Below are 288358 nucleotides of genomic sequence, written 5' to 3'. Positions count from 1 at the left end.
ACTGTATCACGTTCGGGGATACGGGAGCCATAGAGATACAAAGGATGATCGGAGATAACAGAGCGTCTAGTGAAAGTAATTTGGTGAGTTTTGGTACTTGAAAATTTAAACCCATGTGTGGTGGCCCAAGTGGAAACACGGTCGACCGCATGCTGGAGAGAAACTGCAATAAGGTGACAGTCAGCGCCTGCACAAGCAATAGCGAAGTCATCAACATAGAGTGATGACCAAATATTGGGTGGAAGAACAGAGGCCAAATCATTTATAGCAAGGAGAAAAAGTGTTGTGCTTAGAACACATCCCTGAGGGACACCTTCAGCTTGGACGAAGTCCGGGGAAAGAACATTATTGACTCGAACACGGAAATGTCTGTCAGTTAAAAAGTTCTTAAGGAAGGATGGTAGATTGCCTCGGAGGCCTAAGGAATGGGCCTGGGCCAAAATATTATACCTCCAAGTTGTGTCATATGCCTTCTCAAGGTCAAAAAATATGGCAATAACTGAGTGATTATTCGCAAAGGCATTACGAACATACGTATCCAAGCGTAGTAAGGGGTCTATGGTAGAACGACCCTTACGAAAGCCATATTGACTAGCGGAGAGACTGTTGTGAGTCTCTAAATACCACATTAAACGTCGATTTACGAGGCGTTCCATCACTTTGCAAACTGCACTTGTAAGAGCGATGGGGCGATAGTGGGAGGCATCATGTCCTGTAGTACCCGGTTTGTGGAAAGGGAGAACAATGGCAGATTTCCACAGCTGGGGAAGAACTCCTTGTGCCCAAATAAGATTGAAGAGGTGTAAGAGGACTACAAGGGCTGACCGATGTAAATGTTGTAACATACGAATATGAATGTCATCAGGCCCAGCTGCCGATGATCGGCAAGCTGAGAGCGTTGCCTCCAGTTCTTGAAGTGTAAAAGGCACATTATACTGTTCTTCTCCGAGAGAAGAAAAGTCCAAGGGTACTAACTCTCTGGCAGACTTTGAGGAAAGAAACGAGGGGCATAGATGGAGCCCTCGGGAAATACGGACCAGATGTGTGCCAAGTTCAATGGCAACGTCGAGAGGGTTTGCTATATCAACACCAGTGACCCGTAGAACAGGAGCCGGGTCAGGAGAGTATTTACCACTCAATTTCCTCACTTTTTTCCAGACTGCACTCATAGAAGAAGCAGAGGTGATGGTGGAAACATAGTCTCGCCAACAAGTGCGTTTAGCTTCACGGATGACACGGCGAGCGATCGCACGCTTCTGCTTAAAATCAACAAGTCTCTCAGCGGTTCTATTGTACCGGTACCTGCCCCATGCAGCACGTTTCAAACGTACTGCACGAGCACAAGCAGGAGACCACCAAGGCACGCACTTCTGAGAATGCCTGCCTGAGGTTTGGGGTATAGAATGAGAAGCTGCGGTATAAACTGATGTCGAGAAGATGTGTAGGAGCTCATCAATGGAGGATGAAGAAGGAACCTCACTAAAAGCAGTGAGGTGTGAGTAAAGATCCCAATTTGCCCGATCAAATTGCCAGCGAGGGCTACGGAAAGGTGGTGAATAGGAAGGAGAAGTAAGAATGATCGGAAAATGATCGCTGTCATGTAAGTCTGGTAGAACAGACCAGGTGAAGTCTAGTGCAGTGGAGGAAGAGCAGACTGATAGATCGATGCAAGAGAGAGTATGAGTACGAGGATCAAAATGGGTGGGAGTACCCGTATTTAAAACATGGAGGGGGTGAGAGGCAAGAAAAGCCTCCAACTGAATGCCACGTGAGTCACAATGAGACCCCCCCCAGAGGAAATGGTGGGCATTAAAATCACCAAGTAACAGAAGAGGTGGTGGTAAGGATGAAACAAGAAAGGCAAAGTCTGGGATAGAAAATGCTCGAGAAGGAGAGAGATATAAAGAACATATTGTAAACCACTTATTCAAGTGGATACGGGCTGCAGTGTAATGCAGCGAGGTATGGACAAATAGTTGACAGTACGGAATATCATTGCGTAGAAGAAGGGCACTTTCATTAAAGGTCCCATCTGAGAAAGGATCCAAAGAATACAATAAATTATAGCCTGAGATAGGTTGGAAAACAGCCGAGTGTAATTTTGGTTCTTGTAAGCAAGCACCAACAGGGGAAAACCTGGAAAGCAACATCTGAAGCTCACCCCGATTACCCCTGAGGCCGCGGATATTCCACTGTAAATAGGCCATGATTGGCGATGAAGAAAATTTCAGGAATCTGTAGGTAAAGGCACCTACGGACTAGAGGGGTTAGAAAAGTCAACGTGTGGTGGCATTGGAAGATGTTCAAGTAGCGAAGGAACGGAGCGTTGCGAAGAATGGGGTTGTGAAGATGGAGGAGAGGGAAGAGAAGGAACAGGAAGTGAATCAGTGTCCATTGAAGGTTTAGTCTCTGCAATATATTCTGAAATGGCTTCAAGTGTTTCTGAATTCAAAGATGTATGGGAGACCATATTGGAGATAGGAGGAGGAGGGTGAGTAAAGATTGGGACAGTAATGGACTGTACCAAAGTAGAGGGGGAGGGAAAAGTGTAAGGGACTGGAGATGAAGTGTGGGGGGGGACAGAAGAGGCAGAAACCTGGGAGGTGACAGAAGAGGGAGAAACTTGGGAGGGGACGGGGGTGGAAGGCATAGTACGAGGAGGAGGGTGAATCTCCACACTTGTAATAGAGCCAGAGAGAGGGGAAGAACTAGGTACAGAGACTGGAAAGGTAAAGTGTGGAGGCGGAAGAAGGGAAGGAAGGGGCAAAGAAGATTTGAGCAATGTGGATTTTTTGGACTTCTGAGTAGAGGGGCGATTGGTATTAGGTGTCGTACGAGGTCTTGTCGATACTGGGGCTTGTGAGGAAGGACGCGAAGATGTGAGAACAGACTGAGTTGTAGTCGGGACGTCAGAGCCAAGGACAGCAAAAGGATTAGATGCCGTAGTGGCTATGGGAGGGGTAACAACAGAGGAGGCTGCAGAAGATGGGACCCCAGAAGTGGGGGGACGTTTGGAAACACGAGAATAAGAAACACGGGGTAGTCTCCCTTGGAGGCGGAGATGAGTAACTGCCATAGCATAAGGGAGACCTTCTGCCTCTTTGAGGCAACGGATTTCACGTTCATTTAAGTAGACCTGGCAACGGCGGGAGTACGAAGGGTGAGCTTCATTACAATTAAGGCAAGATGGAGGTTGACTGCAAGATGTATTAGAATGGTCGTCGGCACCACAGACTGGGCATTCGGCCATAGATCTGCAATATTTCGCTGGGTGACCAAAACGCCAGCAATTTCTACATTGTTGCGGTGTAGGTATCACCTTTCGAACTTGTAACCGATGTCCCGTGACATATACAGAGGACGGGAGTTCTCGGCTGTCAAAAGTTAAACGAGCCACATTGCAAGGGTAACGTCTCCGCCCCCGGGCAGGAAGGACATAAGTGTCTACTTTGAGGATTGGGAGATCCTGGAGTTCCAGCTGTTCAAAAATGTCATTGCCACATGACTGGAAATTCTGTTGGACTATGGTATGGGGCAGAATGACAGTACCACTACAAGAATTGAGAGAAAGATGTTTTTCAATAGTGATAGGAGTAGTATCGATATTCGAAAGGAGAGAAAGATCATGAGCTTGGGTAGCATTCTGGACAGTGACGATGCGCGTACCGCTCTTGAGAGCGTGAAATGAAATATCTCTGCCAACATGACGCAGGAGCGCTTTGGCAATACTATGGTCAGAAAGGTAGGCAGAAGAAGAAGTTGGTCTTAAAGTAAAGAATTTAGTCCATTGTGTGGTCCGAAACTGAGCGTGGAGAGGGAGTGCTTGACGTGTCGGTCGTTTCCGAGTAGAATGGGAAGGTAACGACGGAGCATCATCAGGAGATTGACGTTGGCGTTTAGGAGTAGGACCGGAGTTGGTCCGGCATGAAATGGGTGGGCGATTCGAAAATTGCCGTACCGTAGAGGGAGAAGCCGGAAGCATAGTCAAAGGAGAGCGGAGTTCAGACAAATCGAAGGAGTCAGTCGAAGCCCCGGTACCTGAAGCGGGTGAGGAAACAGCACCAGCAAGAGGTACAGGGGCATCAGGAGTGTCCGAAGAGTGGTCTAAACACAAGGCAGGGTCAGAATGGGGTGCGGTATCAAGAAGGGGCCCGGGGGTAGTGGTTTCATGGACTAGGGCTGCCATGGTTAGGTTACTCCTTTGCTTTTTGTTTTTAAGAAAAAAAAAAGAAAGAAGAAAAGAAAATAAAAATAAAAAAAAGAATAAAAAAAGGGGGGAGCGGGGAGGAATAGTTCCCAGGAGGAATGAAAGGGCCGGAAATCTCCCTCCGCGCCCAAGAAGACTCGACACCGCTAGTAGCGCAGATGCAGCATGGAACCCGTGCCATACCCTACCCTTCATGCCAGTAAACCAGCAATCCGGGATAGCAACCTCACATCTGCCGAGCTACCTCGGTGGACAAAAGAGAGGGCGGCCGGATATCCGCCACAAAGCATACCTCCTTCAGCCACCACCCCCGGAATCCGAAAGGTGGCTTCCAGAGATACACCCGTCGCCCAAAAGACACCCAAAGCTACTCCGGGATACCGGAGAGGGATCGGGACATCCCTAGGCAATCCAGATTCCACGGCAAACTACGCCACCGCCAAGAAACCTCAACGGAATGGGATGGACCCCGGTGTCCTTTCCCCTACCTAGGAACTAGCGCGCCTGTGGGAGAAATCACGAAGGCTAAAAAGAGGAAGGGCAAAAGGGAGGGGTGAGGAGGAGGAGGAGGAATGGAAAAAGGGGAGGATGGGGAGGATGGGATAGGGGAGGGGAGAATGGGGGGTAATTAGGTTCGGTCTGAGGAAGAAGACCGACAGGGCTAATTCCTCAGACCAAGAGCCTCTTCACCACGCCAAGGAGCCCCCCTTGAAGAGGAGTTCCACCAAGAGACCTTGTCTATTAAATGGATTGGTCAGATGGGCCTAAACACTCTAGCTAAGGGGTATGTAGCAATTTTTAATTGACACAATATGACTGGTAAAAGAATCACTCTCATCAGCAGTGAAATGCCTCTGGTCAGTGATTTTCAACCTCAAGGATAATGGAGGTAAACACATTTTCCTTTGTTCTGTAATTAATTTTTAACAAACTATTATAAATATATGGGTGTACCATTCCTTCTTGCTTTTGACATTCTTAATGGTCAGTCCTCTAAACACAGGAAAATTTGTTCCCTATAAAGAGGTTCCTCCCTATACAGTATTAAGGTTCTTTGATGCTGGTAAGGGGCTCTTGATCCAAGGACTTGAGTTTGTCCTTCCTGGGATCAACTAATTATTTCCCATTCCCAGGTTTAGTGCTTTCCCTAAATATAAATGTAACATAGAACATGGATCATCATGGTACTGGCCAAAGCCCTCCACCGTTCAAAATTTTTTTACAAGGAAATTTTTAAATAAAAGTACTGGGAGAGTTACACTTTTATTTTTCATAAAAAAACTCAATATTCCCTTACAAACTTTATAAGATAAATAAGCCATTACACGTCTAACTGAGGCTTAACATAGTTCAAATACAAGAAATGTACAAGAATGAGGTATATACAAGGTCAAGCTTTCATATGCTCAAATTTATACTTGAAAAATATAGAAATTAAAAGCAAAATAAATTTATTATTACAGAGGGAAAAACCAACATTAATAAGACTTCATGGGTAGTTTCAAGACTCAATAATGTGAATCAATAAATGAAATGTAGGCGAGGTTCAGAAGTTAGCGTATAGAGGTGTGTGAGATGAGAAAACAAGGTGGAATGTAAAGGTTTACAATAATTTTAGCAATGCATAAACTCACTTAGGTCACAAGCACTTTGAAAAAGTGGAGATGCAGTTATTAAACAAACATCAATGTATAGTAAGGAAAAATAGGAAAGTCATACAAGAACAAACACACAATGAAATATAAGTACAAATATGAATTTTTTTATTTCTTATACAAGTAACATCATTTCTGAAAATAAAATCTGGATTTGTAACAGCAGACTAGTATGACTAATGACAATATTTTAAAGGGATTTTCTTTTAAGTGATTATAAAGATACAGTACATGATCCAAGAAAAATAAATTAGCAAATCAAGAGACATACTGTTAACAAGGAACAAATATAAAGCCTGAGTACAATTGGTATAAAGATTACATGACAAATGCTCAGTAAGTGAAATCATCATAAAGATCAGTGCTAAAAAAGTGATGTGAATAAATAGACTGAGAAAATATATACATTATGTATGAGGAGTGTCAACCAAAAATGTTCTGCACTTGAAAATGTCCTGGAGATGCAACCCCAATATACACTGAACGAAGACTAACAAGATACAGGCAAAAATTCTGACATATGTGCATAAATAAGTTTTACCAAAAAGTTCATGCTTATATACCATTAGTTCCAAATGAAAACAACATTAACCAAATAATAAATTTTTATATACTGTACAGTAAATTATGTTCCAAGAACGGGTCATATAAATATACTTTCTTCACACATACAAGATAGAACTATTTGAAATAATATTGAAGAACATTAGGCTAGCACCCACAGTTATTGCAATAATATAAACGTGAAATAAAAAATCACCTATTAAAATATACTAAATTATATATATAAAAAAATCTACCAAAACACTAATAAAAAGATTTGTTTACATATCCATGTACCTTCTTTCATTTTCTCTTTCTTATAGAGAAAAATTCTTGCAATATTAACTGCGAAGACTTATACCATTGTGGTCTCTCATTTTCTTTGGTGTTATGAATTTCTGGCAAGACAGAGTTTTAAAATTTAATAAGAGGACTTTTAGTAACAGTCCAGAAATTTCTACAATCCTTGACTACATATGTATACAAAACAACAATGCTAACTTAAATTTTTTATTAAAAATTTACCATATGTAGCATGGTTACTAAATCTTTCAAATAAATAATACTAATACAATATGTACTAGTAAAGATACAGTCGATCAAAGTTATTCCACATAAATTAATTTTAAGAAAAACAAAAGGTCATTTTCATGCGACATTTCAAACTGGTTGGTCAATATATTTTTTAGAGATGTTGACATGCAGTGATTCGCTTTCTGTTGTCTCACTCCAATGTCAAGCACTGGTTAATCCATGCACACTGCTCCCTTGCTTGAGGACCCACCTTGTTTTATGATTGTCCTAAGAGTAAACCTGCAACTTTGGATTTTGCACTAATGTTGAATTGCAATTCATCAACAAAATGTTTTTATCAAGATTATAATCCTACATTTGTTATGCATGTTGGTGACTGATCAGAAAAAGAATACATCTGTAAAAAAAAATAAAAAATAAAAATAAAGCCAGCTTTTTTTTTTTTAACCTAGCAAAACCCAATGAAAGGTAATTAAGATTTTTTTTCTCCAATGGGAGACAATAACTTGTATATTTACCTAGCCAATGTTGCACTGAAATAACATCATCCCTGCTCAAGTTAGGTTGAGCTTAACTTATTCAAACTTAAAAAACTGGATGTCGAGACAGAAATGAATGGTTTTACTGACAATTTATCAGTTGATGAGACTAATATCCATACTGCAGCTACAGAACAGTAATGCACTATCTTTTCAACCTTTGCAGTCACCAAATATTAATGACAATGTATTAATCTATACAATGCACAGTAAATAAATTTGGTAAAGTCAATGGAAGGTATTCATGCCACAAGGCAATGGTAGTTTTTTTTATATTTGGGCCATCACAGGTTGCAGCTGTGCTACTCAGGGGCTGCAGGTTTTGCAACCCTGCTACAGTATACACTTTCTCACCATTTCCTCTACTACTTCATCCCTGGGTGATTTTTGAATGTTCTATAATATTTACAATATACATAATATATGTAAGTAAAATTTAGAAGAGGATAAATACACTACAGTGAAGGAAAAGTACACTTGCTAAATATTGTTTAATATGTACTCTTGGTGTTTGTACCAGAATTTAGGTAGTGTGGGAAAGTTTCAGGCCCTGATTGTTTGGAATAAGAATGACTGACTGTAATATCTTTTAAATGCTAAATGGTTTTGAATAAGCCCCATTTCACAGCCAGACTAGCATTTTTAATATACATACACAAAGAGTAACAACTCTTACTGTTTTCATTCAGCTTCTCACTGCCTGTTTCATATGCATTAACTAGTGTAGTACAAACATTTTAGAGCAATATAAGCACTTTATGACAATTTGTTTTTGCAATAGTCACCCAACAATGTGTCATGCTCTCAATCTGAATTTGCCTTTCAAGATATTAAAAATGTTCTTCAACTATACTACCATAGCATGTTGTAGATACCTATCAAACCTTATTGCTTTAATTTACAGAATTTTATTACAAGAAATTTATGTGTGTAAAACAGTCTTTGTAAAAGGACACAACAGTGATATTTTGATGTTAACTTTAGTAATACCTCAAACACTGAAACCAATGATAGAAAAAATATACCATACCCCCGGCCGGGATTGAACCCGCAGGTTCAATCCCGGCCGGGGGTATGGTTTGTTTGCAATCGTGTCATTACGATTTCTTGAGTCATAGACAAAATATCCTTACATTTCTTTAGCAAATACAATGTGCAACATTGGTCAAAAGCATTACTGTATAATGCATTTACTGAAACTAACATGGTGATGAATGTGGAAATCACAGGCAAGCATATTATCAAGCTGCATATGAGAGAGAAACACCTTTACTGTCTCAACACTTACAAGATTAGTGTCTGAATTACATAACATTTACACTCAATAAACCAGATTATTTATCTTTATGACTCATGATTCCCTTTTATGTTCTGAACATGTATAAAATTAAAGAAAACAAAAGGGTCCCACAACCATTAGGAAATGCTCACGTGCAGAACAGGAATACACCAGGATTCTACGTCTGAAAAAGAGGAGAAATATCTTGGGTGATGATGCAAGAATTTATCCAGACTACATTTAACAAGAATAACTACAGGTAAAGTCACATTTGTAATAAAGTCATAAATTCAAAGGCTAGAAACTGGTTCAATACAAATAAGAAAAATTCTGAAACTTCAGTTATACACAGAATGTTCTGCTACGCACAGCTTGATTACTGCATTCTCAAGAATGATTATGTTTAAGATAAGCTGATTATATTTAAGAAATTGGCATCTATTTATAGCAAATTTCAATCCTTTACACTTCATGAAGTCTATGAATATACTACTGTACTAAGAATGGCTGGGTAAATTACCATGCATACTATTAATAACCCTGCCTCGGTGGGAGACGGCCGACTTGTTGAAAAAAAAAAAAAAAAAAAAAAAAAAACTATTAATAAAATATTATACAATACTTAATTTAAACACTAAATGAAATGATTCATTGCAAAAAAAGAGAACTAATACAGTGTATAGTAATGTGTATATTTCCAGATAATCAGAATCAATGGATGTTTTGTGTGCCAAAGTTGGAATACAGTGAATTACTTAACACATGCAATAGGAAAGTTTTTATAAAAAGAAAGAAGAAAAGAAGATACGATTTTACCCTTTCCCTCAATCCAGATTAACAGGCAGTAATTATCCAGTGAGGTACTATTTTCTTGCCATGTGAGTGAATAATGAAATCCTTTTTAACATTTTGTACTCTTAGTAGGATTGCTAGTCTTTGGTCTCATAAATATTTAAGATGGCAAGTTATACACTATTGTTTATCTCTCTCTGTTTCTTACTACAGTGGCCACTTGATTAACTAATGTATACTTAATCATATGTTGTGCTCAAACACCAGGTAAAAAATATCATTCAGATACTGTACAGTACCAAAAATGAAAAAAATACAAAACCATCAACTACTGCACTAGGTCTGAGGATTGAAATGCATGATAAAACAAAAACAAAATAAAAAAAAAAAAAATTATCTTAACATAACACTGCCCAAAATATGTGGATTAAACAAGTATGATGAGCACTCATCTACCATATACCTCCAGGAGTTCTGTACTAACATTAAGGATCATGTAAAAAATATAGAAAAATATTGCCCTCAATTAAAATAACATAACATACTGTATAGTATTAGAAATAAATTATTTGCTATAAAAAATAATCTAAATGCCCAGTGTCTGTACCCTTGCATACAAGTAGTTGAGGCAATCCAAATGGGATGATTGTTTTTTTGGGTGATTTCTCTCCACATTCTCTGTAGAAGACATTAGCAGTATGGATACATAAATAAGTGGCAAAAAATAGCAGAACTGTTCTAACACTGAGCAAAAGAGGCATATTATACATAGTCAGCATAGGTATAATATCATCAGGCTAGCACAAATTTTTGGGGTCAGGCAAAGCATATTAGCTGAAGAAGAAAACTCAAGATTGTTAGATTTTTGGCTATACAAGCCAAAGAAGCTAGAGGGGTGTTTTGGATGGAAAGGACAGAGGTCAACAAAATATTGGAACTTCAGACATTATATAGGTGGTTTATGCTGCACTATTTGGCTAGCATATATGTACATACAAACTGAGAAGCTTAAGGGTGCAACAGAGAAATAAGCTTCAACATTCACCTTCCACCAATTGGCTACCCACCAATCAGGCTGGAATTTGTTAGTAATTTCTCTTCCTTGCATTAACTTATAAAAAATAATTGCAGATATAACAAAATGTAGTCACAACTGCTAAAAAAAAATGTGATAAAGCAACTCTTATTGGTCAAGATTCTGGGATTTGAGAGAGGGAGACAGATGCTTGTGTTTGAATGTTACTACTGTCACTTACTTCAACCCCAATGTACACATGAAACCTAGAAATATTAATCTCCTCCAAATACTAATTAAATAGTTGTACTTTTAGTAAATGTTAATAATAATAATAAAGACTTCCACACACACACATTAATTCTGTCTAACTTGCATTTATTATGATGGCTAAAGTGGTTTAGTGAGGGGGGAGAAATGGTGTGAGCAAGAGAACCCTACCACTCACTACATGTCATCATTGCTGGTGCCCTCACACACCTACCACTCACTACATCTGTCACCACTGCTGGTGCCCCTCACACACCTACCACTACCACTCACTAAATCTGTTACCATCACTACCACCACTGTCATTTCTCTTACACACCCACCACTCACTACATCCACATTTATTTTTCTTGATTTTTGCTTTAGCAGACATATATATTTGTGACATGCTCATCATTTGGCATAGGTTGAGTGGATTCCTATTTGTTAGGTACAATTTAGCAAAGATTTTTTTTATATTGCACTTACTCAAAAGAACTGTTCAATTATTTATTCTATTTTCTCTTAGACTGTTAAAATACACCGACGTCAGATATGAAAATATTCACAATGACACATTTTATTAAAGTTGCAGCATGTGTATTCACACCCCATTTATTGATGAGTTGCCCACCGACATGAGATTGCTAGAAGAATGCAAAACTGGTCATTAAAGCAGGGAATTTCGGAAACTTTTTGGGTGTTATGCACAATTACATTCATTAACCCTTTCACTGTGTGTCACGCAGAACTACATCATTGAGGCCAGGGACCCTCATGTAGTTCTACGTCATGAGCTCAGGTCACTTAGATGAGCTGTGAGCAGTAAATTTTGACCTACATATGAGAGAATGGGTTTGTGCAGTGAGAGCACAGTAAAAAAAAATCCTGCCCCTTGCAGAGCAAGATGACAAAAACAAAACTGTGACCATGTGTATGTTTAAAATAGTGACTGAGGTGTTTTCTCACATGGTTTTTGTTATTACTGGCTGTTTCTTGGTGTCATTTGATAGAACTGAAGACAAACTACTGAAATATAAATGATTTTGATTGGTTTCAGGACTAGAAGTGCTTAAAATTGAGCCCAAATTAGTAGAAATATTAGATTTTTGCCAATATTACAGAGGACAGGTAAGGCCTCTTCTCCTACACCCCCCAGTCTGTCTTATGGGTTTTTAATAGGTCTGATTCAATTATTGGGACACTATAAACCATGATCAAACTTTCCTGGTTATATTTTACCTGAGAAATAGAGTAAATCTTCTATTTTTGTATGAATAAAAATTCAAAATGGAAGGTAACTGTAATATAGAAGAGGGCTGGGGATGTGACTAATAAACAGAGATGGTTGTTGTTTTAATACCTGGAATATCTTCATTGTTTATATGGACTCTTATCTTGTGAGTGTAATTTTTTTAATGATGTACAAATGGCCAATTTACCATCTTCTGTGCACTTTTTTAGGGTAGTTGAAATAATTGTATGGGTGGTTTATGTGCCCAATCGATAGAACAGAAGGCACGCTGGCAAAATAACTAAGAATTTTGTAAAGTGGAATTGGCTTAAAATAGGACTCAAAGTAGGTGAAATTGTCGCTTTGTAAATTACGCAGAGACTAACTTTATGCCTCCATAACTCTGTAACTTTTCCATCAAATTTTGTACTTTTGCTGTCATTACCTTCAGAGAATGATTCTCTACCATTTCAGAAAAAAAAAAAAAAAACATGGACACCGAGAGCAATGTCTTGACAGGGAAACTGAAACGGTTAAGAAGGGATTGTTTGTATACTATAATCAATCAAGTCACCAGATATTAATGACTGAAAAATAAGCTCTGCAGTGTACAATTTTTTAAAGCCAATGGAAAGTATTTACTGTTACAAGTCAGTGGCAGTTGGATTTTTTTTTAACAAAAGGCATAAAGGCCGGAATTGTACTGCAGCTTGTGCACTAATGCACTAGACAAGACAGTACAATAACTAGCAGCAGAAATATGGTCCTTAATTTAACCCTTTCACTGTCCAGATCCCCAATATGAAACTTGTCCACAGTGTCCAAGAAGTGTCAAATTTTTTTTTTTTTTCTAATGAAATGGTAGAGAATCTTTTTCTGAAGGTAATAAAACAAAAAATTCAAACTTTGATCAAAAAATGGCGAAATTACACTATTGTGAATTTTGCTGTATCAACGATATTTACTCATAGGCGATTTTGCCAACCTTGAGTCCTATTTTATACTTTAGGCTAATTACATTGTTCCAGTCAACCAAGTTCTTAGATATTTCACTAGTGTGTGTTCCATTTTATCGAGTGAGCACAAGAAATCGCCCAATCAACTATATCAACTACCCAATAAAGTGATCAGAATTTGGTAATTTGGCCAATTTCACACAAATTTCAAAATAGGATCCAGAATAAACATTGCAAGCATTCCTGGCACTAAAATAACATTTCCTCTCTTCATTATGTTTCCAGGCTTTACACACAAATTGCACATTAATTTATATTCACACAATGAATTTTTATTCACCCCCCTCTCCAAAAAAAAAAATAGATTTACTACTAAGCAATATTGTAATAATTGTATAAATAATATCAGCGCATTCGTGAACACATATTAGACCCACCAACTGATGTGTACTGGACGTGTGACGTGATTTGTTTACTCTTAAACATTGGCAAAAATAGAACATTTCCGCTACTTTGAGCTCAATTTCAAGCTAATTTCAGACCTATCAAAATTATCTCCATTACTGTAATATATCTTCTATTCCATCAAGAAACTGAGAATGTATTTTTATTAACTCATCGGCCATTTCCCACCTAGGCAGGGTGGCCCGAAAAAGAAAAACTTTCATCATCGTTTACTCCATCACTGTCTTGCCAGTACAGTGCCTGCACTCTGAAGGAGTGCAGGCACTGTACTTACCATCTCCAGGACTCAAGTCCAGCCTGCCAGTTTCCCTGAACCCCTTCATAAATGTTACCTTGCTCACACTCCAACAGCATGTCAAGCCCTAAAAACTATTTGTCTCCATTTGCTCCTATCTAACATGATTACGCATGCTTGCTCGAAGTCCAAGCCCCTTGCACACAAAACCTCCTTTATCCCCTCCCTCCAACCTTACCTAGGCTGACCCCTACCCCGCATTCCTTCCACTACAGATTTATACACTCTAGTGTATAAATCTGTAGTGGAGAGAATGCAGCCATAAAAACCATACAAAAATACACCGCAAAGTTGCTGTTTTAAACGAAAAACACAGTCGCAGTTTTTCTCACTATGCACTGCATGCTGCAATATATATGGTGCACACCACATCGACCCATTCTCTCATACGTAGACCCAAATTTACTGCTCGCAGCTTATCTGAGTGAGCTGAGCTCATAATGTAGTACTACAGCATGACCAGTGAACTCAAAGGCGTAGTACTACAGCACAGTCAGTGAAAGGATTAAGCAATCATTCATGACAATTAACAGTTACTAACTGAAAACCTCTATAAACATTAATGTAAGTCATGTTTGGATTATAAAAGAAACAGATAGAGATGCAATACAAACACAATTCAAAGGTGTTTCCTTTCAATTTACTGAAAAAATGACATTGTAACTGAAACAATTTTAACTATGCCTTGATTTGAGTGACAAATTTAGTAAGAAAGTAAGTGTCTGGGATTTCATAGGAACTTGAACCATGTTAATAATTTGACTGCTTACAGACTAATTGTAACACAGGAGTACAAGAGAACTATACACTCAGGTAGCATCTCCGTTTCATAATTATCTGGCCAAGGATTGGCCTCCATCACTCTGTAACAAATGAGCCCCAGGGTTCAGTACTGTACAAATTATATCAGCAAAAGCCTAATCTAGAATTCTGATATAAATTCATAGATTCCTCATGATTTCTGAGTTTTGCTCCTAAAGAAAGGTGTGGATATAGTGCTGTTTATTTCCAATTTATACAATACATTTGTAGTGATTTATTGAGACATTACTCTGTATAAAAATTAAAACATCAATGCTATTAGAAAAGAAACATTAAAGACAGAGAACCAGTAACAAACCATCACTTATCTGCCATGCTTAATTAGAAATTATGAGATTATTAGGAATAAAACATAACAAATTATATAATAATCTTAATATACTATTCATTAAGATTAGCATCAGCATTTTGAACTAGGGAGACAGAATATATGTTTACCAAACACTGAAAAAGATTCTAAAATTTTACTGAATTCTGATGTATTATTAAGTTTTTTAATTGTTGAAATTAATAAAATATTTTTTTTATAGACTGCAAGCACTTCAGAACAGTACAAGGTTTCCTTCTTGAACATATAATTCTCTCTCAAGATTATTACATAATGTACATAAATACCCCAAGTAACACATACATTTACAAATGCACACATACATGCAAAAAAAAACATACACACACACACACATGTACAGTACATATATACACAAAGCAAACACTCACACACATGCATAAAAAAATACATACAGCACTGTCCATAAGCTGCATTACAGATGTTGGTAAGTTTCTTGAAGTTAATCTCAGCTAAGAAAAAATTAAGACTGAAGGAAACAGTTTATGTGAAGAGGATCAAAAGCCTTGTGGTACAGAGATGCTCCATTGAATGTGTGCCAAATTTATTGTTCTTACCGCATTGTCACAGTCTTCACAAAACCATGAATACCCACGACGTTTTGGAGACTTCTTAAGTGGTGGCTCAAGACAATTAAAATGATACGCTTTATTGCACTCATCACACCTGTAAGAAAAGGCAAGAAACCTGTACAGAAGCTAAGTTATAGAGCCCTGCATTATTTTATGAAATAATACTACGAACATTTCATGTGAATATTTAGTCTTAAGTAAAATATTATTGATGATCTTTGCATAAAGCTGAAGTAGGGACAACAAAAATTGGCTCATACTGCATTAGAGTATATACAGTTGGCCCTTGAACAATGTGGGGGTCAGGGGTGCTGATCCCCCATGTAGTCAAAAATCCACATATACCTTTTGACTCCCAAAAATCTTAACTACTAATGGCCTACTGTTGACAAGAAGCCTTACCGATAACAAACAGTTGATTAACATATATTTTGTATATGTATTATATATTGTATTCTTACAATAAAGTAAGCTATAGAAAAGAAAATGTAATTAAGAAAATCATAAGGATGAGAAACTACAGTTACAGTACTGTACTGTATTTATCGATAATGTAAGTTCATGCCTTCTGTTTACAAGATGAGTTGTCTGTCTGTCAGTACAGCAAGGCCCCACTTACATGGTGGGTTAGGTTCCAGGATACTGCCATAAAGCAAATCACACTTTTTTCACTTATAAATGCATATAAATGCTTCATAAGTTAGCAATAGAACTAGATATTAAGAAACAATAAAAAAGTCAGATACACATACAGTACACTCATAACTTACCTTAAAATATTTGTAGTTTTAATGTACGGTGAGAGGTGAGTAGTATTTATTGTAGGAAGTCAGGTGGTAGGTATGGTAGCTCACCCAGCAACCACACCTACACAAAATATAAAACTTCAATTTAAAGCGTCCCAGAGCGATTATTATTACTATTATTATTAATATTACCATCTACATACCTTGTTCACTGAGTTTAATCATGTCTAACAGCTACCCTTAGATGCCATTGTAAATGAGAGAACGAGTAAACAAGAAAGATGCCGAGAATGTGAACAAACAGACAAACGAGTATTAATTTCTTTATGCTTACGGTTCATACACATTCATTTTGCATACGTTTGTGAAACTTTTACCACAATACAGACTTTGGAGAACACACCAGCTAATCCCTCTACAATGAATTTCTTTTGTACTTTTTCCATTCTTTCCTCTTCCAACTCCAACTCTATCTTGTACTATGGGGTGCACAATAAAGTACAAATTTATAGACAAAATATGTAGTCTCGGAGACTGCGAATGCTAGTGTACTGAATATTATGTCATTACAAGGACCCTAATGGAAATAAGTCACTTTGTCTGACTTTTTTGGGATATCCTAGGTAATCTACACATATGCTGTTATGTATGATAATTTATGTAACTGTATTTTATGTGTACCTGTACCTGAATAAACTTACTTAATACCAACCGACTGTAGGTGTCCCATAGTTCAATTGCTAGTGCACTCAGCTCACACACACTGAGGTCTGGGGATCGAATCCCCAGTATAGCTGGAAAACATTAGGATGTGCTTTCATAAGACAGCTGCTGTCCATGTTTACCCATCAGTGAAATGGGTGCCTGGGTGTTAGTCAACTGGTGTGGGTCGCATCCCGGGACAAAACTGATCTAATTTACCGAAAATGCTCTGCATAACAACGGGCTTTCCATATAGTAGCATGTCAGTGATGACAGCTACGCCTGTATACCTTGTAAATGTACTTGTAGAAATAAAGATATTATAATTATTATTATTATTACTGCAAAAACGAGTCTGAGATGAGGTGCTTGACGCTGAGATGCCACGCTGCCGTTTCCACAACCAAAGTTCTCACACGGCGTACAACATCGACTGGTCGGAGAGATGCTCTTAAGTCCACATAGTCATTAAACAGGTGGGTCGTTAAGTGAGGAGTGTCTGTATTACCCAAAAAAAAATTTGTGTACAGCAAAATTACCCACTAGACTTGAAAGTCCACAGAATCCGGAAAACACAAGGAGTATTCAAATTCAAAACAGTTAATTGAATCCATCTGTATGGAGAATACAGTCATACAAGCTGAAGAGTATGTATTATACGTGATAAAGCAACATAATTTGCCTTGATTATTAATTTAAACATTTTTGTGCAATTTTATTTACATGTTTTTTGAGCCTTCATTACCCCAGCTGAGATTTTCATGTTTACACCATTTGGGGTAATTTATCTATGCTGGTTCCCCAATCTTTGGTTTAGGTGCATGTATTTGTTTTTATTCTTTTCTTTTTACTGCTTTGGTCTTTTAACACTATTTACAAGGTATACTTATATTACAATTGTTTCAAAAAATGGAAGTAAGTTCCATTGTTTGACTACACTGGGTTATCCTAGGTTAATTATTATATTATATATTTAAGTATTTAGATAAAGGTAGGGAAGTTTTCATTGCAATTATGGAATTAGAAAAGGCATATGATAGAATGGATAGGGGAGCAATGTGGCAGATGTTGCAAGTATATGAAATAGGTAGTAAGTTAGTAAATGCTGTACAGTTTTTATGAGGACAGTGAGGCTCAGGTAGGGGGCGCAGAAGAGAGGGAGACTACTTCCTGGTAAAGGTAGGTCTTAGAAAGGGATGTGTAATGCCACTATGGTTGTTTAATATATTTACAGATGGGGTTGCAAAAGAAGTAAATGCTAGGGTGTTTGGGAGAGGGATGGGATTAAATTATGGGGAATCAAATCCAAAATGGGAATTGACACAGTTACCTTTTGATGATGATACTGTGCTTATGGGAGATTCTAAATATTATTAGAATCAAAAAGAAGGGAAGATTCTAAAGAAAAGTTGCAAAGGTTAGTGGATGAGTTTGGGAGTGTGTGTAAAGGCAGAAAGTTGAAAGTGAACATAGAAAAGAGTAAGGTGATGAGGGTATCAAATGATTTAGATAAAGAAAAATTGGATATCAAATTGGAGAGAAGGAGTATGGAAGAAGTGAATGTTTTCATATATTTGGGAGTTGACGTGTCAGCAGATGGATTTATGAAGGATGAAGTTAACCAAAGAATTGATGAAGGAAAAGAGGTGAGTGGTGCATTGAATTATATGTGGAGACAAAAAATGCTATCTATGGAGGCAAAGAAGGAAATGTTGGAGTGTCAGCAGAGTAATATTAAGTGAAGGGATTCAGGGAAACCGGTTATTTTTATATAGCCGGACTTGAGTACTGGAAATGGGAAGTACAATGCCTGCATTTTAAAGGAGGGGTCTGGGATATTGGCAGTTTGAGGGGATATGTTGTATATCTTTATACGTATATGCTTCTAAACTGTTGTATTCTGGGCACCTCTGCAAAAACAGTGATTATGTATGAGTCAGGCAAAAGTGTTGAATGATGATGAAAGTATTTTCTTTTTGGGGATTTTCTTTCTTTCTGGGTCACCCTGCCTCGGTGGGAGACGGCCGACTTGTTGAAAAAAAAAAATATACAGTGGACCCTCAACCAGCGATATTAATCCATTCCTGAGAGCTAATCGTTAGTCAAAATTATCGTTAGTCAAGTTAATTTTCCCCATAAGAAATAATGGAAATCAAATTAATCCGTGCAAGACACCCAAAAGTATTGAAAAAAAAATTTTTTTACCACATGAAATATTAATTTTAATACACACAAACTGAAGATTACATGCACAGTTACATGACACTTACCTTTATTGAAGATCTGGTGATGATTGATGGGATGGGAGGAGGGGAGAGGTGTTAGTGTTTAGAAGGGGAATCCCCCTTCCATTAGCACTTGAGGCAGCAAGTCTTTTTCTGGGGTTACTTCCCTTGTTCTTTTAATGCCACTAGGACCAGCTTCAGAGTCACTGGACTTCTGTCGCACAACATATCTGTCCATAGATACCTGTACCTCTCGTTCCTTTATGACTTTCCTAAAGTGGTTCACAACATTGTCAGTGTACAGGTTGCCAACACGGCTTGCAGTAGCTGTGTCAGTGTGATTTTCATCAAAAAAGGTTTGCACTTCAAGCCACTTTGCACACATTTCCTTTATCTTAGAAGTAGGCAACTTCTTCAATTTCTCTCTCCCCTCCTCCAAAGCAGTTTCCTCAGGTCTGCCCTCTTGCTGTTCAAGATGATCTAGCAGCTCATCAGTGGTTAGTTCTTCACTGTCCTCCACCACCAACTCTTCCACATCCTCCCCACTAACCTCCAACCCCAAGGACTTCCCCAATGCCACAATGGATTCCTCAACTGGCATAGGATTCTCAGGGTTAGCCTCAAACACTTCAAAATCCCTTTAGTCTACACATTCTAGCCACAGTTTTTTCCAAGCAGAGTTCAATGTCCTCTTAGTCACTTCCTCCCAAGCCTTACCTATAATGTTTACACAATTGAGGATGGTAAAATGATCTTTCCAAAACTCTCTTAGAGTCAGTTGAGTTTCTGAGGTCACTACAAAGCACCTTTCAAACATAGCTTTTGCATACAGTTTCTTGAAGTTGGAAATAACCTGCTGGTCCATGGGCTGCAGGAGAGGAGTGGTATTAGGAGGCAAAAACTTCACCTTAATGAAGCTCATGTCCCTAGAAAGTCACTCTGCCAAGTCTGAAGGATGACCAGGAGCACTGTCTAATACCAGGAGGCACTTAAGGTCTAATTTCTTTTCAATTAGGTAATTTTTCACATTGGGGGCAAATGCATGGTGTAACCAGTCATAGAAAAAGTCCCTAGTGACCCATGCCTTACTGTTTGCCCTCCACAGCACACACAAATTAGCCTTGAGGACATTGTATTTCCTGAACACTCTGGGAGTTTCAGAGTGATACACCAATAAAGGCTTCACTTTGCAATCACCACTAGCATTGGCACACATCAACAGAGTAAGCCTGTCTTTCATAGGCTTATGTCCTGGGAGTGCCTTTTCCTCCTGAGTAATGTACGTCCTGCTTGGCATTTTCTTCCAAAACAGGCCTGTTTCGTCACAATTAAACACCTGTTCAGGTTTCAGTCCTTCACTGTCTATGTACTCCTTGAATTCCTGCACATATTTTTCAGCCACTTTGTGGTCCGAACTGGCAGCCTCACCATGCCTTATCACACTATGAATGCCACTACGCTTCTTAAATCTCTCAAACCAACCTTTGCTGGCCTTAAATTCACTCACATCACTAGTTGCTGGCATTTTTTTAATTAAATCGTCATGCAACTTCCTAGCCTTTTCACATATGATCGCTTGAGAGATGCTGTCTCCTGCTATCTGTTTCTCGTTTATCTACACCAATAACAGTCTTTCAACATCTTCTATCACTTGCGATCTCAGTTTCGAAAACATAGTTGCACCTTTGGCAAGAACAGCTTCCTTGATTGCCGTTTTCTTGCCCACAATAGTAGCGATGGTTGATTGGGGTTTATTATACAACCTGACCAGCTCAGAGACATGCACTCCACTTTCATACTTAGCAATGATCTCTTTCTTCATTTCCATAGTAATTCTCACCCTTTTTGCTGTAGGGTTGGCACTAGAAGCTTTCTTGGGGCCCATGGTGACTTATTTTGCAGGTGCAATCACTACAAAGGCAGTGATAATATGAAATGTTCCAGTTGTTGTATGTTTGGAAGCGACCGCGGTGGCTGGCTGGCTTGTAAACACTGGCACCCAAGGGACAAGTGAGGTGCGCTCAGGCCAAAGTGGACACGTATGGTACGGAACGAATAGCGCTGGTCGGGTTTTTAAGCGCTAGTTGAGGCAAAATTTTGCAAAATTTTTGCTAGTATGAATTATCGTTAATCGATGCCATCGCTGGTCGCGGGTCCACTGTATTTAAGTTCTTTTCTGTCTCAACCACACACGAGATACCAGGTATATCTCATTACTTCTACTTACACTTAGGTCTATCTCCATGGGAGGGTGGAAAAAAAATCCTCCTCTGTAAGCCAAGCGTGACATAACAGGCGACTAAAATGCCAGGAGCAAGGGGCTAGTAACCCCTTCTGTATAAATTAATAAATTAAAAAAACTTTTGCTTTTCTTTTTAGGTCCCCCTGCCTCGGTGGGATACGGCCAGTGTGTTGAAAAAAATATACAAGTTCAAGGGAATATCTTGAGTTTTATATACAGTGGATCCCCAGTTAACGATATTTTTTCACTCCAGAAGTATGTTCAGGTGCCAGTACTGACCGAATTTTTTCCCATAAGGAATATTGTGAAGTAGTTTAGTCCATTTCAGACCCCCAAACATACACGTACAAACGCACTTACATAAATACACTTACATAATTGGTCGCATTCGGAGGTAATCGTTATGCGGGGGTCCACTGTATATGCAATTTCTGTATCTATAAAACTTGTATGCATATTTACAAGGAAATCTTATATTATAATTTTTCAAGGTGTAATACTCAATGAAACACAGAAATAAGCCACAATGTTTGATTCTATTAGGTTATTTTATGTTAATTTACATGTGCTTTTTTTTTTTTTTTTGGGGGGGGGGGTTAAATTTCACTGTTAGTATCATAATTTTTTTTTTAATAATCTGGAATGAATAAGGAATCCTCCTGGGAGTTGCACACCTTGTTTGCTGGTAGTGATGCTGTTGGTGGTGAAACAACACCTACTGAGTTCATTTATTACTTATGCTAGTGTGACAGTATTAACCATAATGCACTGCATAGACCCAACCAGGCACAGTTTTTTTCAAAGGCATCAAAAGGTTGCAAGAGACCCAGACAGCTGTAGTGAGGCCTAGCATATTGGCAGGTTGGAGATCTGAAGGCAAGAAAAATTGTGTACCATTATGTTGGACACACTTATCACCTGCATACTAGTAAGATGGACACAGTTATCACCTGCATACTAGTAAGATGGACGTAGTTATCACCTGCATATTAGTATGATGGACACAGTTAAAGGGTTAAGTGACCATGGCCACAATCATGTAACTATGTGACTGACACTAAAAGGGTTAAGGAAGATACATAAGTGTTATCAAGTTATAACATGAAAACTGTAACTAAAGGAAAAAAGAAAACTGGAAACCATATAGCTTTCTGCCTAGGTGGACATAACCAATTAATATAAACATATCTGTAATAACATGCCTTGGATGAAACATGTTTAACACAAAACCTTGTCCTAGGATACAGAATGTAAACCAAATAAAGTAGAACGATCTGTGTGTCAAAGAAACAAAATAATGAAGACAACAAAGATTAACTGTAAAAACAAGAAAGATTAATATTTAACAACTCGAACACTAATATTTTTTGACTCTGCAAAATAGTTTTAAAACTTACGAAACAGTATTTGTAACTCCACCCGTCTCGCCGCACACGTCACATTTACTAAACTGCTGTGGATCACTAGGGTCTGATCTTCTCCGATTACTTGCACCAGGAGAGTGTTGAGTACTTCCACTAGTTGTGTAGGTATTAATATGACTCTGAAAAACAAATACAGGTCCGCCATCACAAATCCGGCAATCAGTTATTCGGTTCCTTCAGTTATTCGGCACTAATTTTGGCTAGCATAATTTCAAATTTCCAGGGTCGCCACACCAACCTGCTGGTACTGTTTGGTGGCGCTACTTACTGCATAAGTCATTCCAATTTCTTTTTCTCCATTTATTGTTTTAACCTGCTTACTTTTAGCCCTAGCCATGGTTCCAATGAATAAAAGAAATGCTTCTCATAATGTAAAGCACCTGCACAGTACATTATCCATTAAAGATAAGGTGGCTTTTAAGCCACTGTCGGTTGTCATGAGCTCAGTATCATGAAGCAGAATATGCTTTATTATTACGCTAATATCAACACTACAGCTTATTTGCCTATCACAATTGATCTAATATGACATAAGAAACAATATTAATAACATAAAACATGTTAAATACTCCAGAATGAACAATATCTGGCATAATACCGAGCAGTTCGACGGAGGTATGAAGAGGATATGGTATACCAGTGAATATAAAAGAAACACTCTGTTTATAAATTCAAGTCTCTTCTCAAAAGTCACTTACTCACCTACAACTAAATAAATACTGAATAACTGTATCTCATAAATGTTTCTCATTATTGTATCTCATAAATGTCTAACCTGTGACCCAATCAAACTTTGTTATTTTTTAATTACATTACCTAACAGAATACTCCACTCTACTGAATGCACAGCAACACAGTAAATGACCATATGACCTGTCTTTGTAATACTCATTTGTGCTAAATTGTTATCTGTTTACAATAATGTTTTTACCACTGAATATATCATTGCTTAGTTAATCTTAAGTTAATTTTAAGCCTGCCCATAATGCTCTGCATACAAGGGGCTTTGACATGTTGCACTTTAATAACTGTATTCCTTTGCACTTCTCTGTATCATGTTCAAATTAATAAATAAATAAATAAAAACAAATACCATTCTCCTATCCATGTCTTGGGGCTTATATTAGAGAAAACGGAGTGCAGCACAGGGCTAACTGTGATATGCACTCGTACTGCACCATAAACCTGAAACCAAAACATTATTTTCTCTATATAGATTATCACACATAGCAGCATATGTGTAGAGAACCTAGGCTTATTTCTAGTACCTGGCTTGGGTTAGCCATATATGATTTTTGGTAAATATTCGATTCCCAGCCAGGGTAGAAACATTAGGCATGTTTCTTTACACCTGTTGTCTATGTTTACCCATCAGTAAATGGGTACCTGGGTGTTAGCTGACTAGTTTGGGTGTTATCCTGGGACACTGACCTAATTTTCTTGAAATACTCTGCATAACAGCTAGGTCTGTATACCTTGTACATGTACGTGTAGTAAATAAAGATATTATTATTAATATTATTATTATTATTATTATGAGCGTGTTCGATAGGAGTGAATGGAGACGAATGGTATTTGGGACCTGACGATCTGTTGGAGTGTGAGCAGGGTAATATTTAGTGAAGGGATTCAGGGAAACCGGTTTTTATAGAGCTGGACTTGAGTCCTGGAAATGGGAATTACAATGCCTGCACTCTAAAGGAGGGGTTTTGGGATATTAGCAGTTTGGAGGGATATGTTGTGTATCTTTATACGTATATGCTTCTAAACTGTTGTGTTCTGAGCACCTCTGCAAAAACAGTGATTATGTGTGAGTGATGATGAAAGTATTTTCTTTTTGGGGATTTTCTTTCTTTTTGGGTCACCCTGCCTTGGTGGGAGACGGCCGACTTGTTGAAAAAAAAAAATTATTATTATTATTATATTATTTTCTCAGTTGTTTGTTGGGTTATCTTATTCAAACTTGGGCAATGTATGATGGAAAGATACTTCTTAACGTACACCAAAAATGAAAGAAATCAGACCATAAATAGCGGAGTTCACTTCTAAACCATTAGCGGACACTTAGCGGTATATTTTTGTATGTTTTTTATGGTTATATTCTCGTTTTTTCAGTCTCATTTGATAGAATGAAAGATATATTACAGAAATAGATATGATTTTGATTGCTTTCATGACGAAAAGTACCTTGAAACTGTGCTCACAGTAGCGAAAATGTTCTATTCTTTAGCGAAGCTCAAGAGTAAACAAATGACGTCACCGTTCAATACCTGTCCACCTGCCAGTCCAAATTCCAATACGGCGTCAAGAATGGGTTGACATTATTTATACAGTTATTACAATAATGCAGCAGTCTGCATAACAGTAAATCTTGTATTTTTTGTGAATAAAAATTCCAAATGAAAAGCAAGAGTAATGTAAGAGGGGCCTGTAGCTGTGACTAATGAACAGAGAAAATGTTATTTTAGTGCCAGGAATGTCTGCATTGTTTATTCTGGATCCTATTTTGAAATTGGCATCTGTTGAAATTTGTGTGAAATCGGTCAAATTGCCAAATTGCCAATTTCTGACCACTTTTTTGGGTAGTTGAAATAAGTGAATGGGCAGTTTCTTGTACTCAGTTGACAGACTAGAAGTAAATAAGTTTATTCAGGTATACACAAATACAGTTATACAGATTATCATACATGGCAGTGTATGTATAGAGAACCTAGGATAACAAAGAAAAGTGAGACAAAGTGACTTATTTCCAGTACCTGGCTTGGGCTTGCCATATATGATTTTTGGTTTATATTTTTTTTTTCTCGGTTGTTTGTTGGGCTATCTCATTGAAACTTGGGCAATGTATGATGGAAAGATGCTTCTTAACGTACAACAAAAATAAAAAAGACGGACGATAAATAAGGGAGTTCACTTCTCAGCCATTAGCCGCCTCTTTGCAGCATATTTTCGTATGGTTTTTATGGTTGTATTCTTATTTTTTTGGATTCATTTGATAGAATGGAAGATATATTACAGAAATAGACATGATTTTGATTGCTTTCATGACGAAAAGTACCTTGAAATTGAGCTCAAAGTAACGGAAATGTTCGATTTTTGCAGATGTTCAATGAACTGTGTAAGTCAAGTTGGTTAATTTTATTAAGTGTATTCTAAACTAACCACTCAGTAATCCAGCACACTACAGGTCCCAATGATGCCGGATTTGTGATGGAGGACCTGTACTGTATTACCAGAAATAACCTTATACTATATAAGTTGCACACTGAAAAACTGATCATTCTATTTGAATGCACATTTCATTCTTCCAACTCCTTTTCTGACCTCTAATATTCATGTCATGTTGCAAAGATGCCTAGGTGCTTCTACTGCTACAACACTAATTATGAACCACAATGCAAAATAATGTATTAACCCTTTCACTGTCCAAACTGCCAGAATAAAACTTACTCTCAATGTGCAAAAAAAAAAGAAATCTTGTGAAATGGTAGAGAACATTTTTCTGAAGGTAATGACACCAAAAGTATGAAATTTGATGGAAAACTCATGTAATCATACAAGTGCAAATTTAGCGGTCTTGACACAATTTACACACTGGTGATTTTGCTGACTTTGAGTCCTATTTTAAGCCAATTTCATTGTTCTGGTCTACCAAATTCTTAGGTATTTTGATAGTACACCTTCCATTCTACTGAGCACAAGAAATTACCCATTCAGCTACAGGTCCACATCCCTTTATCCAAAAATCTGAAATTCGAAAAGTTCCGAAAACCAAAGTTTTTTCGTGGAGTGTGGAACGTCAGTCACTGACAACCAGAGTGGCAGGCTCAGTTGTCTCTCAGCACTTGTAATGTTCACACGTGCGCCTGTTGTTCACTGATATTTTGTTTCTGCTTTTTATTTTGTGACTGTGTTTAATTTCACTGTGAAAATGTCAAAAAGAGTTGCAGATATAATAATTGATGATTTGGCATCATATGAGAGTGGGTGGAGCTAATACGTAGACTTGCGGCCATTCAGGAATGGTCTGGGAACATTAGATTACGTCAGCAGAATTCCAGCTCTCGGGAGGCAGGAGAAAATACATACAATATAACACTAATATCAACTCTATGGCTTATTTATCTATCACAATTGATCTAATTTGACATTACCTCCTTCCTATAATGTGGTCTTTGGCCTTGAGTAAGAGAAAACGGAGTTTTGGAAAGGCTAACTGCACTAGATCACAAGTTTCATAAGGAAAACATTGAAACAAGAGAGACTTTCAAGGAAATTTTTTTTTCCCAAGACGGGAGGCCGGCTGGCTTTCCAGGAGATTATCTCGGAAGTAAGTTATTGACTTATTTCATGAAGCCCAGCCTTTATTATTGAAGTATTATTTGGGATTTGTGTGGGAGTAAAGGGCAGATATTTTGCAACATGTCAAAAACTTAGCAACTTCATTTTTTTGTAGAATAAATATAGGATATTTAGGGGGTCTCCCAATGTCCAAAATTCGCATTAGCATTATTTCATGAGTAGCAAGTCCCAAAACAACTTTTTGAAGTGCCATTTAGCCTGGGGACCTTGCCAAATGAAATTTTCAGTAAATATTTTTTCTCGCTTTTTTTTTATTATCATACTGAAACTTACAGAAAATAAGGAGAGTGAACACTTCTTCTTGTACACCAAAAATGAAAGAAATCAGACAAGAGAAGAAAAATGAAGTCCAAATATATGATTATGGTGTGCTGCCCTAGACCCCACCTTCATTCTGAAATTCAAAACACTACTGGCTCCAAGGGTTTTGGATAAAGGGATGTGGACCTGTATTTCAATTACTCTCCAATATGATCAGAATTCAGTTTATTGGCCAATTTCACACAAAATTAAAAGGATATCAATTTAAAAATAGAGTCCATAATAGACAATGTAGACATTCCTGGCACCAAAACAACATTTCCTCTGTTCATTGGTTACGTCCCCAGGCCTCTTCTATATTACACTTACCTTACATTCTGAATTATTATTCACACAAAAATAGAAGATTTACTCTTTCTCAAATAATAAAATTTAACCAGGCAAGATTGGTCATGGTTTACAGTATCCCAATTATTGAATCAGACCTATTAAAAACCCATAAAACAGACTGGGGCCATACTCATCCTCTGGAATATCGACAAAAATCAAATATTTCCACTACTTTGAGTACAATTTCAAGCTACTACCAATCAAAATCATCTCTATTTTAGTAATACATGTATATCTTCAGTCTTATCAACTGGTACCAAGATACAGCCAATAAAACCATAAAAACCATCCGAGAAAACACAGCAGTCACTATTTTAAACCATACTCACTGTCAGTTTTGTTTTTCCCATCATGCACCATGTGGCACAGGATTTTTTTTTATATAGTGCACATTTATTGCAAAGACCTAAGCCAAAATTTATCACTCACAGCTTATCTAAATCAGCTCATGATGTAGAAGTACATCAAGGACCCTGGCCTCAATGATGTAGTTGTGTGTGTCAGATAGCAAAAAGGTTAAATGGTGATATTAAACAGTATTTATCTTTTATTTTATAAAATACAAGTTGAACAACAACAGTGGTAGAATAATGGGATGGTTTAGTAGATAGGTAGTAAGAGGTACAATCACTGGAAATATTTTATGAGATTAAACATCAAAGAAGGAACACCACAAGCTTGGCTATGCTCTTACAGCACAAATATATAATCACAATTGCAGAGTAAAGAGGCAAAGGCTTAACCTTTCCTGTGTCAGTTCCATTATATTACAGCTTGGAAGCCAGTGTTGGTCCCATAGTACTACGCCACGATCTCAGCTCACTCAGAAAAGCTGTGAGCGGTAAATTCAGGCCTAGATATGAGAGAATGGGTCTATGTGGTAAGTGTGCACCATATAAAAAAAATCCTGCAGCACGTAATGCATAACAAGAAAATGCAACTGTGTTTTTGGTTTAAAACAGCAACTTTGGATGTATTTCTGTATTGTTTTTGTAGTTGTATTCTTGGTCTTATTTGATAAAATGGAAGACATATTACAGAAATATAAATGATTTTGACTGGTCTCAGGATTGAAAGTAGCTTGAAAGTAGCTTCAAAGTAGTGGAAATGTTTGATTTTTGCAAATATTCCAGAGTACACAAATGTTCAATACGTGTTCAACTGGTCAGTCTAATACACTTTAGGAATGAAATGACATAATTTATACAATTATTACAATAATGCAGTAGTATGCATAAAGGTAAATCTTCTATTTTTTTGTGAATAAAAATTCAAAATGAAAAGCAAGCATAATATAAGAGGGACCTAGAGACATGACTAATGAACAGAGGAAATGTTTTTCTTGTGCCAGGACTATGCTGTTTATTCTGAATCCTATTTTTAAATTGGCAATTTTTTAGTTTTGTCTGAAATTGGCCAAATTACCGATTTCTGACCACTTTATTGGGTAGTTGAAATAGGTTTCTTGTACTTAACTGATAGAATAGAAGGCATACTAGTGAAATAGCTATGAGTTTGGTCAACTGGAACAATGGAATTGGCCAAAAATAGAGCACAAAGTGGGCGAAACTGCCGTTGCATAAATATCACCAAGACCTCTAACTTTGTGAGAGTTTGATTCTGTAAGTTTTCCATCAAATTTCGTACTTTTGATTTCACTACCTTCAGAAAAAGATTCTTTATCATTTCATGATTTTTTTTTTTTGAAAACTCTGCGATCCCGAGAGCAAGTTTGAGAGCAGGGGTCATGACCCTGAAAGGGTTAACAGAGCACTTAGAACATTATTAGGGCTACTAGAGGTAAGTCTTAGGTGCATAACAGGAGTGAATTATTTCATTTGTTATCCCAATGTTCCACAGCAAAAACAAAATGTTTGATACAAGTCAAACCAAGGAACAAACTATGACAAGAACAAAGGAGTTATTTCCTAATTATAAATTCTATCCGTGGCAATGTCTCTGAGAGCTACAGCCTAAACTGGTTATGACTAATGGCATATATAAAGACTGGTTCCATTGCATCAATAAGCAGGATAGTGAGAATTATGGAGAGGTTGCCATTTATAGAGTAAAAGGGAGAATTCCACAAATACCACAATGTACACAACTACTTTAATTACTACAGTAACTCCTTTAATTACTACAGTAACTCCTTTAATTACTTAACAACTGTTTAAAATAAATATAAAACAGTGACCAAAAAAAAAGTTTTTTAATATGTACTGTACTCTACAAAGAATTAGATGCTTATTCATCCTCTGTATTAATTTCTGAATTTAAAAGGAAAAACTTCTGTTTTTCTTTTTAGGTCACCTGCCTCGGTGGGATATGGCCGGTGTGTTTAAAAAGAAAATTCATCTTGATAATACAGAAATAACCCACACACAGGAGACTGAGACTTATGACATTTTGGTCCAACTTGTGCCATTAACCCGTAAACGGTCCAAATGTATATAGTATATGTTCACTACCCCAGTGCCCCAAATATTTTGAAAAATAATTTTTTTTTTTAATGAAAATAAAGAGCACATTTTTCTAAATGTTATAGGATAAAAAATTAAAATTAGGGCCAGTTCTTACAGAGATATGAGGCCGAGAAGTTGGCACTGGATGCTCACGTGACAGCAACATGGAGTCCTGCTGCTTGCAGAAGTGTTGCTGATATACCTTTTTTTCTATTTTCATATTATTTTATATAATTTTTATGTTCTGATAATTACAATCTATAGAAGTTCTTGTCATTTTATAACCAATCTTTGTTCTGACACTAGTACAGTGGACCCCCGCTTTACGATCAGCTCCCAATGTGACCAATTATGTAAGTGTATTTATGTAAGTGCGTTTGTACGTGTATGTTTGGGGGTCTGAAATGGACTAATCTAATTCACAATATTCTTTATGGGAACAAATTCGTTCAGTAATGGCACCTGAACATACTTCTGGAATGAAATAATATCATAAGCCAGGGGTCCACTGTATTAGGTACTGAAATTGTACTCAAACTGTCACAAAAACACTGACAGGTGGACATTTACACCTGCCTTGGTAATTCACTATTGTCTTGGAATATATACAAAGTATTTATAGATCCCAGCAATGTTTTGGATATGTGGAAGTAGATGATGATGATGATTGATGATGATGATGATGACTGATGATGATTGATGATGATGATTGATGAACCATACCCCCGGCCGGGATTGAACCCGCGGTCATAGAGTCTCAAAACTCCAGCCCGTCGCGTTAGCCACTAGACCAGCTAGCCACAATAAGATTCATCCAACTAGGTATATTTCTACACCATAGGAAAGTTAGCACAGGCACCTCTGTGATTGATGATGATGACTGATGATGATTGATGATGATGATTGATGATGGCCAGCCAAGGTTATAAGACATTCTGAAAGGGTGTTGCACAAATGTTGCACATGGGTTATTATTGAGATTTTTTGGCCACATCCACCTCAAAGCCACTAAACTTGGGGTCAAAATCACTTTCCTCTTAAAATGGGAGAGTTCATACTGCGCACACTGAGTGTTAGGACCCATTCTATGCTAACAAGGCCTCTCAGGCCAATTGTGCCAAATTTGAAGGCAGGAAAAATAAAATGTATATACACGTTTGGGCACTAGCGGTAAAAACGTATATATACGTTTGGACCGTTTACGGGTTAACTAGTTAATGGTACATGTCAGACTGAAATATTGTCATAAGTTTCAGTCTTCTACATGCAGGATATTTCTGCATTGTTCCAGCTACAATATTATGCTCTTATATTCTTTATTCATCTTGATAAATAAAATTAGTAATACTACAAGAAAAGCTCAAAACAATATTAGAGTATCTCACTGTGGGAGCTTGAGAAGTGGTGGAAGCTGAAAGATGTGTGGCAGTGGCATGACTTGGGGCTGATGTAGGCACTACTGAGGAAGAGGGTGGTGCCATTGGTTGTGTTAGAGTGTAGCCAGGGGGTAGAGGTGGGTATCCTGCAGGTGGTGTCATTGTCTGATAGTTTGGACGAAGGAGTGAAACATTCACGGTGGCAGTGGAGATGGAAGGAGTAGAAACATGACTTGATACAGGCGCTGGATTTAATGGTGTTGGAAGAGTCACCAAATTAGGTCCACTCCCATTTTCCTCCATTGGACGTGGTGGAAGAGGTTTGATCTGTTGAATAAGAGGGATATTAGAAAATACAGAAGAGCACCAGAAATCTGAGATGCTTGGAACTAAGCCACAGCCAGATTTGTAATAATTTAAAACACATTATCAGCAGCACAAAGATGACCAGGGAGACAATATAGAAAAAAAACTTTGCAAGCATGTATTATACAAATAGTCATAATGCTAGAAACAAATGGGTTAAGCTAAACTATATGTGCAGGAAATGTCAATATTATTCCAGTAATTGAGACATGGTTTAATTTGAAGTTAGGACATGCCTCTTAATGTAACATTCAAGGGTTTAAACTATTCCTCACTGACAAAAGAAAAAAGGGTGAGGTGGCACTAAATATTAGGCAACACTTGAATCACTGCAAAAATACAGATATAAATGCTGAAGGAACAGACACATGTTATACAATGTATCTAGGGGGAATATATAAAACAAGAAAGGCTGATTATAGGCATCTTATGCTGAAATCATTAAGGTTTGAAGACACAAAAATGTAAGAGACTTAATCACTTTGCTGTCTGTGCTATAGTGCTACAGGTTTGAAGCCTGTGTCAGTGCCACAAAACCATGTGGTGAGCTCAGCTCACTCAGATAAGCAGTCAGCAGTAAAGTTGGGCCTAGATATGAGAGAATGGGTCAATGTAGTAAGTGTGCACCATAGAAAAAGTATCCTGCAGCACGCAATGCATGATTTGAAAAAGAAACTTGATAGTGTTATTGGTTTAAAACAGCGACTTTGCGGTGTATTTTCGGATGGCTTTTATGGTAGTATTCTCAGTTTCTTGGTATCATTTAACAGAGTGGAAGATATATTACAGAAATCGATATGATTTTGATTGGTTTCAGGATGAAAGTAGCTTGAAATTGAACTCAAAGTAGCAGAAATGTTTGATCTTTGCTGATATTCCAGAGTAAACAAATCACATCACTCATTCAATATGCATCTAGCTGGTCAGTCTAATGTGCATTCACAAATGTACTGACATTATTTATAAAATTATTACAATATTACTTAACAGTAAATTTTTTATTTTTGTGGGAATAAAAATTCAAAATGAAATTCATGTGTAAAGCCCAGGTATATAAATAATAAACAAGAGGAAATTTTAGTGCCAGGAATGCCTGCACTGTTTATTCTGGATCCTATTTTGAAATTGGCATATTTTAAAATTTGTGAGAAATTGACCAAATTACCAATTTCTGATCACTGTATTGGGTAGTTGATTGTGCAGTTTTGTGTGTTCAATTGATAAAATGGAAGCCATGCTCGAGAAATAGCTAAGAATTTAGTGACTGTACCTTCAGAAAAAGATCTCTACCATTTCATAAGAAAAAAAATAATTTTTTTTTTTAAATTCTTGGACCCTGTGGACACTTTTCAGATCAAGGGTCTGGACACTTAATAAGAGAGTTTAATTTAAGCCAAAGTGAATAGAACCCTTTGACTTGAAATTTAAGAGTTCAGCATCTTACTAGAGGGTGTCTAGGATTGTTTAATTTTAAATCAGTCTGTGACAGAAGCAGCTTGAGGCAATAACCTGCCTGACCGGGATATGGTAAATGAAGAGACCCTTGTAAATAATTTAGAAGAGCTTAGTACGTTATCACAAATCTATAAGTTTTAATACATGAAACATGGGAATAAGAAAAAAAAGTAACCGATCCAGATTTTCACTTGGCATAATTACACTGGAGTCAGAGTTCTCTGACTCCAGTGTAATTATGTAGAAAGGGATATGAACAGTGTAATTATGTGTAGAAAACAGAGGACCACAATTTAAATAAGCTTTTTTCTTGTAAGTACAAGTTGATGAATTGGTACCTCACCTCTAACTTCTTGTATGATAATGGTTTCATGGATGACTGGCTGAAACTATGAAATACGTTATATTGAGTAATAAACAAAAGCTACGAAAAGGAAGTACAAAATTAATAGATAAAATTACCAACCTTGATTCTCACAGGTGTGACCATTTCAGATGCCATTTCTCCTAAGCCATGCTTATCACGGTGATGATGTTTCTTCCTCTTTCTCCCACCATCCAACTCTTTATCCTTGTCTTTCTTCTTTTTCTTGCTACCATCACGATGTCTTTTCTCCTTTCGGGGAGAGGTAGGATCATCTTCTGCACTATGGAATGATTCAGAGGTGGGAGAGTGTAAAGAGGCAACAGAAGGAAGAGATTCTACACTTGTATCCAGATGAACACTAGAGCTTATTCTTTTATGAGAGTAAGTTTCTGAATTATCTGAAGCTGCAACAGGAGGATTACCACAACTAGACTCTGCTTCTAAATCTATCAGTATAGGAGGGTGAGGCTGTGTATCAGTGGAATTAACAGGCAGGTCAGTCAAGTTCCTTCGACTGCGGGCAGGAGAGGACAGCTGTGGACGAGGAGGAGTCTCACCAGATTCAGATGGCTGTCGTCGCGGACGAGATGGTGAGGAAGTAACCTGAGGCACTAAAGTTGGAGGGGATGATTCTGCTTGAGCTCGGCGAGTCTTACTCGGAGAGGCAAGCTCGGGGATTTGTGATGTTGATGTTGTGGATGCTGTAGATGACACTGTTACTGCTGCAGATGTAACTGAAATTGTTGATGTTAAGGAAGTTGCTGTGGATGTTGCCATGGTAACTGCTGTAGATGTTGCCATAGAAACTGCCGTAGATGATGCCACAGAAACTGGTGTAGATGTTGCCATAGAAACTGTTGTGGATGTTGTCATAGAACAACCTGTGGATGCAGTTGTTGAAGATGCTGTTGTCACAGATGGCTCTAAAGAAATTTTTTTCCCTCGAGCTGAGCGAGTTTCAAGTGATACAACTTGAAGTATCTCTGGCTCTGTACCTTCAACAGGACCCTTCTTTCCACGGGAAGTGGTAGGAGACATCTTACTTGCAGGACTGGATTCAGCTGACTTATTTCCTGTGACAGAATCTCCCGAAGAATTTTCTCCTTCACCAAGTGATTTTCTTCTTTTATTTGTCACTTTTTTTACATCATTATTTTTTCTCTTTTTTCCTGCCACACCAGAAGAATCTACTGATTCCTCAAGAACCACAGACATTGAAGAAGCTACTCCAGGATGGTAGAGATGAACTGGAGGTTTGTCAGCTTGAGATTGGATCATACTTGAAAGAGGGCAGTTGCTTGCTATACCTCCAATGGTATGAGTTTTTTCTCCACTTTCACTGCACTGTAATGATAAGAAAATTAACTCTTTACTTGTATATTACTCTATGCTATATCCAATTACTGAGAAACTGTGCTCTTCACAAAGTGCTTACTTGCATGCAATGACTATGAATATAATAAACAAACATTGCATGTCTTTCATGGGTCCCTGTAAACAAGGATACAAAAGGCAACCAGTGACTCCATGAGTAATAATAAGTTGTGTCTGAGGACAATATATGGTGTGAGAGAATTTTAGTTTAGAGATTAGAAGGAGATTCAGGGTTACTAAAAGTATTATCCAGAGGGCTGAGGAGGTGTTGTTGAGATGGTTTGGACATTTAGAGAGGATGGAGAAAAAACAGTGTAGGGGATGTCCTAGGACAGAGTGGAGAGAGGGGGTAAAGAAGGATTGTATGGGAGGGGTTGGACATCAAACAGGCTTGTGTGAGCACGTTACACAGGTCTGAGTGGAGGCAAGTGGTTTTTATGACTTGATGTGCTATTGGAGCATGAGAAAGGTAACATTTATGAAGGGTTTCAGTGAAACTAGTTAACTAGACTTGAGTCCTGGAGGTTAGAAGTACAGTGCCTGCACTCTGAAGGAGGGTTGGGGATATTGCAGTTTGGAGGGGCATCTGAGCTGTAATGTCAGTATGCCTCTGGCAAAACAAGTGATGAAGCCAGTAATGATGAGTATGCTTCTTCTTTTTCAAGTCACCCTACCTCAGTTACAGACAGCCGGTGTTAAAAAACAACAACAAATAATAATACATAATAATAAATAATAATACATAGGTAGTAGGCTGGTAGTCAGCAACTGCCCAGGGAGGTACTACCGTCCTGCCAAGTGAGTGTAAAATGAAAGCCTGTAATTGTTTTACATGATGGTAGGATTGCTGGCGTAATTTTTTTTGTTTCATAAACATGCAAGATTTCAGGTACGTCTTGCTACTTCTACTTACACTTAGGTCACAGTACACATACATGTACAAGCATATATATACATACCCTTCTGAGTTTTCTTCTATTTTCTTTCTAGTTCTTGTTCTTGTCTATTTCCTCTTGTCTCCATGGGGAAGTGAAACAGAATTCTTCCTCTGTAAGCCATGCATGTTGTAAGAGGCGACTAAAATGCCAGGAGCAAGGGGCTAGTAACCCCTTCTCCTGTATATATTACTAAATGTAAAAGGAGAAACTTTCGTTTTTCCTTTTGGGCCACCCCGCCTTGGTGGGATACAGCCAGTGTGTTGAAAGAAGAAAGAAGTAAAAGGAGAAACTTTCGTTTTTCCTTTTGGGCCACCCCGCCTTGGTGGGATACGGCTGGTGTGTTAAAAGAAAAAAAGAATGCAAGAAAAAGGTACCAAAGGATTGGCAAGGAGCATGCATAGCTCCTTTGTATAAGGAAAAAGAGATCAAGAGAGTGAGTGCAAGAATTATATGGAAATAAGCCTGCTTTTTCTTTGGGTCACCCTGCCTGTTAGGGGTAAGCCAGAAAATAGGAGTGTAGAGGAACAATGAGTTAGGAGGGTAGGGGATGTATAGACCAAGTATTTACATTGAAGCATATAAGTGAACAATGTCTAGATATAAGTAAAAAACTGTTTGTTGCATTTATGAATTTAGAAAAGACACATGATATGGAGGATAGGAAAGCAATGTGGCAGATGTTGCAAATGTATGGAAACAGTAATAAGTTCCTAAAAGCAATAGAAAGTGTTTATGTGAAGAGTGAGGAAAGTATGGGGGGAGGGGGGATTTTCCAGTAAAAGTAGGCCTCAGACAGTGATGTCTTTTTTTTTTTAAACCCTTTGGCCATTTCCCACTGAGTGACCTGACAAAGAGGAAAATACTTTCACTGTCACTCATTCAATCCAAACTGAAACATTCCCACTCCCACTTCAGAGTGCAAGCACTATACTTCCCACCTCTACAACTCAAATCAAGTTAACTGGTTTCCCTGAATCCCTTCATAAGTGTTACCGTGCTCACACTCCAACAGCACATTAATCATAAAAACACTTACCTCCTCTCACTCCTATCTAATATGTTCACACAAACCTCCTGCTGGATGTCCAAGCCACTAGCACTCAAAACCTTTTACCCCCCTCCTTCCATCATTACCTAGGACAACCCCTGCCCCCTCCTTCCCTCCATTCCTTGGTGAAGTGGGTAAGAATTTTCCTTTGTAAGCAAAGTGTGTCATAAACAGCAACTAAAATGCTGGGAACAAGAGGCTAGTAACTACCTCTCCTGTATAAATTACTAAAAGTTCAAAGAGTGAGTCATATTACCAAGAATGTTTAACAAATTTATAGATATAGTTGTTAAAGAAGTGCTAGGATATAGGGGAGAGATGTGGGATTAAATGATAATAAATCTGATATAAAGTGGTAGCTGTCACAGTTGCTCTTTGCCAATGACATGGTTCTTTTGGGGGATTCTGAAGATAAGTTTCAAAGGACGGTCGGTGAATTTGTGGGTATGTAAAAGAAGGAAATTAAAAGTGAACACAGACAAAAAAGCAAGGTGATAAGGGTAACAAAAAAACTAGGTAATGAAAGACTGGATATCAGATTACAGAGAGAATATTGGGAGACTGGAGAGGGTAGTATAGGAAGAGCAAATGTATTTCAATATTTTGGAGTGAATATGGCAGCAATGGGTCTATGAAAGATGAGATAAACAAAGAATAGATGAGTCCAAAAGGTATGTGAGGTGTTGAGGAATCTGTGAAAGGAAAGAAGTTTTTCTAGGAATAAGGGTATAAGGCATGGGCTTTAAACTTTGCGGCAAAGAGGCAGCTGGAGGTAGTGGAAATATCATGTTTAAGAGGAATGCGTTGTATGAATTTTATGCAGAGAAGTCAGTATAAGTTAGAAGATGGTGTGCAGTTACCAAAGAATTCTTCAGAGGGCTGAGAAGAGGTTGTTTGGACATTTAGGAAAATGGAGCATAATGGAATGACCATGAGAATAAATCTGGGATGCAAGAAAGAAGGGGTAAGGGTTGTCCCAAGAAGGGTTGGAGGTAGGGGATAAAGGTTTTAAGTGCTATTTATTGGCTTGAGCATCCAGCAAAACTGTGCAAGCATATTAGGTCAGAGTGGAGACAAGTGGATTCTACAGCTTGATATGCTGGTGGAGTGTAAGTAGGGTAACATTTATGAAGGGATTCAAGAAACATGTTAGCTGAACTTGATTCCCAGTACAGTGCCAACACTCTGAAGGCATTGTGTTGATGTTGCAGTTCAAAGGGTCAGTGGAACTGTCATGTCTGTGCTCATGTCTAAAGCTCCCGCTTCACACACGGAGGGCCCGGGTTCGATTCCCGGCGGGTGGAAACATTCGACACGTTTCCTTACACCTGTTGTCCTGTTCACCTAGCAGCAAATAGGTACCTGGGTGTTAGTCGACTGGTGTGGGTCGCATCCTGGGGGACAAGATTAAGGACCCCAATGGAAATAAGTTAGACAGTCCTCGATGACGCACTGACTTTCTTGGGTTATCCTGGGTGGCTAACCCTCCGGGGTTAAAAGTCCGAACGAAATCTTATCTTATCTTATCTTATCAGTGATGGTGAAAGTCACTATCTTGGTAGATGACTGGTGTGAAAAAACTAATCTTTAAAATTACAGGACTTAAATGCTGTTTACCTGATAAGAAAGAGATATACTACATGTACTCTAGTATCCTACAGACTACAGGATGATCTGCCAGGTTTCTTTCGTGTCCTGAGAAGCATTTTGGTAATACAATAAATATTCATTATGAGTTGCTCAAATGAATCAAACATCAGGGATGTCAAATGTTTTCAAAAGTTCAAAATCATTTTATTTTCCCTGAGGACATCTCAGTTATTTCAAGATGCATGGTTACCATGCAAACCTAACCTAATATAAAATGAAATAAATAAGATTTAAGAAAAAATAGAAAGCATCCAGTAATAAGAATATAAGAAAGAAGGAACACTGCAGCAGGCCTACTGCCCTATGCGAGGCAGGTCCAATTCTCCTACTGGCTAAAGCCAATGCCCTAACCTATTCAGGTCAGGTCACATTTACTTAAGGAAGGAGCACAGCATCTGACCTAGTAGCACAAGCTAGTCAGGTCCAACTCGCACCCACCCACACCCACTTATGTATTATCTAACCTATTTTTAAAACTACACAACGTCTTAGCTGCTATGACGGTGCTCGGGAGTTTGTTCCGAGCACCGTCATGGAACGTTGAGCACCATGTCTAAAAATCACCACAATAAAATGAGAATGAGTTGGTTTCTAACACTGCAAAATTCAAGACCAAAACCACCTCTAGTATTAGAACCTTTCTTAAGGGCCACAGAACTTATATTAATGATAGCAAAGGAATGAATAAGTTACATTAGACACATGGCAGGATCCATATATAGCTTTAAGAAGAGGTATGATAAAGCTTATGGAGCAGGAAGAGTGACCTAGTAGCAGCCAGTGAAGAGGCAGGGCCAGGAGCTGTGATGCGACCCCTGCACCCATGACTAGTTGAGTACAACTAGGTGAGTACAGACTCACTACTCAGTGAGCTGACACACCAGAAAAAATCATGACTTGTAAACACTGATCCTCTAAAATTCCTTAATCAATTTTTATATAATTTGAATTTATTTTTGTACCTTTGGTTCCGAAGCTATTGAGGGAGAAAATTTTGCAGGCTCTTTAATATTTCTACGCAGTCTGCGGGGTGCTGCTGTATCAACTTCTGGGGCTTTATCAGAGTCTGAAGATTTACAACAATCAGAACACTGCCTGCAATACACAAAAATCATTAACATAAAAAAAGAGAAGCTGGTTGTACATGTATCCACCTCTCACTTACTTTTCAAAACAATAACTTAAGGGGCACATAAGTTTCCCCGTCTTCTAATAACATGTTCATTTTTCCACTATAATCTACCTTGTCCATAATTACTATTGCATTTGCTTTGTCTGTTTTGTAAGGTAAGTCTAGGGTCTTTCCTTAATTCATGGTATAACTTAATAAATGTTTGATGATGATTGTGTTGTAAAGCTCATTGCACACTAAAAGTATACTCATTTGCAGGCTTTCTTTCCTGCTCACATACTGTTATACTGTAAGACTTTTTCATGGAAATCAAGAGTGTATGTTTCTTTACTTCCTCCTGAATCCAGTCATTCAGCATTTTTTTTCAGTTTTACTTAGCTGTAGTGACAAATTTCCCATTTTTTAATGGGTCGCAGTTTGAGTTACTCATCACACAAGTTCTTTTCTTCTCCTTATTGTCTTGAACGAATTGTTGATTCTTGCAGCCTACAGTCCTTGACTACATCAATCACACATGCACCACCTTTAAGCATATGTATTGGAGGAATAATTTCATGATTAAACTTCTTAGCACTAGACTTTCTTTTTGATGACATGATCAATATCCAGACATAACATGGGGCGATAAAAAAAATCAGAAACGGAGTGATAACAAAGGAGAGAGTAATCATATGATACACGTCCAGGAAGCAACTGGTGATAGCGTAGAAGAGGATTTCTGTCCACTTTTCGTATTGTCTATGGCTGTTTACTTTTTCTATTTATGATTATTATAATATTTTAAGAATAGTATATGCACAGTGCTTATCAGTGGCTCAATCAGTCTAGGAGGGTTCTGGAGTTGGCCAAAAACTTTATCAAGCCAGAGGTAAAAGGTGCAATCACACAAGCAAGATACTTGAGTTCATTAAACTTAACAGCCTTAACCCTTTCAGGGTCCGTCCCGTAGATCTACGGCTTTATGTTCAGGGTCCAAACCGTAGATCTACGCCATGAGCTCAGCTCACTCTGATAAACTGTGAGTGGTACATTTGGGCCTAGATATGAGAGAATACATCTATGTGGTATGTGTGCACCACATAAAACACATCCTGCAGCACACTGTGTATAATGAGAGAAAAAAAATTAAATCATGATTTTTCGATTAAAACAGCAACTTTGCAGTGTTTTTTCGTATGTTTTTTTATAGTTGTATTTGCGATTTCTTGGTCTCATTTGATAGAATGGAAGACATATTACAGAAATAGAGATGATTTTGATTGGTTTTAGCACTGGAAATGGCTTGAAACTGAGCTCAAAGTAGCAGAAATGTTAAATTTTTGCCGATATTCAAGAGTAAACAAACGACCTCACACGTCTAATACACGTCAGCTGGTGGGTCTAATATACATTCACAAATATGGTGATGATATTTATACAATTATTACAGTATTGCATAACAGTAAATCTTCTATTTTTTGGTGTGAATAAAAATTCATTATGTGAATAAAAAATCAAAATGGAATTTATTTGTAAAGCCTCAAAACATAACTAATGAACAGAGGAAATGTTAGTTACTTAAATGTTAATAAACAGAGTTTAAATTTAATTCTTGCCCTGACAGGGAATCAATGCAATTCATACAGGTAGTGGTAACCCCAGATGGAAGTGAAAATGCCAGTCTAGCTGCATGATTCAGTATAGACTGAAGTCTTTTTAGCAAGTTGTTAGACAAACCTACAAAATAAAGAACTGCAAAAAGCAATTTGATGGAAAAAATGCATAGATAAGGACCAAGATATTCTGTTTATCAAGATATTACCTGATTGTATAAAGACTATGAATATAAAAATTGCAAGATTTAACAATTTGGTGATGTATCCAACAAATGACATTAAAGAATCCAGGTAGATATCCAGATGTACATAAATGATATACAATACTGACAAGATGAAGAATTAGACACATGTGCAACATCTGGGTAACTTTATTTGTAAATGTTTTGCCAACCAGTGGCTTTATCAATACAATGCAATACAGCAATCCTGCTGTTATTCTTAACCTCTGAAAAAAAACAAATGCTAAGGACATAGCCTCTCTAGTGCGTTCGGTCAGTTCTGGATTCTTTACTAAGCCAAAATCAACTCTCAAAAGTTATTACTCATTCAGGCTCAAGACAACACACAGCCTCTTATTCAACAGTTTAAATATGCTTAATGTAGACAATAGTCACACTCTGAACTGTGCACAGTACAGTATGTCTTCAAGACACTTGATGCAAACATTAACTCAGCATAAATTCTATCTGGAGAGCGAGACAAATTCTTCAATTGCAACCTGTCTCATTGCACTTACTATTGCAACGAATTACCCAAGCTATACTGACTTAAACTGCATTCTAGGTCTAGACACAGGAGGGCCCCACATACACAGCAACCATTTTTCGATGTTCCACATTTTTGTTGGCTTTCAGCTGAGCCATTGTTCATTATGGTCAGTGCTTTTACTGCTTTTCCACCCTTATTGCAATTTTTGTACAACAGTTGTGGCATCATATTTCAAGGTAAGCATTATATGTAATGTGTATTTATTTTACTTCTTTATGTTTTTGTTACACCTAGCTGCATTGAGCACTTAATATCTGATAGCATCAACACATTATCAGGCATTTTAGACGCATTCAATAATGAAAAAACTGCTCTTTTCCACAGCCAACAATTTTCGTTTAGTGTTTGGGGCAGCAAGCCTTAGGAGGCGTACGAAAGGGGCCATTTGTATCAGTAATAAGTCTTATGATTAGTTTACTCAAATTTTTTTTTTTTTCAACAAGTCGGCCGTCTCCCACCGAGGCAGGGTGACCCAAAAAAGAAAGAAAATCCCCAAAAAGAAAATACAGTGGACCCCCGCATAACGATTACCTCCGAATGTGACCAATTATGTAAGTGTATTTATGTAAGTGCGTTTGTATGTGTATGTTTGGGGGTCTGAAATAGACTAATCTACTTCACAATATTTCTTATGGGAACAAATTCGGTCAGTACTGGCACCTGAACATACTTCTGGAGTGAAAAAATATTGTTAACCGGGGGTCCACTGTACTTTCATCATCATTCAACACTTTCACCACACTCACACATTATCACTGTTTTTGCAGAGGTGCTCAGAATACAACAGTTTAGAAGCATATACGTATAAAGATACACAACATATCCCTCCAAACTGCCAATATCCCAAACCCCTCCTTTAAAGTGCAGGCATTGTACTTCCCATTTCCAGGACTCAAATCCGACTATTTGAAAATAACCGGTTTCCCTGAATCCCTTCACTAAATATTACCCTGCTCACACTCCAACAGATCGTCAGGTCCCAAGTATCATTCGTCTCCATTCACTCCTATCTAACACGCTCATGCACGCTTGCTGGAAGTCCAAGCCCCTCACCCACAAAACCTCCTTTACCCCCTCTCTCCAACCCTTTTGAGGACGACCCCTACCCCTCCTTCCTTCCCCTATAGATTTATATGCTTTCCATGTCATTCTACTTTGATCCATTCTCTCTCAATGACCAAACCACCTCAACAACCCCTCTTCTGCCCTCTGACTAATGCTTTTATTAACTCCACACCTTCTCCTAATTTCCACACTCCGAATTTTCTGCATAATATTTACACCACACATTGCCCTTAGACAGGATATCTCCACTGCCTCCAACAGTCTCCTCGCTGCTGCATTTACCACCCAAGCTTCACATCCACATAAGAGTGTTGGTACTACTATACTTTCATACATTCCCTTCTTTGCCTCCATAGATAACGTTTTTTGACTCCACATTTACCTCAACGCACCACTCAGATTTTTTCCCTCATCAATTCTATGATTAACCTCATCCTTCATAAATCCATCCACCGACACGTCAACTCCCAAGTATCTGAAAACATTCACTTCTTCCATACTCCTCCTCCCCAATTTGATATCCAATTTTTCTTTATCTAAATCATTTGATACCCTCATCACCTTACTCTTTTCTATGTTCACTTTCAACTTTCTACCTTTACACACATTCCCAAACTCATCCACTAACCTTTGCAATTTTTCTTTAGAATCTCCCATAAGCACAGTATCATCAGCAAAAAGTAACTGTGTCAATTCCCATTTTGAATTTGATTCCCCATAATTTAATCCCACCCCTCTCCCGAACACCCTAGCATTTACTTCTTTTACAACCCCATCTATAAATATATTAAACAACCATGGTGACATTACACATCCCTGTCTAAGACCTACTTTTACCGAGAAGTATTCTCCCTCTCTTCTACACACCCTAACCTGAGCCTCACTATCCTCATAAAAACTCTTAACAGCATTTAGTAACTTACCACCTATTCCATATACTTGCAACATCTGCCACATTGCTCCTCTATCCACTCTATCATATGCCTTTTCTAAATTCATAAATGCAATAAAAACTTCCCTACCTTTATCTAAATACTGTTCACATATATGCTTCAATGTAAACACTTGATCTACACATCCCCTACCCACTCTGAAGCCTCCCTGCTCATCTGCAATCCTACATTCTGTCTTACCTCTAATTCTTTCAATTATAACCCTACCGTATACTTTTCCTGGTATACTCAGTAAACTTATTCCTCTATAATTTTTACAATCTCTTTTGTCCCATTTCCCTTTATATAAAGGGACTATACATGCTCTCCGCCAATCCTTAGGTACCTTTCCCTCTTTCATACATTAATTAAACATAAGTACCAACCACTCCAACACTATATCCCCCCCTGCTTTTAACATTTCTGTCATGATCCCATCAGTTCCATTTGCTTTAACCCCTTTCATTCTATGTAATGCCTCACATACCTCCACCACTCTTACATTCTGCTCTTCTTCACTCCTAAAAGATGGTATACCTCCCTGGCCAGTGCATGAAATTACCGCCTCCCTTTCTTCCTCAACATTTAAAAGTTCCTCAAAATATTCTCGCCATCTACCTAATACCTCCCTCTCCCCATCTACTAACTCCCCTACTCTGTTTTTAACTGACAAATCCATACTTTCTCTAGGCTTTCTTAACTTGTTTAACTCACTCCAAAATTTTTTCTTATTTTCATTAAAATTTCTTGACAGTGCCTCTCCCACTCTATCATCTGCTCTCCTTTTGCACTCTCTCACCACTCTCTTCACCTTTCTTTTACTCTCCATATACTCTGCTCTTCTTATAACACTTCTGCTTTGTAAAAACCTCTCATAAGCTACCTTTTTCTCTTTTATCACACCCTTTACTTCATCATTCCACCAATCACTCCTCTTTCCTCCTGCCCCCACCCTCCTATAACCACAAACTTCTGCCCCATATTCTAATACTGCATTTTTAAAATTATTCCAACCATCTTCAACCCCCCACCCCCCACTACTCATCTTTGCACTAGCCCACCTTTCTGCCAATAGTCGCTTATATCTCACCCGAACTTCCTCCTCCCTTAGTTTATACACTTTCACCTCCCTCTTACTTGTTGTTGCCACCTTCCTCTTTTCCCATCTACCTCTTACTCTAACTGTAGCTACAACTAAATAATGATCCGATATATCAGTTGCCCCTCTATAAACATATACATCCTGGAGCCTACCCATCAACCTTTTATCCACCAATACATAATCTAATAAACTACTTTCATTATGTGCTACATCATACCTTGTATATTTATTTATCCTCTTTTTCATAAAATATGTATTACTTATTACCAAATTTCTTTCTACACATAGCTCAATTAAAGGCTCCCCATTTACATTTACCCCTGGCACCCCAAATTTACCTGCTACTCCCTCCATAACATTTTACCCACTTTAGCATTGAAATCCCCAACCACCATTACTCTCACACTTGATTCAAAACTCCCCACGCATTCACTCAACATTTCCCAAAATCTCTCTCTCTCCTCTACACTTCTCTCTTCTCCAGGTGCATACACGCTTACTATAACCCACTTTTCACATCCAATCTTTATTTTACTCCACATAATCCTTGAATTAATACATTTGTAGTACCTCTTTTCCTGCCATAGCTTATCCTTCAACATTATTGCTACTCCTTCTTTAGCTCTAACTCTATTTGAAACCCCTGACCTAATCCCATTTATTCCTCTCCATTGAAACTCTCCCACCCTCTTCAGCTTTGTTTCACTTAAAGCCAGGACATCCAGTTTCTTCTCATTCATAATATCCACAATCATCTCTTTCTTATCATTTGCACAACATCCACGCACATTCAGACTTCCCACTTGACAATTTTCTTCTTCTTATTCTTTTTAGTAATCTTTACAGGAAAAGGGGTTACTAGCCCATTGTTCCCGGCATTTTAGTTGACTTTTACAACACGCATGGCTTACGGAGGAAAGATTCTTATTCCACTTCCCCATGGATATAAAAGGAAAAGTAATAAGACCAAGAACTATTAAGATAAAATCAAAGAAAACTCAGATGAGTGTGTATAAATAAATGTGTATATGTATGTGTAGAGTGACCTAAGTGTAAGTAGAAGTAGCAAGACATGCCTGTAATCTTGCATATTTATGAGACAGACAAAAAGACACCAGCAATCCTACCATCATGTAAAATAATTACAGGCTTTCGTTTTACACTCACTTGGCAGGACGGTAGTACCTCCCTGGGTGGTTGTTGTCTACCAACCTACTACCCAAAATGCATTTGTGTAATTAGTGGCTCTCACTCAAGCCTTGTGCTGTATCAAATTACATCTGTATTATACTAAAATTAAACTCAAAAAGGTAATCATTTTGTATGATTAACTACTGTATTTGTACATTTCTTAAGAAATAAATAATTTAAGTTTTAAGAATACCAGAAGCAATGTCATCATCTAAACAAGAAGGGAAAAGATCAGACATACGATCAACAAACATTTATACAGAACATGATTTACCTGTGAGTTATTCAAATACCAAACTTAAATTTAATTCTGAGAATATCCAAAAACGTAATGAACTTAAAATCTCAGAAAATGTGCTCAAATAAAGGTTGGTATAGTCTGCTACTAAACAATGAACAGTTTGACAAAGTTTGACATATTTTTGTTATAAGTTTATTCCGTGGCAGATGTATCACACACTGAAAGAAAACTGGTTTAAAATATAGCCACTAGGGTTTATATTGTCAAACCTCACCAGGAAACTTTTATAACAATATTCAGTTTTAACTTTTCAAGCCAATGTGAAGAGCCACTCTCCGTTACTGGCCACAAACCCTGGGGCCAGGGGTATACAATTATTAAATTAATAATAATAATAATACAATACTTCAACAATAATATCATGAAGTACTACTTGTAATGAAGCATAGTAACAAAATTCTTGCTTTACAATAATAAAAATAAAGAGCTGTCACATAAAATCAAAATCAATAATTTATATTATAAAGATTACATTATTAAAAGCACAAGCAAACATGCATATAATTCTAAACGAATAAGCTTAAAGGATTAACACTAACACATCGAAATTCAAAATCTGTCTCATGTTTCAACTATTGTTTAAACTTCTGTTTATTAAGTTTCTAAAAATTTGCAATAAAAGGTAAAATTTTGTTAGACTAAGTACAACTAAAGTCTTAAGAAAGATTAATGCATTCAAATATCTACATTTAAATAAAAAGATTTTAAAATATCTGAGTAGTAATGAAGATAATTTTATTCCACTGTTACTAAACCATTGCAAATGAAGAAAAATGCAAGATTATGTCTGTATTACATTCAGTTTATTAACAAGTAAAAGTCGTAATAAAGTTCCTACCATCCCATCTGCTTGGTTTTCTTGGGCATGCGTGTGAGAGGTGGGTCCAGACATGACAGATGATAATAATGTCCACAGGTATCACATTCAATCAGCAAATGTTGCTCTTTTGTCAACTGGCAGACACGACATCTATTTATTGTCAAAGAGCTTGCTACAGTCTCTGCAAAATGAAATAGCACATTATCAATTAAATACAGACTGACAGCAAAATATAATTAAGAGAAGTATCCCAGTCTGCCACACCAGTGCGTCCCAGTACAGTATACTCGTGGTAGGAAAATCGTCTTCAATAATTCTTCTCCCTTAAAAATAAAAATTTGAAACTGACACGAGGTGAGTACATACTTGTCAAGTAATAGTGTTGTAAGCTGTCACTGTCACTGCCTATGTTTGTCTAGTCAAACTAACTTTCATTTGCAATATATAAATAATGTAACATGAAACATTCAGGCCCTAAATTATGCAGCAATTTTTATAATAAAAAATCATATAAATTGTTGAAGTTTTCATTGCACAATAAATTTATTATCTAAAGAAGGTATAAGAAAAAAAAAGAGTATACAAAAGAAGAAAATCACTACAATAAAATAATGTAGAGCATATCCGTAATATTAAGACAATACCAAGGACTATGAATATTTGTACAGAATGAAAAGAATTTATTTTCTAACATACTGTCTCATTCCAGAAAATATGGCAAAAACAACTTTCACCATCATTATATAAATACATATGAACATTGAACACACTCATGCAAGCACGCATGTACATACCACACACAAGACACTCACACACACATACATGGGGTCAGGAGCTGTGACTCAACCCCTGCATCCACAACTGAGCACACACACACACATACATGGGACGTTAAGAAGTATTTCTTCAGTCATAGAGTTGTCAGGAAATGGAACAGTCTGGAAGGTGATGTAGTGGAGGCAGGAACCATACATAGCTTTAAGAAGAGGAATGATAAGGCTCATGAAGCAGGGAGAGAGTGGACCTACTAGCAACCAGTGAAGAGGTGGAGCCAGGAGCTATGACTTGACCCCTGCAACCACAATTAGGTGAGTATGTATGTATGCACACACACACAGTAGTGTGTGTGTGTGTGTGTGTGTGTGTGTGTGTGTGTGTGTGTGTGTGTGTGTGTGTGTGTGTGTGTGTGTGTGTGTGTGTGTGTGTGTGATAACAACATACAAAATACTGCGTGGAATAGACAAGGTGGACAGAGACAGGATATTCCAGAGAGGGAACACAGAAACAAGGTGTCACAATTGGAAGTTGAAGACCCAGATGAGTCAAAGGGATGTTAGGAAGCATTTCTTCAGTCATAGAGTAGTCAGGAAGTGGAATAGCCTAGCAAGTGAGGTAGTGGAGGCAGGAATCATACATAGCTTTAAGATGAGGTATGATAAAGCTCATGGAGCAGGGAGAGAGGACCTAGTAGCACTCAGTGAAGAGGCAGGGCCAGGAGCTGAGTCTTGACCCCTGCAACCACAATCAGGTGAGTACAATTAGGTGAGTACACACACACATGCAACACACACAACACACACAACACACACACACACACACACACACACACACACACACACACACACACACACACACACACACATGTTAGGAAGTATTTCTTCAGCCACAGAGTAGTCAGTAAGTGGAATAGTTTGGGAAGCGATGTAGTGGAGGCAGGCTCCATACATAGCTTTAAGCAGAGGTATGATAAAGCTCACGGCTCAGGGAGAGTGACCTAGTAGCGATCAGTGAAGAGGCGGGGGCCAGGAGCTCGGACTCGACCCCCACAACCTCAACTAGGTGAGTACATACACACACACAAAACACACACACACACACACACACACACACACACACACACACACACACACACACACACACACACACACACACACACACAAAGAAAAGAAAAGAAAAGGAATCGGCCTCTCAAAGTAATTTTCAAGGCAGAATCAACCCGAACCATGATCCTGCAGGAGAAAGCACGGCTGAGAGGCAAGCAGGAGTTCCGGAGTGTGTACCTCGACCGAGACAGAACACAGGACGAAAGGAAGACAATGAAAGAGAGAGTTCAGAAACGAAAGGAGAAATGGGAGGAAATGAAAAAGGAGAGCAGAATAACCCAGGATCAAATGGAAGGACAAGCGCACCCCCCAGAAACACCTGCAGAAGGACTCCAGCCACGACACCCCCAAGGCAACTGAACAATCCAAACCAACTATCACACACCAATCCCTCTGTTTCCACCCCCCGCACCACAGTTACAGTATTAGAACAGAAGTTGAAGGTTTGGTACACAAATGCAGATGGATTAACGAATAAACATGAGGAATGGCAAGAAAGAATCAATGAGAAGTCCCCAGACATCATAGCAGTTACAGAAACAAAACTCATGGAGACAATAACAGATGCAATCTTCCCACCAGGATACCAGATCATGAGGAAAGATAGAAGGGGCAGGGGGGGAGGTGGGGTTGCTCTGCTCGTAAAAAACAGATGGAAATTCGAGAAAATGGAAGGAATAGATGAGACGGGAGAAAGAGACTACATAGCAGGTACACTTCAGTCGGGGGAACACAAAGTGGTCATTGCAGTGATGTATAATCCACCACAGAACTGCAGGAGGCCAAGAGAGGAATATGAAGAGAGCAACAGAGCAATGGTGGACACACTTGCTGAGGTGGCAAGAAGAGCTCACTCCAGCAGAGCAAAGTTGCTGGTTATGGGGGATTTCAACCACAGGGAGATTGACTGGGAAAACCTGGAGCCACATGGGGGTCCCGAAACATGGAGAGCCAGGATGTTGGACGTGGTGCTGGAAAACCTCATGCACCAACATGTTAAGGACACTACCAGAGTGAGAGGGGAGGATGAACCAGCAAGATTGGACCTTGTGTTCACCCTGGGCAGCTCAGACATTGAGGACATCAAGTATGAGAGTCCCCTAGGAGCTAGCGACCACGTGGTTCTGTGCTTTGAATACATAGTAGAGCTGCAAGTGGAGAGAATAACAGGAGTAGAATGGGAAAAACCTGACTATAAAAGAGGGGACTACATAGGGTTGAAGAACTTCCTGCGGGAGGTCCAGTGGGACAGAGAACTGGCAGGAAAGCCAGTAAATGAAATGATGGAATATGTAGCAACAAAATGCAAGGAGGCAGTGGAAAGGTTCATTCCCAAGGGCAACAGTAACAACGGGAAGACCAGAACAAGCCCCTGGTTCACCCGACGGTGTAAGGAGGCAAAAACAAAGTGCAATAGAGAATGGAAAAAGTACAGAAGGCAGAGAACACACGAAAATAGGGAGATCAGTCGCAGAGCCAGGAATGAGTACGCACAGGTAAGGAGGGAGGCCCAGCGACAGTATGAAAATGACATAGCATCGAGAATCAAGACTGACCCGAAACTGTTGTATAGCCACATCAGGAGGAAGACAACAGTCAAAGACCAGGTGATCAGATTAAGGACAGAAGGTGGAGAACTCACAAGAAATGATCAGGAGGTATGTGAGGAGCTGAACAGGAGATTTAAGGAAGTTTTTACAGTAGAGACAGGAAGGGCTGTGGGAAGACAGAACAGAAGGGAACATCAAGAGGGAATATACCAACAAGTGTTGGATGACATACGAACAACTGAGGAGGAGGTGAAGAAGCTCTTAAGTGACCTTGACACCTCAAAGGCGATGGGACCGGACAACATCTCCCCATGGGTCCTTAGAGAAGGAGCAGAGATGCTGTGTGTGCCTCTAACCACAATCTTCAACACATCCCTTGAAACTGGGCAACTACCTGAGAAATGGAAGACAGCTAATGTAGTCCCCATATTTAAGAAAGGAAACAGAAACGAGGCACTAAACTACAGACCTGTGTCTCTGACATGTATCGTGTGCAAAGTCATGGAGAAGATTATCAGGAGGAGAGTGGTCGAACACCTGGAAAGGAACAAGATTATAAATGAAAACCAGCATGGGTTCATGGAAGGCAAATCTTGTATCACAAACCTCCTGGAGTTTTATGACAAGGTAACAGAAGTAAGACACGAGAGAGAGGGTTGGGTAGATTGCGTTTTCCTAGACTGCAAGAAGGCCTTTGACACAGTTCCCCACAAGAGATTAGTGCAGAAGCTGGAGGATCAGGCACACGTAAAAGGAAGGGCACTGCAATGGATAAGGGAATACCTGACAGGGAGGCAGCAACGAGTCATGGTACGTGAAGAGGTATCACAGTGGGCGCCTGTTACGAGCGGGGTCCCACAGGGGTCAGTTCTAGGACCAGTGCTATTTTTGATATATGTGAACGACATGATGGAAGGAATAGACTCTGAAGTGTCTCTGTTCGCAGATGACGTGAAGTTGATGAGAAGAATTAAATCGGACGAGGATGAGGCAGGACTGCAAAGAGACCTGGAGAGGCTGGACATGTGGTCCAGTAACTGGCTTCTTGAATTCAATCCAGCCAAATGCAAAGTCATGAAGATTGGGGAGGGGCAAAGAAGACCGCAGACAGAGTATAGGCTAGGTGGATAAAGACTACAGACCTCACTCAGGGAGAAAGACCTTGGGGTGACCATAACACCGAGCACATCACCGGAGGCACACATCAACCAAATAACCGCTGCAGCATACGGGCGCCTGGCAAACCTGAGAATAGCGTTCCGATACCTTAATAAGGAATCGTTCAAGACACTGTACACTGTGTATGTTAGGCCCATACTGGAGTATGCAGCACCAGTCTGGAACCCACACCTGGTCAAGCACGTCAAGAAGTTAGAGAAAGTACAAAGGTTTGCAACAAGGCTAGTCCCAGAGCTCAAGGAAATGTCGTACGAGGAAAGGTTAAGGGAAATCGGACTGACGACACTGGAGGACAGAAGGGTCAGGGGAGACATGATAACGACATACAAGATACTGCGGGGAATAGACAAGGTGGACAGAGATAGGATGTTCCAGAGAGGGGACACAGGGACAAGGGGTCACAACTGGAAGCTGAAGACTCAGACGAGTCACAGGGATGTTAGGAAGTATTTCTTCAGTCATAGAGTTGTCAGCAAGTGGAATAGCCTAGCAAGTGAAGTAGTGGAGGCAGGAACCATACATAGTTTTAAGAAGAGGTATGACAAAGCTCAGGAAGCAGAGAGAGAGAGAGGATCCAGTAGCGATCAGTGAAGAGGCGGGGCCAGGAGCTGAGTCTCGACCCCTGCAACCACAATTAGGTGAGTACAATTAGGTGAGTACACACACACACACACACAAACCTCAGAACAGCATTCCGACATCTTAATAAGGAATCATTCAGGACCCTGTACACCGTGTACGTTAGGCCCATATTGGAGTATGCGGCACCAGTTTGGAACCCACACCTAGCCAAGCACGTGAAGAAACTAGAGAAAGTGCAAAGGTTTGCAACAAGACTAGTCCCAGAGCTAAGAGGTATGTCCTACGAGGAGAGGTTAAGGGAAATCAAGCTGATGACACTGGAGGACAGGAGAGATAGGGGGGACATGATAACGACATACAAAATACTGAGAGGAATTGACAAGGTGGACAAAGACAGGATGTTCCAGAGATTGGACACAGTAACAAGGGGACACAGTTGGAAGCTGAAGACACAGATGAATCACAGGGATGTTAGGAAGTATTTCTTCAGCCACAGAGTAGTCAGTAAGTGGAATAGTTTGGGAAGCGATGTAGTGGAGGCAGGATCCATACATAGCTTTAAGCAGAGGTATGATAAAGCTCACGGCTCAGGGAGAGTGACCTAGTAGCGATCAGTGAAGAGGCGGGGCCAGGAGCTCGGACTCGACCCCCGCAACCTCACCTAGGTGAGTACAACTAGGTGAGTACACACACACACACACACATACTAGGTGAGTACACACACACACACACACACACACAAAACATACACACAAAACACACACACACACACACACACACACACACACACACACACACACACACACACACACACACACACACACACACACACACACACACAAAACACACACACAAAACACACACACACAAAACACACACACATCATCTGTGAACAGGGACACTCCTGAGTCTATCCTTTCCATCGTGTCATTCACATATACCAGTGCTACTTTTGGTATATGTGAATGACATGATGGAAGGGATAGACTCAGAAGTATCCCTGTTTGCAGATGATGTGAAGTTAATGAGGAGAATCAAATCAGATGAGAATCAGGCAGGACTACAAAAAGACCTGGACAAGCTGGAAGCATGGTTCAGTAACTGGCTCCTCGAATTTAACCCCGCCAAATGCAAAGTCATGAAGATCGGAGAAGGGCAAAGAAGACTGCAGACAGAGTATAGGCTAGGCAGCCAAAGACTGCAAAACTCACTCAAGGAGAAAGATCTTGGGGTGAGTATAATACCGAGCATGTCTCCAGAAGCACACATCATCCAGATAACTGCTGCAGTATATGGGTGCCTGGCAAACCTGAGAATAGCATTCTGATACCTCAGTAAGGAATCATTCAAGACACTGTACACCATGTACAGAAGACCCATACTGGAGTATGCAGCACCAGTTTGGAACCCTCACCTGGTCAAGCACGTCAAGAAATTAAAGAAAGTGCAAAAGTTTGCAACAAGGCTAGTTGCAGAGCTAAGGGGAATGTTCTACGAAGAAAGGTTACAGGAAATCAGCCTGATGACACTGGAGGACAGGAGGGTTAGGTGAGACATGATAACGACATACAAAATACTGTGAGGAATAGATAAGGTGGACCTAGACAGGATGTTCCAGAGAGGGAACAAAGACACAAGGGGTTACAATTGGAAGTTGAAGACTCAGACGAGTCAAAGGGATGTTAGGAAGTGTATTTCTTCAGTCATAGAGTTGTCAGGAAGTGGAATAGTCTGGCAAGTGATGTAGTGGAGGCAGGAACCATTCATAGTTTTAAGACAAGGTATGATAAAGCTCATGGAGCAGGGAGAGAGAACCTAGTAGTGACCAGTGGAGAGGCAGGGCCAGGAGCTGAGTCTTGGCCCCTGCAACCACAATTAGGTGAGTACACACACACACACTTATGATTCAACTAAAATATAATATTGAAAACATATGATAATAGCTATATCTAATTCATTAAAATGTGTCAAATATAATATTGGTAGTTATTATATACAATAGTGTAATATGGCAGTTGTTATATACAGTAGTGTAATAGTGCCAGGAGGCTGTAATTTTCAGTTTCATTTTTTAATTTATCATCCTATTTCATTCATTTTTTACTCTCCGAATAAGAGTGCATAAAACACGGTCATATAAAGTTTAATTAACATCTGTCAAAAAACAAATGAATAACAAAAATAGCAGTCAGTCAGTCCAGCAGCAGTGGCAGCAGCAGATTGTTTTATTTTAATTTAATGTTGATAATGTCATACTGTGTATAATTTATCAATTAAACTTTATGATAGGCATGTATGTAAATGAAAAACAACTTGTACATAGGGTTCACTACTGTCTGTGGTATCAGACATCTGCGGTAGGTCTCGGAATGTATCACCCACAGATACGGGGTACTACTGTACATTATACTGTACACTACATAACACATTTTTACATCTGTTACCAATGTGTCAACCATTTTTTCCAGTTATCTGAGAAAGGAATGGAAGAAGAAATGCAGACACACTACCCAATTACACTGTACTTCCCTAGTTGTTAGCTAGTAGCAACTTGCTAATTTGTGACTCAAGTGAATACCTTAAATATCTGCAGAGCTTTGAGGTGGTGGTAGACCACTGATGCATCAGAGGTAAACAATAGTAAAGTGGAAATTTGCAAATATCATCAACAAAGGCATGAGCATAGCTCATAGGTAAGTTCTTCCTCAGTACTTATAATGATGATGCTAAAGATGTATACCACTTTTAAAGTATTCCTTCAGTTCACTATTAATCCACAGTTATTGAAACAAAACTTCAGATAACATTTTTGCCCTTCCTAGACCATTATTTATTTTATTATTCTGTGAAATGAATGACTGGATGATCAAAACATAATCCTATATGGAGATGAGGATTGATTGTAACCTTAATCAGAGCATAAATTTGCACTTGCATTATCCAGATGATAAACATTTAGCAGAAACCTTATAAATAACCCAAGAGCACTCACCACTTAAATAATGCAAGTACCAGGTGTTATTAATAAATGTTATGTCTCATTCACTAAGATGTTGCTAGTGATAGAACCAACAACTGCACACTTGAACTGTGTGTGCAGCTAGGCTAGCTGGCTTTAACCATGAACAGTAATAATGCTTATAACTATTATTACCTCAAGCCCAGACATTTTAGGGTTAAAAGTATTATGCTTTGATTTATCAGATAAAGGTTCATGGTTACCCATTTTAAATGATGCATCTAACATAGTTCTACATTCAACAACTACTGTATACCTAAAATTATTTCCTAAAGAGTATGTTCAAATCTAAACATGAACAGTATCATAAAATGTATAACAAACAAGTATTTCCAAATGCTTTCAGTGTGCAGCTCATTCTGCACAAGAATGCATTAAATTTATAACACAAAATTCTTTCTGTACAAGTATTGGTACTGCACATCCAATCTCAGGAAGTGTAAAATTAATTTTCTGAAATGCATACAAGTGTAAGTATGTGTAAGTACCTACAAGACTTAGAGATTTAAAGTTTGTTCAATATGAGAACTTTCAAGACCTACAGATTTAAAATTCATTTTTCTTAAGAACAGCACACTGAAAACATATTTGGCTACAGTTTTTTCAACACTATAATGCCTTTTAATTTAACTGATGGAGATTCATGAGCCATACAGTAGGGCCCCGCTTTATGGCTCATTGCTTTATGGTAATTCACTAATATGGACATTTCAAATTATGACCAAAAATTCATTTATACAGCTCCTTGATTCACTATTAAGACATCCACATGGCGCTCTGTTTACAACCTCCACGTCTCTTGATTATGTCTGGAAACTTTCCAAAATTTCAAGTGTTTTAACATTACTGCATATTTTATTTAAATTTATTTATATATATATATATACATGTATAGTTAGTGTGAGTGTGAGTGTGTGTGTGTGTGTGTGTGTGTGTGTGTGTGTGTGTATGTGTGTGTGTGTGTGTGTGTGTGTGTGTATGTGTACACATATATATGTGTGTGTGTGTATATATATATATATATATATATATATATATATATATATATATATATATATATATATATATATATATTTATATAATATATATATATATATATATATATATATATATGTATATATGACAATTTTCTTCTTCTTATTCTTTTTAGTAATCTTTACAGGAAAAGGGGTTACTAGCCCATTGTTCCCGGCATTTTAGTTGACTTTTACAACACGCATGGCTTACGGAGGAAAGATTCTTATTCCACTTCCCCATGGATATAAAAGGAAAAGTAATAAGACCAAGAACTATTAAGATAAAATCAAAGAAAACTCAGATGAGTGTGTATAAATAAACGTGTACATGTATGTGTAGTGTGACCTAAGTGTAAGTAGAAGTAGCAAGACGTACCTGTAATCTTGCATATTTATGAGACAGACAAAAGACACCAGCAATCCTACCATCATGTAAAACAATTACAGGCTTTCATTTTACACTCACATGGCAGGACGGTAGTACCTCCCTGGGTGGTTGCTGTCTACCACCCTAGGGTGTTCGGGAGAGGGGTGGGATTAAATTATGGGGAATCAAATTCAAAATGGGAATTGACACAGTTACTTTTTGCTGATGATACTGTGCTTATGGGAGATTCTAAAGAAAAATTGCAAAGGTTAGTGGATGAGTTTGAGAATGTGTGTAAAGGTAGAAAGTTGAAAGTGAACATAGAAAAGAGTAAGGTGATGAGGGTATCAAATGATTTAGATAAAGAAAAATTGGATATCAAATTGGGGAGGAGGAGTATGGAAGAAGTGAATGTTTTCAGATACTTGGGAGTTGACATGTCGGCGGATGGATTTATGAAGGATGAGGTTAATCATAGAATTGATGAGGGAAAAAAGGTGAATGGTGCGTTGAGGTATATGTGGAGTCAAAAAACGTTATCTATGGAGGCAAAGAAGGGAATGTATGAAAGTATAGTAGTACCAACACTCTTATATGGATGTGAAGCTTGGGTGGTAAATGCAGCAGCGAGGAGACGGTTGGAGGCAGTGGAGATGTCCTGTCTAAGGGCAATGTGGCCAGAATGTGTAGACAAAAGGGATTTTGAAGGATTTGAGGCTAACCCTGAGAAGCCTATGCCAGTTGAGGAATCTACTGTGGCATTGGGGAAGTCCTTGGGGTTGGAGGTTAGTGTGGAGGATGTGGAAGAGTTGGTGGAGGAGGACAATGAAGAACTAACCACTGATGAGCTGCTAGATCATCTTCAACAGCAAGAGACCAGACCTGAGGAAACTGCTTCGGAGGAGGGGATAGAGAAATTGAAGAAGTTGCCTACTTCAAAGATTAAGGAAATGTGTGCAATGTGGCTTAAAGTGCAAACCTTTTTTGATGACAATCACCCTAACACAGCTATTGCAAGCCGTGCTGGTGACTATTACACTGACAATGTTATGAAACACTTTAGGAATGTCATAAAGGAACAGGAGGTACAGGCCACTATGGACAGATATGTTGTGTGACAGAAGTCCAGTGACTCTCAAGCTGGTCCTAGTAGCATTAAAAGAAGAAGGGAAGTAACCCCGGAAAAGGACTTGCTACCTCAAGTCCTAATGGAAGGGGATTCCCCTTCTAAACACTAACACCTCTCCCCTCCTCCCATCCCATCAACATCACCAGATCTTCGTTAAAGGTAAGTGTCAACTATTCTATTGTTATTGTTGTTATTGTGATTATTCTATTGCATTAAACTTAATATTTCATGTGGTAATTTTTTTTTTTTCATACTTTTGGGTGTCTTGCACGGATTAATTTGATTTCCATTATTTCTTAAGAGGAAAATTGATTCGCTTTTCGATATTTTCGGTATTCGATGAGCTCTCAGGAACAGATTAATATCGAATACCGGGGGTCCACTGTATTATGTTGTTATAGACATTTTTATTAATCCATCTATAACATTTTTTCAAAATTATATAATAAATATGCTACATATCATATAAACAAAATATATACAATCATAGTAAAACAAATAAACATAATTTTGAAGTGTGGTAGGCAGGTGGGTTACCACACCTGACTTCCTACAATAGATACTTTAGGGTAATTTTTTTAAGGTAAGTAATGAGTGTACTGCATGTGCATTTTACTTCATTTTTTTTTTTTGATGCCTAGTTCTACTGCTAATTTAATTTACGATAGTGTAAAGATGTTATGAGGCATTCATATGCATTTAAAAGTAAAAAAATAAAAGTGATTCACTGTACAGTAATTTCCGCTTTACGGCAGTAGCCTGGAACCTAACCTGCCATATAAGCGGGGCTCTCCTGTATTCTTTTAAGAAGTAAAATGATACCAAAAGGTGTCAGATTTTATTAGTGTGATTTTTAAAATATGCTTTTCATTGTTTAAATAACAAATTTTACATTAAATATTATGTACACCCAACACATGGATTTTTTAAACACACTGACAAAGGCAGGGTGACCAAAATACATTCTCTAGTTGTTCCATAAGTACATGGACATCACAATTCCAATTATTCTCATAACACGCTCGCCCATCCTTCAAAATAATGAAGGCATTGTGCTTTCCACCTCTAGAACTCAATTCCATTACTGTAAACAGTTTTCTTGAATTCCCTCACAAATATTACCTTGCTCACGAGCCAACAGCACGTCAAATCCCAAAAACCACTTGTCTCCACCTGCAAGTATTAAACTGATACATTACTGAAAAGGAACATACAAAACTTACATTTAGAATTCTGCATAAATACATCATATGAATATATAACACCATGGTATAAATACATCATATGATTACGTATATGATATCATGGCATAAATCTATTAAAGTTGAAGCAATTTAATAAGTGTACTAATGAAATACCAAAACCAAAAACCCCAAACATGATTTTTAGACATACCGTAAACTGCGGCGTACTAGTAGACCTGGCATTTAAAACAATCTTCTTTTCCTGCTAAAAATATTGATTTGGGTCTCCACCTGCCACAAAAAATGATTCCCCACCTTATCTGTCCTCTAAAGGATCAGCAAAAATCTAATATTTCCACAAATTTGAACTGAATTTAGAGCCACTTACAGTCCTTAAACCAATCAAAGTCATTTTTAGTTTAGTAATATGTCTTCCATTCTATCAAATGATGCCAAGAAACAACCAATAAAATCATAAAAATTATCCAAGAAAACACTTCAAATTTGCTATTTTAAACTATAGACATGGCCAATTTTGTTTTTCCCATCATGCACCACGTGGGAACAGAATTTATTTTTCATACTGTGCACACTCATTGCACAGACCCATTTTCTCATATCTAGGCTAAAATTTACTACTCACAGCTTATCTAAGTAAGCTGAACTCATGACGTAGAACAACATGAGGGACTCTGACCTCAATGATGTACAATTGTGTGCGATGGACAATGAAAGGGGTTAAGGGGCATTCCTCCCAAAATAAACATGACCATATGGTATTTGCATACAGTGCAGGTATTTTCCATTACTATATGGAAGAACACATTAAAATACTGAAAATGCCTAGCTGAAATCTCCACAAAATAAAAAAATAAAAAGAACAAGTCTGTTAATGTAAACAAACAAAACATAAAGAACAGTTTTGCTCGCCATCAATGTTGTCCACTAGTTTGGAGGCTATTACTCTATCCTAGATTGTTTCCCCTCAGTCTTCCAATCTCAGCCTACATACATTTTCTTTATGATTATTACTTTTACTGTGGGGTTCTGGTGGCTCACTAGGAACACAACCACTACATAGTCATATTTCCACTCCTCTCTTTCTGGGCACTTTCCCACTCAGATTAGTATTGCTCACCTGTTTCACCCATCCACGTTCACTAGTTGTGCCCAGAGGCTTCCAGCTGCCAACTCCACTGCTATCTCTCCAGTTAACAACCACATGTGATTTGTTAATAACCTTTAGTATTCCACTCTACACAATGGATGACTCATCCAGCCAGCACCTCATCTGCCCAGTCCCTAGACAAGCCTGAAACTTTGGGTAAGATTTACTAGAGAGCAATCTGCTCTTCAAGGAATCCTGACAGTGACAGCCTTTGAGTTTGCTTGTACTCACCTAATTGTACTCACCTAATTGTGGTTGCAGGGGTCGAGACTCAGCTCCTGGCCCCGCCTCTTCACTGATCGCTACTGGATCCTCTCTCTCTCTGCTTCCTGAGCTTTGTCATACCTCTTCTTAAAACTATGTATGGTTCCTGCCTCCACTACTTCACTTGCTAGGCTATTCCACTTGCTGACAACTCTATGACTGAAGAAATACTTCCTAACGTCCCTGTGACTCGTCTGAGTCTTCAGCTTCCAGTTGTGACCCCTTGTCCCTGTGTCCCCTCTCTGGAACATCCTATCTCTGTCCACCTTGTCTATTCCCCGCAGTATCTTGTATGTCGTTATCATGTCTCCCCTGACCCTTCTGTCCTCCAGTGTCGTCAGTCCGATTTCCCTTAACCTTTCCTCGTACAACATTCCCTTGAGCTCTGGGACTAGCCTTGTTGCAAACCTTTGTACTTCCTCTAACTTCTTGATGTGCTTGACCAGGTGTGGGTTCCAGACTGGTGCTGCATACTCCAGTATGGGCCTAACATACACAGTGTACAGTGTCTTGAACGATTCCTTATTAAGGTATCGGAACGCTATTCTCAGGTTTGCCAGGCGCCCATATGCTGCAGCGGTTATTTGGTTGATGTGTGCCTCCGGTGATGTGCTCGGTGTTATGGTCACCCCAAGGTCTTTCTCCCTGAGTGAGGTCTGTAGTCTTTGTCCACCTAGCCTATACTCTGTCTGCGGTCTTCTTTGCCCCTCCCCAATCTTCATGACTGTCATATTGGCTCTGTGACAGTTGAGCAACCTGACTCAAGTGTTCCCTGACAGGCTGGAGCCCATTTCATACAGAGATTCCCACGAGCACTTCACGTGGGAAGGATCCTCCACCACACGTCATCTGGGGATAATCTTCCTTAGGTTGAAGGTTTGAAATACACCCCCCCCCCTCTACTCAGTCTATTACTGATACTTAACAAGAAACCAGGGATTACATCTGCTTACTTCCCTGATGAGCCTCAATGCCATTCAAAATCCACTGGAAATCCAATATGTTTGACTGGGTCTAGGACCCTGGCTTCAGAGGCCCTCACCTGTGACATCACACAGTGAACAGGTATCAGGCATCTCGACTACCAAACAATTAGCCAGAAACCAAGTTGGTCTTGTATCATTAGTCGACTACCAAACAACTGGCCAGAAACTAAGCAAGTCTTGTATCATCATTCAAAGCTATGCCTGAAGTCGACATCCTCCCACTGCATGACTGTGCTGAACATCGTGTTCTCGAGCCCCTCTCCTTATGAATCACAGAAGACTGCCTTCTAGCTATTCTGTAGGTAAGCAGTATGCATGCATTTTTACAAGCCAAGTGAATATAACACATGCAGTTCTGGGAGGATGAGACAAACAGCATTCTCACATCCCTGCTTGGACATCCTGCCAAAAATGGAAATCCAAAACTAACTATCAGTAGACATTATAATCTGAGGTTTGGCTGGGGGCTCAGCCAGTGAATTAACTCTTTAACTGTGATTAACATATTTGAAGCTTGTGTTCTGCATGATATTTATAAACACAGATTTTAGCTGGCCTCAAATTTGCTGACAGCTGATATTTTATGCCTCAGCTCAATTGTTCGTGTGTCCTGCTACCTTGTCATTCATAGCAAAAAATGTAGGGCTAGGTAGGACATATAAACAAGGTGTTTGACATGCCACTCTATATGAATGTTAGTACAGTGGTAACAGTACTAACAATGATAACATTTAATTATGACTACATACCTTTCATACTTTTTTTTACAATGGTTTTAAAGGAAGACACGTTATGGGCGCGCGCGCGCGCACACAAAAAAAAAAAATTACAACATACACCTATTTTTAACCTAGGATAACCTAAAAAAGTCAAACACTGTAATTTATTTCCATATACTGAGAGGTAACACTCCATTAATTAATTGCAATATTGTATGATGTTTTGTACATTGTGTTTTAAAGGCTCACAAATTATGAGCACATAAAAAGTACATAATGGTGCATGTACTGTATTTTCTGGTACATGTGGAGAATGGCAGTACAGGTAAACTAACTAACAACTCCCCCTCCCTCTCACTCTTGTGTATAACACTGTTTCCCAGATTAAAGTAATTAGTAACTATTATAAATTATTATTTACATGTTGCCAGTACATAATAGGCAAAACCACTTGTATTGTAAATAATTGTAAAGTAGCAGTTTGTAAACCACAGGTAGTCATGTTAGTTTTTGTGATTGGTGGCTGTGGAGGAGATGACAAACTGCACAAGGTAGCAGCTCTTTCAGTTACACTGTGCTATCATTTTCAAGTGCTGCATTTTTTTATTTTTCCCAGAACAGCCTGCCAAACTGAGGTGCTCATCGTGAATACCTTAAATTTGCCACTCTCACATTTGCTGCAGTGAGTATTCGGTTGGCATGCGCCTCAGGCAAAATGCTTTGGACTACAATCACCTGACAGTCCTTCTCTTTCATGGGGGGGGTTTGCTGCCCTTTGTCCCTACAGCCCAGCTTCCATTGGGAAGCCATCATTTACCAGACACAAACACAGACAGACAGACACAGACAGACACAGAGACAGAGACACAGAGACAGACAGACAGACAGACAGACAGACAGAGAGACAGAGAGACAGACACACACACACACACACACACACACACACACACACACACACACACCCATCATCACAAACCCCACCTACACCACAGCCCCCCACCAAGGCTCCCACTCCCCCAACCCCAATATTCTTGCAGGACCACAGTGATAGAAAAGGAGCTGAAAGTTTGGTACACAAACGTGGACGAAATAACGAATAAACACGAGGAGTGGCACGAAAGAATCAGTGAAAAATCCCCAGACATCATAGCAGTCACAGAAACAAAACTCGCTGAGACAATAACAGACGCAATCTTCCCACCGGGATATCAGATCCTGAGAAAAGATAGGAGTAGAGGGGGAGGAGGAGTTGCACTGCTCATAAAAAACCGATGGGGACTTGAGGAAATGGAAGGCATGGACGTGACTGGAGAAAGATACTACATAGTAGGTACAATTCAGTCTGGAGAACATAAAGTAGTCATTGGAGTGATGTATAACCCACCACAGAACTCCAGGAGGCCAAGAGAGGAGTACGAAGAAAACAACAGGGCGATGGTGGACACACTGGCTGAGGTGGCAAGAAGAGCTCACTCGAGCAGAGCAAAGTTACTGGTAACGGGCGATTTCAACCACAGGGAAATTGACTGGGAAAACCTGGAGCCACATGGGGGTCCCGAAACATGGAGAGCCAAGATGATGGATGTGGTACTTGAAAACCTCATGCATCAACATGTCAGGGACACTACCAGAGAGAGAGGGGAGGATGAGCCAGCAAGACTGGATCTTGTGTTCACCCTGAGCAGTTCAGACATTGAGGACATCACTTACGAGAGGCCCCTTGGAGCTAGCGATCATGTGGTTCTGAGTTTTGATTATATAGTAAAGTTACAAGTGGAGAAGGTAACAGGAACTGAATGGGAAAAGCCAAACTACAAAAGGGGGGACTACACAGGTATGAGGAACTTCCTGCAGGAGGTTCAGTGGGACAGAGACCTGGTAGGAAAATCAGTAAACGAGATGATGGAATATGTAGCAACAAAGTGTAAGGAGGCAGAGGAAAGGTTTGTTCCCAAGGGAAACAGAAATAATAGGAAGACCAAAGCGAGTCCTTGGTTTACCCGAAGGTGTAGGGAGGCAAAAACTAAGTGCACCAGAGAATGGAAAAGGTACAGGAGGCAAAGGGCCCAGGAAAATAAGGGATTAGTAGAAGAGCCAGAAACGAGTATGCACAGATAAGGAGGGAGGCCCAGCGACAGTACGAAAACGACATAGCATCTAAAGTCAAGTCTGACCCGAAACTGCTGTATAGCCACATTAGGAGGAAGACAACAGTCAAAGACCAGGTGATAAGGCTGAGGAAAGAGGGTGGAGAACTCACAAGAAACGATCAAGAGGTATGTGAGGAGCTCAACATGAGATTTAAGGAAGTATTTACAGTGGAGACAGGAAGGCCTCTCGGGGGACAGGCCAGATGGGGACACCAGCAAGGAATATACCAACAAGTGTTGGATGACATGCATACAGATGAGGAGGAGGTGAAGAAACTGCTAAGGGACATCGATACCTCAAAGGCAATGGGACCAGACAACATCTCCCTGTAGGTCCTTAGAGAGGGAGCGGATATGTTGTGTGTGCCACTTACCACAATCTTCAACATGTCCCTGGAAACTGGGCAACTACCTGAGGTATGGAAGACGGCAAATGTAGTTCCCATTTTTAAAAAAGGAGACAGAAAAGAGGCACTAAACTATAGACCTGTGTCACTGACGTGTATAGTAAGCAAAGTTATGGAGAAGATTATCAGGAGGAGAGTGGTAGAGCACCTGGAACGGAACAAGAGTATAAACGCCAACCAGCACAGATTTATGGAAGGCAAATCCTGTGTCACAAACCTTCAGGAGTTTTATGATAAAGTAACAGAAGTAAGACATGAGAGAGAGGGGTGGGTTGATTACATCTTCTTGGACTGCAAGAAGGCCTTTGACACAGGTCCTCACAAGGGATTAGTGCAGAAGCTAGAGGATCAGGCACATATAACAGGAAGGGCACTGCAATGGATCAGAGAATACCTGAGAGGGAGGCAACAATGAGTCATGGTACGGGATGAGGTATCACAGTGGGCACCTGTGACGAGCAGGGTCCCACAGGGGTCGGTCCTAGGACCAGTGCTATTTTTGGTATATGTGAATGACATGATCTCCATGGGGAAGTGGAACAGAATTCTTCCTCCGTAAGCCATGCGTGTTGTAAGAGGCGACTAAAATGCCAGGAGCAAGGGGCTAGTAACCTCTTCTCCTGTATATATTACTAAATGTAAAAGGAGAAACTTTCGTTTTTCCTTTTGGGCCACCCCGCCTCGGTGGGATACGGCCGGTGTGTTGAAAGAAAGAAGTGAATGACATGATGGAAGGGCTAGATTCAGAAGTGTCCCTGTTTGCAGATGATGTGAAGTTAATGAGGAGATTTAAATCAGATGATGATCAGGCAGGACTTCAAAGAGACCTGGACAGGTTGGACACCTGATCCAGCAACTGGCTTCTTGAATATACCCCGCCAAATGCAAAGTCATGAAGATAGGGGAGGGGCACAGAAGACCGCAGACAGAGTATAGGCTAGGTGGCCAAAGACTGCAAACCTCGCTCAAGGAGAAAGATCTTGGGATGAGTATAACACTGAGCACGTCTCCGGAAGCACACATCAACCAGATAACTGCTGCAGCATAGGGGCACCTGGCAAACCTGAGAACAGCGTTCCTATACCATAGTAAGGAATCGTTCAAGACACTGTACACCGTGTATGTCAGGCCCATACTGGAGTATGTAGCACCTGTTTGGAACCCACACTCGATCAAACACGTCAAGAAATTAGAGAAAGTGCAAAGGTTTGTGACAAGGTTAGTTCCAGAGCTAAGGGGAATGTCCTATGAAGAAAGGTAGAGGGAAATTGGCCTGACGACACTGAAGGACAGGAGGGTTATGGGAGACATGATAACGACATACAAAACACTGCGTGGAATAGACAAGGTGGACAGAGACAGGATGTTCCAGAGAGGGGACACAGAAACAAGGGGTCATAATTGGAAGTTGAAGACCCAGATGAGTCAAAGGGATGTTAGGAAATATTTCTTCAGTCAAAGTCAGGAAGTGGAATAGCCTAGCAAGTGAGGTAGTGGAGGCAGGAGCTATACATAGCTTTAAGATGAGGTATGATAAAGCTCATGGAGCAAGGAGAGACAGGACCTAGTAGCACTCGGTGAACAGGCGGGGCCAAGAGCTGAGTCTCAACCCCTGTAACCACAATTAGGTGAGTGCAAATAGGTGAATGCAATTAGGTGGGTACGCACACACACACACTTTACACTGTGTATGTCAGGCCCATACTGGAGTATGCAGCACCAGTTTGGAACCTGCACCGGGTCAAGCACGTCAAGAAATTAGAGAAAGTGCAAAGGTTTGTGACAAGGTTAGTTCCAGAGCTAAGGGGAATGTCCTACGAAGAAAGGTTACGGGAAATTGGCCTGACGACACTGGAGGACAGAAGGGTTAGGGGATACATAATGACATACAAAATACTGTGTGGAATAGACAAGTTGGACAGAGACAGGATGTTCCAGAGAGGGGACACAGAAACAAGGGGTCACACTTGGAAGTTGAAGAATCAGATGAGTCAAAGGGATGTTAGGAAGGATTTCTTCAGCCATAGAGTAGTCAAGAAGTGGAACAGTCTGGCGAGTGATGTAGTGGAGGCAGGAACCATACACAGCTTTAAGACGAGGTATGATAAAGCTCATGGAGCAGGGAGAGAGGGGACCTGGTAGCATTCGGTGAAGAGGTGGGGCCAGGAGCTGAGTCTCGACCCCTACAACCACAATTAGGTGTGTGCACGAGCACGTGCACACATTTCGGTCCGTCTTACGACAACATTTCAGTCCGTCTTGGACCGTTTACAAAGTCAGACCAAAATGTCGTCGTAAGCTCCTCTCTCCTATGTGTGGGTTATCTGTGTATGTCTGCATAATAAATTTTGTTTTAGATTTGGGCTAATTTTTTTCAAGAGACCATTTTGAGTAAGATATCACTCTAATTTAATCAATATTGACATTCATAAAAGTGAATGACCAGAACCAAGAGAGAAGAGATTTATGAGAGAGCCATTCAGCACAGTTTGAAGGAAATTTTATGGCTAGTTTTTAGTAAAAGGGTCACATGCCAAGCATGAAAATAGTGGAAACTGCCAGAAAACAGTTGAATAATTAAACCTATATGCAGGTTGCCCATCAGTAAAAATAATGAATAATTGAAATTTTCAAATAAGGAGTCCCATGAATTTGCAAGGTTGACTATTAAAAAAAAAAAAAAAGGTAAATGCTCAATAGTACAGTAACAACAATAAATCTTATATGTAGATACCATAGCAGTGTTTATGAGTGTTGAAAATCAGAGTTGCAGCCTGGTATTAAGCCTTGTTTAGTACAGTAAACTTTCAACTTAATGGATCAATAAGGAGGAGCAGGTGGCTGGTGGTGGCAACTGTGGTGGATAGAGAGATGAGGTTTTTTGAGTGACTAACAATAATAGACAGTTCTGTAACCAATGAACTTAGTCTACTGTTTCCAGTTCAAATAACCAGGTGAATTTAGTCTCAAAATTTTCAGAGTTCATTAATTCAAAGGTTTACCATATTTGTTATTTATATTTATCATACAAGTGTACCCCTAAATTTTGAAACAGAAAATTAAGCTTTGAAACTAGACTCATAAGCTGCAATTTACAGCAACTAGTTCTCATCATTGCCACCACTGGCAACAAAGCTTAAATATTTTTACAATACAATATACATAACATGATCAAGAAGCATGTTTTTATAAATTCTGAATACACATATTTCAGTTTAACTTGATATTATGTGTATAAAAAAATGAAGAAAATTTACTAGAAAAATACTTTCTCAGTCTGCAATTTAAACAGAAGCTATACAACACATTGTTTTGTCCTAGAGAATGTATGCATTGAGTCTGATTAAAGAGTGCTTCAATTACCCCTTAGTATATAAAAGGAACAAAGCATTAGAAGTAGACTGAGAGAATGGTACCAACACTGTGCTTGCAAGTAATGAACCAACACTCACCTCCCGTTGGTGGTGCCTGCTCTGTCATCATCATTTTTGCTGCTGCCTTAGTCATAATTGGTCCCCGCAAGCTGCCTTTTGGAAGTGGTCTAGTGGGTAGTGGAGGGCTTGGAGGGTTATGCAAAGCAGCCACAAGTGGTGGAAGTGGAAGGGGTCGCCCTGCTAGACCTTTAAGAAGATCATGAAGTTCTAAAGCCTTATTGAGAAGTATATCATTCTCTGACTTAATGTTTTCACAGTCAGCCTCCATATGATTACACCTGTGGAAATATTAATTCATTTAAAAAACACCAAATAATTCAAGAAAGTAAAAAAAAGATAAGATATGAAGAACTGAATGTCAATGAAGAATGATACAAAATCTCAGTTTAATGACACATAGTCTGCAGATAAGTAACAGTAGTACTTAAGAACAAGTGCAGTTTTACAACAATTGCAACATCAACAATAACAATAACAGGGGGAGGGAAAATTTCAATGGGGAAGGGTAAATGGGATTAGATCGAGTGTATCTGAAAGAATAGGAGTTAGAGGAAGTGTAGTGGTAATGTTAAATGATCAATTATGCAAAGAAAATAGGGATTACAAGAGTATAAGTTCAAGAATTAAGAGCTACAATGAAGGTCAGATATCAGAAGTGGATCATAGTAAGAGTGTATGCACCTGGGGAAGGGGGATAGGAGAAGGATTGAGGGAGGGATGTGGGGAAAGAAAAAAAGATTTTTGGAGGAGTTAAGTAATGTTTAGGGAGCTTTGAGACAAGTTAGAGAATTACTAAATGCTGCAATGGGTGAGATGGCTGTAGATGGTGTGGAACCACTCCATAACCTATGTCTAGTTTTAAGAAGTCTATAACGTTAGAATCAGTCTGTCTGAAATGTTGAAGCATGATAGTGGCTTTCTTTGTGCTTAACAATACTTTATTACATGTAAACTACACTTTGTATACTACACAAAGAATAAAAAAATTTAATGTTTTATTTTTTTAAAGTCAAATAATGTGAATTTCCATGTTTTGATGAGTATTACACTCTAAAACAATTGTAATATTATAAGTATTCCTTGTAAATAGTGTTAGAAGACCAAACTAATAAAAAAATAAAATAAACATAATTATAGTAAGTTTATTCAGGAATACACAATATTATCATACATAGCAACATATGTGTAGAGAACCTAGGATAACCCAAAAAAGTCAGACAGAGTGACTTATTTCCATTGGGGTTCGTTCTCCATGGGTAAGTAGAACAAAATTCTTCCTCCTTAAGCCATGTGTGTCGTAAGAGGCAACTAAAATGCTGGGAATAAAATACTTAATAAGAAAACTTTTGTTTTTCTTTTTAGGCCATCCCGCCTCAATGGAATACGGCCAGCATTTAAAAAAAAAAATAATATATACTGTGTGCATACCTTACATTCCAAGTGAAGCAATGTCGGGCAAAGCATTTCCTCATGTTTGAAATACTAAAACATCTTTAAACACATCTAAACTCTCTAGAAACTAGTGAACAAGTGTTAAACATTAAAAGTAATTAAAAAACAGAAAAACAATCATATCCTGGTGTCATTAAATTGTTGAAGAAATGAGACACTTATGCAACATATGGGAATCTTCATTGAGGAAACGTTTCGTCACACAGTGGCTTCATCAGTCCAATACAAATCAGAAGGGTGAAACGTTTCCTCAATAAAGATTCCCATATGTTGCATAAGTGTCTCAATCTTCAACTTGTCGGTTTTTTAAACCATTTATCACATCTGTAAGACACTGCAACATCATGGGATCTTGGTACAAAGACTTCTTCAACGCTTGTCCAACCTTTGGACGATGACCTACTTACACTAGTGGAAGGTCCCACTGTGATCCCACCTCCTCCTGCTTCGATTCACCTGACTGCATTATATAAGCGACCTCTCTGGCCCTGTACTGTACTTCCTACAAAAGTGATGGACTGAACACACCAATTCCAGGCTGAGGGACTGAGTACCTCAATCTCCTCTTCTCCTTACCCATTTCTACTTTGTATCAGACTGATGAAGCCACTGTGTGGTGAAACATTTCTTCAATAAAGATTCCTATATGTTGCATAAGTGTCTCAATTCTTCAACTTGTCAGTTTTCAAAACCATTCATCACATCAATAAATTGTAAAACATAAATATTGATGGTGAATTTATGCCACTGTTGCCAATGAGTGATTTTTTTTTTTTAATCTTCCAACACAAATTAATTTTTATTTATGGGTATGCCACAGTATAGGTAGCTAAAAAAAAAAAAGTCACGAAGAAAATAATTGATCACCATATATATACAGAACTAGGTAGTAGGCTGGTAGACAGCAACTGCCCAGGGAGGTACTACCGTCCTGCCAAGTGAGTGTAAAACGAAAGCCTGTAATTGTTTTACATGATGGTAGGATTGCTGGTGTCCTTTTTTCTGTCTCATAAAAATGCAAGATTTCAGGTATGTCTTGCTACTTCTACTTACACTTAGGTCACACTACACATAAATGTACAAGCATATATATACACACACCCCTCTGGGTTTTCTGCTATTTTCTTTCTAGATCTTCTTCTTGTTTATTTCCTCTTATCTCCATGTGAAAGTGGAACAGAATTCTTCTTCCGTAAGCCATGCGTGTTGTAGGAGGCAACTAAAATGCCAGGAGCAAGGGGCTAGTAACCCCTTCTCCTGTATAAATTACTAAATTTAAAAAGAGAAACTTTTGTTTTTCATTTTGGGCCACCCCGCCTCGGTGGGATACGGCCGATTTGTTGAAAGAAAAGAAAGATATATACAGAAGTCACAATTTTAGGAGTAACATATCAATGGGTGACCCCAATGGATAAGAAAAATTCTTAAGCAGAGAAAAACATTTACTACAGTTCAAATGCCCCTCCAAACTGCAAATATCCCCACCCTCCTTCAGAGTGCAGGCACTGAATTAATACATACTTGTTAAAACTCACTCACTTGACTCTGAGCTCTGTCTCCTCTTGCATTAACTGAGAATTTTCAGTTAGAAGATGATCTAAGCGTTCCTTCATCTCAGACAAGCGATTTGTGCGATCAAGATAATAACTGATAAACTCCACACTGCAAGGAAAAAGTATTATTCCAATTTATGGATAGAAAATACAGTACAATACAAAAATAATTTGAAAACAAGATAGCTTATGCAGTACAATATATAATTCACATATCATACTTGAAAAAAAAATTACCTCAAGCACTAATGTAAAACAATAATATCATGTAAGAAAACTACTTCACATGCCACTTCTAGTCAGCTTTCTTAGACACAGTAAGAGACTTAAGCTGCTCTTAATCACATATAACAACACCAATTTGAAAAATAAAATACTACTATTGCTGCTGAATAAGCCATGTGCAACATTTGGTTATCCTTATTGATGAGATATTTTGCTATCTAGTAACAGGAATAATTATTGAGGATGGTGGAAAAAGTGGAACATGTAAATCTGAGATGTTCAGTCCCACAGCCAAGATGATGAAATACAGTGGAAACCCGCATAACGATCAGCTCCCAACTCGACCAATTATGTAAGTGTATTTTTGTAAGTGCTTTTGTAGGTGTATTTTTAGGGGTCTGAAACAGACTAATCTAATTCACAATATTTCTTATGGGAACAAATTCGGTCTATAACGGCACCCAAACAGACTTCTGGATTGAAATAATATCGTCATGCGGGGGTCCACTGTATCTCATTAATAAAGAGACCCAGGTGTTGCACGTGTCTTATTTATCAACTTGATAGTATTGTATACTATTAGTGTAGTGATATAATTGATGATAATTTAGGTAGTAGGTTGGTAGACAGCAACCACCCAGGGAGGTACTACTGTCCTGCCAAGTGAGTGTAAAACAAAAGCCTGTAATTGTTTTACATGATGATGGTAGGATTGCTGGTGTCTTTTGTCTGTCTCATAAATATGCAAGATTACAGGCATGTCTTGCTACTTCTACTTACACTTAGGTCACACTACACATACATGTACACGTTTATTTATACACACTCATCTGAGTTTTCTTTGATTTTATCTTAATAGTTCTTGGTCTTATTACTTTTCCTTTTATATCCATGGGGAAGTGGAATAAGAATCTTTCCTCCGTAAGCCATGCGTGTTGTAAAAGTCAACTAAAATGCCGGGAACAATGGGCTAGTAACCCCTTTTCCTGTAAAGATTACTAAAAAGAATAAGAAGAAAATTGTCAAAGTGGGAAGTCTGAATGTGCGTGGATGTTGTGCAAATGATAAGAAAGAGATGATTGTGGATGTTATGAATGAGAAGAAACTGGATGTTCTGGCTTTAAGTGAAACAAAGCTGAAGGGGGTGGGAGAGTTTCAATGGAGAGGAATAAATGGGATTAGGTCAGGGGTTTCAAATAGAGTTAGAGCTAAAGAAGGAGTAGCAATAATGTTGAAGGATAAGCTATGGCAGGAAAAGAGGGACTACAAATGTATAAATTCAAGGATTATGTGGAGTAAAATAAAGATTGGATGTGAAAAGTGGGTTATAGTAAGCGTGTATGCACCTGGAGAAGAGAGAAGTGTAGAGGAGAGAGAGAGATTCTGGGAAATGTTGAGTGAATGCGGGGGGAGTTTTGAATCAAGTGTGAGAGTAATGGTGGTTGGGGATTTCAATGCTAAAGTGGGTAAAAATGTTATGGAGGGAGTAGTAGGTAAATTTGGGGTGCCAGGGGTAAATGTAAATGGGGAGCCTTTAATTGAGCTATGTGTAGAAAGAAATTTGGTAATAAGTAATACATATTTTATGAAAAAGAGGATAAATAAATATACAAGGTATGATGTAGCACATAATGAAAGTAGTTTGTTAGATTATGTATTGGTGGATAACAGGTTGATGGGTAGGCTCCAGGATGTACATGTTTACAGAGGGGCAAATGATATATCGGATCATTATTTAGTTGTAGCTACAGTTAGAGTAAGAGGTAGATGGGAAAAGAGGAAGGTGGCAACAACAAGTAAGAGGGAGGTGAAAGTGTATAAACTAAGGGAGGAGGAAGTTCGGGCGATATATAAGCGACTATTGGCAGAAAGGTGGGCTAGTGCAAAAATGAGTAGTGGGGGGGTTGAAGAGGGTTGGAATAGTTTTAAAAATGCAGTATTAGAATGTGGGGCAGAAGTTTGTGGTTATAGGAGGGTGGGGGCAGGAGAAAAGAGGAGTGATTGGTGGAATGATGAAGTAAAGGGTGTGATAAAAGAGAAAAAGGTAGCTTACGAGAGGTTTTTACAAAGTAGAAGTGTTATAAGAAGAGCAGAGTATATGGAGAGTAAAAGAAAGGTGAAGAGAGTGGTGAGAGAGTGCAAAAGGAGAGCAGATGAAAGAGTGGGAGAGGCACTGTCAAGAAATTTTAATGAAAATAAGAAAAAATTTTGGAGTGAGTTAAACAAGTTAAGAAAGCCTAGGGAAAGTATGGATTTGTCAGTTAAAAACAGAGTAGGGGAGTTAGTAGATGGGGAGAGGGAGGTATTAGGTAGATGGCGAGAATATTTTGAGGAACTTTTAAATGTTGAGGAAGAAAGGGAGGCGGTAATTTCATGCACTGGCCAGGGAGGTATACCATCTTTTAGGAGTGAAGAAGAGCAGAATGTACGTGTGGTGGAGGTACGTGAGGCATTACGTAGAATGAAAGGGGGTAAAGCAGCTGGAACTGATGGGATCATGACAGAAATGTTAAAAGCAGGGGGAGATATAGTGTTGGAGTGGTTGGTACTTTTGTTTAATAAATGTATGAAAGAGGGGAAGGTACCTAGGGATTGGCAGAGAGCATGTATAGTCCCTTTATATAAAGGGAAAGGGGACAAAAGAGATTGTAAAAATTATAGAGGAATAAGTTTACTGAGTATACCAGGAAAAGTATACGGTAGGGTTATAATTGAAAGAATTAGAGGTAAGACAGAATGTAGAATTGCGGATGAGCAAGGAGGCTTCAGAGAGGGTAGGGGATGTGTAGATCAAGTGTTTACATTGAAGCATATATGTGAACAGTATTTAGATAAAGGTAGGGAAGTTTTTATTGCATTTATGGATTTAGAAAAGGCATATGATAGAGTGGATAGAGGAGCAATGTGGCAGATGTTGCAAGTATATGGAATAGGTGGTAAGTTACTAAATGCTGTAAAGAGCTTTTATGAGGATAGTGAGGCTCAGGTTAGGGTGTGTAGAAGAGAGGGAGAATACTTCCCGGTAAAAGTAGGTCTTAGACAGGGATGTGTAATGTCACCATGGTTGTTTAATATATTTATAGATGGGGTTGTAAAAGAAGTAAATGCTAGGGTGTTCGGGAGAGGGGTGGGATTAAATTACGGGGAATCAAATTCAAAATGGGAATTGACACAGTTACTTTTTGCTGATGATACTGTGCTTATGGGAGATTCTAAAGAAAAATTGCAAAGGTTAGTGGATGAGTTTGAGAATGTGTGTAAAGGTAGAAAGTTGAAAGTGAACATAGAAAAGAGTAAGGTGATGAGGGTATCAAATGATTTAGATAAATAAAAATTGGATATCAAATTGGGGAAGAGGAGTATGGAAGAAGTGAATGTTTTCAGATACTTGGGAGTTGACGTGTCGGCGGATGGATTTATGAAGGATGAGGTTAATCATAGAATTGATGAGGGAAAAAAGGTGAGTGGTGTGTCGAGGTATATGTGGAGTCAAAAAACATTATCTATGGAGGCAAAGAAGGGAATGTATGAAAGTATAGTAGTACCAACACTCTTATATGGATGTGAAGCTTGGGTGGTAAATGCAGCAGCGAGGAGACGGTTGGAGGCAGTGGAGATGTCCTGTCTAAGGGCAATGTGTGGTGTAAATATCATGCAGAAAATTCGGAGTGTGGAAATTAGGAGAAGGTGTGGAGTTAATAAAAGCATTAGTCAGAGGGCAGAAGAGGGGTTGTTGAGGTGGTTTGGTCATTTAGAGAGAATGGATCAAAGTAGAATGACATGGAAAGTATATAAATCTATAGGGGAAGGAAAGAGGGGTAGGGGTCATCCTCGAAAGGGTTGGAAAGAGGGGGTAAAGGAGGTTTTGTGGGCGAGGGGCTTGGACTTCCAGCAAGCGTGCATAAGCGTGTTAGATAGGAGTGAATGGAGACGAATGATACTTGGGACCTGATGATCTGTTGGAGTGTGAGCAGGGTAATATTTAGTGAAGGGATTCAGGGAAACCAGTTATTTTCATATAGTCGGACTTGAGTCGTGGAAATGGGAAGTACAATGCTTGCACTTTAAAGGAGGGGTTTGGGATATTGGCAGTTTGGAGGGATATGTTGTGTATCTTTATACGTATATGCTTCTAAGCTGTTGTATTCTGAGCACCTCTGCAAAAGCAGTGATAATGTGTGAGTGTGGTGAAAGTGTTGAATGATGATGAAAGTATTTTCTTTTTGGGGATTTTCTTTCGTTTTTGGGTCACCCTGCCTCGGTGGGAGACGACCGACTTGTTGAAAAAAAAAATATATATATATAATTGTGTAGGCTCTTTTCTGAAGAGATACTGTAAGTGTGTTAGATCAGCATAGAGACAAGTGGTTGGGGCAGATTTTATGTCCTGCTGGGGAATGAGCAGGGTAACATTTATGAACATGAAAATAAAAACTTGTACTGTATTTCTACACTCACTTGAATGCTGGAGGAATATGCCATTTTTTTCTAATATCACCAACATTTGCAGAATGCATAGGCTGGGTTTCTGTACTAAGGCCCATCAATTCAGTCTTGTGTAACAAAGATCGGAAGAGAGAGGCTGATGTAGATAGTGCTCTTGGCATCTTCTGAGTTGGATCTGAATACGAAGAAAAATTTAATGGTAAACATGTAGAGTATCCATACTAGCAGGCTTAAAGTGATATATTTCAGTAACATACCATCACATAACTTCAGCCAGAGTAAATCATCTTCACTGTTTCATTAATCTCTTCTAATACTGTATAGTACCTGTTTATAGGTGAATGAACTAGAGTTTACAGCAGGCTTGGTGTGGCTAGGAGTGAAGAGAAAGCTCATATGTCTGTTGGTCTGATCTAGTTGATCCATAATTTAAATTATGAAAGCTTCAAATAAAGCCTTGATTCTTTCAATATTCACAAATATAGATCAGAATGATAATCATACAATACACAAAGAAAACCATGCAGCTTCATCTATTGTATAATGAAAACCTCAGATATGTAGAAACCATCATAACTTATTTTGAGTGCAACAGTTTGGTGAAGGTGTTCACTTTGTTGATACTACAGTTGTTTTATACCTTCAATCTAGTTCCTCCTTGGATGATATGAGAAGAGGAAAGATTGAGGGGAAGCTCATTTTGGAATTATACCAGTTGTATTTCTAGCATAAACCTCCCTCTCCTAGCTCCAATACTGTACAGACTATCAGCTTGTTAGTGGCTGTGACAGCCTCATCCACACTGCCACATGGTGATTAGAATATCACTGCTGTGTACAGATACCATAAAAGGCAGGCACACCTGACTAGTTTCCGGTTACCATCCAGACTGTGTTCTATCAAGACCTACCTATCATGATGAATTAAGTAAATTGTTTCACACCCGTAAGTCATGCAATCATAACTTCCATTTTCAGTATTCTGAAATTTAAATTTAGTTTTTCATTTCCAACAAAAGTGTCATTTCCCTTGATGTGCATTTCTGTTAACCACTGTGGAAGGCAAGCATAAGACCCCCACCAAACACTGGGTATCTCCACTGTTTTAGTTGTGAATGGGAGGTTGTGAAGGAGGGTGATGGGATGTCAACAAACAACCTCTCATGCAGGTCAGTGTATCTGGATGCATAATGTAATATTTTCCCTAAGCATACATCACCCAGTTTTTCCTTCTTTTCATCATCCCATCTCATCTCAAGAAATTTATCATGCATCCCAGCAAAGTACAGGTGATGCTAGTTAAGCAAGGAAGAAAATTAAATATGAAACTATGCCTATACCATTAGGTGATGCTAGTTAAGCAAAGAAGAAAATTAAGCATGAAACTATGCCTATACCATTTACCAGTTCACTGTCTATCATCCTATCTTGCCACTGTTGCCGTGAATGCTGAATGCAGATACCAACCCTGATGTAAATCTATAAAATCTAAATCCTAACCTATACTGTACCAAAAGCAACTGTCTTTATTACACAGAAACCAAAGCCAGAACTGTCCTCAATAATGCAAGGGATATAAAAAATTTTAACTACATCAGATCCCTGAGTAAGCACTACGATGACCTCCTGGCACTCCTAGATTCCTTAAATACAACCTTCTCTTGTATTATATTTACTGAAACCTGGCTTAAGCAAGACACAACAGACATCTACACACTATGACTCGACTCACATAATTGTAATGACTCGATTGCAGGATACACAGTAATCCACAACTACAGACCAGACCAAATGGGAAAAGGGATTGCCATCTACTATTCTAATGAACTATTATGTTGTAACACCACATGCTTTAGAAATGAATTTGGTGAATATATATTTACCAACTTCTCTGTTAATAACCTTAAGACTCCCATTATAGTTAGTGCAATCTACAGAATCCCTCATACTAATATCCAAAATTTTACTAACAACCTTGGAGTTTGGTTGACTGTAACAATGGAATTGGCCTAAAATAGGACTCAAAGTGGGCAAAACTGCCAATGCATAAATATTGTCAAGACCACTAACTTTGTGAGAGAGTAATTCCATAAGTTTTCCATCAAATTTCGTACTTTTGCTTTCATTACCTCTGGCAAAAGATTTTCTGTTATTTCATAAGAAAAAATAATTCTTTTTTTAAATTCTTGAACCTTTAAGAGCAATTTACAGATCAGGGGTCTGGACCCTAAAGGGTTCAACTGTATAACCTCACTAGTTCCTTTAAACTGATTGAACCTCACTAGAGTTCAAGTATTTTACAAAGCATCCTCATCAGCAAAATTAGGTGGAAAAAGCATTATTTTTAGAGGACTTATCATATGGGTAAAAAAATTTGTGTTTTTGGAGGACTGAGGAACACACCCCTTTTTACCACACATGTTTCACTCCAGAAGTCACTGAAATCATTGTTAGCACAGTTTTCAGAAATATAACCTGTGCAAATTATGAATGTAAATTGCATTCATATTTCTTTCAATAAACATTAATATGTGGTTTTTGACTGAACGCACACCTTGTAAACTTGGAGAAAAATTTGAAATTGGGCTGGTTCCAATGCCTTTGGGCATCTCGATTATTTTAGAAAAGCCTAGATTGGCCTCCCCCTGTTTACACCCACCCACATGGACAGTTTATGGACATGTTCCATACCCTTCTCTCTCTCTCTCTCGGGTGTGTATGGCTCCATATTTTGAACATTTTCATCACCCCTTCTCATCTCTGGATGTTATCAAAGAACAAAAAAGTACTACCAGTGACACTAAAGTACCAAGAAGATTAAATGTTAAGGTATATATACCTATTTTGAAAAAACCGAGGTGTTAAATAAGCCTAAAGCCTAAAAATAAGTCCATTAGGTGAAGGTGGCTCGTGCCTTTAGTGTTAGAGAATCAACAATTCATAAAATTGGAGAGAATGAAGAGAACATGGAAGTATATGCTATGAGTAACTGATACTAATATGCTGAAAAAAGAATGTCAAGGTGGTTAATAGAGCTAAACAAAACCAAAAAATTACTGAATGCGAAGATCGAGAAAAAAAAGTGCCCCATTTAGTACCCTCTTTACGCAAAAGCCAAATTTACTATAAAACAGGGTCAGAGCAGGAATGAAAGCTTGAAAAAGTGTTTACTGCAGAATGGTTTAGTGGTTTTAAAATGAGCAATCAGTAGAATGCAAAAATTGAGCAGAGAAAGTGTTTCTTCTAACCATACTCCTGCAGAAAGTTTCCCAGCAGAGCCGGAAAAACTTATTTCCAAGGGTGACGACAATTCTGAGCAAGTATTTAATGCTGATGAGACAGGCTTATTTTGGAAAATGCACCCAAGACCTTGCATAAGCATAAAAATGAAAAGTGCACCTGGCTTCAAGGCAACAAAGGTTCATTTCAGTTTGCTTCTGTGATTATAAAGGCAAGTCAATGCTTATTTAATGCTCTGGGACTTCCCATGCTTTGTAAAGTAACAATAAAACCACTTTGCTTTGGCAATTTAACAGGATCATCTGGATGAGTGAAACTGCTTGTCGACTGGCTCCTTCAGTCAAGCTGTACCTGACCCAAAACAACCTCTCATACAAGGTTCTCATCACTCCTGATAATTCCCAAAGCCATCATCATGTTTTGCAGTCTCTAAATCCACAGCTTAAAATTTTGTTTTTACCACTAAACACATTTTTTACAACCACTGGATCGAGGAATGATTAGAACATTTAAGTGGCGTGACATGCACAGGATGGTGCAGAAACTTGTTGCAGCAATGATTCCTTAGATTGGAGTGCTTAAAGTTCTGGTGGTTGGTAGTAACAGCTACAGTATGCAATACTGGCCACAAGTGATGGTGGGGATAGATGTGGAAAGTATAGAGCCTACACTCTGAAAGAGGGGTGGGAATGTTACTGTGTGGGGGTAATCTGCATTGTGATATCTGTTCACTTCTGGCAAGACAGCTACTGAATGAGTGACAGTGAATGTGTTCCCTTTCTTCGGCCACCCTTGGTGGAGATGGCTGACGTAATTAAAAAAACAGAACATTTCAGTCACCACACTACAAGCACACATGCATATTTGGTTACAGTACCACTCTCACGTAACACATTTTTCCTGCAGTGCAAGCAGATGGAGACTAACCTCATTAAACGTATTTCTTTCAGAACTATTAATATTTCAACATTTAACATTTCTAATGATGTTAGATGAGAATACCTCCAAAAATAGGAACTCTCAAGAGTAAACTAGGTGTTAGACATGTATAAACAGATTTACTTACATCCATTTTGTTACTGCTTTACCTACACTCTGAATCTCAATCACATCCCATTCATACCTACAGAGCTGTTGTTTTGTAGGTTAAAAAAAAACCTGATTTAATGGCCTCTGGAAGTATGAGACAAGATCCACTGATTTAACCGATTCAGAAAAAATGACAAAATATGTTGGTTACAGAAGTGTCCATTTTTTATGATTACAACAAAACATGTCATCTTTATCCACCACAATTGCCATTACCATTAAACCAAGGGTTTGCTCTAAATTACTCATAATCATACAATTTCCTTCCTTACAGTTGTTTTTCTCATCACTAAATGCACTACAAGTTTCCATTTAAGTTTATTATATATTTAATTTACTTACACCATGGGGTAGGTCTGTTGTTTTTATTGAAAAGGTATTTGTCCCGGTAGCGGCTTAGTTTTCGCTGAATACGGTCTTGATTTTCTTGACTGGAACCTGACCTGTCTGCCTCACCTTGTTTCATGTGAAGCTGCAGAGCCAAACAGTTCCTTTTCCTTCGCCTTTGAAAAAGAATCTAGTATATAAAACCTTAAAATAATATATTTGTAAAAATAACAGACTCTAAATTTAATTTATTCACCGTTTATCCAATTTCCAACTTTTACAAGGTAAGGGTCGTACCTTTTTTTTTTTTTTTTTCAACAAGTCGGCCGTCTCCCACCGAGGCAGGGTGACCCAAAAAAGAAAGAAAATCCCAAAAAGAAAATACTTTCATCATCATTCAACACTTTCACCACACTCACACATTATCACTGCTTTTGCAGAGGTGCTCAGAATATAACAGTTTAGAAGCATACACATATAAAGATACACAACATATCCCTCCAAACTGCCAATATCCCAAACCCCTCCTTTAAAGTGCAGGGTTGTACCCATCATAAAGAAATTCAAGTTCTAAGAATTTTTTTCTTGTGAACAATAGTAACTATAAAATATTTGAAGTACACAATATGTTATCAATAAGTTAAGGGGTATGGATAGAAATAATGTACTACTTGAATTTAACAAAGTAAGCAACTAATTTTGTTGAAAATTTCTTACCTGAAAAATGCTATTAGATCCCATATTAATGATGTATTACAACATGTGTATTGGTTTTCGTAAAAAAAAAATCTTAAAAAACTTATACATTTAGACATGAGAGGAGTAAACAATCCATTCAGACCAAAAAATGATATTCTTAAATAAAGATAAACACAATAATGCTAATAGTAGCTAAGAAATATATGTGGGGATGTGTCACTCTGGAGAGTTATCTGAACTGTGATGTCAGCACACTTCTGACAATACAGTACTCACCTAATTGTGGTTGCAGGAGTCGAGACTCAGCTCCTGGCCCCGCCTCTTCACTGATCGCTACTAGGCCCCTCCCTCCCTCACTCTCCCTCCCTCCTTCTCCCTCCCTCCCTCCTTCTCTCTCTCTCTCCCTCCCTCTCTCTCTCCCTCCCTCCCTCTCTCTCTCCCTCCCTCTCTCTCTCCCTCCCTCTCTCTCTCCCTCCCTCCCTCTCTCTCTCCTTCTCTCTCCCTCTCTTTTTTTTTTTTTTACACAGGATTTGACAAGGTTAAGGATCCCTAGCTTTATTGACAAGCTATTTACAGGTTAAGGATTCTTAACTTTATTGGCAAGCTAAGAACTGTTACCTACATCAGCTCATTTGAAAGCATTTTTATTGTTATGAGACATACAAGTAGGGAACAGGATGAAGTTGGAGCCATCTGTGGGCCAGCATTTTCATTTGATCAACTGACTTTATCTCGTTGTCATCATTATGCTGTACGAATGTGTTCCATACACGAGTCATCCTGGGTATATATGATCTCAGATGGAGTGATGTTCTGGAGAAGGGTACAGCCAGAGTGAGGTTGCTGCTTTCTGCCCGTCTTGTGGCATAAAAGCTTGTTTCACGCTGTCCTCGAAGTGGATCCAAGTGTGGTACTTTGACAATATTGGCCTTGTACATAACAGTAAGGCCACCCACATCCCTCCTCTCTCTCTCTCTCTATCTCTCTCTCTTTTTGTTTTTTTTTTTTTTTTTTTTTTTTTTTTTTTTTTTTTACACAGGGTTTGACAAGGTTAAGGATCCCTAGCTTTATTGACAGCTATTTACAGGTTAAGGATTCCTAACTTTATTGGCAAGCTAAGAGCTGTTACCTACATCAGCTCATTTGAAAGCATTTTTGTTATGAGACATACAAGTAGGGAACAGGATGAAGTTGGAGCCATCTGTGGGCCAGCATTTTCATTTGATCAACTGACGTTATCTCGTTGACATCATTATGCTGTACGAATGTGTTCCATACTCGAGTCATCCTGGGTATGTATGATCTCAGATGGAGTGATGTTCTGGAGAAGGGTACAGCCAGAGTGAAGTTGCTGCTTTCTGCCCGTCTTGTGGCATAAAAGCTTGTTTCACGCTGTCCTCGAAGTGGATCCAAGTGTGGTATTTTGACAATATTGGCCTTGTACATAACAGTAAGGCCACCCACATCCCTCCTATGTTGAAGGCTCTGCTGAAATGACAGATCTATCCAGGATGGGTCCAGGCGAGAGATGAGACGTCTTGCTCTGTTCTCTACTCTGTCAAGCAGTCGCAGATGAGAGGGGGGGCAGGCAAACCAAGAAAGTGGAGCATACTCAAGGTGTGAGCGTACTTGTGCCTCGTACAGGATCTTGCAACCCCTACTGTCAAGCAGATGCGAGATACGGCGAAGTGCTGTAAGCTTCCTGGCTGCCTTGTTTGCAAGATTTACAACATGGTTCTTCATGGTTAGTTTGGAGTCAAATTTCACCCCAAGGATATCAACTTCTTCTCCAGGTGCCAACATCGTCCCATTCATCCTTACTACTGCGCCAGCATTACCATCATGGTGCCTAGAGACGAACATCATTTGCGTTTTTTCAGGTGCAAATGTTACTTGCCATCTATTTCCCCAAGCTGATATAGCTCTCAGCTGGTGATTGATGTAGCTTAGAGCAGCTGGCATTTCTTCTCTTGGATAAGTGAATGTCAGTGTACAGTCGTCTGCATATGCATGTGATTCTGGGATGAGATGAAGAAGGTCGTTGAAGTAGACATTCCATAACAGTGGACCCAGCACACTTCCTTGTGGAACGCTTGCCCCAATAGGATGCCTTGCTGATTCCGTTCCATTGAGGACTACACTTAGAGATCTACCATGAAGGTAATCACTGAGGAGACATAGCGTAGAGCCTGCAATTCCCAGTGCTTGAAGTTTTGCTAAGAGGCCCTGGTGCCACACCCGGTCGAAAGCGCCAGCAATGTCCAGTGCTACCACACAGCTGACTTTGGATTCATCCAGTGACTGGTGCCACTTAGTGGAGAGGTTTAACAACAGATCAGCAGCAGAGTAACCTTTCCTGAAGCCATATTGACGATCACAAAGTAGTGAGTGGTAGTCAAAAAAATCTGTCATTTGTCTTGAGATTATTGTCTCAAGGATCTTACCAGTGATTGACAGGAGTGACACTGGTCTGTAGTTGCTGATTTCTGCTCTGCTCTTCTTTTTGTGAACAGGGACTACATTTGCCTCTTTCCATGGAGAGGGCCATTTACACTGTACTAGGCAGTGCTGAAAGATGCGAGTTAGAGGTGCTGCTAGCTGGTCTGCACATCTTCTCAACAATCTTGGGCTCAACTTGTCTGGGCCCACAGCCTTTTCTTGGTCAAGTGATTTAAGAAGGAAATGCACCTCCTCCTGCCTTATTGTCACCACTGACAGTTTTGACACAGTTCTTGCAGCTAGCCAAGGAGGGTCCCTTGCTGGATCAGGAACTTGCATTTTGGTAGCAAAGTGTTCAGCAAAGAGGTCCGCCTTCTCTTGACTACTAGTAGAGGTGGTCCCATCCTGTCGATTTAGAGGTGGAATAAGTTCATCAGGCAGATAACCTTGTCTGTCCTTGACCAGGGACCACCAGGTTTTTGAGCCTACCCTACCTGATGCTAACTTTCTTTTAGTGTCCACCTCCCATTTAGTAATGGCCCACTTTTGAACATCACCCATATGCCTACAGGCTTGCATGTGCAAGTTCCTGTTATAGGTGGTAGGATGTCTCTTATACCTTCGCCATGCTTTGTACTTAGCAGTAGCAGCCTCTCTACAACGAAAGCCAAACCAAGGCTGATCTGTAGGCTTTGTCACATATTGCCGGTGAGGAATGTGTTCTTGTTGCAGATTAAGGATGTGTCCAGTGAAGGCTTTCACTTGGTTGTCAACATCCCCCTGGAGAAGAGCATTCCAGTCGGTGGTGGCGAGCTCAGAGCAAAGGGCTGGCCAATTACCTCTTTCCCATAGCCAGGTTGTGCGTGTGGACTCCTCACCTCGTTCTGTTGGGATCTCTCTCTCTCTCTCTCTCTCTCTCTCTCTCTCTCCCTCTCTCTCTCTCTCTCTCCCTCTCTCTCTCTCTCTCTCTCCCAGTCCCCCCCTCTCTCTCCCCCGGTCTCTCTCTCTCTCTCTCTCTCTCTCTCTCTCTCTCTCTCTCTCTCTCTCTCTCTCTCTCTCTCTCTCTCTCTCTCCCTCTCTCTCTCTCCCTCTCTCCCTCTTTTTCTTTATTTTTTTTTTACACAGGGTTTGACAAGGTTAAGGATCCCTAGCTTTATTGACAGCTATATTACAGGTTAAGGATTCCTAACTTTATTGGCAAGCTAAGAGCTGTTACCTACATCAGCTCATTTGAAAGCATTTTTATTGTTATGAGACATACAAGTACGGGACAGGATGAAGTTGGAGCCATCTGTGGGCCAGCATTTTCATTTGATCAACTGACTTTATCTCGTTGACATCATTATGCTGTACGAATGTGTTCCATACTCGAGTCATCCTGGGTATGTATGATCTCCCTCTCTCTCTCCCTCTCCCTCTCTCTCTCTCTCCCCCTCTCTCTCTCTCTCTCTCACTCCCTCACCCTCTCTCTCCCTCTCCCTCTCTCTCTCTCTCCCTCTCTCTCTCCCTCTCTCTCTCTCCCTCTCTCTTTCTCCCTCTCTCTCTCCCTCTCTCCTCTCTCTCTCTCCCTCTCTCTCTCTCGCTCTCTCTCCCTCTCTCTCTCTCTCCCTCTCCCCCTCTCTCTCTCTCCCCCCCCTCTCTCTCTGCTTCCTGAGCTTTGCCATATCTCGTCTTAAAGCTATGCATGGTTCCTGCCTCCACTACATCACTTGCTAGGCTATTCCACTTCTTGACGACTCTATGACTGAAGAAATACTTCCTAACATCCTTGTGACTCGTCTGAGTCATCAGCTTCCAATTGTGACCCCTTGTTTCTGTGTCCCCTCTCTGGAACATCTTGCCTCTGTCCACCTTATGTATTCCATGCAGTATTTTATATGTCATTATCATGTCTCCCCTGACCTTCCTGTCCACCAGTGTCGTCAGTCTGATTTCCCTCAACCTTTCTTCGTAGGACATTTCCCTGAGCTCCGGAACTAGCCTTGTTGCAAACCCTTGTACTTTCTCTAATTTCTTAATGTGCTTGACCAGGTGTGGGTTCCAAACTGGTGCTGCATACTCCAGTATGGGCCTGATGTACACAGTGTACAGTGTCTCGAACGATTCCTTACTAAGGTATTGGAATGCCATTTTAAGGTTTGCCAGGTGCCCATATGCTGCAGCAGTTATCTGGTTGATGCGTGCCTCCGGAGATGTGCTCGGTGTTATACTCACCCCAAGATCTTTCTCCTTGAGTGAGATTTGCAGTCTTTGTCCACCTAGCCTATACTCCCTATACTCTGTCTGCAGTCTTCTTTACCCTTCCCCAATTTTCATGACTGCATTTGGCAGGGTTGAATTCAAGAAACCAGTTGCTGGACCATGTGTCCAGCCTGTCCAGGTCTCTTTGTAGTCCTGCCTGATCCTCATCTGATTTAATAATTCTCATTAACTTCACATCATCTATGAACAGGGACACTTCAGAGTCTATCCCTTCCATCATGTCATTCACATATATCAAAAATAGCACTGGTCCTAGGATTGACCCCTGAGGGACCCCGCTCATCACAGGCGCCCACTGTGATGCCTCATCACATACCACGACTCGTTGTTGCCTCCCTGTCAGGTATTCTCTGATCCACTGCAGTGCCCTTCCTATTATATGCACTTGGTCCTCCAGCTTCTGCACTAATCTCCTGTGAGGAACTGTGTTGAAGGCCTTCCTGCAGTCCAGGAAAATGCAATCAACCCACCCTTCTCTCTCGTGTTTTATTTCTGTTACCTTGTCATAGAACTCCAGAAGGTTTGTGACACAGAATTTTTGAATGGTGAATGTGTTTTCTTCTTTGGGTCACCCTGCCTTGGTGGGAGATGGCTATTAAGAAAACAAAAAAATACAGTGGAACCTCAATATTCGTATGTCCTTATATTCGTACAACTCGGTATTCACCCAACTTTTTCGAAAAAATTTGACTTAGTATTCAGACGTTGCCCTGATATTCAACCTAAACAAAATGGTCCATTTGGATGAAGTCCAACGAAAACAAAGCATCAAGTGCTCAGTCTCTTGTCAGCTGTTGTTCTTTAAGCATCATTCATACAAGCTCCATGAAACTTTTTGGCATTTCATTATTATTCTGTGGTAATTTTCAAATATTTCCATTGAAAATAAGTAATCATGGCCCCCAAAAATAGTAGTGATCCAAACAAGCCTAAAAGAAAAGCAGTGAAAACAACAATTAAAGTGAAAAAAGAACTCATTGTGAAGTGGGAAATTGGAACATGTGTGTAGGACCTGGCAACTTAATATGGTATGTCAGTCAGAGATTTTGAAGGCTTTGAGGCAGAGCCTGTAGTGAAGGATATTGTTTCTCTGGGCCAGTCCATGGGTTTGAAAATGGACGATGAGATGTAGAGGAGTTGGTGGAGGATCACAAGAATGAGCTCACCACAGAAGAACTTCAAGACCTGCACAAGGAGCAGCAAGAAGTGGTTAAGGAAATTTCTTCTTCAGAGGTGGGAAGCAGTAAGGGCAAGATTACCACTGGGCTCAAATACAGAGCCTGGAGAAAAAATGGCTTCTTAACATTACTGTTGTGAATAGGAACATCAACTTGTTCAATGACAGTGTTGCTGGCCACTTTAGAAATTTTTTGAAAAGTTGTCAAAAGGAGACAACATTGGACAGTTTCTTTAGCAAAGAAAAAATCAAATGCTAGTGAATCCCCATCATGTTCAAGTGCTATTGCACAGAGACAAAAAAGAGAAAAAACACCAGAAAGGAAGTTATCTGATGTTTTCATGGAAGGTGACACCCTTTCCAAACAATAACATCTCTCCACCTTCCTCTTAGGCCATCAGCTCCTCAGTAAAGGTAAAGTACAGTTAAATTTTCATTTATTTCATGTATTTATTGTTTTTATAGTTCTCATGTATGATTTTATGCATGCATATATTATTATATAGGTTTAAATAAGCAATATTTTCATTTAAAATGTTTTATAATGGGTAATTTTTTGGGGTCAAGAACAAATTACCCCAATTTACTTAAGTTCATATATAGAGGTGCCACTTTATACATGTGGACGTTCTGTTGGAGTGCGAGTAGGATAACCAGAATGCCTGCACTCTGAAAGAGGGGCAGGGATGTTGCAGTCAAAGGGTAATCTGATGGTGATGTCAGCCCACTTCTGGAAAAACAGGGATTGAGTAAGTGATGGTGAATGTGTTTCTTCTTTGGGGTCACCCTGCCTTGGCAGAAGACGCATGCTGACTAAATGAAAATAAAAAAATACATAGATATTTTTTCTTACTTTAATAGCTGTCTCCTTTCAAAGAATGGTGATTGAAAAAAGACAACACATTCAGTATCATTCATTCATTCAATCTCTGTCTTGTTCCCACTCCAACAGCATCTCAAGCTATAAAACCAATCAAAATCTCTCGCAGAAGCCTGCCAGATGCTCAAGCCACTAGCACTCAAAACTTTCTCTACCCCCTACCTCCAATCCTTACTGAGATAATCCCTACTCATGCCTTCCTTCAATCCCAGATTAACAGAACCTCTTGGTCAACCTTTTCTGTTGTATCCTCTGTAAATGTCCAAACCACCTCAACAACCTCTAAATCACCATGGAGTTCTAGGATGGAGTTCATGGATGGTGTGGTATCAAGGAGCTCTTGTGTACTTTTTAGCCCCTTAGCAGCAAATTTGAGCAACTTGACCTGAATGATTCTAGTCTAGCTTGCCCTTCTCTAGGAGCTAGACCACTTGACCTAACTTAAGGTTCTACAAAATGTTTTGCATTTAAGTGTTTCTTCAATTTATGAAATGCTAAGTACTGTAACGTCCTACTCACAAATATAATATTAAGTGAGTTTTTTAAAACAAGGAGCTAGACAGGCTAAAGCCATTACAGACTATCATGTAGTGGAACCTCTAATCTAGCGTCGTCTTCATTACTAAATTAACCCATTAGGCATTTCTTAGTTTCTTACTGTCAGACCCATGAGTCACTGAACATTATTCAGTAGTCCCCCAGTATCCATGGGTAATACATTCCAAGACCTGTTGTGGATGCCCAAAACAGTGGATAGTAGCGAATCCCATATGTAAGTTGTTTTTCATTTACATACATACCTATGATAAAGATTAATTGATAAATTACTCAAAATAAGACATTACGATGTTGATGGTTGGGGATCGTCGAGAGTGGACATGGTTTGTTTTTCAACCTTTTGGAAAAATATCGTGAGAGGAAGTTGTTGTTTCTTTCTTTTCAGTTCATCAAATATTTGCTGGAGAGGTTCTAATGCTTCGGTGATTATACGGGTGACTTTAACGCTGTGTTCCATCAGAGGACCACAAATTGAAGCTTATGAATCATTTATTTCTGGAATGTTCCAGAAAACCACGGAAATCCCACTATAATGGTGTATATATTTTGCTATAGGAAACATAAAAATACATGATTACTTTAAGAAATTAATTTACATTTATAATAAATATGTGTATAGCTAAACTAAGCATATATACTGTACTGTAAATACTACACTATACACACATTAGCTTGGAAACAAGCTCGACAAAATGAGAATTAATCATGAAAGGCTCTCAGTACAGTGGAACCTCAAAAATCAAACGTATCACATATCGAACGTTTCGAAAATAGGACCATTTTTTCGGACAAACTGTGTCCCTATTATCAAACGCGCCCCTATTTTCGAACCGCCGGGTATGGGACCTATCTGCCGCCAGCTCTGTCCGCGTCCCCGTGCAGGCGCCGTGAGCAGTCTAGCTTTGTTTATGCTTGAGTGAACACTAACCTGCGCTCTCATTCACGCATTTTACGATTATTTCATTGTGTTTAGTGCTTGTGGGACTGTGAAATAAGCTGCCATGGGCCCAAAGAAACTTGCTAGTGGTATCCCTGTGGTAAAGAAAGTGAGAAACACCATAGATGTGAAGAAGAAAATAATACAGAAATATGAGAGTGGTGTGAGACTTGTTGAGCTTGCCAGGATGTATGGGAAAAACAAGTCGACCATCGGTTCTAATCCTGTCAAAGAAAGAACAAATCAAGGAAGCTGATGTTGCGAAAGGTGTTAATATAGGGAGTGGATGAGGTGCCTTCTTCAAAGATTAAGGAGATTTGTGCCAAGTGGAATGATGTCCAAATGTTTGTGCAGAAGTACCACCCTGAGCAAGCTGAAACAAGCCATCTTTGCAACAAGTTCAGTGACAGAACCATGTCCCATTTTAGGGAAATGTTAAAGAGGCACCAGAAACAGAGGACTGTGGACAGTTATTTTGTGAGACAGGGGTCCAGTGACTCTCAAGCTGGCCCTAGTGGCATTAAAAGACAGAGAAGGGAAGTAACCCCAGAAAGGGCTTTACCTGAAGTCCTCATGGAGGGGGATTCTCCTTCCAAACACTAACCCCAACTCCCTCCCTCCTCCTCCCTATCTTCCAGATGCCATCACCAATCTTCAATAAAGGTAAGTAAAAATGTTATTTTATATGTATTACTATACATAATTAAAAACTATAGTATTTGTTGTATGTAAAACTGTAATTAATCTCTATAAAATGTATTTTTTGTGTGAATATTTTTGGGTTTCTGGAACGGATTAATTGTATTTCCATTATTTCTTATGGGAAATATTGCTTCGAATTTCAGACTTTTCGAATTTAGAACTAGCTCCTGGAACGGATTAAGCTTGATTTTTGAGGTTCCACTGTATTTTAAATCCCCTTAGAAATTACACAATCTGACTAGTACAGTACTATATAATAAATATTTAAAGGAGTCTCTTTTCCAGCAATGTTGCTGGGTCATAATAAGCCATCCATTGTTTCTCATGTGGAACTAGATCACTGAGGCCAGTGTTGCTGACATCTGTAAATTTTGACCTGGTTACTAGAAATGGAGATGATTTTTGTCAGTTTCAGACAAGAAATGGCCTGAAATAGGCCTCAAATTAGCAGACATTTTAAATTTTTGACAATTTTCTCAAGTCGGTTAGGGGCCACTCTACCCATCCCCCCAGTCTGTTTTATGAGTTTATACTAAGTCTGATTCAGTTATCTGAGCAGCCTAAAGCATGATCAATCATTCTTGGTTATATTTCATTAATCTGAGAAATGGGGTAAAACTTTGATTTTTTTTTTTTTTTTGTGATGGATTTAAAATGGCGGGCAAGTGTAATATAGGAGAAGCCTGGTGATGTGATTAATGAACAGAGGAAAGCTTGCTTTAGTGGCTGGAATGTCTATAGTGATGATTCTAAAACAATGTTTTTAAATTGGAATTTGTTAAATTTTGTGTAAAATTGGTAGGGTAGCTCTAATAGCAGCATGGGTAGTTTCTTGTGTTCAATGAATAGAACAGAAGGCATAATAGTAAAACATCCAGAAATTGGGCCAGTTTGAGCTGTGATTTAAAACAGACCTCAAAATGGGCAAAATTGCAGTTGTGTAGTACTGTATAATGTTGTAAGTTTTTCATCACATTTCACATTTTTGGTGTCAATGCCTTTAGAAAACGATTCTCTACCATTTCAGAAGATAAAATATTTGTTTAAATTGCATCACTGATGGAAATTTTAATTCTGGGGGGAGGAGGGGGGTCCACAATGGTGAGAGACTTAATATACAAAAGAAAAGCATATAAATGACTCTGGAAGCAAGAGTAACTATTCCTGAACATACCTTATGAGCTCTCTATCTGTGTGTAATTTGCAGTGAGCATAATACGGGTCTGCTTGGTCAGCTTCACCATGGTTCACCTCAGATAATAGCCCCTCACGCTGAGCACTGTCAATAATTAAAAATTTAAATATAATATTAGTGCAAAAAATATCTTTATTAGAAAAAAAAAAAACTTCACTCCATCAATCAGTAGTTGTCTTTTTCAGTTAATTGGTCAATAAAAAGCCAGACAGTGTGGTCTTTAATCTATACATTTTCATTCCAGAACAAATTATAACATTCCACTGGCCATTCTATATGTCAAGCTAAACAACAGACTATGATCACTTTCTTCTTTGGTTAATTAGTCAATAAAACCCCAGTGTGGTCTGCAGTTTGTACATTCTTGTTTCAGGACTAATACTGTATTAAGATTCCACTGGCCAGTCTACATGTCAGGCTAAACAGATAATAATATTCTCTGAAATGGTATATAGCAGAACTGATACTAACATTCTACTGGCCAGTCTACATACCAAGTATGACACACAATGACCCCTCTTGAAAAAGTATGCAGAAAAACCCTGAAGAATAAGCAACCAAAACAGGTGTCACTGACTCTCATTCTTACTTTAGTGTGTATTGATCAATATGATCTTTTTGATGTCAACAGCCGTCTCTAACCAAGGGAGACTCAGGGAAAAAAAAGCACATTTACTATTATTCATTCAATAACTCTCATGCCATAAACATGTAGACCTCAGGGTTCAAATGTCCCTCCAAACTGTAACATCCCTGACCTTCCTCCAGAGTGACGCTAGCACTGTGCTCTTTACCTCAGGACTCTAATCCTGCTTACTGGTTTTCCCTAGTTCAGTTGTCCAAACTAAATACAGTGGAACCTTGACTTAAGAGTTTAATCCGTTCTGTGACCTAGCTCATAACTCAATTTGCTAGTACATATATCAATTTTCCTCATTTAAATTAACTGAAATGCAATTAATCTGTTCCAGCGGAATTCCTGCTCTCAGGAGGCAGGACAAAATACTTCAATGTGATGCTAATATCAACTCTATGGTTTATTTATCTATCACAATTCATCTAATATGACATAATAAACAATATAAATAATATAGAAACATGATATATACTCTAGAATGAATAAAATATGTCACTGTGTGATGAGTGTTGGCGGCCATTCCCACTCCCGCTCTGACGATGCTTTCCCCTGCTTCCTCTTCAGAGGTCTTATAATAAGAGAAAACAGAGTGTGTGTGAGGCTAACTGCACTAGATAACTAGTTTCGTAAGTAAAACACTGAAACAATGTATTTATAAATAAGAAATATTGAATAAAAACATAATAAAACATAACAGAGAATGTAAAGATATACACTGGCTATATAAAGTGTACGTACACACTTACCTTGGAGCAAAGATGTGGCGGAGGTTGAGGGTGGGGATAGGCAGGGCGACGTATGCTGTCAGTGGTCCTATAAACACCAACAATAACATTGGAGAAGTTCGTTTCGTTTCGTCCTTTTTCTATCGCTTAATTGCTTAACTGCTACAATTTGTTTTGTCTGAACACGTGCACAGCTCAGCTGATGTTGTGGCATTCGCTGCGCCAACTAGTGGCGGTGTTCTGAACCTCGCTCGTTATTTTTTTTTTTTCAACAAACTGGCCGTATCCCACCAAGGCAGGGTGGCCCAAAAAGAAAAACAAAAGTTACTCTTTCTAAAGTTAGTAATTTATACAGGAGAAGGGGTTACTAGCCTCTTGCTCCCGGCATTTCAGTCGCCTCTTACAACATGCATGGCTTACGGAGGAAGAATTCTGTTCCACTTCCCATGGAGGTCAGAGGAAATAAACAAGAACAAGAACTAGAAAGAAAATAGAAGAGAACCCAGAGGAGTGTGTATATATATGCTTGTATATGTATGTGTAGTGTGACCTAAGTGTAAGTAGTAGTAGCAAGACGTACCTGAAATCTTGCATGTTTATGAGACAGAAAAAAGGACACCAGCAATCCTACCATCATGTAAAACAATTACAGGCTTTTGTTTTACACTCACTTGGCAGGACAGTAGTACAGTGGACCCCCGCATACCGTTGGCATCACACAACGTTAAATCCGCATACCGATAAATTTTATCGCTAAGATTTTGCCTCACATACCGCTAAAAAACCCGCTCAACGCTATTCGTCCGAGACGCGTCTAATGTGCGGCCTGAGCCAGCCTCACATGTTCCGCCGGTGGCATTGTTTACAAGCCAGCCTCCGCGGTAACATCCAAGCATACAATCGGAACATTTCGTATTATTACAGTGTTTTTGGTGATTTTATCTGCAAAATAAGTGACCATGGGCCCCAAGAAAGCTTCTAGTGCCAACCCTGTGATAAAAAGGGTGAGAAATATTATCGAAATACTGTGGTACCATGGTCAACTGCTGATGCTGCTGCTGCTGTAGCACTGTCAGCTGCTGCTGCTGCTGTAGCACCGTCAGCTACTGCTGCTGCTGCTGTACCACCATCAGCTGCTGCTGTAGTACCGCCTGCTGCTGCTGTAGCACCGTCTGCTGCTGCTGTAGCACTGTCAGCTGCTGCTGCACTGTCAGCTGCTGCTGTAGCACTGTCAGCTGCTGCTGTAGCACCGTCAGCTGCTGCTGCTGCTGTACCACCGTCAGCTGCTGCTGCTGCTGTAGTACCGTCAGCTGCTGCTGTAGCACTGTCATCTGCTGCTGCTGCTGCTGTAGTACTGTCAGCTGCTGCTGCTGCACTGTCAGCTGCTGCTGCTGCTGCTGTAGCACCATCAGCTGCTGCTGCTGCTGCTGCTGCTGCTGTACCACCATCAGCTGCTGCTGCTGCTTTAGTACCGTCTGCTGCTGCTGTAGCACTGTCAGCTGCTGCTGTAGCACTGTCAGCTGCTGCTGCTGCTGCTGCTGTAGCACTGTCAGCTGCTGCTGCTTGTAGCACTGTCAGCTGCTGCTGCTGCTGTAGCACCGTTGTTGGTGTGGCTTATTGAGAATACCAAGAAACAATTAACCCCAGAGGGTTAGCCACCCAGGATAACCCAAAAAAATCAGTGTCATCGAAGACTGTCTAACTTATTTCCATTGGGGTCCTTAATCTTGTCTCACAGGATGCAACCCACACCAGTCGACTAACACCAAGGTGAACAGGGAAAAATGCCTGGAACTAGTGCTCATATTGGTGAATTTAAAGCCAGCAAAGGTTGGTTTGAGAGATTTAAGAATCGTAGTGGCATACACAGTGTGTTAAGGCCTGTTCTGGAAGAAAATGCCAAACAGCACCTACAGTACTCAGGAGGAAAAGGCATTCCCAGGACACAGTGTCTCATCAGTCATTGCTGCATCTTCAATAAAGGTAAGTGTCATTTATTCTTCATTTAGTAGAATAGTACATTTTTTTTTTTTTCAACAAGTCGGTCGTCTCCCACCGAGGCAGGGTGACCCAAAAAAAAGAAAGAAAATCCCCAAAAAGAAAATACTTTCATCATCATTCAACACTTTCACCACACTCAGCCGGGCTGTGGCTCGTACGTTGGTTTGCGTGCAGCCAGCAGCAACAGCCTGGTTGATCAGGCTCTGATCCACCAGGAGGCCTGGTCACAGACCGGGCCGCGGGGGCGTTGACCCCCGGAACTCTCTCCAGGTAAACTCCAGGTAAACACTCACACATTATCACTGCTTTTGCAGAGGTGCTCAGAATACAACAGTTTATAAGCATATACGTATAGAGATACACAACATATCCCTCCAAACTGCCAACAGTACATGCACAATATATATTGTGCATGTACTACTCTACTATTGTGCATGTATCCTTCTCTTTGTGTGTAGGAAAATTAATATTTCATGTGGTAAATTTTTTTTTTTCATACATTTGGGTGTCTTGCACGGATTAATTTGATTTCCATTATTTCTTATGGGGAAAATTAATTCGCATAACGATAATTTCGCATAACAATGAGCTCTCAGGAACGGATTAATATCGTTATGAGGGGGTCCACTGTACTTCCCTGGGTGGTTGCTGTCTCCCAACCTACTACCTATAATTATTATAATTTTTTTTTTCAACAAGTCAGCCGTCTCCCACCGAGGCAGGGTGACCCAAAAAGAAAGAAAATCCCCAAAAAGAAAATAATTTCATCATCATTCAACACTTTCACCTCACTCACACATAATCAGTTTTTGCAGAGGTGCCCAGAATACAACAGTTAAGAAGTATATACGTATAAAAATACACAATATATCCCTCCAAACTGCCAATATCCCAAACCCCTCCTTTAGAGTGCAGGCACTGTACTTCCCATTTCCAGGACTCAAGTCCGGTTATATAAAATAACTGGTTTCCCTGAATCCCTTCACTAAATATTACCCTGCTCACACTCCAACAGCTCATCACGTCCCAAATACCATTTGTCTCCATTCACTCCTATCTAACACGCTCACACACACTTGCTGGAAGTCCAAATCTCTCGCCCACAACACCTCCTTTACCCCCTCCCTCCAACCTTTTCGAGGACGACCCCTACCCCACCTTCCTTCTCCTAGAGATTCATACGCTCTCCATGTCATTCTACTTTGATCCATTCTCTCTAAATGATCAAACCACCTCAACAACCCCTCTTCTGCCCTCTGACTAATACTTTTATTAACTCCACACCTTCTCCTAATTTCCACACTCTGAATTTTCTGCATAATATTTACACCACACACTGCCCTTAGACAGGACATCTCCACTGCGTCCAACCATCTCCTCGCTGCAGCATTTACCACCCAAGCTTCACACCCATATAAGAGTGTTGGTACTACTATACTTTCAAACATTCCCTTCTTTGCCTCCATAGATAACATTTTTTGCCTCCACATATACCTCAATGCACCACTCACCTTTTTTCCCTCAACAATTCTATGATTAACCTCATCCCTCATAAATACATCTGCTGGAGCACAGATCCAATTCCCTAGATCAAGAGCCCCTCGCCAGCATCAAGGAACCTGCTATTGTATTAGTTGTACATGAATGGTATACAATACCGACAAGATGAAAATGAGACACGTCTAATTTTCATCAATTAAAGACACCCAGATGCCGCATGTGTCTAATTTTCATTATGGTATTAGTATTAACAAAAAATACATATTACAGAAAACAATGAGAAATAAATACAAAGGACTAATGAAATGGATAAATGAACATTTAACATTACTTTTACCTTTATTGAAGACTCTTGTTGGCATATGGAAGCCGGCGAGGAGGGGAGAGGGAGGAGAGGGTTACTGTTTGGATGGGGAATCCCCTTCCATAAGGACTTCAGGTATCAAGTCCTTATCTGGGGTTACTGCCTTTCTTTGTCTTTTACTGGCACTAGGACCAGCTTGAGAGTCACTGGACCCCTGTCGCACAAAAAATCTGTCCAGAGAAATCTGTTTCTAGCGTCTCTTTAAGATTTGCCTAAAATGGGACAAGGCATTGTCACTTAATATGTTGCAGATACGGCTTGCAACAGCTTTATTAGGGTGATATTTCTCCACAAAACTTTGCAACTCACTCCACTTTGTACACATGTACTGAATCACTGAAGAAGACATTCTCCCCTCTCTCTTCCTCCTCCTCCTCTAAAGCAATTCTATCATGTTTCTCGCCTTCTTTATCAAAGGGTTGGCACTCGAAACTTTCTTTGGCCCCATGGTAGCTTATTTAGCGGTCGCACTCAATAAACAAGCACAAAAAACAATGGATTATTACGAAATGTATCATATGAATGCACAGGGTAATGTTCACTCGATGAGAAACAAAGCCAGACTGACCCAGAATGCGTGCATGGGATGCTTTGTGTGGGTGCGGGCAGGCGGACACATTCTGTACGGCAGACGAAAACCGAGGTGATGAATGAAAACTGGGACAAAATTTTGACAAAAAAAATTTGTCAAAAATTGAATTCGACGAAAGCCAGGGCAAACGAAAACCGAGGTTCCACTGTATACAATAAGTGGGCACTACACAGATCAACTAAATAAACTTTTATTTTAGGAAAATAAAGAGGGGTATAAAGTTATAATTAAAGTAAAGAAACATTCTCAAGTTACTGCAAGGGAGCTAAAGTGGTGGCAAAAATAAAAAAAATGTGAAATACTTAAAGTAAATCACCTAGACTGGGAAACCTAATAATCCAAAATTATGTTTGCTCTCAAAATGTAAGTAATTCTTACCAAGTAACATGAAAGTAGGCTCGACACATGCCTGCATCACAACCAATGCAAACTCCAGTCTTAGAGTAGCGTTCATCTTCACACAGTGTACAGGTTTTGGAGCCCCACTTGCTGTATGGCATCTCAAATAGTGTCGGGAAGGAGAGTTTGTCCACCTTATTAAAGAGAGATAATTTTCTTACACTATTATGCTGATTATTATATTTGTAATTCAGAATATATAAAATTGTTCAATGGAAATTAACAGATATGCCTTAATATATCTTGCACAAGAGCAAGATTTTGCTGTACTATACTGTTTATCAACACCATACCATACCAAATTACATTATACAAGGAGGGGTGTTAATGTTGCAGTTTAAAAACTGTAGTGTAAAGCACCCTTCTGGCAAGACAGTGATGGAGTGAATGATGGTGAAAGTTTTTCTTTTTTCGGGCCACCCTGCCTTGGTGGGAATCGGCCAGTGTGATAATAAAAAAAAAAAAAAAGTTTTGAACCAAGTGAGAGTAGTTGTGGTGGGGGACATGAATGCTAAAGCTGGTGAAACAGTTATAGAGGGTTTGGTAGGTAAGTTTGGGGTGACAAAAGTAAATGAAAATGGAGGCCTTTGATTTAACTTTGTATAGAAAGGGGTTTGGTAATAAGTAATATATATTTTAAGAAAAAAAAAAGGATAAATAAGTACATATACAAGATATGATATAGGGTGCAATGACAGTAGTTTGTTAAACTATGTTTTGGTAGATAAAAGACTGATGGGCAGACTTCAGGATGTGAATGTTTATAGAGGGGCCACAGATATATCAAATCGTTTTTAAGTTGAAGCTACATTGAGAGTAAAAGGTAGATGGGAAACAAAGAGAATGATATCAGCAAGTAAGACAGAGGTGAAGGTTTATAAACAAGAGGAGGAAGAGGAGGCAGTTAGGGTAAGATATAAACAACTAGTGGAAGAAAGATGGGCTAGTGAGAGTATAGGCAATGAGGTTGAAGATGTATGGGATAGATTTAATAATGCAGTGTTAGTGTGTTCAGCAGAAGTGTGTGGTTACAGGAAAGTGGGTGTGGCTGGGAAGAAGAGCAATTGGTGGAATGATGAGGAAAAAAATAGTAGTAAGAAAGAAAAAGTTAGCATATGATAGGTTTTACAAAGGAGTGATGCAAGGAGGGAGGAGTATATGGAGAGAAAAATCAGAGGTTAAGAGAGTGGTGAAGGAATGTAAAAGGAGAGCAAATGAGAGAGTGGGTGAGATACTATCACCAAATTTTGCTGATAGTAAGAAAAAGTGTTAGAGTGAAATTAATAAATTAAGAAAGCCTAGGGAACAAATGGATTTGACAGTTAAAAATAGGAGAGGAGAGTTATTAGGTGGAGCGCTAGAAGTACTGGGAAGATGGAGGGAATATTTTGAGGAACTGTTAAATGTTGATGAAGAAAAGGAAAGCTGTGATTTTGTGCATTAGGCAGGAAGGTATAACATCTTGTGGGAGTGAGGAAGAGCAAGCAAGCTGTGAGTGTGGGGGAGGTGTGTAAGGCAGTGGGTAAAATGAAAGTGGGTAAAGCAGCTGGGATTGATGGGATAAAGACAGAAATGTTAAAAGCAGGTGGGGATAAAGTTTTGGAGTGGTTCGTGCTTTTACTGAATAAATGTATGGAAGAGGGTAATGTACCTAGATATTGGCAGAGAGCATGCATAATTCCTTTGTATAAAGGCAAAAGGGACGAGACAGTAAAAATTATAGGGGAATAAGCCTGTTGAGTATACCTAGTAAAGTGTATGGTAGAGTTATTACTGAAAGAATTAAGAGTAAGACAGAGAGCAGGATCGCAGATGAACAAGGAGGCTCTAGGAAGGGTAAGAGGGTGTGTAGACCAAGTGTTTGGAGTGAAGCATGTATTTAGATAAGGGTATTAATAATAATCTAGGTAGTAGGTTGGTAGACAGCAACCGCCCAGGGAGGTACTACCGTCCTGCCAAGTGAGTGTAAAATGAAAGCCTGTAATTGTTTTACATGATGGTAGGATTGCTTGCATCCTTTTTTCTGTCTCATGAACATGCAAGATTTCAGGTACGTCTTGCTACTTCTACTTACACTTAGATCACACTACACATACATGTACAAGCATATATATACACACCCCTCTGGGTTTTCTGCTATTTTCTTTCTAGTTCTTGTTCTTGTTTATTTCCTCTTATCTCCATGGGGAAGTGGAACAAAATTCTTCCTCCATAAGCCATGTGTGTTGTAAGAGGCGACTAAAATGCCGGGAGCAAGGGGCTAGTAACCCCTTCTCCCGTATAAATTACTAAATTTAAAAAGAGAAACTTTCGTTTTTCTTTTTGGGCCACCCTGCCTTGGTGGGATATGGCCGGTTTGTTGAAAAAAAAAAAATTAATAATAACATTAATAATAAGTTTATTTCTTTGTAAAGGTTACAATGTGTAATTACAATTTTGATTTGCTAAGTACAAAGATAGCCACTATCACGCTGAGGCATTTCAGGAAAACTAATCCTAATACATAGTAACTAATTAAAACTAGATAAGATAATAGTACATAGTAATTATTACTTAAAACTAAACATAGAATAGTGGTTAGCTGTTTTACAATCTTATTTGGACTTAATAAATCTTACGTACACTTAGTACAAAATCTAATTTACAAGGAATGGTGCAGGTGGTAATATTTTATGGAATGGCAGAATTAAAAGCCAGGAGGTCACATGATAAAACTAGCCAGTAGATGTTTGGTTGATTTGGTTAATATTGTGAGATAATTTTATTTTTTAGCAGAGTCCTAAATTTATAAGTTGTCTGGGGATCCTTGGCTTGTTCCGGTAGCGAGTTCCAGATCTTTGGGCCTTTTATGTGCATAGCGTTCTTGCACAGTGAGAGTTTTACTCAAGGGATGTTGAAAAGGGCCTTATGCCTTGTATTGTGACTGTGCATTCTGTTGTAACTATCAAGGAGTAGTTTTAGGGGAGGGTTTACAGTGGAGTTTAAAGTTCTGTATATGTAGTAGGCACAATAATAAGAGTGTATGTCTTGTATATTTAGCAAGTTGAGTCTTTTGAAAAGTGGTGGGATGTGTTGTCTAGCAAAGGAGCAGGTTATCACCTGCACAGCAGCTTTTAGTTGATTATTAAGGGTCTAAGGTGGTTGGCTGTGGTTGAGCCCCAGCCGGATGAGCAAGGACGAGCAAGGAGGTTTTAGAGTGGGTAGGGGATGTGTAGATCAAGTGTTTACATTGAAGCATATATGTGAACAGTATTTAGATAAAGGTAGGGAAGTCTTTATTGGATTTATGGATTTAGAAAAGGCATATGATAGAGTGCAAAAGAAGAAAATTAAAGGTGAATACAGGAAAGAGTAAGGTTATGAGGATAACAAAAAGATTAGGTGATGAGAGATTGAATATCAGATTGGAGGGAGAGAGTATGGAGGAGGTGAACGTATTCAGATATTTGGGAGTGGACGTGTCAGCGGATGGGTCTATGAAAGATGAGGTGAATCATAGAATTGATGAGGGAAAAAGAGTGAGTGGTGCACTTAGGAGTCTGTGGAGACAAAGAACTTTGTCCTTGGAGGCAAAGAGGGGAATGTATGAGAGTATAGTTTTACCAACGCTCTTATATGGGTGTGAAGCGTGGGTGATGAATGTTGCAGCGAGGAGAAGGCTGGAGGCAGTGGAGATGTCATGTCTGAGGGCAATGTGTGGTGTGAATATAATGCAGAGAATTCGTAGTTTGGAAGTTAGGAGGAGGTGCGGGATTACCAAAACTGTTGTCCACAGGGCTGAGGAAGGGTTGTTGAGGTGGTTCGGACATGTAGAGAGAATGGAGCGAAACAGAATGACTTCAAGAGTGTATCAGTCTGTAGTGGAAGGAAGGCGGGGTAGGGGTCGGCTTAGGAAAGGTTGGAGGGAGGGGGTAAAGGAGGTTTTGTGTGCGAAGGGCTTGGACTTCCAGCAGGCATGAGTGAGCGTGTTTGATAGGAGTGAATGGAGACAAATGGTTTTTAATACTTGACGTGCTGTTGGAGTGTGAGCAAAGTAACATTTATGAAGGGATTCAGGGAAACCGGCAGGCCGGACTTGAGTCCTGGAGATGGGAAGTACAGTGCCTGCACTCTGAAGGAGGGGTGTTAATGTTGCAGTTTAAAATCTGTAGTGTAAAGCACCCTTCTGGCAAGACAGTGATGGAGTGAATGATGGTGAAAGTTTTTCTTTTTCGGGCCACCCTGCCTTGGTGGGAATCGGCCAGTGTGATAATAAAATAAAAATAATATGATAGAGTGGATAGGGGAGCAATGTGGCAGATGTTGCAAGTATATGGAATAGGTGGTAAGTTACTAAATGCTGTAAAGAGTTTTTATGAGGATAGTGAGGCTCAGGTTAGGGTGTGTAGAAGAGAGGGAGACTACTTCCCGGTAAAAGTAGGTCTTAGACAGGGATGTGTAATGTCACCATGGTTGTTTAATATATTTATAGATGGGGTCGTAAAAGAAGTAAATGCTAGGGTATTAGGAAAAGGGTGGGATTAAATTATGGGAAATCAAATACAAAATGGGAATTGACAGTTACTTTTTGCTGATGATACTGTGCTTATGAGAGATTCTAAAGAAAAATTGCAAAGGTTAGTGGATGAGTTTGGGAGTGTGTGTAAAGGTAGAAAGTTGAAAGTGAACATAGAAAAGAGAAAGGTGATGAGGGTATCAAATGATTTAGATAAATAAAAATTGGATATCAAATTGGGGAGGAGGAGTATGGAAGAAGTGAATGTTTTCAGATATTTGGGAGTTGACGTGTCGGCGGATGGATTTATAAAGGATGAGGTTAATCATAGAATTGATGAGGGAAAAAAGGTGAGTGGTGCGTTGAGGTATATGAGGAGACAAAAAATGTTATCTATGGAGGCAAAGAAGGGAATGTATGAAAGTATAGTAGTACCAACACTCTTATATGGGTGTGAAGCTTGGGTTGTAAATGCAGCAGCAAGGAGGCAGTTGGAGGCAGTGGAGATGTCCTGTTTAAGGGCAATGTGTGGTGTAAATATTATGCAGAAAATTCGGAGTGTGGAAATTAGGAGAAGCTGTGGAGTTAATAAAAGTATAAGTCAGAGGGCTGAAGAGGGGTTGTTGAGGTGGTTTGGTCATTTAGAGAGAATAGATCAAAGTAGAATGACATGGAGAGCGTATAAATTTGTAGGGGAAGGAAAGTGGGGTAGGGGTCGTCCTCGAAAAGGTTGGAAGGAAGGGGTAAGGGAGGTTTTGTGGGCAAGGGGCTTGGACTTCCAGCAGGCGTGCGTGAGAGTGTTCGATAGGAGTGAATGGAGACAAATGGTATTTGGGACCTGAAGAGCTGTTGGAGTGTGAGCAGGGTAATATTTAGTGAAGGGATTCAGGGAAACCAGTTATTTTTATATAGCCGGACTTGAGTCCTGGAAATGGGATGTACAATGCCTGCACTCTAAAGGAGGGGTTTGGGATATTGGAAGTTTGGAGGGATATGTTGTGTATCTTTATAGATATATGCTTCTAAACTGTTGTATTCTGAGCACCTCTGCAAAAACAGTGATTATGTGTGAGTGAGGTAAGTGTTGAATGATGATGAAAGTATTTTCTTTTTGGGGATTTTCTTTCTTTTTGGGTCACCCTGCCTCGGTGGGAGACAGCCGACTTGTTAAAAAAAAAAAAAATTATGGATTTGGGAAAGGCATATGATAGGGTGGCTAGAAGAGCAATATGGCAGATATTGCAAATGCATGGAATAGGTGGTAGGTTACTGAAAGCAGTGAAGAGTTTTTACGAGGACAGTGAGGCTCAGTTTAGAATATGTAGGAGAGAAGATTATTTCCTAGTAAAAGGAGGCATTAGACAGGGATGCGTGATATCACCATGGGTGTTCAATATATTTATAGATGGGATTGTAAGTGAATGCTCGAGTGTTGGCAAGAGGTGTGGGATTAAGAGATAAAGAATCTGATGACACTGTACTTTTGGGAGATTGTGAAGAGAAGTTGCAGAGAGTGGTGAAATAGTCTGAAAGGGTATGTCACAGAAGGTAATTAAAAGTGAATGTAGGAAAGAGCAAGGTGATGAGGATAACAAAAAAATTTAGGTAATGAAAGATTGGATATCAGATTGGAGGGAGGAAGTATGGAGGAAATAAATGTATTCAGATATGTATTTGGGAGTGGACTTAATAGGAGACTGATCTATGAAAGATAAGGTGAATCATAGAAAAAATGTGAGTGGAGCACTGAGGAGTCTGTGGAGACAGAACATTATCCATGGAAGCAAAGAAGGGAATGTATGAGAGTATATTTATACCAATGCTCTTATATGGTTGTGAAGCATGGGTGGTGAATGTTGCAACAACGAGAAGGCTGGAGACAGTGGAGATGTAGTGTCTGAGGGCAATGTGCTGTGTGAATATAATGCAGAGAATCCGTAGCTTGGAGAATAGGAGGAGGTGCAGGGTTTCTATAAGTATTATCCAGAGGGCAGAGAAAGGGTTGCTGATGTGGTTTGGACATTCAAAGAGGATGGAACAAAACAAAGTGACTTGAAAGGCATATAAATCATGGTATGACAGGCTACATGGCTTCGTTAAAATCACCTCTGTATTAGAATAAAGAAGCCGCAATAAAGATACTGAAGAGCTGCATGTGTCTTTCACATTAAGTTATAAGAACATGTAAAAATGGTAAGGTTTGGTTACCTGAAAAATGCTCTGCATGTCCTCTTCCAGATGTTTTAATACAGTTGAATTTAAATTTTTATTATATTCATGTAAAGTGGTAAAGCTGAAAACATTATCTGGAAAAGAAACTATGGAGGCCACATACTCTCTGTGCATGTGATCAAAGGCATTAAACCTACTACATATGTATTATAAATAGATACATGAGAGCAAGGAATAATTATATTTTTAACCCTTTGAGGGTCGGTCATGTACACGTACATCTTAACAGCCAGGGTTGGTCATGTACTTATACGCCAAAATTCTAGCACCTTCAAATCTAGTGGAAGAAAGCTGGTAGGCCTACATATGAAAGAATGGGTCTGCGTGGTCAGTGTGCACAGTATAAAAAAAATTCCTGCAGCAAGCAGTGCATAATGAGAAAAAAAACTCCGACGATGTTTAAAACAGTGACTTTGCAGTGTATTTTTGTATGGTATTTATTATTGTATGCTCGTTTTCTTGGTCTCATTTGATAGAGTGGAAAATATATTACAGAAATAGATATGATTTTGATTGGTTTCACGGTGAAAAGTACCTTGAAATTGAGCTCAATGTAGCAGAAATGTTTGATTTTTGCCGATGTTCAAGGGTAAAAAATCATGCCACGCGACCAATACATGTCAACTGGCGAGTCTAATATTCTTTCACAAGTGCACTGATATTATTTATACCATTTTTTACAAAAATGCAGTAGTCTGCATAACAGTAAATCTTCTAGTTTTTGTGAGAATAAAAACTCAAAATGGCAAGCAAGAGTAATATAAGAGGGGCCTGGAGATGTGACTAATGAACAGAGAAAGTACTATTTTAGTGCCAGGAATGTCTGTCTTGCTTATTCTGGACCCTATTTTGAAATTGGCATCTTTTGAAATTTGTGTGAAATTGGCCAAAATGCCAATTTCTGACCACTTTATTGGGTAGTTGAAATTGGTAAATGGGCAGTTTCTTGTACTCAACTGATAGAACAAATGGAGTTCTAGCAAAATAGCTATGATTTTAGTAGACTGGAACAATGGAATTGGCCGAAAATAGGGCTCAAAGTGGGCAAAATCACATGCGTAAATATCGTCAAGACCGCTAACTTTGCGAGAGCATAATTCCCTAAGTTTCCCATCAAATTACATACTTTTTGTGTCATTACCATCAGGAAAAGGTTCTCTATCATTTCATAAGAAAAATTTTTTTTTCTTTTTTTTTAGAAATTTTTTCCCTCCTGAGTGGGAGTTCAGGATCAAGGGTCTTGACCCTCAAAGGGTTAATAAAAATGAAGACATTGCAGTGCCTTGTGTTTCCTCTGCCACTTGTGGCACTTTTTGCACAATTTGCTTTTGCCTATCTGCTTGCTTGCAGGAGCAAGCAAGCAGACAGGCAGGCTTGCAGAATAGGAGTTCAATTTATCCTGTTTAGATATGTCACCATAGTAATTTGGAATTCAATGTAAATAGAGAATAAAATGATGTATATTTGCAGTTTGTAAACAAAATTTAAGTCAGGTGCATCACTAGGCAAAAAAAATTATAGTATGCTATCTCACCATCTAACCTTTCATTAAACCGCATGTGTCCATGAAACATGAAACAGACAGTTTGAGCCAGAATAAACCCTATCTGGAATGAAAAGATCCAGTACACTATAGCCTCTTCTCACTTAACGATGGAGCTTCGTTCCTAAGACCACATCAGTAAACTAATTCATCGCTAAGAGAGGAGCATAGTATACTGGTAGTGTGTTTGTGTCAAGCATCTCTGATATTGTTTTAATGTCACCTTTGTACCATTTATAACATTTCTGGTATATTTTTAAATGTTTATACAGTAGTGTTCTGTATAATGTAATAAACAGAAAAGAAGAAATCAGCTCTAATATACATTATTTAGGCATGCATACTGGTCAGAGAGCCCGTCATTAGTCCGAGTAGTTGGTAAACGAATATGTCGCTAAGTGAGGAGAGGCTGTAGTGTATTACTGTAGCTAAACAGTTTTAAATAATAAACATAACATACGTTTACCAGCTGTATTTAAATTTGTATTCTGTATTGGTACTTTTCTAAAATTTATGTAATATTAATTTTAAATTTAAGGTTTTTAATTACCAACCTCACTGAAGGCAACACCAGGAATGTATAAGGCACACACTAAGTGCACCCACCTCCCCATCTCTGTCTCCTTGAAAATTGTATACCCTGAAAAAAAGTTTTGCTGTATAAGGGCACTTGAGACAAACATCAAATACAATATATTCCAATCATAATCTTGCTGAAGTACAGACAAGCATAAATCCATGCATACAGAACCTAAAAAATAGTCTATATGAAAGACTGTTCAACAATCAGAGCAATGACTGGGACAAGGTAAACAGAGAACCACAGTATCAGATATTTCATGGGTAATGATCCAGAGAACCCTTAACTCATATCAACAAATGCAAAAAGTTCTAAAATGTTTCTACACATATATAAAATCCAAGTAAAAAAAACTTTAGAATTGGCCCACTACTCACAGGAAGCTCATCCTCTGATGACGAAGAAGAAACAAGTGAAACTGTAAAAGACCAGTACAAATCTATTTTCTAATCTATTTTCCTCATACTGTCCCACACAGTTCTATAATGTTTACCTTCAAGAAATCATAATGGGCTTATGAAGCAATTACCTCTCAATAAAGTATGCTTCCTTGCCAAGGTAAGGTAGATTACCTTATGACAGCACAGGCAGATATTCCTAACTGGTCTCTTGTGTTTTCTAGTTTTCTTCCCTGTGTATACAGTAACATCTAACACTATCAGCTTCATATTCATACATCTCAAACAGTTGTATACCAAAGCAATGTCTTTTATACATATAAGAAAAAAATTGGAGAAACTTTTGCTTAACATCTAAGGTAACTTTTTTTTTGTTTAGTTATGAAAAGCACATTAAAATGAAATTCAACAAAACTGTAACAGTTTTTTCATAAGTTAACAAAAATCCCTTTGATCAAAATAACTAATGTCATATAAATCAAAAATATTCTGGGAGATGATACCAAACTGGTACATTTTAGTTTGTAAAACTGATGATGGATTTATGGAGCAGGATGTAATAACTAGCTCTGATCCCATTACCCCTTAAACTGGTGATTTTTCCTGCTAAAAACATCTTTGTGCTTACATCTTTTAAAACTTACGTATCATGTTACATAATAAATGAGTAGACTTACAAGAGAAGTATCTTGTACACAGTTGCTACACTACAGATAAATCGATATTTAACCTGTGGTGCAATGTTCTCCCATTAACTTAACATTACCTAATTACTAAATCTGAATTGTTCCTATACGACTGATTATGGACTGATCTGACTGGATTATTATTATAAAAAGAACTAAGCCTGTACAGGTCATGCAATGCTATGTGGAAGAGGTGAAAAGATCTGAGATGATAACATACTGGACTTACCAAGATTTGGACAAAGTTCACAAGGTGGATTCACCACACCTGCCTTACAGGCATCACAAAACCAAGGTTCAGTAGAACTTGATGAAACTGTGCTTGATACTGATATTGAGTCACTAATACCATAGCAGCCTTCATGGACAGACACACTACATCCATCACAGGTCACAATTTCATTTACATCATCAGAGTGATCGCCAAGACATACAGCACACACCAAGATTTTAGGCCGTTCCACACCCTGAGAAGTGATGAATTTTTGGTAATAAAGTGATCAGATAGCATAAGTAAAAATTATTAGCATTTTGAAAAAAGTAAAGTAATACATATCCATTTGCAAGCTCTTATATACAAAATAATGAGACCCATGGTTGGGCATATGGAAGGATATTAGTCATACTACAAAGGAAAGGTGAACAAACCCCTCCTACCATTGAAAGAATGCCACCTCTTAAAAATTATTTACCATAAACGTCTAACTCAGACTTTTACACAGAAGATCAAAGGGAGTAAGCCAGAATCTACAGACTAAACTTAGGAAGCTCTGAATGCCTAGCACAGTGTGATACCTAGATGAGAAACATGAACATCATCTACCATTTTCAGGAGAATAGAACAAACAACAAACAGACCTGACAGCCATAATCAAACTTCAGCTTACACAGAAAAGCACAAAAACAGAGCATGGTCCATCAACCAGCTCCCTAGGAACAGCAAAATACTGAACCATTTTCAAGATGTTCAATGACTGTGTTGCTTCGAGAGGCCAACATTAAGGCAGTCAAAAGTCTTGATGTTCATATGTAATGATTACACATACACAAATAACCCACACATAAGAGAGAGAAAAGCTCATGATGACATTTTGGCCCATCCTGGACCATTCACAAGTCACACTGACAGAAGGGAGTGAGTGAGCCAGGATATATAGGCGAGGAGGACATGGACGGGAGAAAGAGAGGAGGAACAAGAAGTAACAGTAGTGGTAATGCTGGTAGTGGTGGTAGTAGTAGTAGAGGTAGTAGAGAGTAGGGGGAGTAGTTAATGCCACAAGAGAGAGAAAGGGGAACAAAGGGAGGCAATAGTAGTGGTAGTAATAGTAGTAGAAGGTAGAAGCAGTAATAGTAATAAAGGAGATGTAGATGTAGAAGTATTAGTAGTAGCAGTCGTAGCAGCAGCAGTGGCAGAAGTGGGTTAAGTCTAAGGATAAGACAAGGAGCACTAAAGGAGCCCTCTCTTTTGTCTCCTTTGCATTTATACAAAAGAAATGTGCATGCTCTCTGCCAATTCCTAGGCATCTTCCCCTCTCCCATACATTTATTAAATAAAAGCACCAACTATTCCAAAACTATATCCCCACCTGCTTTTAACATTTCTGTCTTGATCCTATCAATCCCAGATGCTTTACCCCCTTTCATTCTACCCACAGCCCCTTGGAACAATTTCAGCTCCTGTGATGGTCTAATTGCAAGTACTACTGCAGTAACATACGTGGAACCCATAATGACCCCAAAAAAATGACAGTGATGTCTACAACCTGACCAAATAGATGACCAAAAAGAAAACTGCCCGACATACCAAACATCAGCCCTGCAACGTGTACCACTAAATTCTCCGTAACTGCACTGCCCACACCAACTGCACCAGTGTTCACATGGGAGGGAAACACAGGAGAAACAACTCCAAGAATAGTACCAAAACGACAAGGAAACTTATACCTATCATGTCTACCCTGAAGGATGCCAGAGAATCATCATCCACCCCCCCCCAAGCACTGCCCAGGGCTACACAACAACAATCATGTTGGATCACTCCCCTTCATTTGAAGGATTCAGCCATTTCCCATACCCCAGCTAACCATACATCATCAACCACGGCTGACCTACAAGACCACTTCACCCCAATTGACAGCACTGACAACAACTCATCTACATCCCCAGGTACAGCCCAGATACTCAGTCCTCACCAACAACAGTTCATCAATAACCTACACATCATTATACAAGAAAATAGTATGCTGCATTCACAAAACAAACCCAATGAAAAAAAGATTGAAGATCTAGAGTGCTCTCAGATGACTCAAAATGCAAGCATCAGCAAACCAGAGCACTCTAAACTGACTCAAAGTACAAGGATTAGCAAACTAGAGGAAAAACTGACTAACCTGACCAAAAAGAATGAGGAACATACTGGAATTCAAACAACTGTTGTGAGTCATACTGAACAAATAACTTCCCTAAAAGCCCAGCTGGCAGAAGCTGTACAAGACTGGAAGTCAAACATGGACTCTCAATTGAGTACATGCCTACAGAATGAAAAGTATCTAATGGAACAAGAAACATCACTAGATGTCATAATTCTAAACAGTACTAGTTTACCTACAGACACAAACCAAGATACTTGTTTAAACATCGCACTTCAGTCAGTCAAAGATGAGCTGAAGGTTAACTTAAAAAATTATCAGATCAAGGAGGCCCGACTGTTAGGCAAACCGGGACAAAAGCAAAGTGTTATGCTAAGATTCCATTCAACTGACTCAACAAAAGGACCTAATCAATACTGTACTTCCATTAAAATTAAGCAGAGAGTGTATGTAAATGAGTGTCTAACAAAAAGCAACAGACTACTGTATAGACTTCATAAACTCAAACATGATAATAAGAAAAACATTCAACAATGTTTACTTGTGATGGCATAATCATAGTAAGACAATAAGTCACAGGTCACAGGTATAAAATAACTAATGAACAAGATCTATCCCATCATTTTATCGAAATCTCAATAGCCCTCTTCCACTCTTTAAATTATTGTATAACATTAATAACAAAACACCATCCACTAATTTCTTTATTCCTTACTCTCTGCAAAATATTCCTACTGCACAACACTCTCATTGTCATTGCCTCCAACATCCTTCTTGCCTCAACATTTAATGACCATGCCTCACACCAATACAAGTGTGTTATCACCACTCTGCAATATACTCATCTGTGCACCCACCTACACACACTCAACACTTGCAATTTTCTTTCTCCTACACAGTGTGCCATACCTTATTCTTCAGACCCACTAGCTGATACGACCATACCTAAAATATATGCCATATACAGAATATTTACTGAAATTTTACAACAGATATACATACCCAACAAAGGACTGATTGTCAATAATTAATATACTGAAGCTATCTCGGTTACCTGGAGTATACCAGGAGAGGGTTTCAGGGGTCAACACCCCCACGGCCCAGTCTTAGACCAGGCCTCATGGTGGATCAGGCTCTGATCAACCAGGCTGTTACTGTTGGCCACATACAAACATATGAACCACAGCCTGGCTGGTCAGGTACTGACTTTAGGTGCCTGTCCAGTGCCCTTTGAAGACAGCCAGGGGTCTACTGTATTCTGGGAGGCAGTTGAACAGTTTTGGGTCCCAGACACTGTGTTGTCTCTCAGTGTACTCATGGCGGCCCTGCTTTTCAGTGGGAGAATGTTGTATCTCCTGCCGAGTCTTATGCTTTCATAGGGAGTGATTTTTGTGAGCAAGTTTGGTACTAATCCCTCTAGGATTTTCCAAGTGTATGTTATCATCTATCTCTCTCGCCTGCATTCCAGGGAATACAAATGAAGGGCCTTCAACGGTTCCCAGTAATTTAGGTGCCTTATCGCACTTATGTGTGCCATGAAAGTTCTTTGTACACCCTCCAGGTCAGCAATTTTGCCTGCCTTGAAGAGGGCAGTTAGTGTACAGCAGTATTCCAGCCTATAGAGAAGATGCCATTTGAAGAGAATCATCATGGGCTTGGCATCCCTAGTTTTGAAGGTTCTCATTATCCATCCTATCATTTTTCTTGTGGATGCGGAAGATACACTGTTGTGGTCTCTGAAGGTGAGATCCTCTGACATTATCACTCCCAGGTCCTTCACATTATTTTTTCGCTCTATTGCATGATTAGAATTTGTTGAATACCCTGATTAAAATACAATCTAATTTTATATGGTCACCCATCTAGTATCAAGAGTGCTATTCTTGGTATCTGATGGTGTTTAGCTTGACCGACCAGTCATCACATCTGGTAATAGATGCAAACCATTTACTAATTAAATTTTCAAAGCTTTTACCAAAAAAATATCAAAACATTCAAACATTAACAGAAAAAGGCCAACTTAAAAAAACTAAATCTTAAAAAATCAACTGTATTCCTACTACATCTACTCTTTTTTTCATGCTCTTACTAATGTGTCTTATGTACCTCTAGAGCCTGTTTCTTCTTTGCTTGTTCCAACAATTGAGTGACACTTAGGTTCTTTTCTTTATCAGGTGGTGTTTCTATCTCTTCTTCACTTTCACCTTCATCTTCCATCTCATCATCATCCTCGTCATCATAGTCATCATCATCGATATCAGGAGCATCTGGATCACTATTAATAGAAATGTCATCATCATCATTCAGTTTGGCTTCATCAACATTGAAGTCACTGTCATCTGAACTTTCTCCCAAATCTAATTCTGACAGGTCAACAAGTGCAGCTTTGGACGGTTTCACTTTTCTTTTCCCCGGTTCACGGTCCACTGTAAAGAGATTAACAAATTAACACAGCAGTGCTAACCAGTTAAGATCATCAAGTAACAAACACGTATTAACACCAAACCTGTTGTTTTAGTCTGCAGCTAAATCACATTATTTCTGAACTGCTCATTAATCCAAACTTGCAAAAAACAAATTTTACACTCATAATTTGTTATCCATTACAGCACATTTTAGAATAAAAATTCAAATTAATAATAATAATCAACCAGACATTAAGCATACATACAGATGATTTTTTCAATCTAATCCTCTAATTCTAATGCAAATGCTATAAAATGTAGGTTAAAAATAACAATGGCTTCATAAAAATATTAATCTAATAATAAACACAGACACCTTTTCCTTTATAGAAGAATGCACACCAGATAATATAAATATTAATAAAGAACCTGACCCATGAGGATAAACAAAAAAGTAAACCATAATAAACAATGGAGAAAAAAAAAAAAAAGGTTCAGAAGGAACATAATGAAAACACAAAATACTAAAAGGTAAATAATGAGAAGATGATTAAAGACAATTTTTAAAAGACGTACAACATGCTGAGAGGTATAAAAGGAAAATAAACATGCAAGTGAGTCTTCAGGATAAAACAGATAGATGTGGAACTAAGCCCATACACAACACAATAGTCAAAGACAGCATCCAGAAGCTGGATCTTAATTTCTTCAAACAAAACTAGGTAAATACACAAACAAATGCATTATGTTAACTCGTAAACGGTCCAAGCAGATCTACGTTCACATGTGTAGTGCTACAAAAGTAGATCTACGTTTTTTTTACATATTTTCAAATATAACAAAAAAAAAAGTAGATCAAAGTTTTTTTACACATTTTCAAATGTAAAAAACAAAAAGAAGATATACTTTTTTTACATACTTTCAAATGTTGAAAAAACATATATACGTTTGGACTGTTTACGGGTTAAACAAACATCTTATGTGAGAAAAGACATCATCACCATCTATAATGCTTCAGTACAGCAGACTTGGGGAGTATAGTGAAGACATCACCACCATCTATACTGCTTCAATACAGCAGACATGGGGAGTATAGTGAATACATCACCACCATCTATATATTACTTCAATGCAGCAGACTTAAAATTGTTTCAACTTCATTGTTCTAAATTGTAATACTGTATTTTTTTATATACTATATCAAAACTGTAATTCTTCTCTACCTAACTAATTAAAGCGATATAGCATGAACTAGTTGAATACTGAATTTTCTTGTATTCACTGTAACTCACCTAATAATGGTATGCTCAATTACAGCCTTGTTACTGCCTTACTAATCTTAAGTTAGTCTTAAGTTTGCCCAAAATACTCTGCATTATAAAGTGGCTTTTGGCATATTCACCAAATTGTTACATTCCTTTGTATAAACATGTATTATGCCAAAATAAAAATTATGTTACTATTATTGTTTGCCGGACTTGAGTCCTGGAGATGGGAAGTACAGTGCCTGCACTCTGAAGGAGGGGTGTTAATGTTGCAGTTTAAAAACTGTAGTGTAAAGCACCCTTCTGGCAAGACAGTGATGGAGTGAATGATGGTGAAAGTTTTTCTTTCTCGGGCCACCCTGCCTTGGTGGGAATCGGCCAGTGTGATAATTAACCCTTTGACTGTCACGGCCGTATATATACGTTTTACGAGGTGCCGTGTTTGACGTATATATACTCATAAATTCTAGCGGCTTCAAATCAAGCAGGAGAAAGCTGGTAGGCCCACATGTGAGAGAATGGGTCTGTGTGGTCAGTGTACACCATATAAAAAAAATCCTGGAGCACGCAGTGCATAATGAGAAAAAAAAAAACTCTGACCGTTTTTTTTAATTAAAATGCCGACTTTGTGGTCTATTTTCGTATAGTATTTATGGTTGTATTCTCGTTTTCTTGGTCTCATTTGATAGAATGGAAAACATATTACAGAAATAGAGGTGATTTTGATTGATTTTACTATAAAAAGAACCTAGAAATGGAGCTCAAAGTAGGGGAAATGTTTGATTTTTGCCAATGTTCAAAAGTAAACAAATGATGCCATTGTCCAATAAATGTCCAACTAGCCATTCTAATATGCAGTCATGAATGGGTTGATGTTATTTATACAGTTATTACAGCATTGCAGTAGTCTGCATAATAGTAAGTCTAATATTTTTTGTTTGAATAAAAATTCAAAATAGAAAGCAAGAGTAATATCAGAAGGGCCTGGAGACGTGACTGATGAACAAAGAAAATGTTATTTTAGAGCCAGGAATGTCTGCATTGTTCATTCTGGACCTTATTTTGAAATTGTCATATTTTTTAGTTTTCGTGAAATTGGCCAAATTGCAAATTTCTGACCACATTATTAGGTAGTTGAAATCAGTAAATGGGCAGTTTCTTGTATTCAATCGATAGAAAAAATGAAGTTCTAAAGAAATAGCTATGAGTTTGGGCGACTGGAACAATGGAATTAGCCGAAAATAGGGCTCAAAGTGGGCGAAATCGCCGATTTGTAAACAGCGCCGAGGTCGCTAACTTCGCGAGAGCATAATTCCGTCAGTTTTCCATCAAATTTCGTTTTTTTGGTGTCATTACAATCGGGAAAAGATTCTCTATCATTTCATAAGAAAAAATAATTTTTTTTTTTTTAAATTTTGCGACACCAGGAGACACCTCAGGATTGGGGGTTGCGACAGTCAAAGGGTTAATAAATAAATATATAATAAATAAAAAATTATTGTTGTTATGTTATATAAAAGGTATTTATCAATCTGAGACAAAATTCCTGTCCATTAAAGGTATACTTGATTATTCTTAAACATGGATAAGCTCACTTCATGGGTGTTCCCATGTACTGCACCACTTTTATTACTGTAATTACTAAACTGTAAAGTTATTTTTTCTTTATTTGTCATTAGCAAGATAATATTCACAACGTGGCATCATTTGTCTGTTGTGTCCAGCATGTACTGTCAAGTGCAGGAAACGAGACCAAGCAGGGTAACTGAGACCAAGCACGGTAACTGAGACCAAGCAGGGTAGCTGAGACCAAGCAGGGTAACTGAGACCAAGCAGGGTAGCTGAGACCAAGCAGGGTAACTGAGACCAAGCAGGGTAGCTGAGACCAAGATGAGGCAACTGAGACCAAGATGAGGCAACTGAGACCAAGATGAGGCAACTGAGACCAAGATAAATCAACTGAGAGCAGGTAGAGGAAATGAGTAGATTAGTATGATAAATCAGTGAATTAACATAAAAAATTATCAAGATAATTGGTGTAAAATACTGACATGCTGGAAAAACAGATACAAATGCAGTATGATGCAATCCTTTATAGACTAAGTTTCACCCAAACAGTTAATAAAGAATCATATTATACTGCATTTGTGTTTATTTTTCCATTAAATTTATTTTATTACTGATTTGTATATACTTTAAATAAATGTTTTTTTTTTATTTTCTGATTTTTTCTAGTCAATGTATATATAAAATCTTGTATGCTAACTGCCAACTGTCTTCTGGAATTACTAAGAATTGCACGAGCCAATGACCATCTTTTACTCTTTCTTTGCTATTATGTATTCTACCTTCCCCTAAGTTAGTATTTAATTAAGTTATAGGTAAGTTTGTAGTGATGGGCAAATGATGCTGCATGAAGGGGCATCTGAGACCTCCAATATTAACTTTGTATGTTATATTTCACAGGGGGAAATACATATACAGCCTCTCCTCACTTAATGATGGAGTTCCATCCTTAAGACCAAGTCGGTAAATGAATTCATCACTAAGTGAGGAGCATACTATAATGGTAGTGTGTTTGTGTCAACCATGTTTGATATTGTTTTAATGTCACCTTTACACCATTTATAACATTTCTGGTATATTTTTAAATGTTTATACAGTAGTATACTGTATAGTGTAATAATCATAATAGAGAAAATCAGCTCAAATACAGGTCAGCCATCACAAATCTGGGACCTGTAGGGTGTTGGATTAGTGATTTTGCCGGATTACCCAATTTATGCCCTGTTTTTGGCCCATTCCATTGTTCCAGTCTATCAAACTCATAGCTATTTTGCTAGTATTCCTTCTGTAGTACTGTTTAAATTCAGCAAGGCTTATACCTTGGGGCACTCCAATGGCTACAGGCTAAGTAGATGAGATTACACCATTTGTGGAGACATACTGGTATCTATTGCTAAGATTTCAGGTATGCATGGGTATGTCATCTGACCCCATAATGGTCTAGTTTATGGTGCAAGATACTGTGGTCCACTGTAACACATGCTTTCCGTAGGTCATGAAGAATCCGAGAGGATATTCATTTTTTCAAGTGCTGCATAAAGCAGTTCACACATTTGTATAATTGCATCTTTCATACCTTTTTTTTTTGGCTTAAACAAAAACTGACGGGTTAAGTATGTTGTGAGATATTAGGTAGGAGCAAACTTTCTTATGTATTATTTTTTCAAAGATTTTAGATAATAATGGTAAGTTTGATATAGGCATATAGTAAATCACTTCAGTTGGAATGCCTTCTTTGAGGAATAGGGTAACCCTTGCTATCTTGAGAATGGATGGGAAAGTTGAACATTCAACAGATTTGTTAAGCAGTTGAAATAATGAGTGATAGAACATGAGTTGCTTTTTTGTACATGAGTGGTGGTGAGTTATTTAAGGTTCCTGTCTTGTTTTTCAGTAACTTTATGATGAGAGACTTCAGTAGGACTAGCTGGAGCTAGATATAGAGTGGTATTTGGAAAATTTCCAGTAATATAGTCTTTCACCTGAATATTTGCAGTTGAGATTTTGCTTGCTAGTTTCAATCCTATACTAGAGAAGAAGAAGACAATAAGTTTGCTCTCAGTGGCTACAGGATGGATGTGAGGTTCATCTGGTTTAGTTAGGCTTCATGCAACATCAGCTACATTACTGTAACAGCAGTTGCAGTGTTAAGCTTCATGCAACAGCAGCTGCAGTGTTAAGCTTCATGCAAATCAGATACAGTACTGTAAGAGTAGCTGTTGTGTCAAACTTCATACAACATCAGATACAGTACTGCAAGAGTAGCTGCAGTGTCAAGATTCATACATCAGCTGCAGTACTGTAACAGTAGCCGAGGTGTCAAGTTTCATACAGCATCAGCTACAGTACTGTAAGAGTAGCTGTAGTGTCAAGCTTCATACAGCATCAGCTACAGTACTGTAAGAGTAGCTGTAGTGTCAAGCTTCATGCATCAGCTACAGTAGCTGTAGTGTCAAGCTTCATACAGCATCAGTAACAGTACTGTAAGAGTAGCTGTAGTGTCAAGCTTCATACAACATCAGTTACAGTGCTGTAGCAGTAGCTGTAGTGTCAAGCTTCATACAACATCAGCTACAGTACTGTAGCAGTAGCTGTAGTGTCAAGCTTCATACATCATCAGCTACAGTACTGTAGCAGTAGCTGTAATGTCAAGCTTCATACATCATCAGCTAGCATACTGTAGCAGTAGCTGTAGTGTCAAGCTTCATACATCATCAACTACAGTACTGTAGCAGTAGCTGTAGTGTCAAGCTTCATGCATCATCTACAGTACTGTAGCAGTAGCTGCAGTATCAAGCTTCATACAACATCAGCTACAGTACTGTAGCAGTAGCTGTAGTATCAAGCTTCATACAACATCAGCTACAGTACTGTAGCAGTAGCTGTAGTATCAAGCTTCATACATCATCAGGTACAGTACTGTAGCAGTAGCTGTAGTATCAAGCTTCATACATCATCAGGTACAGTACTGTAGCAGTAGCTGTAGTATCAAGCTTCATACATCATCAGGTACAGTACTGTAGCAGTAGCTGTAGTATCAAGCTTCATACAACATCAGCTACAGTACTGTAGCAGTAGCTGTAGTATCAAGCTTTATACATCATTAGGTATAGTACTGTAGCAGTAGCTGTAATGTCAAGCTGCATACATCATCAGGTACAGTACTGTAGCAGTAGCTGTAGTAGCAAGCTGCATACATTATCAGGTACAGTACTGTAGCTGTAGTGTCAAGCTTCATACATCATCAGGTACAGTACTGTAGCAGTAGCTGTTGTATCAAGCTTTATACATCATTAGGTATAGTACTGTAGCAGTAGCTGTAATGTCAAGCTGCATACATCATCAGGTACAGTACTGTAGCAGCAGCTGTAGTGTCAAGCTACATACATTATCAGGTACAGTACTGTAGCAGCAGCTGTAGTGTCAAGCTGCATACATCATCAGGTACAGTACTGTAGCAGTAGATGTAGTATCAAGCTTCATACATCATCAGGTACAGTACTGTAGCAGTAGCTGTAGTGTCAAGCTGCATACATCTTTAGGTACAGTACTGTAGCAGTAGCTGTAGTATCAAGCTGCATACATCATCAGGTACAGTACTGTAGCAGTAGCTGTAGTATCAAGCTTCATACATCATCAGGTACAGTACTGTAGCAGTAGCTGTAGTATCAAGCTGCATACATCATCAGCTACAGTACTGTAGCAGTAGCTGTAGTATCAAGCTGCATACATCATCAGGTACAGTACTGTAGCAGTAGCTGTAGTATCAAGCTTCATACATCATCAGCTAGAGTACTGTAGCAGTAGCTGTAGTATCAAGCTTCATACATCATCAGCTACAGTACTGTAGCAGTAGCTGTAGTATCAAGCTGCATACATCATCAGGTACAGTACTGTAGCAGTAGCTGTAGTATCAAGCTTCATACATCATCAGGTACAGTACTGTAGCAGTAGCTGTAGTATCAAGCTGCATACATCATCAGGTACAGTACTGTAGCAGTAGCTGTAGTATCAAGCTTCATACATCATCAGGTACAGTACTGTAGCAGTAGCTGTAGTATCAAGCTTCATACATCATCAGGTACAGTACTGTAGCAGTAGCTGTAGTATCAAGCTTCATACATCATCAGGTACAGTACTGTAGCAGTAGCTTAGTATCAAGCTTCATACATCATCAGGTACAGTACTGTAGCAGTAGCTGTAGTATCAAGCTTCATACATCATCAGGTACAGTACTGTAGCAGTAGCTGTAGTATCAAGCTTCATACATCATCAGGTACAGTACTGTAGCAGTAGCTGTAGTATCAAGCTTCATACATCATCAGCTAGAGTACTGTAGCAGTAGCTGTAGTATCAAGCTTCATACATCATCAGCTAGAGTACTGTAGCAGTAGCTGTAGTATCAAGCTTCATACATCATCAGCTACAGTACTGTAGCAGTAGCTGTAGTATCAAGCTTCATACATCATCAGGTACAGTACTGTAGCAGTAGCTGTAGTATCAAGCTTCATACATCATCAGGTACAGTACTGTAGCAGTAGCTGTAGTATCAAGCTTCATACATCATCAGGTACAGTACTGTAGCAGTAGCTGTAGTATCAAGCTTCATACATCATCAGGTACAGTACTGCAGCAGTAGCTGTAGTATCAAGCTTCATACATCAGCTAGAGTACTGTAGCAGTAGCTGTAGTATCAAGCTTCATACATCATCAGGTACAGTACTGTAGCAGTAGCTGTAGTATCAAGCTTCATACATCATCAGCTAGAGTACTGTAGCAGTAGCTGTAGTATCAAGCTTCATACATCATCAGGTACAGTACTGTAGCAGTAGCTGTAGTATCAAGCTTCATACATCATCAGGTACAGTACTGTAGCAGTAGCTGTAGTATCAAGCTTCATACATCATCAGGTACAGTACTGTAGCAGTAGCTGTAGTATCAAGCTTCATACATCATCAGGTACAGTACTGTAGCAGTAGCTGTAGTATCAAGCTTCATACATCATCAGGTACAGTACTGTAGCAGTAGCTGTAGTATCAAGCTTCATACATCATCAGCACTGTACTATAAAGCATTGTTAGCTAAAAGAATAATTTCACCATCAATGAATTAAGAACGTGCGGCTAAGATAAATGTTGACTGATATTATTATATAACGTTCTAACATTCCCACCGTTATACTATCATATATACAATGATGAATGTGACAAAGAAGATAAGTTTGGGTGAGTAAAAGTCATGATGAGTGTTGATGGTAAGTCAAATCACCGCGCCCAGCCTCTGACCCATCCTCACTCAGCCTTCAACACTCACGTGTATCTCCGTCACTATCACTCTGGCACACACTTACTACTACTTAAGTCCATCTCACCACTCTCATAAAGCACTCACACTGCTCTGATCATATCATTACTCTCAACTTACCCATGGCCTGCAGGAACAATCCCACTGTGTCATTCTTGGTAGCTTTGTTGTCGTTGGCCATGTTTATGGTGGCGTCTGCTGCTGCTGCTGCTGCTGCGGCGGCGGAGGCGGCGGCGGCGAAGGCGGCAGAAGTGGCGGCGACGGCGGCAGGAGTGGCGGCGACGGCGGCAGTGGCGGCGACGGCGGCAGTGGCGACAACGGTGACGGCTGCGACGACTGTGACGGCGGCGACGACGGTGACGGCGGCGACGACGGTGACAGCGGCAACGGCGGCAACGACGGTGACGACGGTGACAGCGGCGACGACGGTGACGGCGGCGACGACGGTGACAGCGGCGACGGCGGCGACGACGGCGACGACGACGGCGACGACGACGGCGACGGCGGCGACGACGGCGACGGCGGCGGCGACGGCGACGACGACGGCGACGGCGGCGACGACGGTGACGGCGGCGGTAACGACTTAAGGATGAAACTTACGACTGGTCAGGCACTGACTTTAGGTGCCTGTCCAGTGCCTTCTTGAAGACAGCCAGGGGGTCTTGGTAATCCCCTTTATGTATGCTGGGAGGCAGTTGAACAGTCTTGGGCCACACACACTCATTGTGTCGTCTCTTATTGTGCTAGTGGCGCCCCTGCTTTTCACTGCGGGGATGCTGCATCATCTTAGTTTAATTAGTTTAATATGTTTATTATGCACCCAATACCCATCCTGTGGGCGGTAGTAAAAAGATTACAGAGGTACACAATTGGTCCAGGGACTGGACTCCGAAGTTTTGATAGCTGAGCAAGTTACAGAGGTAATGAACTCACAATTTACAAAGGTAATGAACTCCAGGTAGGTATGGTCACAATCATGACAAGTTACAAAGGTATTTACAGATTACAGAGGTACGTAATGGGTCCAGGGACTGGGCCCCCAAAGTTTTGATAGCTGAACTAGGTACAAAGGTAATGAGCTCACAAGTTACAAAGGTAATGAATTCTGTAAGAATGGTTACTTACGTTTATACATGGCTACAATCATGAACAAATTATTGTGTTTTGCTTTCATAGGGAGTAATTTTCGTGTGCAAGTTTGGTACTAATCCCTCAAGGATTTTCCAAGTGTATATAATCATGTATCTCCCGCCTGCATTCTAGGGAGTACAGGTTCAGGAACTTCAAGAGCTCCCAGTAATTGAGGTGTTTTATCGCAGTTATGTGTACCGTGAAGGTTTTCTGTACACTTTCTAGGTCAGCAATTTCATTAGAATATTAGGGCTTGGCATCCCTAGTTTTGAAGGTTCTCATTATCCATTCTGTCATTTTTCTAGTAGATGCGATTGACACAACTATTGGATCACTACGACAAGGTCCTAAATGCACTAGAAGACAAAAAGAATGCAGATGTAATATATACAGACTTTGCAAAAGCCTTCGACAAGTGTGACCATGGCGTAATAGCGCACAAAATGCGTGCTAAAGGAATAACAGGAAAAGTCGGTCGATGGATCTATAATTTCCTCACTAACAGAACACAGAGAGTAGTCGTCAACAGAGTAAAGTCCGAGGCAGCTACGGTGAAAAGCTCTGTTCCACAAGGCACAGTACTCGCTCCCATCTTGTTCCTCATCCTCATATCCGACATAGACAAGGATGTCAGCCACAGCACCGTGTCTTCCTTTGCAGATGACACCCGAATCTGCATGACAGTGTCTTCCATTGCAGACACTGCAAAGCTCCAGGCGGACATCAACCAAATCTTTCAGTGGGCTGCAGAAAACAATATGAAGTTCAACGATATGAGGATGAGAAACAAGATAGGAGCGAGTACTGTGCCTTGTGGAACAGAGCTTTTCACCGTAGCCGCCTCAGACTTTACTCTGTTGACTTCTGCTCTGTGTTCTGTTTGTGAGGAAATTATAGATCCATCTGCCCACTTTTCCTGTTATTCCTTTAGCACGCGTTTTGTGCGCTATTACGCCATGGTCACACTTGTCGAAGGCTTTTGTAAAGTCTGTATATATTACATCTGCATTCTTTTTGTCTTCTAGTGCATCTAGGACCTTGTCGTAGTGATCCAGTAGCTGAGACAGACAGGAGCGACCTGTTCTAAACCCAAATTTCAGTGAGAAATTAAAGTCACTAATAACAAACAGACAAATGAATAAGCACCACCTTCTCTTAGCTGGAGACTTCAACATCAACCTTGGCTTACTAGATGATCAGCCTGTAACTGATTTCATCATCAATATGAACAACACACTTCTCATACCAACAATAACTAAACCAACCAGGCATCAACAACACGGCCACTTGATACTGGAGCTCCGCAGGGAAGTGTCCTTGGTCCCCTGCTCTTCCTCATATACATCAATGATCTTCCAAACGTATCCCAACACCTGAAACCCATTCTCTTTGCTGACGACACGACTTATGTCATCTCTCACCCTAATCTTGCCACCCTCAACACCATTGTTAATGAGGAGCTGATCAAAATATCGACTTGGATGACAGCTAATAAACTTATGCTTAACACTGACAAAACCTACTATATTATGTTTGGTAGCAGAGCAGGAGATGCACAAATTAACATTAAGATCGACAACACTCTAATTACCAGACATAATGAGGGCAAATTCCTAGGCCTATACCTTGACAACCTGAATTTCAGCACCCATATCCAACACATAACCAAAAAAGTATCCAAAACGGTTGGGATCCTCTCCAAGATACGATACTACGTGCCGCAAACTGCCCTTATCACACTATACCATTCACTTATATATCCATACCTCACCTATGCTATTTGTGCTTGGGGATCAACTGCAGCAACACACCTAAAGCCAATAATAATGCAACAAAAAGCTGCAGTAAGAATAATCACTAAATCCCATCCCTGGCAACACACCCCCCCACTCTTCATAGATCTAAACTTACTCCCTGTTCAGTACATCCACACTTACTACTGTGCAATCTACATCTACAGGACCCTTAAACTCCAATATCAACCTTGACCTAAAACGCTTTCTTGATAGTTGTGACAGAACCCACAGGCATAACACCAGACACAAACATCTCTACGACATTCCCCGTGTCCGACTAAACCTTTACAAAAATTCAATGTATGTCAAAGGCCCTAAAATCTGGAACACCCTACCCGAGAACTCTAGAACTGCAGACACATTCATCACCTTCAAAACTACCATTAGAAAACATTTTATCTCCCTGATACACCCCATCAACTAACTACACGAATACCACCTGGTGGTTCACACTTACACTCACTCACCCATTTGACCATAAACAGAAATATTAACCTCAATCTTAAAATAATGAATCCTATGATACTCCAATACTGAAACTATGTACTGTGCCAAAACAAAAGCATTCACATTGCTAAACTCACAAACTAGTATTTAGTCACTTAGCCATAATACCTACTTACCTCATAATTTGTAATATTTTAAAATAAAGAATTAAACTAAGTCTGCCCGAAATGCCTAGCCATGCTAGGCGTTCTAGTGGTACACTGTAATCATTATTTAACTACATGTAAACCACACAACAACCAAATTCTGTAAATTCAACATTGTAATCTTTATAGAGAATAAACTTTGAATAGGTATCAGTATGTCACCATTAAAGACACAGCATCAACAACACGGCCACTTGATACTGGAGTTCCGCAGGGAAGTGTCCTTGGTCCCCTGCTCTTCCTCATATACATCAATGATCTTCCAAACGTATCCCAACACCTGAAACCCATTCTCTTTGCTGACGACACGACTTATGTCATCTCTCACCCTAATCTTGCCACCCTCAACACCATTGTTAACGAGGAGGTGATCAAAATATCGACTTGGATGACAGCCAATAAACTTACGCTTAACACTGACAAAACCTACTATATTATGTTTGGTAGCAGAGCAGGAGATGCACAAATTAACATTAAGATCGACAACACTCTAATTACCAGACATAATGAGGGCAAATTCCTAGGCCTATACCTTGACAACAACCTGAATTTCAGCACCCATATCCAACACATAACCAAAAAAGTATCCAAAACGGTTGGGATCCTCTCCAAGATACAATACTACGTGCCGCAAAATGCCCTTCTCACACTATACCACTCACTTATTTATCCATACCTCACCTATGCTATTTGTGCTTGGGGATCAACTGCAGCAACACACCTAAAGCCAATAATAACCCAACAAAAAGCTGCAGTAAGAATAATCACTAAATCCCATCCCTGGCAACACCCCCCCCCCACTCTTCATAGATCTAAACTTACTCCCTGTTCAGTACATCCACACTTACTACTGTGCAATCTACATCTACAGGACCTTAAACTCCAATATCAACCTTGACCTAAAACGCTTTCTTGATAGTTGTGACAGAACCCACAGGCATAACACCAGACACAAACATCTCTACGACATTCCCCGTGTCCGACTAAACCTTTACAAAAATTCAATGTATGTCAAAGGCCCTAAAATCTGGAACACCCTACCTGAGAACTCTAGAACTGCAGACACATTCATCACCTTCAAAACTACCATTAGAAAACATCTTATCTCCCTGATACACCCCATCAACTAACTACACGAATACCACCTGGTGGTTCACACTTACACTCACTCACCCATTTGACCATAAACAGAAATATTAATCTCAATCTTAAAATAATGAATCCTATGATACTCCAATACTGAAACTATGTACTGTGCCAAAACAAAAGCATTCACATTGCTAAACTCACAAACTAGTATTTAGTCACTTAGCCATAATACCAACTTACCTCATAATTTGTAATATTTTAAAATTAAGAATTAAACTAAGTCTGCCCGAAATGCCTAGCCATGCTAGGTGTTCTAGTGGTACACTCTGTAATCATTACTTAATTACATGTAAACCACACAATAACCAAATTCTGTAAACTTAGCATTGTAATCCTTATAAGGAATAAACTTTGAATTGAATTGAAAAATGTTGCCCTGGGTTGCATAATTGATGGGTATCTAGATGGGTGGCGATCTTGCTTCTTAGGACCCTTTCAAAGATTTTTATGATATGGGATGTTAGCGCTATTGGTCTGTAGTCCTTTGCTATTACTTTACTGCCCCCTTTGTGGAGGGGCTATGTCTGTTGTTTTTAGTAACTGTGGGACGACCCATGTCCATGCTCCCTCTCCATAGGATGGTAAAAACTCGTGATAGCCCCTATCTTGCAGTTCTTGATGAACACGGAGTTCCATGAGTCTGGCCCTGGGGCGGATCCACCATGAGGCCTGGTCACAGACCGGGCCGCGGGGGTGTTGACCCCCGGAACTCTCTCCAGGTAAACTCCAGGTAAGCTTGTGGGTTATGGTCATTTACCTGGAGAGAGTCCCCGGAGAGAGTTCCAGGGGTCAACGAGGCCCGGTCTGTGACCAGGCCTCATGGTGGATCAAAGCCTGATCAACCAGGCTGTTACTGCTAGCTGCACACAATCCAACGTACAAGCCACAGCCCGGCTGGTCAGGTACCGACTTTAGGTGCTTGTCCAGTGCCTGCTTGAAGACAGCCAGGGGTCTATTGGTAATCCCCCTTATGTATGCTGGGGGGGCAGTTGGACAGTCTCAAGCCCCTGACACTTATTTTATTGTCTCTTAACGTGCTAGTGAATATGGTCATGGATGAGATTTATGTTGAAGTTCCCTGTAAGTATTAGGTGGTTTTTATTGATTACAGCACTAGTTATTATGTTTCTCCGTTTTCACTAAAAGAGATAAGATAAGATTTTCTTCGGATTTTTAACCCCGTAGGGTTAGCCACCTAGGATAACCCAAGAAAGTCAGTGCGTCATTGAAGACTGTAACTTACAGTATTTCCATTGGGGTCCTCAATCTTGTTTCCCAGGATGCAACACACACCAGTCGACTAACACCCAGGTACCTATTTGCTGCTAGGTGAAGAGGACAGCAGGTGTAAGGACGTGCGTCAAAATGTTTCCACCCACCGGGAATCGAACCTGGGCCCTCCGTGTGAAACGAGAGCTTTAGCCACCAGGCCACCGGGCCTGGAGTGAGGTGCTTTATAAATTACTCCGACTGTTAGAGGTTTTTTAAGGTCTTTGGATTTAAATCTAGCAAAGGTATATTCACCATGCTCCTCCCTTGTGCAAGTAGAATTTATGCACATCTCTGTTTATGTAAGATATGAGAATGAGGAAAAGGATGGGAGAGAGTACTTATTATTATTATTATAATCAAAAAGAAGCGCTAAGCCACAAGGACTATACAGCGGGAGAGAGTACTGTACCTTGTGAAACAGAGCTTGTCACTGTATTATTATTATAATCAAAAAGAAGCACTAAGCCACAAGGGCTATACAGCGCTTGTCACTGTATCCTCCTCTGAGTTTACTCTGTTTACTATTACTCTTTGTGTTATATTTGTTAGGAAGTTAAAAATCCATTTACCCACTTTTCCTGTTATTCCTTTATCACACATTTTATGTGCTATTACACCATGATCGCACTTGTCGAAGGCTTTCGCAAAATCTGTGTATACATCTGCATTTTGTTTGTCCTCCAGTGCATCCAAGCCCATGTCATAGTGGTCCAGTAGTTGTGAGAGGCAGGAGCATTATTATTATTATAATCAAGGGGGAAGCGCTAAACCCGGAGGATTATACAGCGCCTGGGGGGGGATGTGGAAGGCATTCAGGCTTAATTCGGGGAACTGGAGCACAGATCCAATTCCCTAAATCAAGAGCCCCTCACCAACATCAAGGAACCTTCCTTGAGGGGAGAGGCAGGAGCAACGTTCTTTAAATCCATGTTGCCCTGGGTTGTGCAATTAAGTATCCAAGTGGTCGGCAATCTTGCATTTTAAAACCCTTTCAAAGATTTTTATTCCATCGGCCTGTAATTCCTCGCAACTGCTTTACTATCACCATTGTGGAGTGGGGCTATATCCGTTGTTTTTAGTGACTGCGGGATGACCCCATGTCTATGCTCACTCTCAATAGAAATTTTAAGGCACACACGAGGCTTCTTGCAGTACTTGACGAACACGGAGTTTTAAGAGTCTTCGCCTGGGGCAAAGTGCATGGGCATGTCATTTATTGTTTTTTCAGTCGTGGGAGTTGTTGAAGTGGTTCAGACATATAGCAAGGATGTAACAAAATAGGATGAGTTGGAGGGCGTATAAATCTCTAGTGGATACTGTTTTACAGTAAACTTTTTAAGTAGAAAAGAGTACTCTAGAATATCGATAAAAAGTACAGTATAGTAAATACATAAACCAGGAACATAGTTGTTTCATATCATTATCAAGTATTATGTACTTTACATAATTTTATGTGCCATACTTTTACACTATTGGTAGTGCAGTAGGTTTGTTTACACCACCGTCGTATATGCTGTCCTTCGTTGACCGAAACATCATTATGCGGTGCATGGCTGTATTGTCAGTGGTGCTAAGAATGGAAAGATTGCAAGCTTGTTCAGCATTTTGCACTATGAATATGTGTACAACACTCTCGAGTACATGAGATGAAGCATTTTGTCCAACATAGTGCAGGAATGCGTTACTGATACTTTGGTCTGAAAGACAGTCTGTGGAAGACATCAGCAGGAGAGTAAAGAATTTAGTCCATGAGGTATCGTGGAGCACAGTGTCAGGGAAGAAATTATGTAGGTCATTTCTGGAAAGAAGAGAGAGGTAACCAGGTTAGTGTCATCTGTTACAGGTCAGGGCCATTTGGATGGGGGACCGGAGGTGGGCTGTCCTGAGATGTGTGGACTTCCCAAAAATCGACAGACTGTAGAGGGGGAAGCCGGAATCATGGTCAAAGTCATGCGGAGGTCAGATGTATCAAAGGGGCCAGTTAGAGCCTTGGTACCAGAGATGGGCAACAAGATGTTACCCGAAAAAGGTACATGGATCGTTGAGAGGTCCAAAGAAGGGCCTGGAGACATGACTAGGTCTTGGGAGAAAGCTGCTGGGGAAGGAAGGAATGAAGGAAGGGGTCCAAGAGGAGGGATTTCGTGCTCAAGTCCATAAAGTTTACCCTTCCCTCCCCTTCCCCTCAAAAATAAAGTGTGTGGAGGGATAGCTTCTAGGAGAAATGAAAGGGATCACATATCCCCCTCGATGCCCAAGAGAACCTTCAGTGTGGCCAGTAGTGCAGATGCATGGAACCAGGAATCCTGGCTAACAACCTCACATCCACCAAGCCACCTCGGCAGACAAATAAGAGGGCAGTAGGAAGCCCGTTGCAAAGCATATTATTATTATTATTATAAAAAAGAAGCGCTAAGCCACAAGGGCTATACAGTGGTTGCAAAGCATAATCCCCTTCTGCTGCCACCTCCTGGAACTGACAGGCAGCCTCCAGAGATACATCACCTTAAGGACACCTAAAGCTGCCCTCGATAACACCAGACGACAAATCAGCACATCCCTAGATAATCCATATTCCATGGTAAACTCCACTGAGAGCCTTAACAGAATAGGACAGACAAAGATACTCTTCAACCCAAGAGCTATAATTTCAGAGGGGAGATCCCCAAAGGCTGAATATAGAAAAGAAATGAGAGGGATGGGGAAAGCAGGTAGGATGGAAAAGGTGGAAGGGAAGTGAGCATTGAGGGCATTAATGTTTGGCTGAGGAAGATGAAAGGGTCATGTTTCTCAGATCAAGAGCCTCTTTACTACAGCAAGGAACTCTCCTTCAACTGAAGAGGGATGGAGTATAAAAATATTGGCAGCTACCAGAACTGGAGAAAACAGAAGGTAATGGAGTCCTGGACTGAAATATAAATGGGGACAGAAGAGGTAGTGGAAGTACGTTGGGGGTAGATGGTTTCTCGCAACTGCTACAAATATAGGGGGGAAGGGGGAAAGAACAAGAGGTAGGGAAAGTTAAATACAGAGGAACAATAGGTTGGTTGGGAGTTGTGGACCACTGAGATTTCATGGGTGGAGAAATGTATGAAAGGGAAGATGATGAAGTAGGAAGTATGGGAGAAGGGGTGAAAAAAAAAGGGGTAGGAAATAAGTGTTAGACACAAAGGTGGGAGAGAGTACAACAGGGACCTGAGGGCACAAAACTGCTCGGGAGTATGAGTCAGTTAGTTCACAGCCTTAACATATGAGAGGCACTCCTTTGCCTTGAGACAACTGACTCCAGAGTCCAATAAGTAAACTGAGCAATGGGGCAGAATATGCAGCACAAGCTACTCCATAGTTAAGGCAAGGAGGGTTGGACACAGGATGTATTATCAGCTGCACTGCAGGCTGGGAATTCTGCCGGTGATCTACAATATTTGCTGGGTGGGCAAAGTGACAGCATTGTTTGCACTGAGGCACAGGAAGCAGTTCCCACACTTGTAAGCACTGTCCTGCTATATTAAGTGATGTTGGGAACTCCAGGTAGTTGGCCAGTTTGGCAATGCTGTGGTTAATGGCTCTGAACCTCAGGCAGAGAGGAGGGGTAGACGTGACTTTCCACTCATGTGACTGGGAAGTTCAGGAGCTAAAGTTGCTCATGAATATCTGGGTTACAGTGCATAAATTCCTGTTGGGCGATAGTGGGGAATATGACAGTATGGCAGCTAGAACTGAGAAAGATATGCCTGTATTGTGAGGCATTTTATCAACAGACCAGAGGAGGTAAAGAACAATTGTCAACTTGTTCAGCCTCCTTCACAGCAATAGTGCACATTCCATTTTTGGGGCATGCCTCAAGAGTGCTTTTGTTAATACCATGGGCAATGGGGTAATTAGTAGATGTATGTCACCCCTTGCAACCAAAAGCAGCCTCCAGGAATACTTCCATCATCCAAGAACCCTCAAGGCAGCTCTCTGGGGCCCCAGAGGAAGGCTCCATTCCCACAGTGAACAGCACCACCACTAGGGTCCTCAATAGAATGGGATTGATACTAACCCCTTTTCCCTCTGCCTAAGAGCTGAAATTCACGAAGGAAATATCCTCAAATAAGGAGGCCAAATAAAGAGAGGAGAGGGGTGGGGATATTTAAATTTGATCTGTGGAAGGAGATAAGGTCTAAATCCTTGGATCAAGAGCTCCTTCCCCATGCCTAGGGATCCCCTTGAAGGGGTGCCTCAGCGATGATTCCTCGGGTTCAAAATACTGTACTCGCATCCCACTGAAATTATTACATCAAAGAAAGCGCTAAACTGACAAGGGTCATGCAGCGCTGTGGGGAAGAAAATAGTGCCAGGGCTATAAACAGCTAGGTGGAGAGGGGAGAAAAGGGCTGGAAGGGACACTAAGGCTATGTGTCAAAGTTCGTATAGTAAAGCAGTTGCTGACAAAAAGTCAGAAAGTGATTGTAAGTCAAAGGCAGGGCTGTCTGCAAGAAGGGAAGATAAGGTAAGAGCAGTAGGGCAGCGGTGTCGTTGGAGGTAAATCCTGTGAACTCGCTGGTAAACAGGGTAATCCACAAGAAAATGAACGGAAATAGGGACCTGACAAACCTCACAGAGGAGAAAAGGGTGTCATTCCATGAGATACCCATGGGTAAGGCGGGTACGACCGATGCGGAGATGGGAGAGCACAGTCTCCTAAGTACGGCAACGATGGTAAGAAGATGGCCACAAACCTAAAAGCGGTTTAATAGAGTGCAATTTGTCATGGTGCATGTCTGACCACTGTTGTTGCCACAGCACATAGCTCGAAACGGAATGAATAACAGCTGAACGAATTTTGGGCTCTTGTAACCAGACACATTCTGATATACCTTTGAAGAGTTTCAAGAATTTCACTACTCTCATCTGGTGCTAGTCTGGGCAACCAGGCTGTTGCTGCTGGAGACCTGCTGCCCTACATATTCACCACAGCCTGGTTGATCTGGCACCTGGTGAAGATACTTGTCCAGTTTCCTCTTGAAGGATTCTGCACTTGTTCCAGCCGTGTTTCTGATATCTTCTTGTAAGATGTTGAATAGTCTGGGACCCTGGATGTTGATACAGTGTTCTCTTATTGTCCCACCACACTCCTGATACTCACGGGGTTTATTTTACACTTCCTCCCATCTCTCTCACTCCAGTGTATGTTATGGCAGTGCGCAGATTTGGGACCAGGTCCTCGAGTACTTTCCAGGTGTATATTATCATGCATCTCTCTCTCCTCCATTCCAGCAAGTACATGTTCAAGACGAAGGCATTCCCAGTAATTTAGGTGCTTTACTGGCTCAGTGTGAGCTGTAAAAAAATCTCTATTTGTTCCAGCTCTGATATTTCTCCTGCTTTGAACGAGGCCGTCAGCACTGAGCAATGTTCTAAATGAGGGAGCACTTAGTGATTCAAAGTGTCACTATCAGCATTATTTCCCTCGTTTTGAAAGTTCTCAATACTCGCCCTGTCATCTTCCTGGCTGTCATGATCTGTGTCTTGTTATGGTCCTTAAAAGAAAGGTCAGTTGGCAATTATTCTCAGGTCTTTTACATGTTCCTTTCGTTCTATTTGGTGACCCTCTTGGGAGAGCAACACCTGGAGCTCTCCCTATTACCCAAGGCCATGAATATTCCACTGTAAATATGTCTTTATTCACAGACAGGTATGCCAACAATAAGAAGTGATAAAACCATACCACGGGCGGGATTGAACCCGCGGTCAGAGTCTCAAAACTCCAGACCGTCGTGTTAGCCACTTGACCAGTGGCTAACGATTTCATGAGTCAAGAAGTGATAAAATTTATGGGCTAGTAGGGTCAGTAAAGTCAATGTGTGGAGGCAACGGAAAGCATGTAAGCAAGGAGGAATCTGAATGATGTGAAGGAAAAAGATTGCTGCGAGGACTGTGAAAAATAAGAAAAGGTATAAGGAGGCGCGCCGGTGTCCATCGAGGGTTTCATCTCCGCAATATAGTTGTAGATAGCGTCAAGTGTCTCGGCTGACAAGGAAGATGCTGATACCATGACTTCAGACAGGTGAGGTAGAGCAAGTAGAGATCGAGGAGACTATGGAGGGAACCAAAGAGGTCTGAGAGGGAAGGGAAGTATGAACCTGGAGATGCACTGGCAGTGACAGTAGAATCCTGCAGTGGAACTGGAGAGGAAGAAGGCTGGAAGGTGACTGGGGGAAGAAGTCGGGGAAGGGGGGCAAAACAGGAGAAGAGGGGACCACACGAGGGGCGGGGTGAACCTCCACCTTCGTGTGAGAGTTAGAAAGGAGGTGAGAACTAGGCACTGAGGCCGAAAAGGCAAACTGCTGGGGAATTGTAAGCACCGGAGGAATACGAAGAGATTTGGGTTTATGAGACGGGTTCAACTTCACAGGTGATAGGCAAGAAGATGCAGGCATGCAAGGCCTTGCAGACTGAGAAACTAGCAGGTGAGAAGAAGTAGAGGCAGGAATAGGTAAGGAGGTGGGGGGTTCAGAGGGTAAAACTGCAAAAGAATTAGAGACGGGGTTGACCCAGGAAGACACTACACCGGAGCTGGTAGGCGGGGACAACCACCGAGGTTGGAGGTTTCCTAGCTACTCAAGGATAAGGAACACGAGGAAGATTCCCCTGAAGGCTGAGCCGAGACACAGCCATAGCATAAGGAAGGCCTTCTCTCTCCTTAAGACAACAGATTTCTCATTCAGAAAGATAGGCCTGACATTGGCGGGAAAAAGAAGGATGAGGTTCGTTGCAATCGAGACAAGTTGGGGGGAAGACTGCAAGACATATCAGCATGATCCGAGGCACAGCAGATCGTGCACTCAGCTGCAGATCTGCAGTATTTAGCAGTGTCCAAAGCGTCAACAATTTTGACACTGTTGCAGAGTAGGGGCAACTTTGTGGACCTCTAGGCGATGGCCCACGATATAAACGGAGGATGGAAGTTCATGGCAGTCAAAGGGTAAGCGGGCGATGTTACTGGGAAAGCACCTCTGCTCGCGAGTGGGCAGGACATATGTATCCACTTTAAGAATAGGAAGGTCCTGAAGGGTTAATTGCTCCAAAATAGCATCGCAAGACAGAAAATCACACTGTACAATGGTACATGGTAAAACCACCGTACCACTGCAAGAATTGAGAGTAGCGTGCTTGTGAACTGTGATAGGAATATTATCAATGGAAGTAAGATGGAAAAGATCACGAGCTTGTTCTGCATTCTGAACTGTAACGATGCGTACACCACTTCAAAGAGTACGAAAGGATATATTTTGGCTGTGTTGTAAAAGAGCTTTACTAATACTAATATAAGATAAATCAGTTGGAGGGAAAAGAATTTAGTCCACTGCATACTTGTAAACATGGTGCATAAAGGAAGTGGGTATCGTGTAGGTCGTTTCTGGGTGGAATGAGCAGACATCGAAGAAACATCATCAGCAAATGGTCTAGAACATTAAGGCATAGTTCCACTGGCGGCTCGACCTGAGGTAGGCGAGCGATCTGAAAACCATCGCACCACATTTGGGGAAGCCAGACGCATAATTAAAGGCATGCAAGAGGCACTAGAAGAAATGGATGGATCCCCAGCACCTGAAGCAGGTGACGAGGCATCACCAGCAGAAGGTACAGGGGTATGAGAAAAGTCTGGAGAATGGTCTAATAACAAAGCTGGGTCAGAACAGGATGTGGTAACAAGAGGGAGGACAAGGACGACGACAATAATTTTATTATTTTAAAGAAAAAAGAAAAAAAGGCAGTGGAGGGACAGTCACTAGAAGGCATGAAAGGGCCGTAAGCTGCTCCTCTCATCCGAGAGGACCTAGAGACCATGAGCAGTGCAGATGCAGCATGGAACTCGTGCCATACTCTACCCTTCACACTAGTAAACCAGCACTCTGGAATAGCAACCTCATATCTATGAAGCCACCTCGGCAGACAAAAGAGAGGGTGGTCAGAAACCCGCCACAAAGCATACCTCCTTCGACTGCCACCTCCCAGAACTGACAGGCAGCCTCTGGAGATGCACCCATCACCTGCAGGTCACCCTGCCCACCTCTCGGAAATCCGGGAAGGGAGCAGGGTGCCTCCAGACAATCCAGATTCCATGGCAAACTACACCATAAGCGAAGAACCTCACGGAGCGGGATGAACCCCAGCACACTTTCCCCTACCTAGAAATTGTAATGTCAGAGGAGAGGACCTCAGAGGTTACAAACAGGATGGGGAAAAGGGAGAGGGTGGAAAGGAAAAAAAAACATAATGGGATAGGGAAGGGAGGATTGGGAGGTAATTAGGTTTGGTCTGAGGAAGGAGACCAAAGGGTCTAATTCCTTAGACCAAGATCCTCTTTGCCACATCAAAGAACCCTCCCTTGAAGAAACATCCTACTGAAAAAGAAGGGAAGGAGTAGAATGAAAGAGAAGGTGAGAAGAATGAAAGAGAAGGTGAGAAGAAGAGTGAAAGAGGTGAGGAGAAGAATGAAAGAGAAGGTGAGGAGAAGAATGAAAGAGAAGGTGAGGAGAATAATGAAAGAAGGTAAGGAGAAGAATGAGAGAAGGTGAGGAGAAGAATGAGAGAAGGTGAGGAGAAGAATGAGAGAAGGTGAGGAGAAGAATGAAAGAGAAGGTGAGGAGAAGAATGAAAGAGAAGGTGAGGAGAAGAATGAAAGAGAAGGTGAGGGGAAGAATGAGAGAGAAGATGAGAAGAATGAAAGAGAAGGCGAGGAGAAGAATGAAAGAGGTGAGAATAATAATGAAAGGTGAGGAGAAGAATGAAAGAGAAGGGGAGGAGAAGAATGAAAGAGAAGGGGAGGAGAAGAATGAAAGAAGGTAAGGAGAAGAATGAAAGAGAAGGTGAGGGGAAGAATGAGAGAGAAGATGAGAAGAATAATGAAAGAGAAGGCGAGGAGAAGAATGAAAGAGGTGAGAATAATAATGAAAGGTGAGGAGAAGAATGAAAGAGAAGGGGAGGAGAAGAATGAAAGGGGAGGGGAGGAGAAGAATGAAAGAAGGGGAGAAGAATGAAAGAGAAGGGGAGAAGAAGAATGAGAGAGAAGGGGAGGAGAAGAATGAAAGAGAAGGGGAGGAGAAGAATGAAAGAGGTGAGAATAATGAAAGATGAGAATAATAATGAAAGAGAAGGGGAGGAGAAGAATGAAAGAGAAGGGGAGGAGAAGAATGAAAGAAGGTAAGGAGAAGAATGAAAGAGGTGAGGGGAAGAATGAGAGAGAAGATGAGAAGAATAATGAAAGAGAAGGCGAGGAGAAGAATGAAAGAGGTGAGAATAATAATGAAAGGTGAGGAGAAGAATGAAAGAGAAGGGGAGGAGAAGAATGAAAGAGAAGGGGAGGAGAAGAATGAAAGAGAAGGGGAGGAGAAGAATGAAAGGGGAGGGGAGGAGAAGAATGAAAGAAGGGGAGAAGAATGAAAGAGAAGAGGAGAAGAATGAGAGAGAAGGGGAGGAGAAGAATGAAAGAGAAGGGGAGGAGAAGAATGAAAGAGCATAATTTGTTATGGGAATACTGTCCTTACTATTTTTTTTTTTTTTTTTTGCTTTGTTTCCTGTTTAAGAAATGGATATCAATATTCCTTGAAATGGAGGAAAAAGAAAAAATTAAAACGCATGTTAATTCGGTTTTTCAGATCATCTTTATTGAAAAAGGCCCTATTTATCTTACTTATGAAGTGAAAACACTAGCCTACATGAATCTGAAACTCAGCCATGGCTATGAAAACGGGAGTGATGACAATTATAATGGAAGTGAACAGATAACTGGAATCCCCTGGGTAATGGCGAGGCCAGAAACCAGGGCCCTCATACACCAACCAAACGCCCCTAATATTCTTCAATAAAAAAAATATATACTATACATATTTAAAAAAAATCCCATGTGACAGCTTTTCATAACCTTGCTCAAATTTTATATTACATTGTAAATAAATCTTTAAACTGAAGCCTTACTGCAACACCATAATATGAAACATTTAACAAAGGATAGTTAAGATGCCATAACTTTAGGTTACATTGCATCCAATGAAGACTTTGTACATAACTCATATATAATTTAATAAATGCTTACACCTTCTGATATACTGTCTGTGACCCAATAGCATATATCAGGCCAGTAGTACGGATGTTTTTATGCCCACTGATGACAAACCTTATCTGGGGAGGGGATCCCGGTTCCTGGATAAGCCTCGCCGTAGTCACACGCAGACAACTGCCCGGATGAGATTACATGATCCCAATCACATAGATGTTGGCTGTTCAATAATATGGAGACTGGTTCAGAACAGCACACTGGTCAGTTTGTGCGAATCTGCCCACCCTTGTGCTGAACAAAGGTTGAAACAAACACAATATATCACATGAAGAACAAATGATCAGTGCAGGGAAAGTACCTTGGTTTGTTGCATTACCACTGTGTCACTATTACTCTAATGAAACTAGACCATGCGAGACCCATAGATGCAGTCAAGAGACATACAGAGCAAGATGTGTGCACGGCACTTTGCTCACAGTCTCATGACACCCTACAACTATGTAACAATACAGATTAATGGTGAAGAAAAGATATTCCCTTGCACCGTAATGGACAACAAATGACAACAGAAATAAATTAGGGATGTGGTCATGTAATACCATAATTGTCATTCACTATAGTTCACTGTGGAAGGTTGCCTATTGTTACCAGTAGTCCAGGAGTAGGGCTACCTTCTTGCTGTCTCAGGTATCTGTGAAAGATGCATTTTCTTCGTGTCTGAAACTCTCCATACAACTCCTCTGGTCTGGGTGACCAACTGGCACTGCTACAGGGCAACCATCATGGCTGGTTGTGCTACGGTCAAGGGTTGGCCAAACACCAGCAGTACCCCTCACTCACTGGTCACATCACAGAGAGCTTCCTTATCCTAATGTGACTAGGAACCCCAGGTGCAGCATGGCCCAACTGCGGCCGAGGCACAACACTAAAGGTGGGCAGGCCATAGCTAGGCTGAACACTCGAGTCACTGTCACTGAGGGTCCTTTTGTCCCACTATCCACCAGCAGCAGCACTGTCCCATCAGCAGTACTGGCAGAGGCTGGTGGGGGCTGATGACAGGGAGGCTGGCCAGGCGCCTGCCCATCAGCTCTTCCATTTAGAGTGGGACTGCTGGCTATGCAGACCCCCTGAAGGTATCATATCCAATAGGTACTGACGATGAACTTCTGCAGCTTGACGCATTATTTCTTGTTGCTGTTGTTGAGCTAAACTTTTACTGCTGTTACTGCTGTTGCTATTACTACTGCTGGAAGTTGAAGGGGCTGAAGAAGTTGGGGGGACTCCTAGCTGTGCTGCTGATGCAGCCATTAATTGTTGCAGCTGACCAAGGCCAAATGGGTTGTATGGTCCAAGTAAGTAAGGGGCTAACATATGAGCAGGTAACTGTTGGGTAGCAGCTGCCGCTGCAGCTGCAGCAGCCGCTGCATTACCTAATCCCTGCATTCTAAGCATCTGTTGCTGAGCCGCCTGTAACTGTTGTAGTGTAGCAGGGTTGGACATAGCAGCAGCCATTGCCGCTGCTGCAGTCATACTTTGCATGTACTGTTCTTTTTGCTGTTTTGTCAAACCTGGTGGCAAAAACATTTCTTTTTCTCTTTGTTCCCTTTCCCGCTGTTCTCTCTCCCGCTGCTCCTTCTCACGTTGGTGCCTCTCCTTTTCTCGTTCCCTCTCCCTTTCCCTCTCACGCTCACGTTCCCTTTCCCTCTCACGCTCACGTTCCCTCTCCCTTTCTTTCTCACGTTCTCTTTCTCGCTCTCTTTCTCTTTCCCTTTCTTTTTCTCTTTCCCTTTCCTTTTGTCTCTCTCGTTCACGCTGCAGCTGGAGCTGTGCTGCCACTGAGGGTGATGAGCGATGGCTAGAGCTTCTAGAGCTATGTCCATAATCAGACTTCACTGCAGTTACTGATACACTGGCGGGAAGTCGAGCAGATGGCGATGGTATTGATGCCGTGACCGGAGTCATAGATACTGATGCACTGGATAAATCTGGTTGAGGTGATGCCTGTGGAAGAAAACTGATTTTGAGTTTTATGATTTAATAAACTAAATTTGTTTAGAAAAAAAATGAAAGCAAAATATAACTAAACATAATATTCAAAAAAAAAAAAAAAAAAAAAAAAAAAAAAGTATTTAAACATTTCTCCAATTATCTTTAATAGTACTGCAAAAATTATTGAAAAATAAGAAAAACAGACAAGAAAAATTCAAGCTGTAAAATAAACTACAAGAAAATAATTTGCAGAAAATATCAAGGAGAGGAAAGGAGGCAAAATGTAGGGGGCAAGTGGGTAGTAAGAGAGTGGGAGAAATCAGTTAGTGTACAATGAGTGAAAAGATGCAATGAAAGAGGGACCCAGAACAGTAAATGAGAAGTAGGCAATAAGAGCAATATAAGGTAGAAAGATAAAATGTTAGTTACTCTTAATGATTATTATGACAAGAGAAAGATCATTAAAGCAGCAATCCACCTGTACACATGGTTACTTTACTTTAATCTGTAAGATTGGGACTAAAGTAATGTGTACTTGTAAAGTGGAAAAATTAAAAAGGTATACGATTAAATTTTTGAAAATAGATAAATTACCATAGTACTAACATCAAGAAGAAAATTAATATGGTAAAGCAGGAATATGATGAATGTGTGAAATAGTGATTTTTAGTAACAAGAGAAATTAGGGTGAGCAAAAGAGGAAGAAACCACCATTAGGTAACAGCAGAGGAAGATCAGGAGAAAAAAAAAAAAAGAGAAACATGTATTGATGCATTTAACAGAAAATTTTAAATTAAAGCAAAATGACCAAGGGAATGGAAAATATGTGGAATGAGAAGAATAACCAGGAGATATTATACAGGGGCTTCATTCAAAAGGTTTTAACAAAATGCCCCTTCACTCCCAGTGATGTCATTGTTACATCACTTATTTCTTACATGCCTAATGACAGAAATGGATTAAGAAGAAAGAAAAAATTATATTTAAGGCCTGTCAATGTTAATCAATGTTAGTGATTAATAAGTGGATATCCCATCAATTATTATAAAGTAACAAAATCAAGTTTCCAATAAGACAATTTTCCATTTAATGGAGACATGGTAGTTTATACCACATCACAAAGTCAATGAAGGAAGGCTATGTGACATGTTAAATTTCAGTACATAATGCCACAGAAGCCACGTGCAGGGTCAAACTCAAGGTCAAACTCTGTTGTCTTTTGACAACACTGGAGACTGACTGGATGCACATTATCAGTAGAGTAAATCATGTTAGCAAGAAAGAGACTTGTTTCAGATGTAGCCAATCCTAAATTTCATTATACAAGGTTCCTCAAAGAAAATGTCTTGAGGCCTGTGAGGAATTCTTCATCCCAGTAACTGGCCTTATCTTCTCCTACTTTGAACAAGTTACTACGTGACCTATGGGTTTCGTGCTTCCTAGTAAAATGTATTAAATAAATATTTATCTAACAAGGGAATAGAACATAATGTGTCTCCCAATACAGACACAATACTTTAAATTTTTCTCTGATTGTTCCTATGCTGTCATCTCAATCTTTTTATAAAACACTTTTTTCCAGCAAGAAGCCAAAATAAAACATGCAGGTACAATACTAATCCTCATCCCTGGGTGTTCAGAAGCACTAGTGAATTTAATCGAAATTCATGAGAGTTCATTAGCTTCAAAACAACAAGTTTACCATTCTCAACTGAGAGGCTCACTGTCATACCACTGTCAATGGGATGCAAGATTTATGATTTTTATAATTACAGTACTCATCTCTCAAAGTAACTAACTTCTCCAAGACATTAACAATTGTAATGCAATTTAACAATTTATCTATTCACAATTTTTTTTTTATTAACATATCGGCTGTTTCCCACCAAGGCAGGGTAACCTAAAAAAGAAGAAACACTTTCATCATCACTCATTCCATCACTATCTTGCCAGAGGTGTGCCCACACTACAGTTCAAAAACTGCAACATATCTCCACCCCTCCACCAGAGCGCAGGCACCGTACTTCCCACCTCCAGGACTCGAGTCCCACTAACCAGTTTCTCTGAACCCCTTCATAAATGTTACTTTGCTCACATTCTAACAGCATGTCAGGTAGTAAAACCATCCACCTCCACTCGCTCCTCTCTAACAGGCTCACGCATGCCTGCTGGAAGGCTGAGCCCCTCGCACACAAAACCACCTTTACCCCCCCCCCCCCACCTTCCTTCCATTACAGATTAAAGTAATCTCAGTTATACTAAATTTAAGAAGTTTTTATCTTCCACCTTGTATGTTTATGAGAGAAAGAAAATATCAACAATCCTGCCAGAGGAAATTATTTTAAGAGACTAGCGTTTCAAACTGTTAAGATGGGATAGTACTACCTCCTTAGATAGTTACTCTGTCAACCTACCTATAATAATACATAAAGTCGTAATATTACTGCTTATATATTTTTTAATGCCAACGTTGCTGGTAATTTTTGCCAAATTCAAAATATGTACATGTACTGTATAATACATGTTGTTTTCCTCTACATAAAGTACTTACATTATGATCTATAAGAAATTTCAATATTTAAATATTTATAACTTACTTTACAATCATTAACACCATTTAACTGACTTGAAACTGACCATGTGCTACCAACTAATTTTTTTATCCTGGACAAAAATTCTCTCCACCAAGAGAACGGTTGCTACATTACTTTCACTATTACATGAGCGTTATCTTTATCTCGCATATTCCTTAGGCTTTTCATGTACATTTATAACTGTATTTATCAATTTAAGTTAAATCTTCAGAAAGATATTTATACAGTAATGTTATCGTTTTATCTCACTTTACTCATTACAACATAGAATGAAGTGAACGAATGCATTTTATTCGCTTGTATACAACACTACATGGATAATTATAAATTCATAGAAGTTACTCACCAATACGGTTAATTTCTATAAATGTACTTAAGCAATATTAAACTGAAAACGTAAGTCAATTGGGAACATGTGGTTTATTAGATTTTTTTTATTTTGAAGAGTGCAATATTCTATTGCAAAAGGCATTAATGTTAATATAATGTACAACATTTTATTTATTCCGATACAACGTGCCTACATCTCTGATTTCTCATCCCAGGAAAATACTTAAACAGGAAGCCAAATGCTCCTACCAACATAATGAAAGCATGCCTAGTTTCGGTTTTACGTGTAAATCACCACCCAGCACCACGAAGTAAATAAATAATCGTTAGGTCATTAATATACGCCCCGGCAGCATGATTGCATTGCTAATCGACGCCCGCAGCTGACCTGACGTTGTAAGATGACCACCGAAGATGACGACCCCCTCCCTCCTACTGTCAAGAAGTCACTTGAATCAGCCATGACACCCGATCTGCGGCGTTCCTCTCGGTCGTATACATTTGGGACCGTAGAGCTTTTGTTGATCTCTCTCCGGTAATGTCTCTGGGCCTGATGAATAAAGGAAATGGTTGCTGAAAAAGAAGCACTGCAGAAAACATTGCAAATGTCGACGATTTGAAAAATTCCAATTCTCTCGACGCCATGAGAAAAAAAAAGACCAGTGCGAGCACTTAGTATATTCACCATCTTGAGTGTGATTCCTCACTACTCTTTCTGTAGCCACGATTTTATAACCTTTCATATTACGCAAACACCTCAGACTGTCATTTACTAAGATGGAAATGACAAACTGAGAATTCCCATCGAGTCATTAAACCAATACAATATCACCGAGTATTTAAGCAAAGCATAGCAGGTTCTCACCTCAAGACTGATTTTAATGGTTACAGAAAAATGGTGCATCTGGAGAAAAGTTGGTATGCTGATTCATAAAAATACTGTTAAGAGTCATACTGTTATTTTTAATGATTTTTTCTTTTACCTCATGAGCCATCTCCTACCAAGAAGGGTGACCCAAGAAAATATTCACCACCATTTAATCAACTACTGTCTTGCCAGAAGTTTATTAACATCACGTTTCACATTATTCACACATCTCCACCCCTTGAGGGTGAGGCCTTCTCTGGCTAATAACTGACTCCCTTCATGTTTCCTTGCACTTCAACAGCACATCCATCAAAAACAAAAAACACTTGTCTCCATTCTCTACTATCTAACATGCTCGCAGAAGTCTATTGAATTCTCAACTTCAAAGCCTCTTTCACACTCCCTTCTTCTAACCATTCCTTTAATGAATCCTACCTCTCCTACCTTCCACCCTGGATTTATACACCCTCTGTCACTCTAGCCCAAATGACCTCAACATTCCCTCAGCTTTCTGAATTAAACTCTTGGTGACCCCACATCACCTTTAAATTACTATGAGCTGAATTCACCCCATAATATTCACACTAGACATAGCTCTCAAACAAGACATTTCCACTGCCTCTAGATGACTCCTCACTGTAGCATGCACAATGCATGCCTCACATGCACACAAACATACTGGTACCACTACATTCTGCTATATTCCTTTTTTTTCTTTTCCTCAATAAACTTTTGTTTCCACAGATGTTTCGACACACTACCCATTTTTTTCCCTTCAATTATTCTATTGTTCAATTAAAAAACTGAGTAAAATGAACTGAAGAACACATGGGAAAAATGGGGTTAAATTCACTTGGCCCTCAAAAAAGCAAAACTTTTTTGTTCTGTAATTTGCCAAGAATTAAAAATAATAATTTTCTATTCCTTACATTATAACTGTCATTGCTTGATCTAGAAATATGATGTGACCCTGTACAATACTTGTATAAACATGCAACAGACACCTCCATAACTATCACCTGCCACCACCACAATTCTGGCTCCCCAAGTTGCAATTTCTACATAAAATAAACCATCTTTCACACCAGCCGTTTCCAATAATAATATATTAAAAAAATATGCAGTAAACCCATACAGAATAGCTGTGTTTTTCAGAGGTCCAATATCAGGACTATGTTGTATACTACATCATCACCTACCACCACCACCACACCATCACCACCATCACCTACCACCACCACCACCACACCATCACCTACCATCACCACCATCACCTACCACCACCACCACACCATCACCTACCACCACCACCACACCATCACCTACCATCACCACTACACCATCACCTACCACCACACCATCACCTACCATCACTATGCCATATCCTTGCAACAATGGTAAAATGCCTTATATTATTGGCATTAAGAACTTTTTTTTTATTAAACAAGCTCAGAGTAATTCCCACAAAATACTAGAACAAGCTATCCAAAATACACGGAAAAAAGGGATAAAAACAATGAGAAAACTTTTAAAGTTATCAGTGTCCAGGTATCAGGAATGGCCAAGTCCTGGCGTCACGGACGGCCGTGTCCTGGTGTCACGGACGGCTGTGTCCTGGTGTCACGGATGGCAGTGTCCTGGTGTCACGGACGGCCGTGTCCTGGTGTCACGGACGGCCGTGTCCTGGTGTCACGGACGGCCGTGTCCTGGTGTCACGGACGGCCGTGTCCTGGTGTCACGGACGGCCGTGTCCTGGTGTCACGGACGGCCGTGTCCTGGTGTCACGGACGGCCGTGTCCTGGTGTCACGGACGGCCGTGTCCTGGTGTCACGGACGGCAGTGTCCTGGTGTCACGGACGGCAGTGTCCTGGTGTCACGGACGGCAGTGTCCTGGTGTCACGGACAGCAGAGTCCTGGTGTCACGGATAGCAGAGTCCTGGTGTTATGGACAACAATGACCATATCACTGCTGTCATGTTGACTACAAGAATACCCGAGTACATTTTTTATTTTATTTTTAATATGCAGTACAACCCCCATATCTGCGGGTTCAGATTCTGTGGATAACTGAAAATAACCATTAATTTTGCTCAATAATGACACCAAAGCACAATAGTGATAGTGACAGTTCTTCAAAGCCTAAAAAATCTGTGAAGTGCTTCCCATTAGTGGAAGTGATAATTCTCCACTTACTGAGAATAATTTATCAGTTAAATTAAATCATTGGTATGTATGTAAATGAAAAATGACTTGTATACAGCTTTCACTACTACCCATGGTAGGTCTTGGAACATACCTCCCATGGATATGGGGGAGGACTACTGTATGAGTGTGTGTGTGTGTGTGTGTGTGTGTGTGTGTGTGTGTGTGTGTACACTCACCTAATTGTGATTGCAGGGGTTGAGACTCAGCTCCTGGCCCCGCCTCTTCACAGACCGCTACTAGGTCCTCTCTCCCCCTGCTCCATGAGCTTTATCATACCTTGTCTTAAAACTATGTATAGTTCCTGCCTCCACTACATCGCTTGCCAGACTATTCCACTTCCTAACTACTCTATGACTGAAGAAATACTTCCTAACATCCCTTTGACTCATCTGAGTCTTCAGCTTCCAATTGTGACCTCTTGTTTCTGTGTCCCATCTCGAACATCCTGTCTCTGTCCACCTTGTCTATTCCATGCAGTATTTTGTATGTCGTTATGTCTCCCCTGACCCTCCTGTCCTCCAGTGTTGTCAGACTGATTTCCCTTAACCTTCCTTCATAGGACATTCCCCTTAGCTCTGGAACTAGCCTTGTTGCAAACCTTTGCACTTTCTCTAATTTCTTGACGTGTTTGACCAGGTGTGGGTTCCAAACTGGTGCTGCGTACTCCAGTATGGGCCTGACGTACACAGTGTATAAAGTCTTGAACGATTCCTTACTGAGGTACCGGAACACTCTGTGTGTGTGTGTGTGTGTGTGTGTGTGTGTGTGTGTGTACACTCGCCTAATTGTGGTTGCAGGGGTCGAGACTCAGCTCTTGGCCCCGTCTCTTCACTGATTGCTACTAGGTCCTCTCTGCTTCCTGAGCTTAGTCATACCTCATCTTAAAGCTATGTATGGTTCCTAACTCCACTAATTCACTTGCTAGGCTATTCCACTGCCTGACGACTGACTGAAGAAGTACTTCCTAACATCCCTGTGACTCGTCTCAGTCTTCAGCTTCCAATTGTGACCCCTTGTTTCTGTGTTCCCTCTCTGGAATATCCTGTCTCTATCCACCTTGTCTATTTCACGCATTATTTTGTATGTTATCATCATGTTTACCCTGACCCTCCTGTCCTCCAGTGTCATCAGTCCAATTTCAGTTTACCTTTCTTCGTAGGACATTCCCCTAAGTTCCGAAACTAGCCTCACTGCAAACCTTTGTACTTTCTCTAATTTCTTGACATGCTTGACAAGGTGTGGGTTCCAAACTGGTGCTGCATACTCCAGTATGGGCCTGACGTACAGTGTCTTCAACGATTCATTACCAAGGTATCGTAACGCTATTCTCAGGTTTGCCAGGTGCCCATATGCTGCAGCCATTATCTGGGTGATTTGTGCCTCCAAAGACGTGCTCAGTGTTATGGTCACCCCAAGATCTTTCTCCTTGAGTGAGGTTTGCGGCCTTTGTCCACCTAGCCCATACTCTGTCTGCAGTCTTCTGTGCCCATCCCCAATCTTCATGACTGCATTTGGCATGGTTGAAATTGAGAAGCCAGTTGCTGGACCATGTGTCCAGCCTATCCAGGTCTCTTTGTAGTCCTGCCTGAACCTCATCCGATTTAATCCTTCTCATTAGCTTCACATCATCTGTGAACAGGGACACTTCAGAGTCTATCCCTTCCACTATGTCATTCACATATATCAAAAATAGCACTGGTCCTAGGACTGACCCCTGTGGTACCCCACTCGTCACAGGAGCCCACTGTGATACCTCATCATGTACCATGACCTGTTGTTGCCTCCCTGTCAGGTATTCTCTGATCCATTGTAGTGCCCTTCCTGTTACACGTGCCTGCTCCTCCAGCTTCTGCACTAACCTCCTGTGAGGAACTGTGTCGAAAGCCTTCCTGCAGTCCAGGAAAATGCAATCAAACCACCCCTCTCTTTCTTACTTCTGTTACCTTGTCATAAAACTCCAGAAGGTTTGTGACACAGGATTTGCCTTCCGTGAATCCGTGCTGGTTGTTGTTTATAATCGCGTTTCGTTCCAGGTGCTCCACCACTCTGCTCCTGATAATCTTCTCCATGACCTTGCATACTATACACGTCAGAGACACTGGTCCGGAGTTTAGTGCCTCGTTTCTGTCTCCTGGGTGTGTGCGAGTGTGAGAGTGAGTATGAGTGTGTGTGTGTATGTATATATATATGTATATATATTTATTATATTATCACACTGGCCGATTCCCACCAAGGCAGGGTGGCCCGAAAAAGAAAAACTTTCACCATCATTCACTCCATCACTGTCTTGCCAGAAGGGTGCTTTACACTACAGTTTTTAAACTGCAACATTAACACCCCTCCTTCAGAGTGCAGGCACTGTACTTCCCATCTCCAGGACTCAAGTCCGGCCTGCCGGCTTCCCTGAACCCCTTCATAAATGTTACTTTGCTCACACTCCAACAGCACGTCAAGTATTAAAAACCATTTGTCTCAATTCACTCCTATCAAACATGCTCACGCATGCCTGCTGGAAGTCCAAGCCCCTCGCACACAAAACCTCCTTTACCCCCTCCCTCCAACCTTTCCTAGGCCAACCCCTACCCCGCCTTCCTTCCACTACAGACTGATACACTCTTGAAGTTATTCTGTTTCGCTCCATTCTCTCCACATGGAGCGAAACAGAATAACTTCAAGAGTGTATCAGTCTGTAGTGGAAGGAAGGCGGGGTAGGGGTCGGCCTAGGAAAGGTTGGAGGGAGGGGGTAAAGGAGGTTTTGTGTGCGAGGGGCTTGGACTTCCAGCAGGCATGCGTGAGCGTGTTTGATAGGAGTGAATATATATATACATATATATATATATATATATATATTTTTTCAACAAGTCGGTCGTCTCCCACATACATACATACACACACACACACATACACTAGTAGCAATCAGTGAAGAGGCGGGGCCAGGAGCTCGGACTCGACCCCCACAACCTCAACTAGGTGAGTACACACATACATACACACATACACACAAACATACAGTGGAGCCCCGGTTCTCGAAGCCATTGGCATCCGATAAATCCGGTATCCGAAGCATTATATCGCAAAAAGTTTGCCTCAGTTCGCGTTACAAAATCCGGTATGCAATACGATTCGTACAAGACGTGTCCACGTGTGGCCTGAACTGCCCTGTGTGTGCCAGTGTTTACAAGCCAGCCAGTGTGCACGCATCTAAGGATACATTCAGTACATTCCATATTATCCATACTATCACTGTTTTTGGTGCTTGTTTCTGCAAAATAAATCACCATGGGCCCCAAGAAAGCTTCTAGTGCCAACCCTGTGGTAAAAAGGGTGAGAATTAGTATGGAAATTAAGAAAGATTTTGAAGGGTTTGGGGCTAACCTTGAGAAGCCTATGCCAGTTGTGGAATCCATTGTGCCTACTTCAAAAATTAAGGAAATGTGTGCACAGTGGGTTGAACTGCAAACCTTTATGGATGAAAATCACCCTAACACAGCTATTGCAAGCCATCATGCTGGTGACTATTACACTGACAATGTTGTGAACCACTTTAGGAAAATCATAAATGAATGAGAGGTACAGGCCTCTATGGACAGATATGTTATGCGACAGAAGTCCAGTGACTCAAGCTGGTTCTAGTGGCATTAAAAGAAGAAGGGAAGTAACCCCGGAAAAGGACTTGCTACCTCAAGTCCTAATGGAGGGGGATTCCCCTTCTAAACATTAAAAACTTCGACACTCTCCCCTCCTCCCATCCCATCAATCATCACCAGATCTTCCTTAAAGTTAAGTGTCAACTATTCTATTGTGATTATTCTATTGTTATTATTGTTATTGTAATTATTCTATTGCATTAAACTTAATATTTCATGTGGTAAAAGTTTTTTTTTTCATACTTTTGGGTGTCTTGCACGAATTAATTTGATTTCCATTATTTCTTATGGGGAAAAATGATTTGCTTTCCGATAATTTTGCTTTACGATGAGCTCTCAATGGATTAGCCCCTCGACTGTCGCAACCCCCAATCCTGAGGTGTCTCCTGGTGTCGCAAAGTTTCAAAAAAAAAAAAAAAAAATTTTTTTCTTATGAAATGATAAGAGAATCTTTTTCCGATTGCAATGACACCAAAAAAAAAAAAGAAGAAATTTGATGGAAAACTGACGGAATTATGCTCTCGCGAAGTTAGCAACCTCGGCAATATTTACAAATCGGCGATTTCGCCCAATTTGAGCCCTATTTTTGGCTAATTGTGTTGTTCCAGTCAACCAAACTCATAGCTATTTCTTTAGAACTCCATTTTTTCTATCGATTAAGTACAAGAAACTGCCCATTTACCGATTTCAACTACCCAATAATGTTGTCAGAAATTTGCAATTCGGCCAATTTCACAAAAATTAAAACATATGACAATTTCAAAATAAGGTCCAGAATGAACAATGCAGACATTCCTGGCTCTAAAATAACATTTTCTTTGTTCATCAGTCATGTCTCCAGGCCCCTCTGATATTACTCTTGCTTTCTATTTTGAATTTTTATTCAAACAAAAAATAGAAGACTTACTATTATGCAGACTACTGCAATACTGTAATAATTGCATAAATAACATCAACCCATTCATGACTGCATATTAGAATGGCTAGTTGGACATTTATTGGACAATGACATCATTTGTTTACTTTTGAACATTGGCAAAAATCAAACATTTCCCGTACTTTGAGCTCCATTTCCAGGTTCTTTTTATAGTAAAATCAATCAAACTCACCTCTATTTCTATAACATGTTTTCCATTCTATCAAATGAGACCAAGAAAACGAGAATACAGCCATAAATTATATTATTATTTTATTATCACACTGGCCGATTCCCACCAAGGCAGGGTGGCCCGAAAAAGAAAAACTTTCACCATCATTCACTCCATCACTGTCTTGCCAGAAGGGTGCTTTACACTACAGTTTTTAAACTGCAACATTAACACCCTTCCTTCAGAGTGCAGGCACTGTACTTCCCATCTCCAGGACTCAAGTCCGGCCTGCCGGTTTCCCTGAACCCCTTCATAAATGTTACTTTGCTCACACTCCAACAGCACGTCAAGTATTAAAAACCATTTGTCTCCATTCACTCCTATCAAACACGCTCACGCATGCCTGCTGGAAGTCCAAGCCCCTCGCACACAAAACCTCCTTTACCCCCTCCCTCCAACCTTTCCTAGGCCGACCCCTACCCCGCCTTCCTTCCACTACAGACTGATACACTCTTGAAGTCATTCTGTTTCACTCCATTCTCTCTACATGTCCGAACCACCTCAACAACCCTTCCTCAGCCCTCTGGACAACAGTTTTGGTAATCCCGCACCTCCTCCTAACTTCCAAACTACGAATTCTCTGCATTATATTCACGCCACACATTGCCCTCAGACATGACATCTCCACTGCCTCCAGCCTTCTCCTCGCTGCAACATTCATCACCCATGCTTCACACCCATATAAGAGCGTTGGTAAAACTATACTCTCATACATTCCCCTCTTTGCCTCCAAGGACAAAGTTCTTTGTCTCCACAGACTCCTAAGTGCACCACTCACTCTTTTCCCCTCATCAATTCTATGATTCACCTCATCTTTCATAGACCCATCCGCTGACACGTCCACTCCCAAATATCTGAATACATTCACCTCCTCCATACTCTCTCCCTCCAATCTGATATTCAATCTTTCATCACCTAATCTGTATTCACCTTTAATTTTCTTCTTTTGCACACCCTACCAAATTCATCCACCAATCTCTGCAACTTCTCTTCAGAATCTCCCAAGAGCACAGTGTCATCAGCAAAGAGCAGCTGTGACAACTCCCACTTTGTGTGTGATTCTTTATCTTTTAACTCCACACCTCTTGCCAAGACCCTCGCATTTACTTCTCTTACAACCCCATCTATAAATATATTAAACAACCACAGTGACATCACACATCCTTGTCTAAGGCCTACTTTTACTGGGAAAAAATTTCCCAGGACAAGGAGGAATAACATCTTGTAGGAGTGAGGAAGAGCCAGTTGTGAGTGTGGGGGAAGTTCGTGAGGCAGTAGGTAAAATGAAAGGGGGTAAGGCAGCCGGGATTGATGGGATAAAGATAGAAATGTTAAAAGCAGGTGGAGATATAGTTTTGGAGTGGTTGGTGCAATTATTTAATAAATGTATGGAAGAGGGTAAGGTACCTAGGGATTGGCAGAGAGCATGCATAGTTCCTTTGTATAAAGGCAAAGGGGATAAAAGAGAGTGCAAAAATTATAGGGGAATAAGTCTGCTGAGTATACCTGGTAAAGTGTATGGTAGAGTTATTATTGAAAGAATTAAAAGTAAGACGGAGAATAGGATAGCAGATGAATAAGGAGGCTTTAGGAAAGGTAGGGGGTGTGTGGACCAGGTGTTTACAGTGAAACATATAAGTGAAAAGTATTTAGATAAGGCTAAAGAGGTCTTTGTGGCATTTATGGATTTGGAAAAGGCGTATGGCAGGGTGGATAGGGGGGCAATGTGGCAGATGTTGCAAGTGTATGGTGTAGGAGGTAGGTTACTGAAAGCAGTGAAGAGTTTTTTACAGCCATAAATACTATACGAAAATAGACCACGAAGTTGGCATTTTAATTAAAAAAAAAAAAAAAAAAAAAAAAAAACAGGCGGAGTTTTTTTTTTCTCATTAAGCACTGCGTGCTCCAGGATTTTTTTTATATGGTGCACACTGACCACACAGACCCATTCTCTCACATGTGGGCCTACCAGCTTTCTCCTGCTTGATTTGAAGCCGCTAGAATTCATGAGTATATATACGTCAAACACGGTACCTCGTAAGACGTATATATACGACCGCGACAGTCAAAGGGTTAATAACGTGAACCGGGGGTCCACTGTATAGTATACATACACACACACACACACACACACACACACACAAATAAAATATATATATATATATATATATATATATATATATATATATATATATATATATATATATATATATATATATATATATATATATATACATGTATATATATATATATATATATATATATATATAAAGCGTGTATGCACCTGGAGAAGAGAGAAGTGTAGAGGAGAGAGAGAGATTCTGGGAAATGTTGAGTGAATGCGTGGGGAGTTTTGAATCAAGTGTGAGAGTAATGGTGGTTGGGGATTTCAATGCTAAAGTGGGTAAAAATGTTATGGAGGGAGTAGTAGGTAATTTTGGGGTGCCAGGGGTAAATGTAAATAGGGAGCCTTTAATTGAGCTATGTGTAGAAAGAAATTTGGTAATAAGTAATACATTTTTTATGAAAAAGAGGATAAATAAATATACAAGGTATGATGTAGCACGTAATGAAAGTAGTTTGTTAGATTATGTATTGGTGGATAAAAGGTTGATGGGTAGGCTCCAGGATGTACATGTTTATAGAGGGGCAACTGATATATCGGATCATTATTTAGTTGTAGCTACAGTTAGAGTAAGAGGTAGATGGGAAAAGAGGAAGGTGGCAACAACAAGTAAGAGGGAGGTGAAAGTGTATAAACTAAGGGAGGAGGAAGTTCGGGCGAGATATAAGCGACTATTGGCAGAAAGGTGGGCTAGTGCAAAGATGAGTAGTGGGGGGGTTGAAGAGGGTTGGAATAGTTTTAAAAATGCAGTATTAGAATGTGGGGCAGAAGTTTGTGGTTATAGGAGGGTGGGGGCAGGAGGAAAGAGGAGTGATTGGTGGAATGATGAAGTAAAGGGTGTGATAAAAGAGAAAAAGGTAGCTTACGAGAGGTTTTTACAAAGCAGAAGTGTTATAAGAAGAGCAGAGTATATGGAGAGTAAAAGAAAGGTGAAGAGAGTGGTGAGAGAGTGCAAAAGGAGAGCAGATGAAAGAGTGGGAGAGGCACTGTCAAGAAATTTTTATGAAAATAAGAAAAAATTTTGGAGTGAGTTAAACAAGTTAAGAAAGCCTAGGGAAAGTATGGATTTGTCAGTTAAAAACAGAGTAGGGGAGTTAGTAGATGGGGAGAGGGAGGTATTAGGTAGATGGCGAGAATATTTTGAGGAACTTTTAAATGTTAAGGAAGAAAGGGAGGCGGTAATTTCATGCACTGGCCAGGGAGGTATACCATCTTTTAGGAGTGAAGAAGAGCAGAATGTAAGTGTGGTGGAGGTACGTGAGGCATTACGTAGAATGAAAGGGGGTAAAGCAGCTGGAACTGATGGGATCATGACAGAAATGTTAAAAGCAGGGGGGGATATAGTGTTGGAGTGGTTGGTACTTTTGTTTAATAAATGTATGAAAGAGGGGAAGGTAACCAGGGATTGGCGGAGAGCATGTATAGTCCCTTTATATAAAGGGAAAGGGGACAAAAGAGATTGTAAAAATTATAGAGGAATAAGTTTACTGAGTATACCAGGAAAAGTATACGGTAGGGTTATAATTGAAAGAATTAGAGGTAAGACAGAATGTAGAATTGCGGACGAGCAAGGAGGCTTCAGAGTGGGTAGGGGATGTGTAGATCAAGTGTTTACATTGAAACATATATGTGAACAGTATTTAGATAAAGGTAGGGAAGTTTTTATTGCATTTATGGATTTAGAAAAGGCATATGATAGAGTGGATAGAGGAGCAATGTGGCAGATGTTGCAAGTATATGGAATAGGTGGTAAGTTACTAAATGCTGTAAAGAGCTTTTATGAGGATAGTGAGGCTCAGGTTAGGGTGTGTAGAAGAGAGGGAGAATACTTCCCGGTAAAAGTAGGTCTTAGACAGGGATGTGTAATGTCACCATGGTTGTTTAATATATTTATAGATGGGGTTGTAAAAGAAGTAAATGCTAGGGTGTTCGGGAGAGGGGTGGGATTAAATTATGGGGAATCAAATTCAAAATGGGAATTGACACAGTTACTTTTTGCTGATGATACTGTGCTTATGGGAGATTCTAAAGAAAAATTACAAAGGTTAGTGGATGAGTTTGAGAATGTGTGTAAAGGTAGAAAGTTGAAAGTGAACATAGAAAAGAGTAAGGTGATGAGGGTATCAAATGATTTAGTATTGGGGAGGAGGAGTATGGAAGAAGTGAATGTTTTCAGATACTTGGGAGTTGACGTGTCGGCGGATGGATTTATGAAGGATGAGGTTAATCATAGAATTGATGAGGGAAAAAAGGTGAGTGGTGCGTTGAGGTATATGTGGAGTCAAAAAACGTTATCTATGGAGGCAAAGAAGGGAATGTATGAAAGTATAGTAGTACCAACACTCTTATATGGATGTGAAGCTTGGGTGGTAAATGCAGCAGCGAGGAGACGGTTGGAGGCAGTGGAGATGTCCTGTCTAAGGGCAATGTGTGGTGTAAATATTATGCAGAAAATTCGGAGTGTGGAAATTAGGAGAAGGTGTGGAGTTAATAAAAGCATTAGTCAGAGGGCAGAAGAGGGGTTGTTGAGGTGGTTTGGTCATTTAGAGAGAATGGATCAAAGTAGAATGACATGGAAAGCATATAAATCTATAGGGGAAGGAAAGAGGGGTAGGGGTCGTCCTCGAAAGGGTTGGAAAGAGGGGGTAAAGGAGGTTTTGTGGGTGAGGGGCTTGGACTTCCAGCAAGCGTGCGTGAGCGTGTTAGATAGGAGTGAATGGAGACGAATGATACTTGGGACCTGACGATCTGTTGGAGTGTGAGCAGGGTAATATTTAGTGAAGGGATTCAGGGAAACCGGTTATTTTCATATAGTCGGACTTGAGTCCTGGAAATGGGAAGTACTACAATGCCTGCACTTTAAAGGAGGGGTTTGGGATATTGGCAGTTTGGAGGGATATGTTGTGTATCTCTATACATATATGCTTCTAAACTGTTTTATTCTGAGCACCTCTGCAAAAGCAGTGATAATGTGTGAGTGTGGTGAAAGTGTTGAATGATGATGAAAGTATTTTCTTTTTGGAGATTTTCTTTCTTTTTTTTTTGGGTCACCCTGCCTCGGTGGGAGACGGCCGACTTGTTGAAAAAAAAAAAAAAAAAAAAAAAAAAAAATAAAAAATATATATATATATATATATATATATATATATATATATATATATATATATATATATATATATATATATATATATATATATATATATATATATATATATAAATATAAAATACACACACACACACAATGGACACTCGAGTTTTGGCAGCCTCGACTTTCGTGAAATTCGACCTTCGGCAAGTTTTTTTTTTTTTGGGGGGGAAAAATTTGGCCTCGAGTTTCATGAAAAAACTCGTGTTTCAGCGACCGTCCAGTACCCATCCGCCCATCACCGCGCACACAAAGCCAGTCTCCCACGCCATTCACGCTCAGTGTGCCGTTGTTTACCAACACGTGACCATCACCCCGCAGGTTCATACATAATAATCCATTGTTTTTTGTGATTATAACTGCTAAATAAGTCACCATGAGCCTAAGGAAAGCTAGTGCAAGCCCTTTGGTAAAGAAAGTGAGGAACACGATCGAATTCAAGAAGGAAATCATTGAAAAATATGAGAGTGGAGTGCGTGTTACAGAGCTTGCCAGGATGTATGGCAAGCCCCATTCAACCATCACTTCGATTGTGGCGAAAGGAAGGGAAATAAAGTGTGCTGTTGTTGCAAAAGGGGAGGATATGCTGACAAAAAGATCACAAACCCTCGAAGAAGTGGAGAGGTTATTGTTGGTGTGGATTACCGAAAAACAGTTAGCAGGAGATAGTGTTACGCAGTCGATAATATGTGAAAAGGCAAGGCAGTTGCATGACAATCTCGTAAAGAACATGCCTGCAACAAGTGGTGATGCTTGTGATTTTAAGGCCAGCAACGGTTGGTTTGAGAGATTTAAGAAGCGTAGTGGCATTCACAGTGTGATAAGGCATTGTGAGGCTGCCAGTTCTGACAAAAAAGCAGCTGAGAAGTTTGTACAGGAGTTTAAGGAGTGTGTAGACACTGGAGAATTCAAACCCCAGCAAGTGTTTAATTGTGACAAAACAGGCCTCTTCTGGAAGAAGAGGCCAAAGAGGACCTACATCATGCAGGAGGAAGCGGCACTCCCAGGACACAAGCCTATGAAAGACAGGCTTACTCTCATGTTTTGTAGTAATGCTAGTGGGGATTTTAAAGTGAAGCCTTTACTGGTGTATCACTCTGAAAATCCCAGAGTGTTCAAGAAATACAGTATTGCCAAGAGTAACTTGTGTGTGATGTGGAAGGCTAACAGTAAGGCATGGGTCACAAGGGAAATTTTCCTAGACTGGTTTAATGAAGTGTTTGGCCCCAGTGTGAAGAAATACCTCCTGGAAAATAAATTGCCACTCAAGGGCATCCTGGTAATGGACAATTATTATTATTATAATCAAAAAGAAGCGCTAAGCCACAAGGACTATACAGCGCTGCAGGGCAGGAAGGAAGCGAGGGCATCAGGTGGCAAAAGGGAGATGGATGAGTAATAGGTTACGGATAACAGCGGGGCAGTGGATGGTGAAAGGGTAAAGGGCAGCAAGAGACTGAACTAGAAAGGGCTGAGGGGAGTGCGAAAAGTATCATCAGAGTTTGTGGAGTAAATCAGTCGTTGTCAAGAAGTCAATGAGAGAGTCAGGATTAAAGGAGGGTCCATCAGCAAGAAGGGAAGGTAAAGAGAGAGTAGTAGAACGAAGACGACGTTGGAGGTAAATTCTGCGTGATAGTTGATAGAGAGGGCAGTCTAACAGAATGTGGCTAATCGATACTGGAACTTGACACTGCTCACAGAGAGGAACAGGGTGCCTCTCCATGAGATACCCATGAGTAAGACGAGTGTGGCCAATGCGAAGGCGGGAGAGAGTGGTCTCCCAACCTCGGCACTGATGACAAGAAGACGGCCAGTAACCTATGCTCCGTTTAATAGAATGAAGTTTGTTACCGAGCAGAGTTGACCAACGTTTTTGCCAACGGGTGCGAAGGTGGGTAGCTATTGCAGCAAAATAGTCCAGAAATGGAACACCTCGATAGGAAATTGGTAGGTCATGTACTGCTGACCGCGCAGCAGTGTCTGCCTGTTCATTGCCCTGTACGTCGACATGACTGGGGACCCAACAAAAAACAATATCTTTATGTTTGGTAGAGATATGGCGTAGCCAAAGTTGGATACGGAGAACTAGGGGATGGGATGTATCAAATTTTCGTATAGCCTGTAGAGCCTGGGAGTCTGAGACTACTACAAATGATGATACAGGCATAGATGCGATACGAATAAGTGCTGCAAGAATGGCATACAGTTCAGCAGTAAAAATGCTAGCTGAAGATAGTAAATGCCCCCGCACGACGCTGTCCGGAAACACTGCTGCGAATCCGACGCCGTCTGAAGACTTAGAGCCATCTGTGTACACAGCGGTGGCATGAGAATGGGAGTGGAAGTGATCAAGAAAAAGAGAGCGGGAAGCCACCATAGGCAGTTGAGCTTTCGAGCAAGGGAGCGAGAAAGAACAGACCCGAACAGCTGGAACTTCCCAGGGGGGTAGGGAAAAGTGAGATGCTACATGAACATATAAAGGTGGTAACTGAAGGGAAGACAAGAGTGAATGTAGGCGAAGAGAAAAGGGACGGAGCAAACAGGGGCGGCGAACGAATAAAGAATGTCTACTAATATCAGTGACCATTCTATAAATGGAAGGATTGTGTAGATCATGAGAGCGTACATAGTATCGAAGGCAATGGGCATCACGGCGATCAGACAAGGATGGAACATTTGCTTCTGTATAGAGGCTCTCAACAGGGGAAGAGCGAAAAGCACCAAGGCACAAACGTAATCCTTGGTGATGGATAGAGTTAAGGCTTGAGAGAGTAGCAGGAGAGGCCGCGGAATAAATCTCGTCACCATAATCGAGTTTCGATAAAACGAGGGCTGAATGTAGGCGAAGCAGAGTTCGACGATCAGCTCCCCAGGAAAGATGAGCAAGGGTTTTAAGAAGGTTTAGCCGGCTGTGACAAGTTGCCTTCAGAGAGGTAATGTGAGGTTTCCAGGATAACCGACAGTCAAAGAGAAGGCCTAGAAACCTGACTATCACGTTCGGGGATACGGGAGCCATAGAGATACAAAGGATGATCGGAGATAACAGAGCGTCTAGTGAAAGTAATTTGGTGAGTTTTGGTACTTGAAAATTTAAACCCATGCGTGGTGGCCCAAGTGGAAACACGGTCGATCGCATGCTGGAGAGAAACTGAAATAAGGTGACAGTCAGCGCCTGCACAAGCAATACCGAAGTCATCAACATAGAGTGATGACCAAATACTGGGTGGAAGAACAGAGGCCAAATCATTTATAACAAGGAGAAAAAGTGTTGTGCTTAGAACACATCCCTGAGGGACACCTTCAACTTGGACGAAGTCCGGGGAAAGAACATTATTGACTCGAACACAGAAATGTCTGTCAGTTAAAAAGTTCTTAAGGAAGGATGGTAGATTGCCTCGGAGGCCTAAGGAATGGGCCTGGGCCAAAATATTATACCTCCAAGTTGTGTCATATGCCTTCTCAAGGTCAAAAAATATGGCAATAACTGAGTGATTATTCGCAAAGGCATTACGAACATACGTATCTAAGCGTAGTAAGGGGTCTATGGTAGAACGACCCTTACGAAAGCCATATTGAGTAGCAGAGAGACTGTTGTGTGTCTCTAAATACCACATTAAACGTCGATTTACGAGACGTTCCATCACTTTGCAAACTACACTAGTAAGAGCGATGGGGCGATAGTGGGAGGCATCATGTCCTGTAGTACCCGGTTTGTGGAAAGGGAGAACAATGGCAGATTTCCACAGCTGGGGAAGAACTCCTTGTGCCCAAATAAGATTGAAGAGGTGTAAGAGGACTACATGGGCTGACCGATGTAAATGTTGTAACATACGAATATGAATGTCGTCAGGCCCAGCTGCCGATGATCGGCAAGCTGAGAGCGTTGCCTCCAGTTCTTGAAGTGTAAAAGGCACATTATACTGTTCTTCTCTGAGAGAAGAAAAGTCCAAGGGTACGAACTCTCTGGCAGACTTTGAGGAAAGAAACAAGGGGCATAGATGGAGCCCTCGGGAAATACGGACCAGATGTGTGCCAAGTTCAATGGCAACGTCGAGAGGGTTTGCTACATCAACACCAGTGACCCGTAGAACAGGAGCCGGGTCAGGAGAGTATTTACCACTCAATTTCCTCATTTTTTTCCAGACTGCACTCATAGAAGAAGCAGAGGTGATGGTGGAAACATAGTCTCGCCAACAAGTGCGTTTAGCTTCACTGATGACACGGCGAGCGATCGCACGCTTCTGCTTAAAATCAAGAAGTCTCTCAGCGATTCTATTGTACCGGTACCTGCCCCATGCAGCACCTTTCAAACGTACTGCACGAGCACAAGCAGGAGACCACCAAGGCACGCACTTCTGAGAATGCCTGCCTGAGGTTTGGGGTATAGAATGAGAAGCTGCGGTATAAACTGACGTCGAGAAGATGTGTAGGAGCTCATCAATGGAGGATGAGGAAGGAACCTCACTAAAAGCAGTGAGGTGTGAGTAAAGATCCCAATTTGCCCGATCAAATTGCCAGCGAGGGCTACGGAAAGGTGGTGAATAGGAAGAAGTAAGAATGATCGGAAAATGATCGCTGTCATGTAAGTCTGGTAGAACAGACCAGGTGAAGTCTAGTGCAGTGGAGGAAGAGCAGACTGATAGATCGATGCAAGAGAGAGTATGAGTACGAGGATCAAAATGGGTGGGAGTACCCGTATTTAAAACATGGAGGGGGTGAGAGGCGAGGAAAGCCTCCAACTGGATGCCACGTGAGTCACAATGAGACCCCCCCCAGAGGAAATGGTGGGCATTAAAATCACCAAGTAACAGAAGTGGTGGCGGTAAGGATGAAACAAGAAAGGCAAAGTCTGGGATAGAAAATGCCCAAGAAGGAGAGAGATATAAAGAACATATTGTAAACCACTTATTCAAGTGGATACGGGCTGCAGTGTAATGCAGCGAGGTATGGACAAATAGTTGACAGTACGGAATATCATTGCGTAGAAGAAGGGCACTTTCATTAAAGGTCCCATCTGAGAAAGGATCCGAAGAATACAATAAATTATAGCCTGAGATAGGTTGGAAAACAGCCGAGTGTAATTTTGGTTCTTGTAAGCAAGCACCAACAGGGGAAAACCTGGAAAGCAACATCTGAAGCTCACCCCGATTACCCCTGAGGCCGGGGATATTCCATTGTAAATAGGCCATGATTGGCGATGAAGAAAATACCAGGAATCTGTAGGTAAAGGCACCTACGGACTAGAGGGGTTAGAAAAGTCAACGTGTGGTGGCATTGGAAGACGTTCAAGTAGCGAAGGAACGGAGCGTTGCGAAGAATGGGGTTGTGAAGATGGAGGAGAGGGAAGAGAAGGAACAGGAAGTGAATCAGTGTCCATTGAAGGTTTAGTCTCTGCAATATATTCTGAAATGGCTTCAAGTGTTTCTGAATTCAAAGATGTATGGGAGACCATATTGGAGATAGAAGGAGGAGGGTGAGTAAAGATTGAGACAGTAATGGACTGTACCAAAGTAGAGGGGGAGGGAAGAGTGTAAGGGACTGGAGATGAAGTGTGGGGGGGACAGAAGAGGCAGAAACCTGGGAGGTGGCAGAAGAGGGAGAAACTTGGGAGGGGACGGGGGTGGAAGGCATAGTACGAGGAGGAGGGTGAATCTCCACACTTGTAATAGAGCCAGAGAGAGGGGAAGAACTAGGTACAGAGACTGGAAAGGTAAAGTGTGGAGGTGGAAGAAGGGAAGGAAGGGGCAAAGAAGATTTGAGCAATGTGGATTTTTTGGACTTCTGAGTAGAGGGGCGATTGGTAGTAGGTGTCGTACGAGGTCTTGTCGATACTGGGGCTTGTGAGGAAGGACGCGAAGATGTGAGAACAGACTGAGTTGTAGTCGGGACGTCAGAGCCAAGGACAGCAAAAGGATTAGATGCCGTAGTGGCTATGGGAGGGGTAACAACAGAGGAGGCTGCAGAAGATGGGACCCCAGAAGTGGGGGGATGTTTGGAAACACGAGAATAAGAAACACGGGGTAGTCTCCCTTGGAGGCGGAGATGAGTAACTGCCATAGCATAAGGGAGACCTTCTGCCTCTTTGAGGCAACGGATTTCACGTTCATTTAAGTAGACCTGGCAACGGCGGGAGTACGAAGGGTGAGCTTCATTACAATTAAGGCAAGATGGAGGTTGACTGCAAGATGTATTAGAATGGTCGTCGGCACCACAGACTGGGCATTCGGCCATAGATCTGCAATATTTCGCTGGGTGACCAAAACGTCAGCAATTTCTACATTGCTGCGGTGTAGGTATCACCTTTCGAACTTGTAACCGATGTCCCGCGACATATACAGAGGACGGGAGTTCTCGGCTGTCAAAAGTTAAACGAGCCACATTGCAAGGGTAACGTCTCCACCCCCGGGCAGGAAGGACATAAGTGTCTACTTTGAGGATTGGGAGATCCTGGAGTTCCAGCTGTTCAAAAATGTCATTGCCACATGACTGGAAATTCTGTTGGACTATGGTATGGGGCAGAATGACAGTACCACTACAAGAATTGAGAGAAAGATGTTTTTCAATAGTGATAGGAGTAGTATCGATATTCGAAAGGAGAGAAAGATCATGAGCTTGGGTAGCATTCTGGACAGTGACGATGCGCATACCGCTCTTGAGAGCATGAAATGAAATATCTCTACCAACATGACGCAGGAGCGCTTTGCCAATACTATGGTCAGAAAGGTAGGCAGAAGAAGTCGGTCTTAAAGTAAAGAATTTAGTCCATTGTGTGGTCCGAAACTGAGCGTGGAGAGGGAGTGCTTGACGTGTCGGTCTTTTCCGAGTAGAATGGGAAGGTAACGAAGGAGCATCATCAGGAGATTGACGTTGGCGTTTAGGAGTAGGACCGGAGTTGGTCCGGCGTGAAATGGGCGGGCAATTCGAAAATTGCCGTACCGTAGAGGGAGAAGCCGGAAGCATAGTCAAAGGAGAGTGGAGTTCAGACAAATCGAAGGAGTCAGTCGAAGCCCCGGTACCTGAAGCGGGTGAGGAAACAGCACCAGCAAGAGGTACAGGGGCATCAGGAGTTTCCGAAGAGTGGTCTAAACACAAGGCAGGGTCAGAATGGGGTGCGGTATCAAGAAGGGGCCCGGGGGTAGTGGGTTCATGGACTAGGGCTGCCATGGTTAGGTTACTCCTTTGCTTTTAAGAAAAAAAAAAAAGAAAGAAAAGAAAATAAAAATAAAAAAAAGAATAAAAAAAGGGGGGAGCGGGGAGGAATAGTTCTCAGGAGGAATGAAAGGGCCGGAAATCTCCCTCCGCGCCCAAGAGGACTTCAGCACCGCTAGTAGCGCAGATGCAGCATGGAACCCGTGTCATACCCTACCCTTCATGCCAGTAAACCAGCAATCCGGGATAGCAACCTCACATCTACCGAGCTACCTCGGTGGACAAAAGAGAGGGCGGCCGGATATCCGCCACAAAGCATACCTCCTTCGGCCACCACCCCCGGAATCCGAAAGGTGGCTTCCAGAGATACACCCGTCGCCCGAAAGACACCCAAAGCTACTCCGGGATACCGGAGAAGGATCAGGACATCCCCAGGCAATCCAGACTCCACGGCAAACTACGCCACCGCCAAGAACCTCAATGGAATGGGATGGACCCCGGTGTCCTTTCCCCTACCTAGGAACTAGCGCGCCTGTGGGAGAAATCCCAAATGCCAAAAAGAGGAAGGGCAAAAGGGAGGGGTGAGGAGGAGGAGGAGGAGGAATGGAAAAAGGGAGAGGATGGGGAGGATGGGATAGGGGAGGGGAGAATGGGGGGTAATTAGGTTCGGTCTGAGGAAGAAGACCGACAGGGCTAATTCCTCAGACCAAGAGCCTCTTCACCACGCCAAGGAGCCCCCCTTGAAGAGGAGAACATTAGGAAACTTACCTAACCTTATTATAACAAGTGCAATTTAATTTAGCCTAATCCAACTAAATAATTTAATAATAAACAAACAAAATGAAATACAGCCTCTCCTCACTTAGCAACGTGCTCATTAACTGATGCCTCGAACTTACGACGGGCTCTCTGACCAGTATTCATACCTAAATAATGTATATTAGAGCTGATTTCCTCTACTCTGTTTATTTCAATATACAGTACACAACTGTATGAAGATTTAGATTTTGCCATCAAAGTGGCTAGTTTATTGTGCACCCCACATCCATCCTGTGGACGGTAGCCCAAAAGCATATGGATACACAAAAGGCCTAGGAACTAGGCTCCAAAAGGGTTAACAGGAGTACATATGGATTTATATCTTCATATCTATGGTTCACTTATCTGTTACAAGCAAATTTAGGAAATTTGCTTAGTATATCTGGTATCTTATTAATGAAAATAAGATATCTTGACATATCACACAGGTTATTATACTGTCTATATCTGTATTCCTCAATAAGTGGACAATTAAGCACATAGTGTTCTAGACAGTGACCATATGCCTGATCACATAATTTGCATTTAGTTTGATCATCATCTGTGTGTCTCCCAAACTGCCAGAAGTACTTGTAACCAAGCCTAAGCCTGGCCACTACAACATCAGTCAGTCTGTTCACATTGCAAGTTGCTCCATAAACATACTTACCTATGTTCATGTTATCATAGTGGGTTATAGATCTACTCAGGCTTCTAACTGCATTCCTATAACAATCATTTTCATTATTTACTTCTCTCCTAATATTATTCCTAATGCTAGACACAGTTATACCAAAGTTATATTCTACATTCACCTTCTTGGTACTCTTCTTGACTAACATATGAACTTTATCATGAAGGAGTAATCCAATGTGTGATGGGATCCATAGCAACTGTACATTAATTCCTTTGTCCCTGATTTTTGAGTATCTATACCTGGCTTCTCCAATGAGTATGTTGTTGGAGTTATTATGTGAGTTAAGAGCACTCGGTGATGACACAGACTCAGTAATGATGATAGTCAAGCTCAGTGTCATAAGTTAGCTTTAGCACCATTAAGATTGGAAACAATTCAGTTTGCAATGTAGATGCCCAGTTGTTAATTCTTATGCCTAATTCAACAAGTTTATTATCGCTCTTAACTAGGGAGGCGGCAACAAGAGCAGATGCAGCTCTGCCAGAAGACTCCTGTTTAGATCCATCAGTGTATACAACTTGTGATAACTTATTACTACCAGCTGGGTGAGACATTTCTTGATTATTATTATAATCAAAAAGAAGTGCCAAGCCACAAGGGCTATACAGCGCTGCAGGGTAGGGAAGGAAGCGAGGGCATTGGGCGGCAGAAGGGGGGAGGGATGATCAGTAGGTTACAGAAAACAGTGGGGCAGGGGATAGTGCGGGGGTAGAGGGTAGCAAGAGATCGAGGTAGAAAGGGCTGAAGGTATCATCAGAGTTTGTGAAGTAAGTCAGTTGTTGTCAAAAAGTCAATGAGAGAGTCCGGATGAAAGGTGGGTCCATCAGCGAGAAGGGAAGGTAAAGAGAGCAGCGGAGTGAAGACGACGATGGAGGTAAATTCTGCGTGCTCGTTGATAAAGTGGGCAGTCTAACAGAATGTGGCTGACTGATAATGGAACCTGACAATTCTCACAGAGAGGAGCAGGGCGCCTCTCCATGAGATATCCATGAGTAAGACGAGTATGGCCAATGTGAAGACGGGAGAGAGTAGTCTCCCAGCCTTGACACTGGTGACAAGAAGACAGCCAGTAACCTATACTCGGTTTAATAGATTGAAGTTTGTTACCGAGCATAGTAGACCAACGTTGTTGCCAACGGGTGTGAAGGTGGGTAGCTATTGCAGCAAAATAGTCCGTAAATGGAATACCTCTATATGAAACTGGTAGGTCATGTACTGCTGACCGCACAGCAGTGTCTGCCTGTTCACTGCCCTGTACGCCAACATGACCAGGGACCCAACAAAAAACAATATCTTTATGCTTGCTAAAGATGCGGCGAGCTGTGACTCGACCCCTCCAACCACAATCAGGAGAGTACATACTACATATATGTACCATACATACATGCACACATACATGCATTGCAAAACAAGCCATGGAAGAAGAGGCCATCATTAACACTACCTTTCCTCTGAGAAAACTTCCCCCTCAATCTATCTGTTACAGTTCTTGCAATATTACACAGAACAGGATGATCATGCCACTCATAGCTGTTGAACCACTATGAAAGAATTACAGTGGGGTTGAAAAAAAAAACAGATGTGATATATATAGATTTTGCAAAAGCATTTGACAAAAACAATCATATCTGTGTCTACCTTCCGCATGCCCGCCTGTCTACTTGCCTCTCTCCCGGCCTGTCTTCCTGTGTGTGTCTGACCTGCCTCCTCTGCCCTATTCTGCCACTTTGCCTGGGCATAAGCCTATAAAAGATAGGCTTACTCTGCTTCTGGGTGCCAATGCCTCCAGATATTTCAAGCTGCAGCCTATGCTTGTTTATCACTCGGGAAAAACCCAGTGTTTAAACAAAAAGAATCCAAGAGATATCACTCCAGGAGGATAAATTAACAAACAAATGGAAGATGGCACATATTGTGCCCATATTGGTTTAAAACAGCGACTTTGCAGTGCATTTTTGAATGGTTTTTGTGATTATATTTTTGGTTTCTTGTCTCATTTGATAAAATGGAAGATATATTACAAAAACAGACGATTCTGATTGGTTTCAGGACTGAAAGTAGCTTGAAATTACCTATATTTCAGAGAACACTTGTCCAATGCGCGTGCAATTGGCCAGTCTAATACACAGACATTATTTATACAATTATTACAATAATGCAGTAGTCTGCATAACAAGAAATTATTTTTTTGTGCGAATAAAAATTAAAAATGGAAAGCAAGTATAATATAAAAGGGACCTGGAGACGTGACTAAGGAACAGAGGGAAGTTTGTTGTGCTAGGAATGTCTACATTGTTCTTTCTGGACCCTAATTTTAGACTGGCAGTTTTTTTATTTTGTACGAAATTGGCCAAATTACTGATTTCTGATCACTTTATTGGGTAGTTTAAATAGGTAAATGGGCAGTTTCTTGTACTCAATCGATAAAATAGAAGGAATACCAACAAAATAGCTATGAGTTTGGTAACTGGAACAATGGAATTGGCCAAAAATAGAGGACAAAGTAAATGAAATTGCCACTGCGTAAAGATCACTGAGACCGCTCACTATGAGAGTAATTCCGCAAGTTTTATATCAAATTTCGTACTTTCATTACCATCAGAAAAAGATTATCATTTAATATACATTTTTATTTTTTGAAAACTCTTTAACCCTGAGAGAAAGTTTGAGATCAGGCGTCTCAACCCTGAAAGGGTTAACATGCAATCCTTTACCACGTATTCTCTATTACACTACTGTAAAATTGCAGCATATTTTCAACTAATACAGTGGAACCTCTGCTTATGAATGCCCCACCATGTGAATTTTTCAGGATACAAACTGTTGTTTAGTCGATTTTTTGCTTCTGGATACGAACGAAATTTCAGGATGCAAACTTCCCCCTCAAGGGAGGTTCCTTAAATAAATAAAATATTAATTTCTTTGCAAAGATTACAATGTGTGTTTACATATTATAATACGATTGGAGCAAAAAAAGCCACTATCATGCTGAGGCATTTCGGGCAGACTTAACCTAATACTAATAGACTACTAAGTCTAGACAGGTGAAAAGTGTACTAGTAGTGGTTACCAATGTTTTGCTGATGGTGGCACCAACTACTGAAAGCCTTTTGAAGTTTCTCCTTACTGTTATTATTATTATTATTATTATACTATTATATTGTATTATTATTACTATTACTGTTACGTATATTATTATTATTAGTAGTATGTACGTAGTGATGGGCACTTGATCTAGGGAACTGAATCTGTGCTCCAGTTCCCTAATAATAATAATAATAATAATACGTATTAATAAAAATAATTATGTACTAAGAATAATAATAATAATAATACAATATAATAGTAATAATAAAAATAATATGTTGTCATTTTTAGACATTTTTCGTAATTTTTTTTTTTTTATATTTTGGTGCCAAATGCTTCAAAATACAAATTGGTAACCCTCTGGGTGGCTGTAGGTACTGCTAGACCACAGCTATCTCAGTGCCAGCCAAGGGTCATAAGGAGGAGATGTGCTGCTCTGAGTGACCGCAGCAGACCCTTGAGATGCTTAATTTTGTCTTATATTGTACAAATTTCTTGCACAATGCCTCGCCCAAAGAGATAGTATTCACATACAATCAGCAAGACACTCAGGAAGCGATTAGAAACTGTGAAAAAAGCTAGAGAAATGAAGGCAGCAGCATAGTGAGAGGCAGCTGGCTGCCACCACCACCACCACTGTGGCCACGGTGATCATGTCTTCACCTATATATACGTACATGTCATGACCACACCTGTGGTTACATATGTGACAACCTCACCACTAATCATCGATAAACACAAGCTAGGTGTGGGGTTATGGACTGAAGATACTAGAGTGGGAGAGTAAATGGCGGATGCTTCCTGCTGCTGCCGGTGTCGCCATCACTTGCCAAATTATAGCCTATTTTTTAAATAACAAAAAGGCACAATACCGTGACTGGAACGATACACAAATAACCCGCACATAAAAGACAGAAGCTTACGACGACGTTTCGGTCCGACTTGGACCATTGACAAAGTCACAGTGTGACTTTGTCAATGGTCCAAGTCGGACCGAAACGTCGTCGTAAGCTTCTGTCTTTTATGTGCGGGTTATTTGTGTATAGCCTATTTTATTCAGTCTAGAGTATATATCATGATTCTATGTTATTAATATTCTTTATTATGTCATATCAGATGAATTGTGATTGATAACTAGTCACAGAGTTGTATTATTGTGTCATGCCTCCTGAGAGGCTGGAATGGATTAATTGCATTTCAATTAATTTAAATGAGGAAAATTGGCTAAGTATACAAACAAATCAGGATACAAACAAGGTCACGGAACAGATTAAATTCGTAAGTGGAGGTTCTACTGTACTCCATAAAATTCGACTAATACTGTGCCACTTCTGGGGAAAAAAATTGGAGTTCTGCAAGCTTTAAGCAGGACTTTCCCCCTCCATCTTTGTGAGGGAGGCCTAGCTTCATTTCCTGCCTCCCCCATCCCACCTCTCATTGGTCCATATGTGTGTGTCCCATAGGATTCTTGGATCTGTGTTTGTGATTAAATTAGCTGATTCCTGCATACCAGTCAATACATGCAGTGTTTTCATATCAACAAGTCAGTAACTTTTTTGGGGTTACCCTAGTCAATTTTCACTGTTTACGATAATTGTACACGTGTACATGTTCCTAAACAAACTTACTGTGCTTAAATGTAAGCTTGCTGGAGACAATGTTTATATATAAATAAGAGGGCAGACATGAACTGCACCTGTCCATGTGAAGGATCTTCTCAGTGTTTATATACCCTCTGCTTATCTTCCTTTGCATAATAAAGGTTAAAAGATGAAAGGAACATGGATGTAATGTGTATACAGTACCTACTTCATATTTTATTTTTTATTGACACATCGGCCATTTCCTACCAAGGCAGGGTGGCCCGAGAAAGGAAAACTTTCATTCGCTCCATCATTGTCTTGCCAGAGGCATGCTTACGCTACAGTTATAAAAGTGCAACATTAACACCCCTCCTTCAGAGTGCTGGCACTGTACTTCCCATCTCCAGGAATCAAGTCCGGCCTACCGATTTCCCTGAATCCCTTCATAAGTGTTACCTTGCTTACACTCCTCCAGCACATCAAGTCCTAAAAACCATTTGTCTCCATTTGCTCTTGTCTAACACGCTCAGGCACGCTTGCTGGAAATCCACGCCCCTCGCACACAAAACCTCCTCCCTCCAACCTTTTCTAGGCTGACGTCTACCCTGCCTTCCCTCCACTACAGATTTATACACTCTCGAAGTTGTTCTATTTCATTCCATTCTCCCTACATGTCCAACCCATCTCAATAACCCCTCCTCAGCCCTCTGGATAATAGTTTTGGTAATCCCACACCACCTCCTAATTTCCAAACTACAAATTCTCTGCATTTGATTCACACCACGCATTGCCCTCAGACATGACATTTCCATTGCCTCCAGCCTTCTCCTTGTTGCGACATTCACAACCCATGCCTCACACCCATACAAGAGCATTGGTATAACCATACTCTCATACATTCCTCTCTTTTCTTTCATGGATAAAGTTTTGTCTCCACAGACCCCTCAGTGCACCACTCACCTTTTTCCCCTATGATTCACCTCATCCTTCATGGACCCCATCTGTTGACACGTCCACTCCCAAATATCTGAACGCATTCACCTCCTCCATACTCTCTCCCTCCAATCTGATATCCAATCTTCCATTACCTAGCTTTTTTTTTATCCTCATCACCTTACTCCTCCCTATATTCATTTTAATTTCCTTCTTTTACATACCCTACCAAACTCATCAGCCAACCTCTGCAACTTTTCAGAATCTCCCAAAGCACAATGTCATCAGCAAAGAGCAACTGTGACAACTCCCACTTTGTGTTATTCTTTATCTCTTAACCCCACACCTCTTGCCAACACCCGAGCATTCATTTCTCTTACAACCACATCTATAAATATACTGAACTACCATGGTGACATCACACATCCCTGTCTAAGGCCTACTTTTACTGGAAAATAATGTCCCTCTTGCCTACATATTCTAACCTGAGCCTCACTATCCTTGCAAAAAACTTTTCACCACTTTCAATAATCTACCTACTATTCCACACATCTGCAAGATCTGCCACATTACCCCCCCCGACCTATCCACCCTATCATATGCCTTTTCCAAATCCATAAATGCCCCCCCCCCCAAAAAAAAAAATCTTTACCCTTAGCTAAATACTGTTCACTTGTTCACCGCAAACACTTGGTCTACACACTCTCTACCTGTCCTAAAGCCTCCTTGTTCATCTGCCATCCTACTCTATTTTACTCATAATTCTTTCAATAATAACTACCATACACTTTACCAGGTATACGCAACAGACTTATTCCCATGTATATTTGTGAATCGGTTTAGATGGTATACTCATATTTTGTAGTCAAGACACTAGGTGTGTGCAGAGTGGTTGTGGTGGTGAAGGGCTAACAGTCTGTGAGCATTCCACCCACCCTTCCCTACACTCATATTTTATCGTTGAAAATGTAAGGGAAATGATAATTTTATTATATTCCTTTACTGTAATAAGTTTATTAACCCTTTCAGAGCAGAGACCCCTAAAAGACAAAAAATATTTTTTTTTTTATGAAATGATAGAGAATCTTTTCTGAAGGTAATGAAACCAGAAGTACAAAATTTGATGGAAAATGCATGAAATTATGCTCTTGCAAAGTTTGCAGTCTCAACCGCTACCTTTGCATTGACGATTTTGCCCACTTTGCACCCTATTTTTGGCTAATCCCATTCTTCCAGTTGACCAAACTCATTTATTTCGCTAGTATTCCTTCTATTCTATCGACGAGCACAAGAAATCACCCACTTACCTCCTTGTAATCTGGCCAATTTCACACAAAATTAAAAAACTGCTAATTTTAAAATAGGATCCAGAATAAACAATGTAGGTATTCCTGGCACTAAAAAAATGTTTCCTCTGTTCCTTAGTCTCATCTCCAGGCCCCTCTTACATTCTGCTTGCTTTCCATTTCAAGTTTTTACACACACAAACACACACACACAAATGATGATTCACCATTATGCAGACTACTGTATTATAATAATTGTATAAATAATGTCAGCACATTCCTAAATGTGTATTAGACTGGCCAGTTGGATGCATACTGGATGAGTGACATCATTGTGTATCAGCAATTTCAAGCTACTTTCAGTCCTGAAACCAATCAAAATCATCTCCATTCCTGTTGTTATTATTATTATTATAATAAAAAAAGAAGCGCTAAGCCACAAGGGCTATACAGCGCTGCAGGGTAAGGAAGGAAGCGAGGGTTATTGGATGGCAGAAGGGAGGAGGGATGATCAGTAGGTTACAGAAAACAGCGGGGCAGGGGATAGTACGGAGGTACGGGGTAGCAAGAGATTGAAGTAGAAAGGGCTGAAGGTATCAGAATTTGTGAAGTCAGTCAGTTGTTGTCAAAAAGTCAATGAGAGAGTCTGGATGAAAAGTGGGTCCATCAGCGAGAAGGGAAGGTAAAGAGAGAGCAGCAGAGCGAAGACGACGATGGAGGTAAATTCTGCGTGCTCGTTGATAAAGTGGGCAGTCCAACAGAATGTAGCTGACTAATAATGGAACTTGGCAATTCTCACAGAGAGGAGCAGGGCGCCTCCCCATGAGATATCCATGAGTAAGACGAGTATGGCCAATGCGAAGACGGGAGAGAGTAGTCTCCCAACCTCGACACTGGTGATAAGAAGACGGCCAGTAACCTATACTCGGTTTAATAGATTGAAGTTTGTTGCCGAGCATAGTAGACCAACGTTGTTGCCAACGGATGTGAAGTTGGGAAGATATTGCAGCAAAATAGTCCGTAAATGGAATACCTCTACATGAAACTGGTAGGTCATGTAGTGCTGACCGCGCAGCAGTGTCTGCCTGTTCATTGCCCTGCACGTCACCATGACCAGGGACCCAACAAAAAACAATATCTTTATGCTTGGTAAAGATGCGGCGTAGCCAAAGTTGGATACGGAGGACTAAGGGGTGAGGTGTATCAAAATTCTGTATAGCCTGTAAAGCACTAAGGGAGTCTGAGACAACCACAAATGATGACACAGGCACAGATGCAATACGGATAAGTGCTGTAAGGATGGCATACAATTCAGCAGTAAAAATACTAGCCGAAGATAGTAAATGCCCTTGTACGATGCTGTCCGGAAACACTGCTGCGAATCCTACGCCGTCAGAAGACTTAGAGCCATCTGTGTACACAGCAATGGCATGAGAATGAGAGTGAAAGTGGTCAAGAAAATGAGAGCGGGGAGCGACCGTAGACAGTTGGGCTTTCGAGCAAGGGAGAGAGAAAGAACAGACTCGAACAGCTGGAACTTCCCAGGGGGGTAGGGAAAAGTGAGATGCTACATGTACATAGAAAGGTGGTAACTGAAGAGGAGACAAGAGCAAATGAAGGCGAAGAGAGAAGGGACGGAGTAAACAGGGGCGGCGAACAAATAAAGAATGTCTACTAATATCAGTGACCATTCTATAAATGGAAGGATTGCGGAGATCATGAGAGCGTACATAGTAGCGAAGGCAATGGGCATCATGGCGATCGGATAAGGATGGAACGTTCGCTTCTGCATAGAGGCTCTCGACAGGGGAAGAGCGAAAAGCACCAAGGCATAAACGTAATCCTTGGTGATGAATGGGGTTAAGGCTAGAGAGAGTAGCAGGAGATGCCGCTGAATAGATCTGGTCACCATAATCAAGTTTCGATAAGATAAGGGTGGAATGTAGGCGAAGGAGGGTTCGACGATCAGCTCCCCATGAAAGATGAGCAAGGGTTTTAAGGAGGTTCAGCCGGCTGTGGCAAGTTGCCTTCAGAGAGGTAATGTGAGGTTTCCAGGATAACCTACGATCAAAGAGGAGGCCCAGAAACTTGACTGTATCACGTTCAGGGATACGGGAGCCATAGAGGTACAAAGGATGATCGGAGATGACAGAGCGTCTATTGAAAGTAATTTGGTGGGTTTTAGTGCTGGAAAATTTAAACCCACGTGTGGTGGCCCAATTGGAAACACGGTCAACTGCATGCTGGAGAGAAACTGTAATAAGGTGACAGTCAGCGCCTGCACAGGCAATAGCGAAGTCATCAACAGAGTGATGACCAAATATTTGATGGAAGACTAGAGGCCAAATCATTAATAGCAAGGAGAAAAAGTGTTGTGCTCAGAACACATCCCTGGGGGACACCTTCAGCTTGGATAAAGTCCGGGGAGAGCACATTATTAACCCGAACACGGAAATGCCTGTCAGTTAAAAAGTTCTTAAGGAAGGATGGTAGATTGCCTCGAAGGCCTAAGGAGTGGGCTTGGGCTAAAATATTATACAGGAAGACCCCGCTTTACGGCGTTTCACTTTACGGCGTTCCGCTAATACGGTCATTTCAAATTATGACCAAAACTCGCTATACGGCTCCCCCCACCTGACTTTCTAATACGGTCACCGCGCCCCACCTTGTTTGTTTACATTCTTCGTGAGCTCAGTAAGCACTAAGTCTCTCCATTTTGTCTGGAAACTCCAAAATTTCAAATGTTTTTAAAAGTTATTTCATATTTTATATATACTCTGATAATTATACTTATGTATACCTGTACTTAAATAAACTTACATACTGTGCTGGCATGCAGGTACACATTAAAATCAGTAAGAGTGTCTTATGTCTCCAGACATCATATTAGTAACGATGATAATAATCATCGTCTCATTTAAATGTCGTATATTACATTAAATACACATTTTCATTAATCCATCTATGATATTTTTTCAAAATTATATAATAAACACGATACATAACATAAAAAGATGATAAATACACCCCACAATAGAATAAATAAACATAAATATGAGATGTGGTAGCAGACGACTTGCACAAGTGACGCCATATTAGAAATGCTAATAATAATAATAATAATAATAATAATAATCACCGAGTCTTATTAAATGTTGTATATTACGTTAATATACACATTTTCATTAATCCATCCATGATATTTTTTCAAAATTATATAATAAACACGATACATAACATAAAAAGATGATAAATACACCCCACAATAGAATAAATAAACATAAATATGAGATGTTGTAGCCAGATAACTTGTACAAGTGATGCCAAGAATAACATTTTCTCTAATCTAACATAAGAGAAAATGTGTTACTGGGGGTAACTGTAGAAAATTATTCCTTTCGTATGTATGTAAGTTTATTCAGGTACACACAAATACAGTTACATAGATTATCATACATAACATGTGTAGAGAACCTAGGATAACCCAAAAAAGTCAGACAGAGTGACTTATTTCCATTGCCTTCACTCAGAGCATCATTTCTTCTTAAAATGATGTTACATGAGAATGGGAGTGTTCTTCTTTATTTATTCTACCATATCAATGTAGAGAACCTGTACACAATGTAACTTGTACACAAACCACTTCGTTTACAGAACTTACCTTCGCCTGGTTTGTTTACATAACTCTGCGCCTGTCCTCTCTCATGCACTCATTCTCTCTCTCTCTCTCTCTCATTTATTCGTTTTATCTCATTTACTTACTCCTGACCCTACATTAAGACTACAAGTATTTTAAGGTAAGTAATGAGTGAACTGTATATACATTTTATCGCTCTGGGATGCTTAAATATCATAGAATTGTATGTGTGGGTGGGGTGGTCTGGTAAGGTAGCCTGGCTGACTACCATACATACCACACTTGATTTCTTACAATAAATACTACTTGTCTCACCCTAGATTAAGACTATAAATATTTTAAGGTAAGTAATGAGTGCACTATCTGTGTATTGTACTTTTTATTGTTTTTTGATGCCTGGTTCTATTGCTAACTTAATATATGTTAGTGTAAACTTGTTATCTAGTGTTTGTATGTATTTGTAAGTGGATAAAAAGGGTGTTCCACTTTACGGCGGTTTCCGCTTTACGGCGGTAGCCTGGAACCTAACCAGCCGTATAAGTGGGGCCTTCCTGTACCTCCAAGTTGTGTCATATGCCTTCTCAAGGTCAAAAAATATGGCAATAACTGAGTGGTTATTCGCAAAGGCATTACGAACATACGTATCCAAGCGTAGTAAGGGGTCTATGGTAGAACGTCCCTTACGAAAGCCATATTGACGAGTGGAGAGACTGTTGTGTGTCTCTAAATACCACACTAAACGTCTATTTACTAGGCGTTCCATCACTTTGCAAACTGCACTGGTAAGAGCAATGGGACGATAGTGGGAGGTTTCATGTCCCGTAGTGCCTGGTTTGCGGAAAGGGAGAACAATGGCGGATTTCCACAACTGTGGAAGAACTCCTTGTGACCAAATAAGATTGTAAAGGCGTAATAGGACTGCAAGGGCTGACTGATGTAAATGTTGTAGCATACGAATATGAATGTCGTCGGGCCCAGCTGCCGATGATCGGCAAGCTGAGAGTGTTGCCTCCAGTTCTTGAAGTGTAAAAGGCACATTATACTGTTCTTCTCTGAGAGAAGAAAAGTCCAAGGGTGCTAACTCTCTGGCAGACTTTGAGGAAAGAAATGAGGGGCATAGATGGAGTCCCTGAGAAATATGGACCAGATGATTGCCAATTTCATTGGCAACATCTAGTGGGTTTGCTATATCAACACCGGCAACCCGCAGAACAGGAGCTGGGTCAGGAGAATATTTACCACTCAGTTTTCGTACTTTTTTCCAGACTGTACTCATAGAGGAAGCAGAGGTGATGGTGGAGACAATCTCGCCAGCAAGTGCGTTTAGCGTCACGGATGACACGGCGAGTGATCGCACGCTTCTGCTTAAATTCAAGAAGTCTCTCTGTGGTTCTATTGTACCGGTACCTGCCCCATGCAGCGCGTTTCAAACATACTGCACGAGCACAAGCAGGAGACCACCAAGGAACGCATTTCTGAGAATGCCTGCCCGAAGTTTGGGGTATAGAATGAGAAGCTGCGGTTAAAACGGAGGACGAGAAGAGGTGTAGAAGCTCATCGATGGAGGACGAAGAAGGAACCTCTCTAAAAACAGTTAGGTGTGAGTAAAGGTTCCAATTTGCCTGATCAAATTGCCAGCGTGGGATGCGAAGAGGTGGTGAATATGAAGGGGAAGTAAGAATGATTGGGAAATGATCGCTGTCATGCAAGTCCGGAAGAACAGACCAAGTGAAGTCTAATGCGGCGGAGGAAGAGCAGACTGAGAGATTGATGCAAGAGAGAGTTCGAGTCCGAGGATCAAAATGGGTGCGAGTACCTGTATTTAAAACATGGAGGGGGTGGGTGGCAAGAAAAGCCTCTAACTGAATGCCATGGGAATCACAGTGAGACCCCCCCCAGAGGAAATGGTGGGCATTAAAATCACCAAGTAACAGAATCGGTGGTGGTAATGACGAAACAAGAAAGGCAATATCCGGAATAGATAATGCCCGAGAAGGAGAGAGAGATAAAGAACAGAGCATATACCACCTATGCAAGTGGATACGGGCTGCTGTGTAATGCAGCGAAGTACGAACAAATAGCTGATGGTACGGAATATCAGTGCGTAGAAGAAGGGCACTTTCATTAAAGGTCCCATCAGGAAAAGGATCTGAAGAATACAATAAATTATAGCCTGAGATGGGAGAGATAACAGCAGAGTGTAATTTTGGTTCCTGTAAGCAAACACCAACAGGGGAAAACTGGGAGAGTAACATCTGAAGCTCACCCCGATTACCCCTGAGGCCGCGTATATTCCACTGTAAATAGGCCATGATTGGCAATGATAAAGATACCTGAAATCCGCAGGTAAGGGTTCCTACGGACTAGAGGGGTTAGAAAAGTCCACATGCGGAGGCAGTGGAAAATGTTCAAGCAGCGAAGGAACGGTGCGCTGTGAAGAAAAAAGTTGCGCAGATGGAGTAGAGGAGAGAGAAGGAGCGGAGTGTGGATCAGTGTCCATTGATGGTTTGGTATCTGCAATATATTCAGAGATTGCTTCAAGTGTTTCAGAATTCAGAGACATCGTATGGGAGACAATATTGGAAATGGTAGGGGGAGGATGAGTAAAGATTGGAACTGTAATGGACTGTACCAAGGTAGGGGGGGACGGAAGGGTGGAGGGAACTGGAGAAGCGTGGAAGGGGACAGAAGAGGCAGAAACCTAGGAGGTGGCCGAAGAGGAAGAAACTTGGGAGGGAACAGGGGAGGAAGGTACGAGGAGGAGGGTGAACCTCTACACTTGTAACAGAGCCAGTGAGAGGGGGAGAACCAGGTACAGAGACAGGGAAGGGAAAATGAGGAGGTGGAAGATGGGTAGGAGGTGTTAACGGACCTTTTTTTGACTTTTGAGAAGTAGAGGGACGATTGGGAGGAGGTGTCATACGAGATCTCGTCGCTACTGAGGCTTGTGAGAGAGAACACGAAGAAGCAAGATCAGACTGAGACGTTGAAGTAGGGACGTCTGAGCCGAGGACAGCAAAAGAATTAGCTACAGGAGTGACTATGGGAGAGGTAACCACAGAGGTGGGTGCAGAAGATGGGATACCAGAAGTGGGGGGACGTTTTGAAACACGGGAATAAGAAACACGAGGTAGTCTCCCTTGGAGGTGGAGATGAGAAACTGCCATGGCATAAGGGAGACCTTCTGCCTCTTTGAGGTAACGGATTTCCCGCTCGTTTAAGTAGACTTGACAACGGCGAGAGTATGAAGGGCGAGTCTCATGACAATTAAGGCAAGAGGGAGGTCGATTGCAAGACATATTAGAATGGTCATCGGCACCACAGACTGGGCATTCAGCGATAGATCTGCAATATTTCGCTGGATGGCCAAATCGCCAGCAATTTCTACACTGTTGCGGTGTAGGGATCACCTTTCAAACTTGTAACCGATGTCCTGCTACATAAACTGAGGATGGGAGTTCACGGCTGTCAAAAGTTAAAAGAGCCACATTGCTAGGGTATCATCTCCACCCGCGGGCAGGAAGAACGTAAGTGTCTACCTTGAGGATTGGGAGATCTTGGAGTTCCAGCTGTTCAAGAATGTCAGTGCCACATGTCTGGAAATTTTGTTGAACTATGGTATGGGGCAGAATGATGGTACCACTACAAGAATTGAGGGAATGATGCTTTTCAATAGTTACAGGAACAGTATCGATATGGGAAAGACGAGAAAGCTCATGAGCCTGGGTAGCATTCTGTACGGTGACGATGCGCGTACCGCTCTTAAGAGCATGAAAAGAAACATCTTTACCAACATGGCGTAGGAGTGCCTTGCCAATACTGTGGTCAGAAAGATAGGCAGTAGAGGAAGTCGGTCGTAAAGTGAAGAATTTAGTCCACTGTGCAGTCTGAAACTGAGCGTGGAAAGGTAGTGAAGGACGTGTCGATCTTTTCTGAGAAGAACGAGAAGGTGGAGAAGTATCATCAGCAGGTAATTGTCGTTGTCGTTTAGGCGTGGGACCAGAGTTGGTCCGACGTGGAACGGGCCGGCGATTCGAAAATTGCCGCACCGTAGAGGGAGAGGCCGGAAGCATAGTCAGAGGAGAGCGAAGGTCAGATAAATCGAAGGAGTCAGTCGAGGCCTCAGTACCTGAAGAGGGTGAGGAAACAGCACCGGCAAGAGGTACAGAGGCATGAGGAGTGTCCGAAGAGTGGTCCAAAGATGAGGCGGGGTCAGAACGGGGTGCGGTATCAAGAAGGGGCCCGGGGGTAGCAGGTTCATGGACTAGGGCTGCCATGGTTAGGTTTAAAAATAAAAAAAGAATAAAAAAAAGGGGGGACCGGGGAGGGATAGTTCCTAGGAGGAATGAAAGGGCCAGAAATCTCCCTCCGCGCCCAAGAGAACCTCAGCACCGCAAGTAGCGCAGATGCAGCATGGAACCCGTGCCATACCCTACCCATCATGCCAGTAAACCGACAATCCGGGATAGCAACCTCACATCTGCCGAGCTACCTCGGTGGACAAAAGAGAGGGCGGCCGGAAATCCGCCACAAAGCATACCTCCTTCGGCCACCACCCCCGGAATCCGAAAGGTGGCTTCCAGAGATACACCCGTCGCCCGAGAGACACCCAAAGCCACCCTCCGGGATACCGGAGAGGGATCAGGACATCCCCAGGCAATCCAGATTCCACGGCAAACTACACCACCGCCAAGAACCTCAACGGAATGGGATGGACCCCGGTACCCTTTCCCCTACCTAGGAACTAGCGTGCCTGTGGGAAAGAAAAAAAAAAAAAAAAAAAAGGAAGGGCAAAAGGGAGGGGTGGGGAGGAGGAGGAGGAAAGGAAAAAGGGGAGGATGGGATAGGGAACGGGGGATTGGGAGGTAATTAGGTTTGGTCTGAGGAAGTAGACCGACAGGTCTAATTCCTCAGACCAAGAGCCTCTTCACCACACCAAGGAGCCCCCCTTGAAGAGGTCTCTATTCCTGTAATATATATTCCATTCTATAAAATGAAACCTTTGCTTCTTATGACCAGAGTCTTTGGTAAGATGGTTACGTAAGGATAGAAATATTGGAAAGGGTGGGAGGGGGAAGTATGGTAAGATATAAAAGAAAAGTGGCCAAACCACTTCGGTGCAATTTAAAAAGTGTGTGTGTAATAATAGAAAATTTTTGAAGGGGTATAATACTAACCCATCAGTCACATAGATCTAACAGATATATAGGTACATGACTCTGAATTGGTAGTAGATATACAAGTTGCAATTGCTTTTTTTTTTTATTTTTTCCGTGATTGCATAACAAACATTTAAACGGCAAAGCAAGACGGTAATTGAAGAATTACTCGACATGTTAGCTTCTTTCGAGGTAGTGTCCCGCCATAGTAAATGTAGCGAGTTTATATCAGTAGTCTGTTATACAAGATATCTCCCTAATTAGGGGTGATAATTTTATTAGTATAGAAGGGTTCTGGTGTTACCCAATCATCTTCATCTGCAGGGAGGTTGCTCAAGATCATTGGTCAGTAGTAATCGTCTTTATGGATGAAGCGATGCACCCTCTGTGGGAGAGTCATTCTTTGGGTCCTGTGAGGAGTATTAATGATATAGTCAGTGGTATTTTCAACTTGGAGAGGATGTTCTCTATCTGGTATGTAGAGTTCTTGCATTGCATAGAGTTCTCTTCTTCAGCGTATCAAGGCGTACATTTAAGGCAGTAATATCCTGTTGTACGTGTAAATCTGCCATTTTGACTGTCTCTCCTCCTGGTACCCGTAATAAAGCGGAGAGCTCTATTCTGGACCCGTTGCAACTTTAGCATGTTGGTCTTTGTTGTTAACGACATTGGGGCACATGGGTATTCGAGTATTAGTCTTATCATTTTATACAGGTGTTTTTTGACATATGAAGGGGCTTGATTAAATCTAAAGAGACTGCTAATTAAATCTAAAGAGACTGCTAAGACCGGCTTTGGCTATGGTGATCTTTTTATTGACGTGAGATGTTGAGTGGAGCAGCCAATAAACCAGTAACCAATAAACCAAGAATACAACCATAAAAACCACATGAAAATACACTGCAAAGTCCAAAAACACAGTTACAGTTTTTTTCCCCCATTATGAACTGCTTGCTATAGGAATTTATTTCATATAGTCCACACTTACTGCACAAACCCATTCTCTCATCTCTAGGCCCAAATTTACCACTCACAGCTTATCTGAGCGAGCTTAGCTCATGGTGTAGAACTACGGGACCAGCCCTGGTTTCAAAGGCATAGTACTATGGGACTGACACACAAAGGGTTAATATGTAATGCATAGTTTATATTTGTAAGAGCATTCTGCAAGTTAACATCACAGCACTAAGAGAGACAACAGCCCTGGGCCATCACAACCCTCAACACAACAAAAACAACACATGCTGATACCTTGAAAAGATTTTTTCATGCTTTTATTTTTTTCCATGTTTTCTTGGATAGCTTGCATCTACACTATGGTGGGTACTACTCTGAACACATTTATTTAGTAAAAAATCGTATCTTACCTGGTAAAATATGTTTTTTTTTTTACTGATATATGAAAGTGACAGGTGATAGCAAATGATAACTTGTCGTATTTTTTGCACATGTACTGTACATTAGTTTTGACTACTCCAGTACAACCAATGACTTTAGTACCAAAGCCTTAACTATCCACTTCAGCGAACAATCCACAACCTTCCACCTCAGCCCAGTAGGGCCACAGCATCCTTCTCTGCTCTGCTCAGAATCACTGATATACACTAACAACCAAAATGTAAGGTAAGAAATACTATTTTCATAACATTTGTAGCCTTAAACAATGCATTAAACATAATACATCACAACAATGAACTACAATTACATTATCATTTTTAATTTTTAATAATTGGGAGACCTAAAAAGAACTTTCTTTTGCCATTTTTGGAGGTCCCAGGAACATAACCCTATTCCCGCCCACCCCCCAGTTCCTTAGTTTGCTTTACACTCTCGTCTTACACTGAGTTTTTAGGGACATAACTAATGTGTAAATCGATGGTCTACTGTATATCAAATTTGTTAAGTTACAGAAGAGATACAGAAATTGTTCAGAAAAAAAGTGAGGGATAGATTGTATGTTTTCTATTTTTATTTATTAACACATTGACCGATTCCCACTAAGGCAGGGTGGCCCGAAAAAGAAAAACTTTCATCATCATTCACCCCATCACTGTACTTCCCATCTGCAGGAATCAAGTCCGGCCTGCCGGTGTCCCTGAATCCCTTCATATGTGTTACTTTGCTCACACTCCAACAGCTCAAGTATTAAAAACCGTTTGTTGATGAATGGTTCAGAGAACCGACATGTTGAAAAATTAGACATGTGCAACTCTTGGGTATCTTTATTGAGGAAATGTTTCGCCACACAGTGGCTTCATCAGTCCATACAAAGGAGAATCATGAACAGGAAGAGAATGAGGTAATCAGTCCCTCAACCTTGAGTCAATGCGGTCAGTCCATCAATCTTGAATAGAATACAGCATATGAGCGGAGAAGTGGCTTATATAACATAGGCAGGAGAGGTGCAGCAGTCATAGGTGGTGTCACGTTTGTCCAACGTGGAAGTAGGTCATGCCTAAGGGTTAGGCAAGCGAAGAATTCCCAAGTATTAAGATCCCAAGAAGTTGTCGTGCCTAACAATTAGGCATGACCTACTTCCACATTGGACAAATGTGACACCACCTACGACTCCTGCACCTCTCCTGCCTATGGTAAATAAGCCACTTCTCCGCTCATATGCTGTATTCTATTTAAGATTGATGGACTGACCACATCGACTCAAGGTTGAGCGACTCATTACCTCGTTCTCCTCCTGTTCTTCACAATTCTCCTTTGTATGGACTGATGAAGCCACTGTGTGGCGAAATGTTTCCTCAATAAAGATACTCAAGAATTGCACATGCGTCTAATTTATCAAAAACCATTTGTCTCCATTCACTATCAAATACGCTCACACACGCTTGCTGGAAGTACATGCCCCTCGCACACAAAACCTACTTTACCCCCCCTCCAACCCTTTGTTCCATTCTCTCTACATGTCCGAACCACCTCAACAACCCCTCCTCAGCCCTCTGGATAATAGTTTTGGTAATCCCACACCTTCTCCTAATTTCCAAACTACGAATTCTCTGCATTATATTCACACCACACATTGCCCTCAGACATGACATCTCCACTGCCTCCAGCCTTCTCATCAATTCTATGATTCACCTCATCCTTCATAGACCCATCTGCTGACACATCCACTCCTAAATATCTAAATACATTCACCTCCTCCATACTCTCTCCCTCCAACCTGATATCCAATCTTTTGTCACCTAATCTTTTTATCCTCATAACCTTACTCTTTCCTATATTCACTTTAACCCTTTCAGGGTCCAAGGCCCAAATCTGGAGTCACGCACCAGTGTCCAAGATATTTCAAAAAAAAAATTTGTTATTTTTTCTTATGAAATCGTAGAGAATCTTTTTGTGAAGGTAATAAAACAAAAAGTACGAAAATTGGTGGAAAATTGACGAAATTATGCTCTCGCAAATTTTGATGTGTCAGCGATATTTACGAATCGGCGATTTTGCCGACTTTGACTCCCATTTTAGGCCAATTACATTATTCCAATCAACCAAATTCTTAGCTATTTCACTAGTATTACTTCTATTCTATCGATTGAGCACAATAAATCGCCAAGTCAACTGTTTCAACTACAAAATAAAGTGATCGGAAATTGTTAATTTGGCCAATTTAACACAAAGTTCAAAATATTCCAATTTCAAAATAGGGTCCAGAATGAACAATGTAGGCATTCCTGGCACTAAACTAACATTTCCTCTGTTCATTAGTTATGTTTTGAGGCTTTACAAATAAATTGCATTTTGATTTTTTATTCACATAATGAATTTTTATTCACACCAAAAAATAGAAGATTTACTGTTATGCAATACTGTAATAATTGTATAAATATCATCACCATATTTGTGAATGTATATTAGACCCACCAGCTGATGTGTATTAGACGTGTGAGGTCGTTTGTTTACTCTTGAATATCGGCAAAAATTTAACATTTCCGCTACTTTGAGCTCAGTTTCAAGCCATTTCCAATGCTAAAACCAATCAAAATCATCTCTATTTCTGTAATATGTCTTCCATTCTATCAAATGAGACCAAGAAATCGCAAATACAACTATAAAAAACATACGAAAAAACACTGCAAAGTTGCTGTTTTAATCGAAAAATCATGATTTCATTTTTTTTCTCTCATTATGCACAGTGTGCTGCAGGATCTGTTTTATGTGGTGCACACATACCACATAGATGTATTCTCTCATATCTAGGCCCAAATGTACCACTCACAGTTTATCAGAGTGAGCTGAGCTCATGGCGTAGATCTACGGTTTGGACCCTGAACATAAAGCCGTAGATCTACGGGACGGACCCTGAAAGGGTTAAATTTTCTTCTCTTACATACCCTACCAAATTCATCCACCAACCTCTGCAATTTCTCTTCAGAATCTCCCAAAAGCACAGTGTTGTCAGCAAGGAGCAACTGTGCCAACTCCCACTTTGTGTTTGATTTTATTTACCTAGACTTAAACCTTTTAACTGTCCAAACATAGATCTACATTTTTACTGATAATTCTCCAAATATTTTGAAATTTTCTTTTTCAACAAAGTCGGCATTTCTCTGTGTGTAATAAGACCAAAAACATTATTTTAGTACCAGAACTTATCGAGATATAAGGCAGCGAAGTTGGCACTGGATGCTCACCTGACTGCAATGTAGAGTCCTGCTGCCTCCAGAAATGTTGCCATTTTAACTTTTTTTTTTTTTAAATTTACGTAGTTTTTATTTTGATAATTACAATTTATTCTCCATAGTGAAGTGGAACAGAATTCTTCCTCTAAGCCATGCATGTCATAAGAGGCAACTAAAATGCCAGGAGCAAGAGGCTAGTAACCCCTTCTCCTGTATACATTATTAAATTTATAAAGAATAACTTTCGTTAGGCCACTCTGCCTTGGTGGGACATGGCCAGTGCGTTGAAAGAAGAATTACAATTTACAGTAGATCTTGCAATATCACAGCCAATCTTTGTTCTTACACAATTATTAAGTATGGATATAATAAGGAAACAGTCACAAATACACTGACAGGTGAACATGTTCACCTAGAAACATATACAAATATATAAATACAGCCTCTCCTCGCTTAATGATGGAATTCTGTGCGTAAGACCACGTCGGTAAACGAATTTGTCACAAGGTGGGGATCATCTCTGATATTGTTTTAATGTCACCTTTGCACCATTTACAACATTTCTGGTATGTTTTTAAATATTTATACAGTAGTGTACTGTATATTTTAATAAACAGAACAGAGGAAATCAGCTCTAATATACATTATTTAGGTATGCATACTGGTCAGAGCCCGTCATAAGTCCGAGTTGTCGGTAAACAAGTACATCACAAGTGAGGAGAGGCTGTATGTATATGTCTGAGGGCAATGTGTGGTGTGAATATAATGCAGAGAATCCACAGTTTGGAGATTAGGAGGAGTGGGATTACCAAAACTATTATCCAGAGGGCTTAGGAGGGGTTATTGAGATGGTTTGGACATGTAGAGAGGATGGAACAAAATAGAAAGACAGTGTATAAATCTGTAGGGGAGGGAAGGCAGGGTAGGGGTTGGCCTAGGAAAGGTTGGATGGGGAGGATTAAGGAGGTTTTGTGTGTGAGGGGCTTGGACTTCCACCAAGCTTGTACGAGTGTTAGAAATGAGCAAATGGAGACTAATGGTTTTTAGGACTTGATGTGCTGTTGGAGTGTAAGCAAGGTAATATTTATGAAGGGATTCAGGGAAACTGGCAGGCCGGATTTGATTCCTGGAGATAGGAGGTACAGTGCCGGCACTCTGAAGGAGGGGTGTTAATGTTGCAGTTTTATAACTGTAGTGTAAGCATGCCTCTGGCAAAACAGTGATGGAGTGAATGATGAAGGTTTTTCTTTTTCAGGCCACCCTGCCTTGGTGGGAAACAGCCAAGGTGTTAATAAAAAAATAATATATACTAGAAATATATACAATATACAAATACGTATATATGCAAGAAATATACAAGTATATATACGGTTTTGTTTTTTGAGCATGCTTTAGATTTATCAAACCACCCTATAAAGTGCACCCAAGTATATAATTTGGCCAATTTTACACAAAATTAATAAAAATTCCATTTTCAAAATGGAGTTCAAAATAAAAGTTGTAAGGTATCATTTCCTCTGCTCATTAATCACTTTCATAGGCCTCTCTTATGTTACACTTGCCTTCTATTTTGAATTATTACACCAAAAAAATTTGAACATTTACCCTATTTCTTAAATAAAGAAAAAAATATAACCATGAATGATTGGTTATGGTTCACTGTGTACCAATAAATGAAGCAGGCCTAGAATAAAAACTTACCCCTTCTGAGAGTAAGGGGACCTTATATGTCCCCAGGAAAATAATAAAAAATTGAATATTTTTGCTACTTTGAGCCAGATTTTAAGCTACTTCTGGTCTTGAAACCAACTAAAATCATCTCTATTTCATTAGTATGTCTTCCATTCTATCAAATAGCCAATAAAACCATAAAAATCACCTCAAAGTTTCTATTTAACCCTTTGGGGGTTTCGGACATACTAGTATGTCTTACGACCCAGGGTTTTTGACGAACTAGTACGCCAAAATTCTAGCGCCCTCAAATCTAGTGAGAGAAAGCTAGTAGGCCTACATATGTAACAATGGGTCTATGTGGTCAGTGTGCGCAGTATAAAAAAAATCCTGCAGCACAGTGCGTAATGAGGAAAAAAAAAAACTGTTTTTGGATTAAAACAAGAGACTTTGCACTGTATTTTTGTATGGTATTTATTGTTGTATTCTAGTTTTCCTGGTCTCATTTTATAGAATGGAAGACATATTACAGAAATTGAGATGATTTTGATTGGTTTACAATGAAAAGTACCTTGAAATTGAGCTCAAAGTAGCAGAAATGTTCGATTTTTACCAAAGTTCAAAAGTAAACAAATCATGCCAAGCGTCCAATACACGTCAACTGGTGAGTCTAATATTCTTTCACAAGTGCGCTGATAATATTTATACAATTTCTACACTAATGCAGTAGTCTGCATGACAGTAAATCTTACTTTTTTTGTAAGAATAAAAATTCAAAGTGGAAAGCCAAAGAAATATAAGAGAGGCCTGGGGATGTGACTAACGAACAGAGAACTTGTTACTTTAGTGCCAGAAATGTCTTTCTTGTTTATTCTGGGCCCTATTTGGAAATTGGCATCTTTTGAAATTTGTGTGAAATTGGCAAAATTGCTAAATTCTGACCACTGTATTCGATAGTTGAAATTGGTAAATGGGTGGTTTCTTGTACTCATTCGATAGAAAATATGGAGTTTTAGCGAAATAGTTATGATTTTTGTCGACTAGTACATTGGAATTGGCCGAAAATAGGGCTCAAAGTGGGCAAAATCGCCGATGTGTAAATATCGTCGAGACCGCTAACTTCGCGAGAGCATAATTCCGTAAGCTTTCCATCAAATTTCATACTTTTGTGTCATTATGATCGGGAAAAGATTCTCTATCATTTCATAAGAAAAAATTATTATTATTTTTTTTTTTTTTGAAATTTGGCCGACCCTGAGAACAAGTCTCTGCTTTTCCCACCATGCACTGCATGAGGCAGGATTTTTTTTATATTGTTTACAATCATTGCATAGACTCATTCTATCATGTATAGGCTAAACTGTTTATCCACAAAACCCGCATATAGGAGAGCTTACAACGACGTTTTGGTCCAACTTGAACCACTTACAAAGTCATACAAACAAAAAGGAGAGGAGGGAGTATATATAGGCTAGCATACAGGGATGAGACAAGAGAGATAGTAGGGAAGAGAGACAGAGGACAAGGAGGAAAAGGAGGTGGTAGTAGTATTATTATTAGTAGTAGTCTCTGACAAGTCAGAAAGTGGGGTTTTAGCTATGCGATGATGGTAGCAGTAGTAGTAGTAGTGGAGGTGGTGGTAGTAGTAGCAGTGGAGGTGGTGGCAGTAGTAGCAGTGGAGGTGGTGGCAGTAGTAGTAGTAGTAGAGGTGGTGGCAGTAGTAGTAGTAGAGGTGGTGGCAGTAGTAGTAGTAGAGGTGGTGGTAGTAGTAGTAGTGGTGGTGGTAGTAGTAGTAGTAGAGGTGGTGGTGTAGTAGTAGTGGTGGTGGTGGTAGTAGTAATAGTAGAGGTGGTGGTGGTAGTAGTAATAGTAGAGGTGGTGGTGGTAGTAGTAATAGTAGAGGTGGTGGTGGTAGTAGTAGTAGTAGTAGAGGTGGTAGTAGTAGTAGTAAGTAGTAGAGGTGATGGTAGTAGTAGTAGTAAGTAGTAGAGGTGATGGTAGTAGTAGTAGTAGAGGTGGTGGTAGTAGTAGTAGTAGAGGTGGTGGTGGTAGTAGTAGTAGTAGAGGTGGTGGTGGTAGTAGTAGTAGTAGTAGTAGAGGTGGTGGTGGTAGTAGTAGTAGTAGTAGTAGAGGTGGTGGTGGTAGTAGTAGTAGTAGAGGTGGTGGTGGTAGTAGTAGTAGTAGAGGTGGTGGTGGTAGTAGTAGTAGTAGAGGTGGTAGTAGTAGTAGTAGAGGTGGTGGTAGTAGTAGTAGAGGTGGTGGTAGTAGTAGTAGAGGTGGTGGTGGTAGTAGTAGTAGAGGTGGTGGTGGTAGTAGTAGTAGTAGAGGTGGTGGTGGTAGTAGTAGTAGTAGTAGTAGAGGTGGTGGTGGTAGTAGTAGTAGAGGTGGTGGTGGTAGTAGTAGTAGAGGTGGTGGTGGTAGTAGTAGAGGTGGTGGTGGTAGTAGTAGAGGTGGTGGTAGTAGTAGTAGTGGTGGTAGTAGTAGTAGAGGTGGTGGTAGTAGTAGTAGAGGTGGTGGTAGTAGTAGAGGTGGTAATAGTAGTAGTAGTAGTAGAGGTGGTGGTAGCAGTAGTAGAGGTGGTGGTGGTGGTAGTAGTAGTAGTGGTAGTAGTAGTAGTGGTAGTAGTAGTAGTGGTAGTAGTAGTAGAGGTAGTAGTAGTAGTAGTAGTAGAGGTAGTAGTAGTAGTAGTAGAGGTGGTGGTAGTAGTAGTAGAGGTAGTAGTAGTAGTAGTAGAGGTAGTAGTAGTAGTAGAGGTGGTGGTAGTAGTAGAGGTGGTGGTGGTAGTAGTAGAGGTGGTAGTAGTAGTAGTGGTAGTAGTGGTGGTAGTAGTAGTAGAGGTAGTAGTAGTGGTGGTAGTAGTAGAGGTAGTAGTAGAGGTGGTGGTGGTAGTAGTAGTAGAGGTAGTAGTAGTAGTAGAGGTGGTGATAGTAGTAGTAGTAGAGGTGGTGATAGTAGTAGTAGTAGAGGTGGTGATAGTAGTAGTAGTAGAAGTGGTGATAGTTGTAGTAGAGGAAGTGATAGTAGTAGTAGAGGTGGTGGTAGTAGTGGTAGCACTATAATAGTGGTGGTAGCAGTATAAGAGTATAGTATAATAGTGGTAGTAGTATAATAGTAGTATTAGTAGTATAATAGAAATAGTAGTATTAGTAGTATAATAGAAATAGTAGTATTAGTAGTATAATAGAAATAGTATAACAGTAGTAGTAAAAGTATAACAGTAGTAGTAATAGTAAAATAGTAGTAATAGTAAAACAAAGTAGTAGTAATAGTATAATAGTAGTAGTAATAGTATAACAGAAGTAGTATAATAGTATAACAACAGTAGTAATAGTACAACAGTAATAGCATAACAATAGTAGTAATAGTATAATAGAATAGTAGTAGTAGCAGCAGCAGCAGTAGTAGAATAGTAATATTTGTGTAATAGTATAGTATAATAGTAATAATAGTATAATAGTAATAGAATAACAACAGCAGTAATAGTATAACAGTAGTAATAGTATAACAGTAGTAATAGTATAATAGTATAATGGTAGTAGTAATAGTATAATGGTAGTAGTAATAGTATAATGGTAGTAGTAGTAGTATAATGGTGGTAGTATAATGGTAGTAGTAGTATAATGGTAGTAGTATGATAGTATAATGGTAGTAGTAGTATAATGGTATAGTAGTATAATGGTATAGTAGTATAATGGTATAGTAGTATAATGGTAGTAGTATAATGGTAATAGTAGTATAATGGTAATAGTAGTATAATGGTAGTAGTATAATGGTAGTAGTATAATGGTAGTAGCAGTAGTATAATGGTAATAGTAATATAATGGTAGTAGTATAATGGTAATAGTAGTATAATGGTCGTAGTATAATGGTAGTAGTATAATGGTAGTAGTAGTATAATGGTAGTAGCAGTAGTATAATGGTAGTATAATGGTAGTAGTAGTATAATGGTAGTGGTAGTAGTATAATGGTAGTAGTATAATGGTGGTAGTAGTAGTATAATGGTGGTAGTAGTATAATGGTGGTAGTAGTATAATGGTGGTAGTAGTATAATGGTAGTAGTAGTATAATGGTAGTAGTATAATGGTAGTAGTAGTATAATGGTAGTAGTATAATGGTAGTAGTATAATGGTAGTAGTAGTATAGTGGTAGTAGTAGTATAGTGGTAGTAGTAGTATAATGGTAGTAGTAGTATAATGGAAGTATTAGTAGTATAATGGAAGTAGTAGTTAGAAGTAGGGTAGACAGTTTTAGGAGATCAGTCAATAGGATGACTGTGATCTCTGACATGACAGAAACGAGTATTGTTGGTGTGGGCAAGCCTAACACTACTTTTGTGCTCCCTGAGTCTGTCAGAAAGAGAAAGGCCAGTTTATCCAAATTAATGAAGAGGACAAGAGGTACAGGAAATAGAGTAGACACCAGGAGCATCTATAGAGGGAGGAGAGGTATGAACAAGATTAGTGCGAAGAGTGTTAGTCTGGCGAAAAGTAAGTTTGATGTCTAATTAAGGGAGAGAGTTGTTGAGATTAGAAAGACCAGACATATAGGGAAGGCAGAGGACAGGAGAGGTCCCAGGAGAAGAATGTTTGGGACAGAAGAAAGTCAGTTTAGCACGCGAGAAGGCAGAGTCTATGAAATGAGAAGGGTGGCCAAGATGAGAATATGAATTATGAAGAGTGGAAATTTCTGATTCAAGGAACTGATGATCACAAATGCAGAGAGCACAGAGAAAGACAGAAATAAGAACACTTTTCTTGACAGAGGAAGCATGATAAGAAAAGTAGTGAATGTACATGCCACTGTGCATATGCTTGCGATAAACAGAAAAAGCAAAACTTGTATTTGAGAGGTGGACATGAACATCAAGGAAAGGAAGCAAAGAATTAGATTCTCATTCAGCTTTAAACTTAATGGAAGGGGCAAGATTATTAAGGGCATCAATAAATGGCTGTACTACTACAACTATACTACTCTCTCTCTCTCTTCCTTTTCTACTACTTCTCTTATCCTGTCCTGTCTACTGGCTTATATATACTCCCTCCTCTCCTTGCAGTTAGTGTAATTTTGTAAATGGTCCAAGTCAGACCGAAACATCGTCGTTAGCTCCTCTCTCATATGTGTGGGTTATCCGTGTATTGTTCCAGTCATGGTATTCTGCCTTTTTGTTATTTACCGTTTATCAAAGGGAGCCGAGCTCAAAGGGCAGATCTATATAAGCGACCCTGGTACCAAAAATGCAGATCTACATATCAGACAGTGAAAGGGTTAAATCCAAAACAGTATCATCATGGTATAGCAAATGTTTCACACAATGATATATCTCACTACTACTTTTTGCCTTATCAACTTTGTAAACATTCTACATATATTTACATCACTTTTCTTTGGAAGTGAAATGTCATGTCTTTTCTCTCACTCCAAATACTTTTCATAAAAAAAAAAAAAAAAAATCCAATTTCTTATTTAGTCTTCAATATTCTTTAAAACTGCCTTCACATACAAAACTCTGATTTTTCAATTGCTTTCGTATCAATTTCTTTACTTTAACACGAGATGGTAAAAATAATTTTTCCTCGTACCAGAAGCATTTTCCAGCAATCTACAAGCTTCCCATTCACATCTTTATCAATTGATCTTGATTTATAAATTGATATTTTATCCACAATTCCTGCTTCCAGCTATGTTTAATCTCAGCTGTAAAGCTTTCAGCATTATTGTATTTGGACTAAGCTGTAAGCTAACATCAGCAAGTGCTCAAAATGATTATCTTTGGATTCTTCTACTTGTGCATAGCCATCTCAAGAGAGCAGTAATGATTTTGACAACCAAATACAAGAGGGCCCCACTTTACAGCACTTCACTTTAGAGCATTTTGCTAATGCAGTGATTTTCAATTAGTAGACCCATTCTTCATTTATTTAGACTTCCTACAATAAATGTATTCACGAATCGCTATAAGCTAAGGTCGAAAACATTTTCAGGTAAGTAATGTGTGTACTGTACAGTGGAACCTCGGTTTTTGTTTGCCCTGGTTTTCATTGAATTCGGTTGTCAATGACTCTTTTTTTGTCAAAATATTGTCCCAGTTTTCATTCATCACCTCGGTTTTCGTCCGCCGTACCAAACGTGTCTGCCTGCCCATGCCCACACAAAGCATCCCACGCACACATTCTGAGTCAGTCTGGCTTTCTCTCTCATCAAGCGAACATTACCCTGTGCATTCATACGAAACATTTCGTAATAATCCATTGTTTTTTGTGCTTGTTTACCGAGTGCGACTGCTAAGTCACCATGGGGCCAAAGAAAGTTCCAAGTGCCAGCCCTTTGATGAAGGCAAGAAACACAATAGAATTCAATGGTGGTAGAGGGTGGTAGTGATGGTGGTAGAGATAACTTCTCCTCCCTCTCCCCTCCTCGCCATCTTCCATATGCTAACAAGAGTCTTCAATAAAGCTAAGGTGATTTAAATATTCATTTATTCATTCCATTAGTGCTTTATATTTATTTCTCATTGTTTTCTGTATGTAAAACTATATTCTCTATAAAATGTATTTTTTCTTTTTAATATTTTTGGGTGCCTGGAATGGATTAATTGGATTTACATTATTTCTTATGGGAAATACTGCTTCAGTTTACGTCAAATTTGGCTTTCTGACGAAAACCAAATTTGACGAGGTTCCACTGTAAATGCATTTTTAAGGCTTAGCTTCAGTGCTCACTTAATATAGTGCAAACATATTATCAAGCTTTTATATCTATTTGAAAGTGAAAAAAAAAAAAAGGATATGTTTCACTTTACAGCAATTTTCACTTTACAGCAGTAGCCCGGAACCTAACCTGCTGTTTAAGTGGGGTCCACCTGTAAAGTCAAATTCAAAATGAAAATGTGGGATATACCACTTATCACTGAAAACATTTACACAGACTACACTGCCTCACAATTATCCTTCAAACTGAGAAAGAACTATATGGTTATTATTACACTGAAATCTGGAGAAAATCAAACTAACTAAAACTAAGAAAATCAACAAATATTCCCTAATACAGGCACATTTAACAGTAAAAAAATATATTTCTAAGGCATTTTGATTTAGGTATATACAAAAACTTATAAAGCATGACACTGGGAAATAAATGCAATGCAAAGTAATAAAAAGTAAGGCCATTACAGTCATAACAAAAAATGAAGTTAAATAAACTATTACTTTTTAAAGTAATAAAATCTGACAATAAATATTTAAATATCGTACATTACTTTATGAGCACTACAGTACAATGTAGGAGGAGGAAGGAGGAGGAGGAGGAGGGAGGAGGAGGAAGGAGGAGGAGGAGGGAGGAGGAGGAGGAGGGAGGAGGAAGAAGGAGGAGGAGGAGGAAGAAGGAGGAGGAGGAAGAAGGAGGGAGGAGGAGGAGGGAGGAGGAGAAGGAAGGAGGGAGGAGAAGGAGGGAGAAGGAGGAGGAGGAAGGAGGAGGAGGAGGAGGAGGAGGGAGGAGGAGGAGGAGGAGGGAGGAGGAGGAGGGAGGAGGACGAGAGAGGAGGAGGAGGAGGAAGAGGAGGGAGGAGGAGGAGGAGGAGGAGGAGGAGGAGGAGGGAGGAGGAGGAGGAGGAGGAGGAGGAGGAGGGAGGAGGAGGAGGAGGAGGAGGAGGGAGGAGGAGAAGGAAGGAGAAGGAAGGAGGAGGAGAAGGAAGAGAGGAAGGAAGGAGGAGGAAGGAGGAGGAGGAGGAGGAAGGAGGAGGAGGAGGAGGAGGAAGGAGGAGGAGGAGGAAGGAAGGAGGAGGAAGGAGAGAGGAGGAAGGAGGAGAGGGAGGAGGAGGGAGGAGGAGGGAGGAGGAGGGAGGGAAGAGGGAGGGAGGAGGGAGGGAGGAGGGAGGAGAAGGAGTAGAAACAGCAGAGCTTGCTGCCAGGAAGGAGGAGAAGGAAGGAGGAGGAGGAGGGAGGAGGAGGAGGAGGAGGAGGAGGAGGAGGGAGGAGGAGGAGGAGGAGGAGGAGGAGGAGAGGAGGAGGAGGGAGGAGGAGGAGGAGGGAGGAGGAGGAGGAGGGAGGAGGAGAAGGAAGGAGAAGGAAGGAGGAGGGAGGAGGAGAAGGAAGGAGAAGGAAGGAGGAGAAGGAAGGAGGAGGAGAAGGAAGGAGAAGGAAGGAGGAGGAGGAAGGAGGAGGAGGAGGGAGGAGGTGGTAGGAGGAGGAAGGAGGAGGAAGGAGGAGGAAGGAGGAAGGAGGGAGGAGGAGGGAGGAGGAGGAGCAAGGAGGAGGAGGAGAAGGAAGGAGGATGAAGGAGGAGGAAGGAGGAGGAGGGAGGAGGAGGAGGAGGATGAAGGAGGAGGGGGAGGAGGAGCGATGAGGGAGGAGGAGGGAGGAGGAGGAGGGAGGGAGGGAGGAAGGAGGGAGGAGGAGGGAGGAGGAGGGAGGAGGAGGAGGGAGGGAAGGAGGAAGGAGAGAGGAGGAGGGAGGAGGAGGGAGGAGGAGGGAGGAGGAGGGAGGGAGGAGGGAGGGAGGGAGGAGGGAGGAGGGAGGGAGGAGGGAGGGAGGAGGGAGGGAGGAGGAGGGAGGAGGGGGGGAGGAGGGAGGGAGGAGGGAGGGAGGGAGGGAGGGAGGAGGGAGGGAGGAGGGAGGGAGGAGGGAGGGAGGGAGGAGGGAGGAGAAGGAGTAGAAACAGCAGAGCTTGCTGCCATGGTTATCACTACAGTGTTGCAGCAGCAGAGCTTGCTGCCATGGTTATCACTACAGTGTTGCAGCAGCAGAGCTTGCTGCCATGGTTATCATTATGGTGTTGCAGCAGCAGAGCTTGCTGCCATGGTTATCACTACAGTGTTGCAGCAGCAGAGCTTGCTGCCATGGTTATCATTATGGTGTTGCAGCAGCAGAGCTTGCTGCCATGGTTATCATTATGGTGTTGCAGCAGCAGAGCTTGCTGCCAGATTGCACTACAGTGTTGCAGCAGCAGCAGAACTTGCTGCCATGGATAACATTACATGTTAGAACAGCAGCAGCAGAACTTATGGACACAATGAAAGTGTCAGAGTTAACATGCAAGTCAAACTCTAAAGTAAGAGTCAAAGTAAACAAGATGTACTTTCATTACTGCACGACACATCACATGACCATTTTGTTTACAGAGTATTAAGTGCATACATGACACTGCTCACAACACATTAAGATAACACCTGGTTTGTACTCTTACTATTTTATGTTGTGTCTTATCTTAAATTATAAAGGAGGGAGAGATGAAAGTTGAGAGGAGACAAGGGGGGATAGACTAATGGATACAGGAAGATGATCAAGTCACTAAGATGGAGGTGAGGGGAGGGATGGTAAGAGATTGGAAGGGAAAGAGGGAGAGGGAGGATGTGGGAATGACAAGGGGAGAAGAGGGAGGAAAAGGAAGAGAGGGAGGGATGTAGGGAAGGGGAGAGAGATGGAGTGTAGGTGGGCAGGTAAGGTAGGGTAGGGTAGATAAGTAGGGTAGTGGAGAGGAAGGTAAGGGGAGAGGGAGGAGAGTCAAGATACCAGACTGAGTCAGTCATATTATAAATTATTTAGGGGTTTATTAAGCATAATAGATATTTATCATCAGTGGCCAGCCAGAGAGACCTGTCAATACTTTCCTGTATCTCTGCATTCCCTCTACTGTCTACATTATTGAAGTTCTGTCCATTTCCTAGTATACGTACCTCAATATGCACATGGCATCCGCACAGGTCTAAAGGAAGACAGAATAACAGTGCCTACCTTCTTTATCTGGTTACAAGAAACATATAGACTACTGACTTTCCATGTCAAGTGAAAGAAGTTGTTGCTGTAATGTAACATTACTAAACTGCTGGACAACATTCAAAGCTGTTCTAGCATTACTGACAAGACAAAACATCTATCACAGCTTGTACCTTACGTGCCCATACCTGCGCCATACGGGCCTCTATCTCCTGTTCTTGTTGCAGAGCTTTCACAAATGCAGCTTTGAGACGATTTGTGTGTTCCTGCTTGAGCGCCTGCTTGATATTAGTCGTGACACACAGCTCGCACACTACCTTCACGTCTCTTCCATTTTCACCCTTAACTACAAAAAAAAAAAAAAAAAAAAAAGGATAACTTCAGATGAGCTGAAAGTCAATCACATTTAAAGTTAGATTAATGTATTAAAGTTTCCAGGGATCAGCACCATGAATCCCTCTCATATTAGGCCTAATAATAAGTAAATATTACTGTACTAGGGATAATAAATATTGAAGACAATACACTAAAGCTACAGCTGTCAGTAGTGTCATTGATTACCTATATTACTTGTGCAGTATATATACATGTAGACATTAACCAGCTTTATTATATATACTACACAAGTAATACAGGTAATCAGTGACACTACTGACACAAGTATATATTGAATATAAAAATTAGCTTCCAACATTTACTACCATTTTGCATGGCCACCAAACAAAAAAAGGATAAAACATCAATCCTGATAATGTGCACAAAATTAACAGACAAGTTTTGCACTTGCATGACAAGACTTGCTTCGTGATTATTATTATTCTGATATCTTTTTTTCTTAAGTGCCAACAAATTCAATTTCATGAGAAAATAACATTAAATATGAGCACAACTGTATATATCTACCCTGCCTCAGTGGGAAACGGCCAACATGTTAAAAAAAAAAATTATGCATGTGCACACATACAAGAAAGGTTGGAGGGAGGGGGTATACCTGGAGTATACCGGAATGGGGTTTTGGGGGTCAATGCCCCCTGTAGCCTGGTCCATGACCAGGCCTCATAGTGGATCAGAACTTTACCAACCAGGCTGTTACTGCTGGTCGCACAGACATACAAGTCACACCCCAGATGGTCAGGTACTGATTTTAGGTGCCTGTCCAGGGCCTTCTTGAAGACAGCCAGGGGTCTTATATATGAACAGCCTTGGGCCCCTGACACTTAGTGTGTTGTCTCTTAGCGTACTCATGGTGCCCCTGATCTTCATTGGGGTTATGTTGCATCTCCTGCCAAGTCTTTTGCTTTTGTAGGTAGTGATTTTCATGTGCATATTTAGGATTTGTCCCTCTAGGATTTTCCAAGTTTATATTATCTTGTATCTTCTTCCTCTGCATTCCAAGTACAAATCAAGGGGCTTCAACCATTCCCAGTAATTTAGGCGCTTTATTATACTTATATGTCCTGTGAAAGTTCTCCGCATATTCTCCAGGTCTTCAATTTCACCCGCCTTAAAAGGGGCCATTAGTGTACAGCAATATTCCAGCCTAGAGAAAACAAAAAATTTTAAGAGAATAATCAATGGCTTGGCATCCCTCATTTTGAAGCTATTCATTATCCATCCTATGGTGTCCCATAGCTTGATCGCTAGAGCACTCAGCTCACACAATGAAGTCTGGAGTTCAAATCTTCGGTACGGCTGGAAAACATTAGGGACGTGTTTCCATAAGATACCTGCTGTCCTTGTTCACCCATCAATATAAAATGGGTACCTGGGCTTTAGTCGACTGGTGTGGGTCACATCCTGGGACAAAACTGATCTAATTTGCCCGAAATACTCAGCATAACAAGCAGCTTTCTATATAGTAGTATGTCACTGATGTCATTTAGGCCTATATACCTTGTACATGTACTTGTAGAAATAAAGATATATTATTATTATTATTATTATTATTATAATAATATGATGTGGTAGATACATTGTTGTGATCTTTGAAAGTAAGGTTCTCTGACATTATGACTCCTAGGTCCTTCACATTAGTTTTTCGCTCTACTGTGTGTTTGGAATTTTTGTACTCGTTACAGTTTTAATTTCCTCGAGTTTTCCATAGCAGAGCAATTTAAATTTGTCTTCACTGAACTTCATATTTCTATGGTCAATTTAAAGATTTGGGGAAGATCTGCTTGGAGACTTGCAGTGTCTTCAATGGATGACACTGTCTTACAAATTCGGGTGTCATCAGCAAAGGACACAGTGCTGTGGCTTACATCTCTGTCAGATACGAGGATAAGGAAGACGATGGGTACTGATACTGTACCTTGTGGAACAGAGCTTTTCACTGAAGCCGTCTCGGATTTTGCTCTGTTTACTATTACTCTGTTTTATTTGTTAGGAAGTTATAGATCCATCTACCAACTTTTCCTCTTATTCTTTTATCACGCATTTTGTGTGCTATTACACCATGATTGCACTTGTCAAAGGATTTCTCAGTCTGTGTATACTACATCTGCATTTTGTTTGTCCTCCAGAGCATCTAAGATCACGTCACAGTGGTCCAGTAGTTGGGATAGGCAGGAGCAACCTGCTTTAAACCCATGGTGCCCTGGGTTGTGCAACTGATAAATATCTAAGTGGTTGGTGATCTTGCTTCTTAGAGCCCTTTCAAAGATTTTTATGATGTGGGACATTAGTGCTAACGGTATGCAATTCTTTGCAACTGCTTTACTGCCACCTTTGTGGAGTGTGGTTATGTCTGTTGTTTTTAGTGACTGTAGGATGACCCCTACAGTCTATGCTCCCACTCCACAGAATACTTAAGGCATGTGAGAGGGCTTCTTGCAGTTCTTGATGAACACGGAATTCCACGAGTCTGGGCCTGGGGCAGAGCGCATTGGGATGCTATTTATTGCTTTTTCAAGGTCTTTGTTAGGATAGTATCAGAAATTTTTGAACTGACCAAATTTTGAGCCTCAAGTCATAAAAAATTAATTTAGATTGTCAACCCTTAGTCTGATTAATGGCTTGCTAAACACAAGAGGGAGGGGAAAGAACTGGTGGAGGTGTTAGAGGAGATTGATGAAGGAGAGGGGGTCATATTGGGATTTCAGTATCTCTCATTTCTTTGCTGTCATCTGTGTAAGTCCCATCACACACACATTCCCTCCCTCCAATCTGATATCCAGTTTTTCCTTACCATACCCTCATCACCATACTCTTGTCTATGTTCGCTTTCAACTTCCTTTACACATCCTCCCATACTTGTCCACTAACCTTAGCAACTTCTCTTCAGAATCTCCCAAAAGCACAGTATTATCAACAGAAAGTAACTGTCAACTTCCATTTTGTATTCGATTCCACATATTTTAATCCCACTCCTCTCCCCAACACCCTAGCATTTACTTCTTTTACAACCCCATCTATAAACATGTTAATTTACCATGTTGACAGCATATAGTAACCTACTACCAATTTTATATACTTGCAACATCTACCACATTGCTCCCCCTATCCATATATATATATATATATATATATATATATATATATATATATATATATATATATATATATATATATATATATATATATATATATATATATATATATATATATATATATATATATATATATATATATATATATATATATATATATATATATATATATATATATATATATATATATATATATATATATATATATATATATATATATATATATATATATATATATATATATATATATATATATATATATATATATATATATATATATATATATATATATATATATATATATATATATATATATATATATATATATATATATATATATATATATATATATATATATATATATATATATATATATATATATATATATATATATATATATATATATCTTTCTTCTTTCTTTCAACAAACCCGTCTTATCCCACCAAGGAAGGGTGACCTAAAAAGAAAAGCGAAAGTCTCTCTTTTTAAATTTAGTAATTTATACAAGAGAAGGGGTTACAATTTACTTGCCTTTGGATTTCAGTGAAGCCTTGTCCCATTTCCAGGCTGGGGTAAAGTCGGTGCCACACTGTGTACAAATGAAGGGTGTAGGGTGGGGATCTGACATCTTGCCATTCAAGAGTATATGTTCTACGCACTGCTCAAGACCCAACAAGTATATAAATTCTGTGTTGTTTGGATTTGGGATGAAATGCATCTCTGGAGGTGGTGGTTTAGGAGGTGGAATCTTCATATGAAAAGAAAAATTTAAGTACATTTTAAGTTGCTAAAAGTGATAAACAGTTCCAAGAATTCAAATTACTGTATACACTAAGTGTGAAAAACCAAATGTTAAGGTTAACATTTTCATTGTATACCATAATACAAATCTTATTCTAGTTATTAGCACTAAACTGTTCTACAGTGTTATACTAAGTTTATAATCTCATCTTACCCTGAGCAGCGTCTTCTCTAATTGCTTCCGAAGAGCCAGACGTGCCGCGGCTTGCCTTTGGGCAGGGGTGTGAGTATCTTCCATTCTGTTGCTACTACTGTTGCTGTTATTGCTACTGCTACTACTGCTCACTGGCTGTTTAACATGAATAAAACAAGAAACATAACCAAATAGTTTAAATAAAAAGTTAACTACTGAGAAACTATGTTACAATAACTTTCGTAATGCACAAAAATACACATTACGAGTTTTTAAAAGTATGTACACATTACAGCCTCTCCTCAGTGACGTACTCGTTTACCAACAACTCGTACTTACGTCGGCCTCTCTCACCAGTTTGCATACCAAATGGTATTTTAGAGCTGATTTCCTCCATTCTGTTTATTATAATATACAGTATGCTGTTGTATAAACATTTAAAATACTAAAAATGTTATAAATGGTGAAAAGGTGACATTAAAACAATATCAAAGATGGCTGACACAAACCCACTACCATTATAGTATGCTTCTAACATAGCGACAAATTCATTTACCGACATGGTCTCGGGAACGGAACTGTCGTTAAGTGAGGAGAGGCTGTAATGTCATTTCCAAGTAAAAGCAATACAAATATAGAATATAATACTGAGAATCCAGTATTCAAATATTTTTAACCTTTTTACATAAACCTGAATGAAAATTTTGGAAAAATGACAAAGCTGTACAGTAGTGTATTGCACATATGACCACTGTGATGGCAGTACTCATAGTGACAGGTATACATCATGTTATTTGTACTCGGGTTTCGTTAACATATCCAAGATAACGATCTCATCCTTCACTATGCTTTAGACAATTAACTATATAGAAAAGGAATCGTATATTTAAAATGCTACTTTAAACCAACAGCTCTCGAACAACCCCACTTGCACAACCCCAACACTAACCTTTAATCTAGTTAAAACTTACTGAATTTTATTAAGGCTTTCTGTTTCAATTAATAATTATTATTGAGTAAATAGTAACAGAAAATTAGAGATGCAAGTCAAATTTTTGTGGTGCTAATTATTCAAATTCTCAGGATAATTGTATTAATGCTGCATAAAAATATCAAAATTAATAAAACTTGCATGAAAATACCACAGGACGATCATAGTAACAACACTAGTAACAACATCACTAGGTATAAATGTTTATTATAAAAACTTGCCTTCCAACAAATTTTCATAGAAATCTGTCGCTATTTCAGTCAAGTTCCGAGACCTTCAACATTCACCAACTCTTCATAGCACCAACACTGTTTTATGTGGGTGTGCAACATGTCTTACAAGAGGGTATTAAGTATATATAAACTGAATTCTTGATTCCTACTTTGCATGTTTTTTTTAATTTCCACACCACTTGGTTATCCAGTGCTTTAAGCATATATACCATTTTTAACACTATCAAATTTACATTATTATTGTAATAAAGTTTGTAGAATTACCGACAATATGTAAAGTAAAAGGACACAAGTGCAACTAATGTGACATTTATTGTGGCAACGTTTCGCTCTCCAGGAGCTTTATCAAGCCATTACAAACAATACATGGACACAGAGGGTATATAAAGGCTCAGAGTGAGGTGCAATACTAGTGAGGTACCATTTCAATGTTCACTAGTGGTAGTAGTAGTAGTAGTAGTAGTAGTAGTGACAAAAGTAATACAATATGGTAGAGCAATTAATTCGTACATGAGTAAAAGGATATAAAAGCTATTATTTGGGTAACATAAAAATAGGTTGGACAAATATAGACTGGAAAGAGGCAGCTTGTTTCAGTGAACACTCTCTGTAATGTGCTTTGTGTAGAATAACAGGAGAGACTATGTTATGGCAGGGTTTACTGTTTTCAGGAGGATTCTTGCTAAGACTTCAGAGATGGTGAAGCTGCCGTTGTTTTGTTTAATTGTATTCGAAACAGCGATCAGTGCTGATTCGAGGCACTTGCATCTGCGGAAATTATTTTCTTTGATCACTAATTGGGCGTCCCTGAATTTCATGAGATGATTGGTGGAATTTCGGTGTTGTACACAGGCGTTGTTCAAGTTTTCGTTCCTACTTGCGTAAATGTGTTCATTGAGGAGGGTGTCGAGGTTTCTTGCTGTTTCACCTACGTAAATCTTCTCACAGCCTCCACAGGGTATAGTGTAAACTCCTGCATTGACTGGTTCGTGGTGCTTGGATTTTGTCCTGATTAGATCCTTGATTGAAGTGCTAGAAGCAATGGCGACTCTGGTGTTAGCTTGTGAAAGTACTTTTGAGACGTTCAATGCTACCTGGCTGTTGGGAAGAATTATAACTTTGTTGGGAGTGGTGCTGATGCGTGGAGAATTAATGATATTAAGAGCTCTTTTCTTGCAGTCTTTGATGAAAAAAGAAGGAAAATGTAACTCAGTGAATGTTTGGTGAATGTATGTACATTCCTCGTCAAGAAACTCAGGACTACAAATTCGGTATGCTCTTAGGAAAAACCCGATGATGATGCCTCTTTTGGTTTTGGTATCTTGACTGGAATAGAAGTGTGTGAGATCATTTTTATTGGTGGGTTTCCGATAAACTTGAAATCTTAGGTTGTTGTCTACTTTGTGAATGAGGACGTCGAGGAAAGGTAGCTTGTCATTGGACTCTTCTTCTAGTGTAAACTGGATCACCGGTTCAACTGCGTTGAGCCTTGCCTGAAGATCCCGTACATCAAAACGTTTGGGAGTTATTACGAGGACGTCGTCCACGTAACATAACCAAGTGACGCTTGAAGGGATGATGTTGGCGAAGTGTTTGGACTCTAGGTGTTCCATGTATAAGTTGGCTAGGACGGCACTGATGGGGGACCCCATTCCCATGCCGTAGGTTTGTTTGTAGAGCTTGTTATTGAAAGAAAAATAGTTGAAATTAACTCAGAGTTCAATCAAGTCAACAAAATCTCCGGGAGGTAGAGGAAGATTAAGGTCCTGATTGACTTTACGTCGTAGAACCTCGATGGCTTTTTTTGGTAGGTACTTTTGTGAAGAGGGAAGTCACATCCAAACTGCTTAGTTTCTTGTTACGGATGGAGAGGTTACGGATGCGGTTGAGAAGGTCGCCTGAGTGTTTAAGATGAGCGGGGCTGATGGTCCCCAGAAGGCAGGAAAGATGTTTGGCAAGAATTCTGGCTAGTTTGTGTGGAGCACTGCCTATTCCGGATGTGATTGGTCTGAGAGGAATATTGTGCTTATGGGTCTTGGGTAAACCATACATGTGTGCTGGTTTAGGGTTGCTTGGTAACAAGTGCATAAGTTTCTTCCCTTCTCTAGTGCGTTTGAGTATTTGTCTGGTCTTGTATAGAAAATCTTTGGTGAGCGTCTCCCACTGTTGAGTGCTGATGGGTTCGTATGTAGATTGATCATTCAAAAGGTCCATCATTTTAGTGTTGTAGTCACTGGTGTTGAGTATGACGACTCCACCTCCTTTGTCGGCGGTGGTGACGATAATGTTGGGGTCGTTGGCGAGGTTCTTAAGGGCAGTGATGTATCGTCTAGGAAGATTAGAAGAAGGTTCACATAAAGCTGCAGTGAGAAGGCCCTGTATATAACCCTTCTGGAAGTTGCTGTCACTGTGTCTATGGTTCCTGGTAACTAGATTGAGTTGATAGTTAGGTTTGTGTATGTTGGTGGTAAATTTGAGTCCCAGACTCGGTGCTTGTTTCTCGTAGTCGGTTAAGGTGCATGATGATAAGTTGTTTATCAGGGATTCGCGTCCCATTTCCTTCCATCGACTGTTAGTGCAGAGGTACTGAAGTTTGCGGTTGAGTTTGATCTTCTGTTGGAGGTTAGCTGTGGTGACTGTGTTGAGAATATGCTCAGCAGTGTGTTGGTCAATCTGAAGATTGGCCCTCATATTCCTTGCAGTTTCAAAGGTTTCCTTAGCGATGTTAGAAAGTTCTTCGGCACATTCAGTTAAATAAGCTTGGGTAGCTGGAGAGAAGGGGTGCTTGGAGTTGGAGAGTTGTGCAGGAGTAGACTTACGGATCACCTTCTCTGCCAGGCAATCTAAGCAGTTTGGATTGACTTCCCTCTTCACAAAAGTACCTACCAAAAAAGCCATCGAGGTTCTACGACGTAAAGTCAATCATGACCTTGATCTTCCTCTACCTCCCGGAGATTTTGTCGACTTGATTGAACTCTGTGTTAATTTCAACTGTTTTTCTTTCAATAACAAGCTCTACAAACAAACCTACGGTATGGGAATGGGGTCCCCCATCAGTGCCGTCCTAGCCAACTTATACATGGAACACCTAGAGTCCGAACATTTTGCCAACATCATCCCTTCAAGCGTCACTTGGTTACGTTACGTGGACGACGTCCTCGTAATAACTCCCAAACGTTTTGATGTACGGGATCTTCAGGCAAGGCTCAACACAGTTGAACCGGTGATCCAGTTTACACTAGAAGAAGAGTCCAATGACAAGCTACCTTTCCTCGACGTCCTCATTCACAAAGTAGACAACAACCTAAGATTTCAAGTTTATTGGAAACCCACCAATAAAAATGATCTCACACACTTCTATTCCAGTCAAGATACCAAGACCAAAAGAGGCATCATCATTGGGTTTTTCCTAAGAGCATACCGAATTTGTAGTCCTGAGTTTCTTGACGAGGAATGTACATACATTCACCAAACATTCACTGAGTTACATTTTCCTCCTTTTTTCATCAAAGACTGCAAGAAAAGAGCTCTTCAGATCATTAATTCTCCACGCATCAACACCACTCCCAACAAAGTTAAAATTCTTCCCAACAGCCAGGTTGCACTGAACGTCTCAAAAGTACTTTCACAAGCTAACACCAGAGTCGCCATCGCTTCTAGCACTTCAATAAAGGATCTAACCAGGACAAAATCCTAGCACCACGAACAAGTCAATGCAGGAGTTTTCACTATACCCTGTGGAGGCTGTGACAAGATTTACGTAGGTGAAACAGCAAGAAACCTCGACACCCGCCTCAATGAACACATTTACGCATGTAGGAACGATAACTTGAACAACGCCTGTGTACAACACCGAAATTCCACCAATCATCTCATGAAATTCAGAGACGCCCAATTAGTGATCCAAGAAACTAATTTCCGCAGACGCAAGTGCCTCGAATCAGCACTGATCGCTGTTTCGAATACAATTAAACAAAACAACGGCAGCTTCACCATCTCCGAAGTCTTAGCAAGAATCCTCCTGAAAACAGTAAACCCTGCCATCACACAGTCTCTCCTGTTATACTACACAAAGCACATTACAGAGAGTGAACACTGAAACAGGCTGCCTCTTTCCAGTCTATATTTGTCCAACCTAATTTTATGTTACCCAAGTACGTAATAGCTTTTATATCCTTTTACCCATGTACGAATTAATTGCTCTACCATATTGTATTACTTTTGTCACTACTACCACTAGTAAACATCGAAATGGTACCTCACTAGTATTGCACCTCACTCTGAGCCTTTATATACCCTCTGTGTCCATGTATTGTTTGTAATGGCTTGATAAAGCTCCTGGAGAGCGAAATGCTGCCACAATAAAATGTCACATTAGTTGCACTTGTGTCCTTTTACTTTACATTATTATTAATAATTTGCTGCTATCATGACTGATTCAGTCATGTTACATCATTCTCATAATGCAAGCATGACTATCTGAAGTCAATTTTTCATATTCTCCAATCTATATTCATAATTCATTGTGTCACTGGCCATAAGTGTCAGCAATTTTAGACAAAAAAGTTAAATAAACTCATTTACACAAAGACAGGGCACTGCCATTTTTTTGTCTCCTTACCCTCTCTTGGTTTACTGTACATTATTTACCCTCCCTTGGTGCAGGTACAATGAGAAGACTAAGAGAACTCATTGTCAGAGGTACATGACTGTTCACCATCCTCCCTTCATGCATAAGAAAAATTACCAACAAAGCTTTGGCAGCCAATTCCTAACCAGCCAGGTTGTGGCTCGTACACTAAACTGTTGCAATCAGCATTAATTGCCTGGTTGATCAAGCCTTAATCTACTGGGAAGCCTGATCTGATACTGGACCATGGGGGTGCTGACCCTTGAAAACATCTTTTAAGGATCCTGAAGTATACTTGAAACCCAACTCATACCAAGGAGAAGAGATAGTTTAAATTTTTTTGCCAATACCAAAACTCACTTTTAGGTGAAAATGCCACGTAAATTAGTCAATACCCACTAATACCTATACTCAATTTTAAGCTGATACCAGTACCATCAATATTAGCTGAACTCTGATACTGATACTATAGCACATTTCTACCAACCGATGCCACCTCTGCTTGGCTTGGCTAGTTTCAAGATCTTTTCTGCCCTTGCAGCCTGGCCTGCAACCCAAGGCCGGGGTTTTTTCCATTGATCGCTCTGTTAACCAGGCTGTTGGCAATAGGGATCCGCAGGGCCAAACAGGCATCACAACCTGGCTAATGAATACTTGTATTATATAGCTGCCCAGTCTCCTCTTGAAAATTTCTTCCCTTATTCTGGCAATGTTTCTGATATCTGCTATAACAGGTTGAAGAGACTTGGACCACAGTTGTTGATGCAGTGTTGTGCAACTGTGCTCATGAAACCCACATTAAGTTGCACTCATTCTACACTTCCTCACCTCTCTCAATTTTGTAAATTATGAAAGTGTACAGGATAGGGACCAGGCCCTTCAATACCTTCCGTGTATCATCGTGTTTCAGAGAGGACATTCCAAGTATGACCAAACTGTTTTTTACTACCAATCTGTGATCGTTGTCAGAAATCAGAATTTCCTGGCTGAAGTCACGCCTTCCTGGTAATTGCCTGGTTGTTGCTGTTGGTGGCCCACCAGCCAATATACTTGACGGCCTGGTCAATTTGGTACACTGCAGAGGAAGCAATCGTTTCCTCTTTAAAAACGTTTACATTGTTCCCAGAAATATTTATATCTGCTCACAGCAAGCAGAATAGTCTAAGCCTACCAATATTTATACAGTATTCTCATTGTGTTTGTGGCTTCCCTGTTTTTACTTCCTCCTGTACCACTCCTTCCATTGTGTTAGTGTAGCATGCAGATCTGGGAGTAACCTCTTCAGTACTCCAAGGTGTTCCCAGTGCTCAGTGATATAGTCCTGGGAAACACAAACAAGGTGTGCCCATCACTGTAGCAACTTCAGTAAGGCGTATTACATTTTTTGTCAGCAATGGCAGTATCGAATGTGTAATTCGGTGCCAAATTTCTTTTCCAGACTGCGCTCATAGAAGTGCTGGTATTTATGGTGAGCACAAGCACACCAAGTTTGTTTTGCAGTTTTTTAAGATGAGATATGCAATAGCTCTTTCTTATTTATAAACTAGAAATCATTCTGTAGTTAGGGTGTAGAGGCAAGGCCCCACACAGCAAATTTTAAATTAACTGCACGAGAGCAGAACGGAAACCACCAGGGGACCCATTTCTCAATGGTTGCCCGAGGTCTGGGAGATGGCGAGTGCTGCTACTGAAACAACACATTTGACGAATTAATGCAAGAACTCGTCTGTGGGGAAACAGAGGAGTGGAATGTTATACAGATGTATGTTAAGACTGTAGTTATTCTTGAAAATGGTGTCTAAGACAAAAATCGTCTAAAAAATGTGAAGAACATATGGCAAAAATAGGGTTACATTCCTTGGACCTCACAAAAATGGGAAACTATTTTTTTTAAGGTCTCCAAATTACAGTGGACCCCTGCATACCGTTGGCATCACATAACGTTAAATCCGCATACCGATACATTTTATCGCTAAGATTTTGCCTCGCATACCGCTAAAAAACCCGCTCAACGCTATTCGTCCAAGATGCGTCTAATGTGCAGCCTGAGCCAGCCTCACATGTTCCGCCGGTGGCATTGTTTACCAGCCAGCCTCCGTGGTAACATCCAAGCATACAATCGGAACATTTCGTATTATTACAGTGTTTTTGGTGATTTTATCTGCAAAATAAGTGACCATGGGCCCCAAGAAAGCTTCTAGTGCCAACCCTACAGGAATAAGGGTGAGAATTACTATAGAGATGAAGAAAGAGATCATTGCTAAGTATGAAAGTGGAGTGTGCGTCTCCGAGCTGGCCAGGTTGTATAGTAAACCCCAATCAACCATCGCTACTATTGTGTCCAAGAAAACGGCAATCAAGGAAGCTGTTCCTGCCAAAGGTTCAACTGTGTTTTCGAAACAGAGATCGCAGGTGATGGAAGATGTTGAGAGAGACTTATTGGTGTGGATAAATGAAAAACAGATAGCAGGAGATAGCATCTCTCAAGTGATCATAAGTGAAAAGGCTAGGAAGTTGCATGAGGATTTAATTAAAAAAATGCCTGCAACTAGTGATGATGTGAGTGAATTTAAGGCCAGCAAAGGTTGGTTTGAGAGATTTAAGAAGCGTATTGGCATACATAGTGTGATAAGGCATGGTGAGGCTGCCAGTTCGGACCACAAAGCAGCTGAAAAATATGTGCAGGAATTCAAGGAGTACATAGAAACTGAAGGACTGAAACCTGAACAAGTGTTTAATTGTGATGAAACAGGCCTGTTTTGGAAGAAAATGCCAAGCAGGACCTACATTACTCAGGAGAAAAAGGCACTCCCAGGACATAAGCCTATGAAAGACAGGCTTACTCTGTTGATGTGTTCTAATGCTAGTGGTGATTGCAAAGTGAAGCCTTTATTAGTGTATCACTCAAACTCCCAGAGTGTTCAGGCAAAAAGAATATCCTCAAGGCTAATTTGTGTGTGCTGTGGAGGGCAAACAGTAAGGCATGGGTCACTAGGGACTTTTTCTATGACTGGTTACACCAAGCATTTGCCCCCAATGTGAAAAATTACCTAACTGAAAAGAAATTAGATCTCAAGTGCCTCCTGGTGTTAGACAATGCCCCTGGTCATCCTACAGACATGGCAGAGCGACTTTATGGGGACACGAGCTTCATTAAGGTGAAGTTTTTGCCTCCTAATACCACTCCTCTCCTGCAGCCCATGGACCAGCAGGTTATTGCAAACTTCAAAAAATTGTACACAAAAGCTCTGTTTGAAAGGTGCTTTGTAGTGACCTCAGAAACTCAATTGACTAAGAGAGTTTTGGAGAGAGCACTTTAATATCCTCAATTGTGTAAACCTTATAGGTAAGGCTTAAGAGGGAGTGACTAAGAGGACCTTGAACTCTGCTTGGAGGAAATTGTGGCCACAATGTGTAGACCAAAGGGATTTTGAAGGGTTTGAGGCTAACCCTGGGAATCCTATGCCAGTTGAGGAATCCATTGTGGCATTGGGAAAGTCCTTGGGGTTGGAGGTTAGTGGGGATGATGTGGAAGAGTTGGTGGAGGAGGACAATGAAGAACTAACCACTGATGAGCTGCTAGATCATCTTCATCAGTATGAGGCCAGACCTGAGGAAACTGCTTCGGAGGAGGGGAGAGAGAAATTGAAGAAGTTGCCTACTTGAAAGATTAAGGAAATGTGTGGAATGTGGCTTAAAGTGCAAACCTTTTTTGATGACAATCACCCTAACACAGCTATTGCAAGTCGTGCTGGTGACTTACACTGAATGTTGTGAACCACTTTAGGAAAGTCATAAAGGAACGGGAGGTACAGGCCTCTATGGACAGATATGTTGTGTGACAGAAGTCCAGTGACTCTGAAGTTGGTCCTAGTGGCATTAAAAGAAGAAGGGAAGTAACCCCGGAAAAGGACTTGACACCTCAAGTCTTAATGGAAGGGGATTCCCCTTCTAAACACTAAGACTCTCTCCTCCTCCCATCCTATCAATCATCACCATTATTATTATTATTATAATCAAAAAGAAGCACTAAGCCACAAGGACTATATAGTGCTGCAAAGCAGGAAGGAAGCGAGGGCATCAGGTGGCAAAAGGGAGATGGATGAGTAATAGGTTACGGATGACAGCGGGGTAGTGGATGGTGAAAGGGTAAAGGGCAGCAAGAGACTGAACTAGAAAGGGTTGAGGAGAGTGAGAAAAATATCATCAGTTTGTGGAGTAAATCAGTCGTTGTCAAGAAGTCAATGAGAGAGTCAGGATTAAAGGAGGGTCCATCAGCAAGAAGGGAAGGTAAAGAGAGAGTAGTAGAACGAAGACGACGGAGGTAAATTCTGCGTGCTCGTTGACAGAGAGGGCAGTCTAACAGAATGTGGCTAATCGATACTGGAACTTGACACTGCTCACAGAGAGGAACAGGGTGCCTCTCCATGAGATACCCATGAGTAAGACGAGTGTGGCCAATGCGAACGCGGGAGAGAGTGGTCTCCCAACCTCGGCACTGATGACAAGAAGACGGCCAGTAACCTATGCTCGGTTTAATAGAATGAAGTTTGTTACCGAGCAGAGTTGACCAACGTTGTTGCCAACGGGTGCGAAGGTGGATAGCTATTGCAGCAAAATAGTCCAGAAATGGAACACCTCGATAGGAAATTGGTAGGTCATGTACTGCTGACCGCTCAGCAGTGTCTGCCTGTTCATTGTCTTGTACGTCGACATGACCAGGGACCCAACAAAAAACAATATCTTTATGTTTGGTAGAGATACGGCATAGCCAAATTTGGATACGGAGAACTAGGGGATGAGATGTATCAAATTTTCGTATAGCCTGTAGAGCACTAAGGGAGTCTGAGACTACTACAAATGATGACACAGGCATAGATGCGATACGAATAAGTGCTGCAAGAATGGCATACAGTTCAGCAGTAAAAATGCTAGCTGAAGATAGTAAATGTCCCCGCACGACGCTGTCCGGAAACACTGCTGCCAATCCGACACCGTCTGAAGACTTAGAGCCATCTGTGTACACAGCGGTGGCATGAGAATGGGAGTGGAAGTGATCAAGAAAAAGAGAGTGGGAAGCCACCGTAGGCAGTTAAGCTTTCGAGCAAGGGAGCGAGAAAGAACAGACCCAAACAGCTGGAACTTCCCAGGGGGGTAGGGAAAAGTGAGATGCTACATGAACATATAAAGGTGGTAACTGAAGGGAAGACAAGAGTGAATATAGGCGAAGAGAAAAGGGACAGAGCAAACGGGCGGTGAACGAATAAAGAATGTCTACTAATATCGGTGACCATTCCATAAATGGAAGGATTGTGTAGATCGTGAGAGCGTACATAGTAGCGAAGGCAATGGGCATCACGGCGATCAGACAAGGATGGAACATTCGCTTCTGTATAGAGGCTCTCAACAGGGGAAGAGTGAAAAGCACCAAGGCACAAACGTAATCCTTGGTGATGGATAGAGTTAAGGCTAGAGAGAGTAGCAGGAGAGGCCGCGGAATAAATCTGGTCACCATAATCGAGTTTCGATAAAATGAGGGCTGAATGTAGGCGAAGCAGAGTTCGACTATCAGCTCCCCAGGAAAGATGAGCAAGGGTTTTAAGAAGGTTTAGCCGGCTGTGACAAGTTGCCTTCAGAGAGGTAATGTGAGGTTTCCAGGATAACCTACGGTCAAAGAGAAGGCCTAGAAACCTGACTGTATGACGTTCGGGGATACGGGAGCCATAGAGATACAAAGGATGATCGGAGATAACAGAGCGTCTAGTGAAAGTAATTTGGCGAGTTTTGGTACTTGAAAATTTAAACCCATGCGTGGTGGCCCAAGTGGAAACACAGTCGACCGCATGCTGGAGAGAAACTGCAATAAGATGACAGTCAGCGCCTGCACAAGCACTAGCGAAGTCATCAACATAGACTGATGACCAAATATTGGGTGGAAGAACAGAGGCCAAATCATTTATAGCAAGGAGAAACAGTGTTGTGCTTAGAACACATCCCTGAGGGACACCTTCAGCTTGGACGGTAAGTGTCATGTAACTGTGCATGTCTTTTTCAGTTTGTGTGTATTAAAATTAATATTTCACGTGGTAAATTTTTTTTTTTTCATACTTTGGGATGTCTTGCACGGATTAATTTGATTTCCATTATTTCTTATGGGGAAAATTCATTCGCATAATGATAATTTCGCATAACAATGAGCTCTCAGGAACGGATTAATATCGTTATGCGGGGGTCCACTGTATAAGAAAATAAAAATGATAATGTAACTATAGCTCGTTGTCGTGATGTATTGTGTAATACATTGGTTAAGGCTATAAATGTTAGAAATAATATTTTTAACCATAAATTTTGGTTGCTGGTGGAGAGGGATGCTATGGCCCTACTGGGCTGAGGTAAAGATTGTGGATAGTTTGCCAAGGTGGATGGATAAGGCTCTGGCCCTTAAGTCAATGGTTGTACTGGAGTAGCGAGACAATTCTGTAATGTGTCTTTGATCTCTTACAATGTAGTACTTCTTACAGTTGATAGTAAGGCATCAACAGCTGCTCTAGGCCCCAGAAGAACATATGGAAAAAATAGGATTATGTTTATTAGACACCCCAAAAAGAGCCATCCAAATTTTTTTTAAAGCTTTGTAATTCGGCAAAACTCAAAAATAATTAAGTTTCTATTTACTGTAGGTGTCACTGCTTGTTGATATGAAAATGTGTAAGGAGGGTTGATGTGATCCTGTAAAATACCTGTGCAAACATATGACAGGCAGTTCCACAGTTATCACCTGCCTTCACCAAAACCACTATCACCTGCAAACATCAGTAAAAAACCACCATATTTTACCAGATAAGACAAGATTTTTTTTACTAAAAAATATGTCCAGAGTATGACCCACCATCATGAATGCAAGCTATCCAACAAAGCATGAGAAAATGATAAAAATCACAAAAGTTTCTCAAGGTTCAGCTTGTGGTGGTGGTGGTGGTGTTGGGTTAAAGGTTGTGATGGAACAAGGGTTATCGAGTCCATTTCACTGCTGTGAAATTAACTACCAGACTGCTTTTGCAAATATAAACTACTTAGTGCCTAGCAATATTTTTTTTTTTTTTTTTTAACATGTCAGCTGTCTCCCACAAAGGCAGGGTGATCCAAAAGAAACACTTTCACCATCATTCACACCCAATCACTGTCTTTGCAGAAGTGCTCAGATATGACAGTTCAGATGTCACTCCAAATTGAAAAATATCCCATTGTACTTCCCACCTCCAGGACTCTAGTCTGGCTAATCAGTTTCCCTGAATCCCTCCACAAAATATTACCGTTCACACTCCAACAGCTCGCCAAGTCCCAAAAATCACTTGTCTCCATTCACTCCCATATAGCATGCTCCCATATGCCCGTTTTATGTCCAAGCCAATTGCACACAAAACCTCTTGCACCCCCTCCCCCCATCCCTTATTACAATAAAAGAATGAAATAATAATTTTAGATGCATTTTCAATAATGAAAAAAAAAAAAAAAAAAAAAACAGTACATAGAAGAGAGTGGTTGGAGGTTTGCACATTGGTGACCCCTGACACCATCTCTAACAACAATCCCTCACACATCCTTGTTTGATTACAAAATATGAATGTACCAACTAAACTGATGCACAAATACACATTACATCCATTTTTTAACCTTTATTATGCAAAGGAAGATAAGCAGAGGGTATATAAACTGATGGGACTCACTCTCATGGACAAGTACTGATCCTGCCAACCCAAAATAGGCAAGTCACTTGTTTTCATAAAATAAAAGAGTAACTGAATTGATGCACGGTTTATACAGTATACATAAAGTACCATATTCACAATATATTTAGTTTCCTCTCATTGTAACACTGATTATTCAACTGGAAGGAAGCAAAGCATCCTCGCATTTTAACACAGATGATACAAAGGATATGAAAAGACTGCATGTATTGACTGGTATGCAGGAATAAACTAAATTTAATCACATCTACTGGCTTTCCTGAGACTTCCCATGTACTGAACAATTTATAAATAAATGGTATATACTGTGGGGCACTCTGAACTTCAAACACAAACATTTGTCATGATGGTGCCACAAGATTATCCTTTCACTTTTTTTTTTATTTACTTACTGTTCTTTCCTCACTTTAATATCACTAACACATTCTACATTTGTGTAAATACAGCTAAGGTAAACAAATTACTGTTAACCCTTCAACTGTCCAGACCACTGAAATTAATATGGCTCTCAGTGTCCACTTAAAAAAAAAAAAAATAGAATCTTTTTCTGAAGGCAATGACACCAAAACTATGCAATTTGATAGAAAACTTACAGAATTAAGCAGATGCAAAGTTAGTGGTCTCGCTGCAATTTATGCATTAGCGATTCTCCCACTGAATTCTATTTTAAGCCAATTCTATTGCTCCATTCGACCAAATTCTTAACTATTTCGCTAGTATGTTTTTCATTTTATCGAGTGAGAACAAGAAACCATCCATTCAACTATTTCAATTACCATATAAAGTGTACACAATTTTACAATTAAAAAATTACTAATTTAATAATGGAGTCCCATATAAACAATGTAGACATTCCTGGCACAAACATTTCCTCTGTTCTTTAGGCATATCCCCAGGCCTCACCTATATTACACTTGCCTTCCATTTGAATTCTTAACTGCATAATAATAGAAGATTTACTATATTTCTCAGAAACTAATACCGTAGGAGTTATACGAGCAATTCCATGTTATTAGTAAAGATGCAGAATTTTTGACAGAAAATGATGCTGACAAGTATAGAAACTTAGCATGAAGAGAATTTTGGAACAATGAATGATGCCTTATTAACTGTATGTGGTAGTACAGGGTAACATACACCAGAGGTGAAATATAGAATACCTGAGTGCACAATACAGCCATCAATTACTACGAACTCTGCATCCACATCAACATAAGAACTACAGCCATCCACTTCAGTCCAGTAGGGCCACATCAACCCTACCCACACACTTCTATATCAACAAGCAATGCCAACCAGAATGTAAAGAAACTGTACAGTATTAAAATTTAACCCTAAATGGGGCGACAAAGGTAAAAGTGCCAAAATGGTCCAAGTATCAAAATGTTTCCAAAAAAGATGTCCTCCCTCTAACCATTCTTGGGAGGACCCCCTCCTCATCAACTTTCCTTCCATCTCAGATTTATACATCCTCTTTGCCAATGTATCACTCTCCATTCTCTTTACACAACAAACCAGCTCAACTTTTCCTTAACTCTCTGAACTGTTCCCTTGGTCACCCCAGCATCCCTTTTAATTTCTATGCTACAAATTCTCTGCATAATATTTTCACCACACATTGCCTTCACAACATCTTCGATGCCTATAGCTTCCTTTTCACTACAGCATTCAACACATTTCAACAACCAAACTTCTGAATTTAGTTTCGAAACAAATCTTCCAAAACTTTCTATCAGATTATAATGGAAAACTTGTGCATCTATACTCCAAATAACTGAAATTTCAGTATTTTTTAAAACACACACGTAAACCATACCACGGGTGGGGATAGAACCCACAATCAGTCTCTCAAAACTCCAGACTGTCGCGTTAGCCACTGGACCACTGGCTAACGCAACGGTCTGGAGCTTTGAGACTCTCTGATCGCGGGTTCTATCCCCGTCCATGGTATGGTTTGTTTGCAATCGTGTTATTATGATTTCGCGAGTCACACACATAATTTTGACTTTAGTTTTTGATACACAATGGGCTACTAGCCCCTTGTTCCTAGCACTGTAGTCTCCTATAAGTCTCATTGCTTAGAGCAATGATTCTAGCCCACTTACCCATGGAATTGAAAGGAAACAAAAAGGACAAGAATTATTAAAATAGAGAAAATGCAGACCAATGTGAATACACATACCTTTACAAATACAATCACATATGTATAAAGAATAATGAATGATAGTAGTGCTAGGTGTTCTGGTGGAAAAACAAAGCAGCAACCCTGCCACTGTCAAACATATAGCAGATTTCCGGGGTGGAACGAGAGTGAATATTAGGGTTTACCAACTGTGAAGCACTGAATGACCCACACAGGTTTAGTACTTTAGGTGGGTAAAACATACTGTTTGTTTCTACATTAATATATAATTATATTAAATGAAAACGAATTTAAAAATCTTTAAAGTGAATTCCTACATATTGTAAGGGTTTTATGACACATATAAAGTTACACAACAGTAACTATTATTTCAATATTTGGAACTATCATAAGTGACATTCACATAAGTGACATTAGAATACTTTCATTTTTTTTTTCCCCAACAAGTCGGCCGTCTCCCACTGAAGCAGGGTGACCCAAAAAGAAAAAAAATCTCCAAAGAGAAATACTTTCATCATTCAACACTTTCACCTCACTCATACATAATTGTTTTAGCAGAGGTGCCCAGAACACAACACTTTAGAAGCATATATAAAGGAGTATGGAAGAAGTGAATGTTTTCAGATATTTGGGAGTTGACATGTCAGCAGATGGATTTATGAAGGATGAGGTTAATCATTGAATTGATGAAGGAAAAAAGGTGAGTGGTGTGTTGAGGTATATGTGGAGGCAAAAAATGTTATCTATGGAGGCAAAGAAGGGAATGTATGAAAGTATAGTAGTACCAACACTCTTATATGGGTGTGAAGCTTGGGTTGTAAATGTTGCAGTGAGGAAGCAGTGGAGATGTCCTGTCTAAGAGCAATGTGTGGTGTAAATATTATGCAGAAAATTCGGAGTATGGAAATTAGGAGAAGGTGTGGAGTTAATAAAAGTATTAGTCAGAGGGCTGAAGAGGGTTTGTTGAGGTGGTTTGGTCATTTAGAGAGAATGGATCAAAGTAGAATGACATGGAGAGTGTATAAATCTGTAGGGGAAGGAAGGCAGGGTAGGGGTTGTCCTCGAAAAGATTTGAGGGAGGGGGTAAAGGAGGTGTTGTGGGCGAGGGGTTTGGACTTGCAGCAAGCGTGCGTGAGCGTGTTAGATAGGAGTGAATGGAGACAAATGGTATTTGGGACCTGACGATCTGTTGGAGTGTGAGCAGGGTAAAATATTTAGTGAAGGGATTCAGGGAAACCGGTTATTTTATAAAACCGGACTCGAGTCCTGGAAATGGGAAGTACAATGGCTACACTCTAAAAAAAAAAGGTTTGGGATATTGGCAGTTTGGGGAGATATATTGTATATTTTTATACGTATATATTTCTAAACTGTTGTATTCTGGGCACCTTTGCAAAAACAGTGATTATGTGCGAGTGAGGTGAAAGTGTTGAATGATGATGAAAGTATTTTCTTTTTGGGGATTTTCTTTCTCTTTCGGTCACCCTGCCTCGGTGGGAGACGGCCGACTTGTTGAAGAAGAAAAAAAAAATAAAAATATATCCCTCCAAACTGCCAATATCCCAAACCCTTCCTTGAAAGTGTAGGCACTGTACATCCCATTTCCAGTACTTAAGTCCAGCTATATAAAAATAACCGGTTTCCCTGAATCCCTTCACTAAATATTACCCTGCTCACACTCCAACAGCTCGTCAGGTCCCAAAAAACCATTCGTCTCCATTCACTCCTATCTAACACGCTCACGCATGCTTGCTGGAAATCCAAGCCCCTCACCCACAAAACCTCCTTTACCCCCTCCCTTCAACCTTTTCGAGGACAACCCTTACCCCGCCTTCCTTCCCCTACAGATTTATACACTCTCCATGTCATTCTACTTTGATCCATTCTCTCTAAATGACCAAACCACCTCAACAACCCCTCTTCAGCCCTCTGACTAATACTTTTATTAACTCCACACCTCCTAATTTCCACACTCCGAATTTTCTGCATAATATTTACACCACACATTGCCCTTAGACAGGACATCTCCACTGCCTCCAACCACCTCCTCCTTGCAGGATTTACAACCCAAATTTCACACCCATATAAGAGAGTTGGTACCACTATACTTTCATACATTCCCTTCTTTGCCTCCATAGATAACATTTTTCGTCTCCACATATACCTCAACGCACCACTCGCCTTTTTTCCTTCATCAATTCTATGGTAAACCTCATCCTTCATATGTCCAGCAAACAGAAGTATTTCCAAAAATGAATAAAGAGCTTTAAATACAAACCTATATATACGTATGGAAATATCACAATAATAAAGATTAATACAGTACTCTGAAATATAAACAAATTAGGTGGTATATTGTAGCAGTGTGCAATGACAAATGTAACAATAAGTGAGCTTGTGCCTGCAAATGAACCTGAACACAGCTGAGGGTGACCATGATGTAAGGGTAGAGGGCAGTGAGTGATGAGTGACTATGGTTATGTCCCGTTATCAGGCCAGCCAAGCAAAAGGAAAACAAAATAACTAAAATAAAAAAAAAAAAGTAGGCAGCAAATATTTTTGGTATTTGCATCAAAACTAAAAAAAATCTGATACAAGAATTAAAATGTTTAAAAAAAATGACATGCTTTAATGAACACAAGTTCAGTATTACTATGAACACTTTACAAAGATGTTCACCTACAAGAGAAAAGAGAAGGAAGTATAGGAAGGGGAGAGAAGGATGAGGTATGGTATCAGTGGGAAAGGAGGGCAAGAGGGGCTGGAGTGAGGAGAGGAGGGATGAGGTAATGGGGAAAAATATTCAGGGAAAGATTAAGGGAAGTGGGTGTCATTTATGAAGAGGCTGTGGTTTATGACAGGGGGGGAGTTGTGGACAGAGTGGGAGGGGTTGTTAGGGAGAGAGGGGAGGATGTAGTTTGGGAGAGTGGGGAGGATGTGGTTTTGGGGAGAGGGGAGGATGTGGTTTTGAGGAGAGAGGGGAGGATGTGGTTTTGAGGAGAGAGGGGAGGATGTGGTTTTGGGGAGAGGGGAGGATGTGGTTTTGGGGAGAGGGGAGGATGTGGTTTTGGGGGGAGGGGGGAGGATGTGGTTTGGGGGGAGGGGGGATGATGTGGTTTTGGGGAGAGAGGGGAGGATGTGGTTTTGGGGGAGAGAGGGGAGGATGTGGTTTTGGGGGGAGAGAGGGGAGGATGTGGTTTTGGGGGGAGAGAGGGGAGGATGTGGTTTGGGGGAGAGAGGGGAGGATGTGGTTTGGGGGAGAGAGGGGAGGATGTGGTTTGGGGGAGAGAGGGGAGGATGTGGTTTGATGTGGTTTGGGGAGAGAGGGGAGGATGTGGTTTGGGGGAGAGAGGGGAGGATGTGGTTTGGGGGAGAGAGGGGAGGATGTGGTTTGGGGGAGAGAGGGGAGGATGTGGTTTGGGGGGAGAGGGGTGGTTGTGGTTTGGGGGAGAGAGGGGAGGATGTGGTTTGGGGGAGAGGGGAGGATGTGGTTTGGGGGAGAGAGGGGAGGATGTGGTTGGGGGAGAGAGGGGAGGATGTGGTCTGGGGGAGAGAGGGGAGGATGTGGTTGGGGGAGAGAGGGGAGGATGTGGTTTGGGGGAGAGGGGAGGATGTGGTTTGGGGGGAGGGGGGAGGATGTGGTTTGGGGGGAGGGGGGAGGATGTGGTTTTGGGGGGAGGGGGAGGATGTGGTTTTGGGGAGAGGGGAGGATGTGGTTTTGGGGAGAGAGGGGAGGATGTGGTTTTGGGGAGAGCGGGGAGGATGTGGTTTTGGGGAGAGCGGGGAGGATGTGGTTTTGGGGAGAGAGGGGAGGATGTGGTTTTGGGGAGAGCGGGGAGGATGTGGTTTTGGGGAGAGCAGGGAGGATGTGGTTTGGGGAGAGAGGGGAGGATGTGGTTTGGGGAGAGAGGGGAGGATGTGGTTTGGGGAGAGAGGGGAGGATGTGGTTTGGGGGAGAGGGGAGGATGTGGTTTGGGGGGAGAGGGGAGGATGTGGTTTGGGGGGAGAGGGGAGGATGTGGTTTGGGGGAGAGGGGAGGATGTGGTTTGGGGGGAGGGGAGAGGATGTGGTTTGGGGGGAGGGGGGAGGATGTGGTTTTGGGGAGAGGGGAGGATGTGGTTTTGGGGAGAGCAGGGAGGATGTGGTTTGGGGGGAGAGGGGAGGATGTGGTTTGGGGGGAGAGGGGAGGATGTGGTTTGGGGGGAGAGGGGAGGATGTGGTTTTGGGGAGAGAGGGGAGGATGTGGTTTTGGGGAGAGCAGGGAGGATGTGGTTTTGGGGAGAGCGGGGAGGATGTGGTTTTGGGGAGAGAGGGGGGAGAGAGGGGAGGATGTGGTTTTGGGGAGAGAGGGGAGGATGTGGTTTGGGGAGAGAGGGGAGGATGTGGTTTGGGGGAGAGAGGGGAGGATGTGGTTTGGGGAGAGAGGGGAGGATGTGGTTTGGGGGAGAGGGGAGGATGTGGTTTGGGGGGAGGGGGAGGATGTGGTTTGGGGGGAGGGGGGAGGATGTGGTTTGGGGGAGAGGGGAGGATGTGGTTTTGGGAGAGAGCAGAGGATGTGGTTTGGGGAGAGAGGGGAGGATGTGGTTTGGGGGGAGAGGGGAGGATGTGGTTTGGGGGGGAGGGGAGGATGTGGTTTGGGGGGGGGAGGGGAGGATGTGGTTTGGGGGGAGAGGGGAGGATGTGGTTTGGGGAGAGGGGAGGATGTGGTTTGGGGGAGAGGGGAGGATGTGGTTTGGGGGAGAGGGGAGGATGTGGTTGGGGGGGGAGGGGAGGATGTGGTTTGGGGGAGAGGGGAGGATGTGGTTTGGGGGAGAGGGGAGGATTTGGTTTGGGGGGAGAGGGGAGGATGTGGTTTGGGGGGAGAGGGGAGGAAGTGGTTTAGGAGAGTGGGGAGGAAATGGTTTGGCAGAGAGGGTAGGATGTGGTTTTGGGAGAGAGTGGAGGATGTGGTTTTGGGAGAGAGAGGAGTGGTTTTGGGAGAGAGCAGAGGATGTGGTTTTGGGAGAGAGCAGAGGATGTGGTTTGGGGAGAGAGGGGAGGATGTGGTTTTGGGAAAGAGGGGGGAGGATGTGGTTTTGGGAAAGAGAGGGGAGGATGTGGCTTTGGGAAAGAGAGGGGAGGATGTGGCTTTGGGAAAGAGGGGAGGATGTAGGTTTGGGAAGAGGGGAGGATGTAGGTTTGGGAAGAGGGGAGGATGTGGTTTGGGGAGAGAGGGGAGGATGTGGTTTGGGGAGAGGGGGGGGAGGATGTGGTTTGGGGAGAAGGGGGAGGATGTGGTTTTGGGAAGAGAGGGAGAGGATGTGGTTTGGTAAGTGAAGGGAGGATGTGGTTTGGGAAGAGAGGGGAGGATGTGGTTTTGAGAGAGAGGGGAGGATGTGGTTTTGAGAGAGAGGGGAGGGTGTGGTTTTGAGAGAGAGGGGAGGGTGTGGTTTTGAGAGAGAGAGGGGAGGATGTGGTTTGGGGAGAGAGGGGAGGATGTGGTTTGGGGGGAGAGAGGGGAGGATGTGGTTTGGGGAGAGAGGGGAGGATGTGGTTTTGGGAAGAGAGGGGAGGATGTGGTTTTGGGAAGAGAGGGGAGGATGTGGTTTTGGGCAGAGAGGGGAGGATGTGGTTTTGGGAAGAGAGGGGAGGATGTGGTTTTGGGAAGAGAGGGGAGGATGTGGTTTTGGGAAGAGAGGGGAGGATGTGGTTTTGGGAAGAGAGGGGAGGATGTGGTTTTGGGAAGAGAGGGGAAGATGCAGTTTGGGGAAGAGAGGGGAAGATGCAGTTTGGGGAGAGAGGGGAGGATGTGGTTTGGGGAGAGAGGGGAGGATGTGGTTTGGGGAGAGAGGGGAGGATGTGGTTTGGTGAGAGGAGAAGGTGTGGTTTGGGGAAAGAGGAGGATGGGGTTTGGGGGAGAGAGGAGGATGTGGTTTGGGGAGAGAGAGGAGGATGTGGTTTGGGGAGAGGACGATGTGGTTAGGGGAGAGGGAGAAAGATGTGGTTAGGGGAGAGGGAGGAAGATGTGGTTTGGGGAGAGAGAGAGGAGGATGTGGTCTGGATGTGGTTTTGGGAGAGAGGAAAGGATGTGGTTTTGGGAGAGAGGAAAGGATGTGGTTTTGGGAGAGAGGAAAGGATGTGGTTTTGGGAGAGAGGGGAGGATGTGGTTTTGGGAGAGAGGGGAGGTTGTGGTTTGGGGAGAGGGGAGGGTGTGGTTTTGAGAGGGAAGGGTGTGGTTTTGAAAGAGAGGGAAGGGTGTAGTTTTGGGAGGGAGGGGAGGATGTGGTTTTGGGAGAGAGGGGAGGGTGTGGTTTGGGGAGAGGGAAGGGTGTGGTTTTGAGAGAGAGGGGAGGGTGTGGTTTTGAGAGAGAGGGGAGGGTGTGGTTTTGGGAGAGAGGGGAGGGTGTGGTTTTGGGAGAGAGGGGAGGGTGTAGTTTTGGGAGAGAGGGGAGGGTGTAGTTTTGGGAGAGAGGGGAGGGTGTGGTTTGAGAGACAGGGGTGTGGTTTGGAAGAGCTGTTGTGTGGTTTGGGAGAGACTGACTTCATCTTAGAGTCCCATCCACCCTAAGTTTGGATTCTCATTTTTGACATTCATTTTACTTCCATTTTTTTTTACATTGCCATGTGAACTTGCATAGCAGCATCTACAACTTGTCTACTTATCTTAAAACTCTCCTTGGCCATCTAACAGCAGTTGTGTCAAGTCCTATAATGTTATCTTTTACCACATGTTCCTCCCTTGCTATTCAATTTCTTTAAACCTCATAAGCATTAATTTACACTTAAGTGTTTAAAAAATACAAAATCGTCATAAAAAAATTCAAATAGTGTTCCAGAGAAACTTATTAAGCAATTTCTGAACTAATGAATCCCAGACATATAAAACATATTTAGAGATGTATTTCCACCAAAACTCAGTGTACCCTTTCTTCCTCTTTAACCAAAATTTTAAGTAAATTATCAGATAGGCACCAAAAGCCTGTAATTATGAAATGAACACATTTCAGTAAACAGGGTACAATATACAATCAAGTTAATGGTGTTTATGACAACTTCAATTATTTTACGAACATACTTTTTTTTTGTTATGACAAGCGTCGTCTTATACCACGGTAGGGCGATGTAGTGAAAGAAAAACTCACCATAAACAATTGCCAGAAATGCGAGAATGTCACAATTCAAATAAGCCTCTGTGTTGCAACTTCCCCCATCAATCATTCAGTGTACACACTGCCCTTTAGTCTCCAGTATTTTTTAAATTATCATTATTGCCCATGTGGTAAACCAACTTTCTTAATTGAGAAATTTAATTTCTTTTTACCTGTAAAATCTATTGTTCAAATGACTTTTTAGTACTTTACATGTTTGGTATGCTTAAAGTTTTTGGTAAAGTAGTAAAACAAGACATTTCTATTATAGACATCTTCAATGAACAATATTTGAGCTAATTCCTGTTGTATGTCCCATTTTTTGTAAATGATTGAAATCCTTATTTTATTTTTTTTAGGTGGAACAGTTTTTTTTAACTCTGGCAAACTAATATTGTGCAGCACTTTAAATTATTTTTAACATGCTATTTATACTTAGTTATTTGGAAAAACTATTTCTTTTTTGTATGTGTGTGGTACACAAAATAAGCCCTTTCTTATAAAAATAGTTAGCACCTCTTCAGAAGGAATTGCAATTTATGAAAAATTAAACCCACTGAGAATCATAACACTAACCGAGAAACCCTATATTACACGCACGTTGTACGAGCAAGAGCAAAAGTCTCCAGATGACTTTGGGTGCATCACATTGCAACTTTCAAATTTTTTTATTCCAGTGGAAACCTAATGCTTCAGATACTCTTACCATTGAGTCACTTGTTCCAGTCCCTCACTTTAAAGTCAGATAATTTGCCTTCATATGTAAGCTTCCTCTCTATTACAGTACTCTCGTAATCTTGTCATATTATATTTACAAATGTATGTTCGTTTGTTTTATTTCTTTAAATATATTTACAGAATATGTTTTAACTAAACTTTTTCAAATTTCAAAAATAAAATAAAATACTAGTAATCAATTAAACGAAGAAGTAAATAAACTAATGATTATACTAAACATGAAAAACTTAAATAAGGCAAGATACTGAACTCTGCTTTATTTATTTAGGGTTCACCTTATCTTACTACAGAATGGATCGAAAAACAAATTAGTTTCCATTAACAAGATTTTATCTTCTCCAATCAGAAAATAAATTTTCATAAAAATACAACTAAAGAAATAATAATACGGTAGCAAGCCTGGCCGAGCTGCAGCATGAGGATGATGTGCGAACCTTTATGAGGGCACGGTCGGCTGATGGATGGGAGGTGTGAGGGGTGGACGTCCGCACCTTGGAGATGGACACCTGAGAGGGAGAGTCCAATGGCCCTGGGCCAGGAGACGAAGACGATGCTGGAGAATCTTTGCGAATTATCTCCACTTCACGCGACAAGTTGAATGGAAGGTTAATATTCAACGGTAGTCCCGTTAACAAGTTGCTGGAACTGCCACTGCTACCTCCATTACTGGACTTGCTACTACTGTTACTGGAACCATTTCCACCACCAGTACTAGTTAACGTAGTGCCTGAGGAAGAAAATGAATCTTGACTGAAATTCATCTATCTGTCTATCAATCAATTTATCTATTTACTTCTACACACTTCTATAAATAAAGAAACCATTTAATGCTTTATTTATGTGGGATACAAAAGCAAGTGTGATTAAAAAAAAAAAAACATTCCCATAGAATAATCAAATTCCATACATATATTTTTTTTTAAACTTTTGCTTTACCCCCCCCCCCTCCACTATTTTTAAGAAAATATAGCAAAATTGCATTAACATTACATAAATTTACCCAATCACCCTGGGAGTAAGAATTTGCCAGAATAATCAACTCCATATTTATTCTCTCCCACCTGAAATTCAGGGTTACATGGCCTTATGTTGATTCACTATGTGCAATTTCATTTACAAGTGGTGACCCTAGTTCTACCAGGAATTCACAATGTGCAGTAAAAATTCTCTCATATGATTGGAGAGAGTGGCTACTGTGCATTTTCACTCTTTTGCAATCACTCAATTACAGTACCTCTGATATATAACCAACATCGCATTAAATATCACTAACACGGTGTTGAAGGCAGTGGTGAGTGAGGAATGATGCAGTCAAGTCACACACCTCACCCCACTCAACACATCCAGGACCATGCAAGCCCCCGTCCTCTCTCGCCTGAGGGAGGCAGCAAGAAGGGGCAGGGGCAATAAGTTAGACACAGCCACCAGTCCAGGAGAGCCCCTCCCCTCCTGGGGTCCCAACCAACCTAACCTCTTGCCTTCTCTCAATTGGAACTAAAGCCTCCTTCCACGACTCAGGGTACTCACCCACCATCTTCTCTCACCTACAACCCACCATGACTCGCCTACAATCGTGCCTCTTAGAACCCCTGAAATGATTTTTATGATGTGGGACAAAACCATCAGTCTATAATTCTTTGCTGCTGCTTTACTGCCACCTTTGTAGAGTGGGGTTATATCCGGTTCTTAGCAACTGTGGGACGACTTGTTTCAAGGCTCCCTCTCTATAGCATACACATGGCACACAAGGGTTTCTTGCAATTCTTGATGAACATGTTCCATGGGTCTGGGTCTGAAGCAGTGTGTGTGTGGGCATGTTGTCGACGGCTTTTTCAAAGCCCAATGGTATTAGGGTTATGTCAGAAATTTTGGAGACGTTGCCAAAATTTTGGACCTTGTTCATAAAAAATTAATTCAGACTGCCAATCCTGAGCCTAATTAACAGAATGCTAAATGAAGAGTTGTAGAGACTTCAGTATCTCACTCATTTCTTTGCTGTCAGTATAAGTTCCATCTTGGTTAAGCAAGGGGCCCAATACTGGATGTGTTTTCTTCTTTTTTTTCTGGCAAACAAGAAGAAATATTTTCAATTTCTTTCAATTTCATTATGGCTTTTAGCTCATTGTCTCTCTCCTGGGTTATGTAAGATTCATTTAACTTAGGTTCAATATTTTCTATTTCCCAAGTTAGTGTTTCCTTCCACATTTCAAATAATCCAGCACCCTTGACAAGCTCTGATTCTTCACTGTTGCCTGTAGAGGAAATGTCTCTCTCTTTCTAGTTGACTTTTCATTTTTTTTCTTAGGGGAATGTACACTGAGCATCAACTGCCGTAGAACTGATCCTCTCTAGACACTTGTTTGGATCCATGTCAGTTTTTGGATCAAAAGATCCAAAACCTAAAAATGTAGCCTAACACATAAGAGGCCCAGTAGCTGGAGCGTATCCCTCTCAAATACAACTCAAGTTTGAGGTCAATGTGGTAAGCCTAGCAGTAGGTCAACATCCACAACAGGCCCAGAGCTGGAACCCATCCTTTTCAAACTAAGATGCAAGATGAACTGGATGAAGAACTCTAGATAATGCTGAAAAATTTATTAAAGATTTTCTTTTTTGCCTTGTGAAAGGTCATAATTTAATAAAAAAAATTTTATTATCACAGCTGTTTCCCACTGAGGTAGGGTGACTCGAAAAAGAAACACTTTCATCATCACTCACTCACTCCATCATCTTGTTGGTACACCTCTGGCAAGACAATGATGGAGCAAGCGATGATGAAAGCGTTTCTCATTTTTCGGGTCACCCTGCCTTAGTGGGAAACAGCCGTGTTGATAAATTTTTTTTTTATTAAAGTATGACCTTTCACAAACTGTTGGAGACAACCCTCTCCAACACAACCTCAGTTTGAAATAGTTTATAAATTGTGTACAGTAAACCCTCAATTTACTGGCCTAATGGTGGAAAGACGGGTGGGCAGTAATAGTGACTGCTACACAGAAGGCAACAGTTTACCTAAATTGTAACAATGATGGACAATTCTGAAAATAATGGACTTTGTCCACTGTATCCAAATTAACTGCTTCAGCAGATTTTGACCCATATTCCCAAGCCTTTCAAAATGAGGTTTGTTAAAGGGTTTAGTGTAATATGATAGTACAAAAGAAATAAGTGTGTGTGGGGTTTATAAACCATACAAGCATCAGGGAATTATACCATGCCATATTAAAGCAACTTCATTAATGGTGGCCTTCTTGTAATTTTCCAGGGAAAGGAAAGCACGTGTCATACGAAAGGCCTGGGGATACGATTAATAAGCTGAAGAAATATTGCTTCAGTGGCTGTAAACCACCAGTGATTTTGTTTAGGGTTTTTTATAAATTTGTAATCTGTTGATAAATAGTGCAATGTGAATGTGGCCAATGTGTAATGTTAGGAACGATGGCACATTCTTGAGAATTTACATCCAGTACAATGTGTATAAAATAAAGGATATCAGGAAAGAGACACATAAAAATAATAAAGAATTATGAACACAAGGAAGTGATTCTAATAAGAATTTTTTGCAACACTCACATTACTCTGATATTGAAAGTTTACCTCTTCTAAAAATAATATACAGTGGTACCCAGAGTTTCGGCCATAATTCATTCCAGAAGGCTGTTCGAGTGCCATTACCGAATGAATTTGTTCCCATAAGGAATAATGTAAATTAGATTAGTCCGTTTCAGACCCCCCCCCAAAAATACACTTACAAAAACACTTACAATAATACACTTGCATAATTGTTAGAGTTGGGAGCTGTACGAAACTCAGGGTACCACTGTACAAACAATAATTACCATTAACATGTCAGCATATTAACACTCTGAAGACAACAGGAACAGAAGTCTTAATTAGAAGATATGTACATCAAGAGTACTAAGTATGAGTGAACTAAAAGAAGTTTCATACACTCACCCCTAGCCAACAGATGTTTTTGGGCTTGCAGTGCACTTGGTGATAATGCATCTGCAGACGCTGCAGATGTCATATTCTTTATCTGTTGCTTATATTCGCGTGATGCTTTTATATGTGCTGGTATTGCCGAAGACGAGGCCTGGAACAAGCTCATTTACATTAGAAATAAATGTAATCTGTAATCTTCCACAGAGTTGTATACAACTGCAAAACTTTTAACGAGGAAAAAAAATTAGTTTCATGTAATTCGGTGTTATAAAACATTACAAAGTACATGAAATGAAAGACACACAGTTAATGTGCTTTAACCTGCTGAGGGTAGGTCCCATAGTACTATGGTTCTGAAGTCTGGGTCGGTCCCGTAGTTCTACGCCATGAGATCAATTCACTCAAATAAGCTGAGAATGGTAAATTTGGGCCTATACAGTAAGTGTGCACTATATAAAAAAAAAATGCTGCAGCAAGCAGTACATAGTGGGAATAAAAAAAAAACAGCAACAGTTTTTCTAGTTTAAAACACCAACTTGGCGGTGAATTTTCATATGGTTTTCATGGTTGTATTATTGGTTTCTTGGTCTCGTTTGCTAGAATGGAAAATATATTATAGAAATAAGAGATGATTCTGATTAGTTTCAGGACTGAAAGTAGCTTGAAACTGAGTAGTGGAAATTTTCTATTTTTGCTGATATTCCAGAGTACACAAATGACCTCGCTCACTCACTCGATACGCATCCATCTGGTCACTAATATTCATTTAATTCCTTGAGGGTCCAGACCCCCAGTCTGAAGTGTCTACAGGATCTAAGAATAAAAAAGCTAATTTTTCCTTCTGAAGTAGTAGAGAATCTTTTTCTGAAGGTAATAAAACAAAAAGTATGATATTTGATGGAAAACTGATGAAATTACACTTGCAAATTTTGCTGTGTCAGCGATATTTATGCATCGGTGATTTTGCCCACTTTGACTTCTATTTTAGGCCAATTACACTGCTCCAGTCAACCAAATTCTTAGCTATTTTGCTAGTATGCCTTCTATTTTATCAATTGACCACAAGAAACCACCCAATCAACTACGTATTTCAACTACCCAATAAAGTTATCAGAAAGTGGTAATTTGGCAGATTTCAGACTAATTTCAAAATATTTCATTTTCAAAATAGGGTCCAGAATTAACAATGAAGGTGTTCCTGGCACGAAAATAACATTTCTTCTGTTCATTTGTTACGTTTCCAGGCTTTACACATTAATTCCATTTTTATTTTTTATTCACACAATTTTAGTCAGCAAAAAAATAAAAAATTTACTGTTATGCAATCTTTCTTTCAACACACCGGCCGTATCCCACCGAGGCAGGGTGGCCCAAAAGGAAAAACAAAAGTTTCTCCTTTTACAATTAAAAATATAAACAGGAGAAAGGGTTACTAGCCCCTTGCTCCCGGCATTTTAGTTGCCTCTTACGACATGCATGGCATACGGAGGAAGAATTCTGTTCCATTTCCCCATGGAGATAAGAGGAAATAAACAAGAACAAGAACTAGAAAGAAAATAGAAGAAAACCCAGAGGTGTATGTATGTATATATATGCTTGTACATGTATGTGTAGTGTGACCTAAGTGTAAGTAGAAGTAGCAAGACGTACCTGAAACCTTGCATGTTCATGAGACAGAAAAATGGACACCAGCAATCCAACCATCATGTAAAACAATAATTTTATAAATAATACCAGTGCATTCATGAACACAAATTAGACCCACCAGTTGATGTGTATTGGACGTGTGATGTGATTTGTTTACTCTTGAACATTGGCAAAAATTAAACATTTCTGCTACTTTGAGCTCAATTTCAAGCTATTTTCATTCCTAAAACAATCAAAATCATCTATTTCTGTAATATATCTTCCATTCTATCAAATGAGATTAAGAAACTGCAAAAACAATCATAAAAACTATACAAAAATACACCACAAAGTCTCTGTTTTAATCCAAAACAAACTGGCAGAATTTTTTCTTCCTCACTATGCACTATAGGACTTTTTTTTTATATGGTGCACACTTGCCACACAGACCCATTCTCTCATATCTAGGCCCAAATTTACTATTCATAGCTTATCCGAGTGAGCTGAGCTCGTGACGTAGTACTACGGCACTTACCTTGGCTTCAAAGCTGTAGAACTATGGCACGGACCCTGAAGGGGTTAAGAATGCATCAACTATTTATACAATTATGACAATGCAGTAGTCTGCATAACAGTAAATATTGTTTTTTGTGTGAATAAAAATTCCAATGGAATGCATGTGTAATATCGGAGAGGCCTGGGGACGTAACTAATGAACAGAGAAAATGTTATTTTATTGCCAGGAATGTCTACATTGTTTACTCTGGACCCTATTTTGAAACTGGTATTTTTTAATTTTGTGTGAAATTGGCCAAATTACCAATTCCTGACACTTTACTGAGTAGTTGAAAAAGTTGAATAGGAGGTTTCTTGTACTCATTCAACAGAATGGAAGGTATTTTAGTGAAATAGCTAAGAATTTGGTTGACTGGAACAATGCAACTGGCCCAAAATTGAGCTCAAAGTGGGTGAAATCATCAATTCGTAAATATCGCTGACAAAGCAAAATTTGTGAAAGTGTAATTTCGTCAGTTTTCCATTGAATTTTGTACTTTGTTTTATTACCTTCAGAAAAAATTTTTCTACCATTTCTTATGAAATGAGAGCAAGTTTGAGAGCAGGAGTCCTGACTCTCAGAGGGTTAAGGATCTTCTCCAAGAGTCAATACTATTTTAACAAAGAACAATAACAGAATTAAGATAACCCACGATAGCATGTTAGTATTGCCTTCCCCACCTCCAGGACGCATGTCCACCTAACTGGTTTCCCTGAACCCTTTCGTAAGTTACATTTGATCACACCTCAATAGAGCATGCATTAAAATCCACTCATCCCCATTCATGCCTATGTAACAGACATGGGCAAACTGCGACTCTTGAGCTGCACGTGGCTCTCGAGACATTATTGGGTTTCATTGCCATTTTTCCTAAAATTTTATATTGAGAATCTATAGTAGTACAGAAAGTAGTAAGTGTGGTGGAGGTACATGAGGCATTACGTAGAATGAAAGGGGGTAAAGCAGCTGGAACTGATGAGATCATGACAGAAATGTTAAAAGCAGGGGAGGATATAGTGTTGGAGTGGTTGGTACTTTTGTTTAATAAATGTACGAAAGAGGGGAAGGTACCTAGGGATTGGCGGAGAGCATGTATAGTCCCTTTATATAAAGAGAAAGGGGACAAAAGAGACTGTAAAAATTATAGAGGAATAAGTTTACTGAGTATACTAGGAAAAGTATACGGTAGGGTTATAATTGAAAGAATTAGAGGTAAGACAGAATGTAGGATTGCGGATGAGCAGGGAGGCTTCAGAGTGGGTAGGGGATGTGTAGATCAAGTGTTTACATTGAAGCATATATGTGAACAGTATTTAGATAAAGGTAGGGAAGTTTTTATTGCATTTCTGGATTTAGAAAAGGCATATGATAGAGTGGATAGAGGAGCAATGTGGCAGATGTTGCAAGTATATGGAATAGGTGGTAAGTTACTAAATGCTGTAAAGAGCTTTTATGAGGATAGTGAGGCTCAGGTTAGGGTGTGTGTGTAGAAGAGAGGGAGAATACTTCCCGGTAAAAGTAGGTCTTAGACAGGGATGTGTAATGTCACCATGGTTGTTTAATATATTTATAGATGGGGTTGTAAAAGAAGTAAATGCTAGGGTGTTCGGGAGAGGGGTGGGATTAAATTATGGGGAATCAAACTCAAAATGGGAATTGACACAGTTACTTTTTGCTGATGATACTGTGCTTATGGGAGATTCTAAAGAAAAATTGGAAAGGTTAGTGGATGAGTTTAACATTTCTGTCATGATCCCATCAGTTCCAGCTGCTTTACCCCCTTTCATTCTACGTAATAGCTCACGTACCTCCACCACACTTACATTCTGCTCTTCTTCACTCCTAAAAGATGGTATACCTCCCTGGCCAGTGCATGAAATTACCGCCTCCCTTTCTTCCTCAACATTTAAAAGTTCCTCAAAATATTCTCGCCATCTACCTAATACCTCCCTCTCCCCATCTACTAACTCCCCTACTCTGTTTTTAACGGACAAATCCATACTTTCCCTAGGCTTTCTTAACTTGTTTAACTCACTCCAAAATTTTTTCTTATTTTCATTAAAATTTCTTGACAGTGCCTCTCCCACTCTTTCATCTGCTCTCCTTTTGCACTCTCTCACCACTCTCTTCACCTTTCGTTTACTCTCCATATACTCTGCTCTTCTTATAACACTTCTGCTTTGTAAAAACCTCTCGTAAGCTACCTTTTTCTCTTTTATCACACCCTTTACTTCATCATTCCACCAATCACTCCTCTTTCCTCCTGCCCCCACCCTCCTATAACCACAAACTTCTGCCCCACATTCTAATACTGCATTTTTAAAACTATATGTGGAGTCAAAAAACGTTATCTATGGAGGCAAAGAAGGGAATGTATGAAAGTATAGTAGTACCAACACTCTTATATGGGTGTGAAGCTTGGGTGGTAAATGCAGCAGCGAGGAGACGGTTGGAGGCAGTGGAGATGTCCTGTCTAAGGGCAATGTGTGGTGTAAATATTATGCAGAAAATTCGGAGTGTGGAAATTAGGAGAAGGTGTGGAGTTAATAAAAGCATTAGTCAGAGGGCAGAAGAGGGGTTGTTGAGGTGGTTTGGTCATTTAGAGAGAATGGATCAAAGTAGAATGACATGGAAAGCATATAAATCTATAGGGGAAGGAAGGCGGGGTAGGGGTCGTCCTCGAAAGGGTTGGAGAGAGGGGGTAAAGGAGGTTTTGTGGGCGAGGGGCTTGGACTTCCAGCAAGCGTGCGTGAGCGTGTTAGATAGGAGTGAATGGAGACGAATGATACTTGGGACCTGACGATCTGTTGGAGTGTGAGCAGGGTAATATTTAGTGAAGGGATTCAGGGAAACCGGTTATTTTCATATAGTCGGACTTGAGTCCTGGAAATGGGAAGTACAATGCCTGCACTTTAAAGGAGGGGTTTGGGATATTGGCAGTTTGGAGGGATATGTTGTGTATCTTTATATGTGTATGCTTCTAGACTGTTGCATTCTGAGCACCTCTGCAAAAACAGTGATAATGTGTGAGTGTGGTGAAAGTGTTGAATGATGATGAAAGTATTTTCTTTTTGGGGATTTTCTTTCTTTTTTGGGTCACCCTGCCTCGGTGGGAGACGACCGACTTGTTGAAAAAACAAAAAATATATATATATACACACACACACACACACACACACACAGGGTAATTCACATTATTTTTTCAAACATCCATATGCACTGCATCTCCAAACTACTGTTTAAACTTCAAAAGAAACAGAGCTTATTGAACTGCAGGAAGATGTGGGTTTGAAGCTAGTACCTAAAGGCTAATCTCTAACTTTCAGAAATAAATACCAGAAGCAAAGTATCTCAATCTTCAGAAAACTGGCATCTGACTACTCTGTTTTTGGGACAACTTACTGCCATGAATATCTCTTGTGTAATGAAATTTATCAAATCAAAACATGGTGGTATCCTCACTAACAGCCACCTCACTGAAAAGCTTAGAACAGAACCCCTTTCAGTGTCAGGCCCATTATATGACGGCTTTGAACCCAGTGTCCATCCCGAAGTACAATGCACTGAGCTCAGCTCACTCAGATAAGCTGTGAGCAGTAAATTTGAGCCTAGATATGAGAGAATGGGTCAATGTGAACCATACAAGAAAAAAATCCTGCAACACACTGCATAATTAGAAAAACCTGCGACCATGTTTTTGGTTTAAAACAGCAACATTGCGGTGTGTTTTCGTACAGTTTTTATGGTTGTATTCTTGGTCTCATTTGATAGAGCGAAAGATATTACAGGAATAAAGATGATTTTGATTGGTTTTAGGACTGAAAGCAGCTTGAAACTGAGCTCAAATTAGCAGAAATGTTCAATGACTGCTGATTTTCCAGAGTACACCTGTTTATCGAGGGGCCACAGATATATCAGATCACTTTCTAGTTGTAGCTACACTGAGAGTAAAAGGTAGATGGGATACAAGGAGAATAGAAGCATCAGGGAAAAGAGAGGTGAAGGTTTATAAACTAAAAGAGGAGGCAGTTAGGGTAAGATATAAACAGCTATTGGAGGATAGATGGGCTAATGAGAGCATAGGCAATGGGGTCGAAGAGGAATGGGGTAGGTTTAAAAATGTAGTGTTAGAGTGTTCAGCAGAAGTTTGTGGTTACAGGAAAGTGGGTGCAGGAGGGAAGAGGAGCGATTGGTGGAATGATGATGTAAAGAGAGTAGTAAGGGAGAAAAAGTTAGCATATGAGAAGTTTTTACAAAGTAGAAGTGATGCAAGGAGGGAAGAGTATATGGAGAAAAAGAGAGAGGTTAAGAGAGTGGTGAAGCAATGTAAAAAGAGAGCAAATGAGAGAGTGGGTGAGCTGTTATCAACAAATTTTGTTGAAAATAAGAAAAAGTTTTGGAGTGAGATTAACAAGTTAAGGAAGCCTAGAGAACCAATACATGTCCAGTCTGTCAGTCTAATACACATTTACCTGGTAAAGTGTATGGTAGAGTTATAATTGAAAGAATTAAGAGTAAGACGGAGAATAGGATAGCAGATGAACAAGGAGGCTTTAGGAAAGGTAGGGGGTGTGTGGACCAGGTGTTTACAGTGAAACATATAAGTGAACAGTATTTAGATAAGGCTAAAGAGGTCTTTGTGGCATTTATGGATTTGGAAAAGGCGTATGACAGGGTGGATAGGGGGGCAATGTGGCAGATGTTGCAAGTGTATGGTGTAGGAGGTAGGTTACTGAAAGCAGTGAAGAGTTTTAGGAATATATACTGACATTATTTATGTAATTATTACAATAATACAGTAGTCTACATAACAGTAAATCCTCTATTTTTGTGTGAATAAAAATTCAAAATGTAAAGCAAGTGTAATATAAAAGGGACCTGGAGACCTGACTAAGGAACAGAGGAAATTTTCTTTTTTAGTTCCAAGAATGTCAACATTGTTTATTCTGGACCATTTTTAAATTGGCAATTTTTGAATTGTGTGTGAAATTGGCCAAATTACCAATTTCTGATCACTTTATTAGGTAGTTGAAATGCATAAATAGGTGGTTTCTTATACTCAATCGACAGAAGGAATACTAGCGAAATAGCTACAAGTTTAGTCGACTGGAACAACGGAATTGGCCAAAAATAGGGCGCAAAGCGGGCGAAATCGCCGATGCATACGTCTATCATTTCAAGGCTTTTTTTTTTTTTTTTTTACTTTTTTTTTTAAATTCTTTGACCCTGAAAGCAAGTTTGAGATCAAGGGTCTCTACCCTGAAAGGCTCAACTACAAAATGAAGACAGTCTTCACAAGCAGAGCTTAAACATACACATATTCTGTTTTAGCGAGTAGGGCTACTATATAGCTGTATTTTTTATTTATAAATAAATTTAAAATATTTTCTGTAATTCTTGAACATTCAAAAATGTATGAAAGTATTATATGTGGCTTTTCTTATCGAAGAACTTGCCCACCCCTGCTATATAACATGTTCTCATAGCCTGCTGGATGCTCAAGCCACTGAAAGAGCTTCCTTAATCATTTCCTCCAACAATTCCTGACATGTCCCCTACCTCTTCTACCTTCCACCTCAGATATATACATCCTGTCATCTTAGCCCTCTCCATGCTCTCATGATGTCTAATAAAGAGAAGAATGACAGTAGTGAGGTCCTGCAATCCACTATCTGCAAGTTATTTTTTTTATAGCTGCTTTGCCCTAACAGCACTAGTGTTTAATAAAGCTCTTGTTTCTGCTATGTCAGTGTCACTGGACTTGGAAAAAAAAATTGCAATGGACGATTGAAAATCAATTCACTATAAATTGGATGGAATTTGAATCCATTTAGAAGCCTATGCACTATTAGTGGGCTACAAGTTACACAAGGAAGTTAATATTTCTTATTGTATAAATACTATTTGTAAGAAAATTCAATTGTGTGACAGCACCGAGCATTTTTGCCAGGACTGAAGCCAGAGTCAGTACCCAAGTTCAAACACTGACAAACGTTGCTGATTTGCCTCCAATACACCACACTAAAAACAATGTTTTTCTCTTTCACTGCCTCCTAATCCCATAGGGTCTGATTTTTGCTGCCTTCTGCCTTCATGCAACTATTACTATATTGTGAGGTATATATACAATTAGGTAAAGAAAAACTGGATATCACATTGGAGGGAGAGAGTATAGAAGAAATTAATTTGTTAGGATATTTGAGAGTAGACTTGTCAGTGGATGGGTTTATGAAGGACGATGTAAAGCACAGAACTGATGAAGAAAAAGGGGAGGGTGTTGCACTGAGGTATCTGTGGAGACTAAGAATGTTATCCATGGAGGCAAAGAAGGAAATGCATTAGAGTACAGTGGTACAAACACTTATATGGGTGTGAAGCATGGGTTGCAAATGCTGCAGCAAGGAGGAGGCTAGAGGCAGTGGAGATGTTTTGTCTAATGGCAATGTGTAGCATGAATATCATGCAGAGAATTCTTAGTGTGGAAATTAGGTGGTGGGGAGTTACTAAAAGTATTATTCAGAGGGCTGAGGAGGGGTTCATGAGACTTTGGGTTGAAGTGGTTTGTTTGAGGTGGTTTAGTTTGGAGCAAAATAGAATGACTTGGAGGGTATATAAATCTGTAGTGGAAGGAAGGAGGGGTAGGGGTCATCCTAAAAACGAACGGAGGGAGGTGGCAAGAGGTTTTGTGTACAAGGGGCTTGGACATACAGCAGGCATGTGTGAACATGTTAGATAGGGGTGAATGGAAATGAATGGGTTTTGGGACCTGAAGAGCTGTTGGAGCATGAGCAGGGTAATATTTTGTGAAGGGATTCATTTCCGAACTTGAGTCCTGGAAATGGGAAGTACAATGCCTGCTCTTTAAAGGAGGGGTTTGGGATATTGGCAGTTTGGAGGGACTTCTGAACTATCGTATCTGAACTCTTCTACAATGATTATGTATCAGTGAGGTGAAAGTGTTGAATGATGATTATTGTAAATTTACAGATGTAATTATCCCTTTCACTGACCAGACCCCCAAAATGAAACTTGCCCTCAATGTAAAAACAAAAATATTGAAATGGTAAATTATCTTTTTCTGAAGGTAATGATACCGAAAGTATGAAAACTGATTAAATATTACAGAATTACGCTGGCGCAATTAGTGGTCTCTGAACAATCCCCCCCCCCCCCCAGTCCTACTTTTAAGTCAATGCTATTGTTCCAGTCAACTATATTCTTAGCTATATTGCTAGTATATCTTCCGTTCTATCAACCATGCACAAGAAACTGTCCATTCAACGTATTTCAACCACCCTATTATTAGAATTTGGAAATTTGGCCAATTTCACATATTAAAAAAAATACCAATTTTAAAATAAGAGTATAATAAACAATGTAGACAGTCCTGACACTAAAACAACATTTCCACTGTACATTTGTCATGCCTTGAGGCCTCTCCTATACAGTGGACCCCCGATTAACGATATTTTTTTTATTCCAGAAGTATGTTCAGGTGCCAGTACTGACTGAATTTGTTCCCATAAGGAATATTGTGAAGTAGATTAGTCCATTTCAGACCCCCAAACATACACGTACAAACGCACTTATATAAATACACTTACATAATTGGTCACATTAGAAGGTGATGGTTAAGCGGGGGTCCACTGTATTACACTTGCCTTCCATTTTGAATTCTTATTCACACAAAAATATAAGATTTCCTTTATTTCTTGGACAAAAATAATATAACGAGGAAATATTGTTCATTGTTTACAGCATCCCAATTACTGCATCAGACCTATTAAGAACCCATAAAACAGACTGGGGGTTGTAGGGGGAGCCTTACCTGTTCAATGTAATATCGGCAAAAATATTTCCACAAATTTCAGTTCAATTTCAAGCTACTTCCAGTCCTGAAGCCAATCATAATTATCTTTATTTTACTAGCATGTCTTCTATTCTATCAAATGACATCAAGAAACAGCCAACAAAAGCCATCTGAGAAAATGCCAGTCCTATTTTAATTCACGCACATGGTCAGTTTTCTATTTTCCCCCATGATGCCCTGCATGGGTGAGGATTTTTTTTTTTTTTTTTGACATGGTTCACACTCAACGCACAGACCCATTCTCTCATATCTAGGTCAAAATTTGCCCCACACAGCTTATCTGTATGTATGTCAAGTAACCTGGGCCCCTTTTTTCAAGCTCATTTTTGTGATTTGTAAAAGGGTCACAAGGCCTTTCTAGCCTCATTCTTTAGTTCCACAAGAAATATGAAGTTGAGTACTGTATGGTCACTGGCACACCAGCTCTCAGTATTCCATTTCACCTATGTAAGATGTATTTGAGGTAAATACATCATCCAGTCTTGCTGGTTCACATCTTTTCTCATCATGCCTTAACATGCAAACAAGATAAGTTTTCTCTAACTGCTTCCATCATACTGACTCTTCATGTTTATGGCACCACACGCGATTCCCAGTTGACAATCTATTTCTTTGTGGTTGAAGTTATCCATGATTAATAACTTTACTTTAGCCCTAAAAACTCTTCGCTGTTTTTAAGGTGTCAAACCCTTTCTCATTTTATTCTTCATACTCCCATCTTCTCTTACTGCTTGGTGGTGGATTGTAAATCCTAGCTACCATCACTCTGGGTCTCCCCGAATTCATTGTAACCCCTTTCGTAATTAATTAGTTCATTTCTATTTGTCCTATCTTCAAAACTCCAATAATTTCTAACTAGCTGATCCATTCTGCCTCCTGCCCTTTTCCTCTTACGTTTCCCTATTACCTGGTATCCTTCTGGGAATATGACATCAATTATTTCAGTAGTACTGAACAAGTTACTTAAGTTGGTGCCTGATCAGCTTGAAATGGAATACCGAGAGATGGCATGCAGTGACCATACAGTACTGAAACAATACATTTCATGAAAGGCATCATTGGTGATAGTGTCAAGCTGATGATAATAAGCATTCTTTTTTAAAAGAAATCAATCAATTACACAATTTATTTAATGAGCTAAGAACTTAGCAAAGCATGCATTCTAGAAAGCACACCAACACAAAACTTCAAGCCAATTAGAAGAAGCATTTTCAAGTTACTGGAGGGATTCCAAAGATACCCATTTTTTTTTTTCCAACTAATTTAGTGTATTGACAAATTTGCCTATATATAAGCTAAACTTAGGGAGTAATATCCTGCCTGTAAGATGTGTCAGTTATTAACCCTTAAACTGTCCAAATGTAGATCTATGTTTTTTCAGCATTTGAAAGTATCTAAAAACACGTAGAGCTTCTTTTTTCTTTTTTTACATTTGAAAACGTAAAAAAAACTTTGATCTACATTTTTTTTTTTGGTTATATTTGAAAATATGTTAAAAAATGTAGATCTACTTTTGGAGCACTACGCATGTGAACGTAGATCTGTCTAGACAGTTTAAGGGTTAAAGAGTCATGGAACTGAGACAAACCAGTCATTAAACAGTCATGGAACTGAGAAGAGGTACTCAAAAATATTTAGTATAAAAGAGAAAAAGGTAACTTATGAGAGGCATTTACAAAGAAGAGGTGTTATAAGAAGAGTAAAGTATATGGAGAGTAAAATAAAGGTGAAGAGAGTGGTGAGAAAGTGCAAAAGGAGAGCAGATGATATAGTGGGACAGGCACTGTCAAGAAATTTTAATGAAAATAAGAAAAAATTTTGGAGCGAGTTAAACAAGTCAAGAAAGACTAGGGAACGAATGGATTTGTCAGTTAAAAACAGAGTAGGGGAGTTAGTAGATGGGGAAATGGAGGTATTGGGTAGATGGAGAGAATATTTTGAGGAACTTCTAAATGTAGACGAAGAGAGGGAGGCGGTAATTTCATGCACTGGCCAGGGAGGTATACCATCTTTTAGGAGTGAAAAAGAGCAGGATGTGAGTGTGGGGGAGGTGCATGAGGCATTACGCAGAATGAAATGGGGTAAAGCAGCTGGAACTGACGGGATCATGACAGAAATGTTAAAAGCAGGGAAAAACAGTGTTGGAGTGGTTGGCATGTATGAATGAGGGGAAGGTACATAGGGATTGGCAAAGAGCGTGTATAGTCCCTTTATATAAAAGGAAGGGGGACAAAAGAGATTGTAAAAATTATAGAGGAATAAGTTTACTGAGTATACTAGGAAAAGTGTACGGTAGGGTTATTATTGAAAGAATTAGAGGTAAGACAGAATGTAGAATTGCGGATGAGCAAGGAGGTATTAGAGTGGGTAGGGGATGTGTAGATCAAGTGTTTACATTCAAGCATATATGTGAACAGTATTTAGATAAAGGTAGGGAAGTTTTTATTGCATTTATGGATTTGGAAAAGGCATATGATAGAGTGGATAGGAGAGCAATGTGGCAGATGTTGCAAGTATATGGAATAGGTGGTAAGTTACTAAATGCTGTAAAGAGTTTTTATGAGGATAGTGAGGCTCAGGTTAGGGTGTGTAGAAGAGAGGGAGACTACTTCCCGGTAAAAGTAGGTCTTAGACAGGGATGTGTAATGTCACCATGGTTGTTTAATATATTTACAGATGGGGTTGTAAAAAGTAAATGCTAGGGTGTTCAGGAGAGGGGTGGGATTAAATTATGGGGAATTAAATACAAAGTGGGAAGTGACAAGTTATTCTTTGCTGATGATACTGTGCTTATGGGAGATTCTAAAGAAAAATTGCAAATGTTAGTGGATGAATTTGGGAGTGTGTGTAAAGGCAGAAAGTTGAGGGAACATAGAAAAGAGTAAGGTGATGAGGATATCAAATGATTTAGATAAAGAAAAATTGGATATCAAATTGGGGAGGAGGAGTATGGAAGAAGTGAATGTTTTTAGATATTTGGGAGTTGACATGTCAGCAGATGGATTTATGAAGGATGAGGTTAATCATAGAACTAATGAAGAAAAAAAGGTAAGTGGTGCATTGAGGTATATGTGGAAGCAAAAAATGTTATCTATGGAGGCAAAGAAGGGAATGTATGAAAGTTTAGTAGTACCAACACTCTTATATGGGTGTGAAGCTTGGGTTGTAAATGCTGCAGCGAGGAGGCAGTTGGAGGCAGTGGAGATGTCCTGTCTAAGGGCAATGTGTGGTGTAAATATTACAGAAAATTCAGAGTGTGGAAATTAGGTGAAGGTGTGGAGTTAATAAAAGTATTAGTCAGAGGGCTGAAGAGGGTTTGTTGGGGTGGTTTGGTCATTTATTTAGAGAGAATGGATCAAAGTATAATGACATGGAGAGCGTACAAATCTGTAGGGGAAGGAAGGCGGGGTAGGGGTTGTCCACGAAAAGGTTTGAGGGAGGGAATAAAGGTGTTGTCGGCAAGGGTTCTGGACTTCCAGCAAGCGTGCGTGAATGTGTTAGACAGGAGTGAATGCAGACAAATGGTATTTGGGACCTGACGAGCTGTTGGAGTGTGAGCATGGTAATATTTAGTGAAGGGATTCAGGGAAACCGGTTATTTTACATAACCGGACTTGAGTCCTGGAAATGGGAAATACAATGCCTGCACTCTAAAGGAGGGGTCTGGGATATTGGCAGTTTGGAGGGATATATTGTGTATTTTTAGATGTATATACTTATAAACTGTTGTATTATGGGTACCTCTGCAAAAACAGTGATTATGTGTGAGTGATGATGAAAGTATTTTCTTTTTGGGGATTTTCTTTCTTTTTGAGTCACCCTGCCTCGGTGGGAGATGGCCAACTTGTTGGGAAAAAAAAAAATTCCAAATTTTTTCACAAAATTAGCAGATGTGTGCACCTGCACACCTGACTTCACTCTCCACAACTGTTTAATTAGGAGGCATCTTTTTTTTGGAATTTCTGAAGCCAAGCAACAGAGGGTTTTGAAAGATATCAGAGCCATTCTAGAAAGTTAGGGATAGGTTCTACAACTCTGACCATAATATACCTACAATTCTAACTGTTCCAAGAATTTTGGCCTAGTTACTGAAACTAAATCTAATCAGATGAGTCCTTCATATTGCCAGCTAAATGAAGTTTTAGGAAGAAAAAAAATTCACTCAACCAATTGAAGGGGACCCTTCAGGGTTAACAGGAAAAAATAATAAAGAAAGCAGTAATAAGAATAAAGAGCCCCACCTTGGCACCCAAGTCGTGTTTTATTAGAGGTGGAGGTTGTGAAGGTGGCAGCTTAGTAGCTGTAGTATTCGACGGAAGTTTTGTCAGTGCTGTTTTGGCATCATTAGCAGTTGCACTAACATTCTCCTTCATAACCTGTAACACCAACACTCATGTAACAGAAGACAATTACTATTGTAGCACAGAAATCACGTTTGTGTATATATCCACATTAATATACGATTTATGGCTCTCATGCATATGGATCTTTCATGCAATTACTAGATTAATTATCAGTGCTATTTTCCAGTGAAATTAATCCAGGAGTCAAGTGGGAAGGGGTACTTGCACATACACTACATGTAACTACAATAGTCTAAATACGAAATATTTGGAAAAAACACCTTTTATTAAAATGAAACATAACAGAGAATAATGACACTAGTTAATAAGCTACAAACACTAAGAAAAGTTTGAATCAAAGCCCATTTACTATTTAAACACCACATGTGTATTAAACATCAAAAAAAAATTATGAAGTTAGTGTGGAAAAAGTTGCATTAATGTCAACCATGAAACCCCCATTCCACTCTCAACCTTTACACTGACTAACTGCAAAAGTTATCCGGCTACAAGAACCATAATCAAGTCTAGCAGCTTCCTATGTGACCTGCGCCTCAACAAAATGGGTGAATCCCTTAAATACCTAAATATTCTAGGCATATCAAAAATTACATTGGCCATATTTTAGAACTCAATTCTGTTCAAATCTAAGATTGGTCTCTTACTCATCCATCCAGCCACTACATCTGGTAAACAATACATCAATTGCTCCTTACTTAAAATGCCACTCTAAACAAGTAGACTGAAGCAGATGGAGGGGAAATTGATGTATGTTATTTTAACACTCCCAAAAATGCGACTTGATCAGCAATGCTCCATCCACAATACTTCAATGTAGTTTATACTTCCTTTGAAAGGAAATACTTTTAATGAAGTATTATTGAAGTTTCAACAAGTTGAACCTGTCACATGTTGAGCCTGGCACCAATCTCAGAAAAAACCTGGGATGACTTGTGTTCTAAAAAATTTTATGCCGATTCCCCCAAAATCAACCCTACTAGCTGTGGCTGCAGGCCTCACCTGGGACTGCCTGACCTTCTTGAGGAGTACCAGCTTCATCTCCTCATTGCGAAGCTCTACCTGCAGTCGATGAACCAGCTTCATCTTCTCAGCCAATTCCTCTGGGCTCAGCTCCTTGATGGGTGGGACTGGTGGCATTTCATCATCGTCATCGTTGACATCATTGATACCATTGCTGTCACTCTCATACCCATTGCTGATTCCATTCACCTTCGGAGTATCATCTGCCAAGTCAGAAGAAAGTTGGTAGTTCTCGACATGATTGACACTGGCTTCAGGGGTGGAAGTCAGCCGGGGTCGAGATGTAGGTGGCGCCTCACATTCGCCGGATACCTCGGAGTCATCTTCACCTTTCAAGAGAAACCACTTTGATTAACACACACGAGAATAAAAGTAAAATTTTATTTTAAGCAACTCAACAAAAAACTCTCTCCTCTTACCTACTTTTATCAATCCATTTCACATGCTTAAAATCTGTATTTCAAAGTACCCTTGTGATAAATTTAAATGCTTTTACTTTTAATGCTGTCTGTCTGGCAATTCAAAACCATGCATGATCCTTTTCTGATATTTTTTTTTTTTTCAACAAGTCGATCGTCTCCCACCGAGGCAGGGTGACCCAAAAAAAGAAAGAAAATCCCCAAAAAGAAAATACTTTCATCATCATTCAACACTTTCACCACACTCACACATTATCACTGCTTTTGCAGAGGTGCTCAGAATACAACAGTTTAGAAGCATATACGTATAAAGATACACAACATATCCCTCCAAACTGCCAATATCCCAAACCATTAGCAGGATAAAAAAAGGTACCATTCTGAATCAAGGAAATTTAAGCCTTCTCAAATCATATACAAGTCCTTGTGCTCTTAATACCTAAAACCTTTTATAAACCTTCAATTACACTCCTCAAATGGCCCTTTTAATTGAATCTACCTCTATGCCCAAATTTTCAAAATCTTCAGCCTGAATAGCTTTGGAAATGGGATGGGTGGTCGAGCATGCAAAAAAGATGAAAGTAAAAAAAATGTAAAAACCAGGATAGGTTCAGGATAAGATTTTTTTTTTTTTCAACAAGTCGGCCATCTCCCACCGAGGCAGGGTGACCCAAAAAGAAAATCCCCAAAAAGAAAATGCTTTCATCATCATTCAACACTTTCACCTCACTCTCACAATCACTTTCTTGCAGAGGTGCCCAGAATACAACAGTTTAGAGTTTTTTTTTTTTTTTCAACAACTCGGCCGTCTCCCACCGAGGCAGGGTGACCCAAAAAAGAAAGAAAATCCCCCCAAAAAAAATACTTTCATCATCATTCAACACTTTCACCACACTCACACATTATCACCGTTTTTGCAGAGGTGCTCAGAATACAACAGTCTAGAAGCATACACATATAAAAATAAACAATATATCCCTCCAAACTGCCAATATCTCAAACCCCTCCTTAAGAGTGCAGGCATTGTACTTCCCATTTCCAGGACTCAAGTCCAGTTATATAAAATAACAGGTTTCCCTGAATCCTTTCACTAAATATTACCATGCTCACACTCCAACAGCTCGTCAGGTCCCAAATACCATTTGTCTTCATTCATTCCTATCTAACACGCTCACGCACGCTTCCTGGAAGTCCAAACCCCTCGCCCACAACACCTTTACCCCCTCCCTCCAATCTTTTCGAGGATGACACCTACCCCACCTTCCTTCCCCTACAGATTTATACGCTCTCCATGTCTTTCTACTTTAATCCATTCTCTCTAAATGACCAAACCACCTCAACAAACCCTCTTCAGCCCTCTAATACTTTTATTAACTCCACACCTCTTAATTTCCACACTCCGAATTTTCTGCACAATATTTACACCACACATTGCCCTTAGACAGGACATCTCCACTGCCTCGAACCGCCTCCTCGCTGCAACATTTACAACCCAAGCTTCACACCCATACAAGTGTGTTGGTACTACTATACTTTCATACATTCCCTTCTTTGCCTCCATAGATAACATTTTTTGCCTCCACATATACCTCAATGCACCACTCACTTAACCTCATCCTTCATAAATCCATCCGCTGACGCGTCAACTCCCAAATATCTGAAAACATTTTCTTCCATACTCCTCCTCCCCAATTTTATATCCAATTTTTCTTTATCTAAATCATTTGATATCCTCATCACCTTACTCTTTTCTATGTTCACTTTCATCTTTCTACCTTTACACACACTCCCAAATTCATCCACTAACCTTTGCAATTTTTCTTTAGAATCTCCCATAAGCACAGTATCATCAGCAAAAATAACTCTGTCACTTCACATTTTCTATTTAATTCCCCATAATTTAATCCCACCCCTCTCCCGAACACCCTAGCATTTACTTCTTTTACAACCCCATCTATAAATATATTAAACAACCATGGTGACATTACACATCCCTGTCTAAGACCTACTTTTACCGGGAAGTAGTCTCCCTCTCTTCTACACACCCTAACCTGAGCCTCACTATCCTCATAAAAACTCTTTACAGCATTTAGTAACTTACCACCTATTCCATATACAGTGGACCCCCGCATAACAATCACCTCCGAATGCGACCAATTATGTAAGTGTATTTATGTAAGTGCGTTTGTACGTGTATGTTTGGGGGTCCGAAATGGACTAATCTACTTCACAATATTCCTTATGGGAACAAATTCGGTCAGTACTGGCACCTGAACATACTGCTGGAGTGAAAAAATATCGTTAACCGGGGGTCCACTGTACTTGCAACATCTGCCACATTGCTTCCCTATCCACTCTTACCATATGCCTTTTCTAAATCCATAAATGCAATAAAAACTTCCCTACCTTTTTCTAAATACTGCTCACATATGTGCTTCAATGTAAACACTTGATCTACACATCCCCTACCCACTCTAAAACCTCCTTGCTCATCCGCAATTCTACATTCTGTCTTACCTCTAATTCTTTCAATAACAACCCTACCGTACACTTTTCCTGGTATACTCAGTAAACTTATTCCTCTATAATTTTTACAATCTCTCTTGTCCCCCTTCCCTTTATATAAAGGGACTATACACACTCTCTGCCAATCCCTAGGTACCTTCCCCTCTTTCATACATTTATTAAACAAAAATACCAACCATTCCAACACTATGTCCCACCCCCCCTGCTTTTAAAATTTCTGTCATGATCCCGTCAGTTCCAACTGCTTTACCCCATTTCATTCTACATAATACCTCACGCACCTCCCCCACACTCACATCCTGCTCTTCTTCACTCCTAAAAGATGGTATACATGGGTGGCCAGTGCATGAAATTACAGCCTCCCTTTCTCCATTGACATTTAAAAGTTCCTCAAAATATTCTCACCAACCCAAAACCTCCATCTCCCCATCTACTAACTCCCCTACTCTGTTTTTTAACTGACAAATCCATTTGTTCCCTAAGCTTTCTTAGCTCACTCCAAACTTTTTTCTTATTTTCATTAAAATTTCTTGACAGTACCTCCCCCACTATCATCTGCTCTCCTTTTGCACTCTCTCACCACTCTCTTCAACTTTCTTTTACTCTCCATATACTCTGCTCTTCTTATAACACTTCTGCTTTGTAAATATCTCTCATTAGCTACCTTTTTCTCTTTTATCACATCCTTTACTTCTTCATTCCACCAATCACTCCTCTTTCCTCCTGCACCCACCCTCCTATAACCACAAACTTCTGCCCCACATTCTAATACTGCGTTTTTAAAACTATTCCAACCCTCTTCAACCCTCCCCCCCCCAACTACTCATACTTGCACCAGCCCACCTTTCTGCCAATAGTTGCTTATATTTCACCCGAACTTCCTCCTCCCGTAGTTTATACACTTTCACCTCCCTCTTACTTGTTGTTGCCATTTTCCTCTTATCCCATCTACCTCTTACTCGAACTGTAGCTACAACTAGATAATGATCCGATATATCAGTTGCCCCTCTATAAACGTGTACATCCTGGAACCTACCCATCAACCTTTTATCCACCAATACATAATCTAACAAACTACTTTCATTACGTGCTACATCATACCTTGTATATTTATTTATCCTCTTTTTCATAAAATATGTATTACTTATTACCAAACCTCTTTCTGCACATAGCTCAATTAAAGGCTCCCCAGTGAGAGTAAGGTTAAGTTCTGCAGACCCCCTAAAAATAATTTTTTTTTAGGCTTGTGATTCTCAAGACTCAAAGATATTAAAAGTTTTATTCTTTACATTACAGCTGTCTTTGCTTGTTGGTAGAGACATGTGTTATGAGGGTTTGTGAGACCTTGCACAATACTTATAAAAATTTATGACAAGTAGTTCCACATGTGTCACCTACCTCCACCATAACTACAGTCACCTCAAAGCTTCAGTAAAAATATCATTATCAGCCATAAGATACAATTTTTTTTATTAAATATGCCCAGAGTAATACCCATCATATTATGAGTGCAAGCTACTAATTAAAAAACGAAAAAAAAAAAAAATAATAAACTTCAGTGTACAGTATTACTATACAATTACTGTTGGGTTTCAGAGTTGTGATGACCAAGGTCTGTGCATCTTGCTGATGAGAAATTAACTCTCAGAATGTTTTTTTTTTCTCTCTCTTTTTGTCCTGTCCCTGTCCATATATACTAGATCCGTCACTCTTTTGTGCTAGTGTGGCTAGCGAGACTTTGTAAATGGTCCAAGTAGGACCAAAACGTCCTCTTAAGTTTCTCTCTCCTATGTGCAGGTTATTTGTGTACTATTTTATTATTATATGTAGGAGAAGTATCAAACACAAAGGAATGATACAGCACCTAGGGAATGTAAGGCAATCAGGTTCAATCCATGGAAAGGAAGGACAGGTTCACTTCCTTGGATCAAGAACCCCTTATTGGCATAAAGGGACTTCTCTTGAGGATATAGCTAAATAGAGCCTAACCTTAGTCTAATAGTGACATCTTGTAAGCTGCTGATTTTAACTTTTTCTATTGACATGTTTTAATTGACATTTCTTTCTGAAGGACAATTTTTCTGCTAGTTCCTACCTGTACTGTCCTACTTCAAATCTGTTTACTAGTTCTTTCTGAACAATGGTTTTTAAACTTAATATTTGAGGAATAAAAATTATATTCAATATTCCTTATTGTTAATTTAACAATGGCTTCATTTTTACCATGCTAACGGAGGCCTGTGGGAGAGGAACAACGGAATTCGTGAAAGTTTAACTTCTATTCATTTGTCAATTTGTACACTGTGTCTAGCCTCACACATAAATATGTTACATTCAGATCAAGTAAAGAGGATAGGGAGCCCTAAATAAATTGACTTGTTTTATTTATGTATGTTTAGCTACAGATGTTGTTGGTGTCATTATATTTAGGGAAAAGATCATAAGAGTTGTTAAGCACCCAGGGGAATGTGATCATTAGCTTCTCACCAGCATCAAGTTACCTCCCTGGAGGGTTCAGTTACACCTCTACTGTTGTATTATGTAACTACTTTTATTATATATGTATATAGTATATACTAATGACATCTGTATGGCTTAATACATCGGAAGAAAAACAACTTCAAGGGAGGTGCTTTGGCACAAGTGACATTCTTTCGAGCCAAGAAACTGAAGTTGCCCTCCCTTTCCCTGAATTGACTAACTGCCCCATTTTCCAAAATGCGGTATGACCCTTATGGTATTAGCACTCCTTCCATGAAATAAATGAATAAAACTAGAGTTAAAGAAAATAGCATGTTTGCCTGCCAGCATCACAGGATACCTGATCACAGTTATGCAACTACACTCCCTTTAAGCTAAGACAGCTGCAGTTTATTGTGCAAACCAGTTGAAAATTAACATTTAATTCTTGCCTTTGTTCAAAAATATTCAAAATTTCATCAGAGACTATTCCAAATTTAAAAAAAAAAAAATGTGAAAGCAAGAATTTCAAACAGAAAAGAGAACTGTACTGTAAATGCTCAAGAAATGTATCCTATTTTATGCTTAATCATGGGAATGAAAACATCTAAAATAATGCAGCTCACCTTCTCTGTGTCTCTTATTAGATGGTGGGACACTGCCCGAGAGATCCATAACAGCACTACAATTCTCTGCCCCACTGTCTCCTTCTCTGGACTCTTGAATTCCACTATCGTCCTGATCATCTACAGCCTCCTCAGATGTCAATGACCCATTGTTCACAGCACTCTGCTCACTTCCCTCTTCTTCTTCTTCATCGCCCCGCCTTCAAAAATAAGGACAAATTATACAATAAATATTATTTAATATTTAATTTAAAAGGCATGTAAACCATTTATTGATACATAAGAGTTACCTACTCAAAACAAGAGTAGCATGTGAACTGGGTGTAGAGACTATGCAGAACACCTTATTTGGGACTAGACTTCTCCAGTGGATGAGCTTTATCAAGTCATACAGAGGATACTTTTTTACACAACATACTGTATATAGGATACTTACAGAGTGAGGTCAACAGTAAACCACCTTACATAAAGTGGTGGTGATGCATGTAGCTGAGCACTGAAATATGCCTACTGGATCATCATTAGCTTCAAATGTAATAATGATCCAACACTGCGCTGGCTTCACTGAGTGTTTACTTTTTGAATAGCTATATGTAAAAAATATCCTTTATATACCCTGGTAAAGCCTCAACCCTGAGCAACACAGTGCTAATTAAGGTTGCTCTGCATATTATGTATATATACCCATACATATTGGCATCGATTCTACATACTACATGTATATGTAACAATTGAACAGTTGTATAATGCTCTAAGATAATGTACCCAATTTCCATAAATAAAACAATTTTAAAACACACAACACTTATTTTTATCTTTATTCTACACATGAGTATGTCCTGAAAAATTGTCAAGCTGTGATTTAATATCCAGTATGAAATTTACCATAAACATTCTATGGCTTTCCTAGGCTTCTTGGAAGAATTGAACCCCAGAAACTCTTAAGAACATTCCAGAGCATTTTTAGGCATGCTACATTACTACAATTACATAAAAAGTTGTACTCCATGCAAATATATAAAAAACTGTTATTACTTTTTGATATATGTGCAACAACAGAGTTATAAATTTTGTGTACCCATGTCAACCACTGTGGGAAAAGTAACACAAAGGCCCAGGCCATGGGGGGCGCTGACCCCTGGAACACCCTCCAGGTAGGCAAGGTGGTGAAAATGAACGAGGATATTAAACCAATCTGTGATATATTTCTTCTACTCTAGTTGCTCAGCCTTATTTGTTGACTGCCTGGTTTACCAGGCAGTCAACAAATATTAAAAATTAAACATACGTATTTGGTTTATTTGGAGTTGTGCAGTTTATTACAACCTTGATATTAGAGATTACATCATGTGATTCTTATTTGACATACGAAATTTTGGCAACTTTTGACCGTTTACTTCATTTTGTTTTTTATATTTCTGTTAAATTCAGGAAAAAATATATGGCAATGTTTAAGAAGTTGTGCAACTGGTATATTGGTGGGTGTCAAAGCCATCATGCCATTTGACTTGCCAGATGGTATTTCATCATGGATGGGATTACCTGAATGAAGTTTTGCAGATTTAAATTATCTTGTGTGTGTATACATAATTATCTCAAAAGAAAGCTTCTTGGCAAGTGCCAATTTTAACGGCAATATTTATACACAACAAATTTTATATGCAGTATTCATGAATGAATATTTTCCAAAACAGCATTCACACATTAGCAAAACGATTTCATACCTGTAATTTTTTTTTTTTTTTTGAGGGGAGGTGGGGGGGGAGAGATTTTTAAAGCTTATTTTTTTTTACTTTTGGTATTTGTTGAGGGGGAGAAATAAGATGTACAGGTGAGCACCGCTTCTACAGCAGGTTAGGTTCTGGGCTACTGCTGTAAAGTGAAACACCCTTTTTTCATTTTACAGATGCATATGAAAGCTTGATGTTCACATTATCATATTAAGTGACCCATAGACCTTGGTCTAAAAAAAAAAAAAATAAACGCATACACAGTACGCATATTACTTACCTTAAAATATTTTCAACCTTAGCTTATAGCGAGTGGTGAATATTGTAGAAGTCTGAATAAATGAAGAATGGGCGTACTTGAAAACCGATGTACGTAATAGTGAAATGCCGTAAAGCGAGGCCCTTCTGTATTTTCTAGCACAGTGGAGCCCCAAGTTTCGGCTACCCTGAGTATTGGCCGCTTTGAGTTTCGACCACTTTCTTCAGCTAAATTTTGTCCCGAGTTTCAGCCTGTGCCCCCACGTTTCAGCCGGCGTACCAGACCTGTCTGCGCCTGCCCACGCAGGCAGCGTGAGCCAGTCTAACTTTGTTTATCCTTGAGTGAACATTACCCTGCGTGCTCATCCAAACATTTCACAATAAATTCATTGTGTTTGGTGCTTGTTTATTGATTGTGACTGAAATAAGCTACCATGGGCCCAAAGAAATTTCATAGTGACAGCCCTTTGGTAAAGAAAGTGAGAAACATGATGATAGAATTGAAAAAAGAAATTGTAGCAAAGTACCAAAGTGGAGGAGGAAGAGGGGAGAACGTGCCTTCTTCAGTGATTCTATAATATGCATGATACTAAAGCAGCACGAATCCATAAAGGCTATAGCACCAGCCAGCGATAAAGTGTAGCATTAACAGTGTAGCAAGTAAGTTAAGCGATTAATCGAGAGAAAAAGGACAGCATGAAACCGACTCCTCCAATGTTGTTGGAGTTATATAGGGCGACTGAAAACACCGCCATCTCTGCTGCCGCCATCGCCACCATGTAAGGTTTATCTTAGCGGCCCTTATACACCCAACAAACGCAGCAACACTCGTCAGTTAGGGAGTGAGACATATGACACAAGCCGTGGAGTTGATATTAGCGTCATATTGAAGGACTATCTTGTCCTGCCTACAAACTCTCCTGCCTCTCTCATACATCAACAAGCATCTTCAATAAAGGTAAAACTGATTTACATGTTCATTTATCCATTAAAATTTATATATCTCATTGTTTTCTGTATGTAAAACTATAGTACAGTGGACCGTCAGGTAACGGCATCATCGGCTAACGCCAAAATTGGATAGCGCCAAGTTATTACGTCAAAATACTGGCTCGGCTAATGCCCAAGAACTCGGTTAAGGACATTCGCCTCAAACATGTCCGCGTGGTCTGAGCCACTCGGCCACTCCATGACTCCATGTGAAGCTAGTGTGCCATTGTTTACAAGCCAGTGAGGATGATTCCACACGTAAATGTGATACATTTTGTGTTATTCCACTGTTTTATGTGCTTGTAACTGCTAAATAAGCCACCATGGGCCCAAAGAAAGCTTCTAGTGCCAGCCCTGTGGTAAAGAGGGCGAGAAATACTAATGAATTGAAGAAAGAGATCATTGCAAAATACGAAAGTGGAGTGCATGTCTCCAGGTTGGCCAGGTTATATAACAAACCCCATTCAACCATCACTACTATCATGGCCAAGAAAAAGGCAATCAAGGAAGTTGTTGTGAATGGTGCAAATATGCTTACAAAACAGAGATCACAAATATTACTCGAAGATGTGGAGAGACTGTTGTTGGTGTGGATTAACGAGAAACAATTATCCGAGAAACAATTAACCCCAGAGGGGTAGCCACCCAGGATAACCCAAGAAAGTCAGAGCATCAAGGATTATCTAACCTATTTCCACTGGGGTCCTTAATCTTATCCCCCAGGATGCAACCCACACCAGCTGACTAACACCCAGGTGAACAGGAAAATATGCCTAAAATCAGTGATCATATTGGTGAATTTAAGGCCAGCAAAGGTTGGGTTGAGAGATTTATGAATCGCAGTGGCATACACAGTGTGATAAGGCATGGCGAGGCTGAAAAATTCAAACCCCAATAAGTGTTCAATTGTGACAAAACAGGCCTGTTCTGGAAGAAAATGCCAAACAGGACCTACATTACTAAGGCAGAAAAGGCACTCCCAGGACACAAGCCTATGAAAGACAGGCTAACTCATGTGTAGCAGCAGCAGCAAGTGTTGTAGCAGTAGCAGCATCAAGTGTGGTAGTACCAGCAAGTGTAGTAGTAGTAGCAGCAGCAGCAGCAAGTGTAGTAGTAGTAGCAGCAGCAGCAGCAAGTGTAGTAGTAGTAGTAGTAGTAGTAGTAGCAGCAGCAGCAGCAGCATGTGTAGTAGTAGCAGCAGCAAGTGTAGTAGTAGCAGCAGCAAGTGTAGTAGTAGTAGTAGTAGTAGTAGCAGCAGCAGCAGCAAGTGTAGTAGTAGCAGCAGCAGCAGCAAGTGTAGTAGTAGTAGCAGCAGCAGCAAGTGTAGTAGTAGTAGCAGCAGCAAGTGTAGTAGTAGCAGCAGCAGCAGCAAGTGTAGTAGTAGTAGCAGCAGCAGCAGCAGCAGCAGCAAGTGTAGTAGTAGTAGCAGCAGCAAGTGTAGTAGTAGTAGCAGCAGCAAGTGTAGTAGTAGTAGCAGCAAGTGTAGTAGCAGTAACACTAGTAGTAAGAGAAGCAGCAAGTTTAGTAGCAGCAGCAAGTGTAGTAGTAACAGTAGTAACAGCAGCAGCAAGTGTAGTAGTAGTAGTAGCAGCAACAAGTGTAGTAGTAGTAGTAGTAGCAGCAGCAGCAAGTGTAGTAGTAACAGTAGCAGCAAGTGTAGTAGTAGTAGCAGCAGCAGCAGCAGCAAGTGGAGTAGTAGTAGTAGCAGCAACAAGTGTAGTAGTAGTAGTAGTAGCAGCAGCAGCAAGTGTAGTAGTAACAGCAGCAGCAAGTGCAGTAGTAGCAGCAGCAGCAAGTGTAGTAGTAGTAGTAGTAGTAGTAGCAGCAGCAGCAGCAGCAGCAGCAGCAGCAGCAAGTGTAGTAGTAGTAGTAGTGGTAGCAGCAGCAGCAAGTGTAGTAGTAGTAGTGGTGGTAGCAGCAGCAGCAAGTGTAGTAATAGTAGTAGTGGTGGTAGCAGCAGCAGCAAGTGTAGTAGTAGAGGCAGCAAGTGTAGTAGTAGAGGCAGCAAGTGTAGTAGTAGAGGCAGCAAGTGTAGTAGTAGAGGCAGCAAGTGTAGTAGTAGAGGCAGCAAGTGTAGTAGTAGAGGCAGCAAGTGTAGTAGTAGTAGTAGTAGCAGCATCAAGTGTAGTAGTAGCAGCAGCGGCAAGTGTAGTAGCAGTAGCAGCAGCGGCAAGTGTAGTAGTAGTAGCAGCAGCGGCAAGTGTAGTAGTAGTAGCAGCAAGTGTAGTAGTAGTAGTAGTAGCAGCAGCAGCAGCAGCAAGTGTAGTAGTAGAGGCAGCAAGTGTAGTAGTAGAGGCAGCAAGTGTAGTAGTAGTAGTAGTAGTGGTAGCAGCAGCAGCAAGTGTAGTAGTAGTAGTAGTAGTGGTGGTAGCAGCAGCAGCAAGTGTAGTAATAGTAGTGGTGGTAGCAGCAAGTGTAGTAGTAGTAGTGGTGGTAGCAGCAGCAGCAAGTGTAGTAGTAGTAGTAGCAGCAAGTGTAGTAGTAGTAGCAAGTGTAGTAGTATTAGCAAGTGTAGTAGTAGTAGTAGCAGCAAGTGTAGTAGTAGCAGCAGCACGTGTAGTAGTAGCAGCAGCACGTGTAGTAGTAGTAGTAGTAGTAGCAGCAGCAGCAGCAAGTGTAGTAGTAGTAGCAGCAGCAAGTGTAGTAGTAGTAGTAGTAGCAGCATCAAGTGTAGTAGTAGCAGCAGCGGCAAGTGTAGCAGTAGTAGCAGCAAGTGTAGTAGTAATAGCAGTAGTAACAGCAGCAGCAAGTGTAGTAGTAGTAGCAGCAGCAGCAGCAAGTGTAGTAGTAGTAGTAGCAAGTGTAGTAGCAGTAGCAGCAAGTGTAGTAGCAGTAGCAAGTGTAGTAGCAGTAGCAAGTGTAGTAGTAGTAGTAGCAACAGCAAGTGTAGTAGCAGCAGCAAGTGTAGTAGTAGCAGTAGCAAGTGTAGTAGCAGCAGCAGCAAGTGTAGTAGCAGTAGCAAGTGTAGTAGCAGTAGCAAGTGTAGTAGCAGCAGCAAGTGTAGTAGCAGCAGCAAGTGTAGTAGCAGTAGCAAGTGTAGTAGCAGCAGCAGCAAGTGTAGTAGTAGTAGCAGCATCAAGTGTAGTAGTAGTAGCAGCAGCAGCAAGTGTAGTAGTAGTAGTAGCAGCAGCAGTAGTAGTAGTAGTAGTAGCAGCAAGTGTAGTAGTAGCAGCAGTAGTAGTAGTAGTAGTAGTAGTAGTAGTAGTAGTAGCAGCAGCAAGTGTTGTAGTAGCAGTAGTAGCAGCAGCAGCAAGTGTAGTAGTAGTAGCAGCAGCAGCAGCAAGTGTAGTAGTAGCAGCAGCAGCAAGTGTAGTAGTAGTAACACTAGTATTAAGAGAAGCAGCAAGTTTAGTAGCAGCAGCAGCAAGCGTAGTAGTAACAATAATAGCAGCAGCAGCAAGTGTAGTAGTAACAGTAGCAGCAAGTGTAGTAGTAACAGTAGCAGCAAGTGTAGTAGTAACAGTAGCAGCAAGTGTAGTAGTAACAGTAGTAGCAGCAGCAAGTGTAGTAGTAACAGCAGCAGCAGCTAGTAGTAAGGCGGGAGCAGCAACTGTAGTAACAGCAAGTGTAGTAGTAGTAGTAGTAGTAGTAGTAGTAGTAGTAGTAGTAGTAGTAGCAGCAGCAGCAGCAGCAGCAGCAGCAGCAGTGGTGGTGGTGGTGGTGGTGGTAGCAGGTGCAGCAGCATCAGCAGCAGCAAGTGAAGAAGTACTACACTGCCTTCGGTTTTTTTTTTTTTTTTTTTTGTGTACGAATGGTATATAATACCATGGTATATAATAGTTTTCAACTATCTTATTTGTACCTCCAACACTTCTGCTCTACTAATTCTAGCACACCCTTTCTTTCCCCCTCTTAGATATACTCTGCCCTCCTTCCCTTCTCGCTTCAGTGTGACTGGTTAATAGTCCACGTCGGATTGAAATGTTATTACAAGTTTCACTTAATTATTATTATTATTATAATCAAGGGGGAAGCGCTAAACCCGGAGGATTATACAGCGCCTGGGGGGGGGGGATATGTGGAAGGCATTCAGGCTTAATTCGGGGAACTGGAGCACAGATCCAATTCCCTAAATCAAGTTTCACTTAAGTGAGGGTTATTTGTGCATTGTTCGAGCCACAGTATTATGACTATTCTTCACTTATAACTTTAAGGGTAGACATGACGTCAGTGAACAAGAGGCGGGAGGCAAATTATCAGTAAATTTTGAGGATAGTGTCCGGGCTCTTTGGAGAGTCAATATTTTTGAATAGGATTATTATTATTATGATAATCAAAGAAAGCGTTAAACCGACAAGGGTTATGCAGCGCTGCGGGGTAGAAAATAGAGCCAAAGGGATGCTAAGGGCTGTGTGTCAAAGTTCGTACATTAAAGCTGACAAAGTAAAAAAGTGATTGTAAGACAAAGACAGGACCGTCTGCAAGAAGGGAAGATAAGGTAAGAGCGGTAGGGCGGCGGCGTCGTTGGAGGTAAATCCTGCGAGCAATCCACATGAAAGTGAAGAACCGAAATAGGGATCCGACAAACCTCACAGAGAGGAATAGTGTCTCGTTCCATGAGATACCCATGGGTAAGGTGGGTATGACCGATGCGGAGACGGGAGAGCAGTCTCCAGAGTACGGCAACGGTGGAACGATGGCCACAAACCTAAAAGGGGTTAATAGAGTGCAATTTGTTATGGTGCATGTCTGACCACCATTGTTACTAACGGCCGCGAAGACGGGCAGAGATGACTAAAATAATCTCTAAACGGAATACCTCTATTGACCGCACAGCAGTATCCACATGTTCACTTCCCTGCACATCAACGTGTCCAGGGACCCAACAGAAAATGACGTCTTGGTTTCTGCTAGCCACACGGCGCAACCATAGTTGAATACGAAGGGCCAATGGACGAGGGGAATCAAATTGTTTATTGGCTTGTAAAGCGCTGAGGGAATCTGAAATGATCACAAACGTCGAAGGAGACGTATGTGTAATACAGAGAAGAGCTATGAGGATGGCATACAACTCGCCGGTAAAAATACTAGTCTAACAAATGACCTCGGACAACACCGCCGTGAACTCGACACCGTCAGAAGATTTAGAACCATCTGCTTAAACAGCAACGGCATGAGCATGCGACCGGAAGTAATCGAGAAAAAGAGCAAGAAGCAGTTGTAGGCATGGGAGCTTTGTCACACGGCAGTAGGGGAGAACAGACACGAACCGTTGGAACCTCACAAGGATTACCTGGAGGTTATTCCGGGGATCAACGCCCCCGCGGCCCGGTCCACGACCAGGCCTCCCGATGGATCAGGGCCTGATCAACTAGGCTGTTACTGCTGGCCGCACGCAGTCCAACGTATGAGCCACAGCCCGGCTGATCCGGCACTGACTAGGTATCTGTCCAGCAATCTCTTTAAGGCAGCCAGGGCTTTATTGGCAATTCCCCTAATGCTTGATGGGAGGCTGTTGAACAGTCTTGGGCCCCGGACACTTATGGTGTTTTCCCTTAGTGTACCAATGGCGCCCCTACTTTTTATTGGGGGCATTTTGCATCGCCTGCCCAGTCTTTTACTTTCGTATGGAGTGATTTCTGTGTGCAGATTTGGGACCATTCCTTCCAAGATTTTCCAAGTGTAGATTATGATATCTCTCTCCCTCCTGCGTTCCAACGAGTACAAGTCAAGTGCTTCCAAGCGTTCCCAGTAGTTAAGGTGCTTGACAGAACTTATACGTGCAGTAAAGGTTCTCTGTACACTCTCTAGATCTGCGATTTCACCTGCTTTGAATGGAGATGTTAATGTACAGCAGTATTCCAGCCTAGAAAGAACAAGTGATTTGAAAAGGATCACCATTGGCTTAGCATCTCTCGTTTTGAACGTTCTCACTATCCATCCTATCATTTTCTTTGCACTTGCAATCGTAGCACTGTTGTGATCCTTGAAAGTGAGATCTTCAGACATTACTACTCCCAGGTCCCTTACATTATTTTTCCGCTCTATTGTATGGCCAGAGTCTGTAGTATACTCTGTTCTAGTTATTATCTCCTGAAGGGAAAAAAGGCAGACGCTAAATGATCATACAAGGGAGGCAACTGTAGAGAAGACCGGAGTGAGTTTGAATAGGATTACGACCACTTTAGTGTCCCATTTTTTTTTTTTGTCGCTATAACCCATATACACAGCAATACACATACTATTATTCTAGTATTCTGATTTTCTTATCATAGGCAAAATTATTTCATTCTAGCCTACCCCTGTAATCTACTTGTGGGTGAGCAACATCTAGTATGCCACATCAATTTCTAAGTGTCAGGTACCAAGGATATAAACCACCAATTAGTGTACAACTATTGAGATCTGATAGTTTATTCATTACAGAGTCACTTAACAGCACAAGAGACTTTATTCTGGGAACAGGACGATGTCGATTTTTTGTGACGATAGCAATACTTAATTTTAGGCAGACACTAGAACCACCAAAATTAGCCGATGCCCACCAATACAAATACTTTGGAACACCTCTATTCGATTCAAAGATTTCCTCTTTTGCTATAAACAGGCAACCAAACTGGATCTTCATGTTGCGCACTCAATATCCTCAATGGTGAAAGGAGAATCAGTGGCAACACAAGCTACATGCCTCAACAAGTAGTAGCTATGATGAAATACAGTATTCTTAGTGGCCAAGATAGTAATTCCGGCCCATAAGTAGCATAACTGGTCAATTTTCCTTATGCACAGTTACAACAATATATATAATCCATATTACACAAGGAAAGGTACCTTTTTTTTATGTATACAGATTTTTGTTTTTGCTAATTAAGTTTTGCCATATTTTCAGTGAATATTTTTCATATATACAAGTGCTTAGTAGTGTTTGTTTATGTTACGACCGAACCTTGGCAAGTGAGCCTTGCTGGTACGCTGTCAGTCCACTTAGAAAGCAATCTGCCACTTCCAATTATTTTCCAGGGATTGTCACCCAAGTGTAACGGCATATCTCCCAGTGGTCTACTTCGTAGAGCAGTTCACGCAGGCCCTTGATCAGCAAACGGCGAGGTCACACCTGTAAAAATAAGAATCTATGACCTCCTTCACCCCATAAAAGAGGAACTGGAAAAAAGACATGCTCTTTGCATACATTTCTTCTTTTCTACACTATTAGGAAGATATTTTTCACTTTCGCATTTTGTATGTAATGCCATTGACATACGTCATTTTGCTTTTAACAAAATGTTAGACAATGTGATTAATGTGATGATGAAATCACAAGCTAGTGGCCAAGTGGACCTAATGCTGCTATCTGTCTGGGACTTGAGCCTGCTTCAGGGTGGCATTCCTTGCCCTTCTCATTCTCACACTAGCATATACCAATACTCCATTTTAGGATGATACTGATACAATCAAAATTAGGCGACGCACACCAATACTGATACCAGTACCATTAAAATTAGCCAATACCTACTGGTAATGATACTGATACTTTGGAACATCCCAACTGCAACCCCCGACACTTTCATTCCTTGACGTACTAATGACTTCCACAGACGAAACTAAATTTCACAAATGAGAAGAAATATATTTGGATGGCTCTAGCAAAATACAGAATGAAAGGTATTCAAAGAAAGGAGGCTAATTCAGGAGAAAGAAAGAATGAATATAGAAATAGGCATAACATTGAGCAATTCGCTTAAGAGAATGGAACAGAAATTGAGGGAGCAGAGAAGAGACACAGACAGATAGTCCCTACGCAATATCCAACACCAGCCTCTTTCCCCTTATCAGCAACCTATCTAAACACAACCGCTCATCTCCCCCAATCAACTGACCCTTTCTACCCACATCCACTAACAACCTGAAACTAGATCACATAAGCTACACCTCAGAAGAAATCCCCCATAACCATGACAGACCCCTAACTAGACAGACATCTCTATCATACCTGACAGACTAGATGTATTATATACATAAAATAAAGATTAAAAGGTCTGGCAAACACATGCAGGTGGCACTGGGAAAAAAAAACACTAAAGAGAAGACACGAGTAACAAGCAGAATCGCATACAGCAGATGAAGCTCACAGTAAAAGATAGGTAAAATTATCAGACAGCATATAGTAAAGGGGAACGGAAGAGTGTGAACAAAATGGAAAGAAAAAAAGGCGAGGGGGAAAGAGGGAAAATGGGGAAATGGTGAAAAGGAGAGGAAAGGGGAAGAGAGGGGATGGGAAAAAGTGTGTACACTATGTATATTACATGATGTATATTACTTGATTTTGCATAAGTGTTCAACAGGTGCGACTATGGTGTGACAGCACACAAAATGTATGCCAAAAAAGTAACTAAAAAAGTGGACAGATGTATATTTACTTTCTTAACAGAACCCCAAGAGTAACAGTAAACAATGAAAAGTTTTGTTCCTCAATGCACAGTACTCGTCCATCTTGTTTCTCATTCTTATATCCTACAGTGACAAGTACACAAATAGCACCGTCACACCCAGAGTAGCACCCATCAAACACAAAATTTTCAGATACATTAATCAGTTTTTTCCATTGAGCCTTAGACAACAATATATTATGTACTTTTACCTCTGACATACTTTTGAGGAGTTCCGAGAGTTTTTCTACTCCCTGGGCCCAGTCAGGGACCAGACTTGTCTGGTGTGTGCCTGGTCAACCAGGCTGCTGCTGCTGGAGGCCCACTGCCCCACATATCCATCACAGCCTGGTTGATCTGGCACCTGGTGAAGATACTTGTCCAGTTTCGTCTTGAAGGCTTCTACACTTGTTCCAGCCATGTTTCTGATATCTTCTGGTAAGATGTTGAATAGTCTGGGACCCCAGATGTTGAGATAGTGTTCCCTTATTGTCCCCACCGCACCCCTGCTCCTCACTGAGCTTATTTTACACTTCCTCCCATCTCTCTAACTCCAGTATGTTATGGCAGTGTGCAGATTTGGGACCAGGCCCTCGAGTACTTTCCAAATATACATTATCATCCATCCATCCATCTCTCTCTCTCTCTCTCTCTCTCCATCTCTCTCTCCATCTCTCTCTCTCTCTCCTCCGCTCCAATGAGTACATGTTCAAGACTTGAAGGCGTTCCCAGTAGTTTAGGTGCTTTACTGGCTCAATGCGAGCCGTAAACGATCTCTGTATTGGTTCCAGTTCCGATATTTCTCCTGCTTTGAACGGGGCCGTCAGTACTGAGCAATATTCTAAGCAAGGGAGCACTAGTGATTTGAAGAGTGTCACCACTGGCATTATTTCCTTTGTTTTGAAAGTTCTCAATACCCACTCCGTCATCTTCCTGGCTGTCGTGATCTTTGTCTTGTTATGATCTTTAAAAGAAAGGTCAGCTGACATAATTATTCCCAGGTCTTTTACGTGTTCCTTACCTTCTATTTGGTGACCCTCTTGAGTTTTGTATAGTGTTCCTTTCGAGTTCTTCATTCTTTCCATACCTAAGCAGCTGGAACTTATCACCATTGAACGTTATGTTCTCTACTGCCCACGGGAAAACCCTGCTTATGTCTTCCTGTACTTTTCCAGTGTCCTGTACCGTAGTGACTTTCATGCTTATTTTAGTGTCATCTGCAAATGATACAAAAGTATGCCGGGTAAACGTTTTTATCTTTGCTATGAGGATGAGAAACAGACGAGGTGCCAGGACAGTGCCTTGGGGCACTGAGCTTTAGATCTCGCTGATGCTGGATCTTGCCCTGTTTACTACTACTATGTGTTGTGCGTGTTAGGAACCTGAAAATCCATCTGCCTACCTTCCCTGTCATGCCCATGGCCTTCATTTTGTGCGCTATCACTCCATGGTCGCACTTGTACCAAACGCCTTTGCAAAATCTGGTCGAGTTTCCTCTTGAAGGTTGTGTTTAACAAAAATGAGTTTCAATTGCTCCGCTACGAAAGAAGGGGGGGGGGGGCTCGGGTATGGTACAAACTCGAATCCTTCAATAGAGCGAAAGTCCCATGTGCGAGACTTAGGAGTAATGATGTCATTAGATATCACATTCAAGATCACAACAATGCTGCCATTGCTGCAGCAACCAAAATGATAGGCTGGATAACTAGAACTTTCAGGACAAGAGATGCTGAGCCAATGATACGCTTCATTTTGCTTGTTCTCTCCAGGTTGGAATACTGTTGTTTAGTGACAGTAGAAAAATGCAGGCAAGACTGCTACCTTTGATACCTTTCATGAATTTTGAGAATCTTACTACTCTCTAAGCTGGACAACGTACAGAGAACCTTCACTGCTCGCATACAGTCAAAGCATCTGAACAACCGGGAACGCCTGTAGCCCCCTTCAATCGTATTCCATGAAGCACAGATGAGAAAGGTACATAATATACACAAGGAAAATCTGAAGGGACTGGTTCCAAACCGGACTGCTGAAATTACTCCTTATGACAACAAAAGATTTGGCAGACTGTGTAAAACGTCTCCATTAAAAAGCAGGGGTGTGGCAGGTACAGTAAGAGAACTGACCCTTCATTGCTCTCCCTCCATGTATTAGGGGAAAAAGCCAACAAACACCTAGCTATCTTCAAGAGTAAACAGGACAAGTTCCTCAAATCAGTGCCTGACCGACTGGGTTGTGGTTCGTACACTGGATTGTGTGCAGCTTGGTTGATTAGCCCTTAATCTCCAGGTTACTGGGACATGGCCAGAAATGTTCTTGACAGAAGCCATCCTTATGGCAATGGGGAAAAAGAAAGAGGGGGGAAGATGTGAAGGGGGAAAAGTAAAGGTGGGAGATGGAAAGTGGGGGTAATGGGAAGAGAAGCAGTGGTCAAGGGAGAGGGAGCTGGAGAGAGAGATGGTAAATGCGAGAGGTGGTGGGAGGTGCGCCAAAGAAGGCATACCTTTGATGAGTTCCGAGAGTTTTTTTCTACTCCAAGAGCCCGGCCTTGCGCTAGGCTCATCTGGTGCTTGCCTGGTCCACCAGGCTGTTGCTGCTGGTGGTCTGCTGACCAACATGTCTATCACCGACTGGCTGATCTGGCACCTGGTAAAGATACCTTTCTAGTTTCCTCTTTGAAGACTTTTACACCTGTCCCAGCAGTGTTTCTGATATCTTCTGGTAAGATGCTGAATAGCCTAGGGCCATGGATGTTAATACGGAGTTCCCCTGCTGTGACCATTACACCCCTACTTTTCATGGGGTTTATTTTGCACTTTCTCCCCATCTCTCTCACTCCAGTATGTTATGGCAGTGTACGGATTTGGAACATGTATTTATATTTTTTTCTCCACTCCAGCGAATACATATTTAAGACAGTCATTCCCAGTAATTTAAATTATTGGCTGTATGCTAACCATAAACAATATCTGTTCCAGCTCTGACATTTCTCCTGCCCTGAACAGGGCCATCAACACTGAGCAATATTGCAAAACAGAGAACAGATTTGAAAAGTGTCACCATTGGCAATATTTCCCTCTATTTGAAAGTTCTCATTATCCACCCAGTCATCCTCCTGGCTGCCGTGACCTTGGTCTTGTGTTCTTTGAAAGAGGAGTCATTCGACATAATTATTCCCAAGTCTTTCACAAGTTTCTCTCGTTCTATTGGACGATCCTTTCGAGTTTTGTATACAGTGTCCCTTTTGAGTTCTTTATTCTTTCTATATCTAAGCAGCTGGAACTTACCACAACTGAACTTCATGGTATTTTCCATTGCCCACTGGAAAATCTTGTTAATCTTCCTGCAGTTTTTCAGTGTCTTCTACCAAGGTGACTTTCATGGTGATCTTACTGTCATCTGTAAATGATAATACAATACAAAACTGTTACGAGTGTTTTTATCCATGTCTGTTATGAGGATAAACAGCAGACGTGCCAGGACAGTGCCTTGAGGTACTAATTTTTTTTTCCTTACTGTAGCAGCAGTGCCCTAGAGAAGACAGGGAGGAGGCAAGCTAAGGAAGGAAGGGGAAGAGAAATGAATCCAAGGCCAACTGTATAGTAGAACTGGACATTATTGGTGCTTTCGACCAAGTGTGGCACAGGGACTCTCGGAAAAACTGTAAGCACTAGAATGCCCACAGATTCTCAATCGGGTTGAGATCAGGAGAATTTCTCCAAATGTGGCAGAGCAAGATCCTGCTGGGAAATGCCTTCTCCATCAGGAAAGTCTATCCACAATGGGAAGTAAATGAATTGCCAGAATTATCTTGTATGGGTCACTGTTCATCGTTCCCTCAACAATAACAAGGCATCCAGGGCCTTTATCAGTAAAACTACCCCAAAACATCTTAGGTGGGTGTTTTGGTGCTTGTTGAATGTATCAATTTCAACGAGGGTCACCATTGCTTCGTCTCACTACCACTGATCTATACCCATGTGCTTCAAAATGAGCTACATCTGAATGAAAACATATCTTTTCTCCATTCATCTGTCATCCATCCCTTATGAATGAGTGCCCACCACAGCCGTTTTTTCTTCATAGCAGCAGTCAACAGTTGTTTCTTTGCTGGCTTTCAGGCAGTTCAGAAAACTTAAAGGAGCCTTCATTATAAAGTTTAAGAACCAACATTATTGACAGTTGAAGCTAAATCTCTGTAGATGTTTGCTAGTTTTCCTGGGATCATTCACATTTTATGACAACCTTGTCATTGTGAAGCGCTGTCTTGAGTTTTCTTCCATATCGACGCAGCACTCCACAATCACCAGTATTGTCAGCCCTCTTCATAATCCGACAAACAGCTGAAGAAGAGAATTTGACAATACCACATTCATTCACGGAGCAGGCTTGCAGGAACAGCCTTACAGAACAACAGTTTTTGTAGCACTGACGAGAGTCGCAAGGTAACGCCACAGCTGAATGATTGCCAGAAGTTGGTAGTAAACTCTTCTGAAAAGAAAGGAACCCAAACTACATTAAGCTGGAGAGTACAACACGTGAGATAAGCACAAAATTTACTCCTGTCTCAATGTGCACACTGCTGTACTTATCCAAAAGAGAAAATTCCAGCTACTCTCAGTTACATCAATCACCAACCTTCTGCAAAGAACAAAAAGGCAAAATACCATAACGAACAATACACAAATAACCCACACATAAAACAGAGAAGCTTACGGCAACGTTTCAGCCAGACTTGGACCATTTACAGTCACACTAACACGAGTGAGGAGGCAAATTATATATATATATATATATATATATATATATATATACTATATATATATATATATATATATATATATATATATATATATATATATATATATATATATATATATATATGTATATGTATGTATGTATGTATGTCGTGCCAAATATGTAAAACTGGTCAATTAGCAAGAAGTCATTTAAAATTAAGTCCTTTCTAAAAAAAATTCTTATACGCTTAAAGATATATTTTTTTCATTAAGGTTAACGTAAAAATTTATAATTTTGCACCAAAGGGAACTTAGAAAACTTACCTAACCTTATCATAACAAGCTCAATTTATTTTAGCCTAACCCAACTAAATATATTTTAGATTTGTTTACAGTAATTTAATACTCAACAAACAATGAAATATATTTTTTTTCGTTAGGTTCAGAATGATTTTGGCGAAATTATCGCATACATAAATTTTCACTTGTCTTATATGGCAAGATGAGCGTTGATATTTAAGCCAAGATCGCAAGTTCTGCCTATTCGGCACGACATACATACATACATAATATATATATATATATATATATATATATATATATATATATGCGAGGGAGGGGACAAGGAAGAGGGGTAGAAAATATGAGTGGTAGTGGTAAGGCTGGTACTGGAAGCAGTAGAATAAATAGACGTAGTGAAAAAGTAGGAATAGTAGTTTAGTGGCACAAGAGAGGAAGGAAAGTGAAGGGTGAAAGGAGGCAATAATAAAAGTAGTAGCAATAGTAGTAAAAATGGAGTGGTAGACATAGTAGTAGTAGAAGTGGGGTCAAAGGACAAGGAGAAGCCTTGCAGGAGAGCTAAGGACCCACAAGAGGGTAGGATCAAAAACACAGGGATGAGGGGGGGGGGGAACAAAAGGACAAAACTTAAGCCGAAGAAAAAAAGGGGGGGGGAGGAGAAGAAAGGAACAGGTCAAGTCACAAGCGTTCTGAAGTTTGGAGCATTTGACAATGTAATGAGAAAGAAAGGCAACAACAGGGAAGCTTCAACAAGATGGTGACAAAGCTAAAGTAAGGTAGACAGAGCAGAGAGCCAGTCAATAGGATGACTGATCTCCAACGTGACAGAAAAGGGTATTATTGGTGTTAGCAAGCCTAACACCAGGGGACATCTATACCTGGAGAGAATTCTGGGGGTCAACGCCCCTGCGGCCCGGTCTGTGACCAGGCAGAGAAGTACGAACTAGATTACTACAAAGGGTGTTAATTTGGTTGAAAGTAAGTTTGATGTCTAAGGACTGGAGAGAGTTGTTGAGATTAGAAAGACTGGAAATACAGGGAAGGCAGAACAGATTTCACAGGAGTAGTGTTTGGGAAAGAAGAAAATATGTTTAATATGTGAGAAAGCTGAGTTTATGAAATCGGCAGGGTAGCCAAGACAAGAGAATGAATTATGAAGAGTAGAAATTTCCGATTCAACGAACTGAGGGTCACAAATGCGGAGGGCACGGAAAAAGAGAAAACACTTTTCTTGACAGGAAAATGATGGCAGGTCACATTTGTTCCTGAGAAAACAAATGATAATGGTCTCTAGGGAGCATGGTGGTAATGCTGGAGCAGTGGCAAGAATGAATGGGCGAGTTTTGGAACCCCAGGAATGAAGTCAAAATTCTTGGTGTAAAATCCAACTAGATACCGACCATGAAGAACCAAGTTGTAAATCTTGCAAACAAGGTGGCCAGGAAGCTTACAGCACTTTGACGTATATCTCATCTGCTAGAGAGTAGAGGTTGCAAGATTCTGTACGAAACAAGTACTCTCACACTTTGAATATGCCCCGCTGTCTTGGATTGCCTCCCCCCCCCCTCCATCTCATCTGCAACTTTACTTGGTTCTTGTCAACAAGGAAACACTTATTAATAATCTTGAGGTTAACGATGATCTTGAGAAAGCAATCACAAATCACACAGTTGCAATATATCTTGGAATTACCCTAATAACTACAATCAAATCTCTGCCCCTGACTTATGCCTGGCCGACTTCATGGGACTGAGAAATTACCCGAGTGGGTAATTACCCGAATGGCCTCACTATGGGTCAGGTGGTGATGGATGCCAATATGACATTTTTCAGAATACAGTTCTAGCTGCTCAGACTACTTATGTTCCAGATAGGGAAATTAGATTAAACAACAATGATCTTAAATTGATAAACAATAGATTACAATATTTCATTGGTCAGAGGAGAAGCATTTACAGGCAAATAAAAAGAGGAGAGGGGCAGTTAGGAAAACAATATACTTAAAGAGAAATAAAAAAAAGAAAAACAATGAGATTATGAAGTTAAATCTGCAAGGGATTCAAAGATTAATCCAAAAGTTTTCTTTCAGGTATATAGAAGTAAGATTAGGGACAAGGTAGGCCTGCTCAAACGTCACTTGGCTCAGCTCACTCAAAGTGATAAAGAAATGAGTAGAGTTTTTAACACTTATTTCCTCTCAGTTTTCACGCATGAAGATACTAGTAAAATTCTAGGGAATAATAAATTATGTAGAACAGAAGGAAACTAAGTTTTGCACAATTGAGGTCACTAATGACATGGTTCTCAGACAAATAGATAAATTAAAATTAACAAATCCCCAGGCCCTGATGAACTGTTCACAAGGGTTTTAAAGAAATTTAAGGAGGAACTGTGACTTTTTTGGGTTATCCTAGGTTCTCTACACATATGCTGCTATGTATGATAATTCTATGTAACTGTATTTGTGTATACCTGAATAAACTTACTAACTAGGCAAACCTTTGGCAAGTCTTTCCAACATATCACCACAAACTGGCATTGTGCCAGATGAAGCTGAAAATGGCAAATGTGATACCTATCTACAAAGCAGGAAACAGGTCCTTAGCTTCGAACTATAGACTAATGAACCTAACCTCCACAGTGGGAAAATTTATGGAATCAAAAGAAATTGACTAAAGGATCTCAGCGTGATTTTACTTTTTTCACTAAGGTATTTGAGGAGGTAGACCTTGATAATGAATATGATATTGTGTATATGAACTTCAGTAAGGCTTCTAACAGTCCGACATCGGAGGCTACTGAGAAAAGTTGAGACACATGGAATAGGATAAATTCTTTCCTAGAGGTGAGGCTAACAAAGGCAACAGTTTTTGCATAAACAGGGAGAAATCTGAGTGGGGACACATGACAAGCGGTATTCCACAGGGGTCGGTGTTGGGCCTTTCGTTGTTCACAGTTTACATAAACGACATAGATGAGGGACTAAATAATGACTCGTACACTGTCAGAGGGCGAGGCATAGCCCACTAATAGAAAAAAGAATGTAATCACAGAGGGCACGTCCCTCTCAAATCCATCCCTTCTCTCTTGAAAAGTTGTCAAAGGTGTTTTCTGGCTGACCACCTCAAAACTACGTCTTCAAGGGTGATGGACTAATTACATCGTCTTCACATCTCTACTGTTAAGGAAATGGTATGGTGATACCGACAAGATGTGGAAAAAGACACTCGTGTACAGTTCAGGACAGTTATTAAAGAAAGTTTCGCCACGAGTGGCTTCTTCAGTCCTAATACAGAGAAAATTAAGAAAGCGCGTGTATATATATAAAGGCAGGAGTTAGGTGAAGTGTCGCGTGGGTAGAGGTAGAGAAGGAGGAGGAGGAGGAGGTAGAGAAGGAGGAGGAGGAGGTGGAGAAGGAGGAGGTAGAGGAGGAGGAGGTAGAGGAGGAGGTAGAGAAGGAGGAGGTAGAGAAAGAGGAAGTAGGAGGAGGAGGAGGTGGTAGAGGAGGAGGAGGTGGTAGAGGAGGAGGAAGTAGAGGAGGAGGAGGAGGAAGTAGAGGAGGAGGAGGAGGAAGTAGAGGAGGAGGAGGAGGAGGTGGTAGAGGAGGAGGAGGTGGTAGAGGAGGAGGAAGTAGAGGAGGAGGAGGAGGAAGTAGAGGAGGAGGAGGAGGAAGTAGAGGAGGAGGAGGAGGAAGTAGAGGAGGAGGAGGAGGAGGAAGTAGAGGAGGAGGAGGCGGAAGTAGAGGAGGAGGAGGCGGAAGTAGAGGAGGAGGAGGAAGTAGAGGAGGAGGAGGAGGAGGAGGAGGTAGAGGAGGAGGAGGTAGAGGAGGAGGAGGTAGAGGAGGAGGAGGAAGTAGAGGAGGAGGAGGAGGTAGAGGAGGAGGAGGAAGTAGAGGAGGAGGAGGAAGTAGAGGAGGAGGAGGAAGTAGAGGAGGAGGAGGAAGTAGAGGAGGAGGAGGAAGTAGAGGAGGAGGAGGAGGAAGTAGAGGAGGAGGAGGAGGAAGTAGAGGAGGAGGAGGAGGAAGTAGAGGAGGAGGAGGAGGAAGTAGAGGAGGAGGAGGAGGAAGTAGAGGAGGAGGAGGAGGAAGTAGAGGAGGAGGAGGAGGAAGTAGAGGAGGAGGAGGAGGAAGTAGAGGAGGAGGAGGAAGTAGAGGAGGAGGAGGAAGTAGAGGAGGAGGAGGAAGTAGAGGAGGAGGAGGAAGTAGAGGAGGAGGAGGAAGTAGAGGAGGAGGAGGAAGTAGAGAAGGAGGAAGTAGAGAAGGAGGAGGAAGTAGAGAAGGAGGAGGAAGTAGAGGAGGAGGATGAAGTAGAGGAGGAGGATGAAGTAGAGGAGGAGGAGGAAGTAGAGGAGGAGGAGGAAGTAGAGGAGGAGGATGAAGTAGAGGAGGAGGATGAAGTAGAGGAGGAGGAGGAAGTAGAGGAGGATGATGAAGTAGAGGAGGAGGATGAAGTAGAGGAGGAGGATGAAGTAGAGGAGGAGGAGGAAGTAGAGGAGGAGGAGGAAGTAGAGGAGGAGGAGGAAGTAGAGGAGGAGGAGGAAGTAGAGGAGGAGGAGGAAGTAGGAGGAGGAGGAGGAAGTAGAGGAGGAGGAGGAAGTAGAGGAGGAGGAGGAAGTAGAGGAGGAGGAGGAAGTAGAGGAGGAGGAGGAAGTAGAGGAAGAGGAGGAAGTAGAGGAGGAGGAGGAAGTAGAGGAAGAGGAGGAAGTAGAGGAGGAGGAGGAAGTAGAGGAGGAGGAGGAAGTAGAGGAGGAGGAGGAAGTAGAGGACCTGTTGACATGTTACAGCAGTTTCCAGAATGGATAATATCCTGTTGATTAGCAATTTTGAGATACTGTAACTACCGGACTTTTGCTTTATAGTGTTACTGACAGCAATTACGGCGGCTTCTATGCATTTTCTTCGTCTTAAATCGTCTTCTTTAATCACTAGTTTAGCCTCACTGAATTTCATGAGGTGTCAAACATCATTTCTGCAAGCATTTTTGTGTTCAATGATCCTAATGTCCAGATATTTGGCTGTTTCCCCTACATATACTTTGTCACACCACCCACATGGTATAGTGTAAATTCCTGCACTTGTGCCAGAATCATGCTTGGGTTTTTGTATCAGATTCCTAATAGTAGTTGATGAGCTGGAGATATTTTAGCCAGTTTTCTGTCAAACATTTCTGAAACTTTAGTAGCAACGTTGCTGACCGGTAAAACGATCCAATAATGTTGGTAGAACTACCGACAATATGTAAAGTAAAAGGACACAAGTGCAACTAATGTGACATTTTTATTGTGGCAACGTTTCGCTCTCCATGAGCTTTGTCAAGCCCTCACAAACAGTACATGGACACACAGGGTATATATAGGCTCAGAGTGAGGTGCAATACTAGTAGTAGCAGTAGTGATATAAGTAGTAGTAGTAATAATACAATATGTTAGAACAATTAACTTGTACACGAGTAAAGGATATAAAAGCTATTACTTGGGAAACATAAAAATTGGTTAGACAAATATTTCTATTGGAGGCTGGATAGAGGTCTGTTTCAATGTTCATTCTCTGTAATGTGCTTGTGTGGTATTAACAGGAGAGACTATGTGATGGCAGGGTTTACTGTTTTCAGGAGGATTCTTGCTAAGACTTCAGAGATGGTGAAGCTGCCTTTGTTTTGTTTAATTGTATTAGAAACAGCGATTAGTGCTGATTCAAGGCACTTGCGTCTGCGGAAATTAGTTTCTTTGATCACCCGCCTCAATGAACACATTTATACATGTAGGAACGATAACTTGAACAACGCCCGTGTACAACACCGTAATTCCACCAATCATCTCATGAAATTCAGGGACGCCCAATTGGTGATCAAAGAAACTAATTTCCGCAGACGCAAGTGCCTTGAATCAGCACTAATCGCTGTTTTTAGTACAATTTTAATACATCAGCTGCACTTGTGTCCTTTTACTTTATATATTGTCGGTAATTCTACCAACATTATTACAGATGAATGGTTCAGAGAACCGACATGTTGATAAATTAGACATGTGCAACTCTTGGGTATCTTTATTGTGGAAACGTTTCGCCACACACTGGCTTCATCAGTCCATACAAAGGAGAAACTTGAAGAACAGGATGAGAATGAGGTAATCAGTCCCTCAACCTTGAGTCGATGTGTTCAGTCCATCAATCTTGAATAGAATGCGGCATATGAGCGGAGAAGCAGCTTATAAACCGTATGGCAGGAGAGGTGCAGCAGTCATAGGTGGTGTCACATTTGTTCAATGTCGAAGCAGGTCGTGCCCAAGAAATAGGCACTGATGAAGCCACTGTGTGGCGAAACGTTTCCACAATAAAGATACCCAAGAGTTGCACATGTGTCTAATTTATCAACATTATTACAATTAAACAAAAAGGCAGCTTCTCCACCTCTGAAGTCTTAGCATGAATCCTCCTGAAAACAGCAAACCCTGCCATCACAGTCTCTCCTGTTAATACTACACAAGCACATTACAGAGAATGAATGAACATTCGAACAGGCCTTCTCTATCCAGCCTCCAATAGAAATATTTGAAAGCTAAGACACATGTGCAACATCTGGATATCTTTATTGTAGACGTTTCGCCATCCAGTGGCTTTATCAATACAGATTCTAGGACATAATAGGAAGACAGTAGAACTATATACAAAAGATGAGGTAATCAGTCCCTCGGCCTTGGAGTTAGTGTTCACAGCATCGTGGTGGAGGAGAATCTGGAGCAAAGGCAAGAAGACTGGCGTTTATATAGGCGTCAGTGGAAGGGACGGGCAGCAGACGAGGGCAGTCACTGGTAGGCGGGATTCCCCAGTGGAAGTAGGTCCATCCCAAAGAGATGGGTTAGTTGCAGCAGCCGTGAAGAAGGTCTTGTAGATGTCCTCTGAACCAAGATTCTTGCCTTTGCTCCAGATTCTCCTCCACCACGATGCTGTGAACACTAACTCCAAGGCCGAGGGACTGATTACCTCATCTTTTGTATATAGTTCTACTGTCTTCCTATTATGTCCTAGAATCTGTATTGATAAAGCCACTGGATGGCGAAACGTCTACAATAAAGATATCCAGATGTTGCACATGTGTCTTAACTTTCATATTGTCGGTATTTTATACCTTTCTTGCACAATAGAAATATTTGTCTAACCTATTTTTATGTTACCCATGTAATAGCTTTTATATCCTTTTACTCGTGTGCAAGTTAATTGTTCTACCATATTGTATTACTACTACCTCTAATACTGCACCTCACTGAGCCTATATATACCCTCTGTGTCCATTTACTGTTTGTAAGGGCTTGACAAAGCTCCTGGAGAGCGAAACGTTGCCACAATAAAAATGTCACATTAGTTGCACTTGTGTCCTTTTACTTTACACAAAACGATGCAACTTGGAGGCCTTTCTTCAACTTGATTGGTGTTGGACTTGAGGATACGTGTTGCACGGTTCCTGCAGTTACGTATGAAGTGTAGGGGAAAGTGTAGTGAACTAAAAGAATGGATGATGTATGTGCATTCGTCTTCGAGGGACTGGGGACTGGAAATTCTGTAGGCTCTCAGAAAGAAGCCAATAACTATCCCTCTTAGTTTTGATGTACTCGACTGAAGAAGCCTACTGTGTAGGCGAAACATTTTAGAATAAAGATATCTAACTGTTGCAAATGTGTCTTACTTACCAGGTTAGGCAAATACACGAGTGGGTGTGAATTGAACCTGACTAGCTTGTGCTAATAGGTCTGATGCAGTGCTCCTTTCTTTTTGAGTGGATGTGACATGGACTTGACTAGCTTAGACCAGTAGGTGACTTGAATCTGCCTGGCATGAACCAATAGGCCTCGCGTGCACGCCAAGTGGGACACAAACCATACCCCCGGCCGGGGGTATGGTTTGTTTGCAATCGTGTCATTACGATTTCTTGAGTCATGTTGACGGCAGTGGAAATGTAAACACATATGCAGTATAATGTGATCCTTTATTGACTACTTGTTGAACAAACAAGTGTTTGTTCAAAGGTTGAACAAACACTTGTTCAACCTTTGGACGAAGACCTACTTCGACTAGTGGATGGTACCACTATGACCCCGCCTCCGCCTGCTTCACCTCACCTCACTACAGTATATAAGCCACGTCTACGGCCCTATGCTGTACATTCTACAAGATTGATGGACTGAACACATCGACTCCAGGCTGAGGGACTGATTACCTCATACTCCTCCTCTCCTTACGCCTTCCTCTTTGTATTGGACTGATGAAGCCACTGTGTGGCGAAACGTTTCCTGAATAAAGATTCCCATATGCTGCATAGAAAATACTTGTTCAATCATCGTGCATTCTTCTTCAAGAAACTCATTGCTGCAGATTCTGAGTGCACGCAGGAAGAAGCCTATAATTACACCACGTTTGGTTTTGGTGTCGTGGTGAGAGTAAAAGTGCACTCAGAATCTGCAGCAATGAGTTTCTTGAAGAAGAATGCACGATGATTGAACAAGTATTTTCTAAACTCCACTATCCTCGTCACTTCATCAGAGACTGCAGACGACGGGCATTAAACATCTTCAACACACCCAGAGAAGACACTGCCGAGAAGAGATACATAGTCCTCCCCACCAACTCCATTGCCAAACACGTTTCCAACATCTTTTCCAATACCTCATTTCAAGTATCTACCTCCACAACCACGACCATCAAGGACATTACCAGTGATAGACAGGACAAGCTTCCACCCTCTGCAGGGGTATACATAATCCCTTGTAATGACTGCAACAAGTTATACGTGGGCGAAACATCAAGGGACCTCCAAACACGTATTTCAGAACACCAATACGCAAGCAGGTCTGACGACACAAGGAATGCCTGCGTACAACACCGTAATTCACACAACCACTTGATAAACTACAGAAACTCAAGACTTATCGCCACAGAAGACAACACTCAATACCGAAGAATCCTGGAATCATCACTTATTTCTATATCCGACAACTTCAACCAGAATAGTGGCTTCTATAACATAGCTGAACCACTTGCCAAGAAACTTCTTCATCGCTATCCCACATAAGAACACTGTAGAAGGTCTGCTCACAAACTTATCCAATCTCCTTTCCAAGCTACCCAAGTTTTTAGACTCTATAACCCCACTCGGTACATCATCAGATGCAGCATTCTCCACCTGACCTCAGCATTCTGAACCGGACTATAAATACTCGCGTTCCTTCCACCCCAGGTAGTTCTGTTTGTGACTTGAAAAAGCCCACTGTGTGGGCGAAACGTAGTCAATAAAGGATCACATTATACTGCATGTGTGTTTATATTTCCATTGTGTCGGTATTTTATACCATTTATTTCCATTGACGGCAGTGAAGGGACTTGAGCTAGAGTTCGTCACGGCCACGCTAGCTGGAGATTCGTCTGTAAAAACTTGCATTTGTGGTCACAGTGGTGCCTGTGCTAGCCTTCCTATGGTGTAGAAATATACCTAGTTGGATGAATCTTATTGTGGCTAGCTGGTCTAGTGGCTAACGCGACGGGCTGGAGTTTTGAGACTATGACCGCGGGTTCAATCCCGGCCGGGGGTATGGTTTGTTTGCAATCGTGTCATTACGATTTCTTGAGTCAAGTGGGACACCTTCCCAGCCAACAACCACCCATGCACAGAAAGGTCCACGAACCCCCCCACCCCACCCTCTCCCGCGTAAATTTATCGCTATCTGCAAACTTTTTTCTTCTGATGACTTTGCATTACGGAATAGCAAGATTAACGTCACTATCTGGTTACTGTCCCACAACCTACTGCAGTGTTTGTAGTTACACAAGAGAGCTGGCACATCTTAAGTGCCTGGAGCCCACATGTTCCAATGACTGTCACAGACTGCACGATAACAAGTCTTCTGCTGTAGCTAGATGGCTCAGCTCGGGAGGAGCTTGAAAGATATCCAAGAATCTGTAACAAATGAACCAGAGAGGAGTCTGGCGCCACAATAGGAAAGATTATAGGTACCTCGGGGACTCCACTCGAATAAGCAACACTGCTCTACTGGGGTGTGTTGTAAGGTTGCAGCTAGGATAATTCATCAAGGGGGAATCGCTTATGAGCTTAATTCATTAGACTGGCTTCAAATTACAATAACCAGAACAGGCCTACATCAAGTGACGTAGGTTCCTTGGCTGATGCTGGCACCATTGACAAGCCACGGTACGGGTGGGGCTTGAATTCGTGGCTAGCGAGTCGTGAAACTCCAGTGGCTAACGCGCCGGTTTGGAATTTTACGACTCACTAGCCACGAGTTCAATCCCTACCCGTACTGTGGTTTATTTGCAATCGTGTCATTACGATTTCGTGAGTCACTATTGACAATGTCTGGAACTCACACAGATTAACATATTAACAAAAAAAAAAGGCGGGAATCTTAGCACTAGACCTCCACAGGTAAGCTCACAACACAGCATCAAAAAATTCCAGTATAACTTCTTTGGTAACCACAGAGGGAATAGCTATACAAGCCTTAAATGTCACCTTTCCTGCACTTAACAGGACACATGACATCACTGTTCCAAAACCTACTGGTACACATGGGACCAATGATCCATTCGCCGACACGGAGTCTGGTTTTTCTCCACCAGAGATTGCTGTAGCTGACAATCAGCATACAGCATTGCCGTATGCATTTATAAAAGTGTACATGTCCAGCTCACTGATGCTGCCATTCCTAATCATCCGGAAATGACGTTCAAGCTATGCATAAACACTTGTACCTCTGTACTAGCATGTGCAATATACAGACAACAATGACAGAAAGCAGACCCTATTAACCTTGATGGAAAATGTGGACTATTCTGCTTCAACATAAATGTCAACATATTAATACCGTTGGTGACCTCAACCAACATCTTTCTTATTTACGTCTCTGGTTCTTCCCTTCACCCAGTAGTGAGTGATCTATGTGAAGGCATAGTCACTCGCAAACCCCTTGGGTATAGCAGATCTGACCGCATATTTGTCTTTACAAGACTGAAGATTCTAACAAGATTAAAAATATGCACGCACAACCTGGCTGTGGGAAAGAGGAAACTGACCAGCCCTTTGTTCGGAGCTTGCCGCCTCCGATTGGGATTCTCTTCAAGATGATAGCAGTGAATGCCTTCACTACCTAGAGTCTACCTGGAGGGTGTTCCGGGGGTCAACACCCCTGCAGCCCAGTCCTTGACCAGGCCTCCCGGTGGATTAGGGCCTAATCAACCAAGATGTTACTGAAAGTTAAGACACATGTGCAACATCTGGATATCTTTATAGTAGACGTTTCGCCATCCAGTGACTATCAATACAGATTCTAGGACATAATTAGAAGACAGTAGAACTATATACAAAAGATGAGGTAATCAGTCCCTCAGCCTTGGAGTTAGTGTTTACAGCATCGTGGTGGTGGAGAATCTGGAGCAAAGGCAAGAAGACTGGTGGTTATATAGGCGTCAGTGGATAACCGCCAGTCTTCTTGCCTTTGCTCCAGATTCTCCACCACCACGATGCTGTAAACACTAACTCCAAGGCTGAGGGACTGATTACCTCATCTTTTGTATATAGTTATACTGCCTTCTTTCATATTGTCAGCATTTTATACCTTTCTTGCACAAGATGTTACTACTGGTTGCACACAGTCCAACGTACGAAACACAGCCCGGCTGATCGGGTACCGACTTAGGTATCGGTCCAGCTCCCTCTTGAAGGCAGCCAGGAGTCTATTGGTAATTACCCCTATGCCTGGTGGGAGGCTGTTGAAATCTTAGGGCCCCGGACATTTATTGTGTTTTCTCTTAGTGTACTAATGGTGCCGATGAACATATCTTTAATCTCCAACACAAATACATTCCTCACCGGCAGTATGTGACGAAGCCTTCAGATCAGCCTTGGTTCGGCTTTCGTTGTCACTATGGCTACGGCTTGGAGACGGTATCCCACTATCTATACCAGAAACCTGCCTAGGCAAGCCTGTCAAACTGGAATGAGTCAAAAAGTGGGCTATCTCTAGATGGGCTCCAAAACCTGGTGGTCTTAGTAAAGGACACTCCAACCTCTTAAATCGGCAGGACAGGACCCCGTCTCTACTTGCGGTCAAGAGAAAGCCGACTTTTTTGTTAAATGCTTAGCAGCCAAGATTTAAGTTCCTTATCCAGCAAGGGAACTTCCTTTGCTAGCTGTAAGAACTGTCAAAGCTATCAGAGACGACAATAAGGCAGGATGAAGTGTATCTTCTCCGTAAATCCCTGGACCAAGAAAAGGCTGTGGGTTCAGAAGAGGTGAGCCCAAGATTACTGAATAGATGTGCAGACTAGCTAGCATCATTTCTAACTCTCATCTATCAGCAGTGCCAAGCAATGTACATGGCCATCCCTGTGGAAAGAGTCAGAGCGAAAATCAGCAACTACAGACCGTTGTCATTCCTGTCAATCACTGGCAAGATTCTTGAGAGAATAATCTCAAGGCAGAAAGCGCTTTTCTAATACCACTTACTTCTTTGTGACCGTCAATATGACTTCAGAAATGGTCACTGCTGTTAGTCTGTTATTAAACCTCTCCACTACGTGGCATCAACCACTGGATGACTCAAAGAACAGCTGTGTAATAGCAATGGACAGAGCTGGGACTTTCGACAGCGTATGGCACCAGGGACTCTTAGTTAAACTGCAAGCACTAAGTTGCTGGCTTTGCACTATGCCTCCTTAGTGATTACCCTCTAAGAGTAATTCTCAATGGGACAGTCAACAAGACAGACTATTGATGCCAGTGTTCCAGAGGGAAGTGTACTTTGTTATGTAAAGTACTGCAATGATCTTTAACTCGTCCCAGAATTACCTGAATATGCTGACGACTATACTCTGACATTTACTTATCCAAGGGAGGAAATGCCAGCTGATCCCAATTACATAAACTTACAGCTATATCAGCCTGGGGAAAACGATAACAGTCTACATTTGCTTTTGAGAAAATACAAATGATGGTCTCTAGGCACCATGATGGATCAATGGTAATCATGAAATGGAGTGTTGGAACCGGGAAATTTGATTTCAAACTATGAAGAACCACATTGTCAATCCTGCAAAGTAGCCAGGAAGCTTACAGCACTTAGACGTATCCCTCATCTACTCGACAGCAGAGGCTGTAACACACTGTATGAGGCATAAGTACGCTCACACCTTGAGTATGCTCCACTTTCTTGGACTGCCTGCGGCCCCCCCCCCTCTCATCTCGCCTATGAATTTTTGACAACAGAGAACAGAACAAGACGACTCATTTCCTATCTGGACCCAGTTTGGACAGATTTGTCATTTCATCAGGGTTTTCAACACCGGAGGGATGTGGGTGGCATTACTGTATTGTACAAGGCCAATGTTGTTAAGGTAGCAAACAGCAACTACATTCTAATTACGTATACCCTTTTCAAGATCATCATTTCATCTGAGATCATTCACTCCTAGAATGATCCAAGTTCGGAACATGTTCACAGAGCAAATCGACAGCAATGAAGTCAGTTAACCAAATGAAATCGTTGGCCCACAGATGGCTCCAATTTCATTCTATTCCCTAATTGTCTCAGTAAGTCTACATTTCGTTACTGTCTACACTTTCAAATAAGATGAGGTAGGTAACAGCTCTTAGCTTGTAAATAAAAGTAGGAACTCATAGCCTAACCCCGTAAAACCACTGTGTAAATAATAAAAAAAAATATGATGAACTCCTTGCACTGTTTGACATGTAAAATTTTGTTGATTTCCCTAGTCGTATCTCCGGCCCCTCCCTCGGCTCAGTAGTGAGATCCATCTGAAAGCAGTCACTTGCAAATCTTTTGGCTATACTGAATCATATTACCACAAGGTTGTCTTTACGACACTGAGTTTCCAACAAAGAGGTATACCTGGAACGGATTTCGGGAGGTGAAGAATTTACATGCACAACCTGGCTGTGGAAGAAAGGAAACTGGCTGGCCCTTTCCTCAGAGCTTGCCGCCTCTGACTGGAATGCTATTCTCTAAGGTGACGTAAATAACAGTGAATGCCTTCACTAAACTTTAATCCCCAATATAAATACATTTCCACACTTTTCTGCCAAGATTACAGCCCCTGATTAAGGGAATCGCCTTTGATAGCTGAAAGAACTGCGTCAAACTTGACAGAGGTGACAATAAGACAGGATGAAGTACATGTTCATAAATCCCTGCCTTGCACAGTGTAAATGACCTCTGTGGAATGACAAATCTAGGCCCTGTTCACAAAAAGAAAAGAAAAACAGAAATCAGCAACTACACACCAGTGACACTTGTCAATCACTGGCAAGATTCTTTCTCGAGACCTCACAGCAGATGCGGCGTTTCTCGACCAATCGCTTCTCTTCTTTGTGATCCGTAAACATGGTTTCAGAAAAGGTCACTCTGCTTTTGATCCGATTTTTAAACCTCTCCACTATGTAGCACCACTCGCTGGAAACTGCTGGCGCTTTCAACTATGGCACCAGGAGTTGTACTGTAGGTTTTTTTCTTGTGGTAGTTGCTCCGTGCCAGCTCCGTAGTTTTCTTGGATTATTGTAGGACACATTTGCACTAAAAACGGATCTATGCCAGTGAACATACAGTGAATCTTCAGGTCTTTAAACCAATCTAGTGAATAATAGTATTAAACCAATCTAGTGAATAATAGTATTCTCTGGGACAAAATAAAGGAAATAGTGTATAGTGAGTGCCAGGAGTGTTTCCATATATTCACGGATATCACAAGTGATTTTTTTTTTTTTTTGTGGTTTAAGAGAATCTGGACTAATCGTTAGCTGCAGTGAATGGAAGTCCAGTTGGAAAACCTTTTGCCCATTACTGAAAAAGAACAATCTATAAAATTAAATGTGAAGTGGGTGACGGTAACCTCTTGGGTCAAAACGTGGCCAACAGCCTTCGTGTCTAGTTCATAAATACATTTCCAATATAGGGAAGTGGTAACCATATGTACATTAGGGAGCATTGAAATTTTGGTCAAAGCTGCACTCTTCAGGCACTGTTCCTTATATACATCTTAGATTCAGTGCCAAATATGAAGTTGATTGGTTGACGTTTAGCCTCCAGCATTTACGATTCAAATTTTGGAATATGTCTGTATTACTGAGTTGCGCAGCGCAGTGTTTTATGTACTGTATTTATGTACTCTGCAGTATTTATAAACATTAACTTACTCTGATTACTTATATACTTTACTACTGAGATGCTACAATGTCAACGAGGAAAGCCACAGAACATGCATTGTTTGGCCATCACAGTGTTCTTCCAATGAACAAACTTCCGTTCAAAGGCGATATGTTAAGGAACTGCTGGCGATATAAATGTGATGAAGGAAAGTTTACTGATGTTTCAGTGATTATCAAGATAGCAGCTAAGGACTGTTCTGAACTATGGCAGAAATCAACTGGAGACAAAAAACTATCCCTATTCTCAGCCAGAAAACTATCGATGAAAGACTGAGAAAATTGTACAGTAGAGGAATACAACTTAAGAACAAAAATGTCTCAAAAAAAGCTACATTTCAGGAAGAAATGAACGAGTTGTTTGACAGATTGTGGTCTAGTGGTCTAAGGCGTCAGGCGTTTTCGCTTACTATGAGATGGGCGAAAGCAGCATGGGTTTGGCTAATGGCTAGTGTAGAGTTGTGGATGAGTGGAACAAACTCCCGAGTACAGTTATTGAGGCTAAAACGTTGTGTAGTTTTAAAAATAGGTTAGATAAATACATGAGTGGGTGTGGGTGGGTGTGAGTTGGACCGGACTAGCTTGTGCTGCTGGGTCTGGTGCCGTGCTCCTTCCTTGAGTGGAGGTGACCAGACTGGGTGGGTCATTGGGTTAATCCGGGGGAGGGACATGGACCTGCTCCGCATGGGTCAGGAGGCCTGTTGCAGTGTTCCTTCTTTCTTATGTTCTTATATATGTAGTTGTTCCTGTCCTGCTACCTCCTGTCAAGATGTAGGGTGCAAAATAAAGGAGTGTGATGGATACCACCTGGCCTGTAATTGTGATGTGTGTTTCTAAACGTGAGGTACAGTTCCTCCTTGACCAAAGAGGCGATAGGAAGATGAAAATTGGCTGTGCTGATATGACAGTAACGAGGATGTGGGATAGTGACGGTAAACGAAGAAGTGGATGCAGCCAGAGCCAGGAAGCAGTTGGAGGAGAGTGAACCGGCAGCTGGAGAAATTTCTGATTCCGACGATAATTCAAATGGTGCCAGTGAGGACGTGTCGAGTGTGCTCTCTATGGACTGAACCAAGATGCCCTCCATCAAGCAACTTTACCAACAGCTTAAGGAAGAATTGAGGATGGCGAAGGTGGAGATTCGGCGACTGACCAAGGAAAACAAGAAGATTAGTAGTAATCCTCCTGTTTTGAGTCCTCAGGTCAAGAAGGGAAACTGGTCAGTGGCTGGACAGCAGGGAACAAAGTTGACGATCAAGAAGACGAATGGAAAGGTAGAAACGATGAAGAAGAAAGAGAATGCTGTGGAAACTGTTGTGGAAACATCTAATGCTTTCTCCGTGCTACCCGACGAATGTGAGTCGACTACTGGGAACGTCACGACGAACGACACCAAGGAGGGTAAGAATATTGTTGTTGTTGGGGATAGCCAAGTTAGGTACATGGATAGGGCATTCTGCTTGAAGAACAGGAGCAGGAGACAGAGGGTTTGCTTTCCTGGGGCTGGGATGGAGGATATTGTTAGCCGTCTGGATGACATCATGAGAGGTAATGGGAGCAATCCTATTATCTGTCTCAGTGCTGGAGGCAATGATGTTGGCAGACGTAGGAGTGAGGACCTGATTAGCAGGTATAGGTTAGCAATAGAGATAATTAGGAGGAAGGGTGGGAACCCTGTCGTATGTGGTATTTTGCCAAGGAGAGTTGGAAATGAATGGTTGTCCAGAGCAATTGGTGTCAATTGCTGGCTGGACAAATACTGTAAGGAAAATGCGATAACATTCATTGACAACTGGGACCTCTTCTATGGCAGAAATGACATGTATGCCAGGGATGGGATTCACTTATCTAGGTGTGGGGTGGGAGCACTGGCCAACGCAGTGGAGGGAACTGTTAGGTCTTCAAACTAGGAATAGTTAATGGCATGGGTTTTGGCGGGAAAACAGTGAAGTCCCAGTGTAGTAATATGAGTACTAGGAGAACTAGTAATAGGCAAAATGAGGTGGATATTGGAAAGCCAGTGGCACTAATTGACAAGGACAGTAATAGGTTTAGCGGAATAACAGAAAGGAGCAGGGAGGGTAAAGAGAAAGGAGGGTCCTTAAATATATATTACACAAATAGTCGTAGTGCTAGGAATAAGATGGACAAGTTGAGACTAGTTGCTAGTGCAGGTAACATTGATGTATTTGCCTTAACCGAGACGTGGTTCAATATGAAAAATCGGGACATGCCTGCGGAATGTCACATTCAGGGTTTTAAATTGTTCCAAGTAGATAGAAGTATCGGGAAGGGGGGTGGGGTGGCATTGTATGTCCGAGATCGCTTGAACTGTTGCATAAAAATGGGTAAGTCTGAAGTAACACATACAGAGTCTGTTTGGATAGAATTTTCAGAGGGGCATGAAAAATTGATTTTAGGTGTGATATACCATCCCCCAAACTTAGATAGGGACCAGGGGAGACTACTATGGGAGGAAATTGTTAGGGCCACAAGGCACGATAATGTAGTAATTCTAGGAGACTAACTTTAGTCATATTGATTGGAATTTCTTGACTGGGAATTTAGAATCATATGACTTCTTAGAAGTAGTTCAGGATTGTTTTTTGAAGCAGTTTGTGACAACCTACAAGGGGTAATAACCTGCTTGACTTAGTTCTGGCAAATAATGAATCCCTTGTTAATAATTTAGAAATTTCAGAGGAACTGGGTGCTAGCGACCACAAATCAATTACATTTAGCATTGAATGGAAGTATGATAGTAGGGATAACTCAGTAACAGTCCCAGATTTTCGCTTAGCAGATTACGATGGGCTTAGAGAACACTTATGTGTTGAATGGGGTAACGAAGAGAGCTATCAATATGACAGTTTTCTGAACACTATACATGCTGCACAAAACGTTTATCCCGTATAAAGAAATTAGATCAAATAGAAATGACCCAAAATGGATGAATAATAGGCTCAAATATCTACTAGGGCATAAGAAAGGAATTTATAGGCGTATCAAAAGAGGTGAGGGTCATCTTATGAATCAGTATATTGACATTAAGAGGGACATTAAAAAGGGGATAAGAAAAGCTAAAAGGGACTATGAAATTAAAGTTGCTAGGGATTCTAAAACTAGCCCAAAAAGTTTTTTCCAGGTCTATAGAACAAAAGTTAGAGATAAGATATGTCCCCTTAAAAATAACTATGGGCACCTTACTGACAAAGAGAATGAAATGTGCTCGATTTTAAATAATTATTTTCTCTCGGTTTTTACACAGGAAGACACTAACAATATTCAGTAATTAATTTTTATAGTGGGCCAGAAGAAGATAAATTATGTAACATCACAGTCACTAGTGAAATGGTTGTAAAGCAGATAGACCGACTGAAGCAAAATAAGTCGCCAGGTCCTGATGAGGTTTTTTCAAGGGTTCTTAAGGAATGCAAAATGGAACTCTGAACCATTAACTAATATTTTTAATTTATCTCTTCAAACAGGTGTAGTGTCTGATATGTGGAAGATGGCTAATGTAATTCCTATTTTTAAAACGGGACAAGTCGTTACCGTCAAATTACCGCCCAATAAGTTGACCTCAATTGTAGGCAAATTACTAGAGTCAATTATAGCTGAGATTATAAGAAGCCATCTCGATAAGCATAGCTTGATTGATACTCAGTATGGATTCACGAGAGGCCGTTCTTGTCTAACTAATTTATTAACTTTCTTCAGTAAAGCTTTCGAGGCTGTTGATCACGATAAAGAATTTGATATTATTTACTTAGATTTTAGTAAAGCTTTTGATAAAGTTCCACACCAAAGACTGCTAAAGAAAGCGGCAGCTCATGGCATTGGGGGAAAAGTGCTCTCGTGGATCGAGTCATGGGTCACAGACAGGAAGCAGAGAGTGTCCATAAATGGGGTTAAATCCGAGTGGGGATCTGTAGCAAGTGGCGTTCCACAGGGATCAGTCTTGGGCCCGTTGTTGTTTATAATATATATCAATGATCTTGAGGGAATTACTAGTGATATGAGCAAATTCGCCGATGACACAAAGATAGGTAGGATAACTGATTCAAACGTAGATGTTAGGGAACTTCAGGAGGATTTAAACAAACTCTATTCTTGGTCAGAAAAGTGGCAGATGCAGTTCAATGTAGATAAATGCAAGGTCCTGAAGCTCGGGAGTGTCCATAACCCTAGCACTTATAAGTTAGGTAATGTAGAACTTAGCCATACAGATTGCGAAAAAGACTTGGGGGTTATGGTGAGCAGCAACCTCAAACCAAGACAGCAGTGTTTCGCCACACAGCGGCTTCATCAGTCCATACAAAGGAGAAACTTGAAGAGCAGGAGGAGAATGAGGTGATCAGTCCCTCAACCTTGAGTCGATGTGGTCAGTCCATCAATCTTAGAGTAGAATACGGCATATGAGAGGAGCAGCAGCTTATAAACCGTAGGCAGGAGATGTGCAGCAGTCGTAGGTGGTGTCACATTTGTCCAATGTGGAAGTAGGTCGTGCACAAGGGTTAGGCAAGCGAAGAATTCCCAAGTATTAAGATCCTAACCCTTGGGCACGACCTACTTCCACATTGGACAAATGTGACACCACCTACGACTGCTGCACCTCTCCTGCCATACGGTTTATAAGCTGCTTCTCCGCTCATATGCCGTATTCTATTCAAGATTGATGGACTGACCAAATCGACTCAAGGTTGAGGGACTGATTACCTCATTCTCCTCCTGTTCTTCAAGTTTATACTTTGTATGGACTAATGAAGCCACTGTGTGGCGAAACGTTTCCTCAATAAAGATACCCAAGAGTTGCACATGTGTCTAATTTAACAACGTGTCGGTTCGTTGAACCATTCATCTACAAGAACATACACAAACACTGCAGCAGCAGCAGTGTTTGTGTACATTTCGCCTGCTCTTGCGAATTCCTTATAATATATATCTATATATCTATATATATATCTATATATCTATATATATATATATATATATATATATATATATATACACACACACACATGCATGCATGCAATAAGATTACAGTAAACAGGTGATTTCAGAATATGCAAAACAACCACTGTGAAAGAATAGAGAAATTCCAAGCGATTTCGTGACTACTCATATTATCAAGGAACAAATATATATATATATATATATATATATATATATATATATATATATATATATATATATATATATATATATATATATATAGATATAATTGTATGCAAAAGAGCCACTGTGAAAGAATAATGAAATTCCAAGCGCTTTCGTGACTTCACATTATCAAGGAACTATAAAAAAAACAAAGATTGCTTAACACAATTCTTCTTAATAAAGCTAAGTGGTATAGATATGTTGATATTTTGTCTTGTGCATAAAAATGTAGATATAAAAAATTTCCTCGTTAAATTAAATAGTTCAGCTCATTCTATAAATCTTGCTGTTGAGTTCGAAGAAAATAACTCAATGCCTTTCCTAGATGTTTTAATTATTAAAGGTAACTGATTTTAAATTTAAAATTTAGGGAAAACCAACAAATAACTGTTCCTATGTACACTACTTTTTTCACATCAACGTAGTTAAACTGTTGGTATTCTCATCAGTGTTTCTGAGAGCTTTGCGTATTTGTAATCCAGAATTCATACATGAGGAAATCTCAAAAATTTATGAAATAGCTAATGATCTAAAATACCCAAGAAACTTAATTGATAAATCCTTTAAAATTGCCAGAAATACTTTTTACAATTCAAAAAGGGACGACCAACCTTATTCAACTAAAAATATGTTGGTTCTCTATTACCATGAAAACTTAGTCGATATGCCTTCTCTTCTGAAGACTTTTAATATCAAAGTTGTATTTAAAAAAATTTGATACAGTAAAAAACTTGGAATTTCGCTATTTTTTCACAGTGGTGTTTCTGCATATTGTGATATCACGTGTTTACTGTGATTTTTATTGATTATATATATATATATATATATTATATATATATATATATATATATAAATATATAATAACATAAGTTGTATGCATGCAAAACAACCACAATTTCCAGTTTTATATGAAGATTGAGAAACTGAAGAAATATGAGGGGTGCTAGAAAGAGAACCGTGGTATAACAGGGGGATCAGAAATATTCATACAACGTAATAAGTAGAAAGGAAGCACATGTCCAACGTAATAAGGGTGTGGAAGAGATACAATTGCACAGAAACACACAAGGGAATGTAATGCGTACAGATCACCGCCAGCAGGGCAAACTTAGTGATGCAACATAGTATTGCAAGCGGTGCTACCTTCAAAGACGGTGCCTGTAAAGATCTAAAAATACAAGATTAAAAAAAATACAAAATAGTGCTTCAGCTGGAGGTGTCGAAAAGTGTGGATGCCGCTTCAGAAAATGGTCCTGGTATATTTCTAGAAACAGCTGCTGCTGCTGCTGGTACGAGTGCTGAACAGATTTAAGATCCAACAACTGCACCAGTAGGGAACCCAAGTCCTCACAAATTCTAGCCAACAGAAAACAAAATTGAGAAGATTCTATACTTGAGGTATTTGGAGTAAGGAGTGGAATTAGGGCGTGGGAGAGGGGTGGGAAGGGGTGGAGTTTGGAGTTGGGGCGGGGGAAGGGGTGGAGTTGGGGCGGGGGAAGGGGTGGAGAAGGGGTGGAGTTGGGGCGGGGGAAGGGGTGGAGTTGGGGCGGGGGAAGGGGTGGAGTTGGGGCGGGGGAAGGGGTGGAGTTGGGGCGGGGGAAGGGGTGGAGTTGGGGCGGGGGAAGGGGTGGAGTTGGGGCGGGGGAAGGGGTGGAGTTGGGGCGGGGGAAGGGGTGGAGTTGGGGCGGGGGAAGGGGTGGAGTTGGGGCGGGGGAAGGGGTGGAGTTGGGGCGGGGGAAGGGGTGGAGTTGGGGCGGGGGAAGGGGTGGAGTTGGGGCGGGGGAAGGGGAGGTGTTGGGGCGGGGGAAGGGGTGGTGTTGGGGCGGGGGAAGGGGTGGTGTTGGGGCGGGGGAAGGGGTGGTGTTGGGGCGGGGGATGGGGTGGTGTTGGGGCGGGGGAAGGGGTGGTGTTGGGGCGGGGGAAGGGGTGGAGTTGGGGCGGGGGAAGGGAGGGGATAGGAGGGTCTTAAGCAGGGGTGGGAGGGGATGGGAGGGAGGAGTTACCTGAAAACACCAGGAGTGACCGCCCCTGCGGCCAGGTTACAGATCAGGCCTCCAGGTTGCCGGTCTGATCGACCAGGCTCTAGGTGCCAGCTGAAAGCAGTTCAACATATGCACCATAGCCAAGCTGATGAACTCATTCAGTACCCTCTTGGAAGAAGCTTGAGGGTCTGTTGGTAATTTCCCTTATGCATGAAGGGAGGATATGAACAGCTTTGGTTCCTTTACACTTACTATCTCGGTATACTCCTTGCACCTCTGCTTTTCGTTGGGAATTTTGCGTCGTTTCGAATCATTGGCTTTTGTAGGGAGTTATTTCGGTATGCAAATTTGAAACCAGTCCCACCAAAATTTTCCAGGTGTAAATTATGATGAATTTTTCTAGCATACATTCCAAAGAGCACAGTTCGAGACTTCAAGCTTTCCCAGGTATTTAGGTACTGGACTGTATCTATATACGCTGTGAAGGTTCTCTGTACAGTAGCGTACACCGAGGACACTGCTGTCTCCATCAGGTGATGTATGACCTACAACGGCTTAATGATAATGAAGAATAATCCAATGATCCAGACAACTATGTTGAAAGAGGAAAAATTTCACTTGCTCTATGGAAAAAGGAAAAAAGAACAAA

The 288358-nt window shown here is 40.6% G+C and overlaps 2 protein-coding genes across 11 annotated transcripts; both read right to left on the bottom strand.

Moving 5' to 3' along the window:
• Window positions 1-5457: 5457 nt before the first annotated feature.
• Window positions 5458-121317, bottom strand: LOC128688668 (PHD finger protein rhinoceros). 3 transcript variants are annotated; one of them, XR_011391926.1, is made up of 19 exons: window positions 121202-121317; window positions 112648-112967; window positions 108402-108639; window positions 107063-107148; window positions 98218-98372; window positions 92000-92104; window positions 81187-81347; window positions 76529-76691; window positions 71832-71954; window positions 68859-69118; window positions 59651-59701; window positions 47822-47984; window positions 39857-39989; window positions 33984-35228; window positions 31706-32023; window positions 22816-22961; window positions 22093-22288; window positions 15489-15597; window positions 5458-8941 (listed from the first exon to the last, which is right to left on the bottom strand). XR_011391926.1 is itself a non-coding variant. In XM_070084471.1 (18 exons), the coding sequence occupies exons 1-18, from the start codon at window positions 121260-121262 to the stop codon at window positions 8936-8938; spliced, it is 3843 nt and encodes a 1280-aa protein (XP_069940572.1). In that variant the 5' UTR covers window positions 121263-121317; the 3' UTR covers window positions 5458-8935. The 3 variants fall into 3 exon arrangements, 1 of the variants encoding a protein (XP_069940572.1); XR_011391927.1 differs by lacking the exon at window positions 59651-59701; XM_070084471.1 differs by lacking the exon at window positions 22093-22288.
• Window positions 121318-136713: 15396 nt separating this feature from the next.
• Window positions 136714-259014, bottom strand: LOC128688669 (transcriptional repressor p66-alpha). Of its 8 annotated transcripts, none has more exons than XM_070084466.1 (11): window positions 258828-259014; window positions 248964-249163; window positions 242912-243261; window positions 241790-241924; window positions 227509-227647; window positions 224043-224296; window positions 199963-200097; window positions 199539-199755; window positions 195693-195865; window positions 142429-142590; window positions 136714-139128 (listed from the first exon to the last, which is right to left on the bottom strand). In XM_070084466.1, the coding sequence occupies exons 2-11, from the start codon at window positions 249010-249012 to the stop codon at window positions 138211-138213; spliced, it is 2532 nt and encodes an 843-aa protein (XP_069940567.1). In that variant the 5' UTR covers window positions 249013-249163; window positions 258828-259014; the 3' UTR covers window positions 136714-138210. The 8 variants fall into 8 exon arrangements, with proteins under 8 accessions (XP_069940567.1, XP_053632596.1, XP_069940565.1 ...); XM_053776621.2 differs by having other exon boundaries at window positions 223986-224296; window positions 258828-259013; XM_070084464.1 differs by having other exon boundaries at window positions 195708-195865; window positions 223986-224296; window positions 258828-259013.
• Between the last annotated feature and the right edge of the window lie 29344 nt (window positions 259015-288358).

Source organism: Cherax quadricarinatus, chromosome 13 (assembly GCF_038502225.1).
Source record: "Cherax quadricarinatus isolate ZL_2023a chromosome 13, ASM3850222v1, whole genome shotgun sequence".
Classification (NCBI taxonomy): Eukaryota; Metazoa; Arthropoda; class Malacostraca; order Decapoda; family Parastacidae; genus Cherax; species Cherax quadricarinatus.
Note: the sequence above shows the minus strand (reverse complement) of the source record. Positions and strands in the feature narration are given on the sequence as shown.

Bases quoted from the DNA above. Each gene is read 5' to 3' on its own strand.
- LOC128688669 (XM_053776621.2), bottom strand. From the start codon at position 249,012: ATGGATCTCTCGGGCAGTGTCCCACCATCTAATAAGAGACACAGAGAA. The intron at 200,098-223,985 runs GTTCGCACATCA...CATGTTAAACAG, and splicing joins CCGACCGTGCCCTCATAAAG to CCAGTGAGCAGTAGTAGCAG. The intron at 199,756-199,962 runs GTAAGATGAGAT...TTTCATATGAAG, and splicing joins TAGAGAAGACGCTGCTCAGG to ATTCCACCTCCTAAACCACC.
- LOC128688668 (XM_070084471.1), bottom strand. From the start codon at position 121,262: ATGGCCAACGACAACAAAGCTACCAAGAATGACACAGTGGGATTGTTC. The intron at 112,968-121,201 runs GTAAGTTGAGAG...ATCTCTTTACAG, and splicing joins ATTGTTCCTGCAGGCCATGG to TGGACCGTGAACCGGGGAAA. The intron at 71,955-76,528 runs GTGAGTGTAGAA...TTTTCCTTGCAG, and splicing joins CATATTCCTCCAGCATTCAA to TGTGGAGTTTATCAGTTATT.